At 32.5% G+C, this 242,856-nt stretch overlaps 20 protein-coding genes, 1 long non-coding RNA gene and 3 pseudogenes across 45 annotated transcripts; 8 read left to right on the plus strand and 16 right to left on the minus strand.

The window, feature by feature from the left end:
* The first annotated feature begins 1,627 nt into the window (after nucleotides 1-1,627).
* LOC114389596 (auxin-induced protein 22D) lies at nucleotides 1,628-3,225 on the plus strand. The gene is made up of 4 exons (XM_028350300.1): nucleotides 1,628-1,965; nucleotides 2,204-2,409; nucleotides 2,523-2,622; nucleotides 2,739-3,225. The coding sequence occupies exons 1-4, from the start codon at nucleotides 1,736-1,738 to the stop codon at nucleotides 2,809-2,811; spliced, it is 609 nt and encodes a 202-aa protein (XP_028206101.1). The 5' UTR covers nucleotides 1,628-1,735; the 3' UTR covers nucleotides 2,812-3,225.
* A 5,000-nt stretch (nucleotides 3,226-8,225) lies between these two features.
* LOC114389606 (protein OSB2, chloroplastic-like) lies at nucleotides 8,226-10,704 on the minus strand. 2 transcript variants are annotated; one of them, XM_028350311.1, is made up of 4 exons: nucleotides 10,189-10,703; nucleotides 9,963-10,056; nucleotides 9,794-9,897; nucleotides 8,226-8,673 (listed from the first exon to the last, which is right to left on the minus strand). In XM_028350311.1, the coding sequence occupies exons 1-4, from the start codon at nucleotides 10,654-10,656 to the stop codon at nucleotides 8,485-8,487; spliced, it is 855 nt and encodes a 284-aa protein (XP_028206112.1). In that variant the 5' UTR covers nucleotides 10,657-10,703; the 3' UTR covers nucleotides 8,226-8,484. The 2 variants fall into 2 exon arrangements, with proteins under 2 accessions (XP_028206112.1, XP_028206118.1); XM_028350317.1 differs by lacking the exon at nucleotides 8,226-8,673 and adding an exon at nucleotides 8,695-8,829 and having other exon boundaries at nucleotides 10,189-10,704.
* A 2,169-nt stretch (nucleotides 10,705-12,873) lies between these two features.
* LOC114389619 (transcription factor UNE12-like) lies at nucleotides 12,874-16,930 on the minus strand. The gene is made up of 6 exons (XM_028350329.1): nucleotides 16,512-16,930; nucleotides 15,457-15,576; nucleotides 15,257-15,322; nucleotides 14,369-14,434; nucleotides 13,708-13,785; nucleotides 12,874-13,629 (listed from the first exon to the last, which is right to left on the minus strand). Exons 1-6 carry the CDS (start codon nucleotides 16,776-16,778, stop codon nucleotides 13,402-13,404), a joined length of 825 nt encoding a protein of 274 aa, XP_028206130.1. The 5' UTR covers nucleotides 16,779-16,930; the 3' UTR covers nucleotides 12,874-13,401.
* Nucleotides 16,931-20,748: 3,818 nt separating this feature from the next.
* Nucleotides 20,749-24,290, minus strand: LOC114371155 (annotated as a pseudogene).
* A 2,558-nt stretch (nucleotides 24,291-26,848) lies between these two features.
* LOC114389628 (guanylate-binding protein 4-like) lies at nucleotides 26,849-39,075 on the minus strand. Of its 3 annotated transcripts, XM_028350341.1 has the most exons (18): nucleotides 38,970-39,075; nucleotides 38,732-38,859; nucleotides 37,866-37,968; nucleotides 36,653-36,722; nucleotides 36,509-36,547; nucleotides 36,299-36,416; nucleotides 36,153-36,210; nucleotides 35,138-35,202; nucleotides 34,939-34,945; nucleotides 34,748-34,808; nucleotides 31,644-31,703; nucleotides 31,511-31,530; nucleotides 31,354-31,419; nucleotides 30,278-30,445; nucleotides 29,414-29,671; nucleotides 28,453-28,665; nucleotides 27,820-28,091; nucleotides 26,849-27,368 (listed from the first exon to the last, which is right to left on the minus strand). In XM_028350341.1, exons 2-18 carry the CDS (start codon nucleotides 38,821-38,823, stop codon nucleotides 27,233-27,235), a joined length of 1,806 nt encoding a protein of 601 aa, XP_028206142.1. In that variant the 5' UTR covers nucleotides 38,824-38,859; nucleotides 38,970-39,075; the 3' UTR covers nucleotides 26,849-27,232. The 3 variants fall into 3 exon arrangements, with proteins under 3 accessions (XP_028206142.1, XP_028206151.1, XP_028206159.1); XM_028350350.1 differs by lacking the exons at nucleotides 38,732-38,859; nucleotides 38,970-39,075 and adding an exon at nucleotides 38,640-38,660; XM_028350358.1 differs by lacking the exons at nucleotides 36,653-36,722; nucleotides 38,732-38,859; nucleotides 38,970-39,075 and adding an exon at nucleotides 38,640-38,661.
* A 10,830-nt stretch (nucleotides 39,076-49,905) lies between these two features.
* On the minus strand, nucleotides 49,906-52,140 carry LOC114389648. 2 transcript variants are annotated; one of them, XM_028350379.1, is made up of 4 exons: nucleotides 51,915-52,140; nucleotides 51,067-51,680; nucleotides 50,787-50,979; nucleotides 49,906-50,654 (listed from the first exon to the last, which is right to left on the minus strand). In XM_028350379.1, the coding sequence occupies exons 2-4, from the start codon at nucleotides 51,448-51,450 to the stop codon at nucleotides 50,152-50,154; spliced, it is 1,080 nt and encodes a 359-aa protein (XP_028206180.1). In that variant the 5' UTR covers nucleotides 51,451-51,680; nucleotides 51,915-52,140; the 3' UTR covers nucleotides 49,906-50,151. The 2 variants fall into 2 exon arrangements, with proteins under 2 accessions (XP_028206180.1, XP_028206171.1); XM_028350370.1 differs by having other exon boundaries at nucleotides 51,067-52,140.
* An 8,099-nt stretch (nucleotides 52,141-60,239) lies between these two features.
* LOC114389661 (histone H2A variant 1) lies at nucleotides 60,240-61,976 on the plus strand. Its single transcript, XM_028350390.1, has 3 exons — nucleotides 60,240-60,393; nucleotides 60,553-60,673; nucleotides 61,370-61,976. The coding sequence occupies exons 2-3, from the start codon at nucleotides 60,560-60,562 to the stop codon at nucleotides 61,664-61,666; spliced, it is 411 nt and encodes a 136-aa protein (XP_028206191.1). The 5' UTR covers nucleotides 60,240-60,393; nucleotides 60,553-60,559; the 3' UTR covers nucleotides 61,667-61,976.
* A 4,682-nt stretch (nucleotides 61,977-66,658) lies between these two features.
* LOC114389669 (beta-carotene isomerase D27, chloroplastic-like) lies at nucleotides 66,659-72,804 on the plus strand. Of its 5 annotated transcripts, none has more exons than XM_028350403.1 (8): nucleotides 66,660-67,016; nucleotides 67,105-67,244; nucleotides 67,701-67,793; nucleotides 68,658-68,734; nucleotides 69,252-69,358; nucleotides 71,796-71,888; nucleotides 72,041-72,095; nucleotides 72,430-72,804. In XM_028350403.1, exons 1-7 carry the CDS (start codon nucleotides 66,809-66,811, stop codon nucleotides 72,085-72,087), a joined length of 765 nt encoding a protein of 254 aa, XP_028206204.1. In that variant the 5' UTR covers nucleotides 66,660-66,808; the 3' UTR covers nucleotides 72,088-72,095; nucleotides 72,430-72,804. The 5 variants fall into 5 exon arrangements, with proteins under 5 accessions (XP_028206228.1, XP_028206235.1, XP_028206204.1 ...); XM_028350419.1 differs by having other exon boundaries at nucleotides 69,252-69,334; XM_028350411.1 differs by having other exon boundaries at nucleotides 66,662-67,016; nucleotides 68,673-68,734; nucleotides 72,430-72,705.
* A 5,683-nt stretch (nucleotides 72,805-78,487) lies between these two features.
* LOC114389701 (protein LONGIFOLIA 1-like) lies at nucleotides 78,488-82,019 on the minus strand. The gene is made up of 4 exons (XM_028350444.1): nucleotides 81,676-82,019; nucleotides 80,420-81,586; nucleotides 80,128-80,320; nucleotides 78,488-79,326 (listed from the first exon to the last, which is right to left on the minus strand). Exons 1-4 carry the CDS (start codon nucleotides 81,817-81,819, stop codon nucleotides 78,746-78,748), a joined length of 2,085 nt encoding a protein of 694 aa, XP_028206245.1. The 5' UTR covers nucleotides 81,820-82,019; the 3' UTR covers nucleotides 78,488-78,745.
* Nucleotides 82,020-99,243: 17,224 nt separating this feature from the next.
* Nucleotides 99,244-104,651, minus strand: LOC114389711 (guanine nucleotide-binding protein subunit gamma 1-like). The gene is made up of 4 exons (XM_028350456.1): nucleotides 104,062-104,651; nucleotides 99,995-100,047; nucleotides 99,756-99,800; nucleotides 99,244-99,662 (listed from the first exon to the last, which is right to left on the minus strand). Exons 1-4 carry the CDS (start codon nucleotides 104,206-104,208, stop codon nucleotides 99,578-99,580), a joined length of 330 nt encoding a protein of 109 aa, XP_028206257.1. The 5' UTR covers nucleotides 104,209-104,651; the 3' UTR covers nucleotides 99,244-99,577.
* Nucleotides 104,652-106,641: 1,990 nt separating this feature from the next.
* On the minus strand, nucleotides 106,642-109,320 carry LOC114389721 (ammonium transporter 3 member 1-like). Of its 2 annotated transcripts, none has more exons than XM_028350466.1 (3): nucleotides 108,427-109,320; nucleotides 107,776-108,076; nucleotides 106,642-107,411 (listed from the first exon to the last, which is right to left on the minus strand). In XM_028350466.1, the coding sequence occupies exons 1-3, from the start codon at nucleotides 109,015-109,017 to the stop codon at nucleotides 106,873-106,875; spliced, it is 1,431 nt and encodes a 476-aa protein (XP_028206267.1). In that variant the 5' UTR covers nucleotides 109,018-109,320; the 3' UTR covers nucleotides 106,642-106,872. The 2 variants fall into 2 exon arrangements, with proteins under 2 accessions (XP_028206267.1, XP_028206276.1); XM_028350475.1 differs by having other exon boundaries at nucleotides 107,791-108,076; nucleotides 108,427-109,313.
* Nucleotides 109,321-111,167: 1,847 nt separating this feature from the next.
* Nucleotides 111,168-114,116, plus strand: LOC114389734 (2-methyl-6-phytyl-1,4-hydroquinone methyltransferase, chloroplastic). Of its 2 annotated transcripts, none has more exons than XM_028350485.1 (4): nucleotides 111,168-111,295; nucleotides 111,439-112,018; nucleotides 112,340-112,646; nucleotides 113,644-114,101. In XM_028350485.1, exons 2-4 carry the CDS (start codon nucleotides 111,453-111,455, stop codon nucleotides 113,797-113,799), a joined length of 1,029 nt encoding a protein of 342 aa, XP_028206286.1. In that variant the 5' UTR covers nucleotides 111,168-111,295; nucleotides 111,439-111,452; the 3' UTR covers nucleotides 113,800-114,101. The 2 variants fall into 2 exon arrangements, 1 of the variants encoding a protein (XP_028206286.1); XR_003661803.1 differs by having other exon boundaries at nucleotides 111,292-112,018; nucleotides 113,644-113,861; nucleotides 113,893-114,116.
* Nucleotides 114,117-117,551: 3,435 nt separating this feature from the next.
* Nucleotides 117,552-118,874, plus strand: LOC114371163 (calmodulin-like). The gene is made up of 4 exons (XM_028328601.1): nucleotides 117,552-117,727; nucleotides 117,863-118,023; nucleotides 118,255-118,332; nucleotides 118,627-118,874. The coding sequence occupies exons 1-4, from the start codon at nucleotides 117,652-117,654 to the stop codon at nucleotides 118,759-118,761; spliced, it is 450 nt and encodes a 149-aa protein (XP_028184402.1). The 5' UTR covers nucleotides 117,552-117,651; the 3' UTR covers nucleotides 118,762-118,874.
* A 3,139-nt stretch (nucleotides 118,875-122,013) lies between these two features.
* On the minus strand, nucleotides 122,014-123,772 carry LOC114389747. Of its 2 annotated transcripts, none has more exons than XR_003661805.1 (2): nucleotides 122,923-123,772; nucleotides 122,014-122,326 (listed from the first exon to the last, which is right to left on the minus strand). It is a non-coding gene; the product is annotated as an uncharacterized LOC114389747 (long non-coding RNA). The 2 variants fall into 2 exon arrangements; XR_003661804.1 differs by having other exon boundaries at nucleotides 122,014-122,810.
* Nucleotides 123,773-126,486: 2,714 nt separating this feature from the next.
* LOC114373078 lies at nucleotides 126,487-136,114 on the minus strand (annotated as a pseudogene). Its single transcript, XR_003658389.1, has 4 exons — nucleotides 132,798-136,114; nucleotides 127,978-130,972; nucleotides 127,173-127,777; nucleotides 126,487-127,082 (listed from the first exon to the last, which is right to left on the minus strand). The product of XR_003658389.1 is annotated as an uncharacterized LOC114373078 (transcript).
* Nucleotides 136,115-136,936: 822 nt separating this feature from the next.
* LOC114389756 (protein SPIRRIG-like) lies at nucleotides 136,937-155,849 on the minus strand. The gene is made up of 19 exons (XM_028350499.1): nucleotides 154,886-155,849; nucleotides 153,634-153,703; nucleotides 153,445-153,530; nucleotides 152,349-152,484; nucleotides 152,204-152,260; nucleotides 151,707-151,883; nucleotides 151,171-151,362; nucleotides 150,972-151,037; nucleotides 149,693-149,807; nucleotides 148,354-149,522; nucleotides 147,451-148,150; nucleotides 147,265-147,367; nucleotides 146,058-147,169; nucleotides 144,305-145,955; nucleotides 141,090-144,143; nucleotides 140,408-140,716; nucleotides 139,711-140,017; nucleotides 139,461-139,607; nucleotides 136,937-138,766 (listed from the first exon to the last, which is right to left on the minus strand). The coding sequence occupies exons 1-19, from the start codon at nucleotides 155,071-155,073 to the stop codon at nucleotides 137,588-137,590; spliced, it is 10,818 nt and encodes a 3,605-aa protein (XP_028206300.1). The 5' UTR covers nucleotides 155,074-155,849; the 3' UTR covers nucleotides 136,937-137,587.
* Nucleotides 155,850-168,839: 12,990 nt separating this feature from the next.
* On the plus strand, nucleotides 168,840-175,189 carry LOC114389762 (annotated as a pseudogene).
* Nucleotides 175,190-180,149: 4,960 nt separating this feature from the next.
* LOC114389771 (protein indeterminate-domain 12-like) lies at nucleotides 180,150-184,419 on the minus strand. The gene is made up of 3 exons (XM_028350511.1): nucleotides 183,966-184,419; nucleotides 183,296-183,692; nucleotides 180,150-181,547 (listed from the first exon to the last, which is right to left on the minus strand). The coding sequence occupies exons 1-3, from the start codon at nucleotides 184,123-184,125 to the stop codon at nucleotides 180,728-180,730; spliced, it is 1,377 nt and encodes a 458-aa protein (XP_028206312.1). The 5' UTR covers nucleotides 184,126-184,419; the 3' UTR covers nucleotides 180,150-180,727.
* Nucleotides 184,420-193,502: 9,083 nt separating this feature from the next.
* On the plus strand, nucleotides 193,503-207,133 carry LOC114389778. Of its 6 annotated transcripts, none has more exons than XR_003661806.1 (21): nucleotides 193,504-193,985; nucleotides 194,074-194,338; nucleotides 194,798-194,903; nucleotides 194,996-195,137; nucleotides 195,342-195,603; nucleotides 196,061-196,428; nucleotides 197,227-197,300; nucleotides 199,036-199,189; nucleotides 199,333-199,525; nucleotides 199,794-199,986; nucleotides 200,091-200,537; nucleotides 201,127-201,184; nucleotides 201,653-201,740; nucleotides 202,819-202,893; nucleotides 202,969-203,052; nucleotides 203,164-203,307; nucleotides 204,738-204,816; nucleotides 204,945-205,027; nucleotides 205,138-205,192; nucleotides 206,140-206,255; nucleotides 206,748-207,133. XR_003661806.1 is itself a non-coding variant. In XM_028350516.1 (20 exons), exons 1-20 carry the CDS (start codon nucleotides 193,700-193,702, stop codon nucleotides 206,203-206,205), a joined length of 3,222 nt encoding a protein of 1,073 aa, XP_028206317.1. In that variant the 5' UTR covers nucleotides 193,504-193,699; the 3' UTR covers nucleotides 206,206-207,133. The 6 variants fall into 6 exon arrangements, 1 of the variants encoding a protein (XP_028206317.1); XR_003661807.1 differs by having other exon boundaries at nucleotides 206,755-207,133; XM_028350516.1 differs by having other exon boundaries at nucleotides 206,140-207,133.
* Nucleotides 207,134-208,541: 1,408 nt separating this feature from the next.
* LOC114389795 (ETO1-like protein 1) lies at nucleotides 208,542-213,603 on the minus strand. Of its 3 annotated transcripts, none has more exons than XM_028350537.1 (6): nucleotides 213,382-213,603; nucleotides 212,606-213,280; nucleotides 210,809-212,518; nucleotides 210,119-210,410; nucleotides 209,636-209,945; nucleotides 208,542-209,105 (listed from the first exon to the last, which is right to left on the minus strand). In XM_028350537.1, exons 2-6 carry the CDS (start codon nucleotides 212,731-212,733, stop codon nucleotides 208,885-208,887), a joined length of 2,661 nt encoding a protein of 886 aa, XP_028206338.1. In that variant the 5' UTR covers nucleotides 212,734-213,280; nucleotides 213,382-213,603; the 3' UTR covers nucleotides 208,542-208,884. The 3 variants fall into 3 exon arrangements, with proteins under 3 accessions (XP_028206338.1, XP_028206333.1, XP_028206327.1); XM_028350532.1 differs by having other exon boundaries at nucleotides 212,606-212,840; nucleotides 213,268-213,603; XM_028350526.1 differs by having other exon boundaries at nucleotides 212,606-212,867; nucleotides 213,268-213,603.
* Nucleotides 213,604-219,440: 5,837 nt separating this feature from the next.
* LOC114389811 (protein LIFEGUARD 2-like) lies at nucleotides 219,441-221,742 on the plus strand. Its single transcript, XM_028350544.1, has 4 exons — nucleotides 219,441-219,807; nucleotides 219,910-220,023; nucleotides 221,005-221,162; nucleotides 221,260-221,742. The coding sequence occupies exons 1-4, from the start codon at nucleotides 219,558-219,560 to the stop codon at nucleotides 221,464-221,466; spliced, it is 729 nt and encodes a 242-aa protein (XP_028206345.1). The 5' UTR covers nucleotides 219,441-219,557; the 3' UTR covers nucleotides 221,467-221,742.
* Nucleotides 221,743-222,208: 466 nt separating this feature from the next.
* LOC114389819 (VAN3-binding protein-like) lies at nucleotides 222,209-226,241 on the minus strand. The gene is made up of 7 exons (XM_028350547.1): nucleotides 225,835-226,241; nucleotides 225,443-225,568; nucleotides 223,761-224,187; nucleotides 222,997-223,227; nucleotides 222,851-222,900; nucleotides 222,710-222,767; nucleotides 222,209-222,613 (listed from the first exon to the last, which is right to left on the minus strand). Exons 1-7 carry the CDS (start codon nucleotides 226,171-226,173, stop codon nucleotides 222,399-222,401), a joined length of 1,446 nt encoding a protein of 481 aa, XP_028206348.1. The 5' UTR covers nucleotides 226,174-226,241; the 3' UTR covers nucleotides 222,209-222,398.
* A 5,077-nt stretch (nucleotides 226,242-231,318) lies between these two features.
* LOC114389823 lies at nucleotides 231,319-233,081 on the minus strand. 3 transcript variants are annotated; one of them, XM_028350553.1, is made up of 2 exons: nucleotides 232,742-233,081; nucleotides 231,319-232,602 (listed from the first exon to the last, which is right to left on the minus strand). In XM_028350553.1, the coding sequence occupies exons 1-2, from the start codon at nucleotides 232,976-232,978 to the stop codon at nucleotides 231,577-231,579; spliced, it is 1,263 nt and encodes a 420-aa protein (XP_028206354.1). In that variant the 5' UTR covers nucleotides 232,979-233,081; the 3' UTR covers nucleotides 231,319-231,576. The 3 variants fall into 3 exon arrangements, with proteins under 3 accessions (XP_028206354.1, XP_028206358.1, XP_028206361.1); XM_028350557.1 differs by having other exon boundaries at nucleotides 231,319-232,642; nucleotides 232,742-233,064; XM_028350560.1 differs by having other exon boundaries at nucleotides 231,319-232,650; nucleotides 232,742-232,876.
* A 742-nt stretch (nucleotides 233,082-233,823) lies between these two features.
* LOC114389838 (serine/threonine-protein kinase Nek4-like) lies at nucleotides 233,824-239,815 on the minus strand. Of its 4 annotated transcripts, none has more exons than XM_028350579.1 (15): nucleotides 239,610-239,815; nucleotides 239,455-239,521; nucleotides 239,179-239,244; nucleotides 238,781-238,827; nucleotides 238,614-238,659; nucleotides 238,417-238,497; nucleotides 238,269-238,311; nucleotides 238,086-238,135; nucleotides 237,929-238,010; nucleotides 237,757-237,806; nucleotides 237,463-237,536; nucleotides 236,507-236,558; nucleotides 235,277-235,741; nucleotides 234,278-234,913; nucleotides 233,824-234,146 (listed from the first exon to the last, which is right to left on the minus strand). In XM_028350579.1, the coding sequence occupies exons 1-14, from the start codon at nucleotides 239,693-239,695 to the stop codon at nucleotides 234,293-234,295; spliced, it is 1,830 nt and encodes a 609-aa protein (XP_028206380.1). In that variant the 5' UTR covers nucleotides 239,696-239,815; the 3' UTR covers nucleotides 233,824-234,146; nucleotides 234,278-234,292. The 4 variants fall into 4 exon arrangements, with proteins under 4 accessions (XP_028206380.1, XP_028206377.1, XP_028206369.1 ...); XM_028350576.1 differs by having other exon boundaries at nucleotides 233,824-234,189; XM_028350568.1 differs by having other exon boundaries at nucleotides 233,824-234,143; nucleotides 239,610-239,814.
* Nucleotides 239,816-242,856: the final 3,041 nt, after the last annotated feature.

Consider the following 242,856-nt stretch of genomic DNA (forward strand, 5'->3'; position numbering starts at 1 on the left):
AGAAAAAAAAATGAAGATGGTATCAAGAGACAACAAAGACTAAAGTCATACTTATATAAGCGAAAGACAAATGTCGCCAAGGTGCCTAATTTAACGGACAAAAAAAGCCACCAAGAGGTACATCTTGCATTAGTCAAACTAGAGACTAAAGTTTGAAAACTAGAGTGAGAACAAAAATGTCTGTTATTAAAAATTTGAAAACTTATATATATTGAAGGTTTGTAGATCAATTATACTAAAAATCCATCTAGAAAACTTTTTTTAGATTGATTCTTAGTACAATTACTTAAGAAAATCTTGTTAAATTGTACTAAGAACCGATCAATTCATTTAGTAGAAATATACGGAAAATCTTGTAAAAAATCAAAATTAAAGATACAAATGACTTTCAAAATTATACTACTGGGATATAATTTATTTTATTTTTATCAATCGATCAAGAATTAATCTAAAAATACTTCTACATCAACGTTTAGTACAACTGAGATCTTGAAATTATTTTTTACATCGGTTCTATGGAAATTAATCCAGAATATTCATAATATATTATTAAAAATGTCACTTATATATCTATTTTTCAGAAAAATGATTTAAATTTTATTGTAAATTAAAAATTGTTGTTTGGTACCCATGTTAGCATTTTTAGAAGATTACTTTCATTATTTATTTATTTAAGATATTTTAAGATTATTTTGACTAATATTTATAATTTAGACGTGATCATTGATACTCCACATATTAATGCTTGTTCTAATTACTATACATTTTCAGATTTATTGAATGTCAATTAATTGAGTATTTAGAAATAAAGATATAAAATTTGAATAATTCAATCTGTTTTAAATTGAACTGGTCGAATTATATTTTATTTTTATGATGATGATTTTTTTAACCCAAAAATTAATCCAATTAATCAAGGGCTATGTCCAATTTAAAACAAGTTCCACACCTTTGATAAATCTTGAGTAAGGTGGTGTGAGTAGGAACATCAAATGGGGAAAGTTTATCATTATATTGTTACTTAGAAGCTAAGTAGAGAGAGGAAAGTGGTAGAAATTAAAGAGGTAGGTAAGTCAATGCATTGCACCCACTGCCCACGGGATTTGAATTCCCATGACAATTCCAACGCTAATAATATAGTCCACACTCACATGGTCATGACCATCCAATAAACAACACCCACGTGGGACCCCTATCATTATCACATGTACCAACGCCTCGTGATCCAACGCTCCACGATTCGCGCCTCACATCCCATTGTCCCAATCAACGCAGCCCCACCGTGGTCCCCACTGTTGAGTACCACTGCCGCCGCCTTGTTCCCCTCTTGCCCCCCTCTCAGCCTTACAACGTGTTCTTTCGTTGTCCCTTATGTCACCGGCAGTTATATGTCTTTCGGAAACCCCACGTCACGCGGTCCTTCAACCGTGTGGTGCGGGCCCCACAACGAAAGACTACCGCGTTTCTGTGTCGGAGTCTGATTGGTCCGTGAAAAGGCGCGTGTCACAGGCGAAAGTGGTCGGTTCGCGCTTCATGATTTGTGTGTAAAATTCTTGCACCCATGAGAATAAGTCACCTAGATATTGTCCCACACTATTGTTGCTATAAAACTTAACGAGCCACCCACTAGCCTTGCATCTCATTTCTCAATTCTCACATTATTATTCATATCTCTCTCTCTCTCCCCCAAGAAATTCAACAGAGTTTTGATTAACTTGAAATTGTTCAACAAGAAATGGAGAATTCATTGGGAAAGTACGGAAAAGAGCTTAATCTCGAGGCTACAGAGTTGAGGTTGGGGTTGCCTGGAAGCGATGAGCCTGAGAAACGTTCTGCTGTTAGAAGCAACAAGAGATCTTCACCAGAAGCAAGTGAAGAAGAGTGCATAAGCAAGGGCAACATGAATTCTTCTGATGGTTCTGATATCACAAGTGATGACCAAGACAACGTTGTGCCACCTGCAAAGTAAGTGTGATATATATATATATATATATATACACATATCCTTTTAATTTTCCAAAATGGTGCCAGAGATAAAAGAAAAAAACATAGATATAATAGATGATATAATCCAACGAAAATAAAAAAGATAAAGAAAAGAGATACGTGTTAATTACATGTTTAGAAATATGCATGAGTTTGATATGAATTATGATTAAACTTTACAACAATGAATAATGAAAATATTGGCATGTATATGTAGGGCACAAGTAGTGGGATGGCCACCGGTTCGATCATATAGGAAGAATAGTCTACAACAAAAGAAAGAAGAACAGGCTGAAGGGGCTGGGATGTACGTGAAAGTTAGCATGGAAGGTGCACCTTACTTGAGGAAGATAGATCTAAAGGTTTACAAGAGCTACCCAGAACTCCTCAAGGCCTTGGAAAACATGTTCAAGTGCACATTTGGTAAGAACCTAGAACAAGTTTAAGATGATCTTTTTTTTTTTGGCTTGTTACGATTTGGCATATATGTGTGTATGTTGAAAAGAAGAATAAAGTTGTAAATGCTTGTGATCCAGGTCAATATTCGGAAAGGGAAGGGTATAATGGATCTGAATATGCTCCAACTTATGAAGACAAGGATGGGGATTGGATGCTGGTTGGAGATGTTCCATGGAAGTAAGTTTCTTCTCCTAAATCTGTTCTTTGAATTAACTAGTAGTAATTATTTGTTGTTATTTTAATATCCATCTTAAAAGGTTATGTTTTTGCTAAGCTTATGTTAAATATTGCAGCATGTTTGTGTCATCCTGCAAGAGGCTGAGAATTATGAAAGGATCAGAAGCAAAGGGGTTGGGTTGTTTTTGACCCAAAAACCAAAGCAGGACCATCATGCATACCCATATCCAAAACATGGAGCAAAGCAATTTACCGTGACGTCATCCATTGGAATTTCTTCTGTTTGGAACATGCAAGCTAGCTAGCTAGCTAGCACTTGGCCTCTGTGAATGGTCATATAAATTAGCTTATTGAAAAGAGAGATGCACATACACGGTTTTATTTTTCCTTTATTTGTTTATTTCAAAAGCTAGGTGACTTTTTAGACCTGCTTAAAACACTATTCCAAATTCTCAAAGCCTAAACCAGAATTGAAAACTGTAATGAAATGAGAAGAGATCGAATAAAAGCAAAGGAAAAAAAAACACTATTCTCATGTGTCTGGTTACGTACAAAATATATATACAAAGGGATCAAGAAGTAGGAACTTCAATTCTTTGTTTCTTTCTTACTTCTCTTCTTTTTCATTTGATTTGATCTAATCTATTTTTCTACTTGATTTTAAGTGTTGATTACGGCATATTTTATTTGATGCATGTTTCGTAATTTTGATGCCAATTATTCTGTTTCAGGATGATCTTTGATTACCCACTTAAACAATTAATAATAGATCAAATAGGGTAAGGCCACCCGTTTTTGAACAAGGGTCGTCTCGTAAGAATATGACAATTCTGAATTTAATTCCTATAAAGTCAAAGAAGGTATGAAGAGAAAAAGTACAAACAACTGTAATAACTCTCGATTTAAGTTAAAATAAGTTGGAAACTTAATTAATTCATTTTAAATATAAGCAAAGGAAGTATAAATACATCCCTTTTTTTTCCGCTTTACGCACTATATTTTAGAAGAACTAAATAGTAACTCATGCTCTGTTCGCGTATAATATTAGTTTAAAGTCCTCGTAAATTTTCAACCAAATTATAAATTCATATTTCAGGATTTTATGTTCTGTAAGATTTGGAATTTCTTCTAATTCAGCTACAGAAAGTGTATCCATATTTTAAAGAATTTTGAGGATGAATAATAAAGTTAGTGTTCTATATTAAACAACTGATTATGGATCCATATATAGGTTTAATGCATAAAAAAGTACTCCGAGCCAGCATCCAATCAGAGGGTTCAATGGAGTATTAGCATATTTCTACAAAATCACGGAATCACGGATAAGAGATAGACTCATAAATTGAAGCATTTTAATACACTGTAAAAATAAATATCATGTACTAACAGAAGAAAATCTTAGTGGTGTGAGCATGTAGTACTTTGTTTCACAGAAGTTTTACCATTGCAGTATTATATTAGTATGAAAATTGTGAATTTGTAGTAGAATACATCATATATTAATATACTGTGATGTTTTAATAATGTATATCAAATTCTTGTTCCAATAGAATTGTCTGTTATAATTTGTAAGGGAGATAACAGATCAATTTCCCGACTGTGAGATTTTATAAAGATTATTGAAAAAGATAAAGACAGCAAATGTAGGCATCAATCATTTTTACTCTGAAAATTTTATTCGACATGAGAAGAAAAAATGTGATCAAGTGAAAGACTCCACTGTTTTTTATTTTAGTATGCACTAGTATTTTTTAATTCTCTTCCAACGTGTGGATCGGAATACATATATGACATAATAAGTGTTTAAATAAATTTTAAGTCTTTACAATTTAATATTTTTTTAATTTTCGTCCTGTAAAATTATTATTTTATTTTTAATTATTATAAATTATGTTTATATTTCTAATCCTTAGATTGTATTTTGAATGATTAAAAAATATTATTTAAAATACTATAAGAATGAAAAATAAAATAATCATAAATTATAAGGACTAAAAAAATAATTTAAAAAAAACAAAAAAAAAATATTAAATTATAAGAACTATAAACATATTTAAACTCATAGTAAATCACAAATTTCATCCTTAAATTAATTAATATTATCTCTACTAAATACTTCCTATTTTCGAAAATAAGAAAAACAAATATAAATAATCTACCAAATATTATAAACTATTAGTGCCCAAATAGTAAAAAATATATTTTAAGTTGGTCTCTAAAAATTAATCAAATATATTATCGACTTAAAACCAAACTAATAATTATTCAATATCACGAAAAAATATTTATATAGCATTATTATTTAGAAATTACTTACAATAGAGAATAATACCAAGAAAGCAAATTAATGTGGTTTATTCCAAATTTCCAATATAACACAACTGTCATCAAATATGGTGACAGTTTTCTCTCATACTTGTTTCTAGAAGATACTTAATAACTAAGATCTTACTAGCCCTCCGGGCCGGGATCTGGCTGTTGCTATTAACAATAATTCATTTGATGAAGTTGTTCAGTTAAAACATCTTTTTTTTTCTTACTAGTACTTATAATTTCAACCTAATTAAGATGAACTAAGATCTGCGTGAATTTACAATACTGTTAGAACTCTTAGAAGTTATATTAGTGCACGTGATGAAGTGGTAAATATATGCAAAAGTTGGGCAAACAAAGAAAGCAGGTTTAATTTTCTAAAAAGACATGATCATATATAGAGTTTGGGTGTGCATGTGCACTGTGAGATCAAATTATTGCTGAAAAGATGATTGAGTTCAAAACTCACTCAGTGTTGTGGTGGGGCAGTGTCCATACCTGTGGCATTGCAATATTAACAGGAGCATAGGATCTTTCGTAGTTGGCAGTCATGGTTACGTCATTTACTCATAAAAAGTAAAGAAGATACACTATACAGGAATCCTTATCCGATAAACTTGCTTTAATTGCTAGCTTGTGTGGTGCCATAGGATTCTGCCATTTTCGCCAGTTCCATGACGTAGACGCTTGATTTAATTAACTTGATCAATTAGCTAGCATCTTTTCCTCCAAGAATCTTATTCATTTATGCAGCAAGTTGGTGTGTGTGTCACTGTCTACGAATTGAGAGTTTGGCCAGCCTAACTATCACCGACAATTACCTTCACAATTCCATTACTGTTATATATCAGCTCCATTAGCCAACAAATTTTGCAGTAGCAATTAGTCAAATCTTCTCTTTGATATGCGTCTTAATTAGTTTCTTCTGCTTTATAATAAAGTAGAAAGGATTTTGTAGTAATTTGTATTTTAACTCAATCTTATAAAACTAATTTTTAAAAGAGGATTACTTTTACTTATGTAAGATTTCAACCTGTCTCATTTTCTTTGTAACTACCCGTCATTTTGGGCTTTGAACAAGTTTCAACAAGTAATAATTACAACAGAAATGCTAATTTGTACGAAACTGTTTTTGTGACATTGGCACAAACTGTGGTCTGTGACAGCAATAGATTAACACACTGCTGAGTTATTTTTATTTTTTCCCCCAACATAATAACATATATTCATGTGACACATGCTAATTAAGCAGATGCATAAATATGATTAATTTTGTATTATAAGTTATTACGATCGAGTAAGTGAATAAGATTGTACAAAATTATTTATTTGTACTAGTGATTGAACAAGTCTTTTTTTAAGGATTGAATAAGTCTTTTAAACAAAAAGTATAAGTTACTTGTTGAAACAATTTTACTAAAATATAAGGAGACTTCATATATATATATATATATATATATATATATATATATATATATATATAGGGTAAATATTTAGGTGATTAATGGTAAAAGTTGAAAAATTGAAAAACATAGCAGTCAACCATCATTATATTCCATAACCCATGATAAATTGCATAAATTTAACGAAGTCATAAGTCCTACTCATCATTCAAAAATATTTTTAATAATTTATTGAAATTGTAAACAATGTATACTTCTTCATGACCACTTAGTTAAAAAAAATGCCAGAAGTAAAAATGAAATAAGTTTTTTTTTCATAAGCTCAAGTTAACTTATGAATAAATTATAAACCAACTTTTAGGGAAGTTAATATATCAATTTCTATAAATTAATTTATACATAATCTAATTTCAGCTTTTAGACTTTTTTATTTTCTATAAGTATTTATGGAAAAAAATTTCCAAATAGACTTAATATTATTGACATGTCAAATAATTTGGTAGGAATATATTTTTAAAAATAAAGTTGTAAAATAGTATTAAAAATGATAAATTATAATTTTAGTCACCCTTTAATTCTTGATTAACGGTTTTGGTCCTCCTATTTTTATTCTAGCAATTTTAGTCTCCAAATTTTAAAAATTATAATTTTGGTCTAATTTTTAATTTTGCATACATAGATCATTTAATTTAATTTTTGATTAATGATGTGTCAATATTGTAATGAGATGAAAATTAATATTTAATAAATAAAAAATAATTTAATTGATTAAAATGTAAATATATGTAAAGTTGAAGATTGAATTAAAATTACAGATTTTTTAAAATCTGAAAACTAAAATTGCAGGAAAAAAACCAGACCAAAATCACAGAAATTAAAAGGAGACTAATATTGCAATTTAGCCTATTAATTTTTTTTTATAGGATCTGTTGAATTTGAACAATGAAGCGGTTTCTAGCAACTTGTTAGGTTGATTATGCACATGAAGTAGTATGAACCAATTTAAAATACCAAACAAATCACAATGAAAAAGGACAATTAGGGTTGAAAATTGAAGAAGTTAAACACTGATAGTAGAAGAAAGAAGCAAGTTGCAAGAGGAAATTGACGGAGAAATGGCCAACAATATTATCGCAAAGCAGAAGCACGGTGGGAAAATAACTGGGAAAGGAATCACAACTGCGGTTACAAGAGGTAGAACCGTAGAAGGAAAAACTAAGATGAACAGAAAGTGTGTTCCGAAAATTAAGATTACTTTTAAATATATATTATACGGAAAAGCTGGCTACTACACAGCTTGTGCAAAGTTGAGGTTCCTTTTAGGAAAAAGTTGAGCAAAATTGAATCAATGATGTGTTTGAGTTTTTAAAATTGTGAAGGATACAAGAGAAGCACAGCTTGTGCAAAGTTGAGGAAAAGGCCTACACGCTTCTAGCATGTTTAGTTAGGTGTCTGAAAACAGAATTGACAATGAACTAAACCAACACAGATAAAAAGTTATACAATCAAGTCCTTATACTTATCTTTGAACTTAGTTCATAAACCAATGAAGTTAAACATAAACTGAATATTTTATTTTTATTTTTGTTGAATCTATATCATTAATTTTCTAACAAAATTATACTTATTATTAAAATTATAAAGAGTACTAAATCTAAATACTAACTATTATTAATACATACAATTCGAGCTAAAAAAAATTGAACTGAACTGTTCACAACCTTAAATCAAACCAAATTTGAACTTGAAAAATGGTTCCTATCAAACATTCAAATTTCAAGATAAATCAATTCTTATTAAATGAGTTGTGAGTCATTTGTTGAATATTGTTAATTTATTTAAACAGTCAAGTTATTATCGAAACTTAGAAGAACAACAAGACTAAAATGTTGACCTTGTCATGGCTCATTTAGACTGAATAGTTTTTAGTGTTGTATCGGTTCCAGTAAATGCACAACAACAGGAATAGAGAATGCTGAATGCAACACAATCACTTGATCACTAACTAACTATAGCTCAAGAGCAAACTTAACCATTATCAGTACTGCCATGTATAGAATTTAAAATTACGGGCAAAATGCAAACTGTACAAAGAAGTTTCACAGTTGAAATTGAATATTACATGGGCGAGATTTGGCATAAGTGATTAGAAAGACACGATTTCATCTGCAGCTACCATACCTACAGGCATCCTAGCATTTTGGCCAGCAAAAGACCCCATTCTTGAGTCTAGTATTTCCAGTTGAGACTTGACCCATGGCGGACTGTATCTGCCTTCTATCCACAGAGCTTCCCCTGTATCTTTGTGTTTGAAATCAGGAGCTTTTGGATTCCTCTGTAAATTTTCCATATTTGAAGATATAAGGAATGAGAAAATTCACACAAGGGCTTTAAAAGAACATGGAGGATGTAACTTGAGTGGAAAATCTCATTCGTCAGTCATCATGAATTGGGCTAGACATGGCTATACAAAAAGCCAGAGGATAGTTCTCTGTTTTAATTCAAGGAAAGAAACTTAAGGTAACAATAACATGAATGAATATGAAGTAATTATCACATTATGTTATTTGAATAATTGAATTATTACTCAGACATTGATCAACATCCATTAACATAAATTGTTGGCTGAATATAATGCAAGCTGCATTGTCTTGGGATTGTTCCCTTCACATTGGGCTATATGTTTCATGCAGGCGAAGACAAATGGCAAACAAACCAATGGGTACAGTTAAATTGTGTCATAGTCATGTTAATAACGCATGTACTTTGTACTGATAATGTAAAAGACTTTTATACTCTCATCTAGTTTCAAATTACCATATATGATAAGTTTATTGACTTTGACCATAACAACCTTAAAAGTTATACCTACCAATTTTACTCTTAGGATAAAAGACTTTTCTTGGTTCTCAGAAAAGTGAAATTTGGAGGGTCAATGATGTTGGCTTAACTGGTAGATGATTGAACAGCAATGACTAAAGTCATTTATAAGTACCACTATAAGACCTTGCCAAGGCACATGACATGCCCTAACCATGGAATGGGGCAGCATACCCTTTCCTAAACTTTTGTGAATAAAAAATTTAATGGGGGAAATCATTGAAAGGCAAGTTGAAATGGTATCATATTGATCTAAAAGAGAGAAGTAACTCCATAAACAAAACAGAAAATTAGCAATAATCAATAGGCACACAATACTTGAAACCAAAGTTCTAAATTATGGTTGCAATTCTAGTTTCACCACGATCTTTTATATTGTGGAAAATTGCAGACAAATGCACATACACAATTGAAGACGCAGATAACCCAAACACCTTGAGCCGACGCAGTTGTTTGTAGTTGGCGAACAGTTTTGAAAACATTTGAAACAATCATTTAACAGCACAACACAAAAAGATAGCAGTACAGTTAGATATGCAATATATCTAAATTCACAGAACTAATCAACACTTCACCTTGTTGTTCCTGTTGTCCCACCACTCCCCTGGATTAGCAAAGAACGCGTTCCACGATTCCACCACAGAACCGGTACTATTCACAGCATTGCTCACTTTCCTACCTGAAACAAAAAGCAAAAATATTCAGCAAAGTTGAACACAACATTCCACAGAACACATCACTTACCACCACCAGCCATCGCAAAATCGAACTCTTGACCCTGCGATGATGACGCCGAAGAGAAATTCCTCTCAATGAAATTCAGCTGTTGAGCAACAACCTGGCCACATTCAAATAACAAAACCAAGTCATAACTGCATGTTCAGCGGCCACAATGTAGAATGCACATCTATTTCTAATTAAACACTAAACCTTAAATCCTAAATCCTAACAAATTGGCGGTTACAAAAACCTTGTAGTAAGTTTGGGTTTTGCCTTCCTCGGTTTCGACCGTGTCGATTATGAGGCGACCGGAGACATGAATTTGGTAACCTTTCTGGAGATGCTGGGACGCGACATGAGCGAGGTCGTCCCAGAATGTGAGGCTTATGGACGATGATTGCGTGGCGCTTTTCTTGACGTAGAGGCGGGTCCAGGCGACGACCTTGCCGGAGGGGAGGTGTTTGATTTCGACGGGGGCCGCGACATTGCCGATGAGGTTGACGGAGTTGCAGAGCTCCTTCTGCCACGGAATCTCCGAGGGCTTAGGGTATGATGGCGTTGTCGTCATGGAGCACTTCAAGTTCCCCCAACGCCGCTGTGTTTTCCATGAGGGAGAAGCAGCGACTTGGAATTGGGGTTTTGAAATTAGGGTTTTGGGGAAGGTGAGAACGTTCCTCAATGTGCTTGATGACGATGATACTGCTTGCTCCAACGCCATGTTTCCTTCTCTGTGTGCTCGTTCTTTCCACAGCGAGGATAGATAAGGGAATTATTAGAAATTTGTAATCGGTTTCGGACATAACGGATTGGGCTTCGGCCCATTGGTCGCAGCCCAGTTTTGTAGACTAATAAACTAAATCCAGTGAGACCCCATAAATTATTTTTTCAACTGACTACAAGACTATGTCAGTTTAGTGAAACTTAAAATTTTTTTGTCACTCTCCAAAAATGTGGAAATCCAACACAGACCATTTCTCATAAATTTAGCGTGTTGCAATTGAATTACATTCATTAAGTATTATTGTCACCTTTTAATTGAGGCATTCTCTAATTTTATGCAAGTCGCACAATTTCTCTAGTGTTATATTCGTAAATTTCATGTTTGTCTTTTCTCATATTTTAAGGGAAATAATTATTGTTAAGGGGATCCTCCATCACCCTATCTCTGTTATGTCTAGAAAGACTTTCACAGTTGATCATGTCCAATTGAAACTCGTTCAAAATTTTAGGGGGAACCAAAGTTTTTTTTTTTTTTTGCATTTGCATTTTGCAGATTACATTACAATATTTAATTTGCATAGGATAGCATACATCAAGTGGAAGTTATTCAAGCTTATCTCAATAACTTTTTCTCAAGTTCAGGTCAATAAATTAGCAAGGAAAATTAAAGATTTATTTCTCTAGAAATTTCAGTTGGAAATCGAGTGCTGGTTTTGGTTTTGGGAAAATAGAGATTCTTTTTTCTCATTCTAGTTACTTGTGATTCAATGAACTAAGGCTATATATGTTCGGTTTATAATTACGGATCGAAGTATTTGTACAAGTTTCAGTGTAAAATTGTGCGTTCCTATACATAAATTGAGAAGAAAAAAATTGTTATTTCTAAAGTTAAAGTACTTTTGAACTTTCCTAACTTAATCCAAACATACACGAAATGGAAGAGATTATTTTGAAGGGAGGCTAATGACATGAGGAAAATTCATACCCCCGGTTGGGATGTATTTTTTCAACCCAAAATGGAAGGTCCATAAGGAGTGTGTTCTACTAGAAAGATTAATGATGCTTTCTTGATAAAGTTAGCTTAAGGATGTGTGTTAACACAAATAATTAAGCTGTTTTTTCAGAAAATGAAAAACACAAAATAAGCTGTGGGTCATAGACTAGTAGTTTTAAAATCTAAATATAAATGTGGTGATGGTTTATTTTTTTGAAGGAAGTCAGCTCGACATCTAATTTTTAAAGAGGTATCACTTCGGTGTGGGATAAATTTGGTGAAGAAATTAATTGGAAGATTAGCGACGGAGCAAGGATTAAAATATGAATGTCACATTTTTAGAATTATTATTTCACAGATTATTTCTTAAACCATGCATGAAACAATTCAAACAAAAAATGTTATTTTTAGAAGAGCATAACGTATCAATTTGTGTAACTTCACTAATTAGACGTAAAAAAATATAAAATACCAGGAGAAAACAATACTATAGCGATGCCAGTGATTTGGCAAATGTTGCACATGTAATTGTGGGTGTGAGATTATGGTTAAATTAGATTAATGAATTCACATCACTAATACTCCATATGTCCCATTAGTACTATTTTCGGACTAGGGTTGTCTGGTAAGTTGAGAGTCACTGTGAGGAAGTATTGGCCTTAGCCAGACAAATTAGGTCATTCCCACGAAATATCGCTGCTTTGTCATTTTTTCGGTATCATGCACGATCGTCAACTTTTGACACTTATTTTTCCTTTGACTAAACCATTGTTTTAGTCCTTTATTGTTATTATTCTTTCATTTAACCCCCAAACTTATTTATTTATGGAGTATTGATATTTGGATGCTCAATAACTTCAAACATCTTATTAACATTTATAATTTCTCTTTATTTTTCTTTTCCTTATATCATATTATTTATATTTAGAAATCAACCCGGACTAAACTTAAAATAGTTGACTCTTTATTTATTTTAATTTGTAAAAATTTTAAAACTAAAAACGAGAAATCAACCCGGACTAAACTTAATCTATCCAGTTTCTATTCATATTCATACGCAGAGTATAGAGCAACAGTTTCCGTCACATGAGATTTGAACAAAGTAGCTTACTGATTGAAACAATTTGGATTAAGATAGCACCATTACTTTCCATCCCATCTCTCCCTCCATTAAAAAAAGGAATCCAAATTACTTTCAAATAAATAATTAAAGCACACCCCAAAAAAACAAAAGCAATATCATTTTCTGGTAGACTAGCAACACACTGCATTGTTAAAGCAACCATTATCCATTTCACCTCTGCATTTCAAATTCTCTAAGAGTTACATCACTAATAAAAATATACACACCACCCTAACCTTTTAGAAGGTCCCACTGCCCACTACAAAAAACCAAGCCCTACCATAAAAGCGCTTCCATCACGTTCCACTAACCCCCACCAATTGACACATAAAGGAAGAGCATATCAAGTGAACTTCGACAATTTCTTTCCCTTTACATGAAATTTATCAAGATGGGGGTTTTGCTTGTGTTTTGAAGGGCATTGACATCAAACCCTGTCTAGACAAAAGTTGAAAGAACGACAAAAAGGAGAAGACTATGGCATCCTACTTTGAATGCAACTCGATGCGAACCAATGACTAAGATTAAGGGGGTTTGAAACAGACAAATTTCGTGTGGGTCCTAGACGTGTGTTAGGTGAGCCCTTGATGGGACCACTGGATGGTGCATCTGTGCCAGAGGTCTGTCTATGAAGGAGGATTAATTTCAGGCTTAACTATACTAGAAGTGTCTGATGGTTGTGACTGGTATATTGCTGATGCTAGTGAGACGGGCATGATGCAGAGTGCTTTTGATTGAAGAAACTGCATGGCAGCACCAACATTTTCTTCCATAAGCTTGGCTACCTGTCTTTCTGTGCCATCATTTGAGCACTTCTCCCAAGCTGGCTGGTTTCTTCCCTCACCGCCTTCTTCCTGAATTGATAGATACTAAATTTGATAAATTGGAGAGAAACAAATTTGTGCCGACTATACGTTAGGTAGAATAATTACCTCGACTGACGATAATGGGATGTCAGTTACCAGTGGTGCCACTGCATCAGCTCCACCAATTCTACTCATGCTCAAAACCTGAAAGGCAGATGAATCAGCACTCAGCAGTCATAGAAAGTCTTTATGCACTAGTTTCATATTGTTGACAAATTCAGATCCTATGAAATGCCTTGCTGTCACTTTCATATGCAAACAGCAATATGTACTCCCACACATGTCAAAGAGAAATTAATGAAACTGGTTGCTGTGCTTGTAGAAATAGGTTTTACTATTCACAATCACAAATATTAAAAATCAGACTTCCCATGGGTGGGAAACAATTCAGTCCACAGTTGAGACCCTTGGATGTTATTGGATAGTTAATAGTTAAGTAGCTATAGCACAAAATAGTGTGAAGATTCCATCATTTGATTGTATTTAGATATTCACTAATCTTCAGGAATAAAATCCAAGGGCTAATGGGTACTCATCGAAAGTGGCTCTTAGAGTTGACAAGCACGGGTTGAAAGGGCGAGTATTCAGAAAGGTAAAGCTTAACGGGTTTAACAAAATAAACCACAAATCAAACTAAAAGCTGCCATTAATTATCAATTGAGACCTAATATGAAAAAACATCAAATGAAATGAAATATGAAATCCATGCAGATCACAAAGCATTAACCTTCACTTGAAGCCTCAAGAACTTGACATAATCCACAATTTCGTCCAGCATGGCAGCTCTATCTGTCTGAACAAATAATAATGTCAGAAATAATGGGGAAAAATGATGCCAGAGGGTCAAGAGAAATACAGCAGATCACAAGTAATAAAATCTTATACATCATGAAATACAGTAGACTTCTTCAAGAACTCTCTAAAATTGAAGCACACCTAATCAGAGCATATGCAAATGTTTTCCTCTTTTATAACCCCTTTGATAGAACACTTTTTCTGGATTAATTATATTGTAATAAACAAACATGAATTGTTAAACAGAAAACATGTCAGACAAGACTATCAGGAGATTTTAATTAAGAGCACAAACTCTATTCAAAACTGATTTGAGCATTACGTAGATCCATGTGTAGGCCGCTTTCTAAACACTAACACGATAAATTAGCATTAAATTATTCTTTGAGGAAGATATTAAAAAAAATTATACATAGAGCCCCATACTACCAAACATCTGAAGCCTCAAGAACTGGATCACCTTTCATGTAGAGGCTTATGTTTTTTGACTTATTAAACACAAGTTAACAGGAAAACAAAAGCAAAAACAAAAATATTAAGCATCAATTAAAAATCAACCATCTTTTAATCTATATTCTAGCTATTCTTCCCAAAAGAAGGAAGAAAAAACACACACATCCCAAATAAGAGTAGTCCAAAAATTAACACTTCATTCCAGTCATTGCATTGATACTGTCCAGCGGTCACTCGCTTCAGATTCAATGCAATTCAATCCATTATCTCATTAGGAATCACATTTGAAAGGGGGAAAAGCAAAGTTCCATAGATAAGTGTCAAACTACATGTAGTAATAAAATGGCATGTCCAAGAAGCTAAATACCTTGTTGACACTAGGGACCAGTTCTTGCAAAGCCCTGATTCTTTCTGCTATTCTCTCTCTGCGCAACTGTCATTAAACGGAAACATGAAAAATAAAAATAAATTATATAATAAAAAAATAATGTGATTCTGTCATAATTTAGAATATTAAGCACCATAACAAGAAGAAAGTCTGTAATCTTGGAAATATCCAGTGCCCACCCTTTCAGCTATACTATGTGGATCTGTAGCCTGTCCTCTTCTAGCCCGCACTCTAGGTCGCACTGCTGGTAGATGTGGAGCAGTAGGAACAGTTGTAGGCATGGGTTGCCCATCAAAAACCTGCAAAATGGTTATACATAAGCTAGAGAAAAGAAAAAAAAGTCTTTGACCAACCATTATTTCCCCCCAAGCACTCCCAAAAGCAGAAATAATAACAAAATTTGTGAAAAGTTAGCATTTATTCATAAGATTAGTGGAAGCCAAATATAGCACATCCTATATGGTTTAAGTTTTTTTATTAAAAAAAAAAACCAGAAAAAAATAACCCCAAGTACCAATGTCAAGGCCTAAGTAGAGCCTAATTTCCACTATATCATAATCTGGAATGTTAAAAAAAATCATTAAAAGACAACGGCCTTTTACTGATACGACCAAAGATTGGTTTCCTATCTCACGGTCCATAAATATCTAGTCAGAATTCATACATCTTCAACTTGAATTCTTATCTCCAAGTTATACCCCAAGTCAAGTTTTACCAGGATTATTCACTCATGAAGTACATAATTTCAATAAGAGCAATTGTTGATGCGAAAAGGAAGCCAAAAAGGCCATGTTTGAATAAACTTCTCCGTAAGCACTCATAATAGAAATAAATAAGGAAATTTTAGTTTATGCATAAGTTAAAAATCAGCTTTTGGAGAAACTAAAATGAGAGAACTACAAATTGGCTTATGCATAAACTATGAAGAAACTTATTTCATAGAGAAGTTTATTCAAACAAGACCATAAGTTCTTCTCACTTGGGAGATTTAATTATTAGCAGAGTACCATTCCCAGCGCTTGTGCGTTAATTCCATTCAATTCTAAAATATGTTTATTTTTATTATATTGGGCAAGACTAAGCGACCAACCTTGCCTAATGGAACTTTCCATTTTCTCAACAAATGGGACAAAACACGTAAAAATCGAACTCAACAAATAGCTCAATAACACATGATCACATCTCAAAAGAGCAAGAAAGGAAACAAAAAAAAACGAAAAGATGATTAAGTTACGTTGTTAGGTCTGGTATCAACGGCGTCGTCGCGGAAGCGCTTGCCGCTTCCAGAAGCGTCCTCAGGCGTGAGGAAGGGTCCCTTACCTTGGTCCAGGCTGAGGCCGAGCTGGTAGGGCGGCGCGTGGAAGGAGGCTAGGTGGGTGGCGGCGTCGCCGGAGTTGAGCTGAAGCATCATCGGAGAGGCGTCGGCGGAGGCGAAGGTCGAGAGGCCGAGGATTTGGTCAAGGAAGTCGTCGGTGGAGGCTTGGGAGGGGTGATTCGCCATGATGACTCGCTGGTGCGGACTCGGCCGAGTTAGGGAAACGAGTTCTAACTGGAGAAATAGAAAGGAATGAATGAAAGATGATGATGTGTTTGGGGTTTGGGGTTTTCTACTGAGAGGGAGAGAGGGAGGGGGTTAAGGAAAGGAAATAAAAAGATCCATCCTCTTCTCTTTTCTACCAAACCTTATTATCTTGTATTTCATTTAAAGAATAAAAATAAAATATAAGAAATGTGGGATTCACCACACAATTTTTTTTTTTCTTCCTCTCAACCAAACATTGGTTGTGTAAGAGATAAAATAAAATAAAAAATGTTTGAATTAAAATAAAGGAAAAAATATGAAACCCATGTTTTTTAAAAATTTCTTCTTAAATATTAATTTGATCTCTTCAACCAAACAATCCATTGATGAAAAGAAAGAATATCATATTTCTTTTCTTAATATTGATATTTCTTAATTCTTGAATTAAAAATGAAATTTTACTTCAATAACTAACGTTTGACTTGAAATTGTATTTTTAATTGTTATTATTATTATTAGATTAAGGATCATTTGATTGGCAAGAAAGTATGGTAATAGACGGGACAACTTTTGTTTAGTATTTGATTTTAAAATATATCATGGACAACAGAACTTAAATATCAATAAATAAGATAAAACTCTAATTATTTGCTACTTAATTAGTCATGAAATAACTTTTTGTTCCTAGAACAAACTACTTAAAAGATAAAACATTCATTTTTTATTCTCTTTTCTCTCTCCCACCCTATTTTCTTGCTTCTACACTCTTCTTTTTTTAAAAATAATCGACACTTTTTCCATCAAATCTTTACTCTTAGATCTCAGTTTTTATTTATGTCTCTTTTTTTACTAATATTTACGGCCTCTAGTATGTATAATATAATAAACATATTTTTTTATGATCGCCTAATATAATAATATTATACATTAATATACATTGTGATTTTTACATTCTTTTATTTTTTTTTTATGTCTATTACACGACAAAAAAAAGTTGTCCAACAATTCAAGAATTTGAGTTGTGCTATTATTTGTGTGTTGTACTTCGATGTGCATCAAATGGACCTAACGGAATTAAAACTCTAAAAGAAAACAATAGAATCAGCCTAAAAACACTATAGGAGTTAAATCAACTATAATGACATTAGAGATAAAAGAATGAACAAAATCAAAGACTCTCATATAATCCTTTAAAGACAAAGCATAATTAGCAAGTCTATCCACAATTGTATTTTTATTTGAAAATAGTTTTAAAACACCTAAAAACTGTACATATTTTTTTGTTTCATTTTGTTAATGAGAAAAAAAATAATCAATTTTGCTCCCTTTTAATTGAAGTTGAAAAGTTATGCTGTTTATTGGAAGTCTGATCAAATTCGCATTAGACCTATACTACTTCAAACTTATTCATTCGATAAGTTTATTTATTTCTTAAAAAATTCAGAAAAGGTTAGGCATTAAGTCTTTCTAAAAAAAAGTTAGGTCTAAGATATTAACTTATTAAAATAAGCATAAATTATATTATATTATTGTTGTATTAAAATTTTACTATAATATTTTAATTTTAATTTTTATATTTATTAGTCTATTTAAAAAGTAAAACCTTTTAGGCTATATATAAGTTTAGACCTATTAATTTATTTAAAGGTAGGTCTATAAGTTTATTTATAAAATTTTACTACAAAGTAAAATTTTAAATATATTTTTAAATCATGTTAAACTTTTAAAAATTAAAATTGAGACCTTAAAAATCTTAATATGTAATTAATGAATCAAACTTTAAAAAGTAGTAGTCAAATTCAAATCTTATAAAATGTAACCAAACATAACTGAAGAAAATACAACAGTGAAATGTCTTCCGCCCTCAAAGTCTCTTTTAAATTTTTATCGAAAATAAGATTATTTTTTTAGGACAAAGTATCTTTTTTATACCGTCTTTAAATTATACAACATCTTTGTCTTGCTTTTGTTCAAATAAATAAGAAAAAATATTTTTATTTTTTCTCAAATTAAACAGCTTAAAGTGACTGCTCAAAATATTGTTTTGTGCTTGTTCCGTTGAGGTTATGTAGCGTCTTTCCGTAATGCAAAAGTGCTTCGTTTTTCGTACGCTCACTCACCAAAAGAAAAAATGGATCGTACACTTTCCGTAGTGCACCAGCCGTCTACATGCACACAAAGATATACAATTTACAATTTGTTTAAATATATTTTTAATCTTTAAAGTTCAAAATGTGTCTATGAATAATCATCATAGATTATTATGGGATGAATCAATCTTAATTTTAAATAAATTTTATATGTTTAAATTATTTTTAAAATCATGATAAAATTAATTATGTTACATAAAAATCAAGTTTTATCACCATAAATTCAAACATACACGAAATTTGAGAAATTTTTATTTTCATTTTCCAATTAAATTTTATTTTCAGCCTCACAAATTATAAGATGCTATTTTTAGTCCATCAACCTCACCTCACTTTGAAGACTAAAAAGAGCAAAAACTATGATCCTTTTTATTTAGACCGTCAAATTCACTTTTTAAAGATTAAAAACAACATTTTGTGAAATTATGATTCTAAAAAGACAATTTTTTATTGAGGGACCAAAATTAAAATTGTCCCAAATTTAAGGAACTAAAAAAATATTTAAAACTTTATGATATAAAATTTTGTTGAAAAAATAAATAATATAATATATATTAAAACTTCTTTATCGTCCCATTTGATATGAGAGAAAGAAGTTAAAAATAAGATAAACTCATCATTCATATAAATTATGTTGACCCAAAAGTATTTCTAAGATGATAACATTAAAGAAAAACTCTTCATAAAAGACAACAAATTGATTAGATTAACATAAAATATAAATTGTTATAAGTACAACTCGAAGTATGAAACACCACACCCAACACAAATCAGTATGAGATGTTTTAGGTTATACTTATAATAGTTTGTATCTTACTCAAATCTTATATTTATGTCAAATCTAACCAATTTGTCACCCGATGAGTTTTTGTTTAATGTTATTCCAAAAAATAAGTTATGCCTTAATTTAAAAAATCAATAAGAATCTCAATTGTAAAGTTTTTATTTTATAGTTTTTGAAAACATGACAAAGATACAGAAACCAAGATCATAAGTCATATAAGATTAAATTTACTTGAAACTCTTTTTAGAAATTTAAAAATGAAGGCATGGTCAAGTATAAAAAATGCATATTAATATTATAATTGATGAGTATAAAATTTCCTTTAAAGAAGGATTACGATGTTGATTATTAATATGTGTATTTAAAAGAAGAAATTTTTTCATAAAATAATATTTTTTTTACAAGAACGATATTAATTTAATTAAAGTACAACTGTTATGTACTTTATAGGCAAACATTGATATTCAAATTTTAAAAGTAAATACACATTTCATACTCAAGTATAAGTTTTACAATAACTTATATAATTATCTAAATCAAATGGACAAATTTTGATGTTACTTGAGGATGGAAAATTTTAATAATTATTTAAATTAAAAAAACAAATATTAGCATTATAATAAAAAATATTAATGTCTACATTACAATAAAAATCTTTGCGAAAAAACATGTTAATATCTATTATCTAGATTGCAAAAAAACAAAACAAAACAAAAACTTTTAAGAACTTATAATTTCTACATCTCTCTCGTTTTCTTTATATCAAATTCTAAAATATAAGAACTCACTACCAAAAATGTTAACCTCTTTTAATTTTTTTTAAAAAATCTAATCATCAAATATTTTAAATTCAATTTTAAAATTCTTATCTTTTTAATGCATGCTCAACCATCAACCATACAGCAAATAGAAGATAACAGAAAACTTTATACAAATAGTTTGTCATAACATCGTTATTCGTTAAGGAGACTAGCTTGAGGGGCCAGAATAAAAAATAAAAAAAAAAGCTTGAGGGTTTTGTTTTATTATCGAGTGGAAAGGGGGGGAGGTTGAGTGAGGAAATACTTCAAATCAGAAGAAAAAAAAATGAATAATCTCTTGAACCCAGAGACTCCGACAAATTTTCTAGCCTGAATAACTAGAAAAGAAACAACAAGAATCAATACCTACAAATATAATGTACACCCTATTATTTTGTATTTACAAATGCCACAAATTTTAACATCTAGAAATTTAAGGTACTATGTAGGATTACCATATCAAAATCATATTTGATTTTGGGGCTGTGAAAAGAATTCCTTTGCATTATGAGCTACCTCTGCCTCCACAATTGCTTCTAGAACTATGCCAGATCCTTTCACATCAACTGTTAATACAATCATAACTTGTTTCATATCAGATGTCGTTGTAAAACAAACAGAATCCCATCAATCACCCAATCATGAACAGACAAGAGAAAAAGCTACCAGGCATTCATAAAGAAAAGGGAAAAGGAATTTACGGCTTTAACAATGAAATAAATTACAATTTTTATAATATCCTAGTCCATACCAAATAGGCCACAGTATTAACAATGAATGAAGCTCAGCCAACAATCTTTACTTCAGGCTAACCAAATATAGTCCAAATGAAGAAGTACCCAGATTAACTAATTCACATCTGAAAACATGTGTGTGCGTGATATGAAAGTAACAAGATGCTATATATTTTAGACCCTGTAAACATGCAATTATGCATGTATTTGGCATACATACATTGGAAGCAATAAACATCACATGACCACAATATATGGTGTGCACAAACTGTAAACATAAAAATACTAAGTAAAAAGATCTATAATTATTCAACACATAGATCAGACAATCATGATCAGGAAAGCCAATAAAACATAAAATATCATACCCCCACGGTTTGGTAATAGTCCAGCATTTTCAGCAGAAATTGGTAAGACAGTAAGCTGTAGTTTGTCTTCTATCTTCTCCACTTCAGTACTACTTGCTGACAACTCATTTTTTATGGCGGGGGACTCTGCCAATCAGGCATAAATGGTTGCTTGACTTTGCATATTGCATGAATTAGATGACATTGAAGTTGAATCCTGGAAATATTTATAAACATGTAAGCACACTCAGTTCCTATACCAGTATATAATTGTCTCAAGTTGTGGGTTTAGTCCATAAACCTTGATAACAGTGGGTATCAAGTTATTCTCTCGTCCAGAATCTTCTGGTTCCTTATTGTCTATATTATCAACAGAAGATAATAGGATTAAAAAGACTCTCAGCAACTGCAATACTGCATCTGTAAAAATTTAGAAAACTACTCTATAATCCAAATTCCAAAACAAATCATGTAAATAATAGCATCTGAGATAGATGTCTGGTCAGGATTATCCACAAGCCTCCGCGTCAAAGGGCCAGCATTTATGATTGATACACTTCGAATTTCATGATGAATGGCATCTAGCTGAGCCATTGTGTCTTGCAGTTCCTTATGAACCTAAAAGACAAAACAGGTCAATACAATAAAATGTAGTTTTTGAAATGGAATGTCATTACCAAGTCCTAGCATGAAGCCATGGACAAGCATTCCTCAATAAAGCACAAATATTTTCCTAATTTTTCTGTTCCTATTGGACATTATTGTCCAAGAAATTCAAGGAGAATCTTGTTAAGATTCTAGAATGCCAAATTGTCATTTTATTCCAATTGATATAAGACATATGCTATCAATATTACAACCCAGTGTGTTTGGTTTTCTGTAGAGAAAGTGCTTAATGTATATTTACCGGAAAACAATTGCCTTTTCATTTGAAGAATTGAAGGTATGGGAATTCATGCCAATCAAAAAAAAACAAATACAGTCTAAAAAATCCTAATGAAACTAATTCCTGTGACGCTGCGAGCTATAAATTTATAATGTTGGTTAGAGAAAGGGAATACCCGGCGAGCTTGAGATTGCTGCATAACAGTGTCAAACTGACCACGAGCCAATTGTACACATCCAATAGCTCGACCAGCTAGCCTTCCTGCTGTTCTGCATATGATTGGTAAATCCTTTGGCCCTATTACAAATCCATTTGCCTAATATATAATTTACATTTCAACTACATATAATATAATTCCATATGATAATCAGATGTAAGAATAGCATGACCCAACCTATCAGAGCAGCAGTAGCACCAAGCGACAGAAATATTTCTCCATATGAGAAGCCCAGCATTGCCCACTGTCTTCTTGAAGTCCTGAAGAAAATCCCTAGTCCTTCACCCTGTGTTTGGATAGAGAATATTAGCAATTAAGGAAAATTGAAATGCATGACATTTGAATAACTTGCAATTGAATTTCCTTTATTTTAAAAAATATTAAATATTTAAATATTTAATAATTTAAAAATATTGTCTAATATTTAAAAAGGGGGTTAGTAATTTCATATCTAGGATTCAAATAGCTAAACCAAAATAATGGATCAATAATTGTCCTTTTTGTTCTTCCATTGACTTCTATTGCCATGATATTCAATCAATGTAATTGCAACCTGCTGCAACCCCAGGAAAAAGATTCATTCAAGACAGAAAGCAGAGATGTTGATATATTTGTGTCACAAACAGGATTGCAGTTTTGCTAATAGATACTGAAAAGTTATAAAGACTTCATAGTTCATATTGAGAAGAGTCATAAATAACTTGTTATCCCAAAAAGGAGATATGGGGTAAGATTCCTAAAAAAATATATGATGTAACATGATATCCATAGTAGAAGTAAATGTGGGTTCTACACATATTGCATATAGTGTAGAAAAATAACAAACTACATGTACAAGTCTTCTCCTAACATGGAAATTTTTATCTAATGATCCAGAATATGTGAAGACTGAAAATTAACTAACTAGTACTAGTAGAAATAACAGAAAATAACAACCACATGTGTGGATAATATTTTATGTCATGCTAGCCTACAAGTACTATTATTCTTTCATGAATTGTTTGATTTGGTTATATACATGACTTGATGCACCGTGCATGTGAGAGAGTTTAGTGAGAAATAAAATTCTTAATTTAAGGCAGTTAAACATAGGAAAGAAACAAACATAATCCATACGAACAAAATATAAAAATTTCAGAAAAGAAAGAGCCAAAATTACATGGCCCTCTGTCCTCATAAAATATAGCAGCATCTAAGAAAAAGCGTTTCTGTGCATCCAAACACAGCATGAAAGGTCTCTTTAACCAACTAAGCATTGCAACCAAACTCAGACACGTATAAATGCAATCCATATAGAAATGCTTGTTCAGGCAAGACATACAGGCAGTCTCAAAATGGAAATGAAAAACCAAGAAACACAAATCAATGAAATAGAAAACGAAACACAAATCAATAAAATAAAATTTGAAACAATAATCAATGAAATAAAAAAGTGAACAACGACAGATAGAAAGAAACAATCTACCAACGAGAGAAAGGATTGTGAAGAACAGAGAGATTGAGCGTTGCAGCGAGAGAGGGTGAGCGTCTATCGACAGAGAGAGGTACACTAGATTAAATCCCGCGCGTATTTTTTGCTTCATAATCCCGCGCGTATACGATAGAGAAGTAAGAATTTTATAATTTCTTTATTTTTTACTACGAACTAGCTAGTTCCACTTTCATTCACGTAAATAAATTTTAATAAATATATATTAATAGATATGTCAATAAATATTTAAAGAATCTTTAATTTTGTTAAAAAAATCAACTAAAAATGGTTAGTTCCCTATTAATTAGGAAATGACTCAATGAAGAATTAATATACAAGAGATGTGTGACCTATATTAGTAATTGTTTAAGTTTGAGTAGATATGTAGTGTGTGATTTTCTGGCTAATAATTATGATTAGCCGATAATTCTTTAGGGTGTTCACTCTCAAATTTCTCAACAAGTGATATAGTGGTCTAATTGAATCAGTCTAAAGGGGACTTAGAGCATAAGAGCAAAATATTTTAATAATGTTTTATATATGTATATGTATGTGTATATTATATGATATATAATTATTTTTTAAATATTTAGTAATATGTTTTACATATTTCTTAATATATGCTTGATAATAAAAAATAAAAAAACAAAATAAAACTTTACCAAGTTTTAATAAGAGTGTCTGGGGTGGAGAGTGGGTGAATTTAGGTGCAGTGGTGCAGGCCCAAAACCCTTCTCAGTTCTCACCCAAAAAACCCTAACCTTTTTGTAATATAATTACCCATCACCAAGTATTTTCTACCACCAAGTAAAAGAAAAACCCTAGCCTCCTCTCTCATCCTCATCCAAGCATTTTATGTCACCGAAAGTTACAGAGAAGACGCAGAACAGAAGTTTTCCAGCAACGATGTGCAGTTGAAAGACACAGAGAGGGTTTTTTGCGAAAGGTTGAAGGCGTACTGAAGGGTGGTGGTTTTTTTACTCCTGGGTCGTGTTAGACTCGAAAAACTTGTTGATTCAACCATTTTTTACGATTCCGCTCGGCGATTCTATCGACTCTCTTCAGCAGTGATTCTGAGCATAAAGGATCACGCCCATGCATGGGGGAAGCGTAGAATCGTGCGATCCTACGAGTTGGGCCCAATTTTGACTACAATGTTCCTAAGTGTTGAGAAAAAAAAAAAATTAGACTCTAGTGATTCTCTGGATAAATACTTGCGTTGAGAATGTACGATAATGTAAATGTTTTTTATACTTTATCCAGTAGACTATTATGAATAATAAAATTATTAAAAATATTTTTTTAATAGTTTAAGTGTAAAAAAATTTACATGAAAATTAGACTTAAAAGTTGACATGTTTGTGCAGAAAAGTTTCTAAAGTCAGATATGAAATGGTACAGATAGGAGCGCATCAAGATCGAGTGTTCTTGGAGTGAAATTTAATAGTTTTTCTAGTATAAAAAATGCTTTTCATTTTATGATAATTTATATTTTAATTTTCATCATGCATTTTAAAAGTGTCTGCGTTTGTTGTCAATTGTACACCCATGTGGTGATAAAATGAATTAGGCCCTCCTTCTTGCATGAATGTTGCAACCTCAAATAGTTTTATCCGCTTAGGTACTCGGATGAACAATTTTGGCCTTAGTAAAAAGCTTCTTAGTGGGGTTTTAGAGAAAAGAGTGTTTATAAACTATTATTAGTCTTAATTACTAAGTGGTGTGGAACTTTATGGTTACCGGAAAAAGTTATGGAGACTAAGGGACAAGAGTGACATAATCTCCCTTTTTCTTTATATGATTCTCTTACATTGTTTAATCTTATATTATTTATATGTTTTATCTCTTTATCACTTTGCTTAAATTGCCACACATGTGATATCTTATTGTGATTTTAACTTGGGATCATCTTTAAAATAAGTTAAAGATAATAAGAACTTGATCCTAACCGCTAATATAATCAAAATATCAAAAGAAACAAAACTTAAACCAAGGCATATCGGTAGAACCATCAAAAGAAGTGTAATCCTAACTACAACTTACTGTCAAAATCAACACTGCAAAATTCTTAACCAAAGAACAAAGAGAAATTCTCATGATAGCAAAGCACTCAAATTTCATTAATATTCAAATTTATCTTCAATGCTTACAAGAAATAAGGTTGTCAAACTCAAAAAATTTACGTAAACTATTGAAAATTCTATAAACTCAAGCTCATAAAATTGGAAGAATTTACTTCATATAAAAAATATTATAACACCTATAAATAAGATAACAATTTAACATTTCAACCCCATGATAAAAAAAATAATGTGTTATGTTTCATTTAGTTTTAATTCCTAATGTTTTAAATAATTTATCATATTTCTTATTACTATTATTACTTAGTGTATTTATTATATTATATATGTTAAAATGTGTTTTTAACACTCTTCTTACAGAAATTACAATATTAAATTACTAACACCAAAAAGAAATAATCATAAAATAATAAAACTACATGCCTAGAGTTATTAAAAAAAGGAGTGCAAATTAAGTGTGCAGATATTTTCCCCATCCCTTTACTTGAACAAGTCCCAAGTATAAGAGTTGTGAAATCAGGGATGTCACAGGCCATCTATTCTATTTCCACAAGTAAATCTAACTCACCAACTAGAAACAAGAACAAAAAATGAAGATATTTTCCCTTTCTTCTTTAAATTTACCATTTTACACGTCAGTCCATACATGATTGTGGCACAGCAACGTATATAACATTTAATTTACTCTAAAATCCTATATAAGTAATTATGAAATAATACACAAGTTACAAGTAAAATCAAATATAGTGCCATTGTGGCATCAAAGAACATTTTTGAGGCGCTAAAGTTGTAGAAGCTACCCAAGAGGCCAATCACCCTCTGTTCACCTTTTTACACTCTGCAGAAGAAACTTTTCAAGATGAAGGGGCCAACGAGCTCTGTTAAAAAAATAAAAAAAAAAAGCTCGCAGTGTAGGACGAATTGCTGAGCAACATGCCGGCAACTGCAACCATCATCATAGATTTAATCTGTTCGTGGTCGATTAGGACCATTCTTATTGCTTCTGTATAAAGGTAATAGGGATCCATGTTTTCTTCTTCCATAACACCGCCAATAAAGAATAAACAATGACACCATGACACCGAGGGGAATAGCCCATCTGTTTTTATCACCAAAAGCATTATGCATTATGCATTATATATTATATAACAATATGAAAATACCAGTATTCCAAAACATGTCATAATTATTCACAACTAAATAAGATAGTGTCAGGTGAGCATGGTTAAAATAAAACATGGAACAGATTATATTCAGAATTTCAATAAAAATAAACATGAAAAAAAAAATTGAACCAAGGTGGAATTTAGACAAAAGAAAAAGGGGAAACCAATGCATTCACATGTTCTTCACCACCCTTGGTTTTACTTGGCCATTAACGATTTCAACAAGTCATTGTGTGACATACATGAATCAAAATGCAGAAGTTTAACACCAACTGTTATAATACCAACCAATCAACTACATCTAAAATAGATTTTAAAAGCAACTGATGCAAAGGTTTTAACATAAATTCAACTCGAAGTGTCAAAGGAAAAAGTTCAAATTACCTGTCAAGATCCAGGATTGGGCTGTAAACAACAGTTTCCCAAGTTGCAACTATAAAATGCCAAACTGGGTTATAGTAAAGTGACTCTGCTGTCCAAAACATTCTTGTGTATGTCTCCAGAAATATAAAGAGTGCCCAAGCTCCAATTTCAACCAAAATGAATTTTATAAAAAAGCGGCCAATCACTACCATAACCAGGGAGAAGGCCACCAACCAATTGAAGAGCCTGTGATTGTACTCCTTTATAAACAGAGACCGAGACTTCCCCATCATCTGCATATCCATTAGTCACACCAAGGCACATTAAGAATTTGAACCAATTTCAATTCAGGAAAATTATGAATTAGCATAATTTATTTACTTCAATGAGAATTGAAACAATTCCATTTTTAATGTTAAATAAGCCCACTCTATGGCCAAAAAAAGGTCAATTTGGAATATGTAAGGAATACTCACACCTCCACTATGAATAGAGATACAGACAGACACATGAAATATGAAATTAGTTATTTCTATGTACTGAGATGAGGCCCCATGAACTCCGATATTCGAGTAAATACAAAAGGTAATAATAGAAAAGAATAAGCCCCACAATAGATTAGAAAAAGACACAACACTGTTAATTGAATCAGACCTTCATTATGCGTTGCTCATAATTTGCTTTTGAAGGTCCAACACATTCACGCTCAAAACTACGATTGCATTGCAGGAAACCTGCATTAAATTTTGCCAAGGAAGGAAGTTTGAGAACTTGAAGCTGATCCATTTTGTCCTCACATCTGGTGTACAGCGCTTCACAGAGCCTTGAAGATTGATACTCATTTTGCAAAACAACATTCTTATACACCTGCATAATTTTCCCCAGTAAATTTAAAGTATAGATCATCATATTCAAATTCCAGGACCAAAGCAGAGCAGAGCAAAGGTCCAAAGATCACCAAACCAACAAATATAATCCTGATATGATATCATCAGACATTGATGTTGAGAAGCTTAAGTACATGACTCTTCAAAACTTCTCACAATCTCACTGTTCTGACTCTCCCACTGTGCACCCCATGGAAAGATTCAATTAGCCTGTCTTTGTTATTTTCTAGACAGACATGCTGCTCTATCTAAGTGGTTGAAAACTCCATCAACAAGATGAGAAATCATATACAGGATCTTCCAAACATATCAGATACCAAGAAAGAGAATTTATTTATTAACTTAATTCATTTAATTCTGCAAAGAACCTTTAGAGTTTAAAACTAAAACGAAATATATTTGATATAGAAAATCACTGAACTAGCTTTTGCAAATATAAATTTAGTAGCTAACTGAAATCACAATAGACCAATGATATCTGGAGTTTTCAGTCTACTATATTTTGGGTCTTTTTACATTGTTTGATGTTGTGAGGTCCTTTGTAAGTTACTGAAGCTTTTTTCTTTGGTTTGTTGTGGTTTGCTTGTATCATGCAGAACTGGCTGTTAGTAGCTTTGTTTGATATGTTTTTTGTTCTTATTCAGCTTTTGCACAACTTGTGCTAGGAGCTGGTGTTAATAAAATTTCTGATGGCTTTTAAGAAAGAACTATAATAATTCAAACAATACCTGTTGTATTTCTTCATCCAGCTGCATAAATGATTTCTTAGCATGGTGACGACCAAAATGCTGCTGATCAAAGACTTTTGTGACTTCATCTCTAGACCTATCATGGGCCCCTTGCAGAGATTTCTCAGGAAGAGGTAGAACTAATTTCGCCATCTTTTCACTGTATAACTTAAGACATTTCTCAAGAATATTCTTGTTGAAAACCTCCACAAGAGAGCCTGTTGATGGAATCTCTCCTTTGTTCAAGGCTTCAAGTATCTAAATTTGAAAGGTCAAAATCAAAGTGATGTAATGGAGATGCACAGAATGGAGTTACATCAAAAGCATTATTTTATTTTAATCATTAGTCTAAATTTGACCATATTAGAACTGACAAGATTGAAATATTCACTTCTTATAACAGAAAGTGAAAAAGGTAAAATTATGAGCACCTTGTTATGTGCCAAGGTTAAAAGTATTACTAGGAACAAATAAATTCTACTCTCACTTACGAAAACAACTGCAGAACACATTCAAAATTTTGGTTTCCAACTGTTTAAATTATTCATCATTAGATTACAAAAACTTAAATTCAAAAGTAGAACTGCTTCAAAAGCTGTTCTAATCTTTTTTTCAAAGAAAACCAACAGTAAGATAAAGCACTATGAGAGATTCAGCCATAATTTGTCCTACTTAATTGATCTGCTGATTTTATTGTACAATAATTATGAGATCAGAGAACTTGCAGAGTATTCTGAAGGTTCTCAATAGATGATTTAAAGAAATGTGTATCACTCTGGAAAACTGTTTCAATACTTAACTCCATGCCCAACTATGATTAATTTTATTATTTCTCCTCAAACTGGAACACCCAAAATAAAGTACCTGCTCCAGAAAGGAGACAAACTCCTTCCCGTTTAGAGTCTTTCCCTGTACAATTTTTGGAGTGATTATGCTAGCAACAAGCTTTTTCAATTGCTCCCTTCTCTTGACATACAATTGATCAAGCTCCACATCCTTCATATCACAAAGCTTTGTCCGCTGGATATGTGGCTGTTAAGGTCAAATTTCAATAATCAGTTAGATCAACTAATGAAATGGTTTTAAAAAAAATTGAAGACTACATTTATTGCAAAACTTACCATTAAGAAATATGAATACATACATGGCAGCTACTATGCTAGGCAGGTGGATTACAGATGCAAAGAAAACTATAGATAATTATTAATTAAAATAACACCTGAATTCATGACAAATAAACTACTTTCAAATTCCAATACTACAATATCATTCTACATGACCAAAAAAGTCAAAGGTCTTTCCCAATGACACATAGCCTTAATAAAGAGAATAGTTAAATCACCAAACAAATAAATAACTGTCTTAATATCCCTTATTGGCTTAACCTGCCATTGGTGTTTCTCAAGTACATTTCAGAACTAAGTAGTAGACAAGATGCGACACAAAGGGGCTAGAAAAAAGGTTTCTTATAGCATGTGTATGAATAGACTGGATAATTGTAATTTGTGCTGGATTGTAGCATTCAATGCAAACCAAGTTTGGGCACCAATAGAATTTGTAAGTTTATCTTCTAATCCCAAATTTTGACAGTGGAGTGAGAAGTCAATAATGTGTCCTCCAGCAGACGACACAAGATTTTTGTTGTGATGGCATGAAGAAAACCACCCAGGCAACATATTAATGTCAGATAACTTAACAGACACTGTTATTTTTCTTTGCCACATTTATGATTGACTATAGGGTTTGCTACAGTGACAGATAAAAATCATTCTGTCTTCAATAGAAATCAATTGATAACTAAGATAAGTTTCATCTTCATATCATTTTATTTACACTCAAAGCTCCATATAACAGAAATCCAGATAAAGAAACCCAAATTACAGTTGAAAGGATAAGAAATCAAAGAAAAATTGAATTTTGAACCAAGGGACAAGACATACTTGCGGTAAGCTAAAGGCAGTGCTGTTGTCACCCATAATAGCCAATGAATCCCGGATTTGATTGACCTGATGAAGTTGACTTTTAGTGTTATAAAACATATTCCAGACTGTACTATTCTACTGATAATTGGAAATTGAATTTTAGAAGATAAAATACCACATCAATATTTTTGTTCCCTGCATTAAATAGTAAACAAAGCCTTCCATCAGATCATATGCTTTAAAACAAACGGAAAACCATGCTGTGGAAAAAGTAAATTTTATGCAAAGCTGAAAAAAATAGTACAAACCATCAGTATTGGGAACATGTCTAAGAGCTTCATTCACCATTTCTTGCACCGATTTCCCTTCTGTAAACAATTAAGGAACGTATCAGCATCCAATAAAGTGCACATGATAGATGTCAAGGTCAAGTAACTGGCCTACTCATGCAAGAGCACTTTGAGTTTGAAGCATAGTCAATGCACAAGCCTATTTTACCAGTTGTTGGAATTCAGCTTTTATTTAGAGGAATGGATTGCAAGGATCAAACTTTTGACCACTTAATCACGGAGGCTCTAATATCATGTCAAGGACCAACCCTCCTAAAGCTTAATCTGTTAGGTGAAGACTCGTGAATGGTTTTATTATGTCTCTAATAATGGACAAGTGCAGCAACAAGAGATGCAATGCCTAGAATTCATCACTAACTCAAGCATTTAATAGAATGGTAGGTGACAAGCTGGGAAAAGGGGGATAAAAGACATGGCATGGAAAAAAATAGTAGAACACAAGCAAAAAAATTATTAACTTGTTCAGCTTCTATCTAAATCATGTGAGATTGGGGCTGAGATTTTGTGGTGGGTATAATTGATATAGGCTGAGATTTTGTTAGATTATTGGTTGATTGCTGTTAATACTTTCTTTTATTATCTGTATAATATTGGTAATTAGGCTATAATATTTCAATGATTTTGTATGATTCCTTCTATATTTTTTGGGATTTATCTTGTACAATGTATCTATATAATTGAAAGGTTGACTTGATGGGCTGACTCTTATGCAAGTTGTTCCCTGAATTCGAAGTCTCTAATTTTTGTCTGAAGTTGGTATGGGACATGTTCAGTGGGCCAGATAAAATCTTTGTTCACCAAAGATAACCCCAGTCATCCTTATTGTCCCTTCATTCAGCCCAGACATTGGCCCTAGGTTCAGAAACCGCAAATCAGCCTCTCCCTGTGACACCACCGCCAAAATCGCTGCCACAACCCATCACAACTTTGCAAGCACACCAGAGCATGAAATTCATGCACCACCATCCCAAGTCTTGGATTGATGCGCTGCCAGTGCCATTCGCCTCATCAGCCTTTCCTCTGTCAATTTCAGGAATCAATTGACCGAACCCCTCTTTGTGGGGGTACTGTTTCTCAAGGTTTTTGTTTCTCATGGGTTCAACACCAGATTCACCCCATGTTGATTCCAGAAGTTACCTCAAACAGAGGTCTGGCGTCCTTTGGCTTTTCTGGAAATCCCACCATAACATCTAATAAATTCAATGCAAAGAATTACTTGAATTGGTCCACTACAGTCAAGATTTGGTTTCATGGCCAAAGGCTTTATGATCACCTAATCAAAAACTCTGAAGAAATTGATAAAGATGATTGGGAAGATTGGGAACAAGCTGATTTTCAACTTGTCTCATTTGTGGCAGTCCATTGATTCAAAAATATCAAATCACTATCATTGTTATACCATGTGTTATAATGATTATGATACCCAACAGCTTTATGATGTTCACAACATAGCCGCCCTCCAGTTGATTGACAATGAACTTCAACCATATCTCAATAGGCTAAGTCTGCTATTGTGAATATCAATTATCTAAGATGGTACACAAGCTCGGCAATATCTGCATGATCTACATTTTCCATGGTCTTCATAGGAATTATGAATCCATCCAAAACCAAATCCTAACAATTAATTTTCCTTCAGCAAAGAAACTTTAATCATTTGATTCAAGCTCCTGTTTCATAGGAGACCCCAGGAGCACGTTCACAAGCAAGAGCAGAATCCTCGACTTTTGTCTTTAACTTTGCTAGCGTGGTCGTGGAGGACATGGTTGTGGCAACCATAGTGGCGGTAAAGGAGGTTGTGGACATCCTCAATGCACATACTGTAGGCATGTTGGGCGTACCAAAAATCAGTGTTATTCTCTAATTGGTTTTCCATAGAAGTCAGTAAATGTCACTCAGTCCACTGAGACTAAAAGGCAACCTGGACCCAAGAACAATACCATCTTTGATGATGGATATAAGGAGTTTCTGTAAATGATGCATCACAAGCCTCATTTTTAGCCACAGTTGCTCACACCAGTAATTCTAAAGTTTGTCTTTCTCAATTTCCATTTGTTGGCCCCTGGATTTTAGCCCCTGATGCTTCTAATCATGTAGTTGGTTATCCCCTTTTCTCAAAATTATTCCAACCTAAAATCTTCATCACATTACACTTGCGGATGGTTCTTGTCAAAATCTTGAGATATATTAAAGGATCCGATAGAAGAGATCTAGTTTATACAAATAAGGGTAATGCTGATATTGTCATGTAAGATGAGGATTGTGCACAATGTCCAATTGTCAGGCCCTTTACCTCTAGCTACTATGTTCTTGTTGGAGGTAATCTCATCTAAAGAAAAAGGTAAAAGCAAAATGTTGTTGCAAGGTCTAGTGCTAAGGCAAAATATTGAGCCATTGCCATTACCATATTTGAGCTCACATGGCTAATAAAACAGCTCCTACAAGAATTACAATTTAGTCAAGTAGAACATATGACTATGAGTCTCATTTGTGATAATCAAGCAATCTTGCACATCTCTTCTAATCCTGATTTTCACAAGCAAACAAAACAAATCGAGATTAATTGCCATTTTGTTCATGAGACGATTGTTTCTAGAGAGATCATTACATCTTCTGTTGGTTAAATCATGCCATTTTGTTTCAATTATCAATTTTAAGAAAGATAGAACAGAAACTTGCTTAAATCTTCATCAAATATCTTCACCAGCCAGGAATATCATACATATGTAGCAAGCTAGATGTATACAACTTATACACAGCAACTTAAGGGGCATGTTGAGATTCGAACTAGATTATGTGAAATTGGGGCTGAGATTTCATTATGAATTTGATTGATATAGGCTAAGATGATGTTAGAATATTTGTTGATTGCTGTAAATATCTCCTTTTATCATTTGTACATAATATGGGTAATCAGGCTAGAATGTTTTCCTGATTATGTATGATTCTTTCCATATTTAGGGGGATCTCTCTTGTGCAGTATATCTAGATAATTGAAGGGCTAACACTCAAGCAAGTATTTCCCTAATTCAAAGTCTCTAATTTCTCTCAGGTTAACTTACGCAAAAAATCACGTTGGATGAGCCATAAGAGCTTAGCAGGTTCAAATGCAACATCTTGACCCTAAAAAATATCCAAACATTCAAACAAAAATCAAATTATCAATGACAGTTTACATAAAAAATAAATATAAATAGAAAGAAAGGAAGGAAGATTAGATAAATGGTAACAACACTAAGGTCTTAGCTTTTACCTTCACTCTGTTCAACACACCGTAGTTGCAAATTTAGTATATGCAAAATTTGCGAATCAAACAGACAAAGTTAATAACTATAATTTATCCCCCAAAAGAAGAGGTTTTACAAAGCAATATTAAAAGGATAAGGAGAGCAACATTGATAATTCAAGATAATATTATTATTAACAAATAAAAAGTTCATCAAGATGCAAACCTCCCATAAAATTCTTCAGCAAGCTCAACCGCAAAAGAGAGTCGAGAGATGTCAGCTTCACGTATCTGAATGCACAAAGATAACATTTCAGTCTAACCTATAAAACAAATAAAATGAAATATGCTGATTGAAGAGTTCAAGATTATTCAGTCTTTACCAAGTAAATTGAAACTTGATATAAGTAAAGTTTCTGATAACCATTCAACCACTAGGGGAACCCTCCCTTAAAAGCTAGTTGTTAAGTGGGGAGAACCAAGCACTTAAATACTCCACAGAGCATCCCAGACTACTCGATGTGAGACTTAGGAACCCCATAATACCCAAATCCCTATCAGTTTTTTTTATAAGAAAAATGATTTGAACTCAAATTGTTCAATGGTTCAAAGCCAAACGGTAATCCAACATTTATTACAAGTTTAGAATTGTGAGTACAAGGTAGATTTCTTCTGTCCACATCAGACCAATGTAATTTGTTGATAAAAGTGGACAAAAAATAAAGTGAATAGATAGATTTTATCTCTTCTCCCAGCTTGAAGTCACACAGAACCAGAAGCCAAGAGTGATACTTTCCCTCTCTCTTTGAGGTATTTGAGAGACTTGGTTTTCTCCATTCCAAGTTATAACCTACCCTCTATTGAGGTATTTGAGTGTATTCAAAACAACTGCTAATATTTGGGCATTGGATCAAGTTTCTAACATTAGTTTGTCCCAGGTGTCTAGAAATCCTAGCAAATCTAGTAAGTCTAAACAGCGTACAGCCCTAACAATAACCAATGCTGTTAGAATTAGTCATCAAATCATGAGGTAAGCTTTGTCCACTATTTTATTTTTCACAAATTATTTTAATGACTGAACAAGCTTTAACTTCATGGATTACCAAATCCTTTATCCAATCCATACTCGGTATCCTTGCTTTAAAATCATCCTTAATATCAATTCTTTTGTCCATTTTACGTTACAAAAAAGATAAACAACAGAATAAACCAGAAATTGGGAGGTGACAACAATAACTAACCGTCTCGGGCAAATTATATATGAGCACAGAACTCAAGACAGTTGCCAAAGCAAATATCCTGCAAAAGCAAACACAACAAAAAGCTAACTAAACAATCATATATGATTCAACACAGAACACAGAATGCATGATCTGAAAGCAATTACCGATCATCATATACATTGGACTTCCCAACACTTTCAAATCCTTCTGTATCAAGGTAAAAGACAGAAGTTCTTACTCCATTAATATCCAAATCTATAGGTGTTCCCCAAACCCATATTCCTGAAGATGTGAACCAAAAGATTAAAAAATATACTATAAAATATTATATCCAATTAAGCATATCCACGAGAAAGATGGTAATTTCTATCTACCTTTTGTCTTGGTGTCACGCATGTGCCCAACACCAAACCCTAACAAAAAAACATATCTCGTTAAACCTTTCAACCAACATTACACCAAAACAATTCTAAAATTTAGGTAATAAGGGTAAAATCTAGTAGCCATAAAAGATACACCTTCGTAACAAGAAAGAGAGAGAAGTTGATTAAGCAAAAAAGATTTTCCAGAACGATACGGCCCAATCACCTGATAAAAACAACCATAAAATGATAAAAGCTGAGCCCATAAACAGGTAAACAGTGAATTAAACGCATTTCTTCAATACTGCACAATTTTACTTCAATGTGAATCACCAATTGAAGTGATCAAATTAATATGACAGTGGGGCTACCAATAATATTAAAAAAATCATCAATTACAAAAGCACTCACATAGGTTGTAGTAAAACCACAGCACAAATAAACAAATCAAGAAAGGACAAAAGAATACAATAAGGAGGAAAATAAAAGAAAAGTAGACGAACTTATCTTCACAAAATAAGTCTTCAGTCCTGAACTAATAGATTTACACTTATCTAACTTGTAAACTATTTAGACACTCTTGGAAAGAGAAATGATCAGGATTCTCTCATGTTACTTACTAAGATGGAAGGGTCATGTAATGTACTCATGTTATAAGAAAGAGAAACACAAAAGCAAAATTAATGGACCCCTACATAAATGACTGTGGATCTTAGTATAATTGTTTTTGTGTTCTTTACTCTCATAATATGACCTGATGATCCTGATTCGAAGAGGAAGTGAAAACTGGAACCAGTTGAGAGAACAAATACCAAGATTCGCACTATGTGGAGATGGGGAGAGATTGGATGGTCAACTTGTGTAGTTTTTTTAACCCTCATAAATTTTAATCTCTCTTATGAAGTTTTGTGTCCCATCATTTGGGGAAGAAAATGATCCTCTTAAATTATGAAATATCGAAAGTTCTGTAGTTCGGAAAACACTTGCATTGTAATAAATGATAAAAGATCAATTCATTCAAATATGTTATATGGCCACACTTTGTCTCAAGTGCAAGAGGTCAAATGCCTTTAACTTCACATTCATGTTTGAAGTTGAATCAACAGATAGCCTGCTGCTGCCTATCCAGTATTACTGTGTTAGAAGAAACAAATTAAAGCAAGTGTTTGCAGAGCAATCAGCATTCAGTGACAAACACAGAGAAAGAGGAATGGCCAACATGAATAATGTTAATCAACATAACATTAGCTAATCCCTCCATCATGAATCAATCAAACCATCCCATATTTCATGAAAATTCATATTAAAAACATCAGGTGGAATCCAAAAACACAGTTAAAGCAAGCTTTGAAGTTTAAGTCAAACATACTGCCACTGCTGCAATGGGGTTGGTTATTTTCTCAATAGCCTCCAAACCTTCTCTTGAAAGACGAAGTTTTGTGTGACCAGGATCAGGTTCAACGATGGGAAAGCTGTACATACAGAAATTGGGCATGAATAAGTGAAGATTGCCCCAACTTAAAGTAAAAAAGCACTTCACAGAAAACCAAAGAAACTCTACAATACAACACCCTAGAGGAGGTCAATAAAACCATGCTTAGGAACAGAATATGCAGTAGTATAATAAAAAAGCAAGCGATACAGAAAAGCTGCCCACTATTCGCACAAATCACTAACAATAACAACAAAAAACAGAGTTCCAGACTCAATACACGGCACGACCTTCAAACAAATAGAAATAGAAATATATACACAGTACAATGCTATCGTTGACACCATTCTAACATAAAAGACAACACCCACTGAATCTACACATATCAACACAACATCAGAGGTAAAGTATTAATCTGAAAATGCTGCCTTGCTGTGGCCATAAGTCTATAGTGTGTCTCTATTCATACTTTGAACTATTGAGGTCGTGCCCGATAAAAAAAAAAAAAAACGTACAAGACAAGTACAATCAACAACATATCTCCAATGTTATTACTGACAAAAACTCATCCTATGACCTCTTTCCGTGTGTGTGAAACCATGTTACCATGAGTGAAATTCACGCCGCAAAATGAATGCGGAAAACAATGAAAGCACCGCGAGGATCTAAAATGTCAACAAAAGGCAGAGTTTGGGAGGTTCCAACGGTTACCGGTAACAAGATCTCGGGGAAATACGAGACAAGCTTGAATGCAATGCAAGGGGAAGAAAAGTAAAGAAACGGTATGGTTAGTAAATACTCACGCTTGGTGGAAATTATCAATGGAGGAGGAGGAGGGAGTGGGAGAGAGGAAGAGGAAGATGAGAAGAAGCGGAAGAAGAAACGGAGAGTCCATAATAATGCAGAGAGAGAGAGAGAGAGAGGTGTCTATCTGCGGAATTGAAAGGAAGGGAATTGAAGTGCTTGCAGAGTGAAAGCAATAATAATATTCATGACGAAGGGAAGAATGTATCAGAAATGAAAAAAAAAAAAAAAAAAAACCTGGGATCTGAACAAGTCCTCCAGATTGGGATACGTTTTCTTTTTCTTTTGTCAGCGCTAAAACGAAGACCCTGACAATGAAATGCAAGGCCCAACACAGAGAAGAAGAATATCAGAGACAAAAGTAGATCGGCCCAAAAAGAAAACAATATTATAGTACTTTACCCATTCTTAATGCTTAGAACTTATTCTAGTACTCGTTTAGAAGTTAATAATAAGGTTGTTTGGTACCAACTAGAAGAATGACAATACTTTCTTTGAGGAGGTAAAATTTATGTTTTAAGGATTAGTTTCATGGTTCCTGGTTATGAAGACATATTGCTTTTAACTGGAAAAAATAAGTTATTTGGTATTTGAACTTATTTTAGTAATTTATTTTTAAATGTTATTTTAATTAGTTCATAACTTTTTTCTATTTTTTTTCTCCTTGATTAACTTAAAATCTCTCTCTTTATTTTTTATTTTAGAATTTTTTATTTGATTTGGTTATAATCTTTGGTGAAAAAGAAGAAAACAAATCACAAAAAATAAAACAACTACGATTGTCCATTATTTTCAAAAAGCTAATAGATTGCTATAATTTAAAAAAAATATTAAAGAAAATCATTAAATCTTCATCGTTCCTTTATGATATATAATTTTAAAATTATTGTACTATTTTTAAGATGATAAATTATTACAAACAAATTCAAATATTAAAAATAATAATTATATGATTATACACACACTTTTATATAAAGTTATAACCAAAAAACCATGTGTTTTTTTATATCATTTTACATTTTACATTTTACATGACAAAACTAACTTATAAGTTAGCTGAAAATTTCAAGTTAACTAAAAACTTACAAACTAAAATTTGAGAGCTAAAAAAAAACTAAAAACTTATTAGTTTGTAAGAATTATACGTAATTATATGGGTCATGTCCTACGGATAATCTATTTTAACCCACTAATTGTGTGGGATGTGGTTTCTATAGTATGCAACCCATTTATGTAGGGCTTTACTTTTAACACCTTTCCTAAAAATCATTTCTCTTCTTAAAAAATGCTGCTTCTTTTTTTTCATTTTACCATTCATCCTTTCTAAACGCATTCTTTAATCTTTATGTTACATCGCTTATCTCATTCTTGTGTGCTCGTAAGCAAATCGCTAACAAAAGATTGTCTCAATCTACTATTAGTTCTTCCTCTCGTCCATCAATAGGTTGCCAATACCTTATGTTTGGAAGCTTGGTTGGTTGTGATGGTCATTTTCATCGTTGCCAGTAAGTGCTTTTTCTTCACTTTTTGTTTAGCGTTCCAAAATATAGATTCTGGAACTATTGAGAGTCATTTGACTTTCGGTATTTAAAATCTGGAACTATGTAAAAATGTGTTTGGAAGTTGTATTTTGTACACAATCATAGTGTTAGATCAAAGGTCATTTTTGCAACCCTTGCTTGTTTTGTAAATAACAAACTAATGGCTGTGTTCTTAAGTTGATAGACGAAACAAAGGCATAAGTTTTATAGGAAAACAAATCATCTTAATAGAAAAATAAATAAATGTCGCATTTTGATACATGTATGATGTACCATCCTACGCGTTTATAACAAGTCATCTTAAATCTTAATATATAAATAATTAAAACTTAATAATTTAATTTGTAATAAAAAAAAAAAAGCGTACATATACAATAAACTATAATTTTTTTCTAAATTATTAAAATATCACCCGTTTATTTTTTACTGAATCACTGTAACAAATACTAAATTGTCTACACACATACAATATTTCATCTTAAGATTTTTAACCCCATGTGTGCATTGAAAATATGATTCCGTTGTAGTGTACAACGGATAGTATTTGCGTTGCTTTAGTATTTTTTTACCCCCATATGTGTAACGGAAATGCAATCTTGTTGTACATTTGTTCAATGGACCCGTATTTCCGTTGGAAGGATATTTTTGTAAAAGAAATAAGCCCACGAGGGTAATACAAATAGCAGTATTGATGTGCCAATAGCAGTCCCCATTTTTAATTGTCACATCTTTTCATGGGCTCGGAAGAAACGGCTTATTCCTGTTTTTCTTTTTGGGCCATCACTTGTCCAACGAGTCCACGACTTGAACTTGAATAAAAACTGGACCATTCCTTAATAACAGCCATACTGTTTATACAATAATGGTAAAATTGTTTTCGGTGTTTTACTCTCATCTTCAAATGTATATTTCTAATAATTTTTCAATAAAAGCTACAGTATAATTTCTTCTGTCATGTTTAAATGCAAATTCAGGACAGAACTACCTCACCATAATGGCATTAAAGATATGTAGGAGATTGTGGTCCTCCAAACTCGTTGAAAATTTAAAAGTAGTAGCTGTTAAATTATGTTTAGAAAATATCAGTACAGTTTTAAAATTTCACCCTAAAAATTTGTATTATAGTTCTGCACCTAAGTACGCAAACTGTCAGATACTTCTGACCAAATCCAATGGTAAAAACAAGAATGATATTTGTTATCAATAATGATACTTATAAATATTTCAATCCGAACATACTTACAACGCCCAGTGACCCTGGTCACCAAGTACTCCCAAGTAAAATAAAGTATTTTCATGTCCTTAATTATAACATTTTTTAAAAAAAATTGATTGTTTTTTATAAGATAATTTATTAATTTTTAGATATATTAATTATTTTTTACTAAATTATCTTTTCTCTAAACTTTAATGATAAGCAATTAAATAGATAGAGAGATAAAAATAATAATGTCAAAATAATAATACAAATAATTGGTGGATTTAACAGGATTAATTAAATTAATTATTTTTAAAAAATATAAATTTATTGAAAATATTTTATAATTAAAGATAAAAAAGTATATCTCCGTCATTTTTTATTGAAAATGTGATGCGATTTATTCACATATCTTAATATTTAATATTAATTTACATTATTATTTATTTATTGTGTTTGAGGATGTGCCAACATTGATCTTCATCAAAGGAGAAAAATGAAAACGTGAGCAGAAAATTAAGATGGTGTGTGGTGTGCAAGTGTTGATCAATCATGAAGCATGAAGCATGCAACGCTACTCTCGTCTCTCTTTTGCACCGACACAAACTTATAATTGCAACGTTGCTTACGCACACTCGTCACAGAGTGCTTTGAAACTCTCAACCCATTCACGGGAAAGGATCCTTCTCCCTTTTTTCCTCTTTTATATTTTTCTTGCATTTGCTGCTTGTGGGAATATAAGAATAGATCAATAAAAAATTGTGTATCATATAAATAAAAATAAAATTAAAAATAAGATTCATAAACTTTAATATTAAAATTGATATCAAATTTAATTATATATAATTATTCATTTTTTATTAATGAAAATCTCTCGGTATTAAGCGGACTTTTTCTCTCTCTCTTTTCTTCAGAAAATTAACATATAGATTGAAACAAGTAGTACTGAAGTACTGATCTCATCCGTATCCTGTTTTAGATTAGGTTAGGTCTGTTTGTCTACTGTGGTCCACTGGTCCCCATTCGATAGTGTAATTATGCATGCAAAGGTTCAGATATTATTAATGTGAAGTTAACACACAAATAACCACTCACTATTGATTAAAAGGTAAAATTGCATGTTTCATCTCGTTAGTTATTTTTAATTTTAATTTTTTTAAAATTTATTTACGAATTTAGTTTCTCAAGTATATATTTAAATATTCATTATGACAAAAAAATATTAATTATCACATATCATCATATTTTGATTGAATGATAAATAAAAAAATATTAAAATTAATTCTTAAACGCACTTTTTATGACAAAAATATTAATTATCACATATCATCATGTTTTAATTGAATGATAAATAAAAAAATATTAAAATTAATTTTTAAACGCACTTTTCATATTCAATCAGATAGGTGATCATACGTGATCTTCATGTGTCAGTTAACATTTAAATTTAGACTTGAGATCACATTTATAAGATTTGTCATAAATTAAAAATTAAATTCATGAATAAATTTAAAAGGAGACTAAAATTAAAATTCAAAACAACTAAAGAATTAAAAATGTAATTTTGTCTAATTAAGAATATATTATTTTAATTTTTACTTTATAAAATACTGGAAGTAATATTAAACTAGAATATATATGTGATATAACATGTTCAACAATTAAAATGCTCCATATAAATCATACAATGTTAAGTGGTAACGATCTTCCTCCAAGTCTCTGTCAGAAAAGTAATTGATTGTATACTCCGTTAATGTTATATATAAAAATAAAAATAAAAGTTAAGTTTTAGACATGTTTACAATGTCAATATATACTCGATAGTCTATACATTTCGTACTTTATAATATTTGTGGAGTGGGGACGAACGCATTTTCACTTTATAGTATATCTAAAGTGAATTAAAGTTACAAGAAAAAATGATTGACTTGTGCGGCAAGCACCTTATTATTTTGGCCTTTAGAAAAGTTGAAGGAACTCTCAATGCCTTAGACACGGCAAGTTCAAATTGGATCTCTTTTAACTGCTAGACAAAGAACCTGACAACTTTGAGGAAAGCCATCTTGCATTATAACACATGATCCTTAAGAAAATACCATACAAACATATACCATCTAGATTTGTTTAATTAAATCTCTTTTTTTTTAAAAGGAAGTAAAATTATTTCACTTCATTAAGAATTATATATATGAATTAAATCATGTAATGTTACTTAAATAAATTAAACATTTTCCATGCTGTATTTGAAGTGAAACATGTAATGCTACTCATACTATATATATATATATATATATATATATATATATATATATATATATATGTGTGTGTGTGTGAGTGTGTGAGAGACTAAAATTAAAAGTTTCGGCTTTTTAGGTAAATTAAAAGTTTTTCAAAATCACATTATATATTTTCATGCTTCAATTTTAACTATTCATGATAAGATTTAATAATTAATATTTATTCCTCACAACTTCATATAAGAAAGACTTGCTCACTTAATTCGAATATGATATTCCTTACCTTGTATGTATGTTTTTTTTATACTTATTGTACTCAATAACATTTTCTTTAAAAAAAAAACTTTTTAAAAACACGAATCTGATCAATCTCCCCGTTATCATGAGATATATTAATATCTCAATAATTATACATATCAAAATTTAGATAAATCAAATATTTAAATATGAAGTTTTATAATTGATATTTATTTTCTTAAAATAGTATATGTTAAAATAATTTTGACAAATGACGTATCAATTAATTTTTAAACTATATAAAATTTTATTTAGCTGCTTTATTCGATTGTTTTAAAATAATATTGGATTAATAAAACTCAATATTCTTGAAAAACAATGAAGTGTAACCATACTTACCCTTAAAGTCGGTAAATTTATACCATATGAAAAATAAGATTAATTAGCCTTAGGTATCAAGATTAAGAATCTTTATATTTATTAATTTTTACATTTATTAAATTTTATCAATCTAATAATTATGTTGAAATTTATCATAAAATCAAGTAGTTATTAAAAAAATATATAATAAAAATAATAATAATTTGAAGAATTATTATATTTTATTGTAATACAAATAAAATGTTATATATATAGTAGTATAAGATAATATTGTTTTTATCAAAGCTGATGGCATCAAATTGTGAATTGATTGTATTGCACGTTATTCCTCTTGGCTCGTCTTTCTATCTCATATCCTCCGGCTTCTCAAATCTCTATGCAAATAAACAAACTTAGTTGTTAGGATTTAGGAGATTATTACTTACTTTGTCTCGTAACGATTTTCGTGTAAAAAAAAATTCTATAATAAATATTTTAAAAAAATCATATATAACATTGATAATTATTTTTTATTTATATTTTTTACAACATTAATGATATAAACAGTAAGAATTAAAAATCAATTAATGATGATAAGATTATTTTTGTATAGTTGTCATTCACTTTCATTCATTTATTAATTTTTTTATAAAGTAACTAAAGTAACAATTATAATTTCATATACCTTCAGCCTTGGAACGACAAAGTTAGCGTTTCATAACCCAAGTTGTTTTATACCTTTAGCCTCGTTAGTCACATAATCGCATTAACTTATAAGCCACCTAATTCAGTGAAGACTTATGGTAAGTTTAGTTGTGCAAAAAAGTGGAAGGAAAAGAGAGAAAAATTTTAAAAATTTCGTGAGTTTCACATGTTTTCTTTTTATTTTAATTTAAATATTTATTTTTAATTTTCTTTTTCTTTTTGTTTCTCTTAAACCAAACCAATCATTAATTTAATTAAGACTTAAATATAATTTTGATCTTCTTATTTTATTTAATTTATAATCTTTTATAGTTTTGATTCCTAAATGAAAGAAATAAGAATAATCTTATGTTATAATGAATTTATACTGTGTCCCCGTTATTTTGGGGGTAATGATACAGTTGATTTTTTAACAAATAGAAATCAAACAATATTATTATCTTGTTATTTTAAAATTTAATGATAATTTGAACAAAAATAAACTTTAATTTTTAAGATATATTGTTAACAAAATATTAATTTAAAGAAAAAAAACAATAGAGTCATCAATGAAGACTTTTTGTTATCTTTTAGTGCTTTGTCAATTTTTTTACACAATTTTAACATTTTAATTAAGTATAAAAATATAAAATAAATTAAGAATTAACCTCTTAATATAAAAAACTCAAGATAATTATATAAAATACCTAAAATCCATAAAATACAAAGGCTTAAACAAAAATGGAATTCACGCAACCTTCCATTAAAAAAATAAAATTTTAAAGTTTGAGACATAAAATTTGTAATTCTACTGTAATTATAAGTTTTTTTTAAAAAAAAACAAGCAATTATAAGTTTTCAAACTTAAAGATAATTATTCATATATTAACGAAAACATTGATTATTATTTCGATAACAGTGCTAATATTCATTATAGTGATATAAATATTTCGTTTACATTATAATAAGAAATGATGATTGAAAAAGATTAAGGATTTTAGGAAAAGTTCAACAAAAATAAATTAAACCAAAATAGATTTCATTAAGAATTAGACGAATATATACATTGTGATCTTGGAACTGATAATCATATGTGTGTGCAGAGTGAGTAGTGTTCATAGGATTTGAGTGATACTAATTTCATCCAAAGATAAATGGTTTTCAAGTTTTTTATTTATAGATTTCTGGTACTAATAGTGAAATTCTACGCTTTTTTATTTCTAAAAGCAACATTTGTCTTGTTTCACTTTATGAAAAACTGCAACCACCGCTTCTTTGAATTTTGAATTTTTTTATGTGTGCCTCTGTATGCGTGAGCAAAATAGATCATTAAAATTAATTTCTGTCGAAAAAGTCTTCATTAAATAAGTAATACTTATGGTGTGTTTGACTTGAAAAGGTGAAAATAAATTTAATAAAAATAAAATAAAAAATTAAAATTAAATATATTGTTAACCTTGAATAATCACATGTTAATTTATTCCTATTATGCAGAAAATGCTTCTCCTTCCTCTTGTTTCTTCTTTGTAACGATTTATTATTATTAAAATATAAATAAAATTATTTGTTATATATCATGGGTAAGTAAATATTTTGGTCTAAGAGAATTCTATCTTGTTCTAGGTTGTTTATAACACCGGTTATGATATATTTAACTTTTTATTATTAAAATAAATACAATTATTTATTCAGGAAAAAACTTACACGGACAAAAACCTAACTTATTAATTTCAATTATCAATTGAATAAGATTTATTGTGTTTAAAAATTGAATCAAATAGAATAAAAAAAAGAATCATGTGACTCACTTATTTTTTCATGGAAAAATTAAGGATACTAAAAGTTCATTAATTTTTTATGAGTCGAAGAACAATTTACATATCATCAATTATTTTATTTATAAATTCTTATAATTTTAAATATTTTCTACAAAATTATGAAGTCCTTTAAAATATTGTAATTTCATAAACTTGTTTAAAATCGTATAAGTCCATGTTTTATAAATCCATGAAAATCTAAATTGCAAAATCTAAATCATAAAAATATTTTTAAAAATCTTAAAAATCATTACATTCTATAAAAAAATCTTTTATAATTCATGATTTTTTTATGTTAAAAAAATATTTTAAAATCCTCATCCAATAGATCCCCACACTTTGGAAATTTTACTTAACATATATAACAAACGTATATCACCGTCCTTGTGGTACGAGCCAGATAATCTATTTTTTTTTTTTTTTTAAATACCTTAGCAACATTTCACTCTTTTTTTATGAGTCTCTGTAATTAGCGAAAAATTATTAGAAATTATCAGTTTTTATGATTTTCACTTTTATTTTAAAAAATAAAATTATTAAATGAGAAGTTAGACCAACAAATAAGTAATTTTAAATAAATTTGAGAGAGAATCGCATTGTCGCCAGCATATTTCTAAAATAATATGATAAAAACTACCAAACATTTCCCATGATGATGTAGATTATGTAGTGTTGTTTTTTTTTTGGGTAGGAAGTGTGGATTTAATTTTTATAATTTTCTACGTAGAAAGATATTGAAATAAATCTCTATTTTTATCTATCTGTTATGTTTTAAAATATTAGGTTTTTCTTTTATTTATTGAGCAAAGATTAGATATTTGTCCGAATAAAAAAAATTAGATATTTGTGACAATATTTGTACGACAATTGCAAGAGAATAGTTAATAATGAAATTAAGACCGTGTCATAAATTCTGTCCAATATAAGATACGTAGATAACTTCTAAACTATTAAGATAATAATAATAATAATAATAATAATAATAATAATAATAATAATAATAATAATAATAATAATAATAATAATAATTTTTAGGAATATACTTAGTTATCTCTACAGAGATCATATGAGCAAATTATTGTTTCTATTATCTAATACTATTTGAAAGTCACATTAAAACACAGAGTTATATGGGCTAAATAGAGTAGGTGAGATGTTTCTTTCCGAAAGTAATTAGTGATTCTTAAAATAATAGGGGGAGAGCACCTCCAACAAACTCTATAATTGTACTTATGACTCTTTAAAATTTTATCCAAGAATGATATTTAGACATTTTAAAATTATTATTTTTATTTTTACTTTCTTAATTACAATACCTGTTTTATCATTTCACTATTTCCTCTTTTCTTTGATCTCTCAAGATATATAGATGTGCCATGGAGTAGTATACAAATACAAAGTATCATTTTTCCTTATAAAATAACTTAACCTTTCAAACTTTAATAGGTGATATTGATATGAAAATAGTTTCATAACGAGAGAAATGGATAGTTCTAGTACCAACCACCAAATACTACTAGTCCCAATTATTAATTGTAATAATACAATAGTTTTTTTTTTGTGTGTCACAGTCAGAGAGCTAGCACATCTACCTATTTCTTTGTAAAAAAAAAAAAAAAAAAAAAGAAGAAGAAGAAGAAGAGAATATGCAGTTTCTTATTCTTTTTATGAAAAAGAAAAGTTTATGTGCTCCATCTGGAATTGATTACTATAAGTAAATTAATTATTACGCGGCTAAAATACAAAGCAATTGTCTGCAATTGTACAGAACTATAGTCAAATAATAAGGTAATAAATAATATATAAATAAATAAATGAAAAGATGAGTACGATTTAATTCTGGATCACTACGTGGAACCACTCGATTTGGTACGAGGCGCACAAACGACAAAATAAAGTTTAAAAGGCAAACAGCCTCTGTTTAAAAAATTATAAGAACTGAAAAGAAAAGCACAGCGAAATGAGTAGGTTGCAGTAAACGGTGGAAACTGTAGTATCCTGAAGTATGATTACGATTCCAAGCCTGAAAAAAGGAAAAAGTATTTTATAATAATTTCGCATATAAAAAACAAAAGGAGAAAATGATAAAATAATAAAGAAAAGTGATATTATATTTTTATATAAAAAAACAATGTAAGAATAACATAATTAAAAAGGAAAAGAGTTCTGAATCTCACTGTTTTGAGTGTTTTCGATCTATTCTATCCATTGCTCAATAATAACGTCTAAACATTATAATGACGAAATTTGAAACAGGTGATATTTTAAAGTGTAATTTATCAATACTAAACTGATATTAAATTCATCATAATTAATTTAATAGTAAAGATAATTTATAATATTAAATTGATCATAGTAAAGATAATTTCTAGTAATATTCTTTAGTGTTCGGATAATATAAAATTAATATATTTTATTTAAAAGAACTAATAAAAAAATAATGTAATATTTTTTCTCGTTAATCATTAATTATAAAAAATATTTAATTATATCTAATATTTATTTAACTAATGTCTTAATACACTATGTGTTTCAAATTAAAAATTAATAAATAACTTGTTATTTACTATAATAATCTTATATCAAAAGTCATTATCATATTTTTTCTTAAAATTTTTTTTATTGTTAGACATGTATCGTCTATATATACAATTTAATAAAAAAAAATATTAATTTTTATCTAATATTAAAAGACATTATCATATTTTTTCTTAAATTTTTTTTATTGTTAGACATGTATCATCTATATATACAATTTAATAAAAAAAATATTAATTTTTATCTAAGAAAGAGCATTAGATAAATATTGGTCTATCCAAATTATCAACATCTTATCCACCATTATCCTATGATAAAAAATAATTAAAATTAAAATTACAAGAAACTTATTTTCGTAATATATATTATGATAATAAATCTTTTATTTTAATGTAAGACATACGTTATTGTTATTATTGTCAACCGCTAACACATTACATTATTATTTTTTATTTCTTCGCGAAGGCACCTAAAACTGCACCAAGCTACCAACAAATTTATCCATCAACTAACTTTTTTTTTTCTCCTTGAAGGAAAGAATTCAAGTCAATACAAACAGAATCAAACAACTTGTCTCCTATCTCATCAGAAATAGAAATAAACTTCAACAAAACATAGAACAATTCACCGTAATGTATATCACTTCTATATTTCAGCTTTATTTTATTGATATTAGTCAAATCCACCCCGTGTGTAAGAAAAAAAAACAGAAGGGGATAGAAGTCACAGAACTGTTACAGTTATATAGTTATATAGATTTTAATCCTCACTTTAGAAAATAGAAAAAGCCGAAAAAAATTCAAAATTTTATGGGTTATTGTCATTATGAAAAGCCACCGCCAAACCAGTCACAACCTTCACGCCGGAAAGCGAACCCTTAGGTTTCAGCTCCGGTGGCTTCCATTCGACCACCGCCGTGTTATCTTCGCCGGAACTCTCTGACTCCGCAGCGAATAAATTCTCCTTCAAAAGCTGTTGTTGTTCTTCTTCCTTCTTCTTCTCCTCTTTGATATCGTTCGCAGAATTAGTAGTGCGCGTGTAAGGAGAGAGCCACTTCGCTTTCACGTACTCGGCTCTCCTCCACGGCGGCACGTGCATTCCCTTCTTCTTCAGACTCTGCTTCGCTGCCTCCGACACGAGCGCCACGATGCTCTGCAACCGCTCGCACGTGCCAACGAATATGTAGGGAAGGTTCTGAAGAATCGTCTTGTACGCCTTCGTGGATCGAGCAATCTCGAATTCTGACCTGAAGTCAATGTCAATTAGAATTCGTTCTTTCCCCATCATCACATCTATGTATTCATATTCCCCTGCACAAAATCAATTAAATTAAATCCCTAAATACAATAAAATCTTATGCTGATTTCAATTTTCACTCAATTAATTAACATAATTCGAATTGATAGCTGCTAGAAGAGAGTGAAATAGATAAATTAAAGTACCAGCGGGATATGAGGGAGATTTTTCCCAGCGAGATTTGCAAATTGAGGCATCGTATCCAAGGGTTAACAATTCGTCCGTGAGGATCTTTCTGCAGAAATTGTCTTTGCGCTTGCAGATCTTATTCTTCTCAACGATCTTCGCGGTATCCGCAAGCAAATTCCTTTCGCGCACACTGGCACACGCTACCAAACCCTGTCGAAAACGGAAAAAAAACCGTTTCAGAATTGTTCTCTCTATAGAACGCTTTGAATTACACAACCTGCTTGAACTATCGTTTACTTTGAGAGTTTCGCACGCCTCGCCGGAGGAGAAATTGGAGTCGCCGGAACCGCCGAACGAGTTCGAATCTTCGTCAGAGCTGTCGTCGTAGTTCCTGTTGAAGCAGTTACATCGGTTGCGGTGGTGTGAAGCGGAGTGCTTCTCGTGGCTCTCCTCGATGAAACTCTGCACCATTTTCGCTAAACACGCCGAGCTCGGCTCAAAATCATTGGAGCCGTTAAGCGTTTCATCGTCTCCGGCGATCTTTTCCGGCGCCGAATTTCTAAGAACACCGGAGAACTGGCGCTCGAGGAGCCGCTTCAGCCGCGACTTCACAACCGGCTTGGCGAGCTCAAGCTGAGTCCCCTCGGCCAGAACCTGAGAGTCGATTGGCTGAATTTTCATCGGAAAAGGTTTCGCGATTACAACACAAAGATGACTCAGAACAGAATCTCACACTCTCACTTGTTCGTCTTTTCCATTACGGATTCTTGAACTTAAATTTTAATAATTGGAGTCAGAACTCAGAAGACAGAACTGTGTAAAAAGCAATTAAACCTCTGAAGTTCTGCGGTATCACATTTCTCGATTCTCGCCATCGTTTTTAAAATTTGAAGACGAAGAAAGTCAGAAAACTACAGAAAAAGGAAAAAAGTGAAAAGTGAGAAATGAAAATAAAAATTAATGTTCTCTGCTAAAACTGTAGAAGCTGAAATCAGAGCAAGCCTCTTGGAAATTTTTTTCCCTCTCGTATTATTATATGGTGATAATAATCTGCCTCGGGGTTATGAGATGAAGCATGGAATAACTTGAAAACTATGCTAAGTAAAGTCGCTTTTGCTTAGGGTTTGTAATTGTATTTGTACTACCAGATACGCTTAGAGTTCCCAAACAAGTAGCGGCACGACAACGTCAATTGGATCCCAACAAGATCGCCAACCACCGCCGGAGCCTCCATATTTCACGGCGTGGCGGTTGAATTTTCCGATGACGAGGGGAATGGGTTGGAGCTAAGGGCGTGTTTGGTTGCGTGAGGTTATGGGTTTCGTGCAGGAGACGGCGAGAGGAGATGAGAGGATAAAGAGAAGATCAGAAAGCGAAGACTATTTTAAAGGCAACGAAGCCAAAAAAAAATAAAAAATGGGAAGACGTAGGAATGAAAGTGCCACGTGTGATCCTACGTGGCGGAATACGAGAAGCGTCATGGTGAAGTGTGTTTTCGTGTCGAGGTTTTTTGAACCGGGTTTAGGTTCGTGATCTCGGCCGAGGGTGGGAATTGCCGAAAATGTCCTCGTGATGCGGATGCTTTTCGGAAGCAGGCTCACGAGTCACGACAGTGGCGGGGGCAATTCCAAAACCATTTTCAGTTTCGTGCGTGGGGTATAGAGTGTGTTTGTGAAAATGTTTTAATTAATTTTTAATTTTTTTATTAATATAAAAATTTGTTTGATTGTTTAATACATTAATTTTTTTAAATAATTTTCTATTTTCTTTAAAAATATTTATTTGAATTAAAATTTTATTATTTTTATTATTTTATGTAATTTTACATATTCTAGATTTTTCAACATATAATCTTACCAAATATTATAATTTAATAAAATAACTTATTAATTTTCTGTTTTCAGCTGGTTTTAATGCAGTCTTAGTTTGAGGCAGAAATCATATATTCTCATAATTTTATTTTATTTTACTAATTTTCTTAATATTTTATAGAGAAAGCATTTCAAAATAATGGATATATTATTTGATATTTCAGAGCATTAAAAAACATAATATTAATTTTTTATTCTATTTTTATCTTAAGTAAATAATATATAATTAATAGAATATAGTTTTATTAGTGTTATTTTATCAATTTTTCAGCAATACTAATTTTTCAATATGGTATCGGATAAAAATTAATTATTATAATAATATTAGGCTTGATTATCCCGTTAAGCAATGTGTATTAATTGATAGGAAAATACAGTAATAGTTGCTGGTTTGCATTTGTCGGAGTGTTGAGTAATAAATAATTGTTGCATGCAAAAAATATTATGTGAAAGTATTTATTTTGAACTCAAGTATAAAAAAAACTGCTATTAACGTTTCTCTTTATAATTATTGAAAATTTATAATCTAAATTAAAAGAAAGAGTTATTAAATGGTAAGTGCAACCCATATTCTCAACTTTTAATTGTTTGTTTTCCATATTCCCAACTTTTTTTCTCATTTTTAAGTATTTGAGTTTAATTAACCATGATTTTATCCTAAAATATGTAGATTTAATTTTCACGGTCCATAAAAAAATCTTGGGAAAAAAATGTAAATTATATTAAACCCAAAATGATACAATAATAAACGGGACATAATCTGCGCTTGTCTATACATAAGAAACTTAATCTTGCTAATAACCTCTATGACAGAAAATTGATAATTTTCAAACATCAATTTGTTCCTAGAAAGCCAGTAGACTGTAATTGCTATAGCCAGACGATGTAATTTTCTTTGAACACCTGATGTTAATCTGCCCCTAATTAAAGAGTCATTAATGCGCGGTAAAGGAGTGAAACACCTGCGGAAAGCGGAAAGGAGCCAAATCACGAATGTGAGCCCAAACTTGGAGAGATTTCCTGCAATAAAAGAACAAATGAGCATTTGACTCAGACTCATTTGAACATAAAGGGCAGAGGAAACTCTTGTTCAAAAAAACAACTTTGTCAAAAATAAGCAGTCGATTCCTTTTAGCAAGCCACAAAATGAAAGACATCTCAAGGGGGATTGCTGGGTTTCAAATATCAACTAACAGTAGGCTTGACACCTCTAATGTATTCATAAAAAAATCTTATTATTAAGTAATCTATAAATAATTTTGTTTCTAAGTACTATTTGAATATTGAGATCTATGAAATACGGGTGCACTTGTTTTTGGAACAAAATAATAATAATGCAGGGAATGTGGCCCTTCTTTAAACACGACGTTGACATGTCCTTCTAAATGACGCCACGGGTAACATTGTAGTTTTAAGCCGTTGGATTGTTTGTTGTGAAATGAAAATCACGAAAGTCATTATTTGAACCAAGCATAATTGATAAAAAAAAAAAAGTTAAAATATTTAAAACTGTTGGGTTCGTGAAAACGTGTTCCTCTCTCTTTTGGTGAAACAAAGATAAGTGTCTTTTTCGACGAGAGAAGGAGAGGAAAATTTTCTAGACAATGATTATTGTAAACAAGAAAATAGACAAAAATTGTTTTGAGAAAAAGGACAAATGAATGATGACGATTTCATAATACTAACGGTAAATATTTATTTTTATCCTGAAATTTATTAAACATAAATAATTAGATCTATATGAAATATAAAAACTTAAAATTTTAAATTTAAACTTGCAAAAATACAATAAATTAGTTTTACTATTAATTTTTCTTATTAATTCAAACACTGTATTTAGTATGATACCTTGGATAATGACAAATAACAATTATCATGTGATATTCACGTATTATTTATCTGATTATCACGTGTCAAAATGTTAGATTTTGGATTTGATTTCTAAATTTGATAGTTTGTCTTTATTTTAATTCTTAAATTTAATCACTTATTGACATTTTGATTGTGAATTTAACATGTATTATCATTTTAGTTCCTAAAAATACTTTTAAATTTTTAATTAAGTTTTATGTGACATAAAATTATTAGCATAACCATTATAATATTCTCTGAATTCTATTTTTTTCTATAATTTTGTCATATAAATTATACTGTAAATGTAAAACTCATTTATGAGTGATTGCATTGCAATAGTAAGTGTTAAATTTAGGATATTATTAACTATATTCTATAAGGCTTAAGACATTATCTTACATATTATTAGTATGCAGAAGGTTAGATTAATTAATTAGTTAATCTATTTTGTGAAATAATGTTAATGACGAAGAGGCATTTAAAAAAACTTGATAATCACAAAAGGAAGAAAAATAAAAGGTATTAAAACCATTTTCCTTATACACCCTTTTGAAGTTTTCATATGGTTGTTTGATGATTGATTATTAAAAAACATGACCTATTATAAGTTAAAAATATATGACCTACAAAATTGAGTCTAAAGTATAATTCACTCATTATATTCTCAATGGAAAAGATAATTGTCACTCATTATGTTGAAGTACACAATATGCATGACCTATAAAATTGAATATAAAACATAATTCACGTGTTATATTAGTTATGCAAAATCTACAAAATAAAAGATAAAAAAAACTAAAAATATATAATTTTGTCTAAATTTTTTGTCAAATAAAATGATCTATTTGGTATCTCATTACTTTTAATTTCCTCTTCAATTAAATAAATATGTTGACTTTTAAAAATAAATTATTTGTTAATATTTATATATTTACATAATATGTATTTTTAATTTGATTCTTGTGAAAAACTAATTTAACTTTTATATGTTTGTCACTATTTAAGTATTATTTGTTAGAATTTTAACTCAATAAAACATAATAAATAAATTAATTGTGATTTCAAATATAAAATACAATATTTTTTATTTATATACTTGGATAATTATTTTTCATCACTATAAATAATTGTTATTACTATAAACAAATATTATTTATTATCATTATGCTAATAATATATATGTAGTGTTAGACTTAATTAAAAATTCACAAATACTTTCAAGAATCAAAATGACAATACATAATTAATTTATGGACCAAAATATGAGTAAGTGATTGAATTTTACAAGGACTATAATGTTAGGAAGTTATTAAGTTCAAAAATCAAATTTAAAAATTAATTTTTTGACACATAATATCTATGTAAATGACACATGATAATCATGTGAAGATTTTCGCATGTCACATCATCATTGTAAGTGTCATATAAGCATAACTGTTTGTTTTAACAAAAAAAAAACTAATAATATAATTAATTTGTTGCACTTTTTATAAATTCAAAAATAAAATTTTAATTTTTCATCTCTTGAGAACTTGATTATGAGTGTCTAACAAATTTAATGAGTATTTATCCTAGTAGTAACAATAATATTATCTTTATTCTTTGATAAGATTATTTTGGTGAAAGGCCGTTTTAAATTAATTGTTTTTTTGTTATTTATTGAGTAAAAAATATAACAACCAATTAAGTGAAATAATTAGGAAAGTGAAATTTCAAAAAAAATAAAGGCAATATTAAAATTGTGTTTAAAATATGAACAAATTTAATCTGTAATTTTACGAAGTAGTTAAAAGAAGAGCTAGCAATATATAAAAATCGACCAATTTTAAATATTTGTGGGTAAAAGTTTTAGTTACTTAATAAAAATGATATAAATACTGTATTCTTGATCATCTTATCTGGTAGAGGAGGACATTTGAAGCTCTAGGAGAAGGTAATAAATGGCGGTCCGTAATGAAGAAATTGAAATTTGAAAGTGGGGTCCAATGGAAAAAAGGAAAGACGATGGTCCATGGTAGAGTTAGCGTTTGTGGTGTGGACCTCACTGATGGAGATCCTGTCGGGAAGGAACCCAGTTACTACCTGCTAACATAGTTCAAGTAAGGCCCATGAATATACTCCCTATGCCCTAGTTTATCTCTTACCTGATGGGACATCTTGCCATGGCCCATCTTTGTGTCAAAAATCAATAATTAATCTTCTAAGATATTAAAATTTATTCAAAAAATAATATTTTTTTATACACATGAACCAAAATTAAATTCTTAAAACACATACCTAAAAAACAATATTATCTATCATATCATATTATAGTATATTTGATTTAAGAAACAAATGAGGGGGAAAAGAATTGAGGTGATGTTTTAGATTATTGGGTTAATAAAAAATGTGTATAAAATAATATAAATACTTTAAATAAAAATGTATTAAATATAAATATTTTTGTCATTATATAGAAAAAATGTTTGTTTATCCTATTTTCTACTCAAAATGCTTGACACTCACTAAAAGACTCTCCCTTGATTCCTTTCTCACACCAAACAAAAGAAGGCATGTAATATAGACTCTTTTTTCATCCCATGTTATTAATTAGTCACCTTTCAGCTATGTCAAAACAAAACATAATGCCTTACGTGCTCGAAATCTATTTGTCTATCTTTTCCTGTTTTTCTATTTGTGTACATTATGAAAGAAATTTTAATATATACTTTTGAATATATTTTAATACTTTTTAATGTATTTTTTAATATATTTTATTGTTAGTTAAAACTCATTAAAAAATACAACTTTGTGAGTTACACCTTCTATTCAATGAATTTAACTTAGGATTTTATAATTTTAATATGTTTTATTAATAAAATGTATTAAAATTGTACTAAAAAATATATTATCAACACTCTACCTTTTTTTTATAAGAGAAAATATTTTTTCTAAACATCGTAATTAGAGTTTTTACTCTCGGACAGAATTATGAAACATCCAAGTCTTAACAGCGTTTTAGTTTTTTTTAGTTTAACTTTTCATACAATATATTAAATTCACATTAAAATGTGTGTTAAAGGAGTTGATTTTAGTATTTTGTTAAATAAGTAACTGGTGCCACAATGGCACGACCTTTTTATATTTTGGTAGGTATGGTTTGCTCCTACGCCTTTGTTGGATGTATACTACATAAGTTAACTGATTCTCCAGAATGAGAAGGGAAAAGTAGTGCAAATACTAAAATTCAAGCATAAAATTTCTAGATTTATGCAATGATTTTAAGAATATCTTTATTGGTAGCATTTTATTGTATTTTTTTTACTTAACAATCGTGCTAAACGTTGTTGTATCAATAAAATAGTGTCACGAGCCGAATTATCATAAACAGTTTTTTTACAAGATAAAGGACCCACCTCTACAATATTGGAAGATAATGATATACAAAATAAATGTTTATAACAATATTTTTAATATTTTTTTTATCAAATCATATAATTATTGTAATAAGCACTGTAGTTAAGATGTTTAATTTCTTCATAGAACCTTTGATCCTTTGAATGTGTGTCTGTTCCAATAATTTTGTCCCGATAGAGGTGGTGTTAGTGTAGTAGACTTGCGCCATTTTGCGAGTTGGCGTATTCTGCAACCGATTGTATAGCACATTGTGCATTGAGTTTGTGGCAGACAACAAAATCCTTAGATACAAATCTGCGTAACCTCCGATTTTGATCATTCTCCCGATAACACCTCATTCCAAGCACCAGAACATTGTCGAATTGTCGCCACTATGGTATTTCAATAGATTTATTGCCAAATACTACCATTCTTTCGATATATACACATATATATTTTGAAAATTAAATTTAAAAATTAAAAAATAAACACTTGCCATCATCTTAATCGGGACTCAAGTTTGCTTTTCTAGTCTCTTAATTTTTTTAAAAAAATTCTTAAGATAAAAAACCACCATTGTGTATCCGAAATACAAAAAATCAATAAAAAGATTTTTTTTTTCAAAATTGAGTGACTAAAAAAAATAAATTTAAATTTTTTCTACTAAAAAAAATAAACAATTTTTATTAAAATGACATATTTTAATATATATAAATTATTTTTTCTACTAAAAAAATATAAATACAAAATGTTTACATGTGAATAAACCTTTTTTTTTATAAAAAAAAAACAAATGACAACTTTGTTAACTTTAATGTTTGGATAAGTTAAAATTAAGAATTGAGATATTCCGAAAAAATCGGTAAAATTAAATTATTACGAAAGAATTTTTTTTTCTCCTGCAAATGTCAAGTATCAACTGAATAATACCTATTTCCAGGTTCTTTTTATGCAATCACAACCATGACTTATGTTTTTTTTTTTTTTTTTTTGAAAGGCCAACCATGACTTACGTTAACAGGTAATTTACCAGGTTCGTGCAATGCATGGCTAGATATTTATTTTTGTATACAATCTAACGTACAATATTTATCTTTACGGTTTAAATATTAAATTATAATTTTAATGATTATGTGTAATGTAATTATTTGATTAAAATATCATTTTGCTCCATTATGTTTTTTTTTAAAATTTTATCATTTATGTTTTTAAAAAATTATCTTAATTCTTTATGTTTTTAAATGAACTTATCTTAGTTTTTTGTCAGTATTTATTTTAACACTATAAGTATTTTAAATTTTAAAATAATTTATTTAATATACTAACGACTACAAATCTTCACTGTGTAAATTAATTATACACATATTGACTATTTTTAGCAGTCACATTCTTTTTAGTTAAACTTTTTACTCTTACTTTATACTCGTCATTATGTATTCAAGTCCAAATACATAACGGACACATAAATCTGTTATGTATACTGGTTCAATGCATTTACGATTTCGTTTATTGTAATTATACAAAATTCAATTTTGTATGGTTTTTGTAAATGTATTAGGTGGGAAGAGTAAAAACTCATGTGGAAGTAGCAATCCCCAATATGTTTTGTAAATGCATTTATCTGGACCAAAATGGTTTAGGAGCAGCCCAATTTATTGTGGAACCCACGTAATCCAGTTAATCCCAACCCAAAATCGGCAGCTAACTCAAGCTTACCAACTTATTAGACCAACCCAAATAAGTTCAATAAAACAAACTCAAAGTAAATCATGATGATAAGAAATTAAAGGAAATACACAAATATAAAGTAAAATAACACAAAAGAAAAAACAAAATTTTTCGGGATAAAATTTCCTAAAGCATTAACACGTGTATTAATAAAACTCAGAAATATTGTTAAAGATTTTAGTAATTTAAATTATAAAAATATTGTTTAATTCTTAAAATTAGTAAAAATAGATTATTTTAATTCTTATTTTTCATTACCCTAAGAATTTAAATGAAATTTTCGTAAATTTGAGTATTAAACTAATTGAAATTCGTATTTTTAGAATTTGATACAATGCACTACTCGTTTAATGATGGTATGGTTTTTCTTTATTTGTTATTGCAGTAAAGCACCCTGGATAATTCCTCTTCCAACTTTCGGATAACAAATACAAAGCGTTCCATTGAACTTGAATGCAAAAGAAAACTTGCAGATACGGGAAAGGGGGACAGGGGGGGTGAAAACTGAAAATGATGGTAGTCGGTGGAAGAAAAGAATCATACAACCAAAATATGGGCCTTTGTAAGCCTTTTGTTGGGCTATTGGAGTGAAATATGATGGGCCGAGGAAGGAAAAGTGAAGAGAGTGCGAAATAATTTTGAAATTGGGAATGAAAAGTGTTTTCCCACGCAAGGTTGCGCGCCTCTTGATTCAAAGTTCAAACAAAACGCATAGCACATTTAATGACATATTTGGATGTAATTTCTCAGATTCGTCTTCAGTTTCAGCCTTTCTCTCCCACTCACTCACTCACAGGTCTCTCTCTTTCTCTCCCTTCGTCACTGAAGTTTGTTCTTCGCTACCAAGATTCGTTTTTATTCTTTCTTTTCTTTTTGGAATTTTTCTTCTTCTTTGCCTTGTTTCTTCTATTTCTCCGTGTTCCTTTTCCTGAAACGTTAGCTCTGAAAAATGTAGGTAAGCAATGGCGGGAAAAGGAGGGAAGGGGCTTCTTGCAGCGAAAACCACCGCGGCGAATAAGGACAAAGACAAGGACAAGAAGAGACCTATTTCTCGCTCTTCCCGTGCTGGAATCCAGGTAAAGTCTTTTACTTTGTCTTTTTTCCGTTCTCAAACGTTGCCGCCACCGTATTTGTTTCTTCTCTGTTTACTTTTGCGTCAAAGAACACATGGTGGTGGCGATAGATAGCAAATCCCTAGATTCAACCACACCCAATTTAACTATTACAGTAGTAGTCTTTCCTTGGATTGGCGTACGAAGAATTTTGTAATGCAAAATTAAAAAAAATAAAATGAAACTGTTGCTTCTTGTCAGACTGTTAATTTTGTTGTAGTTGCTAGGTACTTGTCCTTTTGTAAATGGCTTTATAATTTTCAATTGTTTCAGGACATAGCCGTCTGTACAATTTCTTTTCTTTTTATTATTACTATTTTTGAGTAAATAGTCTATCCATAGATATTTTACAGGAGATCTTAATAGTCATTGAATCACATTTTCAAATTAATATCTGTTGTTTTTTTATGACAAATGTTAGTTTGTTAGAATGTTATTTTTGTTAGTAGAGGGGATCTAATCCACTAAAATAAAACAAATTGGCATATATGATAAATTTGGTGACTTTTATAAATAGCTTTATTTTTTTTTTATAATACCAACTATTTTTTTTTTATTAACAAACATTTAAGGTAATGCAAGAGGAAATACAATACCAAGTTACCAACTAATATTGTATAGAGGACAAGTTTAATTTTTTTGATTTGATTTGAAAAACAGTTTCCTGTGGGACGTATCCATAGGCAGCTGAAACAAAGGGTCCAAGCCAATGGACGTGTTGGGGCAACAGCTGCAGTGTACTTAGCCTCAATTCTAGAGTATCTGACTGCTGAAGTTCTTGAACTTGCTGGGAATGCAAGCAAGGATCTGAAGGTGAAGAGGATCACACCAAGGCATTTGCAGCTGGCTATCAGGGGAGATGAGGAGCTGGACACTCTTATCAAAGGGACCATTGCTGGTGGTGGTGTCATTCCTCACATTCACAAGTCCTTGATCAACAAAACCGCCAAGGATTGAGCTCTCTTTGGCCTTCTGAATTCATGTTGCCCTTTACTGAAAACTAAGTTTGTGGTTATTGTGAATTGATCACAGCAGTAGGCTAGTACGAGGATTTGTTTTAACAGTTTTAGAACTCAGGTGGTAGTGTGTAAATGGCTTGCTTGCTAGACAATGCTTTCTTTAACTGTTTTAGTTGGTCTGTTTTTAGAGCTTTAACCATGTTGGATTGCTAGACAATGCTTGCTTTTAGATACAATCTGTGATCTGTTGTTGTCTTTGTTGCCCATTGACCCCTTCATATATGGTTGTTTTATTTTAATCTTTGCAATCTGTGATCTGTTATTTTTTTATGGCCATGTTACTTAAAATATTTTTAAAGTATTGCTCTGGCGTTTACTATACGAAATTAGTTTCCACCTCCCTCGCTGTTCTACCTACATAACCAAATTGTTCTCACTTCTCACACTTTGGGGTCAAGATCTCCACTCTAGTTTTTAATAATATAGAGCTTTTTCTAGTAGAGGAGCTCTCAAAAGCATTTTTAATCTTGTATCCAAACAGGCTCAAAATGATGGTATTTTTGAGTAAAATATCAGTAATCTGATTGACAACTTGTCTATCTCACACTTCAAAATTAACAATACCAATTTTATTAATATTAAACTCAATAATACAATCTCTTTTACGTATTTTCGAGTCTTTTAAGCGCAGGTCATGATCCCTCAAATAAAAACTGGAGGGGAATGTTTGAGGATTTGTGTCATTGGTACTCCAGTTAATGAGAAGTGAGAAAAGTGACACTCAATGGTGGGATTCAGTTCTTGCTTAATACGTTTCGTTTCAATTTCTCTTTATCTATACCTCATCCCTTCCGTGCCCTATTAGGGTCATTGAAGGATCCCACCAATAAACCTTTCCACTGAACTTCCAAAGTGACTGAGTCATGACTTATGATTTGCTAGGAATTAACTAAAATCAATTGCCAACATGTTGAGAATTAAATATTGTAATTCAAAGGTGAGTCTTGGCTTACTAAAAAAATGAAATATTACCAACATGTTGAGAATTAAATCTTGTCCTTCAAAAGGTACTTCTAGTGGCCGTCCTCCACTAACCTAAAGGACGATATCAACCGTTGGTCAGAGATGATGAAACATTTTTTTGAATAGTTTTCTCCTGGAATGATATAATTAGGACTTCTTGCTAATTATCACATTTATTATAACTATTTAACATGATATTATTAAAAGACCTCTTTCTATTTTTCAAAATACAAGTACAATTTACTTTTAATATTTTGTTATTATAAAAGATTTAAACCAGAACTAACATACTTCCTCTCTAATTTGTTTGTTATTTTTTATAAGAAATTTTTCTAATTTTTAGACGCATTAACTCTTTTTTCCTACATACCTTTACTTAATTATCTTTCCAAACATTAATGGAAAAAAATTAAATGGATGAAGAAATAAAAAAATAATAATTTTAAAATGATAGTATAATTAATTAAAAAAATTAATGTGATTAACTAAATTAATTATTTTTCCTTAAGGAATTAAATTAGTTAAAAGATTCTTATCATTAGAGACGAAGGGAATAAAAATTAATGATTTTTAATAACATAATCATTAATAATATAAAAAATCTTTACAATAATTAGATAATAATGTAAATGATTTTCTTACATTCTTATCTAATTATAAACTGTTGCCTACAATTGGATAATATTTTTACATTATGTATAGCGTTTAGGGCTATATATTTATATTTTAAATTGTTTATGGAAAATATTTTGATGAGAAGGATAACTTTACTTTGATAACCTTTATGCCTTAGTCTAAGGAATTAGTGTTGAACTATTGGATAAGAAGCATGTACACAAAATTTCATTATGTATGTAATTTTTTTTAATTATTATTTTAGTTCTTTAATTTAATTTTTTATTTAACTTGATCTTTTTATTCTTAAAAGATTTAATTTGATGTTTTTATTCTTAAAAAATTTAATTTGATTCCTTAATTTATTCATCAGGTTTAATTTAATTCCTTTATTTTTATGTTTTAATTTTTGAATTTATTTTTCAAAAGGTTTAATTTGATCTTATTTTTAAAAAAAATTCAGAGTTGATGGGAGAAAAATAAGACCAAACTAAAATAATTTTACAAAATAAAGTATTTAATTAAATATTTTTTAAAAATAAAGAAATCAAAATGAACCTAATAAATAAATTAAGTGTCCTAACTGTACCTTTTTTAAAAAGTAGATCCAATTAAACTTAACAAAAGAATTAAAAGACCAAAATAATACTTTAAGCTAATTTATTATATTACATGTAACTTTGAAATGTGTGATTTAATTTTATAATTAGCGTACTATCCATGTCTTGCATGGATATTAAAATTATATTTGATAATTTATAATTATTTTACAGCGTTATAATTTTGTAATATATTATCAATTACTTTGTGTATTTTTTAATGAATATGTGTTAGTATAACAAATTAAGTGTTATATTAAATTATATTTGAAAATAATAATTGATTTTAAATCAATCATTCATTTTAAATTTTGGTATACCAAAATAATAATGTTAAATTATTTTCATAATATTTTCGTAATGTTTTAATTTTGAGAATCTGTTACATTGAAGAAGAAAATATAAAAGCATAAAATAAACTATAAAAGATAAATTAATGATAAAAATAAAAATATTACATTAAAGGAAGAAGATAAAACAAAATGAAATTATAAAAAAAATGATTTACACCAGGGATATATTCCAACCAACAGTCATGTCAACTACTACTCATTTCTACAAAATATAAAAATGAATGAAGTAGGTAGTGTGTCTTTTAATAAAGTCTTCTTCGTATGCATGACTAAAAATCAAATCCTGAACATAAGAAGGAACGATTTAAAGAACATCATAACTAATTTTAAAAAATAGATCCCTTGAAAAAAATTAATCAATTGAGGAGATTTATTCAATGGAAACATTTAAAAAACATGAAACAAAACAAAAAATGGAAGTAAAGAAATGAAAATCATTAGACTAAATATGTAAAGAAAAATCAAATAAAAAAATAAAAAAGATAAAAACTGGCCTTAGATAATTTGTGTTTCTTATTTGCATTTATCTGTCCATTGAAATTGGATATAAAAAATAAAAAGAGTTAGCGTTGATTATTATGGAAATAAACAATGCAAATGATAAAAACAACCGATACTTAAAAAAGCACAAATCATATAATCTTACCTTAATAAAAGGCAAATCAAATGAGAAATAATGAAAGATAAATTTTTTGTAAAAAAAAATAAAAGAAAGAAATATTACTATTAAAGAAAAAGTAAATATATAAATTAAAAAAGAAAAATAAAATATAAATTAAACCTTAAAGTAGAGAAGGAATAAAAAGGTCAATGCATTTACTTCATTGAAACTGAATAAAATAAAAGGAATAAAAAGTGTCAGTAATTAGTTATTTAAAATGAAAATAATAAATTAAAAATAATAATAGATTGAAAGTGAAGAAAATATTAAACAAATTGTGTAAAAAAAACATTCAAATAAAATGGAAAAGGATAAAAAAAACTTACCGTATATAAAGAATAAAAAAGTCGTTGCATTTGTGTTTCTTATTTGTATTAATTGATCTCTCAATTGAAACTGAATTAAATGAAAGAAATAAAAATTGTCAGCAATTAACTATTTCAAAAGAGAAAAATAACAATAAAAATGAAAATAATAGTGTACACTTAGGTGTTATAATTTAAACTCAAATCACGCAAGATTTTTTAAAGTTTTAAAGAGAATGGATCATAGAAATTTGAAATGTTGGCATATCGTAAAGTTGACAATGATGGGAAAGAAGAAGAGAATGACTAAGTGTAAGAAATTGGAGAGAAAGAGAAAGTATTGTGTGATTTTTTTTAAAATGTGAATTTATAAAAACGAAAAAAGTGTATAAAAGAAGTCATAACAACAAAGTTTAGATAATAATATGTAATAATTAAATTATTATTATGGATCAACTCATCATGGTTTAAATCTTCATGTGCACACCTTACAAATTAATTGATGAAATAATTATTTTTTATTTATTATGATAGAAAAAATCATTTTAAGATTTTAAATATACCAATCTATTAATATATGAACTAATCAATTATAATAATTATTTAATTAATAATTGAATTAATCAATCAATTATATATTTGAGGTATTTATGATAAGATAGTTATTTACAAAAATATAATAATAATAATTAAATAATATCCTCATAGAATAGAATGAATATATAATAAAATAGAATTTATTTACATAATAGAATAATATTTATTTGAATGAATAATTAACTTGAATAATGTCATTTAATTATAATTTAGGAGAGAATAAAATGAAAGTATAAGGTGACATCACTTCATATAGTCAAACTTTATATATATATATATATATATATATATATATATATATATATATATATAATAGATTTATTTTCCACGTGTAATTAATTTTTTTTTTCGATAGGAGGTGGAGGCGGGGGAGAGAAATAATAGAATGAAAAAGAAAAAAAAAGAAGATGGAATCCGATAAAAAAAATGGGAATACATTATATGAAATTGAATTTAATTAAAATAGTATTTATTTTGAAGGGACTGAATAGTATTTATTTGACATGGCAATTATATGAATTATATGAAGTTTGTTATGTGAAGTAACGTGTTAGAGCTAGCATTTTTATTTTTTTTGCAGGTTCAAAAAAGTGAAGGAAAAACTATCCTATTTGCGTAGAATTAAATAACATGAAATTATTAATTCATTATATATTTGTGTCATGATAGGAGAGCGTATACGCCAACAAGAAATTTGTTTTTGTTTTTGCTTTCTATATGGTATTTTTCTGTGGAGGCAATTTTATTTGGAGAACGTTTACCTCTCTCAAGAAACTTGAGAATAGTAATTGGCCACGTTGTGCCTTCAGCTAATTCCGTATAATAAGGCTACAAAATAAAGCATGTAACACACCCGATACCACTATCTCCGAATCAGGAGCATAAGCTATGTGTGAAGATGCTTTCCATACACTATTTGTTTTTCTTATTTCTATATAATTAATTATGCCCTCTTATCCCTCCATTCCTTGATTCTCTCTCTCACAAATGGAAGCAAAATTGGTTGCACAGTGCAATAGTCCAACACTAACTTTAGCTCACTGGAAACCAAAACAACCTTGTGTGGTTGGAGTGCTGGCAAGGCCTGCTGATGACATTTCAGGAGAAGCAAGAAAAACTAATCATGTGTACAAAGATGGCTTGTTTGATCGCATAGCCATAAACTATTTATCAAAATGCGTTCAAGAGGCAACAGGTTCCTGGCTTTCAAGTTTTAATTCATACCCTTCAATGAGTTTTGTAATATTTTTCATTTTTCTTCATTTTAAGTCTTATATATGCAGGACTCAAAAATAGTAAGAGTGGTTATGAGAGCCTGGTAGAGGCAGCTACCCTGGCTTCGCAGAGATTTAGTCCTATTGAACAGCATCAACTTGTCATTCAATCCCTTGACAGAGCCTTTCCCAAGCCAATGCTTTTACTGGTGAGTTGTGCATTAATGTTCTGCTTTTGGAAATAAGATATTTATATAGTCGGAAACTATGAGACGTAGATATTATTAAAGTGAATTTTACTTCTCTTAATTAATAAAGTCTTTTTCATACATGGTCAGGAACTCTCTTAGCCTGCTTAAGAAATTCAGTTACTACCAATTGTGCTTTAATCCTCTCCTATATCTTGTCTTTTCATTCTCCTATGTTTCGTGTCTTTCAAAGTGACTACTTCCCACTTCCATTTGCTTGGCATTATACCAGTGGAGAAAAAATGTATCCTTGTTGATTCTTCGAAGTGTACTTTTTCCTTGCTGATTCCAATATACAATAACACTAGTTTAAGGTCTTTCTTGTCCATTTGTGCAATTTCCAATCTGTTGGAATTTAAGCTGAGTTTAACTGTGAGCAATGATTAATTATATGTTGTTATGCATGAGCAACGGCAGATAAGGACACTGCTACCACCCTCTAAATTCGCAAGGAAATTGTTTGCCATCTTCACCACTTTGTTCTTTGCTTGGTTAGTCGGGCCCTCTGAGGTAAGGAACCCACACTATATATAGTTTTATGATGAGTACATGCTACTGATCCTATTTATTATTAATTGAAAGTTGAAACTCATTTAAATAGAAGAAAATAATTAATTTAAATGTCATTTTTAAGATGATTATTAAAATTAATCTCTTTATAATTTCTTAACTGTTCTCTTGAGGAAAATTAGTTTTGATTTCAGAATAGGAAGTAGAATTGCCCAATAGAAGTTGGGATAAGCTAAACCACATCCATGTTGTTGTGGACCCAAAGGAAAATCGGGATCTTATGCACGCTGAGTGTTGATCCACGACTATTACTAAGACGTCTCATTTTTCAAATAATTAATAACAATAACATATTTATAGGTTTGCACATTGTATTTATTTTTGAGAATGAGATTTTTACATTTTTCACTCATTCGATTAATTTATTTTTTATATTTTTCTTCTCTCATTACAATTTAATTTATTTATTTCTGATCTTTACAAACTTATGAGAGTGATATCGGTTATTTTAAATAATCAATTTTTCTTAAAATAGATTTTAAGATTTGTTCTAATTAACCATTTGAGGAAGGTACAGTTGGAGTACATTTCATCAAGCATGAAATACAAACAACCTTGGGGTCCTACGGGGAACAGAATAGAATGAATAAAATTTGAGAAAAGGACTATGCATTATAATATAAAATTGTGTTGTACTGATTAATACCCAAGACATCATGCAATATGCGTAGTAAAGCAATCAATTCCCACTTTTTGCATATATAAATAATATAATGGACAGCCATATATATATATATATCCTTTTACTTTCGAAGCTATGTTTTGTTCATTCATCAATCTAAAAAGATTAATTAATCCCATTAGTTTCACCATGTGAAGGTGAGAGAATCAGAGGTGGAGGGGAGAAGAGAAAGAAATGTAGTCCACATAAAAAAGTGCAGGTAAGTTTAATTTAGCTTTCATTTCTGTTGGAACTTTTTATCTTTAACAAAGAACTGTCGTGAATTCACCAACCTAAATACACTCTCTGGCCTCCAATTATTATACTTCATTGAGACTATGACTATCATGATCACTATCCAAGGTAATGCCACTCCCAAAATCATGACTATCACTCCCATTATCATTCTAATGATTTCACCCAAGCTATCTAACATCTCCCCCTCCCCCTCTCTAAGTTTGTTTAAACGGAAATTAGCAACTTTGTACATTTTCTTTTAATGCAAGTCAAATTTAAAAAAATTAAAAAATATTATCACTATTAATTAAGAATAAAAAATTATGTGTAATGAGATTTTCAGAGGAAAAAAAAGAATATAAATATTAAAGCAAAAAATGATATATTTGATGGGAAAAAAAGACACATGACTTAATAAGAAAGAACAAAACTTGTTTTTAAAAAATGCTTTATTTAAGAGTAAATATTTAAAATTATAATAGAATAGTGAATATATGCAGGTTCTTAGAAGAGACAAATTGTGTAGGAATGTGTATCAATCTTTGCAAACTCCCATCTCAATCGTTTATAAAAGATTCTCTGGGTATGTCAGTCAACATGGTTCCTAGTAAGTTTCCTTAACTATTTTTATGAGCACATCAGCACATGTCCATGGTCAAAGAGATCTACTTTTACATAGACGAATTTAATTTGCATTTTAATAGCAATTACTCAAATTAATCATTGAAAGATTCATTGAATATCGAATATCGAGTTTATCTCTAAGTTATATTTAAATATTAATGTTAAATTAGGTTGTATTTGTCATTGCACAAACTTTTGTTTGATATTTTTTTTATTAAAAAAAATCATTTCATTTTCTGAACTAATAGTGTCATGAATACGATCGGATATGTGATAAAAAAAAACATGGGAATAGCATGAAATTTCTACTCCTGTATCAAATAATTTGTTTCTTTGATATTATTATGGAACCCACTTTAAGAGGTTTGGTATAATCTTAGAGAATACTAATAAATATTCTTAAAGTATTGGTTAAATATTTGAAAGTAAAATTTTTATGAAGAAAATCTGAAAGTGTTACTCGGGCACCTTATTGCTTAATTATTGTGATTTCTAATTAATACAAAGTGTGTTTAATTTTTTTTAGTTAGTATGAATTCCTAAACATTAAATAAGAAGAAATAATTATTTACTTCCTAACAATTGTATTTTAAATTCTATTTCAATGGAAAACTAAACACACACAACCACACCATGAGTCCATGATGTGAAATAAAAAATTATTATTTATTGTTTTGGTAATCAATGTCCATAAAACAGTTGTTAGTGGGATTATAATGTTTGAGTAAAATATGTTTTTAATTTTTGTAAATATGACTATTTTTTTTAGTTTTTTAAAGAAAATTTTGTTTGTTTTGATACCTACATTTAAAAGAAAATGGTATGACTAGTTTTTGTTAAGAAGAAATTCAAACTGCCCATCTCTTCCATTTTTTTATTATCACTAGTCCAATCTTATATATTTATAAGTATATTTCATTATGTATTATTTTAAAATTGTTAGCAATAAGAATCAAAAACCTAAAGATGAAAGTAAACACGCATACAAACACAATATTTAAAGAGGTTGGATAAGTACGTCTACATCTTCGAGAGCATAACAATTATTTTTATTACTGATAGACAAACAAATTTATAAATAAAATATAGTACAGATTTATCATATCATCCCTGTACCAACCAAATCATTGGCTGCCATAGAATGAGTCATGCACAATAAATATAATATGACTTAATCGATGTCAGGTATCACTAAATAGTTATAGGAATTATTTTTAAAAAATAAATTTAATAAGACTCTATATATATATATAAATATTTTTTTATATATAAACCAAGAGTAAATTTAAAATTAAATTTAATCACATTTATATGAATCAAAAACATTTAATTTGTGATTTTTTTTATGACATCAATTTCTTTTCTGTTTTAAGGAGGGCCGCTAAAAATTGAAAATAAAAGAACCTTCTCAAGTGGTCAAATGTGACGCATTAGGCCCAAAAACTAGAGATAAGTGGAAAAGGCCGATATACACTAAGGATGCCACATTGCAATTTGCAACTTGCAAGTAGAACCGTCCAAACTGAGGCTCGAGAATTCCAGAATTCATATACGTATCATGATACACTCATTGCATGTTTTCATTAAGAAAATTGCCATCCTACTTACCCATGAATTGCATTGCATGCTTTCATTAAGAATTTGGCATGTCACCCACCAGGCTGGTGGAGATAATTTATTTTCAAAAATTAATCTAATAATATAAAAGAGTGAGAAAAAAAAATTAACACACAAAAGTAAGAGGTATAAATATAAAATTTTAAGATAAATATTTATAATTTTCTTAAATAAGAGATATATTCATTTATCCTCACATAAAAACAAGTCAAAAAATTCAAATATATAAAATTAGGGAACAACAAAATATAAAATTTTAAGATAACTATATGTAAACTCTCTTCATTCACTAAAAATCCTACTCACCGGCTAGTAATTTGAATTCTTAAATATTCGAGAGTTTAATTTGTGATCATGCAAATAGAGCAATAACTAGGGATAAAGGAATTGTTCTTTTAAGTGATGTTCTACTTTCTTAAAAGATTAACTAGTCTAATCACTCACGACCATGAAAATACCTTAGTTTTAGAAAGAAAAAATAAATAAAATAGGATTACTTTTTAAAACTTGATAATGTAGCCACAGACATGACATCATATTTCTCATGAACCCACTACAAAAAGTGAGTTCAATTCACCAAAAGCATTGAAAATCACATCATGAGGACAGAATCAACATTATGCATCAGCCCTTTTGCGGAATAAGCTCATTTTACTCGCAGATAACAGGACCTCGTAATGGACCACAGTAAATGAGCAAAATTCATACGTACGAGTACACGAATACACGATTGACAAACTCTCATTAATCAACTTAAATGAAATGAGAGTTTTGATTGTTACTTGTGTCTTTTTGGTTTACAGATTTTGATGACATGAGTTGTGAGATGATATTTGGCGAGGATCCCCCAGAATCAACTGATGATCCAGCACTGAATCAACCGTGTTTTAAACTATGTAATATATTTCTTTACATTAATTTACTCGCCAACTCTTAAGTCTTCAAAAGAGAGCCAAAATTTAAGAAACTCAAATTAATGTAAAAGGTTACTAGTTATAACTTCAGAAAATAGAATGTAGCTAACATTGTCTGTTCATGTATCATGCAGGCAAGGCAAAAAGAAGCCATGGAACCAATTGCCTCGTTATAAATTAATGCAGCAGGTGAGGAAATAATTTCAGAAAACATCCATTCAATACTACTAAACACTAGTAGTTAAATGAATTTAATTTGTTTCTTTTATGGTCACATTAGCTTGTTCATCTGCAGTTCCAGTAGAAAAGTGAGAAACATTAGTATCCATTTGCCAAATTCCACAATGAATTCTTAATTTTCACATTATTTTTTTTAAACTGAGCCTAGGAATATTCTTAGCTTTGTGCTTATATTAGGATTGGATAAAAAAATCCTAGGAATGACATCACAGGTGCCCTATAAACCAAACTAATTTTCATTTTTGGGTGAGAAGTGTTTTGACTGAAGATTGATTTGTTGTAGGGTTTGAGGTCAGCAAGGAAGAAACAATAATGGCCCACCTTTCATATGCTGACAAAGCTGAGACTCATCACGCATCATTTTTTTATCTCATTATTATTAGGAAAACAGCTAAGTGGTCCAATGCACTTTAAGCCATTAACGTCTCATGTGCAAGTGGATTTCTGTCATTTCATTCAACAGTTAGAAAGTTACTAATTGGCGCTCTAGTGTGTAGAACTAGAAGTAGAGAAAGTGGACACTGGAATTTTTATATATATAGTATACTGTTCTTTCCAATGCCACTTTCCTCCTCCCTTTTTTATTCTTATTTCACATATTGTTATAGTACAGAATATATAATGGTTACCATAAATAAATGACTATTGATTATTTTAATTTTCAAAAGGAAATTTTTGCTTTTAAATTGGTAATTATCAATTGTTTTTAGTCTTTAATTTTAATTTTTTTAATGCACATGAATTAATTTAGTTTCTAACTTTATTATGCACATCAATCAATTTGATTCCTAACAATAAGTATGAGATCAATTGATAGTTATTAAATTTGACAATGATCACCAAATTTAGAAACTAAATTAACGTATCACTAATACTATTTAGTAAACAAAATCTTGACAAAAAAAAAAAAAAGACACTCTAGAACTTCATTATTTAAAACATCCTATCTTCTTTTCCTTCTCGTGATGTATTTGATTTTCTTTTTTTAGACAGAAAAAAGAATGTATATTATTAAAAACAATAGACCAAAGGAAAACCACAAGGTGTGGTGGCCATCTTGGTCAAGCACTACATTTACATGTATAAGATTCCCAAACCCATCCAACGTCCAAACTTAAGAGCAAACCCCTTATCTGAAAAATTATAAAACAAATACCCCTCCTAGCGGATAAGTCTATTCGCACCACCAAAAGGCATAATACGTCACGAAATTTAACGAAACAAGAGAGAAGAAAAGTCACTGAAACAAACCTTTTCCTGTTCATTTAATTTCTACAAAACTAAACACGATGCAAGTGAAACAAGAGAATTAGATCATGCAAAACAATCGAGAGTGAGATTCATTACTATGCTGGGTAGTGGGCACAGTCCTGAAAAACATAATATAGCAGAAATGGCTCGGTGAGGTGCACCTTGATTACTAAACTAATGTAGTGTCTAATAAAGTGTCTTGCATCAGAGTGATGGAATTGGCATCTCTAATAGTATGATGGATCGTCCCATATCCATATGCATTGCGGGACTCCGCGTCCTAACCTGACAAACATATCAAGGCACTTGACAAGACCCTCCCCCATAATTTCATCAATTACCAAATTAAATTAGTTCAACAAGTGTTCCTAAATCCTAAGTGTACGGAAAGTAATAAATTTGTCTCCTATGTTTTTATGGTTAATACGCATCAAAGATACCTGAATAAAAAGAGGAGGAAAGAAAATTTAGATTTCATAAATACTACTACTATGGTGTAAGAGAAAAGAAAAAGGAATCTTGGTCTCCTACAGTTATTTTTTAACTGGACAAATATCAATCCTTCAAAATATTTTATTAAAAATAACGAAAAATAAAGAGTATCACATGAGTGCTTGTAACACATGATTAAGAAGACTTGGAATCGAAAGATGAACCGCTAACTATCAATGGGCCGATGCCGCTTCCATTGAACCCAACATGCATTTTGCATTTGAATCTTCTACCTCCCAATTTATGTATGGATAAAAATATTAATTCTTTCATCAAGAATTTCTTATTTTAGAATGATTATTTTGAAATTAATTTTGAAATAAGATTATTTAAAATTATTTTAGAATAGCTATTCTAGAAGGTAATTTTACCTTTCAAAATAACTATTTCATAATAAAAATAAGTGTTTCAAAATTATGTTGGAAGGTAAAAATTACCTCCAAAAATGACCATTCGAAATAGGGTTATATAAGACTATTTTGAAATGACCTTTTTGTAAGTCATAAATTCACTTTTAGAATGTTTGTTCCAAAATGGTAATTTCAAAATTATTGTTCGATAACAAATGCTCCTCCCCACAATAGAAACCTAACACACAAAAGAAGGATGGGGAAGGTAGTGGCACAGGGTCACGGGGTCACAGGAGGGTGAAGGAGGTGGCACGATGTGGAGGATGAGGTCGTTGTCATCGTGGGTGAAGGAGGAGTTGTTGTGACACGAGCATGCTTGTGAGGGAGGTGTTGTCACAAGTTTCAAACTACAATTAGTCTAAGGGAGAGGTGTTAAGATATTTTAGTTTTTTCAAACATTTTCTGGGAGGTGTAGGATACTATATGGGAGAGGTGCAGGATTCAAATGTCCATGCATTTAGTTCAATCAAGGCCCACATGCCCTTGTGGTGAGGTGTTTAGCATATAATTCGGTTGGCCCAGTATTGTCTATAGTATTTTTTTTTTAGAGTACTTGATTAAGAATTGTTTGAGTAAGTTTTTTTAAGAAATACTTCAAAAAGAAAAAAATAATGGAATAAGTTTTTTCATTAACTAAAATGAGCTATCCATTAATAAATAATTAGTTAATTTATAGATATCCTCTCATCTTTTGAAGAAATGATAGGAGATACCTTCTACACATTAGCTTTTACCATGTGTCAAAATATATTTCCTTAAAAATATCAAGATATTTACTTGTTACTTCCTACTTCCCGTTGAATGTACATTTTATTTAGTATTCTCTTTCTTCTTATCACTTATGCACCCCAAAACAAGGTGTACCTTCAACATTTTGCCTTTCTATAAACCACAATTTCTACATGAAAGATCGTCCAAATGGTCTCTCTGCATTATCCAACACAATTGAAAAAAAATAAAAAAATAATAAGAATTTGTCTTACTCAGTAAACAAGGAAGCCCCCCCTCCCAATATCCTTAACATAATTTTCCATTTGCACACACAGAATATATCAAACACAATCTTAACCATTGACGCCAACAAATTACAAATAACAAAGCAAAGCCCGCAAGTGTTGCCCATAAATATGGAGTTCACATTGATTTATCATAAGGCCATCGAAGGAGACCAAGCCTGAGGTGACAACAGTAGTTAGTAGCCATGACAACCAACGAAGACAAGGAATTGACACTTTTAATGAGTTCTTGAGCAGTGGCATGTGCCTCTGTGACTGCCACTTCACGCCTCATCCACTTCTCTTTCATATACAAGCCTTGTACGTGGTTAGGTTCGTGCCCTTTTGCTTAAAGGTTCTGTTCCCTTTGAGAGCATCAGTGTCACACTCTAACACATTTCTATAAAGTACATTCTTTTTTTTATTGGTTAACATTCATTGAAAATTATAAAATTAAGAATAAGAATCATTAAATAGGATATTGGACTTACAAAATTTAATAAATTTTAATCAATAAAAAAAATGTGTTAAAAAATATGAGTCAAATATGAAGGAAAAGAGTAAGGCTGACGCCCTCTTAGGATTAAAAAAAGGCTGGAAAGTCTGCTACCCTGGTACTGTATGCTGCTTAGATAGCTCCTTACTTGTCACTGCCCCACCAAGACCTAACCTTCGGTGCTTAATAATATGAGAAAATAGTGCACATGATTTTGCTAATGTTAGTCGACACATGTGATTAAAAATCAAATATGAACTCCCACCATTTTTTTGGGTGTGGATTTTATTTTCTTGTTTGATATGGGCAAGCCTTTTCTGAGAGATTCCCTAAAACCTAGAAATTAGTTGAGTAGCTACCAATGAGTGAAACTACTTGTGCTTTAGGTCAGTAGAGTAATTCTCTAGGTGGATATCTATTGATAGTCCTAATATGTTATTGGCATCATGGCTGATAGTATTAGAAGTTTTTTTTTTATATATTAAAAACAATGTAAATGTTTTTTAAACTATCGTCACGTAAGGTAATTTGTTAAATTTATTAATTTTTATAGTAGTTAAAAATCATGTATGGTAATTGACACTCAACAGTGTAAAATAAATTAAGCTCTAATAATACCATGGACAGTTGATGGTGAAGGGCTTGTAATGCACATGACTTATTGCAGAAACGTATAGATTCAGAGTTGTACCTCCTATCGCCCTATAATTGAGGAAAGAAAAGGAGCCATGGGGGATCACGGCATAACATAGCAGTATAAGTGTATGAATTATTGGATCTGCATCATCATGTACGTCCTTGTTCTCATGCTACATTTGAAATCCAACGAGTTACGTTGGATGACGCGTTGCCATCAAAGTAGTTATGTAACTATACTTTAACTAATTAAGGAACCGATTAAGCAATTGTGGGCCACTTGGTACTGTTCTCTCGTCACGTTTTCTTAATTGGGCCGAACATTTGGATTAATTATCACGTCTTAAGGATGGGAATGTAATTAAAAATAGCACAGAAAGAATAATCTAGTATGCATCATGCAAAGATATTATGTGTATTGATGCAAAAATTATTCGTTTGTGGATGTTACATTTTCATTGAAGACAAATTAACTGATATAATGTATAAATATCTAACCATGTGCGATTTCAATTATGTCAATCTCATTTCAAAGGCTACTTGTGATACACTCCATTTATATGGGTATAGGATTCGGACACGTTGCCAAGACAGGGAGAGTAGGCACACTATTTAGACCGAGACACAGAGGATCCAGAGTCTTGTCATGGCATTTCCCAATCGAAAATATCGGTGTCAAACAATTTTCATAGCAGTCCCGAAACTGGACAAAACCAACTTAATAGGTGTGTATGATTTCATATTTTCATAACAAGAGTTATGTCGACATTCTTAAATATTAAATATTTTATCAATACTCTTAATTTTTATTTATTTTTTTTCTTTATATTACATCATATTAATATTTTTTTTCTTCTCTATCTCTCTTAACGTGTCAATTGATTGATTTTGAGTGTTCAAAGAATTTTTCCATGCCATAAAGGCAACAATGTATTCTTCAGTTATCCTTATCTGCTTGTCAGAAAAAAGAGAAGCAAATGGGGTACTGACATACAACGTTCAAAACTGACGGGGTAGGTCATTGGATGATTGGAAGCTTATCACATCATTGAGTTCCTAGGTGAGTTGTCACTCTTAAGTGCGGATAAATGATTTTCATAATAAACAAACTTTAAATATTTTAACAAAATAAACCACTGATCTTTTGTTCAAAACTGGCGGGTAAAGATAGATGGGGGTTACTCCATGAGTTAACAAGATTTCACGTATTCAAATAAGTCAACATTGTCCAAAACATACTTTTTGTAAATACTATTATATTAGATAATCCAATTTAGATTTCCTAAATTTGAGTCACTAAACAGGATATGTTGAAATTTTTATAGATAGAGCGAGCTACTGCTGTTTAGTTAAGGCAAAGGCTAATTGTGTATGAATCGGATAGGATGAGTTCCATATAATAAATAATAAAAGAGACATTTTTATGTTTTAACTATAAATGAGACATTTTTTTGCTTCCTTTTCTTTTCAATCCCAATACATAACAATTGTAATTATACGTTAATGCTTGCAAATGTGGAGCGAGCAACAAAGAACAGCAGAAAGTATTAGATAGAAGATTACAAATTGTTCAAAAATATTAACCTGACTTATACAACAAAACTAAATAAATCAAAACGTGAAAACTGAAGAGAGTTTGGTAGTCGCGTGCAATTTTCAAGTTGTAGCAAAAAATGGAAACCAACTGTTGGGTCCAAGTGGGCACCAAAAGTGCTGCAGGGTAATTTTAAATTGTGGCGTAGCGGCTCCACTACCGATTAGTGAACTTGAAGTTGTAGGACTTCTTGCCAGAATTAAGGGTAAAACCCCTCTAATCACAACCTCCCCAACAAGCATGCACACGTCTTATTTTGCCCTAATAAAACTCTCGATCATTGCTAACGTTTTGACATTTGTGTTCAGTGGTAGTTTGCCGCTTAGCATTTGCTGGTAACAGATATGTTTTGACATCATACTCATCCAAATTGTTGCATTGTGCATAGCAACATCTCTATCCTTCCTTCCAAGTTCTAATCAAACTACACCTGTCACCTGAGACACCACCCCCACCACATATAATAATAATAATAAAAAATAAGCCAACACTTCATTCATTCATTCATTCATTCATCTCTATATTGAAGATAGCCACGGTCAGATTTTGCCTAGATTTAAAGTTTCCCGATTTCGTCATTGACAGAGAGTAAAAGTAAAATAATAAGAAAGCTAGCCAAAAAAGGAAAAGAAAAATTAAAAAAAGGCAAGCGCGCGAAAATTTAAACAAAGCGTGCGACTTTTTTTCTTTTTCTCGTTTTGTTTTTGATGTTTGTGGTTGGAAATTCAAAAGACGAGTTTCCTACGAAGCGCGGGTAGTAGTAGCTTGTTGTTACATTGAGATTGAGGGGAAAACGAAGCGAGTTCTCGAATGGTTTCGCCAACAAGATCCTTAAACACGAGACGTTCGATGTCCAACACGACATCTCCCATCTCCACCGGCCATTCTCCCCACCCACGCATCTCATCCGCCATGTCCTTCTTCAACACTCCGCATATCACCTTAAACAAGTCCTCCGACTCCGCTTCTTCCCTCTCTCGGATCCTCCGAAACTCCGACCAGATCTGCTGCCTCTGCTCGCCGCACGATACCGCCTTCCACGGCGGCAATTGCTGGTTCCGGTTCAAGATCTCCTGGAGTGTGTCGAAAATCAACCTCCTCTGCAGCGTCGAAGCCTTCGAGGTGTCTTTCCCCTTCAGACATTGCTGCTTCTCCAGTAACAGGAAAATGTCGCTCTCTTCCGGCAAGTAAGTGCAAGCCCGCAGAATCTCCCACACGTAAGCGAAATCACAATCCTCCGACGCTGCCTCCTCGCTGCTGCACAATGCTGCACTCCACATATCATCTTCTGATTCCGCCGCATGATCTGCAATGTAATTTCACCACATTCATTATTATTATTATCATTAACTAGTAATTAATTTATAGTATTAAAAGCAAATAAGTTTTGCATAGCGTGTGTGAATTAAAAAAATTGGGAAGATTCTCGGTGGGACGGAGAGTGTTCAAGAAGCGAGGTGAGTCAGTCCCACGTGATTGTACGATTAGAAAACAGGCACCGCACCGCAGTGCAGTGCAGTGCAGTTTTGAGGTAAGTGAATGAGCCCAACTAAGTCATGCCATGTCAACATCCCTGGGATCAAATGATTGGTCCACATTGGTGGGATTTTCGGAGAGGGAGAAGACAAACTATCCACTGTTCTCGTACTTGCAGTTGGAAACAAACCAAAACAAAAACAAAAACAAAACAGCAGCTTAAAAATAAATAAAACGCCTGCACATTTCACTTGCATAATAACATTGGAAATAAAATAGGAGAGGAAAAAAACAAAAATAATAATATATTTTTTATTATTTGGTTTAAGAGGAAAAAATAAGAAAGATTAACTTGTAAATTGTAAAGAGAAAAATTCTTCTCGGTTCAAATTTTAAATTTTTCAGTGCTCATTTCAATCCAAACAAAGGGTTAAATTTTCACTGCTCTCCTTCAATCCAAACAAAACAAAACAAAGGGGTCTAATCTAAGACAACAATAGATGATGACATACCCCAACTTTGACCATACACTGATAATACGTCACCACAAAATCCAATTCCAATTACTATTAACACAAGCCAATAAGTTTGGTAAAAATAAAATAAAAAGTGTCTTCTCCACTGAACTAACCTTTGTAATCAATGCAGCGTTTGGTTATCGGGGATGGTGAAGCCCACTCATCCTTGTAAAAGGATGAGTCAAGAACCGATACTGGACTTGGTTGCAACTCGTTGGCCGCTGTTATTTCTGCGATGCTGTTGAGAAGCTTATCGCACCTATCCAGCAGATCTTTCCCTTCCATGTACTCTTCCGACCTGTACCTCTGCAATCACAACCATTCCCATAAATACTAATTCATTAAGATCATAGTATATTACAGAAATTAAAATTAAAATGAGCCGCAGTAAGTAACAGTTACTACCTCTGTATCGGGATATGAACAAGTGCTGAAGCTGTTGTCTGAAACGGTGGACGATTCATCCTCTGCCCCACCCAACAGCACCTTCTCCTTACGCTCAATATTTTTTCTCATCATTCTTGGTGATCCACTTGGCACGTGCTGACACGTTGCATTTGCATTCCTCCTTGGACTCACCTTGGGCGAATTAACCGGAGACACCCTTCTCGAATCAACACCCACTCTCCTCTGCGGTTCTTGTTTCCTCCGGTTCGGACTCGAACTCAGTGTTCTGCCTTGCCCCCTTACATTCCGCTCATTTTGTTCACTCCTCCGAGCCTCGTTTGTAACTCTGGGGCTCCGGCGAGGACTGGACCGGGGAGAATAATCATTCCCGGTCCGGTTCACAGATCGAACCGGTTTCATAACCACAATGGGAGATTGGTTGGGCTTGTTGTTGGAATGCAAAAGCCCCTTGAGCTGCAATGCTTCTAAGATGTGTTTCAGAGTGTGGAGATCCTTGGAAGGCTCGTTAATCCCACGCATCCGCAGCCTCCGCTCAATCTCTCCGTACACCGAAACGGTGTGTTTCGGCTCGGGGAAGAAATCCGCGGAGTCGTAGAAACTCTTCTTTAACCTCTGTTTCGGTGGATCTGCGGCGACTCTGCTATTAACGAATCGTGATTCGATGGCAGCGTTGTTGTTGTTGTTATTCTCGTAGACCACATTGGTTGTGAACTGAGCAGAAAAGAAATTGTTGGGGTCGAAGAAACGACACTGCGTTGTTAGGGGCAGAGGCGGATCTCTGGGGACTCTGGACTCGGACGCGGATCTCTGGAGCTTCGCCACGGGCCCGGGCCCAGGTCCGGGCTCCGAATCTGGTAGGGGCTCGAGGCCCATGAGCTTGGCAATGACGCTGGTGGAACGACGCTGTTTGTCGGCGTCGTTTTCGGGAGGGATCTCGCGCGGGTGAAGGTGGAGAGTTCCCTTCGCGTCCACGATGGCTCTGCTGTCGAGCGACAACCTCGGAGCTTCTCTCGAGAACTTCCACGAGGACCGCGTGCCTTCCTTGAATTCGAGAACGGGAAGCGTGGGAACATTCGCCTGGGGCTCCGAACTCGTGACCTCTCTCGCCGGCGACGGCGTTGAACGCGCCGGTGAGACTGCGGGATTCTCCGGCTCAGGCGAGGCCTGTGGAAACATAAGACAAATACGGTTAGGTTGGGAGTGTGAAAGAGGGGAATGGTGTTGTGTGAATGAAGAGTGGGAGGTGTTATTACCGGAGGGAGGCGTTTGGGGGAGTAGATGCGTTTTCCGGTGAGCATCTGGTGGCGGTCGAAGATCTGAAGGAAACCAGCCATGCACCCCATCTGCTTGTGAATATGTTTCTCCAGATTCTGGTCGCGTACGATACCCGTCGTCATGTTTTTCTTTTACTACTAAGTTTGTTCTGTGTTTGGATTGGGTCGCTCTGCTATTGTCACTCTCTGTTACTTTTGGGTATGTGTTGATTGTGAAAATGAAACCACTTCCATTTTCATATTTCACTACTAATTACACTAAGGTACACTCTAATGCTCATGATATGGGATTGGGATGATGATGATGCCTTTATCACACACTCCCTCCCTCACGCCACAATTAAACGCCAACGACCAAGCCCCAGGGCTATTTTTGTCCTTCCACTTTTATCCAGAATGACTAGCGTGTCCTCCGCCTTATTTTGACATTCTTCGGACATCGCTCCCTCCTCATTAATACACTACTTAATAATGAGTAAATTTAGATAACAAAATTACTCCATGATTCATTCTCACATCAAATAATACATGTAATTTGTGAATAGTTTTAAATTTAATAAAAAATATTTAATGTTTGGATTTCAAATATTATTACTATTTAACTTGAAAATTTGAATGACAAGACTATAGATTATAGAAAGCTGAATGTGAATGTTGTTCTTAAAATGGCTTATGCATTGGACAAAGGCTGTTGATGGCTTGTAATCTGAAACAATTTTTCATGTTTATGACAAGAGGATGCTGGATAATTCACTAGGATGAATAAGAGGGTTAAATAGTTAGCACGATATATTTTAAGATAACTTTTAAAATTCATCTTTTCCCTTTAAAATTATGCTAAACTATGTTCTTTCTATGTCCACAAAAAAAAAAACTAAAGGTTCGTTCTCAATTTAAAATTAATTTCTTCAAATTCTTTTAAATCAACCACCCTTTAATAATGACATATTATTCTAAAAGAAAGGTTTCAAACACTTATTCCGCTTAATAATATCTTACATTAATGAAAATTGATATCAAAACTGAGCAAATTTATCAATACTATTCTTGAATCAAGTGAAATCAGTCTATAACAATTGTTAATCTCAATTTGATGCAATTTTTGTGCATTTTTTCTTACATCAAACATAGTAACATTTATACTGAATGAGACAATATGAAAATGATTATTTTGTTCGTCCTATTATGTTCTTTACATGGATTTTGCTACAGTCATAGATTTGATTCACATAATTAATATAATGCAGTTATGATATTACTACTACTATTTTTTTTTTGTGTTGCTATAGTACTACTACTTTTCTTTAAGTTATTATAAATCTATTTATTTACAATATAAAGTAGTAGCATTTTTCAGCTTGCTTAACTTAGTTGAGTCTTTAAGATATTGGTTTAAAAATTAAAATAAGAAAATATTTATTTTGTAAATTATTAAAAAACATTAAAAAAAATTTAAAAAAAAATATAATTTTATATCTTATAATAAAAATATTTATATATTAAATTTCTTAATCAATATTCTTAAAATATCATATACCAACTTAGTTTCGTTAATGAAACTCCAAATGAATCAAAATTGAAGTACTATATAAAAATATAAATTGATCTGAACATAGTATTGAGGTAATTTCATTTTTTGATGCTATCTATGGATGTGGATTTAGACCCTGTTACACTAATAAGGTTAGCACAGAAAACTGCGCGCCCACTTTATTATGCACTTTACACTTAGACAGTGGAGGCCTCTGCAACATAGCCACCGTGGGCAATGCTCTCTGCCTGCGTGTCAGCTGCCAAGTGCCTTGTTTTTTGCGCCTTTTCAACCAACACTCTCTTTCAATTGGAAACCCATCTCATTTTTTCTTTTCCCTCTTTTCAACCATTGGATTCTTTATTCTTCCAATCAAAGGCTATCCTATTATGTTATGCCAACTTCTTAATATCCCACTTTTTCACACTGTAAATTAAGTGATTGAAATTAAATTATTAAACTAGTACTTAAGTTTAAATTTGATCAAAATAATTTTTGATTAAATTTATTTTTTCTCAATTAATTTTTAAATTAATCAGATTTTTTTTCTGATGAACTAGAAGGTTAACATAAAAAAAAAACTTTTTCAAACCGTAATTAATTTTATGTAAAAGCTAGAAAAGTTTCTGTGCAAATCACGAGACTAAACCTGTATACGTACTCTATGTCATTCTTTAAAATCATCAACACTGCGATGTTGCCATAATCTTGTGCAAGAGAGGGAATGCTGGAACAAGAGGTCTCTGTTCAATAACAAAGCTTGAACAATGCAACCCTTCATAGATAAAAAGTCATTGCAACAGTCGATAATGACCTATTACTGCTGCCTCATAATTTTATGCCTTGTGAACGTGGAAAAAACTGTACGCCAGGGATGAGAGGAGGGAAAATTAAAACAATTAATAATAACACGGTGGCATGATATACATAGATTCATTAATGATAAGCAAGGGATTTCTTATAAACACTTGACTTTTGTCACTAAAGATTTTATGAGTAAATTTTAACTAATAATATAGCGTATGTTGCAATCTCTTTTTGTATTTAACATTTCTTAGTCATAATTTTATGAGTAAACTTTAGTTAATAGTACAATACATGCTATAAAAAGTTCATTACCAAAATGTATTAGTATTTCTCAAAATTTTAAGGGAATGGAAAGTTTCTCTACCCATTCCAAAACATCACAGCCGTTCATCGGGTGGACCTTATTGTGAGTCAGACGGCGCGGAAGCATCAAAGCATCACATGGCAAACACTTACAAGTTCTTTGCTTTCCATTTATAATAATTGCATGGCTCATTGGCATCGGTTCAAATTTGTTTATAATGGTCCCCTACTAATGAGTTTCTAATTTAAACTTCTTAGTAAATAATGCATATACATGATCTGAATCATTCATTCACCCTAATTAAAAAGTAAAATAGAGTCATAACATAATGATCAAATTCTTAGTGTTATAGAGAGAGCATGACGAATGGCAATGCCAATTGGAAAGGGAAAAAAATGAATGCAGTGAGTGAGTGCATGCTGAGGTGAAAGTGCGACAAAGGCAAGGGTTCACTCGGTTCCAACATAAAATGGCCATGGCTGTACAGTTTGTGTGCTCTGTTTTGAACCAAACATCATGTTATGGCAACATTGTTCTGTTCGGTAGCATATTTGATAATTGTTGTTGTTGTAACTTACAAATCTCTTTTTCCTAAGTTCAAGAAAGAAAAGCGGTGAAGCGATCATAGCTTCCCTAACACTAAATTAACCAACAAAAGCGCATACTTGGAAAACTGCATAAGAGCCACGCTCCTGACTCAGCCTTTTTGTTAGGGCAGTGATCCAAGCACGTATGCAAGCAAGAACTATAACAATTTCACAAGTACACAATTTTATGATTATTTTTTTAAAATATTTCTCCATTCCGTTTCCTTTTTCTTTTGTTCTTTTCAAGAGAACAGTTTCGAAAAAGTTTGTGCAATTTCAGAATTTCTTCATATTTTTTATCGGGGAAAATTGTAGATTAGCATTTTGTGATTTCGGATACGTGTAACTCAGTTCGGGAACTTTAAAAAGGTATTCCTGGGACTGCTAAAAATTTTAAGAACAAATTATATAAATTTCGTACTTGAAGTATTATTTTCTTTCTTGTGTAGTTTCTAAAGTAATAAAATTGTTTAAGTGATTCATACAATATTAAATATTCATTATTTTTGTCTTTGGATTAATATATTTTAGTAAAATTTAGAGACTGTATTTTTTAATATTTAAAGAATTACTTAGTATGATTTCAATGTTTCTGAAATTATTTAAGTAGTTTGTTTTACTTTGGAGACCACATAACAAAGAGGCAATAGTTTAACAATAAAATTTAAAAACAATTAAATTAATAGTTTACTAAACTTTTTAATGTATATAAATTTATGTACTTCATCTATTTTTTTTCAAAAAAGAAAGAATGACTGATTAAGCTAGTAAGCAGTAACTAATTGGTTTCTAAAATTATATAATTAACATGCTAAGCTTTGAATTATGTTCAACTTAACCTTTAACAATTCATATTTTATTCTTTAATATCTTGAAAATATATGGAATATCCATTTCATTAATTTTTCTAACTAAAATTAATAAAATTTAATAAGTGTCAAACAAATGTTCCAATGTCAAATGTCTAACTCAGTTGATTGAATATGATACACTGTTTTCGATTCTAACATATAAGAAAAAATACTTGATCCAATATTTAAAAAAAATACTCCTATAGCTCACACTCTTTTAGATAGGGGTGACTAAGGATACAATCTAAACTAATGACTTGATGAATCCAAATCAAATCAAAGGAAAAAAAAAATTAAGGTTGATTTAGTTTACTAATTTAATTTAGATTTTAAAATTCTCATGACATTGGTTTAAATATCGGATTTCAACATGTAGAATCCAAATCAATCTCAACTCATACTGTATTAGTCTTTTTGATGTTGTGTAATTTTATAATTATTTTTATGTTTGCTAATTCTATAATTCTCATTTTTAATACTTTCTATTAGGTTCTTTTTTAATTTGATTATGATTTTCTTTCTCTTTTTTTTAGACTATTCAATCACTCTATCCAACCCAACCCAAATATGATTGAATTGGTTCATTCATGGTCACTTCTACTTTTATTTTTCTCTCGTCCTCCCTTTCCTTGTTTATTTTATATTCAAAAGGTTTTTTTATCTATAATACTCCTCTCATTATCCACCATTACTTTAGATACTTATTAAAATAAAACATGAATTAAATAAAAGATATTTTTGAAACAATCTCATTACTTATAATAAAATTAATTAAATTTATTTATATTTATACTAATGCACACACAGTTTTTTTATGTTCGGTATCGGATGAAGTATTAGAGAAATAAGTCAATACATAATTAAAAGTGATTTAAACGAGAGACAAAATACACTAAGAAAGAAATTTGATACGTACCCATTATTGTCCACTGAAATTCCTCTTAGCTAATTAAATATTTGTGGCTTTTTCTTCTTTTACGTTAATTAAAAAACAAAAAATTAATCACTTCATTCACTTGTTTCCTAATATATTGAACAAAGATATAATTAGTTAATCACATGGTTATAAAATGACAATTCTCGTGGAGATAATACTCTATTTATCACATGTGTACAATTGGTACACTTGCCATATTCTCAGCCATGCTTATAAATGCCAGGTCAATAATTCCACCAAATTTAATTACAGGCTCCCTAACTCACCCATCTAAATCATTGAACGAAAGGGACAGCTTTACCTCTTCTATAAAACGATAGGAGTAAATATTGAAACTAGACACCTCATTTTGCATAATATAGATAATGCTCCCGAACTCAAGGCAATTTTTTTTTAAGAAAATAAAAAACGAATTAAATTAAACGTGGCTTTTGTGGAAGCCTAGACTATGATCGATAGGATGCAGATGTCTAGTATCAAATCATGGAGACACTACCAAAATTTGTTTAACTAGAGATTCTTATAATATATGCGTTTATTTCCCTTCGTCTGTATTATTATTAAATGTATATAATTTTTGTACACCCATAGTACTATATCACTTTAACTATAACATTAAAATCTAACTAAAATAAAAATGAGCAGTAACAGTTCATATAATTAAAGTAACACATATTTATTTAACAAGAAACTCTTACTTATGAAAACCTGGGAGTAGTTTTCATACTAATTAATTTAAACTTAAAGATCGTTGGAGAAAATAAAAAGAGAATAGTTGATTATAAACGTATGGATTAAGATGGTCTGGGACACACCATTGAATGAAGTTAGGAAATGGGGGAGTGATACAATTAAAAACAAGTGAAGTCTGATGAGTTATTTCACTGCTGTCCTCTTCACAATTATGACCAGTGGCCTATTCATAACAATTGATCCAGCTACAACTAGAAAGTGATAGTTCAAGTCTTGATGCTGTTCCTTAAATTCAATTTTATTTCTGAAAAAAAAAATTCTGAACTGAAGAGTGGAGGCTGATCAATCGAGTACTCTTGTACCCAAGTCCAAAAATTTGAAGAAAATAAATTCAATAATGCAGGCCTGACTTGCATTATTCCTAGACCGCCAGCTCAAATTCTACTTAATTGTATGAGTAATGAGTTTTTAATTTGTTTGTTAGGATTTTAGAGCACGGATTTAAGTTCTCACATCTAACTAGCATCCTTTTTTGAGGGTTTCAGCTTTTCCTTAATTAATATATTGTTGGGGATTTTCTTAATTAATATATTGTTATTATAATTTTTAGGATAAATAATAACTTTTGTATCTGAATATGTAACTTGTTATAAGATAAAAATACAAAATTTAATCTCAGGATGTATTCGTGAATGTGCAATCATTTCAATAATATATACGTTCTTCTGTGTCACATGTAGACTATTTTATTAATGGTAACGGATAAAAGTTAACGATCGAATGGAAGCTAAATTTTATCGCACTTTTATCACACTTTTTATATTTTTGAAAACTAAATTTTATAATTTTATCTTTCAAAAACACATTTTTCAATGAATTCCACAAGAATAAAAATAAATATTTATCCTTGCATCCATCGGCACTAGGAATGGAAGCTTATATCTACTTGAGATGTTTAAATTTATACCACATGATATACATGCTTGCTTCTCCAATCAATAAGGTGTTTACGTTATTAAAACAATTCTTAAATTTATTTGCAGGTGTTTACGTTATTAAAACAATCAATAAGGTGTATAATTCTTATATACATGCATGCTTGCTTCTCCAATCAATAATGTATAATTTTGAATGAGTGTATTTTTAAAAACTAAAATGAGTATATTTTAAGTATACATACTGTTTTTTTGGAAAGCTTTAAGCATATATAAATACTAAAATATAAAGATTGTGCAGTATAGAGATTAAATAAATAATTAAATTCAGGAAAAGAATTTATCTCTCTAACTAATAATGCAATTTATCTATTATGCTACAATGAGTGAATCCAAGAGAAATTGCTCAGTGAGATTAATTTATGAGCAAAATGGCAACTTTCTAGCAAATAGGATTCTTGTTTGGGAACGGGCAAATTCCGCACACCAATAAAAATTTGGAAAACCTATACAAAGCACGAGATACTAAGTCCTCAATTTGAGCACCTATGATCTTGCATGCTGTCGAAAGGTTGTATTTGAGTTGATTGAGGAAAGCAAAATTAGGTTAGATCTGCATATATTCACTCCAGTTTTTATACATATGCGGTATTTAGCAATTCAAATTTAGAGATGTTGGTCGTTGTTTGCATAAAAAGGGAATATAAAAATATTAAAAATTCTGAACCTATTTGTGCCGTGCTAAATGCTAATAATATTAACGAGTGGATGATCATATCATATGAATTCACCCAAAGTAGTTGATAGATAATAGTTTATCTCAACTGATATATAACTAAAAATAATTAATTTTATATTAATTAAAAACATGGATATCATTTAATTTTTTTAATTTTAAATAAAAAATAAGATTATTTCTAAAATATATTTCATTGAAACTTATTAACATGAATAAAAAGAAGTCATTCAAAATAAAAATAATTAAATGAAGAATATTTTAAAAATGATAGTATAAAATAAGATAAATTTAATTAAAGTCATGTATATTTAAATTTAACATTCGAGATCACATTTTTGTTTATATATGAATTTATTAGCAAGATCCTTAAGACTCTTGACACTATTTAAGAAAATAAAAAAATATGTATTACAGAAATCATAAGAAAATGCAAAAAAATTATGAATAACAATTTTTTATCTTCTAATAAAAATATTTTTACTTTAATTTCTTTAACTAATATCTTTAATGCAAGGGTATTGGTTAGTATGTATCATGTAATAAACGAATTTTGTTTTGTGAAGATGTCTTTAAAGTTTAAAGTTTAAAGCCTTGGTAGAGGCCCTTTTCCACCAAACCCGTACTGGCAGTTAGTGGAATAGCAACCCTTTAAATATTGAGTTATATACTTATAGAGGGTCTTAAAATATTCATAAAGATAACAGAAAGTGGTGTATAATACTTATTATTTATATATGCGTAGTGATTTATGATCTCAAATGCGGTCAAGCTGCCATCCCATGTGGTTTGTCCTATTAGCTCTTTTCTGATTGATCCATGTGACTCTATATAAGTTCCGCCTATCTTTCACAGCTGAACCCTTATTGGTTACATTTATGGTTCACAGTAACATAACACTAAATTACATTTTCGTTTCTGCAAACATCATCTTTTCCTTTTATTCTCATCTTAAAACATACAAGCGCATCTTCACTTAGGATTAATTATGAGTTTACAATTAATTTTTAGATTAAGTAAATTTTGATTAATGTCTGTGTTGTGTTAGATTTAAAATTTTGTACTAAATTTTATAATTAAAACATTTAAACATAAATGACATTACTTCAAAATCAATTTTCACAACATCCATTCCATTCAAATGCAGGTTAACAAAAATCCAGTAATAGTAATATGTATATGCATGCTCTGAAAATAAAGGCAGGCAGCAGCAATCCCTTTTCCTTCCAATTTAGAAGTATGCACAATAACAGAAATGTGATTCAAAGGCCATTTGATCTGAGTTGACATAAACATATGCAAGATTGGAGTCACAGACTGAGAGTTAGAGTGCAAATGATACGAGTGAGTCTCATATTAACACAAGTGATAGTAGCCCTGGCGTGGTGGTAATAATATCTGCTACTTAGCACAAAAAGGGCAAAAAAGAGACAAGAGAATGAGCGGTCCCCATCATCCTCAATTTCCCATGTCGTGGTTAATTATATGAATGATAAGAGAGCTCAGTTCCCAATCCTGAAACTCCCATGTTATATTTCTTCTCACCGACCCTCCACCGCACACATTTCTTAATCACTTTCCTCTTCATCCAATGCCACTTTTTTTTGCTCCAAATTTGACTTGTAACTAATTGTAAGACTACTTTTGCATTATTATTATTATTATTATTATTTTTATCTTTATCGATGTTAGTTCGTTACATTATTATTATTTTATTTTTATTGATGTTAATTTGTTAAAATATTAATGTTATTAGGAGAGGGAATCAAGTCCTCCATTTTTTTTCTTTTAACCATTTAATCCACCTTATATTTTTGAATTACATTTACATTATATTTTAATTTGTAAATCATAATTTTAGTCAATAAAAAATCAACTTTTTTTTTACCACTACTCAGACTATTGTTTGGGATACAAAATCATGTTCAAAGGCATTTTAACCATTATTTGGCTAAGCGAAACAGTTTATTTGTAAATGAAAATTAGTTCATGCTGCATGTTATGTGGTTATTTCAAAAGTCTTAAAAGAAACAAGTTAATTGGATTTTAAATGAAGCGAAATAAAACATCTGTCTAAAGTTAATCTTTTGTATAAACTTTATTTGTGATATGTTGTTAACTAAGTTTCTCACAAATTCTGCAACCATTTTTTAAGTTGTTGATTGAGTGGATCTTCTTATTCTACCTATTTATTTGGTCAAGCATTTTTGCTTATAAATAATTACTCAATGTAGTAGATTAATTATAAGGGGTTATTTTGTTTTTCTTTTTGCATTTTCACTTTATTTTCTATATTTTTGAAGTTTATATAAGAAAAAATGAAAACAGAAATTAATAAAAAAAACATTGTTTTACTATTTTCTCATATAAAATATAAAATAAAAATAGAGAATACTTTTCAAACTAAATAACCCTTTAATTCCCTAATTTTATCTCTCTTATTCCTTCTCCATTCTTTGAGATTGGATTAACATAATTTAATTTTTTATTTATTCTATCACTTGAGCTCATTTTAGACGGACCTATTGCCTCACGAGCTTTATATAAACATGACTCACACTTACACTATTTTGGTTAAACATAGGACATTTTTTTTATTACAAATTTAATATAAGTTCCTTCATCAAACAATTTTATTACGATTAAAAGAGTTTTTAAAATATTCAAATAAGTGTATGTTAGATTAGTTGCAAAAAATAATATTATTTTAATAATTTATTATAGATATAATATTTTATTATTGCAATTAATTATGTGAAATAAGTTTTATATTTGCACGTTTCAGGTGAAAGTAATTTTAACTAATAATAAAATAAAATTCTTTTAATATCATAATCAATGTTCTGACAAAGACATATTAATGAATAGTAATATGATAGTATTTGAAGCATGGTTGGTCATGAAACAAAACAGTTTATAGGGGCTTCTCTTAGTGATGATATATATTATTGTAGAAAAGAGGTGATTGGCAGAAAGAAAGGGATATAGGAATGGCGAATGAATGATGAAGGTGAGATGGGATTCTGATTCCTCTATCTTGGACCACTTCCAAGACTCCCCACCCACATGGATTCTCTGTTTCTTTTATGTATCTATATATGCTTCGCCATATTTGTTCCTTGTATTTGGGTACAACACCCACTGCACCTTTTGTTTTTTTCCCCTTTCCCTATCCAATTCCATTAGCCATCAAGGCACAACCCCTAGAACAACTTTGCCTTTGACCGTGAGGGGTATTATAGAACAATTTCTTATGTCCACTTTCTTAAATATTAATTCCACAAATGATATAGGTACTTTTGGCTTTAATTATAACATCCATTTCGCTAATTCATCTTACTTAATAAAAATAATTAATTTAATTAATCGTATTAAATATCCCAATTATTTGTATTTTGAATTTAAAATTATTCTTTTCTTATTTCTTTATCTAATTAATTACTTGTGATTAATATTTAGAAAGATAATAATTAAGTAAGAGTATATAAATAAAAATAATAATTAATGTATATAAAAATTAAAGAAGAATCTTATAAAAATGGACAAACAATTTTTTTTTTAAATCTTATAATTAAGAATGAAGAGTGTATTTATTAATTGTATGATACATAAATTCAATCCCTGCAAATACATTATTTTGATGATAGGAAGATATAATTTATTTTATTATAAGAGAACTTGAGACAGTTTAATTATACTAATTCTACTTCATTGTATCAAATTAATGTCCATTGTGGGGTTTCAATTCATGCAATATTATATATTTATTATATAATTGGACAAGACTTATATATATATAATAAACGGGTTTTAAAGTGAGTTAAAAAAGATATGTTCGCCCTTTAATTTTGAATTAATTTATTTTGACAAATAATTTTTAATTTGTTAAGAAATTAATTGAGATCATAACATATTTTAAATTATATAATTTCACTTTGCTCACTTTAAAATTATTTAATTTCTGAAAAGTCTTTTCATATTCAAATCAAGTTCTACTAGTATGTATGTATAAAGTCAGATATCAGAGAATCCATAACATAACGAGAATTATTGGGTGTAATAATTAAGGTGAAAGATTATGCATATCTCTAACCACGTTATAATGTAAGGGTGGAAAAGAATTTTTTTGAAGGTCTTCATGTGATAGATTACATGGCACCCTTGTCATCTAGTGGGGAAGATTAGTTATCTTTTTCGCGTGGAATTTGATTATATAATTACCCTACGGATGTTCTGACTGCAATAAGACATATATAGGAATATAAGCACGACCTAATCTAAAACAAGGGTCAAATTTTATATATCCCAAAAAGAGAGCAGTCTCCTAACATTCACATGCATTTGCTTTTCTGTTTATTTCTTACCTAAAAACGGGAAATCAAAGATCCCAAGTCCAAAAGAAGATGATGAGTAACGAAAAGATGAATCTATGCACATGATATGCGGGGGGGGGGGGGGGGGGGGGGGAACAGTTTAGTAGTGTCTTCTGCTAGATCTTTTTCTTACATATAACTTTCTAACAGCATGTATGACCTTATTACACTTTACCAAGTTAGAAAAATTCGTACAATTAAGGAAATGATAAAAAAAAATGTTCATAAAAATGACACACTATAGTAAAACAGTGTAACTTGTTTAAATCAATAATTCTTGTGCTTTTTTAATAGCATAGATAGCTAAAAACGAATGTTATGATTAGTCTAGCTAGTTGGGTAGACCACTGATTCATTCATCAAGAAGGAAAATAAAATATTGCAGCTAGCAGAGAACAGAGGTCAGTCCTATGCTGCGAATGAGGTCACATATATTATAGGGTTTAGATATAAGATAGTAATGGAATAGAATTCGATTTAATTACTACTATATTTTTCTAGTTTTCCTTGAACGAAAGGCAACTAGCCAATAACATGAAGGATTTAATACTAGGGGAGGGTTGTTATATATACATATGCTTGGCTCGTTGTTCTAAGTAGTTGGTGCATTAAAAATATGTAGATATAGAAACACTCTTAATTTATTAATTAAGCTGGGGGAGGACAAAGTGAAAGCGATTTGGAAAAGGGAAAAGAAAATGATGTATATGTCAGATGAGATGAGGGATAAATGATTTAAATGTATTTGTTGAAATATTTATTTATTTAAATAAAATAAGCAATTTTTATTTTTACAGTGTTTATCTAACTTATTTTTTTTAAGAAACAAATTTTATTTATTTTTTTAGAAAATACTTATATAAAAATATTTATTTTAAAATTTAAATAAAGTCATCCAATATTAGATGTGTTAAAAAAATGATTAGTGTGAGGGGATGTCTCCATCATCTTAATTTGCTTGGGACGCGTACCCATTTGCCAAATGCAGTGCTCTTTCTCATCGATAGTAGCCATTCTCACATGCTACCACACCATTCTCTCTTTGCTAACTTATTGGGGGCACTTCATTGGAGGATTCAAAACATGGCTACATGCTTCATGCACACTCCATAGTCCATGCTCGTACAAAGACTCGTGATTATGGTCAATGACTCCCCCCTCTTACTATAATCATCAATTGAAGTTTTCTATGAATTTTATTTTTAAATTATTGTTAGTTCAGAATGCCAATTTTTTTACTTTCAACAATGTAGATGCTGACGAAGATGATGCAACGGTCTTTTTATGGGCCATGTTTCTTGTACTGAATGAGATATTAATTCTCATATATATTTTTTTTTGTTATTCACTGAACAAATACAAAGAAATGCAAACAAACTAGTGTCTAACAAAAATTGTATGATCACCTGCAAGTGTCATTAGCAGACCCAAATGGCCGAGTTTCACTGTTGAAAATATTTGCTAGTGGCACATAAGTTAGTGGCATGGGTTACATTACAAGTATTCTTCGTGAGGCATCCTACTGGATAAAAGTTTACTAGTGATACAATTGTCTCTCTAATTTATTTAATGCACTTATATATCTATTCTTAAATTCAAATGACTTATAAAGATACATATCTAACTCTCGAAAATGATATACTAAATAATACAAGAAAATTAATTAATATAGCTAACAACATTAAATTTATTAATAATTTGATTATTTTGCTAAAATTACCTTTAAATTTATTAGAACTCATAATTTCTCTCTTTCCTCCTAATTATTTTCACACCTAACTAATTAATGTGTACTAGTCTTCTTATATAATCCTTATAAAAAAGATAATATATTTATCTTTTAAATATATATCATTTATTGTAAAGTAATAAGAGATATTTGAGAAAAAATAATTAACGCAAAAGACAATTTAAAAAAAGTTTTATAAAAAGAAATAAATAAAACTGTAAATAAAGTCTTATATTTCAAGATGGATGGAGTATTTGTTATGTTAAAGAATCCAACTCAATTGGTTAAACAAAATACATAAATTATTGTAAATTTTCTGATACTATTTTGATTCCTACATATAAAAAAATAGTTATAACTCTAATTCACATTTATTTTATTTTAAGTATTTAAAGACAGAAAGTAATATTACCTTCGTTCTGTTTTTGTGTTGTTTAACATTGTTGTACAAGAATTAAAATATATAATTAGTAATCCCATTAAAAATGTTTAATAAAAATAAAATAATTTTTTTGAAATGACTAAAATATATATATTTCTTCTAAAAAGTGCCACTTAAAAGGGCTGGCAGGGCCTTGAGAGTTAAATTAATAGTGAATTTTAAACAAGATAGAGTCCAACTAATCCTTGTAGAAAATGGAGTAAAAGGTTTGGATTTATATGGGGTATTTGAATGCTAATTAGGTGGCGGGCATGCCGGCCACTACAACTTTATTTATTTGTCTGTTAGTCTTTGATGCAGGCGAGGCGCACTATAGATAATTGATCAGAATCAAGAATAAGAAGCAATAGTTGTTTAGCTCCAATCCAAGGACAAGCAAGTGATGATGCCGCCAGAAAACATTGACTCGTGTTCTTTCTCTTTGCAGACTATGCTTGCACGGTTGCACCCTACAATTATTGCTCACTTAGCTTCACCTTTTCTTCACAAATATCACATTTCTATCCGCTTCTAGATAGAGCCTAAATCCTGAATTTTAGTATGTTAAATGCAGCAGATTAACCGCTTGAAGAAACTGGATCTTATTTTTTATTTTGGACCGTACCACTGCTGTCCAAACATTGAGTATACAACTAATTTCAATTGAGCCGAATAGGACTTATTTTGAGTAGTATAAGTCTTTTCATTTTTCAACCCAGTTGTATTTTATGGACTCTGAACTCAAACTTCTAATTAACTTAAAATCATTCTTTGTCACTTCATGTATGCACTTTGTGGTAGCAAGCACTAAAAAGTCACAAATCAAACTTAAAAATAGTGTCAAGATGGGTCTCTTATACCCATTGATGAAGCTCCAAGTGGATAGCTTGAGCATAAGGAGAGGAAACTCACCTTAATTGTAGTCATTCCTAGGAAGCATGGGGTGTTGAAATTTCACATTGTGACGGATAATCTTAGACAAGAGAAGGACATATTGAATTCTTATAATTATTAAATATAATGTGAAGATATAATATATAAACAAAAAATAATTGTTACACATCAATTTTATAAGATGAAATTAAACTTATAATCCAATTTCTAACATAATATCAGCTTAAATTCATAATATTGTCACATAATCCTTAACATGTCTCACTGAATTGTTGACATTTTCCTATATATAAACTCATAATTGGAAAAGACAAAACACAACAGTAGTTTAGGCAGCATCAAATTTTAGAACCGACTTGGTGGCTAGAGCTTGATGTTGATTGGAACTGTAATAAAGTTTACATTTGAGAATGTTAATAAAATAGTATCTTATAAGAAATAGAGGATGAGAGATATTGGAACCATCACATGCACAAGCTTTCCCCCAAAAATGTACACTTCTCCAGCAGACAATAAAGTGAAATGAACCCCTTTTTAGATTACTTTGCGATCAAAATCTTATTGCTGGTTTTAGACATCACAAGTATGCAACAGTATAAAAATGGAGAACAAACAATGTCTTTTTTTTTTTCAATCCAACAACATTATGTTTCACTGTTAAGCACTATTACTGGCACTATCATTTGACTATATGTCCAATTCAGTAGCTACTGTTTGTCTTTGAACCCATCTTCATCACATGATGTCACCATGCCTCAACTTCTAGCTACTGCAACATCCACACGCCTCTTTTGCCCGAGGTATTTTCTGCCTTTATCAGCCATTCTTCTTCTACACCCACTAATAATAGAAAAAAATAAAAAATATCCTTACTTATAGCTTATATATATTGACAATTCGTAAGATTTATATGAATTGTTAATGCGTAAGTCATTACGAATTTACAATCCGTAATTTAAAATTTATATATGTAAAAGAATATTTTATTAGATCAAAATTAATTATTATAAAATTTATTATATAAACTTATATATATTAAATATACATTAGAAATTTTCGTGTTATATATATATTATTAATTATTTTATAACATAATTAGTCTATTAATTCAGTTGATTAGAGTACTATGAGGTGAAAGTCATATAATTTGAGACTTGTGTAAAAGAAAAATAGCTGGGCAGAAAGAAAAAGCCTTTGCCCGATTACGTGATGTGAATGTATATGTCATTATCTGCCATTACCATGATAAAAATAGAGTGTATCCCAAGGTTGCGCAAAGACAATTTCTGCTTAGATCATGGCCCCCTTCAGCTCTTTGGTTAAAAAGGCTGAAAAGTAGTAGGCCGCTAGGCCCATTGAATTGTTTACTTGTTTTCATTTACTTTCCTAATTACATTTACTCTTTGAATGAACCAGATTTCAGCCGAAACGAGAATAATTATTATGCAATAGAACAGCTACAACTATAAGTTGTTGGTGTTGTGCATGAAAGGAATTAAAAATTTAAATATAATACCAGCTGAAAGCAATTTTGTGGAAGGCAAAAGAAGAGAGAGGACAAGGGCGGCAAATTTACAAAACTGGTAATTTTTTTTTAAAACTAGAGGAATGAACAGAGTTTGAAAATATTACAGGATATGGGTAAGTTGTGTTAACACAACTTTAGAATTGTCTTTTTTCTTTAAAAAAAAAATATACTAAAATCGTGATTCAAAACACAACTTTATATATATATATATATTACAACCTTATAAAATGGTATTTTAAAATACGACTTATCCATATTCTGTAATATAAAAAAAACTACCCCAGTTTTGTAAATTTGTCTAACAAAGACACTCAGAAAGTAACGACTTGTTAAATAAAATACCAAATCTTAATCATGCGTTTGGATGGGAAATTTTAAAATATCATAGAATTTGAAATAATCATCAATTCAATTGATAGCAATTCAATGTCATTCAGTTTTAAATTAACTTGTTTGGATTATTAGTTCTTGGAATTTTGATAGTAATTAGTTCTAAATAACTACAGTTTTTGCTTTTAAAGTGTCTTCTCTCTCCATTGCACATGACTTCCAAAACTTGACTATGTTTCTCCTCGCTTCAAACAATCAAAGATGATGAACCATCTTATGGTACATCCTCCGTGGTGATCACGGTTTGGTTTGTCATAATTTCCGACTCTTTATAAACATATTTATCTTTAACTCTTTGTCAGTGGCTTGGTTCAATACTATTCATTGGCAATTTGGATCCCTAAAAGAGAATGCAAAGATGATGGCCGAAGATTGAAACTCTAGTGAGAAAGGTTCGCTAGAGAGAAGCAAATAACACAAACGATAGAGGGTTAAAATTTTGTTCAGATGAAGATGGAGAGATGAAACCAGAGACTAGAATTTTAGAAATTCCACCTATTTTAGTAGAATTTCAAATTCTTAATTTTTCAAAGAATTGAAATGCTTAAAATTCTTCAAATTGTAGTCTTAATAGTATCCAAACAGAGCATTTTAGTGAGTAGTAATTAAAATACCTTAAAAAATCACATTACCAGCTTAGATTGCCTCATCGAAACACAGGGTTAGGCTTAAAAGTAACATGATTACAAAATCTTATAATAACATTTAATTGTGAAATGACTCAGATGGGGGATTATTAACTTTCTTTGCTCTCCCAACCCCAAGAGGTCTGCCCAGAAAACCTCGTATCATTCAGGACTAGTTGATGACTCGTCAAACCATTGCAAGACCTTTCCAAAAGCCATCACCTTCAAGGCTAAATGATGCTAAAATGTCAATAATGTCTCATGCACACATGAAAGTTACCACCAAGGTGTATTAACATTTGGATTGGGATTACAAGCACAAATAATGATATTTCTCAATTGAATGCAGTAAATGAATGTGATTATATATAAACTGCATTCAGATCAGAATCTAATGTAATAAAAGCAAGGATCCATTAAAGAATTAGTGTGCGTGGTATTAAGATGTCATCAAACATTTTCTTCAGCTCCAGAGTCACTTTAATGCAGTTATATGTGGCATCCTATTTGCAACGCATGGCAATTGACACAGCTTCAAATCAAAGTATCCAACATCTACATGCTTGTGGATCTTGAGGCCCTTCAAACCATCTATCCCATAAGAGGTTCACCGGTCCATGGACTCTGTTAGTAGAGAAAACATATGAGTACTCACTTCACTTACAAGTCTACAGGCAAAATGAAATTCAAAGTAAAGATGTGGGTAATAGCCATTACTCTGGGAGTAATGGATCAGGCCTACTTTCCATGTTTTGTAGCAATCTGCATTACGTCAAGTGAAATTGTTTAGACCTCAAGTTGACAAAACTACGAAAAAACCATGCAGGGTTTATTCAGCCCCCAAGTTGACAAAAGGGTCCATCAACAGAGAAACACCAAATCTTGCTGAATGGGCAAATCCAACAAGTCTGTTTCAGGTTTATAAAATTTAAAATCTCCCATGAAACAGTACTTACTCTGTGCATATGGTCGACACATTTTCTGTTTTCTCAAGCTCTTCCAATTCTTCCTGGAAAGAGAATGAATACAAATGAAATGACAAATGCAGGAAATACAACAAGGGAGATAATTGATTTTTCAAAGCAGCTAACTATTGGCTAACACTAAAAGAAAACACTCAGCTTTGTAAATTGGCCTAGCATTAATTAAAGCAATTAGAAAAACCCTTTTTTTAAACATTCACACAACACGCATATGACAAGAACAACAAATTTGTTGGAACATGGAACCAAGGGCTTGTTTGGTGTAAGAAAAGATTTATTTTCACAAACAATTACAAAACTGCTAACATTATTTCAACTTTGTTTCCCGTCTTCAAAGATTTTCATAGGAAACAGTAAAAACATGATTTTTTTTTGCTTTTATTATTTTTTTTGTGGAAATATTTGAAAATAGGAAACAAAGTAAGAATAAAGTGATATTCTTTCTGTAATTATTTGTGAAAATAAAAAAATGGAAAAAATGTTTTGTTAAACCAAACAGACCCTGAATGACTAAATTATAAGCATTTGTGCTAGGATGTGATAGGAACAATATGAAATTAAGAGAAAAGATGATTGAGCATAGATAAAGGGAAGAGATTGGGATTACAAAGAATCAAATGAGTTTTATGCCAGGAAGGTCTACAACAGAAACTATTTATCTTCTACAGGGCTGATGGAAAGGTACTAAAGTAAAGAAAGAGACTTTCGTATGATTTTTATTAACCTGAAAAAAGTATATGATCTAGTGCTAAGAGAAGTATTGTGAAAGGCTATGAAAAAGAAGGGTGTTCTAGTGCCTTATATCCAGACCATACAAAACATGTATGATGAGATAACCACTAGTGTAAAAACTCCTAGTGAAGAGACTAAGGACTTTCCAACAAGGGTAGCCTTTTGTCCTTATTTAGTTAAATATGGGATGTGTTTACCAGAGACGTAACAAAAGATTATACCTGAATACATGCTACTTGAGGATGATATAGTTCAAATTTTAGAATCAAAAGATGTTAACTCTAAACTTAAGCTTTGGAGACATACTTTGGAATCAAAGGATCTTCGCTTTAGTGACAGTAAGACGGAGTATAGCATTGCAATTTTACCAAGAAGCAAAAGGAAAATGTTTTGGTGGTAAAATAGGAGATGTCACACAACAGGTTTCTTTTTTTTGGCAAATGACAACAGGTTTCTAAGTACAAAACAATGTGGAAATTAACAAAGATGTCACACACAAGATGCAAGTTAATGTGGAAAAAAAGCATTGGGGGGTTATTTGTAATTGAAATTTGCAAAGTACTAACCAATCTCAAACGGGAGTTTTATTGTACTGTTATAGAACCAACTATACTATATAGTAGTGAATGTTGGGGTTCAAAGGGATAACACGAGAAAAAAGTGAGTAATAGAAATGAGAATACTAAGATAGATGAATGGCCACACAAGAAAAGCCAAGATACAAAATAATTGTATAAAGGAAATATTAGTGTGACAACTATTGAGGAATGGACGATAGGAAATTGAATAATTTGTTTTAGACATGTGCAAAAAAGGCCATTAGAAGCACCGGTGGGGAGAGTAAATCTCATGGTTTTCTAGCCCTGTGAAAAAGGATACGAGATCAAGAAAGACAACAACAACCAAGATACAACTGTTTTCATGTATCGCTGCAAGAGGGGAGGATGGAGCCCATTATTTGTCTACAACAGGCTGCCAATAGATGAAGTTTTTCTCAAGCTTTCTTCTTCTTTCGGTATATAGATAGCTTTATGTTGGTTTGGGTTTTAGGATTACCATGTTCGATGTTCAGCTTTCTGTTTCTTTAGTCAGGAAGGGATATTTGTTGAATACAGTTTGCATTATTTTTGGGGAGGCTTATAGTTATCATAGGAAGGGATCGTTTATTTTGTGAAGCTGGCAGAGGTGTTGCTATAGTCTGAGGTTGGTTTGTGGTGTCTTTATTTTTTATGTAACTGCTGCCAGGCTGGTACCGATATCACTCCTTGTGTCTCGGTCCAGACCTGGTGTTATATTTATTATATGATCGGTTTTTGCCTTGCAAAAAAATAAACCAAGGTCCTATCCCACTAGGTGAAGTCTTGGCAACATGGATCACACAAAACCATTCAGCTTGATTAAAGACCAAATCTTCAAAGATATCATTTACCATGAAATCTCTATTAACAACTTCCTCCAATGTCCTTGCTCTCTTTCCCCTCTTTTTCAGAAGACTAAAAACCATGCAATCTACTCTCATGACTGGTGCTTCCAGTGGCCTTCTTTGTACATGAATAATATTCCTGAGAATTTGGTTTTTGACCAAGTTCAGTGGCTGTCGTGTGATCCATATAATCAACCTCACTTGATGGGATAAGGTTATTGTTATTGTTATTGTTCTTGTTTGCTAGGAAGTCATAAAGTCTGACACATGAAAAATAATTTTGCCTCCATTATAAGTTATTCCCTTTCAAATTTTCTCATATAATTTTAAAGGAAACAAAAAAAAGGAAGCTGAAATTTCAATTAACTGCTCAGATTTCTCAGAAGAAAAAAAATTCATATGGCTCTAGATATTTTTGAACTTTCAAGACATGCAATGGAATGAACTGTCCGTGTCATATCTATCAGAAGATAAATGCATTATGCATCAAAATTGGGTTCTGCTTAACTTAGAAGCATATGCTCTTTTGTCAATATGCAATGGAATTAGTGGTCTGTGGACAATTGAAGATAATTTTATATAGGGCAACAAATTTTTGTGACATCAAAGTATGCAATATACTAAGTAAAAAAATACACACCTTAGGAATAAGAAACAGCATATAAAATCTCTGGAACATTTGTGAAACTAATTTGATAATGTCTATTCCATAATCTTTCCCTTGTAAATAACAAATGTATTGTCATTTACAAGTTATGAGCAGTTTAACAAATGAAATGGATTGCTGCCATCACAGAGGATGCAAATTTCTCTCTCTCAAATTGTTTTGTCAATTTGCAATGCAATTGCCAATTAGTGGTCTGCATACCATGGACAACTGAAGATAGTTTCAAATAGGGCAACAAACTTTGTAGCATCAAAATATGCTATACACTAAGTAGAAAAATACAACTTAGGAATAAGGAACAGCATATAAAAGCTCTGGAACTGGTTGATTTATGAAAGTGATTTGATAACATCTATACCCGTACTCCTTCCCAAGTAAATAATAAAAGTATTATTGCTAGTACTTATGAAAAGTTTAACAAAGGAACTGGGTAGCTGTCATTATAGAGGATCCAAATTTCTCTCTCAACATCAAAAAATTAATGAGAATGGCAATGACACACTAGAATAACCAAGAGAGGAGCGTCAAATATTGATAGTCCTTTACAATAATTTATCAAGCATGAAATTAAACAGAAAATCCAACAGGAGAATTCCTTGTGCTTAAAAATTATCTAAACACGAAAATTTCTAAAGTACTGGTCCTATTGAGGGTCCACAAATGACTTGAAATTTCGAAACTAACAAACTAGGGAGGGCATTGTGACTAATTGGACACCCATCTATATTCTATGGCCATAAGGGAAAAATTCAGAGCATTCATGCATATCACTGAGAAGTAATCACTTAACTTAACTGTTTGTTTCAATTTTCCACCAGTAAACCCGTGTTATCACTTATCAGTATAAAAGCCGAGGACGTGTGAATTTATTAAGAACAAATTACGGTTCTAAAGAGGGGGAATATGCGGAGGGTAAAGCCAAACATGCATTGCTAGAACTGAGGCCAATGCTTGTCATTTCAAAACCCAGAAAGAAACCAGATCCAAATGATGCTCCTACGTTAATCAAAATAAAAAAATGCTCATATTTTGTTACACTTAACACACAAATATTGTTTAATAGTCCATTTTTTTTAATCAAAATTAGACATCGCATGCACACTATACACAAACCAGAGTAAAAAATTGCTAATTATACTACATTGCCAAAATTGAAGAAATTTAAAAATAGAAAGCAACATTTTGAAAACAGAAAGAAAGTAAGAGTAGTTAAGTAACCTGAAGAAACATGGAGTCTTGGTCGAGACGCTTCAATTCGGCAAGAATCCGGTGCTTGCCTCTCTTATCAGTCCCTCCTGCACCCGCAGCTGAAACAACAACAACAGCGGTTTCTTCATCCGCCGACGACGCCGTTTCAGACGCCATAAGCGAGTGTCAGCTACCACTCATCCAGCAAAAAAAAAAAAAAAAAACACCCCCACCTTGCACCCTTGCTTGGTTGTGCTTAATAATACGATACAGATCTGAAACAAACACTATGCAGTAATAATGATAATAATAACACACATTTTATTTACAGAGGAAAAGAAAAAAACAAGGAAAGTCTTAAGTGCTTTCTTTCTTTTCACTAATCCTATTACTCAGAAAAAAGCCCTTTCTCTTTCTACATGCGCTCCGCGCGCCCATCGAAATCGAAATTATATGAGGCCATAAAAAAGCGAGCCTTTTTTCTTCTCTTTTGCTGCTGTCATTTTCATGCCTTTAAACTCTGCTTAAGTGCTAACCATTAAGAAGACACTGTTGCGAAGCGCTTTTGTTTTCCTCAGATGACTTGGTCTGGTCATTCCAGTTTGGCAGACAACAGCAACAACTTGGATAATGAGACCACATAAATGCGTGTTTGGATTCACCCTCACGAAATTAATTTTGATAGGACTGAAAAAATATAATTTTTTTCATCATAATTAATTCTACGATAATTTTAAAAATAATTTAAACGTACTCATTGTAATCTACCATAATTTTGAAAGCTATACAAACGTAGTTATCTTTTACTAATCATTGATTCAATGATTCAATTTATTCTTTATCCTTTTCACTTAATTTCTTTCTCCATGTGGATATTTTTATTCCTTACTTATCACATTTTTTATTCCTTTTAAAATTATCTAATATTATCAAATATGTTTATTAGAATTGGATTAGGGTTTCATCTGACCTCCAAAACTAGTTTGTGAGTGTGTTTAGTAAAGTAACATTTTAGTAGCTTATAAACTACTATTTCAACTAATTCATAAGCTAATTTGACCAAAAGTTGAGAACACAAATCAAAGAGCTAACCATTTTGAGAATAAAATTTATAACATTTATATACGGGTGATTTGTTAACAGCCCAATAACAGGCAGGCTGATCAAATTTGAATTTGACTTTAATTTAAATCCAAAAATTAGTTTGTGATGTAAGATTCATCCCTTATTAAAATAGTGTGATTTTTCTAAACTACTCAATGTTCATCGGTAGCTCCTTTTTAGGTTTCAATTTCTTATACTTTTTTTTTTGCATATTATTTTATTTTCTCTCTAATTTTTATATTTTCTATCCTTATACAAATTTTCATCCTTATCGATACCTTTTTTTTTTGTATTCTTTCGGTTTGAAGAAGAGTCCAAAGAAAATTGGAGGCTTGGTGCGGGGTTCTGAGAATGGGTCATAGGTTTCTCAAGAAACTTGGTCCACTTGGAATCCACCACAACTTTTATTGCTAAGTTGTGGGGTGCATTGGATTGCTTGTATTGTATCATCTTGCTTGATCTTAAAGTAGAGTTACTTCTTGACTCTGCTATTTGATTTAAAGCATTTTTGGTGCCAGTGTGGAGGATTGCAAATGCAAGCCTTTATTGGAGAAAATCAGGAGAATGCTTGGGTTGGACTGGGAACTGAAGATTATGCACAATTTCAGAGAAGCGTAATAGCGCATGTTTGACACTCTTGCGGCAATGACTCTACAGCATATTGTTTTGGTACAGTAGGAATTTAAAGACATACTACAACATAATTAACCCTTTTTTTTTTCATTTTATCCATTTTCGTGTTACTTGAAATGCTAAGATAATGTGCTATGAAAATAGCATTATTTTATTTTAAAATGTACTATTTATCTCATTTATAGAGTAAGTAAGTTAGGTTTGTGATTGTCCTAACTAAATTTAGTAAGTTAGGTTTGTGATTGCTGATTAAATGTAATCTCTGCTAACCTTTCAATCTTAAGTAAGTAGGTAGAGAGCATTAAATCCCCACTAAAATATTTCTACACTTGATTTTCATTTTTCTTCAACATAGAGAAAATACTTATGTAAATTGTATGTTGCTCTCCTTTTCATTTTTATTTGTGTCCTAATGTACAAATTAATTAGTTACACAACACAAAAAAAATCATGAACTAAAGAAGGAAGATGGAAAGTGCAGTGATACACACGGAGTCAAGACGTAACAAAATTTATTGTTCTTTACAGGAACTGCGTGAGCGTGGTCTTCTTCTAAAGGCTATTCTTACAATTTAAAAAGTAAATATGAAAAAATTTTAAAAAAATGAATTTTTTTATTATTAATACTTAAAGTTATTTTTAAGTATATAAAAATAATAATTTTTCAATAAAGAATAAAATATTTATTATACTTTTGCATTTTAAATACAATAAATAATTTTTACCATTTGTAGACATTTACAATCAATTCTAAAAACTAACGTTAACAAGAATTGTAAAAATTGATATAGCTACTCTAGTCTAAATAAAGCGTGCAACTTTCTTGTCATTGTTTGTTCAAGGCATACTATAAGTTAACAAAAACAAGCTTACTTAAATAAACATCATTATTTCATTAAGCAAATCTACAACGGGTCATCTTGCAATTGACATCCTGGCATTGCAACAACAATCACAGAGGAACCAAATTCTCTTCTTACTAGTAATACTAGATTACTGATCCTTATTTTAATATCTCCCTCTCAAACAATCACAAAACCAACAAAAGAGCTAGAATATTTTATCCTTCATTGAGTTCATTCCATTAATTGAGCATCACTCGAATTAAGTTCTTAGTTCCACAGTTGGCCATTCAAGATTCTTTTCAGATGTCAAAGGCTCAGTAGCAGTCTCAAGCTTCTCTCCATCACCCCACAATGCATATGCAACTTCGCCATGGACTGCTTCATCCCCAACTTGCAAGTCATCTTCACTCAGCCTAAGTGGAACTATGATCCTAACCAACAAGCACACAATGCTAGTTGTGGTGACATTGAGAAGTATCACAAACACAATGCCAAGAAGCTGAACCATCATTTGCCTGAACCCTGCATTTGGCCTCCCATTGAATATGCCATAAACAAGACCCGTATAATGTAGGGAATCTTCTACTCCATAGAAGAGATAACAAAGCTTAGGGTCAGCAAAAAAACCAGCCAAAATGCCACCTAGGCTACCAGCCACGGCATGGGTGTGGAAAACTGCTAGAGTATCATCAACTTGTTTGAGGAGCTTACTTTCTTTGTGCAGGACCATCATTGTGTACCATGGGATGCTTCCGGACATCATTCCCATTATGATTGCTGCCCAACCTTGCACCACACCTAATCTCAAGTAAATAAATAAACCAAGTTTCAGATTTCCTAAGAAATTCATTTTAGTCACAACACTAGAAGCATATATAATATGATGCTTGGTTAATTGTAGTTTTTATTAGTACTTGGAAAATGGATCATTTTTGTTTGTTTAACTCACCAATTTTCTGAACCTTAAATTTTAGTTCTTGGCACTACTGAAATTCATTTATTTAAAGAGTTGATCTCTCTCAATAAATATTTATCTATATATATATATTAACTTTTAAATCAAATCTCTCACCCATATGTTTAAGAGGGAAAGTTATATGTTAACCATATAAGATACTATTAACGCTGTTAATGCTTGGTAAAATATGTGACATAACGTTACGTGGGCATATGGTACCGGCAGCAGGGGTGATGCAAACAAGGCCAGTGATCATGCCTTGAGTGGCACCAATGACGGAAGGTTTTCCAAAGAAGAGGATGTCAAGGAAAAGCCAAGTCAACAAGCTCATTGCTGTGCACACGTGGGTGTTAAGCACGGCCAGAGATGCATCTATGCTGGCTGCGTATGGATCTCCACCGTTGAATCCAGACCAACCCATCCATAGTAAGCCAGCCCCAGCCAGCATCAGAAGTATGTTGTTTGGAGGGAACCTCTCTCTGTCCTTCACTGCCCTTGGTCCTACCTGCATACAAAATCATATCCCTCACTTCATTCACCATCTGTTATCATCAATAAACTTATTTGTCACAAAATTACTAAAGTAACCTAAAATCAATATTTTGAAGACAAACATCATATAAATTTGGTAGCTACAACTCAGGATATTGATTAACCTCAAATAATTCCGCATCACTTAATAATTTTCAAACAACCCTTCATTAATTATACTCGTATTCCTAAAAATCAAAAGTAAATTATACTATTCCTTTTTATTTACACTATAACTTATTTTTTATAATAAGAAAGGGAAGTAGTAGTTATTTAGGGAGATCATGCATGAAAGATGATGCAAAACAATTAGAAATTATATACCCAACATGCTGCGACGAAACCAGCAACCCCAGAAGAAAGGTGAATAACAAAGCCACCAGAATAATCAATGAGGCCCATCTTGAACAACCATCCATCGGTGCTCCATATACTGAAGGCACAAATGGTGTAAGAGAACGTAACCCATAATGGAACAAACAACATCCATGCATAAAAGTTCATTCTCCCAAGCAACGCCCCCGCTATGAGAATCAACGTGATGGCAGCAAAAACCAGCTGAAAGTACACCATGGTGGCGTTGGGAAATTCCCCAGCAAAAGTTTTGCGAAAAACGAATTCCCGGTCCAAGGCCGTGTTTGGCTGTCCCAGAAATGGAAGGATCCTCTCGCCGAATGACATTTTGTAGCACCACCCAACCCAACAAACAAGAACCGCCGCAAAAGCGTAGAGGGCCATGAAGGCAGAGTTCAAAGCCCATTTCTTCTTCACTATGCTGCCGTAGAGGATGACCAGGCCCGGAACGCTTTGCAGGCCCACCAGAGTAGCTGACGTCAGCTGCCACGTGTTGTCACCCCTGTTCATCCACTCTGGGCTTCCGTCAACGGGCAACAAGTTTGATGGTAGGTGACTCATTTCTGATATATATACTGTTCTATATATGCATGTATTCCCAGAATATATAACCACGTAGCTTCAAGTGGAGGTTTAAGGATCCAGAATAAACAACAGAGAGCGATTATATAGTATTTGGCAAACAATAGTGTATTAATATGTATTTGTGTCGCTAGCTCTATATTCTATATTATATGATTGGAATTTGAGATTGACAAGGTTGGCGTATTTGAGAACGGAGAATCCAAGGCCTAACAAAGCCCGTCGATTCTTGTAATGTGAATTAATCTTTTAACCAAGCCATTGGTTGTAACATTTAAACTATAATAATCTGATCATGAGTTGTACTTGCTTCTTGTATTGTGAATATTTAAATTTAAACAAGGAGTTTCGCCATTGATGCTAACATTATTGTGCTCACTTATATTTATAATCTGATCATGACTTGGGCTTGTCTAATCTAACCAAAAGGCAAGTCTGAGGGGACCATAAAGTAGTGTACATTAACATCAATCACGTATATTTTAAATGCTAAACAAGGAACAAGAGAGTGACACTCCTCACAATATCCAAAAAATGGTCTGTAGTATCCCATATTTTTTTAAAACTTACCTAACGTCGTTAAAAAATGGGATATAACAGATATATTTATTTAATTAGTCTTAAGATATAATTTTGAAATGTGAATATAAAAATAGAGGAAAATCAAAATAGACTTAATTAATTATATATGACGATGCCACCTTTTATGTCAGGTTTTTAACGTTAGATAATGAATTGTAACAATATACGCAAAAGGAAAAGGTATAACCGTATAAGCATTTTTTTAATTGAATATATTTCATAAACTTGTTATATCTGATGTGTTATTAACTTTGTCCCATATGAACACTATCCAACCAACCCAACAAATACACTAATATTTTTTTCTATTGTACGTATGTCACTTTTAAAATTGGTTGATACGATAATTAAATCTGAAATTGGTAGATACCATACAATTCAATTGGGCCTCGACTTTGAAAGAGAAAATCAACTTTAACTGGAACAGAGGAGTTTGGGGTAAAACTTCCTCCACCTCCATTGCATTTGAAAAGCTCAATTCAAAATGTAATTTTACATTTTGTATTAAACTTTTTGAAATACAATGGAGTGCAAGAAGCAATATTGAAGGTGCAGGGAAGCAACAGTCCACTCAAGAATCTGGTTTGCATTTTGTTCTCCATTGGTAAAAGCGGAGGCAGGGGAAGAGATGTAACCCACCCCACATTATCTCTCTCTCTTACTCTATATAGATTTTTTTTTTTGTATTTTCACTTCTTATAATTGTTAAAATACAAATTAACTATTTTAATAATTAAATAATTTAAATTATAACAATAATTAAATAAATAATGAAATTAAATATTTAACTAAAAATATGAGACGAGTTTTACAAGGATTTTTCCAAACCTTTAAAAACTCATAAACATGATTGGGCTTAAGTTATCATTGTCCCACCTACACCAAAACCAACCATGTGTAGAGGATGGGTCATGTGTCCTGTTTTGGCAGCTGGTATTTGTGGGTAGATACAGGAACATTATAATGTTGTTAGGGTAGATTTGGTAGCTAAGGATGGATATGTTTTTGTATTTGGGGTTATTAACTATTTTTATTGTAAGGATGGTAAAAATAACAAATAGCCTCTTGTATATGGGTTTAGGTATCTCTTGTGCCTATATCAATATATTTTCTTTGGCCGACAAAAAAAAAAGTGTTTTGTGGAAATAAGAACGCAGAGAGCCAAAGCTGTCCATGTGTCATGTTGCCATGCCAAGGCTGAATTGTCTATGCTCTCTCTCTCCCTTGCACACACAGAGGAAAACACTTAGAGTTGGTTTTGCTATTTTATGGGACAAGGTGTAATAATATCTTATATGGTAAAAGTATTTAAGATATAAATATATATTGTATAAAAATACACCTAATTTCATTTAAAAAATTTAAAATAAGAAATAATATTTTAAATTATGTTTTGTGAGGAATTTAAATCCAAAAATCCAGTAAAGCATATATTTAAGCCAGTATTTTATTTATTTATTCATAGCTTTTGATAATCCTTCCTGATTTGTGTGTGGTGTAATTTTTGGAGAATTCTGGTTGATTAGAGCAGGAAAAAATGTAAAGACAAACTAATAGTAATAGCAAGTCTCCAACACACTTTCCTAATGATGGAAAATAGGCGTATTGTAGCGAGTGGTGAGAAATAAATTGCAATTTAATATATTTTTGTGAACGACACCAAATTCAATCAAAGGTTGTGGTTCCTTCATCTCTTTCGTTTCGTCCTTGCCTTCACCCCAAAGCCTATTTTCCCATTTTCCCCTTTTCATGATAACAACTCTCCATGTAGGGCAAACTTCACTTCAATTGAACTAACTTGTCTGTGGCTTTTTGTAGATTGATTCAATTCAATGGGTTCAGTAATGCTCAGTGGAACTGAAAAGCTCACTCTCAGAACCCTAACCGGGAACGGCTTAGGTTTCACTGGTTCGGATTTGCACGGTAAGAACTTCCCAAGAGTGAGTTTCGCTGCTACCACTAGTGCTAAAGTTCCCAACTTTAGAAGCATAGTAGTACCCAAGTGTAGTGTCTCGGCTTCCAGGCCAAGCTCGCAGCCAAGGTTCATTCAGCACAAAAAAGAGGCCTTTTGGTTCTATAGGTTTCTCTCAATTGTGTATGACCATGTCATTAACCCTGGCCATTGGACCGAGGACATGAGGGATGATGCCCTTGAACCCGCTGATCTCAATGACAGGAACATGATTGTGGTGGATGTTGGTGGCGGCACGGGTTTCACCACTCTTGGTATTGTCAAGCACGTGGATGCCAAGAATGTCACCATTCTTGACCAGTCACCCCACCAGCTCGCCAAGGCCAAGCAGAAGGAGCCACTCAAGGAATGCAAAATAATCGAAGGGGATGCCGAGGATCTCCCCTTTCGAACTGATTATGCCGATAGATATGTATCCGCAGGAAGGTACAGCTCTATGCTGTTTCATCTGTCCTTACATGATGATGATATTGTGTGATTGTGATGACAAGTTTTCATTGCCGTGCTTTAGTTGCATTGTTGTTATTCAAGTGTTCAATTTATTCAGTGGCATAGATTTGAAGTTACTTTACAATTTTGGCTATTACTTGTATATATATGTATAGCGTGTTTAGTTGCACACCTCAGATGTGATTTCCATGTTTCGGATGTGATTTTAAGAAGCTAATAATTATAGTTTGGACATCACAAATATTTAGTAGTGGTTTGCTTTATAGGAGGTGATTATGATGAGCTTTTGTTTCTCAGTATTGAGTACTGGCCGGATCCACAGCGTGGCATCAAGGAGGCATACAGGGTTTTGAAACTTGGAGGCAAAGCGTGTCTAATTGGTCCGGTCTACCCAACATTTTGGTTGTCACGTTTCTTTGCAGATGTTTGGATGCTTTTCCCCAAGGAGGAAGAGTATATTGAGTGGTTTCAGAAGGCAGGGTTTAAGGACGTCCAACTAAAAAGGATTGGCCCAAAATGGTATCGTGGGGTTCGCCGTCATGGCTTGATTATGGGTTGTTCAGTGACCGGTGTTAAACCTGCATCTGGAGATTCTCCTTTGCAGGTATTTGTCATCTTAGCTTCTCCATCTATATGTTTCTTGTAGCTTTGTCCTTGTTTTATTTGGGCGATTTGTTATTGTTTTATATTAACTTGAATCATAGGCAGGTTGTATGTGGCCGTATCTCTCTCTGTGATGGTGTGTGTCTGTTTTGTAATGATACATCCTACCATTTTATGATTTACAGAACATAAACAAAGTAGACACTTAACTTGGATAGTTAATAGCAGTGTGGACACCTCATACTGACAACTATTACACATTTAACACTAGAATTTGCTTCTTGGGAGATGTGGCAAGTGGAAACTGGTGATATTTAGGAACTTGAGATATTTTGTGATCCCATCTTTTCCTGAATCCTGATTAACATTTGATATTTGCTTAGGCTGTTGTGCACTTGTGCTTGAAGATGACTGGTCATATACTGGTAATAAGGAAAGAATGTTTAACATGAAAACAATTGACTGTTTAGAAGTGTCAATAAACCAAAATGAAAAGTAAAAAGAAAATAACTGTACACTGAGTATGATAAGCAAACTAATGAGGTTGATTTTATTGGTTATCTTCAGTTTTAATTTACTTGCTAGGTCAAGTTTCACTTTTTAATTTCAACTCGTAAAGTTTCTCATTCTTTGAATAAATTGAAGTTCAATAATTCAATACATATTTTGTTTACAAAATTATTATAAATAGGCAGGTAAATGTACTGGGTTTCTTCAACTGAATGTTATCTTTTAGGTTCTGAGTGAATGCTGTGAATACTTTGGTTGAGTCTGGATTTCCAATAAAGCACCAACATTTTTACCATTGCCTATGCCAAACACTTTTCTTGCTTCACTGCAACATGTCTCTATTCATCATAATAATGTCATAAGATTTAAGGTTTTATTGAATGTTTGAATTGTTTTCGAAAAGTAATATATTTCCTTATCATAACTTCACAAGAGGGAGTAACACATAAAATATGCTGATTGACTTCGGTTTCTACAATTTGCTGCAGCTTGGTCCAAAGGAAGAAGATGTTGAAAAGCCCGTTAATCCTTTTGTCTTTGCACTGCGCTTCGTTTTGGGTGCCTTGGCAGCGACATGGTTTGTGTTGGTTCCTATTTACATGTGGCTGAAAGATCAAGTTGTTCCCAAAGGTCAGCCAATCTAAGAGATATTGATAATTAGTAATCCTTTTGATACTTATCAGTGTCTTCTCCAAAGTTTCATCAAATGTACGCGCAATTAAGAGAAATTTGATCAAATGTCAAATAGTTTATTACGTAATTGAGTTTAAATTTTCTGGGTGCTTTAGCAAGCTATGATAATTTGGGCGGGAGGGGCTAATGCAACGTCATTTTGTTCTGTCCATCAGCAGTCTTAGAGGTCAATTATTCCAACATTGTTTTATGCAATGATTATATAAGGACGTTAATGTTTGTTTAGGGTCTAACATTCCTTTCTTTTTATCAACTGATACTAATCCAATATGTCTGTTAATGTTAACCTTTTGAAGGATAATATATTAAGGAATATAATGCTCTAATAAAATCTGAGAGCCTGATAATTTGACATTAGTTATGCTTTTCCAGCTGAGAGATAGAGACCAGCTTTGCAACATGAACAAACCTAACCAAGTAGGTATGGGCCTGGCCTACCCAAGTATTTTATTGGCCCATTTTTTTGCACTCTCTTTTTTAAGGGCGCTCTTTTGTTTTTTGGTCAAATTTTATCTTTACCAATAATAAAGGGAATACTTATATTTTTTGACTGTTTTACCCTTTAACTAATTCTGAAAACTGGCCTCTTATCATATGGTTATTGTAAAAGATAATTCCTTAAATACACTATTTATTTACATCTCTTAATCATTTTTTTACGTTTATTTAAAAATTATAGAAAAATAGTTAAGGGACTGTTTTCAACTAGTTCTAATACCCCCTTTTATACAAAACTTCGATTTTATTGTTTTGGAAGTATATAAAATTTAAACAAATTTAGAATTTAGGTTCTGGAAATTCCTTAGAATAGTGTTGGAAATTACATTTTAGAAGTAATAAAATGTGCACAGTTTCGAAGATTAGATTTCAAAAATTATTGTAACGACAATATAATAAGAGGATATGTAAGAACTAAGAACATCACCTGAGGTAATATTGCAATCCACGTGGATATAAACTTGACAGCACGAAAAGGCAATACATAGATGCCAATTCAAATCCCTCTGCAAGAACAAATCAATGGGCACGTACATTTTCATGTTCATATATGAAAACAACGACGAAAAGGCAATACATAAATGCCAATAAATCCTTCTGCAAGTACAAATCCATGGGCACGTACATTTTGATGTCCATATGAAAATAAGTTTCAGCGTTCACAAGTTTAGAAATTAATTTCCAGAATTATGTAAAAATAAATCATTCTGGAATTCAATTTTAGCACAATGAATCCAGCTATGTATATAAAAATGTTAATAAAATTTGACAAAAAAAAAGGCGTGCAAAAAGTAATGTCCTATTTTATTTAAGGAAAAAACTTCAGTCAAATTATCTCTGTCATCAAGTTTGAAATTTAGATCGTGTCATATGTATACTTTTTACAAATGCCAAAACCCATTCTTAATAAAGATGAACAAAAAAGCAAGCAACCATGTTGTATACAAACTCATTGTAAACCTAGCATGCAGGGCAGATAATGTGAAAGGTTTGAATAAGATATTAGGGTATTTGTACCACCTATATTTAAGAAAAAGACTGTTCCAAAACTTCTGTGGTTGATAATTTTAGTATCCTTACTTGTATTATGGGTATGCGTATATACTAAAGTTTTTAAAATCGAATAAGTTATTGAGTCAATAAAAGCATTGATCTTAAATTAAATAGTTTAATTGTATTGAATTGTAATAATTAAATAATGTTAATTGTAATTTTAATATAATTTATTAACCTACAATTTATTAATATATTCATATTATATAAAGTATAAACAAAGCTAAGAAAAAGCAACCAATTAAGTTTGGACTAGGATAAACAAATTCATTATAAAGCTAGAATGCAGAGAAGATAATGTGGAAGGTGTGAATAGGATATTGGGGGGTTTGTTCATCTATAATTTAAATAAAAGACTCGTATTTATTTTTTGTGCTAAAAAATTTAGGAAGAGGGTCCAAGACAGGGAAAGACTGATATTTGAAGTTACATAATTAACAACTTTAGTATCTGTAGTAAGGTCTTAAAAATCAATTTGATTATTAAATTGGTGAAAGTCATTTTCATTCAACGTTCAACATTAAGCTCCATTAAATAAAAAATATCATAATATTCATAACTTTATAAATTTATAAATTAAATTTCATTTATAAATGTCTATTTAAGGTGAGGATTTTAGTCTTCTAGATAAAATTTATTAACCTAATGTTTGGAAATATCCCAATAATGATAAAAAAAATTAAATAATAGAAAATATTGAACGTATTTGACTAGATTGTCGTCAGCTATGTCTAGTTTACCCAATTTAAATTTAACATGTTTGATTTTATACTGATTTTACGCAAATTTTATAAGGACTAACTAAATTATTTGAGTAGCATATATTTCCTTTTGATTCATATATAAGTAAAAAAAATGATTTTGTATATTATATTTAAATATAAATAAATCTAACTAATTTTATCTTATTTAATGTTATCATTCTCAAAATGCCATTAATTTAATTATAATTTTATTTTTAATAACTCTTTTTTATTTATTATAACAAATCTAATCAAAGACATTTTAGAAATAATTTTATTTTTAATTTAAAATTAAAAAATTAAATAATATCAACTAACTTTTTTAAATAATATAAATTTAATTATTTTTTCTTATATATGAATCAAGAGGAGTACTAACACTCATTTTGTAAGATTGTATAAAACTTCTTATTTATTTCAACCCTACACTAACCACCTTATAATTATTTGAAAAATACTATGATGACACTCCCATTATATATTTCATTAATATCCTTAATTGTTTAAAAAATACTGGCATTGAAACCCGTGAACTATATGGATTTTGAGGGGAAAAAAACTTAAAAAATTATCTAGCCGACACACGTGACATTGATCAGGCAATTTTTATAATATTATTGATTAATATCTTACAAAACTTCAAAAAATATAAGTGTAATTTACTCAAATTACTTTAATGTCCAATTTAAACTAATGATTCAATCATTTTTTTTTGTCTTAATCCTCCTTTTCATTAGGGGAGAGAACTTTGACTAATTTAAAATTCGATCAAAAGATAAATAAAACTTGACTCATAATTATTTCGGTAAAAAATTAAACTCATAATGTCCGAAATAATTAAGTTGTATAACACATATATGCCCTAACTCTTGCATTTAAAATTCCTACCTCTCAATATATAATAAAACAAGAATGTTATTTTAATATTAATTTTAAATATATTGATTCATTTGGAAAGATAGAGAAACTTTTTTTTATTTGTAAAAATTAAAAACAAATATAAAAAATTTATAACACTTATATATCATGTTGAATAAATTAAAATAGACCCTGATGGACAAACGAAATTTTACTTATTGCAGATAAATTTTGTTGATATTCATTAGAAGTTGTTCCAATTGTCACGGACACCAATACTTGCATGCGTGCAACCACATATGATTACTTTTGTAGTTGGGAGTTGGGACAAGAAAGAATTGAAGTTAAGAAAAACTCCATTGACAAATTCATACATTTAATAGTCGAATCCTGTGCACCCTTCTGGAAAAATTCCAGTTTGAATATACTTGGGAATTCTAGCGAACGTGCTTTTGACTATTTCAACTAAAAAGAAAAGTTGTCCCCACAACACATCTATAAAAGCAAAGAGAAACTCAAGGAACATAGCATTATAAGACAAAATTAAAATTGCTCTCCATATTTGCAATAACCAAATTTACACTATTAGAGTTTCGTGTTTAATTTCCACTTCAGTTGAGGCTATAGCTAGCTGCTGCAGCAAAATATATAATGGCAAATGCATGGACAGAAGATCAAATAGCTATATTCCATGAAGCGTTTGACGTTGTTGACAAGGACTCCGACGGTGTGGTCTTTTTCACATTAACCTATATATATAAAAATGTTGATATATTGTTTAATGTCCATCATTTGATGGTTAATTTATTAAGGGCATTTTTAGTTAACTTTGATTGAGAATGTTTGTGATCATATGGTCTAGGTTTCATTTCGGTGGACGAACTCTTATCCATTGTGCGATCATTAGAAGGAAACTCAACAAAAGAAGAAATTCGAGAAATGATTAGTGAAGTTGACATTGATGGAAATGGCCGGAGTGTAAATTTTGAAAACTTCTTGAAAATTATGGGAAGGACAATGAAGGTAACAAATAGAAATCATGTCAAAAAACTTGAAAGAAAGGAAGGGTGGGGAGGGGAGGAGGATAATCTGTCACTATTAATTGTTAATATTTGATAGAAAAGTCGTGATATTAAGTGTCAATTTAATTGTCATTATTAAAAATATGACTGAGGAAAATCTGTCATTATTTATATTAATAATATGACTGCTTAAGTAAAGGTCATGATATATATTAATTGTCAATTTTGTTAGGAAAATCAGACTGAGGAGCTAAAAGACTCGTTCAAAGTATTCGACAGGGATAATGATGGATATATATCAGCAACTGAGGTAAACAAACTTGGCATGCAGCTCAATCTGCATTTCTGCACCTTCATGCATGCATACTAAAATACCGTTGCCTTATATAATGGGTCTTGTTAATAGTGTTCATTAAGACACTGATTAAGAATTATTCATTGTAAAAATCATAAAAAAAATCATGAATAATACAATTTTATTTATCCTAATAATTTTTTTTACCTTTAATTCTTTAATTAACCAGTATCCTTATGGTTAGCATTTGCCTTACAGTATAATATGACTAAAATGATACTTTTTTTTATAATATATATATATATATAGCTGAGACAAGTAATGGTGAAATTGGGAGAGAGGCTAACAGACGAAGAAGTTGAACAAATGATTAGAGAAGCTGATTTGGATGGAGATGGTCGAGTTAGCTATGAAGAATTTGTGAGGTTTATGACGTTAAATTGATCCATCTCATTTTTATTTGGAAGTGTCCGAAGACAAAGTGACTTTTTAATTTCTTTAAACTATTGTCTTCTTTTGTATTATTATGACAATACTGTGGAAATGTTTATTGCCTCCCTCTTTCAGCCTAATTGACTCCGTCATCTAAGCACGTGCCCTTTGTATTTTATTTGTCAAATGTTATAAAATGTGATGCACGTGTAATTTCTTTTTCGTATACAAAACTCACAAGTACTTTAAAGTAAGGTAACTTCTTAACGTAGGTAAAATACGATTATATTGGATATGTGAATTAGGGATTGATTAGTAAAATCACTTATTTCCATACCAAAATGTTTTTCAATTTCCATATGTATTTATCATTTTTCACCAAAAAAATAATGAGAATAAAAGTAAAGTTAATTTATGCCATTGCAATTTCTTTGCTCTTTTGTTAGGGTGTCTTTGTAGGAATTATTATGATCCCAGTTCATTGGGTATCGTCACAACTAAGCGTTCCAACTATTACATTTTGAATCGTATGACGTTTGTTTCTTCAAAGTAGCCTCTCGCTTAAAGAATTAAGTGCATGAAAAGATGGTATAGAACATTCTAAAATCTCATGGAATTTAATCTTTAATCTTGAGATTTTCAATTCAACTTAGAAAATGAAATTAGAAGCTTCCAAAATGTAAACATTAAGCCATGTAAATATTGACGTGCTGATGAGAGATGGAGGTAGAATTTTAATTTAAGCTTAATTATATTTTAAGGCATGTAAATATTGACGTGCTGATTAGAGATGGAGGTAGAATTTTAATTTAGTCTTAATTATATTTTAAATATTTTCAGTTATAGTAATTATGCATTTTTAGTCTCTTAAGTTTCAATTGTACAAATTAAGTTATTTAAACATAATAGTTATGCAAGTTTGGTTCCACAAGCTACGTTAATAATTTTTAATAGATTTTATTGATCTGATATTAGATAATAATGTGCAACTATTGTTGTGTTACCTACATGCTGTAACACATATATTGATATGATCTAATTATATTTCTTTAATTTGGTGATGAAAATGGGTGAATTGCACATTTAAGTATATTTTAGTATCTTATGATTGACATATCATAGGGATCAAAAGTATAAATCACGTCAGCTCGTGTTAGACAATATATTAAGAGTCATAAAAATTGAACTTGAGATTAATCGTTAATGCTAAAATATTCTTGTCCTAATTGGCTCATGCATTTAGTCGTAATATGTTTGTAATTCTTCATAATATGTTAAACTTTTTATTTTATATAATTCCTTAAATTTAAAAGAGTAAATTATAACAATATTTCTTAAGATTTCATGTAATTACATAAATATGTCTTCCTTTTTTAATTATTACATTCACCTCCATTATAAGGATCTCCATTATAAGGATGTTAAGTGTAAGATTTGAATGAAATATCCCTGTAATATTTTTACTCTTCAAACATATGAAGCGGTGTTAATGTAATGTTTTCAAAATTTTCCGCCTAAAACACTAACATATAAACCAGTATTAGGTATGAAACAATTCTAACTCTCATCTCTCACAAACACCAATTTATACGTTGGAGTCCTTACAGGTACTTCACTGTCATTGTGCCATCATCAACACCATGCTTTGCCGTCTGTTTTAGCCTCCAAATTTAGATCTAGACCTTGGAATCGCCTTTGTACCGGATCTAATCAGAATCCACCAAACAACTAATAAATTATTATAAATAGATTCATTACTTTCTTTTGTTGTTAAAAGGATTCATTACCTTCTTTTTTGTCATATGTTTTGATTCAATAACAATATTGAAATGTGTTGTTTCACCTAGATTCTCAATAATAATAATAAAAACATTATTTAACCCAAAGTTTAAAAAAGGATTCATTACTTATAGCAACACTTCTTTGAGATTTTTAAAATTACACATAAACTCTATTTCTTTTATTACAGCAAGTCCTTGTAAAACAATTAAAAAAGATTAATATATACATAGGGTTAATGTAAAAAAATGAGAAATATTCTGCATGACTTCAAGAAACCTGAAGATGAGTTACAGATTCCATAGTAGGTCAAGGCTAGGGTGGAGCACCTCAAATGGTTCATTATGGACAAGAAACAATTGTAGCCATTAGATTAATATATCTTAAAAGGATATACCAAGTATCTTATACACCTGATTATCTCCCCTTAACTCTCTTTCCAGTTCCCAGGCCTAGACAATTGTTTCACCGTTGAGGACCACCGTGCGCCGCTGTCCTGAACCCATCTTGTCCCTCTCCTCAACGCTGCATCACATATCAAAATAGAAGAAAAATCCCAAACCCAAACCATTAAAACCACCGCGACCATTTCATCAAAACGACACCACGACAATGCACAAACTAAAAAGAAAAACAAAACATTGGTCGATTCACCGCTGTCGTTCGCCGTGGTCGCAATTGACGATGATTATAGTGAAGGAAATAAGAGAAAGAAGGAAAACCAAAAACTAAAAAAATTAGCACCCTCCAACGATGGCTTGCGGTAATTTACAGGGTCAGGAGATTAGAAAATAACCTGTTTTTTTTTATAACTCACAAATTCACGTTAATATCAAAAAATTTATTCTTCAGTTGAATTAGTAAATAAATACACATTTAAATTAGTTTATTTTAACAAAATAATTTTTTTTACCAGTTGATTAGGTGTAAATAATTAATATATTAATATTAAGTTTAAATAAAAATTCAGACAAGTAATTAAAGGGTTAAGTAAAAAAAAAAAAAACACTGCTTTATTTTGGGTCAACGTAATTTTACGGTTTTAAATTTCACTTATGACCGCTAAAGTTGAAAGTTGAATGTATTTCGTCACTGCTAACCTCACGTGAAGGGCGTGTTCTATCACGCGTTCCGAAGAGTTTACTTTTGTTATCATTATGTAACACTGTATTGACTTAAATTTAAATCAAAATACAAATTTGACACCATCAAAATATAATATAATAGTTCAGTATAAATAGAAATATAAAAGAAATATAATTTATATAACAATTTATACAATATTTTTGTTTGTCTATCTCTCCAAGTAGGTCATTTCACATGTCCTAATTAATGATAAAAGAATAATAGAACCGAGTGAATATAGGAGCAAACTGTTTAATTTAAATTCAATGCTTCATATCACGATTTTAATTCAACATTGTGTGAAAATTGTTATAAAATTCTTGATATTTGACTTTAATTCCCATGGATATTAACAAAATATTGTAGTACAAGATGAATAAAATATAAAAGACATTAAGGCCAGACTCATTCTAGTACATTCCGAGAGGAAAATAAAAACTAAGCGTAATTAATGAATACAATCTAGTACTAATATTAATCATAAGATCCTTTTTCGCCCTTGTTGTGTACACTGTTAGAATCACTCAAATACAGAGAAAAAAAATAACGCGAATTCTCCAGTGGAAATTGTACTTCCAAACATGCACCGACAATCACAAACCCCCACCATACAGAAAGAACAAAAAATTAATTGTGCCATGCACGGCTCAAATTCTTGCGCTATACAGAAAATCTGCACAGTTCACATCACATAGTTGCAGCATTAGGATTTCAATGTTATTTATGTACAACAATTCATGTTAATAACATTTCAAAAAAAGAGCTTAAGAAATTAAATAATAACAATGCATTAAAATAAGACTTCAAATAAAAACTATTGACGTAAATCTAAATTGCAAGTTCTATTCTCTATGATATACAAATGAATACTATCTATGCAGTTATATATTACGATGTTCAAAGATGTCATGCAACTGCTAAACGCACTTGACATTGTTTAAAAGCACAACAAAACCGTTACAAAAAGAACATCCCCTAGCGTCAAGTCCCAAGCTAATTAATATATAAAACTTGTGCAGATCTCCAGCTCCATGTTTTGGGGTACTTCAAATGAGCAACACACATTTCGTTTAATTTGTTGGTTGGAACGCTAAATGCAAAGACTTCCCGACACCAATCATGATTGAAACGCAGAAAGAAGAATAGACTATGCGTGCCTGACATAATAGAAACGCAGAAAGAAGAATAGACTATACTTTTTTTTATCATTCAGAAAAATAAAGAATAGACTATACTGAATTACTAAGTGCCTTACACAGATATACTCACCTTTTACTTTTAGGTAGATAGCAAGGTTCGTATCTTTGAGATTGTTAGGAATATATTGGTCTCCAAATAGGAAGGAGTGAGGCTAGCACAGCATGACCTAGTGAGGGTTAGCACTCTCTCGCTCCCACTAACCAAAGCTAGATCATGCTGGCAGCTTCACTTTTTCCTTTGTGACCCTTTATTTCACCTCAACATTGTAATCTCCGAGTTCACCACTTACATCTGGTTGTACAGAAAAGAAACACATGGAACCACAAAAGACAAACGGAGGAATGTAGATCATACACTTTGAATGCTGGAGGTGAATAATGTACTGTAGTACACTGTAAAAGCCATGCAGTTAAAATAAGCTATATGAAGGAGAATTAAGAGGACGGGAAGGAAAACTCTAGGTGGTGAAAGGACAAGATTGGTTTGGTTTCATTCCAAACTTGTGAGGCAGAAGAAAACAACGAGATGAATAGGTGGAAGATTAGATACACAAAGGGATATAAACTAAGGGCCAGAGACGATAAAACTAAAGTCTGTAATGTCAAAACACACAGTGGTGTAGTAGAGTATATATAGAAGAAGTGAAAAATGTAAAAGGAGAGAAGGGGGAAGGTGTTGAGAGACATAACCCATCTTGTGTAACAGTGAATTAAAGAAAGGGTACGAGAGATGCACAGTGAAATGAATTAGAAGAGAGCACAGCACAGCTAAGAAAGTTTTGAAAGGGAACATGCATGATGAGTTGTCTTGGTTAGCTATTGGGGTCAGAAAAAATGATCATAGAGCCATGACTACTTAGCACTAGGGCGGCATGGCAGTGGAGGGATCCTGGCTCTCTCAGCCTTTTCTTCCTCTATTCTATTCTATGTGTGCCACATATTATATAATGCTAGCATATAAGTATTTTTTTTAAAAAAATATTTAATTTAATGTGCAAATAAATAAACAATTTTAAAAATTGCATATTTTCATATATAATTAAAACAACAAAAATGTAATTAGTCATCTCACTATATATCATCATGTTGCAACATGTCACGTGTGCTAACTGCTAAGGTAAGCACCTTGTATTATGAGAAGGAGGTATGCAATGCATGGCATGACGAACAATGCATATATAGATATAGATATTAAATAGGGTCGCATTCATTGAGACTAAATTAATTGACTGTTGATAGTTGTGGCTGGAGACAAAAAGGCAGAGCCCCTACACACTAGACTACTACAATTATTGGGTTGCGGAACAAAAGAAAGAGGGTGGATTTAGAATTTCTATGCAAAAAATTTGGCTGGGTTTGGATGTGGTTGTTCCTTTCTTTCTCTCTCCGGCTGTTTATTGCACAAGTGTAGTGTGATCAACCTCAGTTGTCAATTCATGTTTCGGGTTACTTCAATTCAATCCTTGTTTTTCAGTTTCCACTTCCCAGTAATCGAGAAAAGCAACAAATTAATACACATCCCTTTCCCTTTAGTACGATCATCACACAGCTCACTCCTCACTCCACCCTTTGATTTCAATCCATTGCTCCTGGTCAACCACACATCAACGATCCATATTCACACCACAACACATCTATTGATTTTGTTTAATTATTGTAGTAACTTTGTTCATATTTTGTTATGTTAAAAATATATTAGTAAATCTGATTTTAAATATATATATTAGATTTTTTAATTGTTTATTCACTTTTCACTTTTAACCACTATGTTTATCCCCTTTATTTTATTCAAGCATCAAAGTGATTTTGTCATGCAAAGAGCGCCAAAGCGATTAGAGATTTTTTCTACTTCTCAAATTACACTTTTCAATATACACCTAACTAAATGTTAAACTCACAAAAGATTAGCCTTCAACTGAACCTAATGCTAATTCAAACACGCCTCTACTACTTCAAGATACGGTGAATCACGGTTCAGATATCTGCTAAGAAAGATAAAGATACCCGTGGAAAATTAAAAGGAAAAAAAAAAGTTAACATGATAATGGTAATTCTTGTATTTATTTAATGCTTTTCTATTAGAAGAAAGAGTCTATAACCTTATAGAAATTAAGGTATGAATCCTTGCGCGAATTGGTGAGGGCATACTGAACCATTGCATGCGTGATAAAGGAGTGTGGTTTTTGTGACAGCTAAGTTCTGTGAACTCTGATCAAGCTCTGGGTATAGCTTCATAGACCTGTAACATATGGACAATCCAATTAATTTTCCAGTTGGTTGCGTTCGAGATCCCAATTTTATTTGAGATGTTCACACAAATATGAAAGCTACAGCTAAATAATCCGAATGCCCAATGTTGTCACACCAAAAACAACAAAATAACACAACCAGAGGAAATTCTAATGTATTTTTATAAGTGCAACAAACATTAAATTTGATTTGTTACACAATATATATATATATATATATATATATATATATATATATATATATATATATATATATATATATATATATATCCATTGCATTGTTTCATATTATCAACGTTAAGCCTTTATAAGGACTACAATTCTTATTTTTAAAAAAAGTAAATTATATTTGCACAGATTTTTTTCAAATTACATATAAAATCAATTTTTTTCTATTTCTACACTAAATTTTTTATATTTTAAAAAATTACATTTACATTCTCTTATGTTATACAAACACTTAAATATTAGACCGAAACTTCCTTATATGTTACACCAATACTCCCTTTGAAAAAATTAGACTGAAATCTCCTTACATATTACACTGACGCTCCATATTAAAAAGGTTACTGTGATGGTTAAAAAATACATAATGTTTGTATAATTTCGTGAAATATTAAGAATTTTTAATGTAATTTACTTTTAAAAAATCACAAACTGGAATGGGATTGTTGTTTCTTGCACTTTCAGTATTATTTTTCGTACTTCCCATTACATTTCAAAAAGTTCATTCAAAAATAGTGAGAGTGCAGTAGTCTTCCTAGTCCGTGATAGTAATGGACCTTCCCCCCAAGATTGCTCTCCACATATTTTGTTTTTTCTTTCTTGGATCTCACCGCATACTTAGATAAAAAAAAAAGAGAGCATAAATACAAGTTTATTATTCTTTTTTGTACTACTTTTTTTGCTATCCGCATTCCATCCCAAGTTTCTTTTTTGTTTGGTAGATAATAAATTGAATGGAGGAGAGAGAAATTATTTGCTTTGTTTGATACAGAAGATTAGAGTGAAAATATTTAAAAATGAAACTCGTATTATTTCTCATTTTCACTAGTTCTCTATCTCTTCATCTTTTCTCTATTTCTTTTTAACCAAATAACTTTCATTTATAATTTACTTCTCACATATTTGAAAGAACTGAATTCTTATCACATTTAGTCAAATTTAATTAAAAAATTGGATATTCTTCAAACACTTTCCAAAGTGTTTCGATCCTCTCCATTTCTTCCATTACTAAACTTCTAAGAAAATAAATGTTACTTCCATAAAGTGTGCGTCATCTCCATTTGATCTGTATTTCTAAAAGCTTATACAAATGAAAGAAATGGAGGAAAAAGGATATGGAGCGGGATCCATTTCCCTTTCCAAAATAGCTTATCGTGACATCAGATTGTGATTTCTTAGTAATTGTTATAAACTTAAAATTATCCAATACAAGTACAAATCAAGACTCTTTTCGAAAAGGAAAAAAAAAAGACAGACCCTTTGTTTTGGCATCCTTTTTATAAACAACATAGAAAAGTCCAAACACTCTCTCGGGTATAAGATTTGATCTCTCCCATCATGCCAAAGTCGGAATACATCCTTTTCATTTTGCTCTAACAAATAATCTTATACCCACCAAGCATTTTAAACGTTAGCTTAGAAAACAAATAATCTAATACCAATCAAGGACATCGGGAACTAGCACTCCAAAGCGATCAAGAAACTCTAAAATTTTTTTTTTTTTTTGTTGGATATCCAGCACAACTAAGCCTTAGTGCCTCAAGTACTCCCTGAAAGGATTGTGATGTGACTGTTGTAGGGAGACTTTCTCAAATTCACTGGATACATTTCAGAATTCAGACACAATATGAAAAATTAAACTTACATCTTAGTTGGTTTAGGACATTGAAGTTCTTAAAGATTCCTGGCTGTAAAACTGTATTTGGTTTCACAGATCTTATGTTCAGTGTCTCTCCATGACAGATAGCAGGTGTTGCTGCATAACAAGATTTAATTCAGAAGCAATTCATGGGTGGAGTGTTTCTAGAAATAGGCAGAGTTAGTCTGTTTGAATTGAACAGTTTACCTAAAACTGTGAACCAATGGAAGAGAATTTTGACTGCTTTCATGTCTCCCCTGGTAAAGGATGGAAAAGATTAGCAACAAAGGGGCACTTGGAAGCACATAAAAGTTAAAGTAGCTCTTGCTCAGAAACACAATTTACAACAGTCACGGCATACTAGAGAATTTTTCAAGATTATCTCTAGCAAATGTGAAGAAAAACCAGCCATATATAGGATTAAAAGTGGAACAATTCGTAATTGCTGACACAACTTAAAGTTTTCTATGTCAGATATATTGCATGCAACTTCATTGTATTAATAGCATTGTCAGATACTCCAGCAGTTACAACATGCATCAGGTACGTAAACACCTTAATGTAAACATTGAATGAAGATTGGTCCAAGTCCCCACCATCACTTTGGAACCCATGAAGTGTTGTAAGCAAAAGAGAAAAACTGGTGGCTTCACATAAAACCTTCTGAGCAGAATTATTAACTCCCAGGATCCACCAATATTCCCATAATCACATTTTGCATCAAGGGAAAGTCGATATTGGGATCCTGAAGCACTGGTAACCATTCCACTTTTCAAAACTTCAACCAACATGCCTAATTCTTCAGGATGAGCCTGGAAAAAGTTACAATTAGATAATCATCATTATGATTTTAACTGAAACAACAGCATTTGTAGGTAGGACGTATCCCAAGAAATTCAGGCCATTAATGAATTATCATTTTCTGATTAATAACACATATTATGAACCAATTAATGTGAAAACTCAGTCAAAAATTAAAAATCAGAAAAATGCTGAGAGAACGTCAACAAACCTGTGAGGTATCTTCAATTATAAGACATGACAAGATCCTGAGGAACACTTAATGATGTACATCAGACACCAGAAAAGGGAATATCATAGTCACCCAACTAGCTGAGCAGAATGAAGCTTGATTAGCCTCAACTTTCTTCAATAAAGATGCCATGCAGTCCAAGGCAATATCAATTGTAGCTTCAACTTCAAAAATAGGGAGCTTCCCAAAACCAGATTCCATAACTAATTTCTTCAATAAAGGAGAGATCAGCAGTTAACTACTTTTTTCAAATCTAGATTGAATACAGAATTCCTTATACGAATCAAAACTATTTTGCCATTTAGACATCTGTCTCTTCAATAGATTGCATGCCTTTAAACCTTGAGGTTCAAGCTTCTTCACAGAAGCATCAAACCTCAACTCAACAGGGCAAAGATCATCAAATATCTCTTGTCCAACAGACTCAGTCTTCTCATTGGACTTCTTCTCTGGAACATGAGAAATGAATGTATCATAAATTGTATTGCTATAAACAAACTTTTCCTGTGCAAGGTCGGTGGCAGATGAGTTGAATGCAACTGGATGGTATAACAAAAAAGATTTTGGTTTCGAAGAACCAACCCAGGTTTCCTCTCCATCCTCGGCAAGGGAGACTACATGATCATCAAGGTGTGCAGGGCCATAAGCTGAATCAGCGATCTCACCAGCCACCTGCATGACTTCTTTGTATTTGAGGCCAAGCTCTGCTTCTACTGAAAATTCATCTCCTTCCAAATTTGAGTACCCATTGCGAAATTCATTAAGCACAAGTAGAACAGGAAAAGGAATAACTGGACCCACAATGTCATCATTGCTGTGGGGTGATGATTTCCTTAAAAAGAATGGAGGCAATTGAGGAAGGTCTGGAACAGCTAAGAATTCCAAAGCTACCTTATTTTGGTGCAGGTCTCCAACAACTTTATGACATTCAACATAACTCAAAAATGCCAACTGTAATAGTTCCATAGGTAAGTCAGCCCACAATCTTCTCAAAGCAACCTCATGTAAGCTTGCTGGTAGCTTGACATCATTAAAAACAGAAGTAACTGCTGGACATGATTTTGATTGGCTAAACCCACAAGCATTTAATTTCTCACACAATAACTCATGCACTTCATCACAAAAGGGCTCCTGGTCCTGAGCATTCATACAGTTCTTCTCTAGTTTTTTAACCAGAAATCGGGAAAGATCACCCCTTGCATATGCATAAAGGTAATTCAATTTTAAGTAGTGAAAATATTTCGGAAATTTGTATTTCTCATCACTCTCAGGGTACAGTAAGTGTCTGTCCAAACAAAACACTTGATCATGGCAATCTTTCATGTTTCTAGCCTTCGTCCAACAGGCATGATATCTCTGCAATTCAAACCTTCCTGATGACATTAGCCTTATAAGTGTAAAACCCCCATTTTCATCTGGTTCACACAGTAACGCAGCAAGGTCATTGCTTAAAACCCCAAATCCCAAAACTATCTCTTTCTTTAGCTGCCAATCAACCCACTCAGGAAGAGCATCCTTTGAGAATTCTTTCCTTAAGAGACAACTCCCACAATGACACTCATGACCAGATAAATTGATTTCAAATGGAAGCTCCCAAGCACAGACGTTTGGGTTAACCTTCGAAGTAATGGATCCTTTACGAAACGGCAATATAGACCCATAGCAGAAGATATTGAACTCACAATTCCAAAATGATCCCAACATAATACAAAACCCAGATTCAGAAGCCAACTTAAAAGCATCATCCCTCGAGTGGGACCTCAAATCAGACAAGCTCAATACAGACACAAAACAAGGTCCTTCAATACCATGCATCCACTGTAACACCGGCACCAAAGGCTTCCTCACATCACAGAGAAGCAACAAACTGGTAGAAGCCACAGCGAAGTAAAGGTCGTCAGGACCAGCCCTTGACAGTGCAAGAAATCGCTCATTTGCACCCGGAGCATACATCCGCAGCATTTCAATCTTCATCAAGCAACTCACACTACACTCCTTCAGCCTCAAATCAACCAAGAAAACAGCGTTGGAATGCGCAACGACGAAAACCCTGGGGTGCCAACTAAACTCACAACTCAACCACACCATGTTGTTTCCCGAAAAACCCAAACCATTCCAAGGTACTTTCAACCTAGTTCCCTTGAAAGCAGTACCTGTGGTGTCATGAGACTCCAAATCAAACAAGAATAACTGTCCATTTTCCAACAAAACGAGACTCTCTTCCATTACATGAGGACTCCAACAAGCATGAGCCACAGGGCAAGTCTTAAACGTTTTACCACCCAAATAAAACACGCTAGGTCGATCCAAAATGGAATTGTGCTTCACTGCAAACCAATGAACGGAATAGAGAGTGGAAGCCAACAAATACCCGATAACATTAGAATCATCTAAGCGATCGAATTCGGCGACGGGATTCACCGAAATGTTCAAGATACGATGCGCGGAGCCGGTGTAAACACAAAAAACGTCGCCGTTGGCTTCGAGCTGAATGTCGAGGCGCGAATCCTTGACGCGGAGAATGAAGAAGCCGAGTTTGTCGTCGTTGGCGCCGGTGGGGAAGAAAACGATGGCGTTTGGACTGTTAGGGTAATGCAGGAGGTGGAGGCGGTTGCAGAGGAGGAGGGAAGCGGCGTCGTTTTGATTGGGGGAAGAGAAGAGGGAGGCGACAGAGGAAGCGGTGGAGGGGGGAATGGAATGAGGGTGGGAAGTGAGGAGGAAGCGGGAGGGTAAGAGATGGGGAGGGAGATGGAGAGAGGGCAAGAGGGAGGGGGAAGAGAAGAGAAGGGAGAGGGAATTAGGGTTGGGGTTAGGGTTAGGGTTGAAGACGAGGGGACCGAGAGGGAGAGAATTACGGGAATGGGATTGAAGAATAGGAGATACGGTGGATGCGCCAGTTGGGAAGAATGGCTTCCATTCTTCTGAGAGTTCCATTTGCCAATCTCTGAATGTTTCACCGCCACGACCACCATGGCTTTATGATCAAGTGAGTGCCGTGTTCCATGCTTGCCACTTTTCTCCTTTTCTCAACCCATTCCTCACTTGTGTTCTCATTATATGAACATAAATCTTGTAACCCCTCAGAGGGTCGGTGATGACAGGTTTATTTTTTGTTCTTGCAAAAACTGTAATAAGGTTCACTTTTTTAAATAATCACATTACTTTTTAGAAAATTTAACTTTTTAACTAATTATATAATATTAAATCTTAATCTTTTATATTTAGTTATACGATTCATACCTAATCATGAGATATCTCACTCTCATATAAAATATATTAATCTTATATGATTTGTTATCTTTCTCTCTTTATATAATATTTTTGTTTATATAAAAAAAACTCTTATTTCTCTTTAAGATGGTTAGATAAAAAATTAGGAAACCAAAAACAACAGCATAGCAGTGCTATAATATCCCATGGAAATATAAAATCATAAAAAGCTTTTACAATTAATTAATTTAAAGTATAAAAATAATTCAAAGATAAGTTTACAAAAATTTAGGTAGAAGTTATTATGTGTGTTTTTCTCTCATGATACGTCAATATGTCTGATCCGATCGTGTGCAATAAAGAATTTCTGAATCAAAGAATATCCACCAAAACATATTTTAAATAGTAGAATTATAAGAAAGAAACTATTTTCTTCTTTTTAAGAAGAGGAAAAAAACTGGATGAGTTTTAATACTTTTTGTGCTCTGTTTCGTGTATATTGTGAGCAAGAAGCTAAATATTTATAGACAACCAAAGACAACGTGGAGCAAGTAAACCACAACTTGCGGCGATTAGTAACGTTAACAAAATAATAAAACTGAACCATAAAATCTTCTTTAAGGTGCAAAAAGCTATAACGTTGAGTAAAATAATTTGACACAGGAAAAAATAGCTTCCTATAAAAGATAGGAATTGAAAGACATAGTGGGATGCTTTTAGTTTTTCATGCAAACCGAATTTAAAAACATATTTTATCCTTAAAAGCATAAATGAAAAAGAAAATATATTTTTAACTTAAATTTTAAATTACAATAAAAATATTTTATTTTTAAAAGCATAACTGATAAAGAAAATGCGGTATCAACAAGTTTTTCAGGAGTAAAAACAAAAGGCATTCTAAAAACAAATTGATTGAAATTGGAGCACGGATATACTTTATATTTCTGGAGACCTACGCAAGAATGTTTTGATCTGCAGAGTCACTTTACTATAACCCAGTTTGGCTTTTTATAATTGCAACTTAGGGAAACTTTTGTTTACAGCCCAATCCTGGATCTTGACAGTTAATTTGAACTTTTTCCTCTTGTACTTCCAACTGAATTTAAGTAGATTGATCATCACTCGTACATGCATTTATTATTAAGAAATACCACCACACATACATAATACATATGTACAATTTAACATAATGAAGACAGAAGTACTTCAGTGCAAACAAAACTTAATTAGAAATTCGTAGAGATAGATTTACATCTTTGTACATTTTTTCTGCGCTCCTATGGCTTATTAGTTATTAGAAGCATGAACAGCCAATTTCTTAGAAATAAAGTGTTATTATTTAACATCTCTGATGATTCTTGCAGACTAGCCTGTAAAACAGGCAGAAGATTAACCATCTTGCATGAGATTTCAAGCCATCTCAAACCTTAAAAGTCGATTATTAACTGCCGACTAATCCCAAGTTCTGTTGATTGAGACATCATAAAGAGACGGTAAAACTTTGAAGGAGAAATTTCAGTGACTGCCAGTAACAGGAAGGAACCAGAGAAGTGTGCTATAATCTATTTTCACATAATCAAGGTATTCACCAGAAATCTCCACATGAACAGAGTCCTCTTTCAAAATGATGGAACCTATTGGCATCCCTTACAACAAGGGGCCGTTGGGAGACTTCTGATGCTATCTTAAAGAATGTATGACAATCGTCACAAATACGAAGGTTCTTTGTGATTCGAATACAAGTACCTTTTGGTGTAACAAGCAGACCATAACCAAGTGCCAACCTTTCACTATGTCCATATAACATCTGTGTTTTCTCTTCTTCGCTAACATTGTGGAATACAAACTTAGTTTGAGCTATATAGCCCCCTTTTTTTTCCAAAAGTTTTGTAAATTGAGCTAATTTTAGATAAATGTCATCAGTCTGTGGATGAGACTTGTCCCTTGCCATGAAGGTGTGAATCTTGTTGTCAACCTCAATCCAACTGCATCCTGGGTTTTTCTTCAACCCATTTCCCTTCATTCTCAACCTCACTTCTTCAACATCATTCCATCTTCCATCTGCTGCAAAGATGTTTGATATCAGTGCATACTTTCCTGAATTCTCTGTATCCGATTGTAAGAGCTCCTTTGCTGCAAGCTCTCCCAATTCTTTATTAGAATGAATGTGGCATGCCCCAAGAAGAGCACACCAGATTTCAGAAGAAGGTTTGATAGGCATGTTTCTCACAAAATGGTAAGCCTCTTCCAGGGAATTAGAACGGCTGAGGAGATCGACCATACAGGCATAGTGCTCTGGCCAGGGTTCCAATTGATATCCATATTTCATAATTTCAAAAAACCTCTTACCTTCAACCATCAACCCTGAATGGCTGCATGCATATAATAAAGCCAAAAAGGTAATGTGATCAGGAATAACATTTTGATCAGTCATTTTCTTGAATAACGCAATGGCCTTATTTCCACATCCATGCATTCCGTTAGCATTAATCATAGAAGTCCATAAAATTAGATCTCTCTGTTTTACAGAATGAAACATCTTTCTTGAGTTCTCCACAGTTCCACAGCAAGCATACATGTCCACCAGAGAGCTAGCAATTGGTCCCTCCAAGAAGAAACCCTTCCTAATCAGAAATCCATGAATCTCCTTCCCTTTCTTCAATGAAGATAAATTAGCAGTGGCAGAGAGTGCACTAATGATCGCTATAGAATCAGGTTGAATATTAGTTTGTTTTAAAGAGTAGAAAAGTTCAAGAGCTTCAACTGGAAGTCCATTATGAACACAACAGGTAATCATACTTGTCCAAGACACAATATCTTTCGATCTAATTGATTCAAATGCACGCCTTGCGTAATCTATGTGCCCAACCTCTCCATATACATTGACAATGGCATTTTGTAGCATTATATCAGCTAAATCTCTTTTAAAAACATAACCATGGATTTCTCTGATGAAGTTTCTAGATTTTAACCCACTGCAAGCCCGCAAAACGCTTCCAATCATCATGGGATCAACATCCATCCCTTTCACCTGAACCTTCCGGAACAAATTTATTGCTTCCAGATGGAATTCATTCTGAGCATAGCCAGCAATGATAGTAGTCCAAGAAATCAAGTCTTTTTCATGCATACATTCAAAAGCATGGCCCATATATTTCACACAACAACACTTGGCATACATATCTACCAACGTGTTCCCAATCTGCATATTAGAATCCAATCCATTTCTTATTGCATAGGCATGAACTTCCTTCCCTTTCAATAAATTTCCCGATCGGCCAGATGCCGCAATCAAGTTTAACACTGACACCTGGTCAGGCTTTTGACCAGAATTCTGCATATCCCGGAAGTAATTTAGAGCATCACTATACAGCTCATTTTGAACCAAACCAGAAAGCAATGTATTCCACGACACATAATCCCTGCAAAGCATACTTTCAAAAACTCTTCCAGCGTCCTCCATTCGACCACATTTTGCATACATAGCAATCAAAGCATTGGCAACATAGACATCAGCAAAATGGTTAGATTTCAATACTGCACCATGTATCCCCATACCCAGTTTAACAAACGAGGGATCCTCAACACCCTGAAGAGCTGCAACAAAAGTATACGTATTACTAGCAACACCAACCTCCTGCATCCTTCTAAAAAGCGACAATGCCTCCAAACAATTCCCTTCCGCTACATGTGCCGAAATAATAGAATTCCAAGACACAGTGTCCTCTTTCTCCATCATAATCCCATCAAACAACACCCTAGCCCCACCAAGATCACCACACTTCCCATACATAGCAATAAGTGCATTGCACACAAACACAAACTCACCATATCCACACTTAACCGCCACACCATGGATTTCAGCCCCCAAGCGGCTTTCACCAAGAGCACCACACGCTTTAAGCACAGAGGGAAAAGTACAAGCATCTATCGCCACCCCAAGAACTCTCATATCTTTATACAGCTCAATAGCTTCGAGGTATTTGCCACTTGACACAAACGCACCCATCAGGGCATTCCAGCTGAAAATAGTTCTTTCACTCATTTCATCGAACACCTTCACTGCATCGCGCAAAGAGCCACACTTTCCGTACATGAGCACGAGCTTGGTGGCCAGAAACGCCGAAAGGTGAGATTTTAGCAAAAGGGCATGCAACTGTTGGCCTTGTGGGAGGGCTTTGGCGGCGACGCAGAGGTCGAGGAGGAGAGAATGCGCGTGTTCGAGACGTGAGGGGGTTGCGAGTGGGTGAGTAGAAAGGAGGGTCAAGGATTGAAAAGCGGGTTTGAGTGTTCCTTTATTGAGGGTGTTGACAGAGATGGGCTTGAGAGGAAGAGGAGTGAGGATTGAAGTGGACATGGTGATGGTGCATGCGTGAAGGTGCACTGTGCCGCACCTAAACAAAGATCTCATGCAAGCCAACAACCTAAGACGAGAAACAGGGAACACCAGAACACCAAATTGAATAGATAAATAAATTAGAGTTTTTTTTCTTTCTTTTTTTGTCTACTCAGTGTAAGCAATGGCATGTTGAAGCGAACAGAGACTCACCAAAAAAATTATTGTACAAGTTAGAACTACAAGCAATTTGATTTACTTGTAACCATTCAACTAGTCCCTATGAAGCAGGAGACCTCTCTCGAACCACCAAGTGGGGAAAATGGTGTCAGGGGGATGCAACCTACACCCATGGTAGAACGAGGAGACACTCCAATATTACCAAGCAAAGCGTCAATGACATGTTGAGATTGTCAACCCTAAAAAATTCACTTGTAGCTATTCAATTAACCAATAAGCACTAGGGAATCTCCTTCGGAAGGATTGCCCACCTAAAAGGAAGTGGCGTTAGGGAGATGCGACCCACACCCAAAAAGCAGATGAAATTTTGTTTTGAATCCTTAAATCACTTGTGTCATTCTCTTAGGTTGTGAGTATATATATTTATTTGGATGATAGCGTTGAAAAGTACATAATTCACATTAAAGAATTATAAGTGTGATTAAAACTAAATTTTATTGAGTTACACTTTGTTCCTATGTATTTTAAACTACTTTATTGTGTAGATAAAGTCTACACAGAAAATCCTCATATTTAATTAAGTGGGTTCATGTCTAAACTTTTATAAATATAGTTAATCCACGCGATGCTAATATAATATATGTTTGAAAAAACAAAATAATTTCGTTAGACTGCTTAAAAAATAAAAGTTTAATATTCTTTGCTCAATAGAAGATCTTCAACATTTCTGTGATTCAATTCCTCTAAAGTGAAAATTTTACTTTATTAGTAAAGTGAGTAATGTTAAGCATTGATAAGAAAATAATAGTTAATATTGTGTGTGTTGAAATATTAACCATTAATTTTTCCACTAATAACTAAGATTATTGACTTTAATCTTACACGATTTAGAGGAGTCAAAACAATATTTTCGAATACCTTTGTAACCTAAGTGTTGTTTGTTAACTTTATTTTCAAAATTAAAAAAGACATGATAATGATTAGATAAGTGATATTGTTATATCTACCATGAATATTGCTGAATGATGAAATATGTTTAACTTGTATATTTTTATGCTTATATTAAATTTATACTATAATTGTATTAGGTCCGTGTATCAGTATAATGTGCGTCCAATGCTTAGAGCAGCAACTGAGAAAGTGTGCAACTCTTGAAATTACGATCACAAACGCATTAGACTACAAACTACGCAGCTGCAAACAGGAAAGGCGAGCCAACAAGTAAATAACTAAATGGGAGGAGTATTCAGAAAAAAATGTACAAATCACAGGCAATGACCTTCTGAATTTCCTTGTTTTCTTTCAGGGGCTCAATAAAAGAAATGCCCCAATGTCAACATGGAAAAAGAATTCCCGATAAAGGATTGCACTCATCCCACGATCATGCCTCGTATTGGGCCTATCATTGCAATCACAATCCATTTCATGACTACCCTTTTACTATACAAATTAATTACACACTAAAATCACATATTTACATCAAAGTAAAACAGTAGACTTCTCTGGCAAAATCAAAATATTCTCCGCCAGTCACCCAAAATACAAGACCGCGGGCAACATTTGCTTTCTCCTCTCCCACCTAAAATCCGTCTTTCTTCACGGATGCTTCACCCACCTAGTGAATACATTGTACTCTTACACGCATATAGTTTCATAGCCCTCTAAACGCCGTTATATCATCTTTTCTTTTACAATCTTGCTTGCTCTGTTTCAATCTGGCCAGCATTCTTTTGCAATTCTCTCGAATTATGAACATGAATCCATCTTTCAACAATTGAGATCCACTCAAGCCAATGTTAGGATTCAACAATTAAAGGCTGGCCAAATGCTTAAGTCAGCATAACGAACCATCATTTACCAATCTCACCCCTGATTTAATGAACCTCGCAGACTCTCTTCAGGCAGTGTCCAGGAAAGCAAATGCCCGCCTGAATCCCCACTCAATAACTGTTTCAGGTCGGTCGTGAGGTGAAGTGCAGTAACTGGATGCTTATGAAACTTTAGCACTTTGCGTAGGACCAGCTTGTATTCTGGTTCTATTCCATCAAGATTTAACCCTCCTGACCCACCAAAACCTGACTTGCTAAGGGAGCTATCTGGGTTGGAGCAGTGAACCATCTGCCACACCTTGACAGCTCCACTCTGATGACCTGTTGCATACCACTTTGTGTCCAACCAATCAGAAAATGTACTGCTTGTCACTGAGAGAATGGAATCAGATGGCAGTTGTGATGCTTTGATCAATGCCAGGCAATCCCCATTTATACTCCAAACAGCCAGAAGAATACCAGCTGCTGTAACAATCTCTCCGGTCAAGTCATTAACATAAATTGCTGAAACTGATGCTGGAAATTCTGGGAGCTGCCGTACAAATGCCATGGAGCTGAGATCCCATATAATAACTGTGCAATCATCTGATCCACTCACAATAAGCATGTAAGGCTGGCTAACTTGAAGGCATGTAATTTTGGCTGTGTGACCACAAAGTGGCTTCTCCAACTTCAAGCGTCGTAAGGCGCGGGGCCCAAACTTGCTAACTCTCCATACATTAACTAGCCCATCATCAGCCCCTGTAACCAGAATGTGACCATCATGGCTAACACTAGCACACTGAATTTGATTACCTCCATGTAAATTTTCATGTGTTGAAAGAAGTTTATCTTGTTCATAGCTAATAAATCTCAAGCTACGATCAGGAAAACCCCAAGCAACATATTTGGTATACGTTCTTGGTTTCAGCAAATTGTTAGTTCCAGCTATGAGAATTTTATCATTAAGAGTGACAATTTGAGTGATAGGTGAAGAGCTTTTGCGAATCTCATGTGCTGCAAGATGACTGGAATGTTTAAGGGGATGGGGAGGAAGTTTCCTGTCAGTTCGTCTTTTCACATGGGGCTTGAGGAACAGTTGTTTAGGTGTCTGCCCAAAATGATTAATTTGTGCTAAAATGGATGCTTTCATTGCTGGATCTGTAACCGAGTCTATGTCTACACTCCCTTCATATGTATAATGATAGAACACATTAACTGATTCCTCAGCAGCCTGTCCATTATACAGGGAAAAAAAATGATATCAGGAACAAAAGAGAGTAAATATTCCTTAATAGAAAATGAAGGTGTATTTTAGAACATTTGTTGAGAACATATTTATTGACATAATCATCAAAAGACATCACAGTTTAATTGTCGTCAACCTATGTCAAAAGGCACATGATGAAATTTCCCCAAGTTTTGGCTAAGGATTTTAATTTATCAACAAGTAATACAATATTGGTGATCACTACAAAATCATGGTTGTTAAATCAAGTGTCAAATGCATAAAATTGCACAAAATTAAATGCCAGAAATTAATGCAACTCACTATTCTAATATTGCATATTTAGACAATCAACAGAAATGGAATGCAAATAGGACTTGGAATTATACAGAAGGTTGTGCAGCGCTAGACCTAAAAGCATTATTTTCCCCTGCATTTCATAATAAAATGAAGCATAAAGACATCTTTCATCGTGGGAGTCCATAATGGCCATGTCCTACAACTAACCAGATCAGACTTTTCCACATAAATAAATGCATGTAAACAATTAAAGAAAGTGACATTAGATTGTAGAGCAAAACCTTCAACAATAGAAATAAAAGAAAAAAAATAAAGATGTAATAACATGATTAAAAAATTACAAGAACAGCCAAATAATCATGGAGAGACAAGTATCTATACAGCAAAACAAGACACCCACCTTCCCTCTTTGCTTATATCCAAAAATGAGGTCTATCCAATGATGCAAATTTTCTGAGACATAATTTGATTCAAGAGCTTCCCTATGCTTACTGATGAACTCTCGAGCACTACCTTTGGCCCATAGAGGTAGGACAACATCCCCAACCTGAAGAAACACCATAATAATTAAACTTACTAGTCACTTGACCTGCATATTTGGCTCTTGGAGAATTTAAAAATAGCAAAGTATATATTTGCAATAGGATAACCTTCTCGCCAGACTGTTTCTCTCCCAAGTCAAGATTGAATCGATTCTCCAAGAACTCGGGCATGTAGAAAAATTCCGGAATCAATTCCTTCACATCAGATGTATTTCCCTTCCCAGCAGCACTTAGCCAAGTATCCCTAATGCTATTGAAAAGGCGATCAGCATGGTCAAACTGGCCACCCTGAAGTTTCTGATTCTCTGTACTGAATGGGGGTAGGCGGAGAAGATAGAATAGGACAATTCCAGCACTAGAATAATGAGATCCATAGTGAAATTTTGGGACCTCCGGATCATCCCAGCTCTCATATCTAAAAAAGAATGATAAAGGTAATGTGTATCAGTCTATCAGAAGGAGAAGAAACTAACTTCTATGATCAGGTTCCATGATCGCAATTCTCTGTTTTTCAATGATTTAATTATTATACTATCTTAGTATAGAGATAAGTGTATACATTATACATAAATTTTTTGCAAATGTAAAGATTGTTCTTATGTTTCCTTCCTGGTTATTACACAATTCTAGCATAGGCCCCATATTTGTAGTTCTTTTTTAATGGATATAAATTTGTCTGTGTGCTTCTTGAAACCCAGCAAAACATTTAGCAAATAATCTCCAGGTAATGCAAACAACACGTAATATATAATCAAAGAAAAATTGCAACATAAGACAAAATCATACAGCACTAAAAGAGACCAACCTTTTTCTAAACTCATCTTCACCTTCGGGTGTTTGGCAACCCATTGGTTTATCAAGCCTGCGAAATGTTTTTGGGTTGGACAAATCAAGATTTTCACTCTCATAATCTGCAAGGACCCATGGAAAGACTGGATATTGGGTGAGATCACTATATCCACGTCCTGCCAAAGTGTTTAGATGCATGAGGTACTGGAAATTGCTTATTTCTCCATTCTGCCATCTTTTTGAAAAGGATTTTGCCATTATCTTGAAAAGACGGCTACCCTCGTTGCTTTCTTGTTTTGATGATCCTGAAATAGTTGTGTCCAACCTGATACAAAGCAGACAGATTACATTCAAAAACATATGAAACAGGGGAAGACATACGCCCACACACCAAAAAAAAGTGGTATGAGAACCAAATTTAGGAAACATAAAAGCAAAGCTCAAATCTATGGTGCAACACTAAACAACTTAAAAGAACAGCACCGGAGTTATTGTACGTATTTCAAGTCCTTTGGTTTTTTATGCTACAACTCATCACCAATATTGCAGCATAAATGCTAAGGTAAAAAACTAGCAACAATATCAAAAGATATGCTACTTGCAATTGCTAGATACGTTAAAAATATGAAAAACACAAAGAAAAGTGACAAAAAATCCAGTACCAAACAAATTAATGAAGCCAAGGAGATAATTCTTACATGCTATTCCGAGGAAGATTTATGGCAACTAGATTTTTAAAAACTTCTTCTCTCTCTTTTTTGTGGAAAACCAATAGATCATTACATCCATCCATGCTAAATATTTCAATAGCAACAGGACGAAGCTGATAATCACGCTTCAAAATCTCATGAACACTATCAAGCTTCCACATGCGCCAAGGATGAGGTAAGTTTCCACTGCTATGTACTTTCTCCTTACCCCATGCACCACCACTATAGGCCCACGCCCTTCCCCCAACCAATGATTTAGCTGGTGTGCTCCATGACAAAGTTGATTTAGACTGAAAATCCACACTGCCAGAAACATCTTTCTTGACACCCAAGGCCTGATCAATAACTGAAAGCTCATCTTCACATTCCTTCTCACAAAAGCAACCAGAATCATCAATATAGAAGTTTTCAATCACATACAAAGAGAATTCACCAATCAGGAATATGCCATCATGTTTGTCAAGACTTATAACCCTTTCACAGTTATATTTAAATCGTATTTTCTCAAATGGTTCCAGAAAAGGTCTGATCAAGTATTCACCATTGTCATGCAGTTCTTTATCAGATTTATCATCGGCAATCTTAACATCATCAATTTTCATTGAAGATTGCCTTGGAGATCCCATATCAGATCTTCCTTGTGTGCTTTCTTCTATTGGGACAGATACTGCACTAGACTTGGCACCAAGCTCAAGTGCAGAATGGAGGCTTGCTTCATTTATGCTACTTGCCTTGTCATCATTCCACTCATTCTTAGCAGAAACAGCATCTTTGACGCTATCCAACTTATCAAAGAAAGGTTCATCAAACGGCTCACCATCAGAACCATTCTGCTTGCCACCATCAGTCAAAAGTTGAAAATAAGGTTTTGACTCTGATGAATCAGGACCATTTTCAAATTTTCCTTTAGACAACTCGGGTTTCTCTAATTCAAACTGTCCATCAAGAATATTCTGTATGGTATCAATTTTAAGTTTGCAGCATTCAAGTTTTTTCCGCATTCGATACGGACCTTCAATGGGACAAAGCTGCCATTCTGGCTCTTCTGAGAAAGAGGATTTACTTAGTGGGAATATCCCTCGTTCATGCACAAGTTGTTGTAGATGGCATTGCCACTCACTCTCTGCATGTAGAATCCATCCATACTTATCTTGCCTAACAACTCTCAACTCAGTGGACATTGTATCACGAACTAAATCCAGTGCATATCTTCGCTCATTTACCTGCTCCCAGTGTCTTAAATCCAATTTTGCAGCTTCTCGAGATTTCCGTCCCATTTCTTTCTTCCGACGACCTTCCATGCCTTTGATTCTTACTCCTGGAAACTTTGCCGATCCTGCAATATACTGCACCCACATAATGCCAGCACACTGCTCCAATACCTTATTCACAACCTGTTCAATATTTTGATACCATTCAAAAAACTCAGATAAACTTCTAGTCAATAATTTATCAAAACCACCATGGAGCACATCAAGTTGCTGCCCTTGATTAGGTCTAGAAACAAGCAAGTCTTCCAATGCGGCTCTCCTATGTACCAGAAGATACTTGAACACATCAATGGTAATATTTTGTACATTTTGTCTTTTATCACAGAGAAGAGATATCAAATTCACACATAGACAGCAATTAAGATCTGTATCGATGTTGCTGGGACAGAATATAATTCTTCTATGAGCAACCAATAATTGCAAGACTGTACTTATATCAATTCCTGAATCATCTTGAGAGGAAATAGAGGACAATTTCTTTTTAGATTCATTAAGCAAACCCAACCGCAAAAGAAGATCATCTTCCCCTATACTGACTAAGAATGATGGGAGGAAGCAATATAATATCATTCGATTAGTGTTTTTAAGAATCGAATGGATATAAGCCTCTAGCTGCTTATTTCCTCTTGAAATTGATAAGAGCCTCTTTCCACCAGGAGCAGCTTCTTCAATTCTACCATCTTTGTTTGCCAATTGCAACATTGATAACAAGAACTCAAGAGTTTTTAGTACCCCTGAAGGCTGAGGAAAAGAACCCATGTATACCCGATCCACTATCATCCAACACAAAGCATCCAAATTTGTGGACCAGCGAATCTTATCCAATTTTTTCTCATCTTCTTCATCATCACGTAGCAGTCGTCTTTCAAGGAAGTTTATAAATCTACTGAGGCATAGACCTTGGAAAACTAACACAGACTCACCATCAACATATAGATGAACACTTTCCAAGATGTTCTCTATGAGCTGTGATGCCTTAACCTGCTCCGTCACAAAATCAGAAAGGACTTCAGCAATGAAATCTAACACGGCAGTAGCTCCAGCAGAACATGGACCACCACCATATCCAGAATCATCTACGTCCAAAAGCAGCTTTGAGGTTACAGCGAAGTAAGCATTTGTAGAAGATGGCCCTTGAGAACTAGACTTTAGATTTGAAGATGTATCAAACTCTGCAGCAGACATGGAAGAATCAAAAGAAGGAGTGGCAGTTAAGGAAGACTTTGCTTCATTATGGTTTGCACTTCCCAGCCAAGAAGTTAATGCAACAACAGGTGACAAAGAAGGCGTAAGGGGAACTCTAGAACTGGACTTTTCTGAAAATACAGGAGAATCCAGCGCAGCAAAAGATGCTGAACTCTGGGAATCCGTTGGTGGGAGAAGGTCCAAATTGCCTTTGATACTTTGAAAGCTGAATTCGTGTGCACAGGAAGCAACAGAACCTTGATCAGCATTATCACCATCCAAGCTCTGAACAGTTTGCATATCTTCACGGACAGATTTATTTGACTCCAGCTCAGATACAGTAAGATTATTCTGTGGTCTCTCACCAGCCATAGAGTTCGGTGCTGCAGCCATATCATCAGAACTTGTACTTACCTGCCCTTGAGGAAAGCTTCCAACACTGATGGAGGTTTTGACAGACTGATCCTGATCCAGAGGCAAGCTAGAAAATGTATTTTGTGAACTGCATGTATCATCACAATCATTCAAGGTTTTCTCTTCCGGAACTGCAGAGAGATCTTTAGCCGTTTTAACAGCATGTGCAGCCCTGCAAGCACAAAAGGTTAAGTTCAATAAAAAGGACTCATTTCAGTTGGACTGATGATCAGGTAAGTAGTCAACCTATGATTATTGGTAGGAAAAACAATTAGAAAATACTAAGTGAGGCAATAAGAATAAAAGATACAGAGAGGTTATCTCATAACAAACCTCACACAAGAAAAATATAGGTCAATGCAGCTTTCAAGAAATTCTGCACGTCTACAAACAGCAGTAAAAGGGGGGCACATCTTAGCCATATCAACCATAAATCTTAGAACTGAAGTTGCAGCAGCAGGGGCTGATGCCTCTCCACCCATAAGGCGAGCAGCATATGTCTTGTGCATTAGAGCTTCCCCTTGAAGCTCACCAGCCATGTCTGAATTTCCCTCTACAAGCTCAGCCACGAGGCTTGCACCAACCTGGGAAAGATTACCAGTTTGGTGGGCAAGCATTGCCTGCATGCTTACTCTATCAAAAGTAGTTTTTGCCATAGCAATTACAGAATCCAACAACTCTACAAACTTCAGTTCTGTATAACTCCCATCACTTGGCATAAGGGCATGAAAGTCCAACATGCGGACCTCTGGCAACCTTGGGTAAACTGGCTTGCCAAATATCAAACAAAATAAAATATAATAGATGTCTGGGGAATCATAGAAACTGGGTAGCACCCGAACTAAGCCTAGATAACCTCCACCAGTGCGAAATTTAAATGCAAATGTTGGAGAGGAAGTAAGACACACACCAAGTAGAGTCATGACCCATCTCATACTTGTCGGATGAACTGCTTCATCAAGAAAATATGTAATTAACTTAGAGGAGACAATTTTGTGCCACAGCTCAAGTAACTCTTCTGATTTAATAGTGACTTGTAGATCAATAAACATCTCTAGTAACATATTTCTGACAATTACATGTTTACCCATTGATTCTCTCATAATTGGACGCTGTGGAACCAACCCCGGGGGATCAAATGTCATAATCACAAATGTAACCACATTTTCAAGCTCAGAAGGTAGAAACCCATCTTCCAAGATGACCCCAAGCAGTACAACCAACTTTTCTAGAACAGGAACTTCAACATCACCCCTTTTCAAGGTCACTAGTAAATGTTGAACAAGGTTAATTCGCCGCAAAATTGTAAGATTATGATTTCTGTACCAATGCATGGACACTAAATTTTCAAGGAATCCAAGTAATGCAATTTGGATTGAAACTGGGGCAGTTACCCACAATGTCCAATCCAATAAAACATGTTCAACCATGTCTGCATTTGACAAGACAATGCAATTTGAAGTTTCAGCAGCAACATCAGTATTTTCCAGCTCTGAAATGTGACTAAATGAATCTTTTTGTACAGAAAAATCATCCATGTCCCCATGAGATCCAACTGAAGAATTCTCATCATGAAACTTTGACAAAAAGTTATCCTCAAGACTGGTTTCCAGCAGGGATGAAGCAGGAGACAAAGTAGTCTGACTAGTCTCCAACTTCTTTGGTTCAGAAAAAGAAGCTTCACAAGCAGCAATCTGAAAGAAGATCTCAAGAGATTGCATGTCAAATAATGACATTCTACGACGCAGAAAAAGCGCAAGCAGATGGTAGCCCCTATAAATTTGCATGTCCTTAAGATTCTGAGGATTTTGATGAAGCGCACAGGCAAGTAGAGTAAGGGCCATATGCAGCATATCCCTAGTTTCTGCTGCTTCAACAAGAGCAAGAACAAGTTCCATCCCACCAATAGGGCGGATAGTCTCTCCAATCACGCCTTGCTTACAGATATAAATATCTCCACAGAGACGTCCTAAACGTGGAATACCTGCAACCCCCGAAATGAAAATAAAACTGAGATTTAACACAACTCCAATAAGAGAAAGGAACAAAACATGTAATTTTATAATTTATAAATTTAGTTACACACCTCCGATAGGAGAGGCAGCAGCCGACATAGGATCAACCAGATTAAGCATTGAAAAGCTACCTGACGATCGAATGAATTCTGTAGAAGTTCCATCAAATGCAAAAATAAGTTTCTTTCCTGAAAGCTGTAAAGAAAGGTTTCCAAGTCTCTCCAAATCCCAGACAATTCCACTCCCATCAGCTTTTAGATCTCCCTGCTTGCTGGCAGCATCCAGTCTCTGACCATTAGCAGCCAAAGTCACATCAGCATCTAAAGAATCTAATATGGCCATACTACCACCACCACAGGCCTGGTTAGGTACAAATTGCAGAAGATCTGTGTCCTGGAAGAGCCCCCTGTATCCTCTACCAAGTATGTACATAAAACAAATACAGCCTGGTGAAAGCACTTCCTCAAAAAGATAGCAAGAGCGTAGTTTCCACGTCAAGTCACTAACTCTAGCATTTCCAACTGATGTACCAATAGTGACCTGCAATTGTTTACCAGGTGGGCATGGTGAATATCCCAATTTCCCAGTGTGTCTTAGCTTTCCATTTAGATAAACATACGCAAAACTAGCTTGGAACAGCCCAGCAAGAGCATTTGGTTTGCTGTGAATGACTGCAAGGTGATGCCACCTTCCTTCTTCAAGTTCTAAACCAGAAAATGATAAGAAGGAAGAGTTGCTGGTTGCAAGGGTTAGAACACCATCCTCCTGGAGATAAAGTTCTGCATAGGTTGCATTATCATTGTTAGTAGCACCAACGGAAAAAATTCTTAAGATATGTCGCTCATGCAATCCACTTGAACCAGAGCGTTTCTTGGAAGAGGCAAATTTCGAAACGTCTGTGTCTTTTGATTGTGATTTTAAAAAATTACGGAACTGGAACCAACAAACAAATGAATAACCAGCCGCGGGAGGCCATGATCTTTCACCCAAGGAAACCTGAATGGCAGCATGCCCAATCTTGCTCATATCCATCTCCACAAATGGTGCCAGAGAAATATTTTCTGAGGCTACATCTCCCATCAGAATTAATTTTTCCATCATTTCAACAATTATATGACCTGAATTTTTCATCCTCATTTGCAGGACATATCTAATGAGCATACGAAGTTCAGATGCAGATAGCCTAATCAACAGAAACATATTGTTGTTCAAATATAAATAAAAAAAGTAGATTAAAATGCAACTTTAGCACAACGGCAGTAAGAATATACACCATACCTGTAAGAACCAAGGACTTCCACAATTTTCAATGCATAAGAGAGTAAAGAAGATGAACCCAGAAGGAAAGGATGGATTGTTTCCAGCAAAAGTTCCACACAACCTATATATAGCAAAAAAAAAAATTAAAAAAAATCAGGTGAGCATTAAAGAGTAGCAAATAATAACAAACAATGTAGTACATACCTACAGACGTGAGGCTTTCCTGATTGAAAGGACCAGCACGGGCCAACTTTTCAATCAAGTCTAAAAGTTTTAACTGCACCATAGGAGTAAAAAGCAATAATGAACGGATCAGAACTCTAACAGCACCAGCATTGTATACCCGCTCTTTATCAGGATTAATTGGACCTGATGGAGTCAATAAAAGATTATGAGATGACTCATTCTCAATAGCATTTGATTTTGTCAAACCCTCTGATGCTAAGAAAGGCGGAATCACTATTTCAAGGGCAAGTTCCAACATCAACTGGATGACTTGGTTTTCATGATCCACACACAATAAGCCAGACTCGCTAAGAAGATCAAGGAAAGTTTGTGATGATATAATTGCATGCAACTTCATTCTATTAACAGCATTGTCAGAAACTCCAGCAGTTACAACACGCAACAAGTACGTAAACACCTTAATATAAGCATTCAATGAAGATTGATCCAAGTCCCCACTATCACTTTGGAAGCCATGGAGTGTTGTAAGTAAAAGAGAAAAACCAGTGGCTTCACCAAAAACCTTCTGAGCAGAATTATTAACTCCCAGGATCCGCCACATTGCTCCCATAGTGTCACATTTTGCATCAAGGGTGAGCCGGTATTGGGATCCTGAAGCACTGGTAACCATTCCACTTTTCAAAATTTCAACCAACACACCTAATTCTTCAGGATGAGCCTGGTAAAAGTTACAATCAGATAGTCATCATGATGATTTCAAGTGAAACAACAGCATGAGTAATTTTGTAGGAAGGATTCATCCCCAGACATTCAAGAATTATTGTTTTCTGATTAATAACACGCTTATTATGAGCAAATAAATACACAACCCCAGTCAAAAATTAAAAAACAGAAAAAAAAATTGAGAGAATATCAACAAACCTGTGAGGTATCTTCAATTATAAGACATGATAATATCCTGAGGACCCCTGAGCGATGTACATCAGACACCAGAAAAGGCAACATCACAGTCACACCACTAGCTGAGCGGAATGAAGCTTGATTAACCTCAGCTTTCTTCAATAAAGATACCATGCAGTCCCAGGCAATAGCAATTGTAGCTTCAACATCAAAAATAGGGAACTTCCCTGAACCAGATTCCATAAGCTTGGGTGAAGTAATAATAACATCCTTGTTGTCCAGGTGTTTCTTGAAATTGTTTGAGCTATTTTTCCTCTCCAACTGGTCCGAGTTAACAGTCTGTTGATCTGGACCCAAAATCCTGTGTTGCTTCAGATCATCTAACATAACTTCCAAAACACCAACTTCTCGCAGAACTTTCTTGTACTGTTGGTCAAAGGACAAAAGTTTTACAAAGAAAGAAAGAATTGTCTGCTTCAATGCTGATGTTATTGGTTGCTGCAACAAACAGCAAAGTGAAAGTAGTTCTTGCTCAGGAACACAATTTACAACAGTCACGGCATACTCAAGAATTTTCAAGATTATCTCTTGCAAATGAGAAGGAAAACCAGCCATATTTAGGATTAAAAGTGGAACAGTTCGTAATTGCTGACACAGACTATAATTCTCTATGTGGCCTGAAAAAATTTTAAACAGTCTATTTAATACTTCAGCCTGCAACTTCCAGCTATCAGCTTTGATGAGAATATCTTGTAACATCTGGACTGCTTCAAGGTCTTTAATTTTATCATTTTCCTTCTCCCATAATTCATCACCGAGCCAATCGGAAGATGAGGTACGACTTTTGCTATGACCACCACCCTTGTTCTGAGTAGATTTAGAACCCTTACCTCCATAATTACGTGGAGACTCGTTTGGTCCAGTTTGAGCTAGACTAACAAGAACATCTAGCAACCTAGATAATGTGGGTGAAAGATACTGAATGGAGGAATGTTCTTGTTCATTGGAATTTTGTCCTCTGCTATTTTTGGATCCATCAGAAGCAATCTCTTGTTCATCAAACGTATCATAATGAGTAGATTGAAAGCCCTGATTTTTTGTCATATTGGACAGAGTTAGTGCAAATTGAACTAGGAATTGATATCCATGGGCATTATGTATATCCTCTCTAAGTCTGACACTGGCAGCCTCTGCAGAATCAATATAAGAAATCAGAACTATCCAACACTAGCAACCTTTAAAAAATAACTAGCAGCATCCATGGTAAAAGAAATATATTCAACCAGATTTTAGACAATGATACTGTTACATTTATGGGAACCCCATTCATTCCTTTTCTGATAAAACATTAGAAAATTACCAGCTCTATATGACAATTCTACACACTTGAGTAACAAGTCAACAATGCCTACGGTAAAGGCAGCATCTCCACAATCAGGATCAAAATCTTTCACAGACAATAGAAGAACTTTTATCTGCATGGAGGAAAAATAATCACAGGATTAAGTTCTAAAACATAAACTGAATACTATGAACAATAAGGATTACCATTAGTGCAATATTGTACAAAACTGATACTTCACCAAAGCTGCATACACTAATTTCATAATTGGTAAGTAACCTCAAGCATCCTCCAACACAATCAGGGGACATAGATACTTTCAAATTTAAAACAATAATACATGATTGTTTAATAAATTTCTATTTTATTAAGACGTGACTTGAGCACACCAGAGTTATGGGTTTGTTTACAACAATTTCATGAACTAAATGACAACTTTCAGAACAGTCTTTTGTTAAACAAAAGAAAATTTTAGTTATGTTTTATGACTTTATGATGATTATGTAAAGATTGCTAGATTTATGTTAAAAATATAGGGTTGGACAGTTGATTGGTAAAGAAATGTTTCTACAAGTTCTAAACTGGTTAGTTTCATATTTCACAGCAAATGCAGAACTAATTCAATGTAAATAGGTGAATTGCCTTGTTTTCTTTTTATGAATATTCAAACTGATCAAGAAAACCAAATCAACCATTCAAGAACAGTATGGACTGTTCCTATAAATCCAAGTACTCTATATTTTTTTATAGTTTCTTCCCCAAGCTAAATGGTTAACACCTCTGCCTAATGTTTGTAAGATTTTTTTTCCCTGGCACTTCCCAAAAGCTTTGCAAGGAAGAGGCTGAAGTGACCTTATAAATATTTTGCCATTGAATAACAGATTTGCATTTCTATTACAGAACACTTTTTTTTCTCGTAAAGAGCAGAACATCTGATACCATAGCAAACTAGTTTTCTCTTCATTTTACATGAGATTGAAAGAGAAGAAACCCAAAGGAGATCCTTTTGTCACAATAAATCCTAAAACCACACCAACCTACCCCTTGAGCCAAAGCCTAAAAGCAAAATAATATTATTTAAGCTTCTTTCTAGGAAACATAAGTTACATAATATAATAATGTATCATTTCAAACTAGCCCACAGATGCTGTTGAACATTGACATATGCTATCAAAGTGGTAAAGATGAACATAAACTGCTTTATAATACAATATAAACAAGAAATACAACACCAGTTCTGTGAGACAACTTATTTGACATACAAAAAGTATTTAGATTTGAAAGTTAAATGACATACCAAATGATGCTTGCGGATGTATTTGGCTGTGCTTCCATTGTCATTTACCAAAAGAAGACCAAGTATCTAGAATTATAAGCAGCAAAATATAAATATTCAACCATCAGAAGAACAATATCAGCTCAAGCTAATTACCACATGCAATAGTTGCATCATTTTCAACACTAATTTTACTGCAGACAAATGTGTCACACTTTACCTGCATAGCATGTCTGTGAAGTTGTATGCTGTGCAATGGAACAAGTCCTTCCTTATAACGGGAGAAGACAATCAAAGATCCCTTGGCAACCATTTGAAAAAGCAACTGAAGTGAATCATCCTCTATCAAACTCTGTGCTGCTGATGGATGGCTTGCTAGAGCTTTCATGATATGCACAACACTTCCCTCTACCTGCATAAGGAAAATAGTTTAAACTTTAAAATGCAAATTAAGAAAGTGCACAAAGTTATCCTAGATTATTCCAATTATTTACTCATAACCATGTAATTTTTTTTATGGCTTATGCTCTATAGAAAGGGTTTTGAATAAGGAAATATAAAGCTTACAAAAACAACAATTAGAATTAAAGTCTACAATTAAATACTAATATATTCAATTTATCAAAAACCTGCCTGCTAAGCTTTAGGTTGTCATAAACAGGGAGGGGCGAACTCTCTAAAACAAAATTGTTTGTCAAACATGTTAAAACATAAAAATAGACAATGAAGGCATGTATATCATGCAGAGAACAGAACCTCAAGCCGGCGGTTTGGCCCAACTTCATCATAAACTTTTTGTAATACGAGATTATCTTCATGATCAGTAGTACTATTTGGCCTTTGAATGGTTACATCAGGATCGAGAAGGGCATTGAGAACTTGAATGAGACAGCAAAATATCCCAGAGTCAAGTAGAGATTGCTTGTCAATAGGCTACAAAAAAATATACACATAAAAACTACTACTTAAAGCTCATGAGAGAATTTAGGAATATTCAATTATACAAATACAACGGGTTTCAAAGTAACACCAACCAGCTTACCACACTAAACAACAAACCTAACACAATTAAACACTAATGACTAATAGCATGACAGACCAAGATCACCAATATTAATTACACTAATATTTCCATCAACACAAAGAATATATGTTAGATGGGAACACAATTGCGTATTTTTCTGTAAATAAAGTAAAATGTATTCTATAGCTCCTAATAGTGACTTGGCACAAAAAAAATTTAAGAAGCATACCCCAGAGACAAGGATTTCCACTGAAGTTAATAAATTTGCTCCAGGACTGATTCCATCCTGCATAGAAGGAAATATCTGGAAACATTAAAAACAAATAGAAAAGCAGGGGAAAAAAAAAGGTCATAAAGAAATGACTAAGACAAACCTTTGTGACTTCCGAGAAAAACTTTAAAACTGGAGCAACATCCAAAGATCTTGTTTTGCTGCTGATTTTTAACTTTTCTATATCTGTTACAAATGCTCTTCCCACAACAAAAGAGAATATATGGGTTTCAACTAACCTGTTCCCCACCAACATTACCGAAAGTCAATTAATAAACTCCAATCACTAAGATGAATAACATATTTTAGCATTTTTAAGAATAAAATATATATCTAAGCAGGAAATATGCAATCTATATTTTTCAAAATCTTCAGAAAGTAAATGGGAAGACACGAACCAGCTCTCAACTCTCAAGTTAATTTTATGATAATAGTATCTATAAATCTACTCAGGGCAGAATGAGACAATTTTTCACTTTCAACCAAAAAAAACATCCATATTTTTATAAAATGTTTTTAGTCTTTTAACCCATAAAGTGCATCAACCAGATATTGAAAGTTCACTTGATCCCCAAGAGCACTTCACCTTTACTTTAAGCCCAATTAAGTGACAAAAATCTTACATATCATCATTTTCACCTACATCAATGCTTATTTATACCAAAGCACTAGAACATAACAGGTAAGCATGAGCAGCATTACTGCACCATAGACAACCAAAGCAAATACAGACAAAAAAGCATGTTGCAACTTCTAACTGACGGTGTGATGTAGGTTAGGGTTATCATTCTACAACAACAACAACAACAAAGCCTTATCCCACAAGGTGAGGTCGGCTAGGGTTATCATTCTACAAAACCAATAATTCTATTATTTGAGGACAAAAAATTTCCCCCTACCACTCAAACACAACAATAATGTTCATCTAATCTCAAGGAGGGGTTTAGTAGTTAGGAGGGAATGGGTGAAGATGTATCCTGTAACTTTTTATTGTGCTCTCAGCTAGGTTCAGTTACAAACTGGAATCCTGCTAGACACATATTTATTAACGTGTAACTACAGTACCACTGGTACTCTTTCAAATATATAATACATAATTACTTTTGCTGAGCAAAAAAAAAAAAACACAACAATAATGTTCATATAAATTAAGTTATGGGGAGCAGTGCAATGAAGCTAAGGAGAAAGTGTTTCTTTACATGGTAACTAACTGAGCTACATTAGCATGCTGCTTCACTAATCTACAAAAGGCGTCTATACTAAAATTCAAGGCCGCTTCTTTTTCCTGCAAGGAAATGAGAAATCATAAGCAACTCCTGATTTACCATCATCAACCACAAAATGTCAAATTTCAATTCCATCAAAAGAAACTAAGCAATGACAAGAACCTTCTCAGAGCTGGATGACCGAAACTCTTCCCAGAATCTCTTGAAGTCCAATTCCAGTTCATATTTGTCCCTGATTTAAAGATATAAATGGTCATAATCCCGCCTAACATCATAACGAGGGCACGTCATAATAAAAAACAATCCATGAAAATCAGTTATCACTAATTATGAAACACGTTAGAACTTGAAATTAGATGCATTAAATAAAAGGATTTTAACATGCAGTATAATTAATATTAGACCAAACAGTAATCCAATGCAAGAAATGTTCATAAATCTGTCAATGCTGCCATGAGGCAACAGAATCATGCCTCAGCTTACATGTTCACCTATGAATGAATGTTTGAAATTAAGAACCGATGTGTTTTAATCATTTTAAACAAATTGCAAGTCTTAAATCTTCCAATCAATAAATATGACCATTTTGGAAGCTGCAAATAAATAAGCAGAAAAGCCAACATGCCAAAAATTCAAACCCTCTTTCCGTAACTGAGCTACCCATGATGCAAAGATGACCCCTCATGCAGTTACGCTTCGATAACTAGCAAAAAAAGCACTCTTTTTGCACAATGCACCAGTATAAAAGTGGAATGTTAGTAGTATAATATATAAAGTATTTAGATGAAGCTAGTTGCACACTCCCACATAGGAATATAAATTATGTAACCGTGTGGACAAGTTAAAACTCATCATCATAGAAATAATGGCAATCTCATGCACAACCAAAACACGACTATCCCGGGTGGATTTACCGCAAATTCTACATTGTGATTGATAAGATACGAAAAACACACACAGATTGAGCAACGCACTGAAGAACCAAGCTTTTTTCTGCTCAGCACTATCCCTTTCATATAAAAAAATAAAATAAAATAAAAAACTGATCTCAGAACAACCCTTAGCTCCTTACAACTTATCCTTGACAAGTCACATAAACATCGCCTCAAAAAAGAGAAAGGAATAGCAGCAAACAGAAACTAATAGGATCTTGCAACTCCACCTAACTCTACACTTTGCATTAACCAAAATCTATTTCATCCTTCCACAGTTGAAAAGACAGAAACTACAACCACATCTCTCTATCTTCTATTTTTTTTATACAAGCAAATCAAAGCCAATGCAACACAACACAACACTGAAATCATCCCACTGGACCATTAATTTTTCATTTTGCTCAAACTTAACCGCAGAACTAAGTGTTGCATAAACCCAAAAAGTAAAATAAAAAATAGAAATATATAAGGGAGCCTACCTGGTAGGGGAAGAAGAAGAGGATTGCGAAGCTGAAAAGGCATTGTTGTTGTTGTTGTCGCGGGAAGAAGAGGAAGGAGGAGGAGGAGGAGGAGCAGAGGGTGGCGATTGAGTGAGGCCAACCTTCTCTTTGAAGTCCTTAAGCAATGTAACCCATTTCATCGTTTTCCCTTTCGATCTTTGAACCATATGAACACCTCTCTCTCATCCGATGAACATTCACCAGATCCACCACCAACTACCTCCTACCGATTTACCTCCGAAAAGGGAAAAACCAAAACACCATTCAAACCAACGATACGAAACGAGAGAAGAAACAATCTGCAATTGCACCAGCTGCAGCAAGCAAATGCGATAAAAATGGCACCAAGATCTACCGGATTTGCGATTCGTAGGTTTTGGATTTGTCAATTCAGTTCTTCTTCTCCGCGTTTCAGAACTTTTCCTAATTTTTTTTTTTATTTGAATTTGGTTCGATCAATCTAGTTTTGTCTAATTTTTCGGAAAATGTTCGCAGCCCTAGAAAGCGGAGGGAGCTAACGAAACAACAAGAACAAAACGGTGAGTGTTGGTGGTGCTGTTTTGGAGACAAGAAATAAAAAAAGAAAAATAAATGCAGCTTTAAAATTTAAATTAAAAAAAAAAAAAAGAAAATTAATTTGGAAATCCGAAATCGCGTTTCGCTATTTCTGTCTCTCTTTCTGCGTTTGCGTGCCTCTTTGGGACGGCCACTCGCACCGCGTTGTTCGATCGATCAACAAACAAGTCTTTCTTCTCTCTCTCTCTCTTGCTCTGTGTGTTGGTAATATATAGTCTAATCTGTGAGTTTTTTTTTTCCAGTTTTGGCGCACACACCTCGACCACGTCAGCGTGGGGTCCACGAATGGGAAGGGTCCACGTGGAACTCCGTGATTGAAGGTCAATACGTGAAAACCTCATCGCTCCCACTCACCGTTTTCTCCATCGTTTTGGTCTGCTTAATGGGGTTGATTTGAATTTTGATCAAACCCCCTTTTAGATATGCCTCTTCTTTTGACATTTGGTTGAGACATGGGACATGTTGATAATTAATTAATTCATTAATCTATTGGTTAATCTTTTGTATTTTATTTCATCTCGGTGTTTTCTATTTTTGGTTCGTTTTCTTCCTCCCATATCTTATCGTATAATATAATCAAGTGGATCTTCGGCAAAAAATGTTGATAAATATTTGTGTTTTAATTTAAAATTTATAAATATATATTAATTCTATTTTATAAAATAAAATATTTATTTTAGATTTTTTTTTAAGATTTTGTTTTAATGAGTCAAACTAGTTTGTTAGATTTGTTTTGACAACTGTAGGTTGGTTTTCCAACGGTCATATTTCTAACGGTCATATTTTGTTGTTGCAAAATGCCTATATATATATATATCTCTTTCCTCTTTTCTAGAGATATAGACTGAGAGCTCTGGTTTCTTTCTGCCAACAATTTATCTCTTTCTTTTCCTATACAAAACTTAATTTTTTTGAGAGCAAGAGCATTGGTGTTCATAAGGTTCGGGGATCCTTTCGCTGCACACGATCGGAACCAACGGGTTGTCGTATCTTGGGAGAGGAGTGCAATCAGAATTTCTTACCCGTGCAGTGGGGGCGTTTTCTCTCTAAGGATAGCGTTTACGCGCTTCAACCCAGGCTATATCTTTCTTCCCTTAATTTTTCTTTCTTGTGCTTATTGTATGTTATAATGAATTATTCGTGCGTTGTCAATTAAATTTAATTTGCTACTGCTATTTCGTTATTTAATTCAAGACTGTGCATCTTCTTCATATTAATTTTTTTTTCATTTTTTGTTTTATTTTCCAACAGTCTTAGAGAGAAAAAGGTTTTATTTTTTCACTTTCTTCTTGCATAGTCTTTTTGCAGTAGCATCCTATTTTATCAAAATGTCCGCCATGGATATGATTAAGTCCCTTTCCAGTAAGCCTGAAAAATTTACGGGTGAAAATTTTTTTTGTTGGCAACAACAAATGAAATTCTAGCTTACTGAATTGGATTTATACTCTGTGATTTCTAAAAGAGAAATAAAAACTTCAACTTCCTCTACTGATATAGTTCAAACTGATGCAACCATTAAGCATGATGTTTCTGATAAAGATATTTTATGTCATGGACGCATTTTAAGTGCTTTGGCTGATAACATATATAAGATTTTTTGTCATACCAAAACTTCTGTTGAGTTATGGGAAGCACTTGAATTGAAATATGGATCTGCTGAAAAAGGTTTAAGTCATTACTCTTGTGAAAAAATGATTGAGTTTCAAATGATTGATGGAAAATCTATTTCAGATCAGATCCACGAATTTGAAAACATTGTTTATGACATGAAATTGAAAGGAATTGTTTTGCCTGACATTATGCTTGTGGCTTTCATGATATCAAAATTGCCTCCTTCGTGGACTGATTTTGCTCTTTTTTGCTTGAAGATGATCCTAAAACTTATGGTGAGGCCATGAGGTCTATTGATGCACCTTTTTGGAAAGAAGCTATTATTGATGAAATGAGTTCTCTTAAAAATAATAAAACTTGGTTTCTTACTGATCTTCCCCCTGGTTGTAAAAGTATAGGTTGTAAGTGGGTTTTTCGAAAGAAATTAAGAACTGATGGATCTATAGAAAAATTTAAGGCAAGGCTTGTTGTGATTGGGTGTAAACAAATAGAAGGTGTAGATTTTTTTGATACATATTCTCCTGTTTCTAAAGTTACTACCATTAGGGTCTTAATTGCACTTGCTTGTGTTTTTAATTTAGAAATTCATCAAATGGATGTAAAAATTGCCTTTTTAAATGGTGAATTAGAAGAAGAAATTTATATGAACCAACCTGAAGGCTTTGTAGAACAGGGGAAGGAAAAGAAAGTTTGCAAACTTGTTAAATCTTTATATGGTTTGAAACAAGCTCCAAAACAATGGCACGAAAAATTTGATCAAGTTGTTCTTTCGTATGGTTTTCAAATCAATAATACTGATAAATGTGTGTATGTGAAACAATTTGATGATAATGGATGTGTCATTTTATGTTTGTATGTGGATGACATATTGATATTTGGTAGTAATATGCAATTCATAAATGATGTGAAGTCTTTCTTGTCTAGAAATTTTGATATGAAGAACCTTGGTCCTGTAGATGTGATTTTGGGTATTAAGCTTATAAAGAAAAATGATGGCATGATTTTAACCCAATCACACTATGTTGAAAAGCTGTTGAAGAAGTTTAATTATTTTGATGTGAAACCTGTTTCTACTCCTTATGACTCATCCATCAAGCTAAAGAAAAATTTGGGTAAAGGAATTTCTTCACATAAATATTCTCAAATTATCGGTTCTTTGTTGCATTTGACAAACTTCTCTAGGCCTGACATTGCATATGCAGTTGGTAGATTAGGAAGGTATACTAATAATCCTGATCATTCTCATTGGATTGCATTAGAAAGAGTTTTTAGATACTTAAAAGGAACCATCAATTATGGCATTCATTATACATGTTTTCCTGCAGTAATTGAGGGGTTTAGTGATGCAAATTGGATTTCTGATTCTGATGAAACAAAATCAACAAGTGGTTATGTTTTTACTTTAGCTGGTGGTGCAGTATCATGGAAATCTGCTAAACAAACTATTATTTCACGTTCTACTATGGAAGCAGAAATTATTGCTTTAGATACTGCTACTAGTGAGGCTGAGTTTCTTAAAAATTTGTTATGTGATCTACCATTGTTGAATAAGCCTATACCTCCAATTCCAATGCATTGTGATAGTCAAGTTCCTATATCTAAAGTTACTAGCAAAAATTTTAATGAAAAAAGAAGACACTTAAGAGTGAGACATAAGTCTATCAGAAATTTGATTTCTCATGGTGTCATTTCTCTTGACTTTGTCAGGTCAGAAAATAATATTGCGGATCCGCTTACAAAAGGGTTGACGCGTCAACAAGTACTTGAGTCGTCGAGGGGAATGGGATTAAAGCCCATTATTTAGTTACAACAATGGACACCCGTCTCCGTGTGATTGGTGATCCCATGAATGGAGTTCAACGGGTAACAACGAAATTGTTTGTTGACTAAAGTACACCAAAATGAAATTTGACGGAGCTGTTCCGTTTCTCATTCCTATGACGAGGTGTATTATAAATTGTGGCAATATTAAGGTTGAGGTATTTATATATGTGTATTTTTGATGGAAAAAAAAAATACCTCTTAATGAATCCGATGACAATTATTGTAGGGGTGAGGGTCACAACTCACTCTTTGAGGATTCACCTAGTGAGTGTGGTGGTGGGGCCGCCACTGTGAGATATGGGCTAATCTCTAAGTGACACTCACGAAACAAGATACAAGCGCAAGGCCGTGTAACGCGCTACCACTGATTAGAACCTAATTGAACACCAATATTGTAGGAGTTATGTACTAAAGTCCGGTTAAAGAATATGTAGTTCAAGACAATCAAGTCACTACATTTTTCTCGGATGGAAGTTCATAAACACTAGGTATAAGGCTCAAACCCGGAAGGTTCCTTATACCGAAATACAATATCACATGCTCTTTCTCTTATATTTTTATCTTTCAGAAAATATATTTTAAAATTTTAAATTATGTGGGGGAATGTTGATAAATATTTGTGTTTTAATTTAAAATTTATAAATATATATTAATTCTATTTTATAAAATAAAATATTTATTTTAGATTTTTTTTTAAGATTTTGTTTTAATGAGTCAAACTAGTTTGTTAGATTTGTTTTGACAACTGTAGGTTGGTTTTCCAACGGTCATATTTCTAACGGTCATATTTTGTTGTTGCAAAATGCCTATATATATATATATCTCTTTCCTCTTTTCTAGAGATATAGACTGAGAGCTCTGGTTTCTTTCTGCCAACAATTTATCTCTTTCTTTTCCTATACAAAACTTAATTTTTTTGAGAGCAAGAGCATTGGTGTTCATAAGGTTCGGGGATCCTTTCGCTGCACACGATCGGAACCAACGGGTTGTCGTATCTTGGGAGAGGAGTGCAATCAGAATTTCTTACCCGTGCAGTGGGGGCGTTTTCTCTCTAAGGATAGCGTTTACGCGCTTCAACCCAGGCTATATCTTTCTTCCCTTAATTTTTCTTTCTTGTGCTTATTGTATGTTATAATGAATTATTCGTGCGTTGTCAATTAAATTTAATTTGCTACTGCTATTTCGTTATTTAATTCAAGACTGTGCATCTTCTTCATATTAATTTTTTTTTCATTTTTTGTTTTATTTTCCAACAAAAAATATATATATATATTTTTTATAATGAAAATGGATTTTAAGAGTATTTGAGAGGCATTTCACGTTGAGGTATTGCATTTACATTTCTTAATGACAAAGACAAATATATATCACGTAGCCTAGGTTCCTTAGCGTTGGAGAAATGCCAATTTACAATGAAAAATCATAGAGTTGCTGCCCGAATGTATTTTTATTGTTTTTGTTTTTCCCTTTAGTTGTCATTTATTGTAACTCAGCCATGTATAAAAATAAAAAAACTTGTAACTCAGCCAAGTAAAATAAAAATTGTAAAAAAAGAGTATGTATGTTTTGTTTTCTTCTTTTGTATTTATCAAAATGGAAGTTCTGTCTTCTATCAAACTTGAATTAATTGTGGTTGGAGCAACAATTAGCTATAAGTCCTTATTCTGTATTTCTATTTAAATTTTGTATACACGATCAAAAGTTGTTTGTTTTTTTTTCTCTCATAAAAAATCCCCATGCCATTTGGATGTACAAGCGGAAGTTGACATGAATAAGACATTATAGTTTTTCTTTTTATACATCAGAAAACAGAAAGAAAACTAGCTCCTAAGATGAATAACTCTCATTACATGCGTCACATATTTAGCAAGTCAATCTTCACAGAAATTAGCTTCCCTTAGAGTATGCTGCAAACAGACGTTTTAGTCCAAGACTAGCAGGTCTTGAATCTTCTTGATCAGTGGTAAAAAAGGATGAAAAGCTTTCAGATTGTTGTTGACCAACTTCAAGGGTATCTTTGAATCAATTTCACAAACAATAATTATGTAGTTGTCGTTCCATGCCTTTTAAAGATCATGAAGCATGGCAAAAAACTTAGCATTAAGACTAGTAGAAATTTTACAGGCACCTATGAATCCTGATATCCAATTTCATAAATGATCCCAAAAAATGCCACCATATAACTATCTTTCTTCGGGTTCTCAAAAGAGCTGCCATAAATATTCAATTTAATAACAGGAAAGATTAGAGGTTCTTAGCTAACAAATCGAACATTCTTTTAATAAACTTTTTCTCTAAGCACAATATGAAAAATAAAATGAATTGAAGTTTTCTTGTATGATAAAATAATCTTATGCACTTTGAAATTTTCTGACAGTTTTATGTATAAAAAAAAGTATCCAATCACTATTGGTACCGACAAGTAGTTACCATAAAACAAAATTAATCTGAATTTCTACTTAACTGCTATGATCTCATTCCCTCTTCCCTCAAGTCTGGCTCTATCGAGGCTAGCTGTTGTTGAATAATCATGCATCAATCTCATTTTAAATTGCAACCAAACAATTAGAACACGAGAAGGAAAACCCATAAATCCGATGAAGATGGAGCTAAAACTACCAAATAACCAAAAAAGAATAAAAAGAGGAAACACCATATTAATTACTATGATTCTCGAATTTTTTTCCCTAAAGAACTGTAGTTTTCGCTATAACATATTTTAAAAAATAAAAACTTTAACTACAGAATACAGAACCGAGGTTGGTTAGAGGCTGACCTCAGACCTAATGTAAGAAAGAATGTAACAGTCTTAAGATACATGTCCGTATGGCTGCAAGTTAAAAATAGAAAATTAATTAACGGGTTTTGTCACTTTCATCCACCTCTTTTGATTTTTCTTTGAATTAAAGTTACTATGAAAATTAAACGTTAGGTAAGAACGAGTCACAACAGTTCACTTGCTACACATGGAGACCATAAAATACAGTTATTTTGATTTTGATTCCATGAAGAGTTAACGTGAATTTTGATTTCACCAAGGATCCGTTGATATTAATTATTAGGCATACAGTATTAAGCAAAATAAAAGGACACGTCAATTTACCAGTCACGCTTTAAAAATAAAAGAATTACTTGCAGTTACTTTACTTTGGTTGTAACAAAAAAAAAAAAAAATACTTTACCTGAAATCCGTCCCCCCCTAAAAAAAAAATACTTTATAGATAAATTTATAATAGTAATGCTTAAATATGAGTTTCTTAAAGTACTACTTTTAAAATTAATCTCTGTTATAATTTTTTGTTTATTTAAAAATTGTTAAAGAAACATGTTTTCCCCCCTCTAATAATCGACTATAAAGGTAATTTTCAATATATAAAAATTATAAACAAATAAAAATTAATGCATTTTTAAGAATTAAAAGTATATTTAAGTTTTTTTTCATCTCAAGATGGAGAAATTTTTAATATTTTTTTTTAACATTGGTGTAGTGTATATACAAGAAATGGATTTTTTTATATATTGGCATATATGATTAAATACATTATTGCTTTTTTTATTTGAACATTGATATGAAGTATTTAATGACTTCATTATCAATAATCAGTTACAATATATGATTTTTATCTCGAATGATGATATTTTTATGCAAAAGACATGAATCCGAAAGACCGGAATATTGGTTAAGATGGGATTATACAAAGTATTTAATTTTATATAATTAATTAGAAATATCACATATATATGAATTTTAAAATAATTATTATAAAAATTAATCACTTTAATATATAGATATATAAAATTTCTATTATTTTTATTAAGATTATAATTTGAATTGTGAAATGCATTTAAATGACAACATTAATAATTTTTCTCCAATAATGACCTAAATAACACTGGTTATTAATTATAAAATAGAATATTTTTTATTTTAGTCTTTTAAAGCATTTATTTGTTTTAGTTCTTGTAAAGTTTAATTTATTTATTTTAATCTTTGTTGTGAAGTAATGCCCTTAACTGAGAACATAATAAAAACATTGATAATTTATTAATATGTTATCTCATCAAAGAGTCTAATAGTATAGTAATATTTTTTTTTTAGAAAATTGTGTTCTGAAATGGGACACTCAACAAAGCCTATTATTAATGTGGGAAGGAAAACCTACTTCATATTATCCTTATTGTACACTTATAAGTTATAACTGACTAATTAAGTAACCTTGGTTGAGTTAGACAAAGGATAGTCAGTGAGGATGGACAATATTAATAGCAACGATCAATTGTATTTAGATTTGCCATCAAGGATTTTCATTGAGGAAAACCTTGCTTTGTTTTTAGTTTGTGTTTTTAGTGTAATGAGAAAGATAACAAGTTTACTAAGGCATATTTCTTTTATTGCATTTTATAAATTGGTGATAAGTCATTATCAGTTAATCTTGTTATTTCATAATAAGAATTAAAGTTAATTTTTTTTATAGAAACTAAAATATAAAAAAATATTTAAAGCATTAAAATTAAAAATCCTTAATTTTATAAGGATAAAAAGTTATTTAAATCTATAAAAAAAAAGGTTATAATTTTTTGGGAGAAAAATCCGCTCCAAACACGCTCCTTTTCACGTCAAAATGTATTTTCAGTTTGGCTTTAAGCTGCTTGGATAATCGATTAGTGGAGGCGCGTGGGAGAAGATGAGAATGTGAATTGATAGGAAATGAGAGGGGAAAATTGAGGCATTTGAAAATAATCAAAATGGTGGGCTCCACATAACATGACTAAGCGCGTGAACGTGGGCCCGTTCATCTTTCCAACTTCAAAAGGAGAAACCGCGCGACTTCCGGGCTGGGTGCCTCATTCTCATAGCTTTTTCTTTACCCATCACTTATCTATATTTTAATTTGTATAGTAAAATTAATACATTTTTTTTATTTCTATTCAATTTAATTATTATTTTATATTTTTACTCTTCCCACTGTAGAGGTGACAAAATGAACTTATTTTATAAAATAAATTACTTTTTTTTTGCAGGAATAAAATAAAGAGCTTGAGTTTTAAATTTTGTAAGTTTTAAGAAAAATGTATTTTTTTTTTAAAATCTGATTCAATAAGGATCGTTCCAGGTTTAGCCTGTAAAAAACTCAAAATTATTTTTTTTTCTTATTGAATTTGATCTTTATTTTTTTTTACGGCAACTTTATCTTTATTTATAAAAAAGTTAAAATTAAATTTGCATGATCCAATCGGCATTAGCCAACACCCACGTTTTTTTTTCTTGCATAGAAATAAAAAATAGCATAAAAAAATTTACAACCACGTACATTTACTCAATTAATTGCTTAACTAATAAAGTTATAACTCCTTGAATATATTTTTTTTCTTCACTTTTAGGTATATATTTCGTACTTATCTCTACAACTAGCATGTTTTTTTCTTTCGATCATTTCAAACTATTCTTCTTCTATGTCTAATAATTTTACAAGCACTAATATATAAGTTAAGTATATTTCAATAACGAAAAATACATTTAAATTTTATAATTATTATGTTTATATTTAGATATTTTATATTTTACCTTTTAATGAATTGATCCATGAGTTATCTTATAAATTTTTAAAATTAAGATTTCCAACTCAGGTATTTGAAAAATAAAATTGTAAATTGGGTTCCTTAAATGGTAAACCAAGCAGTTTCTTTTAATTAATACGATCTAGTAATAAAATAATTGAATTCATAATCTTTTAACATTATAATAAAAAATATATAAGGCGAAGCTTGGGGGCTGGTTGAAGCCTTCAAGTTTGCAGCTTCAATGGGTTTCAAAGAGGTTATGCTTGAAGTTGATTGCAAACTGTTGGTGAATAAAATCTTTAGCTCGAGTGAGAGTATCTTCATTGTATCCTAGTTTTTCTACTTTGAATCATGTAGTTCCTTATGTTGTAAATCAAATTATTAATGAAATGAGATAGGTACTATTTAATATAAAAAACTTTTAATAGTATAATAAAAAATATAAGTCAGCAAAAATAAATATAAAAATTTTCATGGCAAAGTGTATTAAACAACATTCACAGAAAAAAGAAATCACATGCTAACAGAAAATATATTACATTTTTATTTTTGGTTATGTTTTGTTAGTGTAGATGTATATCTATATTAATTAATACTATTTTTATTATACTAACAATATGATGTGAATGTACGTATAATATTAATGAAATTATATATCCATACAATACATCATATTGTTGTTTAAATTTGTAATATTTTTCGCTAGTATATAATATCTTTTATTGATTATTTGAAATATCTAACAAATAAAATATTGTCTTTTTAGATAAGGAACACATTGAAGTTGAATACAGTCAATAAGTCGAATGTCAGAAGCGAATTTAAATGTAGACAACTCCTTTATTAATGTACAATTCTGTTTTTCAGACAAAAAAAAAAGCAAAAAGAGAATAATACTCATTTTAACGTTGGAATAAAATAAATAAATTACCATCCTTAAAAAAAAAAAACCTTACAGTAAAATTGCATCTCTTCTGCCAATGTACTTGAGAAGAATTCCAACTCAAACATAACATATACTTTGGGACTTCAATTATAAATCGAATAAAACTTCTCCTGACATTTTATCAAGCATGCCATTGTTGATCACTTCCACAAAACTTCACTTAATAATATCTACAATTAACAAATATAAAACAAAATACGCACTTGATGTTGAATTTTTAATGTTTCAGTTCACATTTGTATATTGAATAGTTCAGGTTTCGATTTTAAAGTGGATCATTTTGTAAGCTTTCTCCTACTGATAAAAAAAACGTGACATCTACATACCATCCACTTGTTCAAGAGAGGAAGTTGAAAAAAAAAAGAGAAAAAACTACAATATGGGTTAACTTGTCCAAATAGAATTGCAATCATGTAATATGCTGATTTGTTTCGAGACGAGACTTTTGAAAAGTTATTGAGCTACTCAAATTGCAAATAGATTGTGAGTGTGAGAAAATTGCCAATGCAAAGTGCAAACAATTTGAGAAGAACCGAGGAAGACTTCGTAAATGTCCCAAACATACACGAAAGAAAGTTCAATGTTTGAACTTAATTTGAAGTCTGCTGTTTGGTTTTATAGTCTAGTATTTTATTTTCGAACCTCCGACGAGGCTCCTACCCGGTCACACTGTAGTGAGATAAATCACTTGCCTAATTTCACAGATTTGAATTCATTAACATTGACTCCATTATAACCATTTTGAGTACCATTTATGTTGTGAATTTGAGGATCTACACATCCCAGAAATCTAAAGTAACAAGAATTCACATCATATTTTAATTTAAAACCTTAAGATTTAAATTTATAAGTCTTATTTTTATTTATATAATATTTAATCTTTTCATTTTTACCAAAAATTTTATTTCACATTTATTCTCCAATAATTTCATATTTTGGAGTATTTTATGATTTTTTCATAAGTGGTGTTTCTAAAAATTTTAGCAATTTATTATCTCTTATCCATTGTTTCTAACCAAATGTTTTTTAATAGAAGAAATTTAGGAAAACAGGATGATATCGTAATACAAGACATGAAAAACCTTCAAAATCAAAAAATATTTATAAACATACTTATATTTATTTCACCTAAGAAAATAATTAAAGATTTAAACTTATGATGTGTTAGAAAACTTTATCTTTAAGAAAAATGTTATTCATAAAAAATATAATAGGAGATAAAAAAAAATTACCCATAGGAAGATGAATTAACAGTAACAATGAATATTAAAAGACAAGGATTCAAAATGAATTTAGATACTGTATTTTTTATATTATTATATCTAAATATTTCTAAGTGGCTCATAATATATTAAAATTAAGCTCCTTTTTCAACATATTTAACACAAACTCTCCGGTGGATTTGACATAGAGGACTGAGTCATAAAGTTTGGTTGACATTCTAAGCATAAACTAGATCAATGATTTAATGAAGTAGCAGTTAGAATAAACTTGTCTAGTAGAATACATCAAGATATGAACATTGTAAGTTTCGTAAGCCTGGAAATGGACATTTGAGTAACACAAATTTAAATATAGTTTCAAACGGACAAGTTGGAGCGGTCAAACAACTTTAAAAGAGTAGTGTTCGATTTTATTGGGAAAAGGTTGGACCAGAACAATATTATTGCTTATTGACACAAGAACTTTAATAAAGTAAATTTTTTTATAACTGATCAATGAGTAAATATTTTTTTTTCTTTCTGAAATCAGATTAGCGGTTGGTAGTTGGAACTTGGAACGAGGATTGTTAGCAGTAAGTAAACAGAAAACAAAGAAGTACTAAGGAGAGTGTTGCTTCCTGCACCTACCTAACACTCCATTACATTACCGAATGTTAAATCCATAACGTAAAATTATATTACGGATATGGAAGGGGGTGCCTCAAGCAAAATTTGGAGGTGCAGCCACTCAACTAATGATCTATAGAGATTTTCTTCCTGCACCCAGCATATTTCTTGTTGCACCCAATATTTTTGGAAACCGAAAATACCCTTATGTATGATCCATACAAATTATTAAAAATGTTTTATAAAATAATTTAAAATTAATGACCAATGTATATCTTTAACTTGTGACTTTAATATTATTAACACCACACTTTAATCAATTAAGCTAATAAGCCAATAATGTTAAAAATAATTAATGTTGTTATATATAACAATAAATTTTATAAATTATATTTAATACACATATAAGTTTACATTATAAATTTTATAATAATTAATTTTGATCTAATAATGTATTTTTTTACATATATAAAATTTTATTAAACCTATGATTTTTATTTTAAGTATATATTTAAAAAAACATTATTAGATCAAAATTAATTATTTTACAAAATTTATTATGAAAACTTATATGTGGATTAAATATACATTATAAATTTTAGTGTTACATATAATGACATTAATTATTTTTTAACATAATTGATTTGTTAGCTTAGTTGGTTAGAACTTTGTGCTAATAGTGTGAAAGTCATAGGTTCGAGACTTACATAGACCATTAATTTTAAATTATTTCATAAAATATATTTTTAATAATCCATATCGCCTAAAATATATGTATTTTCGGTTTTTCCAAAATATGCAGGGTGCACCAAGTAGATCTCTTGATCTATATAAGTTTTAGATAAATCTAGCCACTAGCCAGCCCAAGATTCTAAACAAACTTGGGCTTTGTTATTGGATTAAGCATATATGCTCAGCCCATTGGAGCGTAAGTCTTCTGGACCAGAGGAGCCTGCGCGCTTCTGAAAGCATCCATGGACCGAAAAAAAAAATAACAGCACCTACCTGGTGGCACAATCACGACTATTGCTACGTGCACCTATCAATATTTTTCCATTTTGCCCTTTCCTACTAGGCTTACGGATATGTAAGTGTTTTTTTTTTTTTATATAAAATATATTTTACAATTAATTTAAAATTAGATGGTTCAAGTAGAGTTGAAGAGGTGACTTTCATGTTATTAAGCTAATAAATCAACCATGTTATAAAATAAATAATATTATTATATGACATTAAAATTTTTAATATATATTTAATATGCATGTAAATTTAAATAATAAATTTTATAACAATTAATTTTAATATAACTTATTTAGATTGACTAATCCTGAAAAAAAAATTAATATTAAAAGAAAATTATTAATAAATTAAAAAAAACATACGAATTAGTTAATTAAGTTATATCAAAATTTATTATTTAAATTTATATACATATTAAATATATATTAGATATTTTAGTGTCATATATAACAATATTATTTATTTTACAGGTCTATTAGTTAAATTGTTTAGAGTTATAAAGTAACCGTTCACGTGCTTTATTTCCTGTTTGGCCGTTAATTCTAAATTGATTTTAATTCAATCCTACCTAGTTTATCTAAGCAGTGTATACTCGAAGAAACAAATAAACCTTGGAAGTTAGAAGAAGAAGAAGAGGTTTTGAATTCAAGCGATGGAGTCTTGGTCCATTCGAATCCGAAGATACGAAACGCTTCCAACAACGGCTAAAGACTTCGAGTCTCGTTGGAAGGCCTTCTCCCACTGAATCCATCCAACGGTGGCCTCGACTACTTGCAGGTTTGTCTTCTCTGCATTGTTCATTTCGTTGTGTCTTATATCAATGATATTTGATTGAGATAAGTTAACTATTTGTTGAACATTTTTCATTTGCTGTTACGTGTTTGAAACCTAGGCACGTGTGGACTCTTGCACGGTGGAGGCTATGCTATCTTGGAAGCCACCAATTTATTTATTTTGGTTTCTCTATGCTTTTTTTATATGATATGTAATTAATCTTTGTTTTTCTTTCCTTGTAGGTTCCTCTTCCATTTTCTACCTTCCTTGATCTTTGTAAGAAGCGGATGCAGATGTAAAGTAAGCACCAACAATGCCTTGATCATTGTCCTGCCTCACATACACAAACTCATGATGATACACAACATGCTTATTTGGCCTTGGAGGATGTTCCCGAACAAATTTATTTAGCACAGGTTCAAAATCCAACATCTGTGAGATAATCGGTATCTTTGTCAGTTGGTTTATGAAAGGATTTTTTTTTTAAATGAAAATACTATGCTTTGTGAATTTTTCGTTCAAGTATTGTTACTGTCATCTCTATGTTGGCCCTGCCCCTAAATTTCTTTTGTTTGCTTAATTCATAGTGTAATGGTGTTATGTTTTCAAAACGAATTTTGGTGACATGTACTTTAGGTGTCAATTATGAACAGTGATAGTCAGGCAAATGTTCAATTAGAAACCCTGAGGGAAGACATTCAGATGGTTAGTGCATTTATCTCTGCTATTAGTTTTGTAGTCTTTAGCTCTGGATATTAAATTCTTCTTCGTAATAGGAATTTTCATTCGAAAATTCCTGATTTAAGATTCTTGTTTTCTGCAGCCTCAGATTTTGGCATCAAAAGAATTATCCTCAATAAATTTGTGGATGAACAATGCCCAAGCTAGATCAAGTACTCGCTATGATCCACAGTCCACACCACAATCTTCTGTGCATAGTTTCTGGCTGCAAACAAGGTATATGTCTTCTTCTTCTTAATGTATCATATTGTTCCATCTGAAGTGATGGAGATGCTACTCTTCAGGATATGCTATCAGTTACATAGGAAATTTCAGTATATTGTTATGGCTTACTGATGTTTTGGTGTCTGAAGTAATGTGACAATAAATAATGTATAGTTCTCAATAAAGTTTTGGAACGTTATTTGCTTCTCTTTCTGAGTGTTCTTTTATGATTTTGGTGAAAATCCTTTCCAGGTTTTTCAATTACTTTCTGTAAAGAGCCTTCCCTATCTTCTCCTTTCACTCATTTCAATCGCCTTTACAGCCTTCTCTAACATAGCTAAATTCTTTGCAGTTGTTTTGTGACCTCCTTCTGCTAGTCCCTCACTCTATCCAATGCCTATATATGGGGAGGCTTCTAATCACAGGTATTCTTAAAAACAAACATTGAGAGAAAAGAGAGCATAGATAGAGAACTACTGTGATGCACTCAGTGTGATTGTTAGGTTCCCTATGTCTGTATTGATTTGTTAAATAGATTGTTGTACACTTGTACTAGTATGAGACTAATATAACTTTTACAAGTCCGGTCCATAATACCCAACTCACTAATGCATCATTATATTCTAACAGTTCTTTTGGTTGTTTTCCCCCAATAAAATCCATGTCGCAGTTCTGTTACTTTAGAAAATCCTGATCACTCAATTTATCCAAGGGCAGAATGCTCAATGGAGGTTGCGCAAAAGGTTATTTTTCAGGCAGGCGATGCACTTTTCATTCCTGAAGGCTGGTAATGTCTTAAGTTCAACAATCTCTTTATGATAAGCCTTTCAGTATCTGGGTAGATTATTCCTCAGCTGAATTAGGGAAAAATGTGTCAGGCTGGTTGGTTTGGACAGAGAAACTTGGGTGTTGCATGACAATACTATAACTTGTACTTTCATTAATTTCATTAATGTTTTTTTGCTGTAGGTTCCATCAGGCCGATAGTGATGGTTTGACCATTGCAATTAATTTTTGGTGGAGATCCAACATCATGTCTTGCATGTTGGAACACATGGATGCTTATTATTTGCGCAGAATATTGAGAAGGTATTGGTGATGATGTAGCTCATTGTTCAAAATTTGTCACTGAATAAATGCCTATTTGATATACTGACTTTTGAATGTTATTATTGTCTTGTCAAATATAATTCACCTGTTGATCGGATGGATGCATGTGAAGATTGATTGACAAAGAAATGGTATGTGCCTGCTTAAATTGTATGCCATTTACTGGAGAAAATTCTAATAAAGTCTACACTCTACATTATTTTCTTTTTCATTTATTGGGCAGTTGGGATTGGAGAATGTATAAAGCTAAAAATTGATACTTTCGTTTTACTATTTTTTTAACTTTTTGACCACACCTACATATGTATATATATGTAAATTATTCCCCTTTTCAAAATTCCTCAGATTTCTTGCTTCTTGAAGTGTTATTCTTTGCCTTCCTTTTGCTATGCAGAGAATCACTCGCTGGCTTAAAATTTTCAGATTGGTCCTGATATGGCCTTTGCCCAATGTTGAAGTGGATCATATTTTGGGTATGAGCCCATATAAGCCATCCACTTAGAAAGTATAAAAACTTCGTACCCCATTGCCCAGAGGCTCTTCGCTATGCGAAGGTATGGGGGAGGGATGTTGTACGCAGCCTTACCCTTGCATATGCAAAGAGGCTGTTTCCGGATTCGAACCCATGACCAACAAGTCACCAAGGCACAACTTTACCGCTGCACCAGGGTTCGCCCTCAATCCACTTAGAAAGTATATTCTAGAAAAAAGAAAAAGGCTGAGCAGGATAGATGCGAGTTAGTGATGTAGCAAGTGTGAGGAGAGAGGGATTGGTTGGTGAGTAACGGTTTATAGGGAGCATACATGGATAGTGGTGGGGGACGGGGAGGAGATAAGTAGTTATTTTTCTGTTGGAGTGAGGAGGTTATCTTCCTGTAGGAGCTTATGCTCTGGGTATTTCTGAGGCTTCTTGATTGTAAGAGCTCTAGTTTCTTAATTGTAAGAGCTCTAGAAGTTAATTTCCTTATTAATCAATAATAATCAATAATATTCTGGCCCTTTCATTCTATCAGGTCTATGATTAAATAGTTATTTGTTGTTGAATTACAATTTATGGAAAAATTTTAAAGCTAAGATTGAGGAGTAACAATTGTTGGAGCAGTGAGCACAAATCTCATGAGCATCCGTCATTTTATCTCTTAATTTTGTTTTCAAGTTTGGAGAAAGGAATGGTTTGCTATCTGTCTTTCTCTAACCTGACAAAGTTCATTATAAAGTTAAATCATCTGGTTATTAATGATTTTTTCCTTTCTCTTCATTAGTTCAAAGTTATTGTAGTGGACTTGTGACATTTATTTTTCAATATAGGACAGGACCAACTACTGCTTAAGTTGGGGATGGGGAAAACTAAGCTGCCTAATAATGGACAAGCAGGTAAGTAAATTATAAGATGGCTCTGATGAAGTTTGTTTGATGATTCTGTCCTTACAAGAAGAATAAATTTCCAGCTTATCTTTCTTGATAATCTGATATTCAGATCACGCTGATGAAAATTATGGTCAGATGTTGAAAGGGATGGATTTAAGAGAGAAAAAGCTTAAAGAAAGGAACACATTGCTAGAATTAGAACCTGCTGCATCCCAGGTGCTTCATGAACTCGTGTCTCTGGTTCACAAGTGTTAGTTCCAACCAGGATGGGCAATCACCATCTACTTCTATAACTGATTATGAGCTTGCAGGGAATGATAAATGTGAGAAAATAGTGACTGCTGACTTGAAAGATGATCCACTTGCTAAAATTCTCTGGGACGTTGAACCACAAACACTCCAATGTGTTTTTCTTGCTATGGCGGTGAGTTTTTATTCACCTACCAAGCTTGCAGATGTCAAAGAAGTTTGATATTCTTTATGCACTTGGTACTTTGAACTGTCGCTTCATTATGGTTAGACAAAGTTTACTATTTTCAGCATAACCTCCCAAGAACTTTAGAGGCTCTTGTACTGCATGTGCTTTCGCCAGTTGGGGTCGAAGTCCTCACTCGGAAATTCGATGAGATGGAGCAACAAACTCTCGAGGAAGATCGGTACATAATCTTGTGCAATATCTTCACAAGTATTTCATGTAATTGTTTGTAAAGAAGATAACATCCAGTTTTCTTGACCACCTCTGTAATTATAGGAATAGATTCTACGAGGTTTTCTACGGTGCATTTGATGACCAATCTGCAGCAATGAATTCAATTCTAAAAGGGAAAGAGTTGTTCACTGAACAGGTAATTGCTGAGCGTTGCTCTAACTTTATCTTGTGGAATTTAATGTTCTGTATTTATCTTAGTATCTTTTTATTTTGCAAAATTTAGTTCTATATTTAGCTACTGTTGCTTGTTGCTAGTTTCAACATTTCTAAGATGATTTTTCATTCATTAGAACTTTTGCCAGTAAGCAAGTCAAACAATTGTATTTCCATGCCCTCTCAGTCTCTTGAAATCATGAACCAGCTAAAAGCTTACTGAGGAATTGCATCTGTTTCTTTTGTCCCCATGGTTCATCTAATATTTGCTGACTTGGGTGAAAGAAAGTGAACAATTGTTGATTACTTATCTCTTTTAATTTCATCACTTAGTTCAATGTTACTCCATATTGTTTCCATTGTTACTGCTTTAAATGCCTGGCAAATAACAATGCTGATATATGGCATATGATCAAAATTTTCACATGCCTTGGATATTTGATCATCCCCTCCCATTTATGATGTCCTCTTGATAATTTTAAATGTAGACTGGAGTTTGGACACATGTTGTGTATAAGCACTATTTTATATTTAACGTTTTCTTTGGTTGTTCATTATTTGACAAAGCTATTTGATTGTCCGGGGCTACTTATTATGACTTATCTTGATGGAGTAGTGCTAGGATCACTTTGAGGTTATTCTCATTCAGTTACAATTGCTGCTTATCTAACCTTGAAAATAATTGGACATGACAGAGGTTGCAATCATACCTGTTTGCCATAACTATTTGGCAGTAATTGCATTATTTCTAGCTCAATAATCAACATGCATTTCATGTCATATTTTTGCTATTCTAACTTTGTTTCCTGCATTTGATGCTTTATTATATCCCTTAATATTTTTATATGCTTTGCCTTAACATCTATAACATTCTTTATATTCTGTACATGACGTATTCAATTTGGATAATTGATGATTTTTTGACCAAAGAAACTGTTTTTTATTTCTTAGAATAAATTGATTTTGACAATTTTGACTGTCTTGTTCTGTATTTTTTTTGCCCTGAGAGTGACAGATTTCCTAAATATACTTTGATGGTGGCATCTTTCTCTTTTCAATAGTCTCTATCCTCATCATTATTCCCGTGCATGAGTCTCTAGCATTGGTTGCACTGCATGTGCATTGAGACTTTAGTTTCACTTTCATACATGAGAGAGAATATGTAATTGGGTTAAGAGATTTTTGCTGCTCAGACAAATACATAGTCATTTAAACGTGGAGTGTTTTAATCAAACTAATCAAAACAAATTTTATTAAATGTTGAACAACTGAAGGAAACAAATATATGCACAATTTTGAAGCCCATGGAATTAAAATATTCATTTTGTTTCATTTCTTAACTTGTATGGTGCAGGCATTTAAAAATGTATTGGATAAATTTGTGGGAGTGAATCTGGAAAGCTGAAAGCCGGGTGTTAGAAGAGATGCTAAAAAAGGAGTAAACTTAATGGACAAATTGACCCCACCGTACCTCCAAAGAGTAAATTGATGCATATTTGAAACTGGAGCTTTTCTTTGTCTGGGTCTGTAGATGCCAAATGGAGTGAAACCTTATGGATGAATTGACCCCACAGGTACCTCCAAAGATTTAAACTGATGCATATTGGAGACTGAAGCTGTTCTTCGTCTGGGCATGGACTTTTATTTGTCAGTTTACAGTTCAGAATTCGATTTTCACTAATTTGAACTGAATGCAGGGCTGTATATATAAGTAACATCAGTTGTATACATGCTATCTGATTAACACGTTGAATTAACATGCCAAAATTTTATTGGGTTGATTCTTTGACCCCACCATTCATGTTTCTCCATAAATTAAAAACTTCCACTAGCCAAACCAGTTTACACTACCTAAATGATGTTCCTTATTCGTGTTTCTACCTGAAAGTTTTTATGTTTCACCTGGCGTTAGGGACGATTATATGGGTGAAAAAAGACGCAATCTTGATTTGAAACAAGTACAGAGCTGCTTTAGAAGCCCAAGTTGAAGAAATTATTATTCATAATACTCTGCAGCATTGTTCTTTTCACATTGCTTAGATTAATTTACAAGAGAAATGTTAGTAAAATATTTCTTTAAGAGTTTAATACACTTTTTTTATTAGTTTATTATCTAAAGGAAAATGTTAATCAATACGAAATTTTTTCATAAAATCTGTATTCGTAAAGAACTTATTATTTCAGAACATTTTTAATTAATCTCTGTACTGATCTGGTAATTCGTGTAATTCAAATACAAAGAAGATTATAAAAATATAGCATTGTTATCTAAATTACCAATTTAAAGATGACTTTATTAGGTAACTTGATTGACTTCTTAAATAGTAACTAGCATTCTTTATATGAAAAATATGGAATAGATATTAATAACATATGTACTCTGTATAATCGAGTTAGAAATTTAATTATGGAGCTGTGGTGAAAGTAATATTCGAAGTAGGCAGACAAAGAATGTCACCGTCCAAGCTAGTGTTATGTTATCTAAGAATAGCTCGAAAAAGAAAGTTGAGGTAATTATTAGTACTGTGGGGAAGAAAAAGATGAAAAAAAGAAGGGCTGTTGAGATGAGATTCCGTGGTGGAAGATGACATATGCAAGTATGTAAAATGTTGAGAGATAAAAAAAGAGGAGGGAATAGAAGAGGCTTTTAGTTTTTCTTCTTTTACCGTAGAGGGACATGTAAAGATGGAGTCTCTTTTAGTAAGCAAATGGAATGAATTGTACCTTAACCCTGCAACTAGTGAATATACTTTCTAAAAGCTTGGAATACCATAACACCCAAAACTAAAATAAACCATAAAATCCGACACCACCTCCTTTTGTTAATCCCCATGTTCTTTTTCCTTCCGTGCTCTTGCAGTGAAATTTATTGAGTTTTAGTGAGTAGGAACTTTCTTCATTCCTTTTGTTACCTTGTATGCTCACCATGAAACGTGTGTCAAATAATATCATAATATTTAACTATACAGTACTTAAGATATAGATAGCCAAAAAGAATAACTACTTAGCACGCAACGGGAATCCTTTAAAGTTTAACACTTAGAGCAAGTGAAATGCAATGTTATATGTTTCTTCTTTTTAAAGTCAAGTAACTTGAAAATACTATTAAAGCCAATGAGTTATAGTTCCTATAGAAGAATTGTTGCTTATATAAACAATTATATATATACAAGTAAGGTTGTCATTAAAAAAAAATATTATTCTGAGTCAAAATGAGGATTTTTATGCGAGTGAAGAGATAAAATATCCTCACTGAGAACTCGGTTAGATTTTGTCATTGGAATGGAAATTAATGAATGTTTTTAAATTTAATGTGACGATAAAATTAAGTACCTATATTAAAAAGAAAATTAAGAATCCAAATGAAGTTCTTTCATTAGAGATATTCTTAGAATACAAAATGCAAAATTGTAAAGTGTGTGCATCAAACAAATTACAAGAATTATAATTTATACTTTACTTTTTAAAATACATTTTTCATTTTAAAAGAGTGAAATCCTTTTTGAAAAACTATGAACAACCAATTATTGAAACTTTTTTTTCTTTGAATACGCGGGGATTTATCAGTTATCATGTTTGGTCGTGTTTAGAATCATAGTTAAACTAAATTAAAGTTGACAAATTGGTGGTTCATGCAAAAGCATGATAAATATCTAGACTAAATATTTCTTACACTGTTGAATTGCACTTGTGGATATAGCCAACCAAAGCCAAGAATTGAAATTCAAACTTTCAAAGGTGCATCAAGCATTTTTTTCATAACCGTTGACATTATTTTTTTCCCCTTTTACCTTTTCCTTTATTTTCTGTATGCTCTTCTTTTCTCTTTTCCTTTTAATTGATTACTACCTACGTGTTCCGGACCACCATAACACTCCGCACAAATATACATACACCGTAAGTTTATTTTGCCTTTTCACTCACGCTTATAAGCTTAGATTGCATGTTTTGGAGCGTCTCTTTAGAAAAGGCTCCATTTCTTCAAAACCATATCCATTTTTCGCCCTTCATCCCTCAAAAAAGAAAAAGTGTCGAGAAAAAAGAATTTCTTGGAATTTGGTTAATGCTCTAGTCAATAAATGTGGCAAGCCCCAACATTCCCAAAGTTGCCCAAACCGTAGCTGGTTTAGGAATTTGCAATCTTAGTCCGAAAAGGAATGAAATAAATAAATAAATTTTGCAATGAATGCATACATGCATGTTTGTGTAAATGCTTTATTTCTTGACTTGTCTGTTCAGAATTGTTAGCTCGAAGGTTTTAACTCTAGGTCTCGCTAACTGGTGTGTATTTTAATTTTTAGGATATTGGTTAAAGAATTAAAATAAATAAGTATTTATTAAAATAAGTATTTATTGTTAAAAACATAATAATATTTTTTAAAAATTATAAATAATATAATTTTATGTCTTCCAATAATTTTTTTCTTCTTTTAATTTTTTAAACAATGCTTTAAAAACCACAAGTTAACATTTACTTCTAACTTTAATATCTTTCCACCTTTTTTACCTAAGTAAATTAATTAGTTCATGGGACCCACATAGATCTTATGATTGTAATTACAATTACCTAGTGACCTCATTGACTCACGGGCAACGATTTGGAATTCACAAAAAAGCAGAGATGAGCTGTTTTAGTCTAAATATTATTCACGAAAATTCCTTAGTTAAATTTAACATAAAATAATAATGGCCAACTTGACCCTTATGAAGCCAAGTCTTGCATGGCACAAATAGAGACAAAAGCTAGCGACAATGAGGACTTTGGCATTTAGCTGCTAAATCCAAAAAATGGCGTCACTTCCTTATGCACGAGCTTCACAATCTACATCATTCGCTATCCGGACAGAGACTTAAACTAAATTATTATACAAATAATGTTCAAAATGCATGACAAGTTCCACTATCACAAAGATTTTTTTTGCACTAATTTAGTTTATATATAGTAATTAATTTGACCAATTATAGAGGGGACCTTATATCTTCCAACGAGGTGGATTTTTCTACAGAATTACTTAACATGTTTACTATATGTTGGGTGTATGACTAATGCTAGTAATTTCTAACCCTAAAGCATCTCTCTCTCTCTCTTCAACATCAACGAGGGTTGCAGCAAGGACATTTCAGTCATTTTAAAACTTGCATGGTTGTGACAGCTAAAACCCTTTGCCGACATGTGATAACCTCATTTACGTGATATAACCTACGCGTATACTTCATCTTAAAAATTTGGAATATATTAATCCCATTCACACAAAAATTGAAAATCATGCGTCTACAAGTTTTTCTTAGAGGTTGTTCATGGTACACTTTCTGATATAGTTAATTTTCATTCACTAAATTATTTTAAATTCATAGAAGATCGTATCATTTCTTTATTTATCTGTAATCTAGTCAGAAACATATATACATACAGAATTATACACATTTAGCTATATTATTTCTCTTAATATTACCAGCATGAGGTGCATCTCCACTCATGCATACAACTATGAGTCTATGACTATATAACTACCGTGGCTTTCATGAGAAATTCAAGAAATTAGACAGCAATGTCTTCAGTTTATATATGATATGATATCTAAAGCCTTCAGTGCATGATTGGTAAATTAATTAGATATCTAACTACAATCAAATTTTAATGTAAAGTCCCACACAGTTCATGGGTCTTGCCCTCAAGGGTTATCTCATTTGATTTTTGTAGATGCTATTGGTACAACCTCCAGTCGTGCCTGTTAGTTTTTTCGTTTTCGTCTGTTTGATTTTATAAAAAAAAATGTAAAGTCCCACTCTTTCTGTCTTAATTCACCGTACGTGGTCGACCGGTGTGCGTATGAAAACAAATAGGGTAACATAAGTTGAGTACATTAATAGTATATCAAAATTTAACTCTTTAATATGAAAAAGTGTTTAAACTTGTGGTTTACATTAAATTAATAGAGAGGATCACATTTTAACTAAAAATCATTCAGTATAGCACATATATAGTAACATCTATGTGAATGTTCATATAAGTAATAACTAATTTGTACTATATCATTGCCGACGTTATACGTCACCTGTAAGTTCTTTTCCTTTTCGTTTTTAACAATTGCTAATGAATCCTAAAAATATTAAGAAACATGGAATATATCTTACTAAATATTTTCAATTAATTATTGAAATTAATCTTAAATTATTTTTATATATTAAATTGTTTTTTTAAAAATGTTTTACTTTTGTTTCTTTAAATATCAAATTAACTGGTAAATTTATCATCAAATCAGATTACGTACACTTATATATGTACCAAAAAAGATTACACGTACTCATATTTATACCTTTCACTCTCAGTCAATATTGAAACGATAATTAAATGGATTTTACTCCCAACATTATCTTCTTTTGTATAAAGCTATTAACTAGACCACCGTGCACTGAAAATTTTACTAAATAAACATTTCGATAGTAGCAAGAGGTGTAGCACCAGATCAAAAGCTGTCAAGACAAAGATAGGACATGGGTAGTGGTAAAAACAAAAGGACCAATCATTATAATCTTGCATGTGACATTTTCTCTGTTTGCACACTGACAAGAAAGGCCTCCGTCGTCGCTCTTCTCAACTCCATTGTGTAATACACATGGAGTCACAATCTTCCTCTCAGATATTCAAGAAACAAATTCTATACTTACACATATCAATGCTCACTTGTACAAATAGAAATTCATAACGTACCTAGCTAATTAATTAGCATTTAATGTATACTTGTATAACGGAAACTAAAAAGAAACAAGAACTGTACGTTATTAAGACAACAACGACACAAGGTCGTACGCAGAGGAAAAAGAAAATCGTGACAAAACTAAAACACGTTTTAATGATTAATTCATCAACGAGCTAGGCTCAAACAAAATATTGTAGTAATCTAAAGGGGTAAATAAAAATACAAGTTCGTGCAAGGGTACGAGATAAGGCAAATTGAGTTACCCATATTCTACTCTCTTAGTTTTGGAACCACTTTCTTCTTTGTGCTAACAATTTTCTAGTACACCCACCCAACATATTGGTCCTTCAAAATGCAAGTATCAATCACTTTAGTAACTTACATTACAATTTTGTTTATTTTTACTTTAATCCTTAATTTTTTCAAGGTCATTCAATCCTTTTCAACACAAACATATCTCGTTAATTTTTTTAATATTAGAAATATACTCTTTAACGTACTTTTTTTAAGTACACGTGTTTCTAATAAATTATAACTAATGCATCTAAAAAAAGTGTGTTAAAGAGTATGGTTCTAACATTTCATGTTGTTAAAAATGAATAACTCTTGCAAAATTAAGGATTATAGTAAATATTTTGTAAAATTTAATTTGGAGTGATCGAAGCTTACAAATTGATAGACAAAAAAGGGTATTTACTCACAATTTCCCCAGTATTCGGGGCCAGTGGTTGTCCCAAGGAATCCAAAACCTTGTTGTGGCTTGAAAAGCGAGTTATTATGGTGGTGCTGGTAGGGTTGTTGTTGGTGGTGGTGATGGTTGTACTCTACGCTCCCCGCGGTGAACGTCAGCATATCCTTGACGTCGATGCTAACGTCAACCGCGCCGCCGTTGGTGAGGCCGAGAAAGTCCCTCGTGAGGCCGTCATTGTTACTATTGATGCCTCTCATGCTCATGTAGCGTTGATCGGGCGGCAATGGCACTGAGTCCAGATGAGTCGTCTCGGTTCCTAGCTCGGCCATGCTGAGCTGAGTCACGTGAGTGGGTCCCGTGATGGCGGCGGCACCCACGGTCGCGGCCTTCTGGAGCAACGCAGTGGCTGAGAGGTGTGCTGACGTGGCAGCGTTGGAGGGGGGTTGCGTGCGCTCGTGGAGGTCACGGAAGGGTGAGGTTATCATGCTCTTATTGGGGTGTTGATGATGATGAAGGAATGAAGAAGAAATGTTGTTGTTGGCAGTGGAGGTGGTGGTGGTGTTGGGGATGTGGAAGTTGTGAGATTCAGGTTTGATGTTGTTGTGGAGAGTGGTAAGGTTGCTAGGGTTAGGGTTAGGGTTAGGGTTAGGGTTAGGGTCCCATGGATTGATGAAATTGTTGTTGTGTTGTTGGGTTGGGAAAAGGAAGAGGGATTGAACTAATGGATTTGTGGTGTTGGTGGCTAGTTGGTTTGCTGAGAGTCTTGCACTTTCTTCAGCCAATGCATCGCAGAATGCTCTGTGAGTTATGAAGTTGTCCTTCCTGCAGTTTCCACACAAATAAAATACAAATTTACCAGCACTGCACAATACAAGGCTACAATTATTGCTACATGTATATGCCTATATGGACTTATATGAATTAACAAGTGAAAAATGCTTAGTCACCTTCTGATAAAAAAAACTAATAATATTTTTTTTATCAACAAGAATTCAAAATAATATCAAACAAATTATAATATTAATAACTTACATATTTTTTTAATCAAGTGAGTTATTAATAATAAATATAAGCTAAATATAATAAAAAAATAAGCTAGTAATATTAATTTAACCTTTAAAACAAGTATGAAGGGAAGTAAGGCTTTATTTATTTATTTACTTCTTTTTGAGGTGTTGTGGAGTTTGAGGATGAACTATGAAGTGAATCATGCATGTGAATGCAAAGTTTACAAAACCGAAGGAGGACTTATTACGTCGTCTTTGTAGAATGAGCCCCGTTTGCAAAAAGGTGGGGGAAATCATGCATGGGAGAGGGGGTAATAGTCCATACACGGATTGAAGTGTAAAAGGCATAGACCTAATGGGACATGAATTATGTCACAGGGTCAAATTTAAAGTAGGAGAGAGAAGAAATGAACAACAATCGATGGATATGCCCTTATGCTTTATGCATGCAGATAAAAAATTATTGAAAAAGACTTAAATTATGTTAGTAGTATTTTAAATTAAAATTGAAATATTCTTTTGGTAAGTTCTGTCAATTTTAATTATTAAAGCAAAAAATGTAGTACATTTTAATTGGAAAATATCTTTGTCCAAAATTTAATACTATTGACTCAAAATGTGAAAGGATTATTGGCAATGTTGTCATGATGGCGGAAGTCTTGGGAAACTAGAGCTCATGCACGTCTCAAAGACGACACGAAATGGAAATGAACCCCATGTATCCACTGATGATGCTATAGGAAAGCAACTTAGCAGATCAGATTTTTTTACAGATTTATCAGATTTCACAATGATGAAAGTTCAGAGAAAAATGGCTAAATGAAATAAAATTTAAGAAAAAAAGTAAGAAATCATCACAAATTTTAGAACAATATTAATTATACTTCTTTTACTTTTCAGGAGACAAAAATAGATCTCCATCATTTTCTTAGAGACTGCAGCCACTCCATATACGCACATCAGTGCATATATAATAGAGAGAGTAGAAGTCTAGAGAACAATTGAGCATTCTCTGACACCCTTGAAATTTTTGTGTAGCCTAAACCCTATGAATTGACCACTAAATTTTTTTGGAAATAATGTAAATATGGTACATATCATGCCCTTCATGCTGACATGCATGTGCATGCATCATGAGGTTAAAAAAAAATTAACACCAACAAAAATTCTATTGAGTCACAGATAAAACAGTAGATAAAAACAAAAGATGTGTGGATTGTGTCCTTTGTTTTTGTTATTAATTGCCGCCCATTCATTAGGCAGTTTTAGGATTCAGAAACAGGTAAAGTTTCAGTCACTCTTGCAAATTGACACTTGTATATTAGCTAGCTGTGTCCACTTTTCATGCAACCTGCCATAACACTTGAACATTTAAAGCACAAGGTAAATTCCAGGGCGAAATCAAGCTTACCATTCTTATGTAAGAACAAAGATCCACTGAGAAAAAAAATCAAGAGAAACCCTTTTGATCATATATAAACTAGAATTGATTTAAATCATGTAATAATATATGAGCACACACTTAAAAATTGGTAAATAATATATATGTAAGAGTATATATACCTGGAAAAAAGGGTTCCACAGCCACATCTATATTCTCTAGTACCACAGGTTTTAGAGTGAGCTTTCCAATCTGACTGAACAGCATAGATCTTTGAGCACTTTTCACATTTCCACTTCTTCTCCCCATGTTTTCTGCAGTAGTGTTTCTTAATTCCAGTGAGGTCCCCCAAAGCCCTTGAAGGGTTGTGGTGAACGCATGAAGGCTCAGGGCAAACGTAGGCCTTTTTTTTCACCTCTTTGTTGCTCCTTTGCTTCAGCTTCCACGGGAGGTTATGTCCTCTCCTATGAAGCTGAAGGTTCTGATCTCTCTGGAAACCCTTGTTGCAGATCTCACACACAAATCTATTGGTAGCCAGAAGAGTCTTCGGTGATAAAGCTATCACTTCAGCATCTGGGTCTGAAACGCGTCACAAATTAAATTAGAAAATTAACCTAATTAAGTAGCACACATGAATAGCTCATAACTCATCAACTGAAGGGATATAATATATACGTTACATATATACACATATTTATAATTTTTTTATCCATAAAAATTAAAAACAATATTAAAAGATTTACGATAATTCACGTGCTCAACCAACTGAGCTGAGCTAGAATCTCTTGAGCTATACATATTTATAATCGAAAGTCCAAAGAGTTTATGAATGATGATAAGTTAATTAATTACCAGGGTTTCCAGGGAGGTTTCTCTTTTTCTTGATCTTTAGAGGTTGTTCTGGAGAAATGGTTGTTGTGATAACGTGATTGAGTCCAGCGATTCTTGTACCACAGGAGACAGTGGCCTCTTCGGACAAGGAATTGGAATTGGACATAACTGCAGGGAACATTGCCTTTGAAGAAAAATTCCAAGTTGGAGGAAAAAAGAGAAAGAGAAGGAAAAGCAAAGATACGATATTCTGATGTCTCGGTTTGTTTGTTTGTTAACAAAACCTTAGCTATATATGTATTAGCTTGGTTTCGTGATGGCTACTTTTTGCACCTTGGAGAGCCAAGAAATGCAAAAGTCCTAGCTCGGGACACGACTAATAATTATATGCAGAACCTTGCTAGTGAACAGGTGGCACAGACACAGAGACGGTGAAAGGCATCATTTGCTTTGTGGTAAAAAAAAAATAGAAAAAGCAAAAATAATTATTAATTAGTTAATCTCTCGTGAAGAGAGGAGATGATGATGGTAGCTAGGTTATTTTTCATGTCACTGTCTAAGCTATGGATCATTGTTTGTCTGAGCTAACTCTGAACAACTATTTTAGATATGCACATCTCTTTCCAATCTCTATGTGTGTGTATCTATGTAGAATTATGTTCATCAATAGAATCCACTATGCAATCAACAACCATTGAAAAAACAGAAGATATTTCCTCAACAGAATAAGTACTCAATAACCTGATGACTTTGTTTTCTTAATATATATCTATTTAATTTGAGTGTGCAAAGAAAAATTAATAATAACTGGGTATTTGTAGAGAGGAGAAGGTGATGATGAAAGTAATAGTGGCAAATTGTAAAACACATTAATAGAAAAATTAACGAAAAAAAGAATTTGGTTTGAAAAAAAAGGCAAGGGGACTAAAAAAGGCTAAGAAGTCTGCAGAGAGAAAAAGATTGATGTGTGGATGACGGTAGTGACCGGGCAAAGACTAGGAAGTATCCTAACCCACTTGACTGGTAAAAATTCCCCTTTTACTTTTATATTTTATTTTTTAATAAATTAAATAAATAAATCTTTATTTTAGCAGGGTTATAATATTTCCTATAATTATTTTTTAAACACATTTTTTTAATCTTTTTTTAGGTATAAAAAAGAGTTGTTTTCTTTTAGCTAGCGAGGGTCTAATGGCACGCACTTTCTGCCTTATCTTTTTGTTAAGTAATAAACACCCCAAATCTCAAAAGGTCCTCGGAATGATATTAAAAGAGAGGCATTGCTCATCAACTGGTTTAAGATAATTAAAAAAATAATAGAAGAAGGAGAAGCTAGAAAAGCTTGTGAAAGGCATGCATGTTGGGAGGCATATATAACCCCACAACTAACATGATTGATTCACTGATTGACGTTACAGTGCATGTAATAATCTGGCCATTATTATATGTATCATAGTTTGCACAAGTTAATACTAATACAGACATTCGTTTCCTTTAATTATTTTGTTTACGTGAAATTAAATAACAAAGGACAATTGAGGCCTGTTTAATTATATAGTGAAATCCAAATTAATTAGATTATATAACGTAGTTTTTCTGCCAATTTTATGCATTTGTAAAATTAATAATAGAAATTGATTTAGCATATTTAAAAACACCGTATATATATAATGTATGACAATGAAAAAAAAGTGCAAGTGTTCGGATATACTTTTGAAGTTCTCATAGTCATACACCTTTTTTATGATATATACAATAATTCATAACTCATCAAAGTAGCATGTTCTCTCGATATGATAATTCATATATATATATACACTTTCCTCAAGCTTATTATTTGGTTCGTGGAATGTAATATCAAATAATTGTTCTACTCCCATTATAATTTTGAGGATTTTCTGCCACTCTATCTTTCAGTGTTATTCTCTTACATCCTAGTTTGTAGAGAAAGTGCTCAAACAAACCCCACTAAGGAGATAGAATTTGCAAAGGTTTCTTCTTTTTCTTCTTTCCTCGCTCTTTATTCCAAACCCAAATCTAAAGCTACGGAGGGGTAGCACATGTTGTCCATTTTAGCCATGTCATTAATTAAATTCAGCTAAAGTTTGGTGTTTAAACTTGCATTGGCTTAAAGGTCAAAATAGTCTTTGTGGGCATATAAACATTGGCATTCACTAACTTTAGGGGCCATGCGTGGGCTACTTCCGTAGAAGCAGCCATGCAAAACAATTCCATAAACCTTAGGCGTGTATGAAATAGGGACCCCTCACAAATTAGATCTTTGTGACTACAACCGTCCAGTTTCAGATTTTCTCTTCGTGTATACATATATAACTAATTTGGAATCCAATGCAGGTTTCTTTATATATATTGATCCAAGCTTTTGGAATCAACGGGAATATTAGGATTAGATTCATATTTAGCCTTGATTAATATTAATTAGTCTCTCTGAGGAAGATATGAAGCACTTACAAATACGCTGAAGTAATTCACTTTGAATTAGCAGCTCAAAAGCTATAGTTTGTAGATCCATGCCTTTTGATCTTAGAAATGCAACCTATGTTCTAAAAAATAAAAGTTTATCTTTAGATAATCGCGACGATCTAATTTATAGAGGCATCACAAGAATTTCATTTGTCACGTCGATTTTTCAAAATTACAGTTTGATAATGATCGAGTTCCCTCAAAATTCTTGCAGGAAATTGATAAATCAATTTGGAAAGTTGGTTAATTAAATTTATTAAAAACTCTTATATTTTATTGAAGATTAAGATCAATGTGGCTAGTGGATGGCTTTTCAATATTGACTGATTAATTAAGATATTTGTTTGAGATGTGGGCGCCTAACTTTTTATCGTTTTATATGTAGAAAATTCAATATTTAACACTAACAAGACTCTCCATTAATAAAACAAAAAGAAAAAAACATATGTTTTTCCTTAAATGCAATATGGTTAATTAATTGTGTGCAATATATACCAAACACATCAAAACATTAATCCCAAGAATACCCACGTTTACTATATATATAGTGTAAGTTTTAATTTTCCTTGCAAATTAGTAAAAGAAAGTAGGAAAAGGTCAGTTGAAAAAAAAAGAGTGAAAAGTAAAACCACACGCATTCCTAGATCCGCGCACTCTCAATCATGTATGGACATGCATGCCATGGATATAATATATTGAAGAGTAACTGAGAATTACTTTATGAATGGAGCACGATTCCAAATAATATGACGTTTTTAGATGATGATGAGAGCATCGCATGTATGAATTGAATCTTCCTAAGTCGACCGGTTAATAATAGATGGAAAATGCTAATTAGAAGATTTTGATTAACAAATTTAAAGTAAAGATATTTTTATTAACAATAGAAAACTATGTTATTTATAATCTTTTTATGTTTTTTTTATAATTTAAATAACAAATATATTTTTAATTCTTTAATTAATGTTTTAAAGACATTAATGGATCAGACCGTAATAGATATATATTCTGTTTCTTTTCTAAGTGATTGATGCACACATTTGAGGGTTATGATAACAATCTCATAATAGTGTTTCAGTGTTCTTGGTTTTCTAATTTGATCTAATTCTCTTACAATATATTCCTTTTATAATGTGTGGTTCTGCAATATTCTGCATGCAGAGACAGAGAGAGAGGCATCATATTATTATTGATTATGAGTGGAAAAGAATACCTCATCTCCATGCGGGCCAGACATTATTCACGGGTTCTTCTATTACTAGATTCTCGCATCATCGCATATGAAAACTTCTACATCCTTACGCTCCCACCAAGGGCTCCATAAAAGAAAAAAAAAAAAAAGGAGAGAGAGGGAATATAGTTAGATAAAATGAAACCATAGAAGCACTGATTAGAAGTATAATATCAATGCTATATTCACTAAATTACAGTTTTTATTCCGATGATATTAGTCTTATTAATTTATTTCAAACGATCTTATTTAAGCATTATCTGTAGTTTCTTAATTATTCAAATCAAGTTTGTCACTCCCAAATTAAATTTCGTCTATTAATTACTGGGAATATAATAAAAGGTAAGTTGCAGTAAAAAAATTAAATAAAAGCGTAAGTGTGACATGACATTGGATTTTATAGTTTTTTAAATGAAAATGTATAAATTATACTAGAAAACAAAATGTATAAAGCATCATAAAAATGGCTTTTTTAAATATTTTATATATTTTTATGTTGTCAATCTATATAAATATGTACTACTACAATATACTTCTATTACATGTCCATTATATTAATTATTGTTAAAATTTAGAGTAAGATATTTAATTTTAACAATGTTAATTAATTGTGAACAATTAAAGTTTAGATTGACATTTTTCACCTTATACATACACATAGACACATGAATGAATTTGATATTCATTATTTCTAAATTTTTGAATAACTTAATTTCATAGAAGACATTGAACAATTTCCTATTCCAAGGCAAATACATCAGACTGGCCGTTGTTGCCTTCATTATTTCTTTCTTTCCCTTTCTTTAAAATGGTTTATCTTTTTTTTTTTCCTTCTTCTAAATATGTTTTGGGTTGCCCTTTCTACGGGTTATCTTCGTTGCTTCACAGTCTTTATAGTGCCTAGGTTAGGAGATTTACAAGGCCCAAATAATCAATTGAAGGCCTCGTTTGTGTAAATGATTGACTATTCGGGTTATGGGTCCCAAGATGGCTGGCTTTTTTCAATGTCTTGTGAAATGTGGGCAAAATGGGAAATCAGAGAAGGAAATTTGAAGTTAACCCCCCAAAAAAAAGAGAAGGAAATTTGAAAGTTTAAAGGAAATGAAGGTCATATACTAACTTGGTTTTGCTAGCCTTTTCAACTTCATGCTGGTTCTCATTGATTGAATTTAAATTCGGGGGGGGGGGGGTAGAATAATTTAATGAATGAAATAATCCCATGTTTTTTACCTGAACTGTGCTCCATACGAATTTTCACATACCATCCAATTCAGTCGTTACTAGTTAGCATGACATCCTTGACTATTTAACATACTCAGAGAATTAATAATATTTGGCAGGTGAATAACTTCTATAATATACTTCTAGATACTTTAAGGCCCAAACAAAGTATCTACCAAACAAAATTACAACACATGCACTGGCTAGTTGACTGAAAATTGATCAAGTCACCAATTCAAAAAAAATAAAATCACACAAGGTTATTCTAATTTCATAACATTTTTTATTCGACAGCTAGTTCAGATCTGTTATATGATTGTATCACTAGTTCTTAATTCAACCAACTAGAGCCAATTTTATAATACTAATATAAAATACATGCTATTTCATATTTTATAGTGCATGTTGGAATTAAAGTTTGTAAGTTAAGTTTGAATGAACTTTATTTTGGAAACTGAATTTGCAAGGACTATATCAGATAGAAGTTCTATAACTTTCTGGAATGTACTAGATTTTGTATTTTGTATTTGTATGATATGACATCTTATTTTTAATTTGGTACACAAAATTATTGTCGGTGCTCCTTTTCTTGGTAACGATAATTAATTTCCTGTTTTCTTTTGCCTTTGCAACGGCGATGTAGTTTTCGTCTTTGGGCCCTGCTGTCCTCAACGTGTGACAAAACATTTGCACGTCAATTTGCACCATATATCATGTCTTAATTACTACAATTGAACCTCGTTTGTTCATTAATGATGATCATGAAGTGGATGAGAAGAAAGGTTAATCAATGGATACATGTGACACGCGAATGTACCTATAAATAATACTCTTATAGTATTAATTAAAGAATTTAACCATCAAATAAGACTGTTAGGCTTTACTAATGGTAATTAAGATACTTTTTTGTACGTATAATCTTTTGTTTTTTAGTATGTTTTTTACGTCTTGTTTTTTTAGTCCTGGAAACTAAAATTTCCATGATGATTAGTCCGTGTAACTTCTGTTGCCTAATTTGCTGGATTATACTTATACACATTTCTATTCTAAAAAAGAGGGTATATATATGTACGTATTGTGTTAACTTATTTGAATCGTGTTAGCAATTCTTTTGACATAATATATATATATAAAATTCAACTCACCTAAACTTCTTAATAAAAAAATCCTTTTTACATAAAAGTCTCTTTCTAAATCCTGTATGTTTAGGAAAATATTAATATTAATCATGGATTTGATCACATAATTTTTCATATTTTTTAGGATATGAAAGTTTTTCATGATATATTGTAATGGAGGCCGAAATGTTTTATTTTATCATTTAAAAATATAATAAAAATAGTATATAAACATTTTTGACTGGTGAACATGAATCAATTCAAATCTCGATGCTTTGCCAAAAATGAAAAAAGAAAGAAAGAAAGAAAAATCAACTATGAGATGAACCCACTTCAGAAAATGCTTATTCATCTTTGTGTTGGTTGTTTGACTCACTCAAGCTGTAAAGATAGGAACATTTGTGCTTCAACGATGGCTACCACTATCCGATGCAGGTATTGACCCTCTCTCTACATGTTTGTACTTTGCAGCATTGCTGCCCAACAAGGTTCAGTTTTTATATGCACATTTGTCATCTATCTTTTTAGATGACAAGTTGTTCTTAATTGAATGTATCGAAATAGGCCAATATGAGAGAAAAACCCATCACGCCAAGAAAAGGTTACTAATACAACAGAAAAATATATAGAAGAAATAACAGGAAACTAAACCTTTCAAAAAATCACTCAACAACTACAAAAAAATAAAAAAAGAGTTAGAGCACCGAAAAAAAGAATTAAGACAAAGAGAAGTAGCAACACAATTGAAGTTCCAACACAAGCAAAAAAAGAAAAAAAAAAGAAAATTAAGTCACTGGGAATAGAATAATTTGACCACACAAAGAAACAATTGTGAGAAAAATAAGGACATCACAAAAGAAAGTAGCCACAAAGTAAGGATGACAATGAAAAGAAGTAACAATAGAAGCAAGGAGTGTAAAAAAAAAAAAACAAAGTAGAAGCAAGAATCAAGAATAACAATTGAAGAAGCAATGGAGGAAATGTGCGGATGTTAATGTCCACATTATTTTAAGTGTCGAAACAATGTTTTATTTTGATAAAACTGTTGGAAATGTGAAGATTTGAAGCATAAAACCAGAAAGTCATCCACTATAGAAATTGAAGACAAAAGTCATTTAATGTAAAGATTTGTTAAAAGCTTATAATGGTTATTGGTAGTCAGGATTTCTACTTAATAAATATCATATTTGTACCCTATAAAAAGAGTTAGAGCCTACAAATATTCTATATATCCTAAGTCTTTGACGCTCATGAATAAACAAATTAGTTACTGCATTATTTTTAACCATCATTTTTATTTCAGTCTTTGATTTTTTTTTTGCATATTTATATTAATACATTTTATTTTTTATTGCATTTTTTTACTATCGTTTTGTTGTCAATTAGAATATATTTATTGATTTGGTCTACTTTCTCGCACTTTTCATTTACATCTCTTTCTGGTATTGATAACTAATAATAATTCTTTCTATAACTTTTTCTTTTTCTATAACTACTTCATTTTGCTTAAAAATTAACGATAAAGGAGGGTAAAAAACATCTAAAGAAAGTAAATGTCCTATTTGAATATTTATGGAATTATTTTTGTTGACAAGAATATGTAGAAAATTTTACTATCAAACGTGAAAAAGGAAAAGAATTACATTATAAGAGGAGAAAAAGGTGAGGTGACTGAGATAAGTGAAATATGGAATTGGGAAAAAAAATGGAATTATGCATTTAGTGGGTATTTGGAATTGATTTTGAAACGTAGATTTACCTTTTCTCTTTGCACCCAATAGTTGAAAAACATGAAAGCTAAGGTGGCTTCTCGGAAGGTTGTGAGTTTCTGATTTTTTTTTTAAATATAATTTTTAAAACAAAATGTTTGACAAAAATAATTTTGAATTGATTTTTAACTTAATTTTAAAATAGTTTTACATCCATCATTAAATTTTTAAAAATGTGAATTTGATTTTTTAGTTTTCAAAAACACATTTTAACCACTATTGTCATTTCATCATCATCATTGTCACCACTTCCATTGTTACCATTCCACCACACTATATCACAACCACACAACCGTCACTACTATTGTCATTCCACCACTGTCACTATTGCCTTCACTATTCCACTACCACGACACCTCGTTTCTGTCGCCTCCACCATCATTATATTGTTGTCACTACTATCATTACTATTGTCGTTGTCACCATTATGTTGCCTCCATCATCGTTGTTGTTGGTGTCGTTATCACTATTCTATCCCATCATGATTGTCGCCGCCACCATTATTCCATCACTATTATCACCATCGTTCTGTCCCTCCATCGTCATTGTCATCACAGTTGTCACTATTTCACCCCATCACCATTCATAATTTAAAAAATTGAACCGGTCATTGACCTGGTCAAAGCATTGGATCACTAGGTTAATGATCAAATCAATAGGTCACTAATTAACTTGCAATACCCAATCTTTATTAAACAAAATTAAAATTTTATAACCAACCTTAATTGAACCGCATGACCTAGCGTGTTTCCTCCCTTAGGCATGACTTGCCCTGGGTCAGTTGCTGGTTTAACTACAAATTCGATTGGGTCGTACTTGGTTGCAACAGGTTCAATGCATGGTCAATCCTATATACAACTTGACCTGGCCAAACCTCTGGGTCATAGTTAAATTGATCCAACCAATCAGGGTCAATCCAGGTTTTAAAGCACTGTCATCAGCATTCCACCACTACTACCATCATTATCATCATTCTGTCACCATTGTTGTTGACATTCTTCCACTCCCACCACTGTCGTCATTGTCACCATCACCATTCCATTGACTCCACCATTATTTTCATTATTGTCATCATCGCGACTCTCACCTGCTACCTCTATCAGTGTGGTTACTTCAAAGTAGAACAAGATAAGTTTAAACAATTGATTCATTTTATTTATCTTTAATTTGTAACACCTTTTCAAAAATTAAAAACAAAAAATAAATTGAAACTCAAAATTGATTTTAATTTTTAAATATTCTAAAACTAAAAATGAGAAATCATCTAAAATGGAACCTAATATATGTAACTTCACGATAGATTTTATTTTTCATATCTCTACATTTGTTTCCAAATACACAATAAAGGAATGAGTTCATTTATGAACATACATGATTAAATTAGAGATTTTAAAACCTAAATGGCCAAATTGAAAAAAATGCAAAATATAATGAATTGAAATAATATTTTAATCAAATTACAATAATAATTTTTTTAGTTTTTAATAATTATTTTGAAAGTTATATTAATGATAATTTTTGATTGGTTGATGTGTATAAATCTGTATAAAAATTTAATGAAAATTAAAATCATGTATTTTTAATAAATATAGAGACTAAAATATATTAAATTTTTATGGAAATTAAACTAAATTCCAAAACATTTTAAAGAATAGAACATACTTTATTTTTTTTATAAAAAAAATTAGATGCTGAAGTGTCAAGTAAATGAAGTAATAGACAAAATACTTCCAGTTTCATATTCTGCCCGTGACCTGTTCATGAAGATATTTGGCGCAAAATACTGTCCGCATTGGCGGTTTCGGACAATCTGACCGTATCAGAATTAAAATCGGCAAGGCAAACGCGGCACTAGACTTCACGTTGAGAGTGTGTTCTCTGCACTGCAATGGTCGTTCGGCGCCTTTCAATTTCTCACCTCAATATTTTGACATGATTCCGAAAACTCCGTCACGGCACCTGTTACTCGCGCTAGGGTTTCTGCTTTGCGCCACAATCCCCTTCGTTCACGGCGAGTCGTCTACGTGCCTGACTGTCTACAAGAACGGCGGTGCTCCGGCGGTGTTCCAATCCCCAAAATGCCCCCGCTGGAAGCTCTCCGAGTACGATTCCCCTCCCCAAACCACCGCGCGTTGCCAAACCGCCATGCTCCAAGGCCGCAGAAACTCGCAAGAGGATCGCGCTCTCTGCGTCCTCGATGTTCGCATTCCCTTCCCCGGTACCAAACTCTCTCTCCCCCTGGTTTGTGTTCTAGAAGTTTCGTCTGAAGCATTCGTTGTAATTTATTGCGTTCGACGCTGGAACAGGTCCGAACGGGATCAAGGAGGTTGCGGTCGGGATTGTGGCAGTTTTCGATGGTCATAACGGTGCGGAAGCTAGTGAGATGGCGTCGAAGCTTTTGGTGGAGTATTTCGTTCTGCACACTTATTTTCTTCTCGATGCCGCCTTTTCTGTTATTTCGAAGACGTCGACAGAGACTTTGCTTCACAAGAGAGATCGTGATCATGTAAACCTACTGCATAGATGGAAGGAGATTCTAGGGTTGGAATGGCATGAACTGCATTTTGAAAGGTGCGTTATATTTCTAGTTTTACTTATCGCTTATATGATTATATCAACCGTTTGTAAGTAATTAGTAACTGGAAGGTGCCTTTGTATCTCTAGTATTATTGATTTAACGTCAAGTATGGTTTATTAGGCCTTGCACATTATTATTTTGATAATAAAGGGTTGTTACTATGCAGAGCAGTGAATGTTGAAGTGACATGTTAATGCATTCTTGTTATGAACTTATGAGGAACTTATGTCAATTAGAATGCATATTTTATTTAGGTACATAGCAGTATTCTTGCGTTGTGGATAATTCTGAATGTCTAATTTAGTCAGTAGTCACTACTAACTTTGGTTTGGCTTTAGAGTTGTTTCCTTGGTTTACTAGTGGACTAAGATTGCCTTAATAGCATTTAAAATTTTATATACCTTTTGTTTCTCTCGTTTGTATGTCTATCTCAACTAGAAAGAATTTTCCAGGTTTCAGAATACATTTTCTCCAAATTTTGATGATTCTTTTCACTTGGAAATTTTGAAGGAAGCATTGTTGAGAGCAGTCCATGACATCGATGCAAAGTTTTCTGAGGTAAGTTTGACTTTCTGTTCACTTTACAAATCTTTACACAATACTTTTTTGTTCTTGTTCTTGTATTGACATCTTGTAATTGAATTATGAAGGAAGCCTCTAGAAATAATCTTCACTCAGGATCTACAGCAACCGTTGTTTTGGTAGCAGATGATAAAATTTTGGTTGCCAATATTGGAGACTCTAAGGCCATCTTGTGCTCTGAAAATTTTCAGTCTCCCAGAGAGGCTAAAGGTGAGAAAGATTATGAATTGTAATTAAACTTTCAATTTTTAAGATACAAGTTATAATGGCATAATTAGAATATTATATATTATTTTATTGCACATTTCTTTTGTCTAAATATGATGTTTGATTATGACAGGGCAATGAGCTTACTTTTCATTTTGATGAAACATGACTAAAAGGTTTTTAATGTTAGTTCCTTGTGATTTGTAGACTTGTTATTAAAGCTATACAGGCAGAAAGAGCATGATGGTTCTGTTTCCGTGTGGGATCGTGAAAAGTACAGATTGGTTTCCTCCCATGGTCTCACTCATTTTGCAGTAAAGGAATTGACCAGTGATCATCATCCAGACAGAGATGATGAAAGAATTCGGGTGGAAACAGCTGGTGGTCAAGTTCAAAATTGGGGTGGTGTGCCTCGCATAAATGGTCAGCTGGCTATTACACGGGCTATTGGTGATGTACTCTTTAAAAGGTAAGTTCAGAGCAAATTCTTTTCACAAAGCCCAAGCTTATAGCTAAAGTACGTGCATATTTAAAACAGAAGCATTGTATCATGTGCAAATGATTTTAGGTTGATGGTTCATACCATATTGTGGATATAACTCTGCCTATGGTTTCATAGCCAGTCCCAAGCTTAGGTGAAGGAGGAGGTCCATGTTAGTAGGCCATCGAAAGCCAACATAAAACTTGTTGAAACTGCAAATGTAGTTCATATTGTGGATATAAATTTAAACCGGCTCTTTTTCTTGTATTAAAATTGAATTTCTGTAAAGTAGGGGTGGGCCCGTGCTTTTTATAGTCTTCAAGCCCAAAGTTCTTCTATGAGGGCTAACTACTTAAGATTTTAGGATGACTGGTTTCTTCATAAACTATTTTTTTTTTTTTTATGTTTAAATACTAATGCATTTCTTATGATGAATTGTCAACAGTTATGGTGTTATATCTGCACCAGAAGTGACTGATTGGCAGCCTCTGACTGCTAATGATAGCTTTTTGGTGGTAGCATCAGATGGTGTATTTGAGAAGATGAGCGTGCAGGATGTCTGTGATTTGTTGTGGGAAGTACACCGTTTCAGTAACATGAGATCTGAGTGTACCCCTGCATCTTCCTATTCTTTGGCAGATTTAATTGTTAATACTGCCTTCAAAAAGGGCAGTATGGACAATGTGGCAGCAGTTGTCATTCCTCTTGAGTCTGCCAAATCTTCTGCAAACTCGCTTAGGGGAAGCTATAGTGGAAAGAGGGATGCAGATTTTCCATTGTTTGGTCAGCAGGAAACTGCTTCCAAAAGCTCAGGTATATTTTGTGGGTTTAACGGTTAATGTATTGTTTGGGCGAGAGAAGTAGGAAGGAAAACTACATTTTCAACCATTTTGTTGAGGAGAAAAATTGGAAATTAAAGGAAATAAAACACATGGGGCTGCAAAAAATAAATTTTTGCTAAATTGAAAAGTTTACCCATATACCTACTTACTATTACAATAAAAGGATATGAAAGTATTTAACATAGTTACAGTTTCTTTACTTTCCTTCACTTTTCTTCCCTACTAAACAAGAAAAAAGAAAGTTTGAGTTCACTTTTGTTACGCTATTCTTTTGTGGCAGTTTTTGAAACCTATGCTTCCTTCCCCTGATGTTCCAAATATTACAGTGGCCTCTCCTATCTTGACTTTTTATCTAGAAAAAGCTTCCCATGTTTTTAATTTTTCCATATGCCTTCTCCCGTCCTCACAAACTTCTGTACAACTTTTCTTGGATGAATTTTTAAATTTCTCAAACTGCCGGAGAAATTTATTGACAGAGAAATTACAAAAAGCACAGAGGATAAGGAATCCTCCATAAAGTAAAAAACAGAAAAACAACTAAGGAAGGAGTGAAAATAAAACGAAGTGCATTTGTATATAACAATTGCTTGTTTCATATTTAATTTCAGTGAACAAAATCAAATTTGCAATTTCATGGTATGTTTTCTGCTGATAACTTAAATGATTTTGCTGAAGTTATTTAATTTGGTTATTCCTGTATGTAGCATGTGTTCTTGACTTCTTGTTACTGATGCTTATCAGCTAATTTATTATTTTGGAACTTGCTCAGTTAATGACATCGGGTCTGATCTTATACACTTGGAGCACCCTCATCTGGTAGATACCAAGTTTAAGCGAATATTGGTATGGCCAGAAGCTGTTGAAATTTATTGTTGTCAATTTCTTCCATATTTTGTTTGTTTTTCTCATAAATTGCACGTCCTAATGGAATTAAGGAGCTAATTGATTCTTCTGAAAAGGCTGATAGAATTTTGTCAATCTATTAGATAATTGTGATGTGTGTCAAAGTCAGAAGATTCTTATGTTTTGTTTCTTCAGAAATGTGATTGAGTCAGTTGTGGAGCTGTGATTTTCTGATATTGTTGTTGGAGGAAACAATTATAGAAGATGTCTTGGGAACATTTTGTATGTTTTGAATTGAATGAAGAGGACTTACATGCTTTAGGTGATTTCTTGGAATTTCAGCCATATTTTTTTCTGAGGGAGTCAAATCGTCTATCCTCGTGCCAAGTCACCAATCTGATCTCCCAATGCAATAGTGCAAACTGGTAGGAAAAATTGCGACTAAAAAGGGGGGGTAATACTTTTCTGGTTAATTGACAGTATTTTGCTTGGGGGTGAGGAGGATATAAGATTTGTGTCCTTCTATGAGACTAGAGAGTTAAGTAATTTTATGAACATAAATTGATTTATCAATTTCTCACTCTATTGATGGTGAGATGTATTTTTTGTATTATCTCACACAGTCACACAAGGCTGATTTATAAGCAATTGTGGCTGATACTAGTTAAATACATTACCAAAAAAATTGTTTTGCTTTTTAAGTTCCACCACTAGTCTTAGAATGTGGGTTTGGACCTAACTCAACCCCAAAAGCTAGCCCATAGGGTGAGGGTTGCCCCTCACATATATACTCTATCTTGGTCTTATCTCTAGCCAATGTAGGACTTGTTTTTTCCAATACACCTCCTCATGCCCAACACTTTTGGACTTGGTGCGTGGATAACATAGTGGGTGGTCCTTTGAATAGATCCTGGATAGGTTCTGATATCATCTTAGAATGTGGGTTTGAGCCTAATTCAATCCCAAAACCTAGCTCGTAGGGTGAGGGTTGCCCTCCACATATATACTCTATCTTGGCCTTATCTTTGGCCTCTAGCCAATGTGAGACTTGGGTTTTTCCCAATACTTAGCATTGAAATGCATGGGTAAATTTTCTTTTTTGGGGATTTTGCTTCTTCTTTATATGTGTGCCCTCAAGAGTAGGTTTCCATCCTTTTTAATAAACTTCTAGAATTTGGGCTTATGGCTTAACTTTATGAAATAAGCTTGTTATCTGAGAATGCTCTATTTAAGTCATATCTCTAGTTGGTGTAGGACTAAACACCAACCTTGAGAGACTACAACTAAGACAACCCCCAAAGAGCCACAACTAAGGCAAGCTGGGGGTGACCACAATTAAGGCGACTTTCCAACACTCTCCCTCACACCCAAGGCTACTAGCCTAGAGCATGGCAATGTAGGTTGTCCAACAATGGATTTGGGATAGGTTTTGATACCATTTTAAAATTTGGGCTTAGGGCCTCTAACTGAACCCCACAAAATCAGTTTGTTTGTAAGGTGAGCGTTGCTGAAGCATTATAAGGTCTATCTCTAGTCAATGTGGGACTAAACACTACCCTTGAGACTTCAATTAAGGCAGCCCCTAAATAGGGGCAACTAAAGCAAGCTAAGGTCCAAGGTTGGCCATAACTAAGGCGACTTTCCAACATAAATCATTACTTCACTTTAAAACAGATATCCATCTGGTCAAAATCAATCTGAATGACTGAATGCCTTTCAATTTATTTTATGATAGGTTGAAGTAAAAGATGGTGATTTTGGATGTTTTTATTTATCTGAAAATCTCGATGAACCAGAGGACTCTAAGCAGATTGCCAAAAAAACTGACTGGGAAGACTATTTGTATGAACTACCTCAGCCTCTACCAGATGCCCTTCATCAACATGCCAGTAAGCAAAGATGTCTATTATCTAATTACATAATCTTGGTGAATTTAGTGGTCTTAATTTATTGTTGTTATGTTGCATTTGTTTATAGTTGAATTTTAGTTTATCTGTTGACAATCAAATACTCTGGTTGGTTCAATTTTCAGCTCCTGGTGGTCCTGTAAATTTATACAATAGCCAAAACTTTTGCTTTCACCTTGGTCCAACTATTAGTGAAGCCGAAGACCAATGCATAAATCCTGAAGGCTTTGCCAGTTTCATTGGTCTTCTTGAATCAATTCCTTTACATGATACTGGTTCCAGTAATGGGTCTGCTGATTATTCAATGCCCGATTTAAGGTAAATTTATCTGCTTTGAATTCCTATACGTTCATTAGTGTATAGGTCAATATAGTTCCTAGTAAAATATAGGAGGGTTAATATCTTGTGGAAAAGTCACTTTTTAATTCGTACATTTTTTAGATTCCCTTGGCTTTGATATTATATGGATGGTCAGTACTATCATGAATGCCATCATGTTTCATTGTATTGTGTTTTTGTGAATTTGATGCTTGAAAATGTTTTTCTTTAGCCCAACAATTAAGCCAATATGCATTTTGGTGTATAGGTATGTATTGAAGAAGAGTTTTGGACGTGGATCATATGGTGAAGTATGGTTGGCTTTTCATTGGAATTGTAATCAAGATAGTAATTCTGCAAAAATGAGCAAGGATGACAAAAATACAACCAGCAGCTCAACTGCTTCTGATTGTCAGGATGGTTCTACTAACTACACCCTGTACATTTTGAAGCGTATAATGGTAATATATTTGAGTGATTTAGAACTGCTTTTAATGGTTTCAGTGGATTACCATTATGCATATGTAAGCATGTAGCAGAAATAACTCTTAAATGCACTACACAGGTGGAGAGGGGGTCTGCTGTTTACTTAAGTGGGCTGAGGGAGAAGTATTTTGGAGAAATTTTCTTAAATGCCTCTACATGCTTTGAAGATCCTCTATCAGCTGGCAAATCAAACTGTGTCTTAGAAACATCACAGGTTGGTCCTGAGAAATCATTTCCAAACAAATTTCGGCTACAACGAACCACATATGAAGAAGGTTTGAATCATATTGCAAGATATGTGGAGTCTTTTGAGTCTCAAGCCAATGAAATATGGCTTGTATTTAGTTATGAAGGTTTGTCATTGTCAAAACTTTTATATGCCGTGGAAGATGCGTATGGTACTGCTGAGAAAGAAAGACTTGAGCAAGCTAAACATGTTCAGATACTACGTCCATCAAAGTGGTGGCATTGGTTAAAAACAGCAGAAGAAGGGCAAGCAGAAATGCGCAACCTTATCTGGCAGCTGGTATGTCTTACATGTAGGTTCTGTGGCTATGGCCCTGATAGCCTTTATGGTCCCTGGTATTTAAAATATACTTTGCAATCTATGCAGATACTAAGTACCGCATTTTTCCCTGGCAAAAGTAAAAATAAATCACATTTCCCTGGGTATACAGCTTTTTCTTATCCTGAGATATCCGTCATTTTTCTTTCTTTGTGTTTGTGGTGCATTATAAATCTCTGCATAAGTTCTTGGGTGAACAGTTTGCCGTTAATATTAGAAATGGGTTAGCATGCAACTAGGTTTTATTAAGAAATATACACTCCTCAATTTGTCCCTTTTTTTAAAAATAATTTCTCAGTCTCAAACCCTGATCACAGGGAAAACATTCATTATTAAAGTATATTAAATTTTAAGAGAGTTTTGGAGGTTCAGTATTTGAATATCTTCCTTTTCACTTATGTTAACTAAATTTCATTGTTGTAAAAAATAAAGGGGAAAAAGTTGTTTCTTGGATGTGATCATATTATATTTCCCAGAATTTATTCTTGATTTTACCTTGTACTATATGTTCTTGAAAAATCATCTTTTTTTTTTTTCCTTATCTACTCAGTTATTAGCTCTCAAGTCCTGTCATGATCGCAACATCACACACAGAGATATTAAACCTGGTAAGACATGGGTAATTTGTTGTGCCTGAGTGATGTATGCCTATGCAGATTCCTAGATGAACATAATTTTTTCAAAATCAATAGGATACCAATTAGTTGGTGCTTTTGAATTTCAAGCCATTAATTTTCTGGAAATCATTGTAAATTATTGTTCAATTTTTACCTTTTTTTAAGCAAACTCACTGTTACTTTTCTGTCTAATAAATTTACTTAATCAATTTCTCTGCATTTTGGGTCCTATATTTGCTCCAAAAAATTAATCTGTCTTGTGTTTAATGCCTACTTATGTAATTGTTAAAACACTATACTTATGTTGTCCCTTTATCTACAGTTCATAACAAGATTGCCATCTGTGATTCTTTGATGCATGTGTGATTGATTTTTCATTTTTTTTATAATGCAATGCTCAATTGAAAGAATTTGGTTATTTGTAAAAATTAACTGACTTGGTGTATTTTATTTTTGAAGAGAATATGGTGATATGCTTTGAAGATCAGGAAACAGGGAGATGCTTGAAAGAGATTCCCACTAAAGTTAATAATTTTTCCACCAAAATGTACAGTGAAGTATCTTAGTTGTATTTTAGTACCATGCTTTTGTTTTAAATTGTTCTTTTAGAATAAAAAATTGATTGGAAGCACTTTTACCTTCTATAATTTATATTTAAACCATAGATGTGATATGCCTAATTACTTCTATTTATGATGTGATTAGGTCAATTGTGATTTAATCCAATTTTAAATCAAATCATATTTTTGAAAACTCAGTTCTACATCTCTGTTAAGATATTTAGAAAATTACTTGAATATATATATTTACAAATCCAGTAATTAATTGTAATGATCCTGTCAGTATGGTTGCATACTGCATGCCCTTTGAAAGATTGATCTTTAGCATCCATTTCCAAGTTCCTATCTCCCTGTGTTAGAAACAACTAAATATTTTTCCATTTCTTTCCAACCATTGTTCTGCTCAATTAAATTTTCTGCAATTTCAATGCACATTTACTGTTTCTGTTCCAAAAAGTAAGCTATATATGGTGACTGACTTTTCAGCAAAGATAAATGGGCGATTTTGATATGCAAGAGAATTCATTCACTGTGAAATTTGTTATTCACTTCTTTAGAAAATAATTCCATACATGTTCTTGCTTGCTTACTATTTATTTATTCGGAAATGGTCTACTATCAGTTATATATCAGTGGATTCTGTGCCTTTTAGTTATGATGACTCTCAGCACAGATAGAATTGCAAAACTTGTTTGATGTTGAACATGTTGAGATTTTCTTTGAAGCCATTAATATTGTATTTTAAATTTAGCCATGTGATATGATGCATGAAAAATTCTGAATTAATTCTTCAATTCATTACCATCTAGGATCTATAAACAGGTATAAGAGGTATCCATGTATGGCTATATTCTGCTTGCATTGGGAACAATCTCTCTCAAATCTATTATTTAACTGATAATCATTGTTGAGTCTTTGGCAATGATAGCAATAAAACTGGGTTATTGGCTTATTGCTTACCTTTAAAACTTGAGTTATCTATCCGACTATTTGTGTGTCTCTATTTGTGTGAATAATTTATTGGTGTTGTGTAGTGAATTTGGTGCTTTTTGCTCTTTCTTTTAGGCGTATTATTGACTTTGGAAGTGGAATTGATGAATTCACATTAAAGCATTTATATGGTTCCACTGGGCCTTCTAGGTATCTTGCTGCCCTTTATACACACTGATTATTTACTTATGATTATTGTGGTAAAAATATGCTATGCTTCTTCAGAGCTGAACAAACCTATGAGTATACTCCTCCTGAAGCTTTGCTGAATGCTACATGGTATCAAGGGCCAACAAGCTCAACTTTGAAGTATGTGATGTCTTACATGAAGTCGGCGTTTGTATTCATTTTTTTCCTTTTCAAGATGTTGCTTGATCTTTTGGTTCTGCAATTCTTGAAGCAATCTTTTTGCTTTCACAGATATGACATGTGGAGCGTTGGTGTTGTGATGTTAGAGTTGGTCTTAGGGACACCAAATGTCTTCCAGATAAATGCTTTAACACGTGCTCTTTTAGACAGACAACTAGAAGGTTGGAATGAGGGTGTGAAGGAGCTGGCATACAAGTAAGCAAGTTTTTTAGCAGGTGTAATCCTAATCTTGTTTAATGCCACGAAATTTAGATGACCAGCTGATAGTATCTCTCTCTCTCTCTCTCTCTCTAAGCAAGAAGGGCAACTGAAGTTTGTTTATGAATTGTTTGTGACAATCCAAAAGGAATGCACCCTTTAGGTGCTTTTCTGTTTTTGAAGATGTCTTCTTCTGTCATTCACTAAATTGGTTGCTGGTTGTTTGGTGGGAACTAAGATCCAAGTTAGTTCCACCAATGGATTGGAGGTAGTTCAATATTAGGAGTTTATGTGATAGAAAATAATTGGTTCTGTTATAGCAAATCTATTAGAAAGCAATCCCGCCTTAAAAATTGTAGCATGGCAGTTATGCGTAGAAAACAACTGCTGGCAGTTATGTATTAGGATTTAGGTGTATATATCTGATAGAAATCTATTAGAAAACAGATTTGTATTAGAAACTGCATGATTTCAGTTATGCATAGAAAATAGCTGCTGGTAGCCATGTATTAGGAGTATATATATCTGATAGTAGGTTGTGTAATTAGGAACTGTGAAGCTATTTCCAGTCTGGGGACAGAGAATCCTCTGTTAGACAGGAAGTGTATTGCAGTATTGTGTGTGATTTCAGTGTTCAATATTATATTTTATTACCTTTTCATTTGGTGTCTTATCATTGTTTTTATTTGTACACTTGAAATTGAATTAGTAGCTCAATGCTAGAATGTCCTGTTTTATTGTTTTCTAACATCTGGCTGGAGTTTTTTGACACAAGTACAAGTCCTTTATTGAATTGGAATTGCTTTGAGTTGATTAGAATGGGTGACAGTCTTGCCATTATTCAAAGATCATTATTCAAAGATGTGTATTCCTTTGTGGATTGTCTTGGGACACCAAATCTCAGGATTCAGTTTTCTGCTTTAGTTTGAAGTCAAGAAATTTCCTTTCATTTCAAAATTTAGGCTTTGCTTGCTCTTTAGCATTTCCTATGTTCATTTAATAAATATCAAGGAAGCATGAGAGAATAGATGTGTTGAAAATTCAAAACTCTGGGCATCTGGGATGGTGATTGTCATTCTCTCAGTTGTAAGATTGCATTTTCATTAGTTTACTTATATTGGGTATTTATTATTGGAAACCTCTCAGTCATTTTCTCTGCCACAATCCAATACATTTTTATAGGTTTGACTTTGGACAACTATAAAGTTTACTGTCTTCTTCAAGAGTATTATGTGCAAGCAGTCAGGCACCTAAACATTTGAATCTTGCTCATGCATCCCAGTTCCAAATATAGTTACTGGTTTAACCCTAGAACTTCTGTTTTTGTTCTGAAGACTTGATTGTGATGGGGGTACTAAATATTTGTTAATTCTTTTGGACTTCTGTACTCTATAATTGTAACTTTTATTTTATTAATGTGGTGACAGACTTAGATCATTCATGGAATTGTGCATTTTAATCCCTGGAATTTCCAGGTCCAGCAGTTCCTCAAAAAAGTATCAAAAGGTGAACCAAGTTTACCATCTTAGCAGTTTTAATCTTTGGTTCTTAACCTGTCAAATGCTGATTATGTTCCAACTTTCTATATTTGAATATACATTGACCTGATGAAGTATTCATCTTTGTCAATTTAGGTTGGAGTTTCACCTGCATCTTGGAAATGCTCCGAAGAATTCTTCTCTCGTCAAATTAGGAATCGAGATCCCCTAAAAATAGGGTTAGATATCTGATGCTTTCATTTTTATCATATTATGATATATATATATATCTATTCTTTTCCCATTGTGCAATTGCTTTCTTGTCATAATATATTCCTTTGACTTGCAGTTTTTCAAACATCTGGGCGTTACGGTTAGTGCGCCATCTGTTACATTGGGATCCAGTAAGTTGCCAGATTAAAACTGATTTCTTGTTATGTTTACCCTCAAAACATGTTTGATTGATGAAACTGTCTAAATTGTTTACCATCATTGTTCATAGCACTGAAGTTTGATTGCCTAATTTATGTGAAGTTTGATGCATTATGCAAGGCCGCATAATTATCCCAAATAAATATCATCTATGTAACCTCCCTAAATTCCAGTTCTCTAAGCAACTATTTGAGCCAAACAAGTTAACAAGTGGCTAAAGTCATGGCTCGATACTCTGCTTTTGCACCAGATCTTGTAACCACTCTCAAATTTCATGCTTTTCTAAGAAATTAGATTACCAACAACAGAGAGCAGTAATCAAAAGTGGACCTCCTGTGAATGGGAGAGCTTGCCTAATCTACATCTGAATATCCCACAACTCAAGTTCATATAGGACACCTTTTTGTAGGACTCCTTTAATATACTTCAACATGCGAATTACTGCATCCAATGTCCTTCACAGGGAGAGTTCAAAAACTGACACACCACAGTGACTGTAAAAGATGTGTGGATAAGTAATAGTCATCTAGTTTAGTTTCCTGACTAGTTTTCAATACCTTTCTGGATCTGAAGGTGGCTTCCCCTAGAACATATGCACCTTGTTCAACAGTAACATATTTTTCTTTTGTTGTTTGTTTCACTTAATAAGTTGCCATTGGAGCCGACTGAAAAACTAAGACCTGTTGTCTTGGATGCGGGATTTTTGAAATTACACAGTCCACCACCTTGTTAACAGTATCAAAGCACATTTAATAATCCTCGTAGATAAGTTCGTTGATAGAGAAATGAGTACGAGGAAGGGTCATTTTTTCTTTTTGTACACAAACACAAAAAAGGGGGGTGACTGATTTGGCTAACAGTAGTCCCTATTTTAGTTGGGTACTGCTGTATCTAATCAAGGCTTCTTTCAAAACTGTAGGAGGATCGGCCAAGTATTGATGAGGCTCTGCAACATCCTTATTTCCAACATCCCCCAAGAGAATGATTTTATAGTAAACATGTCAATGCCTTACCCATCGAGTTATTCATTCACAGGTAAATAATCTGTGCCACCAACCAACTGATAGCTGATGTTATAAATTCGATTATAAAACTTACAATAGTCTTATATCACATGATAGCTTATAGAACTTATTGAAAGAGCTTATAGGAGTCAAAGTCATTTTCATAAGGTTGAATAAATTGTGTAGAAACTCTTCCAAATGCCTCCTGAATGGATTGCTATTGTTAAAAGTCGAGTAAACCTTTATTTTAGACCTTAAAAGTGTAAGTGACTATCACCTTAGTCTTTTAACTTTATAAAATCCTCACTTTAGTCTCATTTTGCAAAATGTCATTCACTTTTTTTTGTTCATACATTCAAAAATGTGGACATGGACTACAGTGAATAATTTTTGTTGCAAAGTCAGGGACTAAAATGAGGATTTTAGAATGTTAAGGACTAAAGTGTCTGACACCTACAATCTTAGGGATTTGATTGAGGGTTTTACTCTGATTCTGTGTCTTCTGTTACTGAACTTGTCCTAGTGAACAGAAGCAGATGTTGGAGTGAAAGGGCACAAAAAATTACTGTTTTATTGTGTATATACATTGACATTCGTGTATCAAGCCTGACAAGATGAGGCCAAAATAACTGATTGTGCCAAAAATACAGAAACTGACTACTAACAGGTGCCAAAATCCTATGAACCATGACCCTGAGGACCCGATAAGCATCGGTTGCTTGATTTTCTATATTGAAATATAGAAAAGTTGGTATTCCTTTGTCTTTTTATTTATTTATTAAATTGAATGTAATACTACAGCAGATGAGACAGCGGAAACAATATCAATGACCGGTTCTGCAAATATTTATTCTTTTTTTTCTCCCTCTGGAAATGGAAAGAAGTTTTAAATGAACTTTGCTTATTTTACCCGTATCATGATAAACTACAGTACACAAAAAGAACATTTTTTCCGTGTTTTTCTTTTGGCTTGAAATATTGAATAATGTATCATTATCCTTTAGTTTAGTTGGCTGACTTGTTCTTAATGACTATTAGTTCATCTCATTCCATTTCCTTCAGTTGTGCTGTAAGTGTCACGACATTATGAAAGTATTGCCTCTTGAAGGACATAAAAAAAAAAAATTGAATTTAGTGGTAGCATCAATATCATCTGTAATTTGCATGGAAGCTGGACTAAAATGAAAGACTTGAATTTCATAAAAGATTCATGACAAGGAAATTATTACAGATTGATCGATACTGCCTCCGCTTAGAACAGTGTTTATGGCACATTCAGCCAAAAATGACGAGGATGATGCCAAATGGGGATGCCATATCTGGCACATATGTCCCCAGTTGTCAAGCTTTAAAAAATTCCATGGGATTGAAGAACCAAAATCTAAAGCATTTTATGTAGAGAGAATCGGGTTGTTGAAAAATCTAATAATATCAATCACATGTTGGAAGGACGTGTTTGGTTTTAAGTATCCAATAGGTGTTCGCGGCTTTGATTCGATTTTTCATCAAAAAAATCATCTGAATCAAACTTATAAAACATGTGGTTTAGTTTGGTTTTGGTTGGTTCGGTTAAATGAAAATCGAATCAAACCAAATCATTATTCTGTGGGTTGGTTTGATTTTGTGATTTTTATAAAAATATTATTTTATCTTTTAAATTAAATTTAAAAATTGATAATAACAATCTATAAAAAATTTATATGTTAAATATTCTATAATAAAAATATAAGTTTTCATTTATTTTAAATCAAATATATCTTAAAAAATTTGTTTGAAAAAAAAAATATCTTGTATAAGTTTGATATATATAACACTATAAAATACTATAAAATTTAAGTGATATACACATAAAACTTATAACACTATTGTAATATAAGTGTTTGATTTGGTTTTAAAATTACAAACTGCAAACCGATGGGTTTAAGGGAAAAAATCATCTAAATAAATTCAAAAAAATTGATTTTTGATTTGTTTGAGTGGTTTTCAATTTTTATTTTGAATCCATTTAGATTTCAACACTCCTAGACTAATGTGATTTTCTATTTGAGGTACAGATAAGACAATGCATATTAAATAATATTTCTTTATATATCCATGTACAAGAAAAATTTATAACGTTTTGACCACCCTTACCGAGTCTACGGTTCATGTGTGTTGCAACACCTCCACACTGCCATTTTCCCCCACGACTATAATCAATGATTGTCATTGCAATAGTTTGTTAGGTAAGAATGAGAATATGCTATTTTGAGCAATAATTCTGTGGAGGACAACCTCATTTGTTAAGTGACATCCAAAAAAATGGTCCACGAATACATACACGGTCATAAAATATGTGTATCGGTATTTAATAAGCATATGCCTTGGCAACAAAGCATTAAGTAAAAAATTTCAGCCTGTCAAATTAAAAACTCATGAAAGATAAGTGGTATATCTAAAATCTCCAAACGATAGAATATAAATTACAAAATTTCGGCCACTCCTAAAAATAGTCTTCAGGTAGTTAAATCTTGTTTAACTGTACTTTTCATTTACAAATTCACATTTCGTGACCGTTATAATAGCTGCATAAATGCCGTCCCCTCTTTAATTTTCATAGTGTGGCCAAGTTCTCAGTGTGTAGGCGTTCAATGTTATATTGTGTTTTCATCTCGCAAAAGTCATGGCTCGTGACTATTAACACGACAATGAAGTTCCAACATTTTTTGGTGGTTTGGATCCACTGAGAGCGCAGCACGACAGTCTCTTAGCGCACCTAAGACATCTCCATTGTGTTCATGGAATGCTGCACGTAGATGCAGGAGGTGCAAATCAGCTTTAAATGCAATTGCTCTAGAGAGTTCCGCAATGGCTTCCTCTTCCTTATGATTGTCCATCAAAACTACAACCACATACACCATATGCACATCATCAACAATATCAAGTACTAGATGCAATGCATGATATGACATGACAATATGATTAAGATTGACTACTGAAACTGAAATAACACCCACAACACAACAACGACAATAATAAGGGACAATATCAATTATTTTGAAATTTTCCAGTATAAATCATTTTGGTCCTTGAAAGTGTAAAGTATTGTCACAGGAAATTCAAAATAAATCCCTGAAATTTCTAGTTATTTCGTCTTAGTTAATCACTTAAAAATACTTATGGTCATTTTAGTCCCTCCACATATGTATGTTAATGTTATCACTAAGTTACAATTTTTGGAATTTTTTTATTAATGTGATTGATAGATTGCACTTTCAGAGACTTATTTGGAATTTCCCTAATTTCAGATATTAAAATAACAATGTTGTACACTTTCAGTACTAAAATGGTAGTTTACTCGAAATTTAAACATACAAGTTTCTTATAGCTGACCAACAGAATTGATGGCGAGTAAGCAAATAAAATATGAACCTGCTGCGCGATATCTATAAGGATACACCCGAAGTGGATCCAATCTAGTCACCATCTCCAAATCTGCCTTCGTGAGATCACGATCACCATACTCAGACCTCTTCTCATATGCTGATGCATTGTTTCTCGCCTTCTCAATAAGATTGGTCATTTCTTTGTAAGCAGCAGCCTTATCATTTTTGAGAAAATGAACACGAGCAAGACCCTGATGCGCTCGGGTGTGCTGGATTTTAAGAGCCTTTATATAGCAATCTTCTGCTAAGTCCAATTTCCCACAATCAACATAAACACTTCCAAGATTGTTTAGGGCCTGGTAAATTAAATGGAAGAAAACAATTGTAAAACGAAAAGCTAATTGTATCCAAAGTAGCAGAGTTATATGTATATGATGTGAGTTTGTTGTTAACCCGTGTGTAAGTCTACTGGTTGTTTTGTTGATCAGTAAAATATTTCCAACAATGCGGAACAATTGAAGAACCATACCTGACCTTTGCGCAGATTATCAGAAGGACACCTCAAGGCATCTTCCAGAAGAGAAATAACAGTTGAAGAACATGATGAATCTACACTAGAGTCAGCCAATGCATAGGCCTTCAGGAAGTAGGCCTCAAAAGACCTTTTAATACTAATAGACTCTTCAGCTTTTTGGAGCCCTTCCTCACAATGACCCGTATCATACAAGATCCACCCCTCATATACAAGTCTTTCATGCTCACTTGATGCATGTTGCCAAGCTAACTGTAAACTCCGCATGGCAGCCTCAGGACAGTTTAACCTAAAAATAAATGTCAGATTTATAGACTTGGCATACATAAGTTCAAGTCTGTATTAGAATCAGAATACAAAGAAAGAGGATCTTGAAGCAGCAGAATTTGCAGATTTATCTATTCTTTTAGTTATGATACTCTCTGCATGATTCAATATATGTACATGAGAAACACCAATTACCAAATCAGATTCCCTATGGTTCATCGATGGAGTTAGGTAGAATTCAATATCTTTTTACAATAAACTAGGGTACAGGCCCGTGCTCATCACGGTAAAAGCAACTTTTATTTACATTATATCCATCATTATACAAAAAACAACAAATATGCCACCGGAGGAGAGAGAAAAAACAAGGAGGTGACACATTGCATTTGCCTGGACAGTTATCAAGTATTTTTAATATACCTGAGGAGAAGCAATGACTGTCTGAAGTATAGAACACCTTTTGCTGCATCAGATTCAAGCATCTGGTAGATGACAGAAAGAGACTCAATATCATCAACAGCAGACCAACAGTCATATAATCGGGCCCAACAATCTGCTGTTGTCCAATGTTCAACATGCTCACGCACAAGAGTACAGAGCTGAGATGCAGCTACACGCCCTTCAAACATTTTATAAGATGGACACAGGGTAAGAATTGCTTGAACATCTCGGACTGCTGCTTTGTAGTCCTCAAGGGCCAGATAGATAAAAAACCGTAATTCCAAGCACTCTAACGAAAGTTTAAAGCCAAGAATCCGGTTGATTTCAGCCAGTGCACCTTGAACATTCCCTGTCTTCATTAAAGAGGCAGTCCTATACATATAGGGATATATAAGAGTAGGATCCAGTTCAGTTGCTTTCTCAAGGTCTTTCTGCCTCAAATCACCATCACAGTATAGTGATCTTTCCTGGTACATCCATCCAAGTGGAGTATCTGAAGAAATGACTGAACTGATCTTCTCATAAGATAAAAGTTTCTCACCCTTTATAGAGTCCAGTCTAGCTAAACCCGCAACAGAATAAACATGACCTACATTTAAAGCCCTCTCAAAAAGACAATAGGCTTCATCATATTCTTTCCTTGAGAGTCTTACACATCCCAATTGATGAAATGCCAGCAGTCTCTGCTTGTCATTTTCAGCAAAATCAACTAACCGTTCCAGGAAATGAGCTGTTGTGTCTGAACTAGAATTTAGGTTCATAGAAACTTCACTTAAGAAACAGAAAAGTGCAAATATACCAGGCCCAACCATGACTGCCAACTGCTGCTTATTAGCATGAATAAATAATTCCACAACCTGATTGTCGCTCAAGCAGTTGGGAATATCACGTAAAAGAACTTGTAAACAAGAAGCCGCAAGGCCAGCTGAATTCTGATCAACAGCATATTCCATGAGTTCCAGAGCATCTTCTCTGGAGGAAACTAAGGATGCAAGTCTTCTATCACAAGCCTGTTTTAGTCTTTCGCAACAATACTTATTTGCAAAAGCTAATATTTCCACCAAAAGATTCGGAGGGACATCAAGTAAACTCCCTGTCGAGCTAAAATAACTTATTGCCCTCATACCTGAAGGAGAGAGATTGTTTTCAGACAAATCTATAGTCTCAGAAAGTGATTCCCTGAAACACCCCTTTAGCATTGCATGAAATGGTGCTGAAAGTTCAGAAATCTTTTGTCTATCACAGACTATCTTCTCATCTCCAATTTTAAAGATAACATATTCTGAAGCATTGTTCCCATTCATCGAAGCTCTATCCTGGGATCTTACATTCTCATCAAAAGGAATCTGAGATTCTACATCTATGGGTCCAAATTCCTTTTCACATTTACCACAAGCTGTGAGCAACTGAGCAACTAATTCTTCTTGCTTCTCATACTTCAGCCATGCCCCAAATATAATTTTCTCATGAACAGTGTTTGCTCTCTGCCAAGCTGACCGGAGGCTTCTACGCATTAGTTTGACATCCCCCAGGCCCTTAAAGACCTGGTATTGTAACAAAAACAGATTTGACTTTTCCTGAGGAGGACATGACTCAAGTTCTTCATGGATTTGAGCTAAAACTTCCACATAATCAACAGGTTTGAAGAACGGGAGTATAGGTGACTGTGGGACCTTGATTAGAGATTCTCTGTGGCAGTTAACAGTATACACTACTTCAATGAAATGACTAAAATAAGCTAAGTTCAAAATAAAAATGTTGACCAGAGAAACTTACATTGATGCAGAAGAGGACTGTGATGACAATTTGGGAAGCTTCCCTCTTTCAACCTGGAGCCAGGACTGTGGATTTAAAGCATTAGGCTGTGTTTCTTTACATGATTCTGCAGTGAAGAAAGTCCTCATAGGGCATAAGAGGCAAAACAAGTCCCAGATCTCCACTATAATAGCAGTGTATGCGTCCTCTTCAAAATCAAACCTTTACAAATTGGAGCCAAAGAAAAGGAGCAGACCTACCAAAAGAAAAGAGCAGCTTCTTCCTGCAGGTCACATTCCACAACCCTCAACTAAAAAATTCCCAACCCCAGAAAGCAAAAACACTTCTTTTCTTTTTCTTTTCTTCCTTTAAGTGTTCCCCTTTTAGAAGCAAAAGAACAAACAATCTCAAAGTAACGGTCTTTCCTAAAAAATGATTAATGGGTTATACCCATTAACAAAATCTAAGTCAAGACTTTTATTCATGAAAAAAGGGGAAACATTTAATCATCCTACTCTACTCTCTTCATTTCAGCATTAAACAAGGAATATATAGACAAAACGGCCAGATAGCTAAGGAAGATCCCAACACACACAAAAAAAAAGAGCACTTGAATTGAAGCTGGTTCATCCAAATCAGCACACGAAATGCCAGAGAGAGAGAGAGAGAGAGAGCAACTTCACCTGTGGCTTCAATCTGCAGAACCAAATGAAGGGTTCGGAGCATGAGATGAAGTAGAGATCAATCAAAGTGAGGGGGAATCTAACTGAAAATTTTCGACTTTAACTAACTTTTACTTTTTCCTTTGGTTGGTGAAAGGGAAAGTGAATTACTTTTTCCCTTCCTTCCGTTGGAGTTGGAGACCATAGAAGTTGCAGCCACTGTTGATTGGAAGTTGAACTTACCAAAATCAATAGGAATAAAAGTTTGAACTCGGTTGATTAAAAAAAAAAAATTAAAAACAAAACAAGTGATGAAACAATTGAAATAAAAAAGGAAAATAACAGGAGCATGACAAATATTACGCAGTCCTTTTCCAATGCCAATGACAAACGCCCAAATATTCCTCGTCTGAAAATGATGTCTTGTTCAATTCTTTAAGCCAAACAATAATTGTCCTAGTTACTTTGAAATATTACTTAAATTCGTCATACGGAAAATTATGTTAGCCCTTGACAAAATATTTACATTGATTTATTTTTATAATATATAATATATTTTTTTGAATTTAACAATTAAATTAATGACTGAACATACACTATAAAATTAAATTGATTTTTATTTTAAATATTAAAAATAAAATCTAAAAATTAACTGTATGCCATGTGCTTTTGATTTATACTTTTTATTATTTATTCAATTTTTAAACTTACTATATTCTTAAATTTGATTACTTTTGACTTTAGTGTTCTAATTTTGAAAAAAAAACAGTCAAAACATTTTTTATTCGTGAGAACTGGGGTTAGGGATGGAGAAAATGCTGTAAAAAAAAAAAACAAGAGTTTAACCCAGTTCTTGAAAATTTTGCAATACGAGTTCCATTTCTTGAACTATCTTGTATCAAGTGCCTATTTTTTTTTTTTTTTTTTTACATAATGTGGTTGCTTGGAAATAGAGGAGAAAGAGTAGAAATATAGTCATGAATAAAATTTCTGTTATTTGGTATCATTTAACTAGAAAATAAATAATTGTAAAATAATAGTTTCTACAAGATTATTGTTTCTTTGCAAATCAAAGAAGAAATAGGATGAAAAATTAACCAAGCCAATCTAATGACAAAAATATCCTCCTTCTTTAGTAGATTGTTTTTCCTTGTTCGTGTAACCCTCACAACACTCTTCCTCTATTCGTGTTGTTGATCCTCGTTGTGAAGCATTGCACCGTTGGTCTTCTGGGGAAGCCTCGCATTGCCCACCTCTCTGACCATTTATCCACTTTTTTTATTGCACTTTTGTTAATCGATTATATTCGTATAATAATTAATTATATGCCTATAATTGATTACTTGGGAGAAGCTATTTGATGTGCAGTCGATTAGACTTATCAATATTTTTCTTACATATTGGTGAAGAACCCATATTCAGTGCATCATTAATTATATGTCCAACAAAATCATTGATTCAATATGTGCATTAACTGTAATTTAAAATTAAAGAACTCATATTCAGCACATCAACTTGGAAGAACCATTTAGTTGATTATCATATGCATATAATCTATTAAATGACTTTCATACGTGTGTCTAGTCTCCTATTTTGGTTAAGTGTGGCACTGGTCATTATTTCAGTTTGTAAAGTGTAAAATAGTTTTTTTTTTTATAATCTAATTTCTCTCTTTTCTTTTCATTCAAACCAAAATAACTTCATGTTATTATTTATCTTTTATTTCTTTCAAACCAAACAACCCAAAATTCTAACTCATTTTTCTCTATTTATTTCCTTATTACCAAACAAGTGTTAATTGATCATTTTATTAAGTTGTGGTATAAAGGAATGTTATCTGCTAAGTACATATAAACTTATAAAAAAAAATTGATCAACTTGACCCAACCTGATGAGCTAGGTCAAGATAACAAAATTATGGCTTATATGACAATCGGACTAGCCCAACTTGCTTTCACACCTAGTCCATTAGATAAATGTTTGAGCTGCCAATTTGTGTTGGTCACTACTTTTTGGTCGATGTGGTCTATTCTGGCATATTTAGCTTTTGAAACCTACTCCAAAACAATGTTTCCCAACTCGGCGTACTTCTAAGGTGAGCATGTTCAGTAATTGTGCTAGTCTTAAGATATATTTTTTGAGAGGTGAAGGGACACCTTAACCCATAGTGTAATCTGGGTCAAGTCTATTCAAAAAGTGAGTTATAAATGTAACAATTAGTGGTTCACGTCTATGTTTTGGATTTGATGTTTCGTCTCGTAGTAGTCATGACAGGTAACATGAGATTTTATGTTACTATCATGACAGTTAAAATATTTGTTTGAGGTGCCATTTTTATCCCTAGAATCAAGATGAAAATTTACCTAATAATAAATGCCCATGTATATAGGTCATTCCGTAACCATTCTTCCTTTTCTTCTTCTTTGAGCTTTCTTTTTTATTCTTTAACTATTTTTTAGCCTTCCTCCTACTTGTTTCTAACTACCATAACCACTAGAAGTTGTCATTTTTAGCTCATTTCTCTTCATCTTTAAACCTTTTCTAATTTTTAGGTAACTTTCTTCTCTCTTTCTGTTTCCATTTTTTTCATTATTATTTTGCTGAGGGAAGTAAGAGAGGAGAAGGACAATAGAACTTTGTGTCGCTTCATTTGACATCAAGCTATAATGGCCCTTTGACCAAGGTTAATCAAGGTCTAATTCATGCCATCAGTTACTCCTTTATCTGGAACCACTTTATCCAATATGGAAAATATGTGGCCAATCAAATTAGAAGGGGTAAGTTAGTTGTTTTTGTAACCAACCTATCGTTTTGTTCATGTTATGACTCTAGCTTTTCTAGTATTACCCTAATCCATTCTGCTCCTATCCTAACTTAGCCCATGTAGGGCATTTAATTGCGATGGGAAAATCTAAAAAAGGTGAAAACAAAGTCTTCCCTGGTAGACTAGATAGGTACATGTGAGCACGGAACAAAATGTACTTACGACACCCACTTGTTTTATTCCATTTCAAAGGACCAACTTAGGAGAATGTGGTCCTAATTTACCACCTATTCTAAGCATATAGGTGATTGCCTATTAGTTGTTCTTGAGGCTAGCAATCAAGTATATGAGATGGCAAGGTCTTTTAACTCTTTCATGTACATGTAGGACTACCTTTCAAAACTTTAGGAGTTTAGATTCCATTTATCGAGTTCGGGATGGGTGTTCTCAACCTTGTTGCAATGGCTCACTCTCAATTACATCTCAATAATTGGTCCTTAATGAGAGGCTTCAAGTTATTATATGAACAACTTGGAAGAGAGTCCCTAATCCCTTTTTTGCTAAACTTATTTCAAGTACTTAATTGGGAATCAAAGCAAATTAAAAAGGTGGCAAAACTTAGGTTGGTTTGAGATATTTCTAAGTTAAAAGAGTAATGTTGTCCTACACGACCTCTTGTAAAAGGAAGAAAAATCATTTTAAGAAAGCACACATGTTTATGATATGATAAATTACCTTTTGATCCATAAAAGTGTTAAACATAATCAACGGGTCCATGAAACTAAAAAAAATTCAAATAAATACTTGAAATTGTCATTCATTTCATTCAAAATTTTAACTTAATCACTTACTATTTTGACCTATGAATATATGTTAATATATATCACTTAAGCCACACATGTTGCATGTAGTTGTTCCAAACTAATGTAATTGATAGGTTATAGTTCTAATGGCTTTTCAAATTCCTTAGTTTCGGTAATAAAGTGATATAACACTTAACACCTTCATTTCAAGGACGGAGTAAGTGAATTTATCCTTTACAATTCACATATTATTATTTACCAAGTGTTTTAGTGTAATAATTTGGGATTTTTTTATTTTATTAAAACGTAAAATATTTACTCTTTTGAACTAATTAGACATATGTAATCTCTTTAGACAGCTTATTTAAATACAAACGATAAAAATATTAATTATGTATTTTAGTTTAGTTGGTTGAACAGAATGTGTAGATTGTTATAAATCCTTGTTATTTATTTTTGATTTGGATAAAAAAAAAACTACACAAATTTCATTAAACAAAAAATGAAGTTAAGTAATTTTATTTCTTTCTTGCTACAAAAATAATTAAATGAAACATAGATAGTAAACCTTTAGTAAAATAGGCATAAATTTGATCTAGTATTAAAGAATATATTAAATTGTCTTAATAAGAAGATTGGTAGACAATATCGATCCTTTACTTATAGGCTAAGTATGGTGCAAACGATTGACCTAGCCTATATTTACTTATTAAATCAGGCTAGCTAATTACAAATTTGTTTAGTCAGAAAAACAATTTAAATCAAATAAGAGAACGACATCTTTGAAAACCATTCCCACCTAAATTTGTTCGCAATGCTTGTAGTGCTTTCTTTTGCTTGAACTTGGATGAATCTTCCATTACTTTGGCCAAGCTTCATGGTGGATCCAGTTGCAGAATTCAGGATTAAGGTGCAAGTCTACTCTCATACATTAAGACATGCAAATCATTTAAGCCACTCAATTTATGTTAAATTAGACATCTAATAATGGCAGGTGAGGTTTAGACACATCCAAAGTGTCCTCTCTCACTTTGGATATTGTCACGATTCGTTGGATGATCCTCCACCTTCATAATTGGCTATAACCATCAGGCACCACTTTTCTAGAGCCTACTATTTGCCGCATTTTAGTTTGTATTTTGTTAAGACTAGGCTATTTTGTCTCATAAATTCAACTTAATAATAATTGCTATTTTAATTTTATCATATACTACTAATTATGTAGGCAAAGTGTTGACAAAATAAAAAAAAACAAATGAATATAACTAAGTATAAGTGGAAAATGGTAGTCCTTTAAATGTATAGTTTTATATTTAATCGTATTTCTAGGATGGGGGAATCGATCAGGAAAGGGATTCTAATCAATAGAAATGCTTAACAATCTTTGAAATATGGGATTCAATTGTCTTACAAACCTTTTAGAAAAAGGATAATATCATAAAATTATCAAAAAGTTTGGTTTCTTCAAGTTTGTTGGTGTAAGAGAATTCATGTTAGCTGAGATTTTGAGTAAAAGGAGGTGTCTAGGTTTTTGAGGACGTGGTGTGTGAATCTGACAATAAGTCAGCACTGTTATGGATGCTTACTGGAGATCGCTGTCGGATATATAAATGGTGTTCTAGAATTGTTGAGAATTGATCTAGCCTCATCGTTAGCGCTTTAGTTTTGTTGCTTTATTTTCCCTTGTATCAAAAAACACAAGACGTTACTCACCCAATTTCATTTACATACTTTATAATAATAAATACAAACACACGCATTAAAGACATTTTTGCAAAGCTAATTTCTTTTGCTGGCTGTGAAATGAAATGAAATTTATTGGTTACGCTACAAGGTCTGTTTGGTTAGAAAGAAGAAAAAATTTAAACTTTTATTTTTATAAGTCCACTTTCTTTTTCTTTTTTTCTTTTCCTTTCTCTCTCTAACTAAATCAAAGAAAATGTGTCATTAGTTATGTTTTTCTTTCTTTCTATTTTCTCTTCTGCCGATTAGTGTTAAATCCAATAAAAACGTGCCGATGGATAAGATCCAAACCTGAGAGTTGTGAGTAGGGCATGTATATCAGCATGTGAAATGCAGAATCTGAATCATATAAGATTTGAAATGAATGAATGAATTATGAATGTTTGTTAGGTACCTAATCACTTTTAGGCGTTAATTAACGTAAACTAACTATCCCTCTCTTAAGACATATATTAATCGTAGACTTGTAGTGTTTTTTTTTTCTTTGGCTCTTCGAGCCCGTTTCATCATAATATATTTTTTTTTAAACAATAATAGAGAACTTCTTCTTTACGTAAAAAATAGATCTTTTTCATTTATATTTTATTCAGCAATTTGAAAAAAAGAAATACAGGGTTGACTGACCAAAACCGTGAGAGAGAACGAGCATATTCTTAAATACAACATCTCCCGATTCGGTAAGTAACTCATTTACTGGCTAATCACCGTTGGAGGAATCTAGAGGCACCCATCCCTACACGCGTCGACCATAAAAACACACCACGTGTCTCTAACGCCTTATTCCAACGGCGACGATTCACGTTCCCCACTCGTGTAAGGTATGCGAAGTCTCACGAAGTTTCCTTTCCCACACGTGCCTCACGGTGGTTATTTATATCATCCTCATTCATTCCACGCCCGCAAGATCCAAAAGCGCTAAATTACTTTCTTTCCATTTTCCTTCGTTTTCTCTCTCTTTCTCAGTTTCTCAGTTTCTCAGTCATCACCATCGCAGCAGCAAGATGTGGAACCAACCATTCGGAAAAACCGATTTGGAAAGCGGTTCTCGGCCTCTGTATCCGATGATGCTCGAGAGCCCTGAACTGCGGTGGTCGTTCATCAGAAAAGTGTACTCCATAATCGCCATCCAGTTGCTCGTAACCATCGTCGTCGGCGCCGTCGTCGTCACCGTCCGCCCAATCAGTGTCTTCTTCGCCACCACCGGCGCCGGACTGGCTCTCTACATCGTCCTCATTTTTGTTCCCTTTATAAGTGCGTCTTTTTTAACCTAATTCATTCCGATTCCATTCCTTACTTCCTCTTTAGTTTTTCTCTGATTTCTCTTTTTCGTGTTGATTTTGCTTGCAATTGCAGCGTTGTGTCCACTTTACTACTATTCCCAGAAGCATCCCGTCAATTACTTGCTCCTAGGGGTTTTCACTGTGTCTCTTGGATTTGTCGTTGGATTGAGTTGCGCCTTTACTAGCGGTAAGATTCATCATCTGTATGTCTCTTGTTTAAATTGAGATGATAAGATGTTTTTCTCTGTTGTGGTGGTTATATGCGGTTTATATTTTGAATTTCTTTGTTGGTGTATTTTTTTTTTCTTTCTTTCTTTCATTTTTAGTAGAACCTAAATAATTTATGGTTTATATTGTTTTAATTGTTTAACTCGGAACTTAACAGTGTGTTTGGTTATAGAAGAGGGAGGAATTTTTATTTTTATTTTTTTTAATTTACCTTGTTTGATTTATAAATCTAGTGGGAGGAGAGGGGAAACGAGAGGTTAATTATCTACCTCTAATAGTTGAAGAATTTGGAATTTATGATTTTTGAAATGTAAACACAACATTGTTCCACAATTTTATTTTATTTTTCATCACTTTTCTTACTGTATGGATGTATGATAGTTCGTACTTTTCCTCCCCTCGGTTTAATCTCTCACTGCTTGGTTAAAATTTGGGCTTTGATGTGTGTGATTCTAATTTTTGGACAATGGACAAATGAGAATTGCATTTAGGAATTGGGATTACTCTTGATATTAAACTTGGGGTATGTCCATCATTGTGGGTTGTGACCAAATACCAATGCGTGGGTTCTCCGTGTTGGAGAGATTTTTGTGTCCGGACTGGGAGGATGTTAAGGCAATACGTTAAAACTTATTTACGTGGTTACATTAGGGTTCCAAGTTCTTATTTCTAAGTGTAGATCTAGTCTAATTTCTTCCTTCAATTGAGAGTGCAATGGAGTGATGAGATTGGATTATTCCCTTATATGACAGCTTTTGATGTAACTACCGTTTCTGCAATGGGAAATAAAACCGCCCTTGAAATCCAAATTGAGAACTTGGTTGTCACGTGTTAAGTCTTTTCTCCCTTGTAAATTTTTGCTTGTTGTGCAACTTTGTTTTGCTTACGTTGCATATTTAGGTTTTGATTTTTTTCCAATGACGCTGGATATTTGATACAGAGAAAGTTATTCTGGAAGCTGTCATATTGACTGCTGTGGTGGTGATTGGTCTGACTCTCTACACATTTTGGGCTGCAAGGAGAGGCCATGATTTCAACTTCCTTGGCCCCTTCTTGTTTGGTGCTGTGCTAGTTCTCATGGTCTTTGCTCTGATTCAGGTATTATGATCTTCAAACACTGTTGGTTCACATGTATTATGCTATTGTAATTATTTTGGTTTAATCTTTATAACCTTTTCTTTGCTTTCTCTTGCAGGTTCTGTTTCCACTGGGTAAATTGTCCGTGATGATCTATGGTTGCTTGGCAGCCATTATATTTTGTGGCTACATCATCTATGACACAGACAACCTGATCAAGAGATACTCGTACGATGAATACATCTGGGCTTCGATCTCCTTGTATCTGGACATCATCAACCTCTTCCTGTCTCTGCTCACTATTTTTAGAGCCGCTGATAGTTAGATCATTGTGTCATATTCAAATATTCCGTTCCTTGCCTGCACATTATTTGTTTTCTGTGATGAGGGTGGGTTCTGAAAAACAAATTCTTGTCAATTAATAAATCTTTGGGGCTTGCTCTGTCGCAAGGTGTCTTGTGTATACAATGGATTATTGTCAAAAGTTGTTCATAAATAGTGGATTAGCGATGAAATTTTGCACTTAATTATAAACACGACTGTCCCTTTCTTTTGTGTGTTCCTTATTTTCTGGTTATGATGATTGTCGGCAAATTGTCTATATTGGTGTACCAAGTTCTGCCTTTCATGCACTCTGATGCTTTGGCCATTTCTGGCTCTTCTTCGTAATAAAGTGCATGTTTTAGCGTTAAAAAAAAAGAAAAGAATGCCAGATATAATATCTTGGATATAAGGCATTGGTTTATTTGGATATTAAAAAAAATATCAAATTATGTTATTTATAATTTCTAAGTTATTCTTGTTTAAGACAATATGTATTTGTATTAATATTAAGCCATATCAATTATCAATTTTTTTTGAAATGAAGTTAGAATTGAAAAACTAAAACTACAATTATTTGCAGTTCATTAAGGCAATTAAACAGTAAATGTTTGACTAATATAATTCTTCTGATGATATTAAATAATTTTTGTTATTTAAATTTTTACTATTAAGGTTTTAATGGATTTAAGAATTGAACTCACATCGTTAAAAAAGAAAAAATCTCACTATCCATGCTAAATTGATAATGCACAACAGCGGCCATAGCATATAGGAATTTAGCCATAAGGGAGAAAAATATAGTTTGTTCATTCTTAGTTACAAAATCCATTGTGTCTGGTAATAAAAATGGAATACAGCTAAATACATACTTATAGTTCAAATAATCAAGCAGTAGCAAGAGACTATCTTGGCAATGAGTACTAGTTGTGCATCTCAAACCCCATTTATGTTTTGTCTGCTTGCAACCATGGAAAGAAGTCTAGAAACCCCTTGAGTCCAGGTATCATATTCTCTTTGATTTCTACATTCGAACTCCACAATCCCCCTTGCTTCTGTCTTCAATCCAAAATACCTTCTTTCTTCACTGTCATCAAACAGATGTCTTCCTGGCCACGCTGGTAAATTTATGCACACATCTAACACAACATCTGCAAATTTAAGAGCACCAATTATGAATTTTTGTTATGGCAAGCAAAAATAAAGAAATGTAGTTAATTGCAAACTGGGCTAGGCTAATAGCTTACTCTTTTTCTTTTTGGTAATGGTTCCTGCTACATGTCTGCTCTTCATTTTCAGCATCACCTGAAATGATTGCAAACGTTATGATGAATAGACAATACATGTACCCAATCCCACCTGCTATGAATTCTTGATGGAAAAAATACCTGGCCTGTTCGATGTAGATAAACTGAAACTATTTTCCAGTGAAGATCGCCTACAGTTTTTACCAAATTGGAGTTTTAATCTTTTTGCAAATGAGAGAAAAAAATTCACAGTGCTAATATATAGCTGTGTTTGTTACTGAAATTACCTTTACGTGTCCGTTTGAGTAATGCAGTGCCCCTAGCAAGGAGCTCTTGGCTGCAGGCACCCAAAAAAATTTCACCATTGATAATCTCCCCACTATCACTGGTACTAGAATTACTGTTATTGCCTTTACCACATATTCCAATCCCTATGCCACTCTCAATTGGCGTCACTGCAGTAATATTCCACACCTCTTTCAATGCTCTTGCTTTCAAGGTCGCTGCCCCTCGTAGAGCTGCACATATAAAGGATCACATTCTTCAAGTGGCTATGCAGAGAGAAAAATACATAACACGACTATTACTAGTTGGTTACTACCTTTCAAAAGTCAAAACCCATGTGTACAAGAATGTTCCTTCTGGTACTAAGGGATTAATCAACAATGGAACTATAGATCCTAGTTGATTCTTTACAGTTGAAGCAACTTAATAAGCCGTTTCTTCATGGTCAATTCACTTAAATTATTCAGAGATCTTTCATACAGTATCAACTATGGTTAAGATCAGTAGTTTAATGGTTTCTTTATAATAATAATAATAATAATAACAAGGACGAAACTTAGATGAATTTCTATATGTGCTTTTGATGCTATTCTCCAATCAAAATTGGAGTCTCATCTGCATAATAAAAGGTTTGCATTGAAAGTTAAAATAGATTACCAAGTTGAAACTCCAATTCTGATTAGAAAACAACACCAAAGCACCTATAGTACTGCATCTTAGTTCTAAGTTTAATTGTAATAATAATAATAATAGTAATAAACTCTACCTGTGGCAGCTGCAGCTGTAAGTGTTGTGATATCATCATGAGAACGGACATTGACAGCAGAGCTAACCACAGAAGCAAGGTGATCTCTCTCAGCTCCCATTGCTTCAGCAGCCTCCACACACTGAGCAGCAACTAACGTGGCCGCAGAAGCCACAGCCATGGCCATCTTGTCATCCTTGTCAGCTGCAGATGAGGCTGCTGTTGCCGCGGTGACGGCTGCAACTGCAGCTGCCACCGCGGCAACAGAAATTGAAGCATGCAGTTGAGCATTGTGGGTTCTGTTTTCTTCTTTCTTTTTTTCTCTTCTGTCTTTCAACCATCTTCCAACTGTTTTAGGTCCGGAGCAAGGAGTGGCATTCCCTGTAGCACCACTCATGGCTCGTCCACCATTGAACAAGGGGTGAATCGAATTGTTTGCTCGAAAAAACTGCAATGAAGCCTAGCTTTATTAGTTCTATGGATTCTCCATTGTTGGATTAATTCAACATTATAAAATTGTTCCATTTCAAAATAGAAAAAATGCTGACAATGTTCAATTATTCATGGTTACTTACCTTGCTACTCTTAAGTCACTGGCATGCATGTCTTTTCCTTACTATTTCTGCTAGTGTTCATTTTCATTTTTTATTAGTTTCTATTCTATGCAACTATGTAATGTTTCATTCCATAGTTCCTGTGATAAGAAAACTAAACACATATTTTCGAGTTGCGAGAATAAATCCTACTAGTCTTTTGCTGTGCCAACTCTATGCTTTGATTTCTTCTTTCTAGTAAAAAGGCCAAATTGAACTTTTTTCTCTCTACCAAGGAAAAACTCCAAAATGAGAAGATTGTTTGCGTGAATGCGGAGATAAGGTACACTGGACAGTCAAAATCTTTGTCTTGTTGTGAGACAATCATCAGGCAGGTAAGTTGACAGAAAACCATATCTGTAACAGTAACTCGTGTCATTACCCACTTCAACAGTTCAAGTGTTCAACAATCACCTGGTCCCATGCAAAGGTTATCTCCAAAGTTCAAAAATGTTGATTTTTAAAATGAAAGGTCACAACCCCTACAGAACTTTAGGCTCTAGCTCCCTCTTTTTTCGTGTGGTAATGGAGAGAAATAATAAAGTGGAGGTGAGTCTCACTCATGGAAAACCCATGAGCAGTAGAAAGCACCAAACGCCACTATCAATGTGCAATTTATTTTTGAATAGCAATGAACATAGATATTTCGTTTTCTTCCACGTAGCCATGGGAACTAAAATGAGTACATGACTAACAAATGAATCTGTTGGGGCCCTCAAGTTCCTTTCTTTTCTAAATTATTTTTACATTTTTTTCCTTATGGTGGCAGCTGAAAGAAATATGATAACAAGAAAGTTATAGCAATGGTCCCACATGCATATTATCAAAATCGATCCCACCTTCTTTAAATCTTTTTTAGATCTTAAATGAAATACATTTCAAACTTAATTACTGAACTATACTACATACACAGTTTTAGGAACCAGAAGAAAGATACGGCATTCGAAAGTGAGATTGGGAAGAGAAACAAGAAAAAAAAAGTAATACATTAGTTACTTTACAAAAATATTTATTGTACTTGTGAGAAAGCACTGTTGAGTGCAACAGTAGTAGAGTCATTTCACCAACCTCCTCGGTCCAAAACAAAGGGTGAAAGGAACAGAGAAATACCTTGACAACATCGTCAAACTCGTCAGAAGGAGAAATTGGTGGACTATCCGTTCCGGTTAAAGAAGCACCACCGTTCAAAGGTTCACTACTATGAGACAATCTACCTGACGTTAATGGAGACACTTCCTGTCACACACACATATCACACGTTATATTTAAAACCAATATGTAGTCATACATAGAAAAAACAAAAATGTTTAAAGAATGGATTTTTTTTTTTTGATCGAGAAATGTTAGTTTGTCGTTAATGGTTAATTTTATAACTGATGATAAAAGATGCAAAATGACAAAGTCTCTAAGAAACAACAACAACAACAACAAAAAATGTGATTTTTGTATGAGAGAAACATGGTATGAGAGGCAATTTGGCATGGTGAAGAGTGAAGACCTACCTCTCTTGCGGACTGTGACATTATGCGGTCAAGGACAAGTTGTGAGGTGGCAGAGGAAGCAAAAGAGAACTGGTTGCCACACATGGTTGAGAATTCCTCTGAAGTTTCTTCGGAAATGGAGTTAGTCACAGAAGAGGGTGCATTAGGAGGCTTGGAAGGTATGTAAGAAGAAAGAGGTGGAGGTGGTGGAAGTGTAAGGGCTTTAGAGACCTCAAGAGAAGAGGCACTCCATGATCTTGACAGAAACTCCATTGGTACTCGAGGGCTTTCTGGCAAATGAGTGCCACTGGTTAGAAGGTTTTCATTTCTACGACACTTCATTGTGAGGTTGTGTTCCATTTCAGGGGTGAACAAGTGTGTGTGAACTTCAAAGTTTGTAGCTTTGAGAGGTAGCTTGGCTTCCTGAAGGGGTATATATATATATAGTGGAATCTTTGAGGATGGAGTGTCTAATGGTGCAGTTTTCTTTTTGTTCTCGAGTCATTTTCAGTGTCCTATACTCTAATGATACAATTATTTAACAAGTTTAAATGGATCTTTATACTTTGTGGTAGAAAAGTAATATTTTAGCTGGTGTTTGGTTCAGCATCACATATCTACATTTTATCTAAAATATTTAAAGTAAACGTAACTACAAATTTGTAAGCAATCCACATTCAAATAAACTATTTAGGGTATATTTGTGAGAGGAAAAGAGTGAAATCAAGAGTAAAATAAAGTAGAATTCAAGCACATTTTATTTTAATTTAAAAATTTTATTTCAATTTATTTTTATTTTATCTTTTCATTATACCGAACAAATCTTTATTGTATATTTAGTTAGAGGATGAAAATAGAAGAATTTTTTTTAATTAAAATAAAGTGTAAAGGTGTGAGACCTACTAAAAAATTATAAAATTTCTCTTCAATATTATTTTCATATTACCTTTCAAACACTTTTAGGCCAGATTTAGAATGAAAATGAATGGAATAGAGAAAAAATATTAAAATTAAAGTAAAAAAAATATGAAACTCACAAATTTTTCAAAAATTATGATCTTTTCCTTTCTATTTGAATTCAACCAAATCACCTTAGTGTTAAGAAGTTATACAAGAATGGTTTTTATACCAATACTATGGTTGGTAAGTTAACCCGCTCTAATGGTATTTCAAATCAAGAATTTCTTCTCACATCCGAAAATCAGTTAGTCAATTTTTAATGGAATATTAATAATGATAGACATAAATGATAACTTGTATCTCTTAATCAAATTATCTAGTTTTCTAATTTTTGATTAATCCTTAGGTATAAAATAAATCGTATTAAAAGAAAAATATTCATCTTGTGTGTGTTAATAGTATCTAATAAAGGTTAATAAGAAAAAAATTTCTCAATGGAATTGTTCTCATGGTTCGTTAACAGGGGGAAAAAATTAACAATATGTTGGGTAGGAGAAAAAAAAATAGGTAAGAAATAAATACATAGGATTGGAAATAAAGAGAGAAATGGGTGGGAAAAAAAGGGTTAAAAACGCAGGGATTTTATATGTGTTAAGATTAAGAGAAATAAAGAAAAGTATAGATAAAAAATCTTGAATAGCAGAATAATTAATGAAGTTGATGCGTAGGTGCGTTTTCATGAAACATGAAGATTGAGTCAAAACAAAGAGATATACATATTGCAAATCCATCAAATAGTTTGAAATGCAGGTGTGTTAACTGATAGGTATTGTGCAAAATCAATTATAAATAAACTCATTATACATTTCTTTGCTATTTCTCGTCATTTTTGCATGAAAATAAATTCAAATAATATCCATCACTTTTATATTTCTTTCCACACTATTTCACATAGTATATCAAATAGATTCACTTTTGTTACTCTCTTATTGCTACTTCACCCTCCCTCTATTTCTTTGTCATCTCTTTATCATCAAACACAACTAAAAGAGAACATAAAAATGGCTATATTTGTTTATTTGATGAAGAGAAAATGAAAAATTAAATAATAATTTAATTTTTTTTCTCCTGTTCAAATTCATTTTATTATAATAATAATGCTAATGTCCTGAGGGCAATGTCCGGTCAGCAGGTGGTAAAGTGGGTTAAGAGCAGTCAGAATTGGTCAAACATCATGTGAAATACTTTGCTGTGAAGTTCATATGTGCTCGATATCAGAGACTAGGGCGTAGGGAGAATTGGGTGACAATGTCATTTTAACACAATATTTATGGCTCATCTCGCAGATCCTAACATTATTAAATTGATATCACGAAGAGTAGTGACGAACATTTTATTGAGCTATAATTAGTGACTGATTCAACTATCATTACCAAGCAATAACAATAAATAAGACTCATCATCATTCATGATTTAAGTATAACAATTCACGTGACAATAGTAGTGGACCCGGCATATAATATTAATATTTAATAGAACATTACAAATTAAGGGCTAGGAATCTAGTTGAATGCTGCATATTCCCTCTTACCAAAGGATAGCGATAGACTAGACACAAAAATATTGACTACCGGGCTAGAAAGGAACTTAATCATGAAGAAGACAAAAAGACAAGACACATGATTAGGGACAAGTTCTAGTAATGTAATAATTGAGCTAGTAAGATTTGTAATCTTATTTATGTAAAAATCATATCACTGGAATTAAAACATCTAAGTTAATTGAATAAAATATGTGAATAAATTATTATAAATTCTAACATTGTCTTTCATTCTAACCAATAAAAAAAATCATTTCAGTAGAGAGAATAGCTACTGGCCTACTGCTGCACATTAAAAAATGATTAACAAGAACCAGATAAAAACAAATTGCCAAACTAGTATTATACACTTGAATTGACATGCAAAATTGCAAACGGTCATTGAAATCATTGTTGTTCTATAAGCAATACATACTTGGAACATTGTACAAGAAAATGCAGGGGAAGATTCGAATTCGATCAAAGGTGCAAAGGTGTATATCTCTGTACTCTGTAGTCATCCGTGCCCAGATTAGAAACATAAATTTTATTCATTGTTTGGGAGAGTGAAGTTGTTTCCTTTTAGAACAATTTCAAATTCTGAAGCTTCAAAACTATTTAGAAAAGCAGAAATGAGATTATATGAGTTTCATCTGGTTCTGGATAATATTAGCAAATATACCCGTTAGTTTCAAGAGTTAATACATAGGATCATTCTAAGATAAGTGCTTATTCTTGAAGGAGGAAACAGTGTCTGCATCTCAGACATGAAGAGGGGAAAATGTCAAAATGGGTGTTCCTTGTTGTCGTAGGAGTTGGCAACGTCGATGGCCGACAGGTTAGGAAGTCCAAACAAAACAAGTTTTAGCAGAAACATTTTTCTCCAGTGTTGTGTTGTGTTGTGTTGTGTTGGGCACAAAAGTTGTGTTCTGCTCTAGAAGAGGACCTGTGCTAAAATGCGCGTGCACAGAGACGTCATGACTCACCAGCTTCTGTTTTCTCAATTTTTTCAGCCACGGGCATGCATGGGCACAATCTCAATCCCCCCTCTCATAATTCTCTGAACAAAGGAGAAAAGAAAAAGGCAGTGAGAAAACAGCCTTAACCTTTTGGTTTTGTAAGTACTTCCTTCATCACTGACAAAAGGTAGAAATTTTGTTCCTTTTGCCTCCATTTCTCATTGACAATTGTTCCCCTCAATTTCAATTGCACTTCAAGGTTATTTTCAGAAAATTAATTAAATTAATTTATTAGTCCTCTAATTTATTTATTTGTTAAATTTAATTTATTCTTTTAATTTTTTTATTCCATTTAATCCTCTAATTTTTAAAATTGATTTAATTTGATTTTCCGTTTAAATTAGAAAAACATATTTTTGATAATTTAATACCATTTAGTGATGATTTTAAACCACCATAAATACACATTTAAAGGACATGATCACTTAAATTAATTTAGTCATAAAACTAAATTAAACTGATTTTAAAAATTAGAAAATCAAATTATAAAAAATAAATAAAAGATGAAATCAAACATTAAAAATAAATTAGAGAAAAAAAATTAACCCATAAAATTATTCCTACTCAAAATTGATTTTTTAAGTCAACTTTGGTTACCCCTTTAGGACCACTAAGAAATGAAAAAGCGAGACCTACTTAAGTGGCTAACTCGTTGTACTGAACGAAAGCATAGATAGGCTCTCTTTTTCTTTTCTTTTCTCTTTCCGCCACAAGTGTAATTTTTTTTAATCAGACAATTTTAACACACTCACATTTGTTTTCAGGTCAATTGCACAAAATGATGCTTATCCAAAGGATTTTAACACAACTAGACATTCATAGCATGTGTGGGGGTGGTGATGAGATGAAATAAAATTAATTATGAAATCACGGTGTGAAATAATATATAGCTGTTTTGAAAAAATATGATTTAGAGTCACCAAGATTTTAAAGGTATCCAAATATATTATCACGTGTGATTATAGGTCAATTCATTTAAATTTATTTGTTAAAATAAATACTTATTCTAAAAAAATAATTTTCTTTGCTTCTTAAAAAACACTTAAATAAAAAGTACTTATTTTAAAATTATTTTTTTAAAAGTTTAAACATCTCACCGTATACGAGTTACGTAGCAAGTAGCGAAAAAAGAGGCATCTACATATGAGTGCAACGTTCTCTTTGGTGAATGTACAATGCAGGTTTTTCTTTTGGTATAAGCCAAAGCTTTGGGATAAATGAAGGCAAAAAACCGAGAAGCGAACCTTCCCTGGCAGACATATCCTGACATAATGTGAGGGCAGAAAAGGCCGAAAGAGTGAAGGCATTATTAAATGCATGTCCATTGTTTATCGGCTAGCAGCTGCAAGATAAAGCATTTTTTCTGTTGCATGATCAGGTCACTTTTTCTTTTCTTTTGTTAATCCTGTGTGGGGTCTAGGATTAGGAACACAATAGAAGAATTGCACATGTAGTTGTAGGTAACCACTGGAATCAACATAACCTGGTGTCACTGTCCACCACTTCCAGAGAGTAAAGTGATTCCTCCATAACCTAAGTATGAAACAGACAAAAGGGGTGGATAAGACAAAGAATGAAGGAAATATAGGAATGTTTGGTTTGACAAAAAGGTTTTTTTTTTTTTATTGTTGTTTCATATTTTCATAGTTATAAAAAAAATTTCTTTATTCTGTTTTCAAAGATCTATTTGGAAAGCATTGACAGTAACCAAATAAAAAAATGTTTTCAACATTCCTTTTTAAATTTTAAAAAGGAAAGTTAAAATATTCACTTTTAATCTCTAGTTATTCACATTTTAAGCTTTGGTCCATACCTACACACAAATAAAATTTAAGTTCTCGAAGCTATAACATTAGAGAAAAGCTTTTGGCAACATAAAAGATAAAACCGCTACAAAAACTGTTTAGAGATTAAAACTTACAGTTTCCTCGTATAGAAGCTAAAACTTAAAATGGAGACAATTATAGAATCCAAATGAATACATAAACCTATAAAAACAAAATAAAGTAACATCTTATAATTATTTATGAAATAATTAATGAAAACGATAAGTATTTTCCCAAAACTAACAGGCAAAATTTCTCCCCTGTTAAACAGCTTCCCAAATATATTGCCATTCCACTAAATGAGTGTAACTCTTTTGCAAATATACGATTGTTCCAAATAAAGGGTACCAAAATACATAATGAGTGAGGTTTAACTAATCAAACCTCTATTGCATTGGCAGGGGTATACATTGAAACAGGACTAACCCTTAGAAACTAGTCATCTATTTGACTGCAAACCACTACCACCATAGTACTGCTTTGTTGTTTCACGTGAGAACTCGGCAAAAGTCATCCCTTCCTTCAACCGTGACGAAAGAGGGGGAACTATTTTGTTAATTTCTTGACTTAGATTATCACTATCCTGCCCAGATTGCTGCTGCTCCTCATCAGTAGCCACTAAACACTGACCATTGAAGCTGGAGTTTGCATGCGGATAATCCGAGATAGAGAATGTTTTAGTCCATGCAGGCTGCAGAAACACAACAAAAGTTTCTCTGCTCAAATTTTCAAACTTGGAAGGTCTATGAACACAGTGCAGGGCCGAGCGAAGCTTCCCCTTTGAGATTATATCGGCAGCTTCCCCAACTTGAATGATAAAACTTTCTGGAGGGGCATTCACCATAATGGCCCTTTTCTTATTGGGATCATATATCTGCAAGCATGTATGCCTAGTTGGTGATGGACACTCATCAAAACAAGATGCAGGAAACGGATCTTCTGTTTTGCTTGTCTCCAAATAAGACGGCAGAATAAACAATGGAGTTGTAAGAACAGTGAATATGCCATAATCATAATGCCACTGCTGCCACAAATTCGAATGAATTCCACCCGAATTCGCGTCATGGGCAATTGAATTCGACTCTAACCCTTCCAACGGTTTGATATTACCAGCACGTCTCTTGCTAGTTGCCTTACTCCTCTCAAGTTGTTTTAGGAGGAGAGCATCTAAATGTGAATGATAATGAATGAGTCTCCCTTTAGCCGCACATGAATCCAATAGACTCTGCTCTAACTCATTGCCACCAATAGCCTTGTCACATATTCGAGCAAGGCAAAGCCCAAGCTCCATCATGCATAACCCTAGCTCTTTGAAAGAGCTTCCAAGATTCTCGAATTCCATTCCATAGCACTCACTCACCGTTTGTTGAACATGTTGTGATTTGGCATATTTGAGTTGCATAGCAAAGGAGGACACCGTCCTATCAGGATTTCTTAAAGGGACGTCACTACCCAAGTTATGCTCCTAGGAAGGAAAGCACGCAATTCAAGCACAATGAGCATCCCTACAAAACTGAATTAATTTTAAACCTAAACCCTAGATTAGGGTTATGAGCAGAAATGAATCAGAATGAGAATAATTTAGGGTTTAGGTTTAAAATTACCTTGAGAACGAGTTTCCGGGATTCGCGGTCGAGAAGGGCGAGGTTCCGAGCGAGGGGGAGAAGGTGTGAGCGGAGGTTGGAAGCGTTGGGGACGTTGGTGACGGCGAGGAGGCCTGGGCCAGTGGGTCCTAGGGCTTCCATAATGGAATCGACTATGGATGAAGTTGAAGGTGAAGATAAGTCTGAATATTGAAGCTCGTATAGATCTATCGTCTCTGCTTCCTCCATCTCCATCATCTCTTGCAGTTGCAGAGAGAGAGAGAGAGGATAGTATGAAGTATGAACGCTTGAAGACGACAATGATACTGTGGGCCTAAGCTCCGGTGTAAATTTTGCAATTAGAATTGGGCTCTTGGCTTTTTCAATTCATATATAGCAACTCTGGCCCATTGTTCCTTTCATCTTTTACACCCTGTAAGTCTAATATATCTATATATTTATAATTTATAACATATAAGTAGTGATATGTATTCATAAAAATAGTAATATTTGAATATTCCATTTCTCCAAATATACCCCATCCTTTTTTTATATCTTTTTTATTACCTCATATCTCATCATGCTTATATTTTTCTTTTTATTCTTTTTTATATAAAAGTTCTTTGTCGGCATCTTATATGAAAATTTTAAATTGTATTTAAATGTTATTTTTTGATGCACTAAATAACTATATGCTTGGAAATTAATGGAATTTATCTTTCAAAAAAGTAAACGAGAAAAGTTTAAAGTTCATCTATTAAATGGTATATTGAGCTATTTTTTCATTTTGAAGCCAATGTAAATAATAAAATAGGTTTAAGGTAAATAAACTATACTAATCAGATTGTAAAAAATATATTTTTGTTCCTATGATAAGTTTTGATATGAATCCTTTTTCTTAGTCATATTTAAGTGATTTAAACTCGTCAAATTTATTACGTGAGGTGATAATAATACATCATTGAAATTTAAATGAGTGTTGAATTTCAAAAACATTTACAATAAGAGGTGGTTTGTCTGAATTTTATTTAAATAATTCTAAAGCACTGATGAGAAAATCATTAACTTCAGACTATTTGTGCAAATGCTGCAGAGAGGGGACATCTCAGAAAATGCCAATGGTGCCACCTAGATCAATTAAGAGCAAAATCCGATTAAAGAAGCTAAGCTAATCTTTATATTGTAACATATATAGTTCAACATTAGATTACACTGTTGCTAACGATCATAAAAGTACGTCAGAAATACTTGGACTATAGTTTCTTTGAACCTTGGTCAACAAGCTGTTTCCCTCGGGTAACTTATATAGTTCAACATTCAAAACCACTCCAGGACTCTTCGAAGTTCAAACCTCTGCAGTTGTAGGAGCCGTACGTGCACTGAACTCAACCAAACTCTTCAACAAGACCCCTCTTGTTTTGATCTACTAGTGAGAAAACTAACTTCAGTTCAAACTATTCGTGCAAGTGCTGCGGAGTGCAGCATATCAGAAAATGCAAATGATGTCAACTAGAACAATAATTATAAGCTAACTAGCTAAGCTACTGGTAAAATTACCTATAAATTTACACCTTAGGCCACAGTTTCCTTGAAGCTCTTGGCCAACCAAATAGCAGTTTCTCTAGGGGAAACCTTCTCAGGACCGAATGGCTTCAACAACACCCCAAGTTCTTCAAACCTCTGTTGCTGTAGGAGTCGTGCAGAAAACTCAAGCAAACCCTCCAATGCCTTTGCGCGTTGTTGGTAAGATGAGGTGTCAAATCTGTGCTTACGAGACTCAGCAGAGGAGTGGCTTGAAATAGCATGTTCAGAGCATTCATTGCCATGTGAAACTGGAGCAGCAGGACAAGCATCACTGCCACTGGAAGGGACACTGGCCTTGTCCACAACTTGGATTGTACACTTGTCCTGTGTGATTAAGCAGTCAGCACTCTTTGGCGAACCAGAAGAGCACTGAGCTGAGGTTGATGAAGTTCCACAAACAGGAAAGAGAGAATCCTCACAAGAAGCCAGAGGGAATTCAGCAATCTTGTCAATTCGCGGTGCATTGACAGAAATATCAGGAGAGTCCACACCTCGAAGAAGACCAACATTAGCTCTATAAGAGGTGATCATGCCCGTGGTTCTGGTAGGCAGTGGAAGGGAAGCTCTTCTAGTTGGTAGGGTGAATTTACAACCTGGAGTGGATGGAAGCTGAAATGATAAACAAACAAATAAATTGATATACAACCTGGATTCTTCAGAAACATACATACGCTCCATTAATTCAGGCTAAGGAAACCACACCACAAATTAAGCCCCACTGGAAATTAATACGAAATTATAATGTAATGACATTTGACATTGATAATATAGAAGTACCTACGTGTATTCACACATGCATGCATGCTGAACCTAAATGAAACATATATGATACCATGACATGATTCAAATGATAATTCAGGTTGAGAAGTTAATTCAATCGTCTCAGTACAGTCAAATTGTTTTTTCTCTTTCCTTATTTCTTGTGTCATCAAGATAAACACAGGTATTGAGAAGTGTAGAACTTGAACTTACTAACTCACGCTTGGAACCAGTATGGGATATCTTTGATGGTATAGTCTGCCATCGGGGAGTGGCATATTCCTTAGCTGTTCTCAATCTTGGCATCCTATCAACAGTTGAGGACTTTGTGTCTCTTGATTTGTTAGAATTGCATTCTTTGTGGACACGGCCAACAGATAGTTCATAGTGCTTCTCTTTTGAACAAGTAGAGAATCCTAGTGCTCTTTGAGTAGAACACACAGAACCTAGCTCAGTTCCAGAAATACTAGGATTCAAGGCCCTGTCATTGCTGAATGAGAATCGTTTGCCTCTGTCAGACAGAGTAGAAACAGATCCTGGCTCGACAAACTGAGTCCTCCTTACATAGTTTGAGTCAGACCACGGGAATGGATAAGTACTTCTTCTGGGGTTATTTAATTTCAAGTGAATTTTAAGAATGTAAGGTTGAAGATGCGGATGATTTAGTAACTCCGCAGCCTGCCAAAAAACAATTGCACTTAATTTGTGTTGAATAAATCCACCAAAATGAAGTTAACCAAGAATAATTTGTATAAACTAACTATACGGGGGAGGGGAAGAACAAGTACACTTCTGCAATTATAGGAAGAAATTTGTTCAAATGAAATTGTTTTAACACTTAAAATTTCAATATAAAATTCTTGACAAGCACAGGAATAGACGAAGGGAACAAACGTAAAGGCTGGTACTACCTTAATACATATAAGGTTACGTAATTAACAAAGTTACTGCATCCAAAGGTAAGCTCAAAAATGTAAACCAAATAAGTGGTTCTATAAGCCTCTTGACAGGCATGTTAAGCAGAATTGTAAAATAAACATAAGCTCCTGAAAATCCCATACATTTTTCACGTCCCATTGTACATTTTCCAGAAGCCAAGCCTAAACATAAACTAGAAAATGGTTCAAACAATATACATGGAGCTTGAAGGTACTATGTTATATGATTAGAGCCTGGGAAAAAAACACTAAGGGAACAATCAAGAAGAATTGCTCCACTACCTTATACCACATAAGATGAAAGCTAAAAGCCTAAAGATTGCAAAATCAAAAACTAAGAAAATGAGACCACATAACCGGCTTGTATTTATCACTCAAAGACAATACCATGTACAGACAATGATATCTCATATCTGCACACCATTATTTTTATAGACTAGTTTCCATTAATCAATCCACAATTACATCTTGACAAATACAAAGAAATAAGCAAGAGAAAACATACACTAGGCCGAAGCTCTGGATTCTTCCGCAGCATACTCTTAACAAGCCCTCGACTGAAATAAGGAACAGACATTATTAAAATTGCTGCAGGCATAGACAGAAACATAGCAGTTGCATAGAAGTAGGCATATAAGATATACCAAATGTTCGTAACCGAATGTTATAAGCATAAGGCCTAATGTTACAAGATTTATTTTATTTTTCTATTATTTTTGAATAATTTTATATTGGATGATTTACTTTAGCTATTACACTAATTAACATAATAAAAGTATAATGTGTACTTAAGTGTATGTTTCTTTTTACTTTATTTTAAATTTGATTAAAAATATTTTAAGATATAATATAAGATTAATAGAAGAATACAATATGAAAAAAAATGTAACAATTCAAACTAAAAATTATAAACAAAAATAAAAAAGTTTAAAATTAAATAAAAAATTAAAATTATAACACCTCAAAATATATTTTTGCCCATAAAATAAAATTGAAATTTATATACAAGTAACATATAAATATATTTTTTTATCATTTTATATTTTTTAGTTACTTTAACAAATAATTTTACTAAACAATTATGATTTAATAAGTTTGTTTAACAGTGTTCAACTTTTAATTAACTTTTCAACTAGTTTTGACAAACATAACCTAACCCTCATTAGTAGTAATCATTGTTATTACACTGATTGTGATCTTTGAGACCTGTTGTTTTTCTATGTTCTGTTTTTGTATTATATTATCTTCTCTTTGGAACCATTCAATGAAATGCATCCCTTTTTCCCAATTATCAATTCAAACAGATAACTTGTGATTTGGTACTTGGATCTAATCCTCATGTGAATGAACTTTATACTTTTACTTTATTACTTGATAACGACCAATGCACTTGCCATTGTTACCAATCAACAGATAAAGAGTCTAATGAAATAAAAAATTACAAGGAAATAGAAGACTTACAAAGAACCAGAATACACTGTTGGTAGTGGAGCCACTAACGACTTGTTTATTTTGTTAATCAGTGCTTGCATATCCTGCTCAAATAAACGGAGAAAAAAAGGACTGATTCAATCTGTGTTCCAAAATGAAATAGCTGAAACATCACCATGGAAATTAATGATGCAACATAATATTTGATGTTTCAAATGAATTATTTGTATCCCCATCAAATTTCCCTCAATATAAAAAGTTTTGCAAATAATGCTTCATTAAAAACATTAAAGAAAAAACTGCCAGCCATAGACAGAAACTTACAAGAGCTTTAAAAGCTGGCTTGTGAGCAGCCATTTCATACACACAGCATCCTGAAAATTATTATAAGATGTAACCAACGTCAATTGCAGAAACAAAATACTGGAAGATGGGAAAGGAAAGGGTAATTAAGCCTAGGCGATCTCATGATGAATACAAAATAAACCTATCTTACCCAAAGACCAGATATCTGACTTAGAGCCATAGGGTATATCAGCAAGAAGCTCTGGGCACATATAACTTGGAGTCCCCACTACCTAAGCATAGAGCAAAAACACACAGTAAGATTTCAGTGAGAGTAATCAATAGAATATCTTGGCTATAACACTCACTGAAGACGCAAGATCATCGCATGTCAACATTTTAGCAAGACCAAAGTCACCTACATCCAACATACACAGCATAAGTATAGGATACTAAAACAAGGCACAACAACTTAATTGGAGATGTTTAGACTCCAAACACATTCATGAAGTGCAAGTGCAATTTGAGGACAGAATGAAGAAAGCCATTACCTAGACGTATATCTTGATCTTTAGTCAAGAATATATTTGAACACTGAAAACAACGTGGATAAAACATCAATATAAAGTAGGTCATCAAAGATTTTAGATACTAAGAAACATAGCATCTTCAGTAAATGAACTTAGAGAAATCATTCACCTTGACATCACGATGAAGAATATGATTTGCATGCAAGTAATCAAGTGCCATCAGCAGTTGAACCAGCAACTTACAGAGCCTCTGGAAGCAAAAATTGATAGATATTAATTAGATAAGTTCCATAAAATTTCCACATAGGAATGAAAGAATGAAATTTATTCATGCCAGGCTCAAAGTAAAAGGAATTGCTGCAAGACCTCTTCAGGAAAATGAACGCCATTGGCCTTTTTAATTGCTTCCGTCCTGCACAACAAAGAAATTATAGAAGGGCAACTTATGTAGCAATTAAAAGATAAAATGTCTTCACATATGTTCTGAGTTCCTCAAACACTTAATTTAATATTATAATGAAATCACGACTTACATATCTCCTCCTTCACAATAGCCAATGACGATACATACAAAGCAACCCTGGAAGAGCAGATACCAACTTGCAAATTTCAGAATTAAAAATTAACCAATAATTATAAACCCATATTCCGTAAAAAAGACAAAAAAAAAAAAAAAAGAGGCTCCAACATCAACATCATCATTAATTAATACGATAAAAGCACAACATTTGTAAAGAAATAAGCAAATATATATATATATATATATATATATAAAACTTTTCCAGTCCAAAATAAGTCCTATTTGTCAGACATGAACCAAAATTTAGACTCATGGAACTCTGAAGTGAAGTAAACAAAAACACTACACAGCAAACAAAAAAAGGCAACAAAATTAAAAAAAGTTTTGATTTTTATGTTCTTTAAAGCTGACCTTTTCCACCCAGGAATCTTTATACTCTACAATAAATGGATTTCGAACTTTAGAGATAAGCTCCATCTGCAAATTGCAAAACAAGGAACAAAGAAAGCATCTCAGAATCCTCAGTATTGGAAAACAAGTAAGCAGCCCATTCCACATTTTAAAACATAAGCCAAGAAATAGAAAAAGCAAAACGCACACTAAATATAAGTACATTTAAAACAAAATGAAATAGTGAATAATATAAAGCATAAAACTTATAAAGGTGGTGTTAGTACTTAGTATTACCTCCTGGTGAGCAGATCTACGAGTTCTGTCAGTCTGGCGGGCAAGACGGATCTTCTTAAGAACATACCTAATATTACAAACACAAAAAATGATATATGAAGTTAGTGTGTACAAAGGAAACACCAGAGAGACACGATAAGAGTGGGAGGGCTCACTTTTTGTTTTCGTGTTTGTGCCTGACAAGTAGAGCAGAGGCAAAGGAACCTCTTCCAATCTGTTCTAGAATTTCGTACTGCTCCATTTGGACTTGAACAAAATAAAAATGGAACCAAGTTGAATGAAGCGTGGTGTGTTGTGAAGTCTTTGATTGTTACTTAAGGTTTATGATGTTATTCACACAGACAAGTGAAATGTTTCGGTCATGTGTTTAAAATAAATAAATATTTGTGTATTATTATTCTTTATTTTTCTGTGTTTCTGTTGAGTCCTTTTCCCAGAATACGCTTTTGGACTTTGACCCGCTTCTGTCTTGCTCCTGCTCCTATTTGAATTTAATTTGTTTCTTTTCTTTTGCCGCGCTCCAATAAATTATCCACAATCAACATTCTTCTTACGCAATGCAATGAACATAGGCGTGGTTGGTTTTGCCAGGAGAATTGATTCTTAAACTATAATTAATTTGGAATATATTTTTATATGTTTAATTTTATATTAATTGTATTTAGAATTGATTTGGATTGAAATAACTTTTAAGTTGAATTTAAAATTTTATATTAAATTTTATTTATACCTTGATTTTATAATAAATATTTAAATAAAAGCATAGAATATTTATGCCGGTGGAAGGTGGGTCAAGGAATTGGAGTTGACGATTAATGTTACACTAGAACATCGTTCGTGTCAAAGCACGGACTAATAGTAATATTTGATAATATATGTTGTTCATTTAATTATATTAAAAAAATAACAAACAATATCATTCAAGTAAACATTTCAACCAAATATGATATATTATGATGACATATTATATAGGTATGCTATATATATGTTTAGCACAAAAATAAGTTTGAATTACAAACATTATAAGTAATGATTTGTATGTTTGATAAAGGGAATAGATGTGTATTGATCCTTCTTGAAAAAGTCAGGATGTTGAAACTTGTAAAAACGTTGGCAAAGTTAAATATGTGGTACATAATTATTTGTTGAAATGGGAATTAATATGATGAAAAAGAAGTCAATCAAAATTTAGATGGCTACCAAATGTAGGATGTCTTTTTGCATGTTTCTTATTGTTTTATATACAAAATGAATGGCATTAATTGTAATGCATATGTAGCAATAAGAAAGGTCTAGTACGGACGCCGAATTGCTTGTTCCAATGTGTATCATTTGATGGGTATTTTAGTTGGTTGGTTTCTGTTTCTGTCTCGTTTATCTACTTGATGTACTTGTCCTACAATTATTGGGAAGTAAGAAAGTCCCTATTCAAAGTATGAAAAGTGGGAAAGCCAGGTACAATTTACACGTCTAATCTAATAAAGATAAGAATCAATATGGATTAATATTTATAAAAATTGAAAAGTCTGGCAAAGATGATGATTAATATTTAAATATAACTGAAAAGACATATTTGATAGATAATAATATGAATTTTGAAAAATTGAATAAACATAATGAAAAGAAATATCAATGGACATAAATATGGATTAAATATAGCTTAGCATAAGAATGAATATGTTTTTGTAGACATATGTGTTTCCATTTGAGAACAACAAAGACAATTTTAGATGATCATTGAATCTCATATTTGAACCTGCAAGTAAATGGATTCCAATGCTATATTAGTATTAGGAATATATAATATTTAAGAAACAAAATAAAATAGTTCACATAAAAAAGAATAAAAAATCTTTGATGTCATTGGTTGTCGAACATATTGTATATAGATAGATCATGTCCATATACTTTACACAGGAAATATTTAAAAGTTAAATAGTATACAATATCAAATTAACCTAAATTTGATCTGTTTTGTAATAGAAAAAAAAAACAATTTCTTTGTCAATTGGACTTAATGAATAGAATGCATTTCGGGATTTTTTTTTCAAATTGTATCATTAAGTGTTTGTTTTTAAATTAAAACACAATTAACTTTGGACATGTCTTTTTTTTTTGCCATTGTAAACAAAAAAATGTATTTAAACGAACTCAAATAGATACCAACCAATTTTGAATTCAGTATCAAGTGATGCTGTTAAATTTCATGAATTCTAAACAAAGGTTTGTATGTTAAATTTGTTTCCGCAACAACGAATAATTATATAACAAATATATCATCAAACTAGAAAGTTTCATGATAGGAAGTCTCACCACGCATATTAGTCTCCATACATTGCTATTTCTCATTCTTGCATATCACAAAACATAGGTAAATGTGGACCTATATGCTAGTATGAAAAAGGTAGACCACATGTAATACAACACATACAATTTATGATTTACAACTGAATCAACTACTAGTAGATGCAACTACACTTTCATAAGACTTATTCAAATATGACAATGATTATATTGGAATTAAACCTGTTACCTGTCTCAGCCTGGTTATTTCACCTAACCTCATCATTTTAGCATTATGCAAGAACTCGTCCCCAAAGCTTCATTAGGAATATTGGCTATATTGTGATTGATAAACACTTCCTTGATCTGATAGTCTGCCAGCATAGAATGGCGTACCTACATCTAATATGCAATCATCAACATTACCAAATTTGTGTTTTATGAAGATGTAACAAAAGATCATGGGCAAATCTGATTGTTCCGATAATTAAGTGGTTTGCTACCTATTATGGAATTCTCGGATTTCTGCTATATCAGTGTTGACATCCAACTTCGACCCATGCTTGATATTTTTGACACTGAGAGAATACTTGTCTAGCAATCATATTATAGTTTAATGTAAAACACAAACATATAATGAATTGAAGCAAATCTCAAAAGAAATAGAAACTCCATGATAATGACCTTTAGATCTTAGCAAGTGTTAACATAACCACCAATGGCTTTCTATCAATATGATGCTTCTCTATAGCATCATCAAGCTGAAGAGCATATTCCTCCCAGACAGTCATGATCATCTCACCATCACTATAACCGAAAACATCTAGAATTAAACATATTAAATATTATAAAAGAAGGCTGCCTCAAATGGCAGATATCTAACAAAAGAATGTCAGAAACAATACTTGTTATCCCTCAACTTGATTGTAACTCTATATATAGGATTAATTGTTTTACGCTCAATGACTTTGACCACAACACCAACAATATCTATTTTAAAATTACGACACAACACAATCGTAAGTATTCTTGACAAACTATAATATTGTCCATTCTAGCAGTTTGACTAATGCACATACCAACTAAAGTGTCACGGGGTGCTACCCCAACAATAATATC

Source organism: Glycine soja, chromosome 2 (genome assembly GCF_004193775.1).
Source record: "Glycine soja cultivar W05 chromosome 2, ASM419377v2, whole genome shotgun sequence".
In the NCBI taxonomy this organism is placed as follows: domain Eukaryota; kingdom Viridiplantae; phylum Streptophyta; class Magnoliopsida; order Fabales; family Fabaceae; genus Glycine; species Glycine soja.

Bases quoted from the DNA above. Each gene is read 5' to 3' on its own strand.
- LOC114389596 (XM_028350300.1), top strand. From the start codon at position 1,736: ATGGAGAATTCATTGGGAAAGTACGGAAAAGAGCTTAATCTCGAGGCT. The intron at 1,966-2,203 runs GTAAGTGTGATA...ATGTATATGTAG, and splicing joins AACGTTGTGCCACCTGCAAA to GGCACAAGTAGTGGGATGGC. The intron at 2,623-2,738 runs GTAAGTTTCTTC...TAAATATTGCAG, and splicing joins GTTGGAGATGTTCCATGGAA to CATGTTTGTGTCATCCTGCA.
- LOC114389606 (XM_028350311.1), bottom strand. From the start codon at position 10,656: ATGGCGTTGGAGCAAGCAGTATCATCGTCATCAAGCACATTGAGGAAC. The intron at 10,057-10,188 runs GTTTTTGTAACC...GAATGTGGCCAG, and splicing joins AAACCCAAACTTACTACAAG to GTTGTTGCTCAACAGCTGAA. The intron at 8,674-9,793 runs GTGAAGTGTTGA...GAAAATTTACAG, and splicing joins GGGACAACAGGAACAACAAG to AGGAATCCAAAAGCTCCTGA.
- LOC114389619 (XM_028350329.1), bottom strand. From the start codon at position 16,778: ATGGCGAATCACCCCTCCCAAGCCTCCACCGACGACTTCCTTGACCAA. The intron at 15,577-16,511 runs GTAACTTAATCA...ACCATTTTGCAG, and splicing joins TTGATACCAGACCTAACAAC to GTTTTTGATGGGCAACCCAT. The intron at 15,323-15,456 runs GTGGGCACTGGA...GTTTAATGACAG, and splicing joins CACATAGTATAGCTGAAAGG to TTGCGCAGAGAGAGAATAGC.
- LOC114389628 (XM_028350341.1), bottom strand. From the start codon at position 38,823: ATGGACTCTCCGTTTCTTCTTCCGCTTCTTCTCATCTTCCTCTTCCTC. The intron at 36,417-36,508 runs GTAGATAGAAAT...TCACATCTTCAG, and splicing joins GCGTGACACCAAGACAAAAG to GAATATGGGTTTGGGGAACA. The intron at 28,092-28,452 runs GTCTGATTCAAT...ATGGATATGCAG, and splicing joins ATGAGCAACGCATAATGAAG to ATGATGGGGAAGTCTCGGTC.
- LOC114389648 (XM_028350379.1), bottom strand. From the start codon at position 51,450: ATGAAAATTCAGCCAATCGACTCTCAGGTTCTGGCCGAGGGGACTCAG. The intron at 50,980-51,066 runs GTAAACGATAGT...CGTTTTCGACAG, and splicing joins AGGCGTGCGAAACTCTCAAA to GGTTTGGTAGCGTGTGCCAG. The intron at 50,655-50,786 runs GTACTTTAATTT...GATTTTGTGCAG, and splicing joins ATCTCCCTCATATCCCGCTG to GGGAATATGAATACATAGAT.
- LOC114389661 (XM_028350390.1), top strand. From the start codon at position 60,560: ATGGCGGGAAAAGGAGGGAAGGGGCTTCTTGCAGCGAAAACCACCGCG. The intron at 60,674-61,369 runs GTAAAGTCTTTT...TTTGAAAAACAG, and splicing joins CTTCCCGTGCTGGAATCCAG to TTTCCTGTGGGACGTATCCA.
- LOC114389669 (XM_028350403.1), top strand. From the start codon at position 66,809: ATGGAAGCAAAATTGGTTGCACAGTGCAATAGTCCAACACTAACTTTA. The intron at 67,794-68,657 runs GTAAGGAACCCA...TAATCCCATTAG, and splicing joins GGTTAGTCGGGCCCTCTGAG to TTTCACCATGTGAAGGTGAG. The intron at 69,359-71,795 runs GTAAGTTTCCTT...TTTGGTTTACAG, and splicing joins GTCAGTCAACATGGTTCCTA to ATTTTGATGACATGAGTTGT.
- LOC114389701 (XM_028350444.1), bottom strand. From the start codon at position 81,819: ATGACGACGGGTATCGTACGCGACCAGAATCTGGAGAAACATATTCAC. The intron at 80,321-80,419 runs GTAGTAACTGTT...TTGTGATTGCAG, and splicing joins GTTCATATCCCGATACAGAG to AGGTACAGGTCGGAAGAGTA. The intron at 79,327-80,127 runs GTTAGTTCAGTG...ATTACATTGCAG, and splicing joins ACGCTGCATTGATTACAAAG to ATCATGCGGCGGAATCAGAA.
- LOC114389711 (XM_028350456.1), bottom strand. From the start codon at position 104,208: ATGGCGTCTGAAACGGCGTCGTCGGCGGATGAAGAAACCGCTGTTGTT. The intron at 100,048-104,061 runs GTTACTTAACTA...TTCTCTTTCCAG, and splicing joins AAGACTCCATGTTTCTTCAG to GAAGAATTGGAAGAGCTTGA. The intron at 99,663-99,755 runs GTAATGGCTATT...CTCTACTAACAG, and splicing joins CCTGATCCATTACTCCCAGA to AGTCCATGGACCGGTGAACC.
- LOC114389721 (XM_028350466.1), bottom strand. From the start codon at position 109,017: ATGAGTCACCTACCATCAAACTTGTTGCCCGTTGACGGAAGCCCAGAG. The intron at 108,077-108,426 runs GTATATAATTTC...TTTTGTATGCAG, and splicing joins GTTTCGTCGCAGCATGTTGG to GTAGGACCAAGGGCAGTGAA. The intron at 107,412-107,775 runs GTAACGTTATGT...ACTTGAGATTAG, and splicing joins TGCCGGTACCATATGCCCAC to GTGTGGTGCAAGGTTGGGCA.
- LOC114389734 (XM_028350485.1), top strand. From the start codon at position 111,453: ATGGGTTCAGTAATGCTCAGTGGAACTGAAAAGCTCACTCTCAGAACC. The intron at 112,019-112,339 runs GTACAGCTCTAT...TTTGTTTCTCAG, and splicing joins AGATATGTATCCGCAGGAAG to TATTGAGTACTGGCCGGATC. The intron at 112,647-113,643 runs GTATTTGTCATC...AATTTGCTGCAG, and splicing joins CTGGAGATTCTCCTTTGCAG to CTTGGTCCAAAGGAAGAAGA.
- LOC114371163 (XM_028328601.1), top strand. From the start codon at position 117,652: ATGGCAAATGCATGGACAGAAGATCAAATAGCTATATTCCATGAAGCG. The intron at 117,728-117,862 runs GTGTGGTCTTTT...CATATGGTCTAG, and splicing joins TGTTGACAAGGACTCCGACG to GTTTCATTTCGGTGGACGAA. The intron at 118,333-118,626 runs GTAAACAAACTT...ATATATATATAG, and splicing joins GATATATATCAGCAACTGAG to CTGAGACAAGTAATGGTGAA.
- LOC114389756 (XM_028350499.1), bottom strand. From the start codon at position 155,073: ATGGTTCAAAGATCGAAAGGGAAAACGATGAAATGGGTTACATTGCTT. The intron at 151,884-152,203 runs GTATGCTTCTTA...ATTTTTTTGTAG, and splicing joins TGGAAATCCTTGTCTCTGGG to CCTATTGACAAGCAATCTCT. The intron at 140,717-141,089 runs GTAAGAATTATC...GCTTTGTATCAG, and splicing joins AATCTTCCTCGGAATAGCAT to GTTGGACACAACTATTTCAG.
- LOC114389771 (XM_028350511.1), bottom strand. From the start codon at position 184,125: ATGTTCCCTGCAGTTATGTCCAATTCCAATTCCTTGTCCGAAGAGGCC. The intron at 183,693-183,965 runs GTAATTAATTAA...GACGCGTTTCAG, and splicing joins AAACCTCCCTGGAAACCCTG to ACCCAGATGCTGAAGTGATA. The intron at 181,548-183,295 runs GTATATATACTC...TGGAAACTGCAG, and splicing joins TGTGGAACCCTTTTTTCCAG to GAAGGACAACTTCATAACTC.
- LOC114389778 (XM_028350516.1), top strand. From the start codon at position 193,700: ATGATTCCGAAAACTCCGTCACGGCACCTGTTACTCGCGCTAGGGTTT. The intron at 194,904-194,995 runs GTAAGTTTGACT...TGAATTATGAAG, and splicing joins TCGATGCAAAGTTTTCTGAG to GAAGCCTCTAGAAATAATCT. The intron at 195,604-196,060 runs GTAAGTTCAGAG...AATTGTCAACAG, and splicing joins GGTGATGTACTCTTTAAAAG to TTATGGTGTTATATCTGCAC.
- LOC114389795 (XM_028350537.1), bottom strand. From the start codon at position 212,733: ATGAGGACTTTCTTCACTGCAGAATCATGTAAAGAAACACAGCCTAAT. The intron at 210,411-210,808 runs GTATATTAAAAA...ATTTATTTTTAG, and splicing joins CAGTCATTGCTTCTCCTCAG to GTTAAACTGTCCTGAGGCTG. The intron at 209,946-210,118 runs GTATGGTTCTTC...TTAATTTACCAG, and splicing joins ATAATCTGCGCAAAGGTCAG to GCCCTAAACAATCTTGGAAG.
- LOC114389811 (XM_028350544.1), top strand. From the start codon at position 219,558: ATGTGGAACCAACCATTCGGAAAAACCGATTTGGAAAGCGGTTCTCGG. The intron at 220,024-221,004 runs GTAAGATTCATC...TATTTGATACAG, and splicing joins GAGTTGCGCCTTTACTAGCG to AGAAAGTTATTCTGGAAGCT. The intron at 221,163-221,259 runs GTATTATGATCT...TTTCTCTTGCAG, and splicing joins TGGTCTTTGCTCTGATTCAG to GTTCTGTTTCCACTGGGTAA.
- LOC114389819 (XM_028350547.1), bottom strand. From the start codon at position 226,173: ATGGAACACAACCTCACAATGAAGTGTCGTAGAAATGAAAACCTTCTA. The intron at 222,901-222,996 runs GTAATTTCAGTA...TAAAAACTGTAG, and splicing joins ACTCAAACGGACACGTAAAG to GCGATCTTCACTGGAAAATA. The intron at 222,768-222,850 runs GTATTTTTTCCA...CAATCATTTCAG, and splicing joins ATCTACATCGAACAGGCCAG to GTGATGCTGAAAATGAAGAG.
- LOC114389823 (XM_028350553.1), bottom strand. From the start codon at position 232,978: ATGATGGAGATGGAGGAAGCAGAGACGATAGATCTATACGAGCTTCAA. The intron at 232,603-232,741 runs GTAATTTTAAAC...TTTCCTTCCTAG, and splicing joins CCCGGAAACTCGTTCTCAAG to GAGCATAACTTGGGTAGTGA.
- LOC114389838 (XM_028350579.1), bottom strand. From the start codon at position 239,695: ATGGAGCAGTACGAAATTCTAGAACAGATTGGAAGAGGTTCCTTTGCC. The intron at 238,011-238,085 runs GTGAGTGTTATA...CTCTATGCTTAG, and splicing joins GCGATGATCTTGCGTCTTCA to GTAGTGGGGACTCCAAGTTA. The intron at 237,807-237,928 runs GTAAGATAGGTT...AATAATTTTCAG, and splicing joins GTCAGATATCTGGTCTTTGG to GATGCTGTGTGTATGAAATG.